At 39.9% G+C, this 228,410-nt stretch overlaps 3 protein-coding genes across 7 annotated transcripts; 1 reads left to right on the top strand and 2 right to left on the bottom strand.

The window, feature by feature from the left end:
- Positions 1-17,268: 17,268 nt before the first annotated feature.
- LOC115010935 (band 4.1-like protein 1) lies at positions 17,269-57,542 on the top strand. Of its 4 annotated transcripts, XM_029435858.1 has the most exons (23): positions 17,269-17,566; positions 30,795-30,883; positions 31,211-31,360; positions 37,623-37,727; positions 38,937-38,979; positions 39,107-39,182; positions 40,776-40,994; positions 41,118-41,205; positions 41,290-41,442; positions 42,553-42,650; positions 43,811-43,986; positions 44,364-44,620; positions 45,188-45,226; positions 46,359-46,388; positions 47,132-47,287; positions 51,012-51,062; positions 51,549-51,923; positions 53,009-53,227; positions 53,337-53,396; positions 53,545-53,634; positions 53,775-53,855; positions 54,614-54,730; positions 54,846-57,542. In XM_029435858.1, the coding sequence occupies exons 2-23, from the start codon at positions 30,797-30,799 to the stop codon at positions 54,849-54,851; spliced, it is 2,676 nt and encodes an 891-aa protein (XP_029291718.1). In that variant the 5' UTR covers positions 17,269-17,566; positions 30,795-30,796; the 3' UTR covers positions 54,852-57,542. The 4 variants fall into 4 exon arrangements, with proteins under 4 accessions (XP_029291718.1, XP_029291715.1, XP_029291716.1 ...); XM_029435855.1 differs by having other exon boundaries at positions 41,118-41,442; XM_029435856.1 differs by lacking the exon at positions 46,359-46,388 and having other exon boundaries at positions 41,118-41,442.
- Positions 57,543-58,899: 1,357 nt separating this feature from the next.
- cntn3a.1 (contactin 3a, tandem duplicate 1) lies at positions 58,900-174,555 on the bottom strand. 2 transcript variants are annotated; one of them, XM_029436214.1, is made up of 23 exons: positions 174,475-174,555; positions 119,271-119,405; positions 109,845-109,977; positions 106,196-106,371; positions 99,794-99,889; positions 91,238-91,441; positions 90,293-90,395; positions 89,749-89,933; positions 86,955-87,094; positions 82,192-82,324; positions 79,455-79,605; positions 73,106-73,233; positions 70,535-70,710; positions 68,173-68,290; positions 67,034-67,192; positions 66,668-66,817; positions 65,620-65,690; positions 64,941-65,175; positions 63,999-64,114; positions 63,631-63,817; positions 62,677-62,789; positions 61,060-61,228; positions 58,900-60,383 (listed from the first exon to the last, which is right to left on the bottom strand). In XM_029436214.1, exons 2-23 carry the CDS (start codon positions 119,323-119,325, stop codon positions 60,292-60,294), a joined length of 3,090 nt encoding a protein of 1,029 aa, XP_029292074.1. In that variant the 5' UTR covers positions 119,326-119,405; positions 174,475-174,555; the 3' UTR covers positions 58,900-60,291. The 2 variants fall into 2 exon arrangements, with proteins under 2 accessions (XP_029292074.1, XP_029292073.1); XM_029436213.1 differs by lacking the exon at positions 174,475-174,555 and adding an exon at positions 128,492-129,078.
- A 9,186-nt stretch (positions 174,556-183,741) lies between these two features.
- On the bottom strand, positions 183,742-217,346 carry chl1a (cell adhesion molecule L1-like a). The gene is given in 31 exon segments (XM_029436398.1): positions 183,742-184,215; positions 188,087-188,159; positions 189,171-189,356; positions 189,690-189,851; positions 190,167-190,280; positions 190,732-190,794; positions 191,239-191,277; positions 196,453-196,635; positions 198,360-198,482; positions 199,106-199,310; positions 201,320-201,435; positions 202,319-202,541; positions 202,625-202,686; positions 202,689-202,694; positions 203,081-203,278; positions 205,057-205,161; positions 205,367-205,491; positions 205,932-206,094; positions 206,794-206,957; positions 207,580-207,691; positions 208,987-209,127; positions 209,902-210,036; positions 210,162-210,343; positions 211,035-211,146; positions 211,325-211,363; positions 211,720-211,890; positions 213,371-213,493; positions 213,634-213,821; positions 213,927-214,035; positions 214,618-214,793; positions 217,190-217,346. Coding segments are annotated over 30 exon segments (3,912 nt in total). The 5' UTR covers positions 214,700-214,793; positions 217,190-217,346; the 3' UTR covers positions 183,742-184,007.
- Between the last annotated feature and the right edge of the window lie 11,064 nt (positions 217,347-228,410).

Genomic DNA, 228,410 nt, shown 5'->3' with positions numbered 1-228,410 from the left:
CATCACAAGGTACTCGAAGTGGCCCAGGGGTGTATTGAAGGTCTTCCATTTGTCTCCATTCAAACCAGGTAATAAGCGTGGTGAATATCTTGGAGAGAATCAAAAGCAGAGTTCATGAGAGGCAGAGGATATTTATTTTTTTACCTTAATGTTGTTTAGTCCTCTGAAATTGATACACTGGCAGAGGGTTACGTCCTTCCTGTCCATGCTCCAAGAGGCGAAATGGAATTAAGGATGATTTATGCGGCCAATGACTCTTGTAATGTAATGTAATTCTCCATAGCTTCTTGCTCTGACTTGGAGCACAGTCAGATGCAGAGCCCAAACGCAGACAAGCTAGACTCTGGACAAGCAGCTGGGTAAAAAAACAAGTATTTTATTAACAGTAGAAATATGATGAAGCAGGCTGGCATTGGGAAAGGGAATCCTGCACTGAGGGAATCTGGGAATGAGAGCTGGCTGGAGGCCTTAGTAAGCCTTGGTAAGGCTGGCAGGTTTTCCTGGAGAGAAGAGAGCAGGTGTAAGTGTTTGTAAGTTTCACTCAGACAAAGGCTGAAAATCACAAAGACTCACGCACAACAGGCAGGCAAGTGTCACGGAGGAAGGACAGAGTGTGATACTACTATAGAACCTCCTTTGTCATTACCAGTGACTATTTAAATTTTTATGTACTAAAAAGTTGTGACTTTTTCTGGGGATTATCAACCATATACAGATGATTTCACTTTTACATATGAGCTTAACTATACCCAGACCCAATGGGGTAAAATAGTTTCATGAGAAATATTTGAGTTTTTCTAGTGTTGCGGGGTGGAGTTGGGGGGTGCACAGCTGGGTAGCCTGGGGTTTTATTGTCTGTCTGTGTGTGCAAGGTCAACTGCAATGCTTTAAGCCTTGTTTGGCCAAAATTGCTTGCTCATGTCATGGAGTATACATGTGTGCCGAGGTGGATTTATAATTCACGCCAGACCTGCCCCACTACCCCCTACTGAACTATGAAATGCTACCATATGCAGTTGTTAAAATGCTCTCAGTTCTCAAAGCTACCTGTGGTGGTGTTCTATGTTTTATCTATCTAAGTGAGACTATACCCTGCACAGTATCCAATATACGTTTTACTTTGAAAAAAAAATGAGCACCTGCATATTCTGGCAGTGTTCAGATCTGTTTTTTTAACTACAGGTGAGGATTACAAAAAGTATACGACAAGTATTTATGGAAACAGAAAGCTGCCATGGTCCATGGTTGTCGCAAGATCCTTCACTTATTATCTTGGGATTAGATCACAGCATCATTTTCTGGTTATCTGGAGAAAACAAAATATAATGTTCTCTTGATAATGGTTTGAATTACAAAGAAAAGGTATTTTTATTTGCTCAAGAGAAGGAAAAATTGTCCCGTTATTACAAGGAAGTGACTTTATTATCTTGAGATCGTAAGATATATTTAACCTGACATAATATTTACAAGTATTGGAATGGTAACTAACTTTTTTGTCTTTGTCGTTGTTCTTTATAAATTATATATTAGTTATTTTATTGTAAATTAGAAAATATATTCCATATCACAGAGCTATATTTCTGCCGTATGAACACCTTTCCCCTCATGAGACAGCACGTGATACCGACCAGACCTTTTGAGGCCCTAATACCACCTATCATCCTGGAATGTCGCGCTGAGTCTGCCTTGAATAAGCCTCAATGAGCCTCAGTATGAACTTTCTGCAGTGAGCACCAATAATATCGCTCAGAGAGAAGGGCCTCATTCCCACAGTTTACCCTGGGAAATATTTCTGTGCAGAAATCCTGACCATACGACAGGTTCAGGGCCCCTAGCGTGGCTTACAGTTTGTTGTTTGTATTCTGATTCATTAAATGAGTAGACATGCAGTACATTTTTGCTGGTAACTGACAATTGGAGACATTAACCACTGTTTTGGCCACACAAGTATTTCCAAATACCATAATATCATGTTATACAAACATAACAAAAAATGCTTCTAAAATAAATTGCCACTATCAAATGTACAATGAGGTGAGAATCCAAAGGTTATGACAGTACCTTTGTGTGCCAGTGTACTTTTCAGTTAGGAAGAAAACATAACATACTGGTAACAAAGGAATTAGCAGCAATATGGTGAGTTATAAAGAGAGTAATACGTATGATATGTACCAAAAAATGTAAAAACCTGTATTCATCATTCACAGTCAAATAACTATAATAATGCAGCAGGCCTAATCAAGAGAACAAACTAATACTTTCCCTGTTCCTCTTAATATTTAGCAGCTAATAGTGTAGTATTCTTGAACCTGCCATTCCGTGCAACACACTGACACACGTGGAGCAGGGAAATAAAATCTCACATACAGCATAAAAGCTCAGTGCGAAGACACTAAACTGTATATATCAGAAAGAGATATATAAAGGCCAGAACATTCTTCTTCAAAGTGACACGTGCCCAGCGTCCTGCCTAATGAGATTGTGTCTCTTCAGATTGTTCCTTTTCGACTGGAATTCCCGCGTTCCTGTTCCTGCCCTCCTGTCCAATCAGGTTGTTCCCCGACCCCTCTGTAATTGCGGTGCCAAACAATGTTTCAACGCTGCAGTGCGGCTCGCCCTAATGATTAAATTCTTTTGTGACCGAGAGGCATGTTCATGTTTCAGGAGGAAAGAAGTTCTTGTAAAAAAATCTCTAAAAGATCCTTTTAAAACCCCTGATGTGACCTTAAAACGTCTGATTTGTGAAAGGTCAAAAGTCAACCAAGAGTCCTCTGTGTATCACCATGTGTTGAAACCTTAGATGCAACACACACACACGCACACGCACGCACACACACACACACACACACATACACACACACACTTTGTCAATAACAACAGGGCGCCACATTTATTGCAAAGGGACAAAGCTAGACATTGAAAGCACAGTGGGCCATGAATACCATTTCGTACACACTTCTTCTTGACCATTTCTATTTGCGTCACTAACAGGATCATATACGTTAAAAACTCTTTTTTTCACCACTCTTTCTAAATGTTGCAAGCAGTGCTGAAAAGCTGACACACTGTATATGATGCTCAAGCTATTACAAACATTTGTATGTGAATGCAAGTTGTCTGGTTCTGGTAAACAGTGTAAAGGTCACAATATTTAATTAAAGATAAATGGATCTTAGCAACTGTCACGGTGTTTTAGTAATTATTAGATGTATTAAGTTGTCAAAGAACACATCAAGGGCTAGGGTAAAAGGTTTAAGGCATCTTTGCTCAAGACAATTAAAACCTTACTTTTCAAACTACTGCCTGATTCTGATTATTATGACACTTGTTATTCATTGCACTGCCTCTGGACACACAGACTCAGGTTAATCTCAAATAAATGAAAAGTCTTTTCCAGGAATTTATTTAGTAGCAAAACAGGGTAACAGGAAAAACATGTTACCAAAGATAAAACTGTTTTCTCATTTCGATGTAGAAATATTGCAAAAATACTACTAAATCTCAAATGTCATCAAAATAGGAATTCTCATTTAATCCATTTGCAACCTTGTTTATAGAGGCTGGACAAGAACATGTTGATACCAACTTAATGTATGTCAGTTATCATATTTTTCTTGTTACAAATATTTAATATTTCAGGAGACAGGCAAAATATGGATTCATATTCATACGTGACAAATAAAATGTATGTTGTTAGTTGCTTGCTAATTTGAAATGCAAGTGAAATGGTGGAGCCAGGAGGTGGCACAGACTTGGAGAAAAGGGCCAGTGATTGACGTCTTTCTATAAATAAACAAACAAACATCTTTCTTGTATGGTTTCAGTCATCTAATGTGTGGTCCCCCAACTTTTACTATGGTCTACACATTTTAAACATTTGTGAAGATTTTTTGATGTAATATTTTCTATTGTAACTTTATTAAAGTCCTGTGTCATGTTTTCTGAGACTTGTTTAAACAAATGATGGTCTTATTTGTTAAAAGCCAGAAGGGGGGGGGTGAAGATTGTTGAAATATTAGCCTGTGCAAGGTGTAAGAAAAGGAATTGTTTGTAGAAGATTTCACATTCTCCAGCTTGTCTGTTCTTCAAAAAAGCAATATACACTTTTTCTCAGAGGCTATCAATGTCTTCAGTTTCTGAGGCTTTTCTAATAAAGTCAATTGTTCCTGACTCACCCTTCGTGATGTTGGTAATTACTGCATAATAATCCACGAGAAGATATAATGAGGGCCTATTCATATTTGGAAAGTTTATTTTTGAAGTCCCCCTCAAAAAGCAGTTAGAATGAGCTCTATCACTCTATCTTTTGATTTATTAGAAAATCTTCTATGTCTTGTTTTCTCAAACAGTTTGAGACATGGTGCCAACTTGTAGTGTATTCAGTTGAAATCAAGTTATTGAGTTCAAATACCAAGATTTCAAGCTGTATTATTATTATTATTGTTATTTGTCATTTAGCAGACGCTCTTATCCAGAGCGACTTACAGTGACCTAACTACAGAAACAGTCCCACAAACCACAACTCACAACCTTCTGTTGTTCTATTTGGAAGCCCAACCACGAGACCTCTATGATAGCTGTGACAGGTTCTTTCAATTATCTTTCAATGCTTCCACCAAGGAAGTTATGTTTTTGGTTCTGTTTTTTTATGTTTGTTTGCTTGTCTGTCAGCAGGATTGCGGAAAAACTATTGTCCAATTTTTCTAAAAACTTAGTTAAGAGTGTAGCATGGTCCAAGAAAGAACACAATACATTTCAGAGCGGATCCAATCATGAGGCGGATACACGCATTATTTTCCAGTAATGGAAACTGCCTTGGAGGAGGTATGCGCTCTTCAATTGTCTTTCTAGTTACCAAGATGTTTTCAATTACCAAGACTTGCCCGCAAGACTTTAGACAATTATCTATAGTTGCCTGATATTTTGTCGCTTCTTCTTAGGTCATGAAGTCTGGCTCAACATGCTCAACCAACAGAGCTCAGTCTATAAAGGCTGTACACAACAACAGTATAGACAAAAACCTATACTATCTATTACATCCTGTTCAGGCTTAAATAGATTTGCACCAGGAGAACCACCATTGGCTCACCAGTGCAAAGCATTGCTAATTAACCATTTCTATGCACACAGTAGCAACTAAATATAAACCCAAACAGCAGGAAAGGTGTTAACATATTGCACGGCATAGCATAAATCAGACAGAAATCACACATGTAACATGTCCCTCGTGCATTCATTACAGCCATTGTTGCTTCAGTACCATGGCCAGCTCACAAACAGCAAATGCGTAAGCAGCTGTTTACACAAAACACAAAGAGTCCCCAAGTTCCTTTTCATAGGACAAGAGGGCCTGGTTGTTGAAACGGGTAGGACTCATCGATGTTCGAAGCTCAGTTTTGATCCAACCTGCAGTCCACATTTTTCCTCCTGGAAAGCATTGTCGCTTCTCCACATATATGACCACATATCCACCGAGACTTACCGGGAGCTTTCTCCCTCTGGTCCCAGCTCTGATGTTCCAGCTCTGATGTCCCAGCTCTGATGTCCCAGCTCTGATGTCCCAGCTCTGAGGTCCCAGCTCTGAGGTCCCAGCTCTGATGTCCCAGCTCTGATGTCCCAGCTCGTGATTTAATTTTTCTGCATCAGCTCTTCTGTAAGTTTCATCACTTGTTCAAAATCACACTCTGAATTAGGGATGGGAATTGATACGATTTTATCGAGACGTTATATAATTGATTCCAGATAAATTGTACTTTTACTTTGTTATTGTCCTTTATAGTGGTTATTTGCATACAAACACAAACAAATTATTAGACACAGTTAGTTATTATTAGTTAGTTATTTTAATTTAAATATTTGCATTAATAAAAAAAGTTTTTGGGCATTAGTAGTTTTAATGATGTATTACAAGCTGCTTAGAGCTAGTGTAGGGAAGTTAAATCCACACGTCAATCCAAGATGGCAGCACGTCTCTTTCTGTGTCTGTATGTCTGTTGTATGTAGTAGTGTGGTTTACTTCTTCGTCTCCTCGGCTTGGACTATTGGAGCCTGTTCAACTCGGGAACCGGGTACACGTCGTTGAACTCGATGGGTCCAATTTCCTTCTCATCTTGAAGGGAAGAGCTAATTCCTGGCTCTATTAGCTGCGCACTTGACTGTATCTGACTGTCTAAGGATCCCTGCTGGTCCAAATTGTTTTACTTTGAACCAGCGATGCACCGGGTCTGGCTTCCTGTTTACCTGTGACGTCACGACACCATCGTTCCCAGTTGATCATGTGGCGTGGAGCTCGGGAGTCCGCTGTTCTGGTTGGGTTCTCCACGATTCGCGGGATTTCAAGTATGTTTTTGCTTTTGGCTGTTCTATCCCTTTTAATTTGGAGCGGCACCAGGGGAAGCCCCCACGGGACCGGAAAATCCCGTCAAATTCTCTCATCCCCGGTTTTACCAGGCCGGGGAACGTGCCGCTGGGCTTTATGGTGATCCCCCTCCCTCTGGTCCTCTCCCCCGCATCTGTCCAGTGCGCTTCTGTGGACTTGGCCCGTCTGATGAGCCTCATGGCTGTACCAGATTCTGTTGTTGATTTTAACACTCCTGCAGATTTTAAATCGAGGTCTGCTCTTGGTCTCGATTGGTGGGTACTCTTCCACAATACCTAAGGATCTACATTAGTAGGAAATGTAGTGGACCATATCGGCTTTGCTCCGAGGACTTGTTTCTTTTAACTGTCCCAAAAGTCCTTACTGAACTTGGGAAAAGGGCTTTTAGTTACGCTGCTGTGGCTGCCTGGAATCAGCTGCAGAATGAGCTGAAACTCAGAGAGCTGGTCTCTCTGAACAGACTTAAAGCAATTCTCAAACACATTGAAGCAGACCGCTGTGTCTGTAAATGTTTTAATTAATGTGATTGTGATTGTTTTTTTTTGTCTGTAACTTTGCTGCTGCCTATCTTGACCAGGACACTCTTGAAAAAGAGATTTTTAATCTCAATGAGGCCTATCCTGGTAAAATAAAGGTTATAAATAAATAAACAGGTCATAATTCCCCCTGTAGTCTATTTTTATATTGTTGTGAAAACTTCTCCTTCGAACAACTGTATTTATTTAGGTTTTTCACCAAAAACTTAATTTTACAAGATTACATTTGAACAGATCATAATATTGTTACAATTAACCTTTGCACAATATTAAGTTTTACTGAATAGAGTTTGAACGCATCATAATGCAACTCAGGAACCTTGTTCCATTCATGTTAGCTGTTAGCTCCGTGCAACCACCACTTGCTCTCTTGTCCTTTGTGTCCATGAACCTGATTGCCCATTCTTTTATATTCCCTGCAGGAACATATCTCGAGTAGCTATCTTGAGCTATGGGTTCACACTGTGAATCATCCTTATATTTATCGGCCTTAAGGGCATAATAGGTGCCTGGTGCTTCTGCTTTGATCCTGCACAACAGGTTGGAGGCTGCTGACTCCAACAGCTCATTTTGAACATCTGGGCTCATCAAAGTCCATTTCTAGCCATTCTAGATGATGTTGGACCTGTGGATCATACTTCCACATGAACTTGAACAGTGCTATGAAGTTTCCTTTTTTAAGAGCATCTGCATTTTCCCTGTGTCCACACAGGGGGGCATCCTGTTTGGCACAAAATAATACAAGTTATACAGGTTGATTTCCCATTCATGACAGTTCAGGAAATACCTTCAAATTTGGCTGTAAAGGGTTTTCAACAATTTCCAATAAATAATACCCGCGTCAGGCTGACCAGGAGAGAGCACTGCCGTTAGGTCTTCTTCCTCAACTCTTGCTTTTTTAAAATAAAAAGTAAATAACTTTGTTTATCCATTGTTGTGACGGTAACATTACATCATTTGAAACCACAGCAACCAATTATGTTCCGGAGGCTTCCCACAACTTGTTTAAACAGTTCCGTTTTAATCAGAAGAAACATTAAACACACACAACAAGTTTACATACATTTTAATATTTTAAGTGGGCCAGTGAGTAATGTGGGTAGGTCTATCACTAGCTACACACCTGTTGGCGTATTTTCATATCTTAAAGGCCCCATTGTGTTTTTTGAATATCAGCAAAGACGTACATTTCCAAGATAGCATTTCTAAATATTTTTACTTGAGGTAAAGCCTGTAATGTTGAGTATTTTTAGTTATTTTGTACCCTAAATTTGGAGGAAATGGTTAATCTACTGTGTATTTCAGCAGCCATTTGAACTGCAGGTACAGCTGGTACTCTGTTAGGATCAGACTAGCGTTAGGGGCGGGCCAGACTGGGCTGTGCCCACTTATTTGAACTCCTGTTTTAATGGTTAAACAAAAATAAACCTTCCTCCTCAACTGGCACACAAGCATTGTTGCTCTTCATGCCACCATCAGCCTTGACCCTATGCCGACGGGACCAGTGCTGCACGGTAAAATTGTTTATTCGTGTGAAGCTTATTATTTCAGAGAGCTGTGTTATAAAAATAATGATAATAAAAAATACAAATATCAATAAAAATGTTAATCATAAATGTAGCAATAGCACTAATAAATACATATTTTTTAAATGACTTTTCATTAATGAAAACCATAAAGATGGTGTGGCAGTGCGCACGTTCATGTTGTTTTATAAAATGGCCTATTTTATGGTTTGGATGCGCATCCACTGTGTTGATGTTTTTTCTCAGTAATCATGTTGTCATGTAGCTTGAATAGATGTACTTGCTGTTGGGATTTTGTGTGCCCTCTTACGAAAATCACATGTCCTGCCAAAGCATATACTCTGGCGCCGGGGCTGGTTAGGATGTCTGACTCAAGAAAGGTTTGTGTTTGGACTTGAAAAAACACATGGATAAACCACATCGTTTGACATCTGTCACTACTGCAGACAGCCAACAGACACACATCGATATTATCATCTTTATTTGTAAGTTGTTTATTTGTAGTCGTGTTTCCAGCTAAACACAACACGTTGACTGCACTGACAAAAACCTACCCATCAGAGTTGCTGTAATCACACACAAATGCTACACACAGCACCTTTAAAGTGGCTATAATAAATATATTTACATGAACCTAACAACTTGTATGTGAAAGGGGTCGCTCGTATTAATGAATCCATAAAGAATTATCCTTGGACTGCTCGTAAAGAACTTTACACCGACTTGTCAGCTCACTGTTTTCACAACTCACAGCTTTCCTGTTCTAGTTGCACCGGCCCCATTGTGTTGTAAAAGGAGCCGTTTTCAGGGACATGACCCTAAAAGTCCACTCTACACTACCTGCTCAGCAACAAACTACCAACAGATAAAGTAGCAGGTGAACATAGAGGAGCATTTAGTAGCTGCAGAGAAGAGAGCAGAGCTTAAAGAGAGTTTATTTTGTTCAGTGACCAACAACATGATTGAAAGAGAAAGATAATGTTGATCTGTATCTGCTGGATGAGTGAATGGAAACTGTTTGCTATCAAGTTTTCCATATCAACTCACAAAGTGATACTAATGCAGCGAAGGAAGAACATGAACCTCAATTAAGCTATTCTGAAGTGTGAAACGCAGGCATGACTTGGCAACTACACAACTTCAGTTATGGTCTCTTCCGCTCAAGAGCAGCAGCACAGATGTTCTTTTCTCCTCTCAGCTCCCCGGGTACTGTATCTACCTCAACTCATTTTCATATCAACATGAAGGGGTAGGGGTTTGATGCAGATGAGAGGCATGATTGAGGAAAATGTTATTAAAGTCCTGTGATTGGAAGTCAATTGAACATACATTGCAACAGGTATTTGCAATACAATATGTACAGTACATTCCACCTACAGGGTCCTTGCTCAAGCACAAATACCCTGGCTGCTTTAAGGAAGAGGTTTGTTTCAGAAAGTTCAAGATGAATGTATTGCCGCCCCAGGCCATCAATCTTTCTAACTCTTCACCACAGAGGTAAATCATACAGCGCAAAGTCTTTCAAAACATTTGACTTGTTAAGCAGCCGAGAATCTCACCCCAAGGAACGGAGTAACATGCAAACACTGGTTCAATCAGGTGCGGAATGTGAGAGGTGTTCCCGTTTGAGGTGTTGTTCACACTCCGTGACCTTAAAATTAAACTGTTGCTGTGTCAAAATTATGATTAAAAAACTGTCAAGTTTATTCAGTGTTACGTGTTGTTTCGAGATTAAAATGTTTCGCTGCACGTTCGCCATTCTAAAACATCTAAAAAGCTCATGGAGCATAAACAACTGTTTTCTATTGGACAATAGAGCTTCAAAGGCGTTAAAACTTTTTTTCTGAATCGTCTTCCAACCATGAGTGATGGTATCCAACAGGAACTCACAATTTCCTGCCAATGTGTGAACAGTTTTGGTAATTTCACAGGAAAGATTTATGTATTTCTTTTTTTCTTTTCACACAGCTTTGACATGGGTGGGGCACAGTTAGGGGAAAGTGTCACGTACTATCAGGCACGATCAGGATTTCGAAAGATTCGTATAAGAATCTGATGACAGTAGTTGGGTTGTTAGTGTCAATCAATTCTTGTCAAACCACACGCAATCAGTCCTGATGAAGCAGAGTAGAAGTGTTTGTGAGTGTTAAACTCAGCCGGCTGTTAAGTTAAGTTAATAAATATATGTTCGAGAAATTTAATTACGTTACATTTCATTTAGCTGATTTAGGATCAGGATACAACAAATTTTCTTGCAAGTACATTAGCTTCAAATATTATTTTAAGTGCAGTCCAATAGCTTTTAATGAGCTAAACCAATTTAAGTGCTACATAAAGAAATAACAACTTATTAATTCTTTATTGGCCGTGTTGCTGTCGAAACAGATGGGATTTTAATATGTGATGAAGGTGTGAAGAAATATTGATGTCTGTCATGTGGTAAGAATTGAGTGAAGACTTGCCAAAAAGTGTAAAAGTGTAGATGTATTGAACAGAAGGAGAAAGGAATACGTGAGCTAATAACATTTACAGAATGAATGCGAACACGTGTTGAATGTATGCACCATGTGTCTGGAGATCCACCAGTAATGACTTTGGCAAAAATCATTGGAGAATGTTCATTCTTTATGTGCCTGTTTTGTCTCGTTCATTTAATGTATGACCTCAACGCTACTAAGTATAACATAACAGCAGCTTACACAACAAAAGAAAACAAGTGGTCCATTTACCCATAACAGAAACAAGAGCATCATTAAAAGAGTTTAAAGAGAAAACATGTTTATTAGTTGCAGTAAAAAGGTTAAGTATTTGTACTTATATAAATCAGTCTGTTTTGGATGATGAGGACATTCTCATTTATCTGAATAGGCTTGTCTGTCACAGCCTTATTCGTTGACATGCCCACAGGGAGTTGAGAAGTATAGAGTATCAGTGCATGTTGTAGCACCGCATTTGCTGCTAGTACATGTTATTATGTGTGAAAATTCCTAAAATAATTTAATAACCACAAATAACTGATTTGTTTGCCATTGGGCTTGATTAATGTGTGCTTCAACAGCTCTATTAAGACACTTTGTGATGTAAAAGGCACACCTATAGTACTGAAAAAAAAGTGCGGAGAAGAGTGGAGCGGGCCTGAAACCAGGTGCAGCAGCACAGACATGAAGGCCTGGACAGAGGTCTCCCGTTATTGTTCCCGGGAAGAGGAGAGGCCGATGAACCCAGGAAGGCGTAAAGTCTGCTGTCAGAGCTGGGAAGAGTGATGTGGGCGCATTCCACCCATAGCAGTTGCCTGAAACAGGACGAGGTGTAGCGAGATGAGAGACAGGGCAAAGCTGTTTAGCTCTAGGTTCATTCTTTCGATTAGTCGAGAGGGTTCAGGAAAGGTAAGTATGTTGGCAGGTGTGAATAAACGTTTGAACTCAAATGCCTTTTCTGCTACTGGAAGCAAGACAAGGGGTGAGTTCAGACAGGTGAGGGTCATGAGAGGAGTCGCCACAGAACTGTAGTTACTGATGAACTACTGGAAGAAGTTGACGAAGTTCACTTCGCGCGTTCACTTTGCTCGTTCACTTTGCTCGTTCACTTTGCGCGTTCACTTTGCTTTGCATCGGCCAATTGGCTTGCTACTCCCTCACTGCGAGTGGGACCCAGATTCCCCTCAAACAAAACCTGCCTGTTTGCTATCCTCCCCATTGATGGCAGGTCAGCAGACAGTCTTCACACCTTCCGTCGCAGACTGAAACTCACCTGTTTCAACTGAAAAAAAAGAAGATGATTCTGTACTTTGTATGTTCCACTTACATTGGTTTGGCTTATTTGTAGCTAATGGTTGAATTCATATTATATTGTTTCTGTATGTTGCACCTATTGACGCTAATGTACTTACAAGAGTCTTGCTGTTCGGAGTTGTATCCTCATGATTGTTTGCACTTATTGTAAGTCGCTTTGGAACTGTAATGTAATGTAATGACGCGCCACAGTTTAACACTGCCTTGTCCTTGGAAGGGTCAATCTGGATGCTCCCCTTCTTCATGACAAAGTGTCTTTCAGTTTGTGTTCCACAAGCATAGCCTTGTGCCTCTCTTTCCCTCTCTCCCTCTCTCCGTCTCCCTCATTTCTCCTTTCACTCAGGCATCTCTGTGCTGGACCATCGCTCGTCTAATACCTTTTCATTTCTCCTGGCTCTTGGTGTCTTGTGTTGGACCTGGATCTTCGTCCCTAGGAGGTTCAGCCCCTGCTATTATAACTCGTTCTCTCCCTCTGTGTGCTTGTTTCATCTGTGTGAGTGGCGTGCTTGAGTTTCATCTCTGTTTGTGTAGTCTCCCCTTTGCATAGGTCACCATGCTGCAGAGGAGGTTGTGAGGTTCTAGCTGTTTGGAGACATCTGGAAGCAGCTTGACATCCTCCCGGATCCATTCATCATACGTTTATAACCTATCTATAATTGTGTCATCCTTAAACTTCTATAGTATAATTTCATATTGTTGGTTATTCTATACACACAACATCTATTGTCCATGTATGTCTTTCCAGGGAGAGGGATCCCTCCTCAGTTTCTCTTCCTGAGGTTTCTTCTGTTTTTGGGGGGATGTTTTCCTTATCCGAATTGAGGAATTTAGGGAGAGTGTCGTATGCTGAACAGATTGTAAAGTGATATAAATACAATTGACTTGACTTGACCCCCAGAAACGACACCTCTATGATGTGGAATTCACTCTTCTTGGCCTGACGAAGCGATAGTTCTCCAGATGCCTCGGGAAAACACATTGCACACATGCTCCTGCTTGGAGAAGATGAGGATATTGTTGAGGGAGCCATAGTCAAATTTTCCCATCCGCAGCTTCATACCGGAAATATTTGTACATCTCAACAGGTGGTCTGACCCTTGCAGGCGCATTTTCTCCTCTGCAGTGCGGCGCGGCTGGCGCTAGTTCGGCTTTAAAGGTCCGGCCGCCCGGGGTGAAGGCTTGCAGCTCCAGCCGTGAACTTAACTGCGCCCCTCACTTAGACCTCAGCTTCTTACGGGGGGGTGAGTGTTGTGTGAGGTGTGGGCAGAAAATGTTCACCGCTAACCTAACAGCTTAATTTAGCTGTCAAAGTGCACCAGAACTATGCATTTAACTTTAAAATCTACAATATGACCCCGGACCCACCCAAGGGGTCCAAAGTCAAACCACCATAGTCTCACAACATCCTGTGGGAAACAGTCAATGCCCTCCGCACTGAAGTGTGGGTGTTTTTCACAGTTTAATAACCACCAATTAAAATATAATAGCAAGGAATAGCAGAAGAAGACTCTTGGACAGTGTCTGGATTTAAAAAAATAATAATAATACGCACACAAGCCGTATTTGTTTTAGTTCGAGGTTGCTACCAATTGACTTCACATATGGAAAACATCTGGAGGACAAGCTTGAGTGTGAGGATGAGGACTGAAGGACTGAATGAATGGTGCACTGACTTAGATGTTCATAGCTCAACAGCTAATTATATCCAGACAACAAACCTGGCAGCCAGACATCACCGTCAGCCTTATCTTTTCTGTCTGCATACAGTATAGATTTTATTATGAAAATGTCAAAACAATAAAACAATAAGTAAGAAAACTAAATAATAATGCCCAGCAAATACAGATAACTCTTAATAAACAACATAATTATGTATTTATGTCTGAAAAGGACTAGGAAGAAGTGAACACTCATTACGCCAGTTCATCCATCTCATATCCATTCAATGTGTTGTTTTTAAACATTAGTTTTTTGCCCAATATACAGTATAATATAATAATATTTTGCAGAAGTCTTCACTAATTGATTGTTGAAAATATACATTCCTCTCAGATGATGTTGACATTTGAAACAATTTATGGATACTGTTAGGCAATGATTTATTTCTTGCTTTGTGCATGATTTAAATCGTTTTGAATAAATCACACTCTCTCCCAGAACAGTAACATTTCTTTCTCTGGTGCACAATTGATATAAAGATAAGATACCAAATTCTATGCATTTGTCTTTTAATTTAATATTAATTCTAATTTGAACAGAAATTGATATAATTTCTACAATTTATTAGGGACTATAAAGTATATGTATATATATATATATATATATATATATATATATATATATATATATATATATATATATATATATACATATATGATATAAGTATATTTTACATGCCTTAATGGTTATAGTATATCAGACTTTATTGTAACCATAGTTTTTTAAATATACTCTAAAATATATTTCTAATGTTTTATTAAAATTGGATATATATATATATATATATATATATATATATATATATATATATATATAGTACTCACAAACATTAAGAATGTCAGTGACCTTTGTCAGCCATATATGACCTTTTATACTCCCAATATATCAGTTGCAGCATTCATTTACTAAACATATTTTAGGAACAAATGAAGATTGCGGTTCAATTTCTCGCTCACATGAGTTCTAAGAGTACGAGCTGAAACTTGGGCACAATAACAGAATCATTGTTTGGGGAAGCACTTGCTCCTACCACACTTACTTTTATTGCTTCTGTGTACATTGCCAAAAGAAGTTCATCTCAATTATTGCGTCTAATTTTAAGACCCGTGGCAACATGAAGCAGTTGGTCACATTTTCCATGTTTCTGTGTAGTTATAATAGCTTGGGTTAGACTTGTTATAGAGCAACAGTTCCACTCTATATGTATGCAGATTAAGTTCAGTTAAATGTTGCAGGAACAGCAGTGGTTTTAACCCTCTATGGTACATATTATGTTTTTTTTAATATTTTGGTCATAAAATATACCATACAATTAACATAGTTTAAATATTTTTAATAGAGTTTTTATTTTTGGGGGGTACACTTTAGGGTGCGTTTCCTTAAAGCAATACAGTACCTCAATGGTAAGGAATGAAAACAAATATATAGTGTTTTGAATCAAATGTATTACAATACTAATTTTTTACTCAATTATTTAATTGCCTAAATTTCATTTCATTTAAAATGGAAAAACACAAAAAATATATATATTTAATTTAAATGTTTTATTTGTCTTAACATTACCCTCAGACAACATTGTTGTGAAACAACCTAAAGAAATGACTGTGTTGAAGAGTAATTCAGTAAACTTTACAATCAATAAAACCAAACTAACATAACTCTTCAACACACGATAGCGAGTCACATTTCAGTGTTTGATCATTTGTGTTATAAAGTGATGACATGATCTCACAAGTCACCTTCTCAGAGAAAAATGTTATCTATGCCTCTGCTGCCTCAAGGAAATACAACCATGACAGCGTAACTAATGTAAGGTACTTAACTTAACTTAACGTAAGGTAATAAAGAGATTTATGGCACTGCTCAGTCTCAGTGTGTAAAAGTAATAACCACAAAAGTATTAATACCTGTGAGACAGAGCTTGGAGCAACATAATACATGAATGGAAATCAGGTCATTTGTACGTGTTAAAACTGCCAGGAGGGATGTGTAATTACATAGTTAAAATGCAAGTGCAAAGCAAATCAAATTCTGAGTGAAAACTGAGCTGTGCTTGAAGTTAGAGTACATTGTAGACTGTCCTCAAGGATGTGAAGATGGTATATTACCACCACCATGTGGAGAAATCTCTTCACAACTATTTGGAGTGACTGACGACTTATGTTTGCAAGTAAATGTTATATTAATATTCTAAATGATTTTAATAAAGGGTGTCTGAACATATGTATAGTTTATTCCTTATTTAACCTTGCAAAAACATTACAGGGATAAAGACATATAGGATTAGTTTACGCTCCAAAAATCTTCCCCATATGGCGACAAAATCATCCGGCTGCTCAATTTTTGCATAAAGACAACTGAAGGAGACCCACTGAAGCATGACGGGAATTGATTTTTCCGTATGCATATTTGCATTTGAACAGAACACTTAAAAGCCAAAGAGGGCGTTCAGCACAGAAGGTTCCTATGAGTCACCAATGCAATACATCACCCACTTAGCCTACATCCATACAACACGCTGCTCACTATGCAGGGAAGAGTATAACCATTTCTACTTGATGCCGTGAGTTAAAGACATTGGAATGTAAAATATGTCAGGGGTTAAAGGTTGTAATGTATACGTTGACTTAAGGGGTTCTTGTCTAGAAACAGTGGAACAGAAAGTGGACATTTATCATAAAATACTATAACTGATCTCACATATTATAATGCATGTCCCTTTAACAAAATGTCTTTTTCTCAGTTATGATCAAAGCAAGACAAATGTTTAATTTGACATCTTCTTGCTCTTTGGGCCTAAATCCACTCTCCTGTCAACAACTATCAATAACTCTGTTCATCACTTTTATGCAAAGCCAAGAGCATTGATTTGCAATAAATAATGCCGCATGTACTTTGAATTTGGATTTTTACTTAGAGACAGGTGCATAAATGGCATTTGAGGGCGCTCTGGCACAGATAGGCTGCAGTATTGTGCTAAAAGCTCTGGAGTGGCAGCTCAGCAGGTGTCCTCTCCTCTTCATTTGAAAGAGGTGGAGTAGGCTGCTTGGATTTGAATGTGCAATTAGACATGAAATTGACAATCAAGAATCCTTCTCACTAATGCAGAAAACTCATTCAAGAGACGACATATGGGCTATTTAATGTATTCAAATTCTGTCTTAAAGAAATTACAATAGGCCTAATTACAAGTGTAAATGCTGCCAGCTGAGACTAGCTTAGAAGATGATTATGTGCGTTAGAGCATCTTTTTTCCACGCACGATTCCAAAACCCCTCACTGTGCTTTAGCCTGTGCTGGGGAAAGATGACCAGAAAATCAGTAAAGCAAGTGGTAAGAGGCGCTGCGTGTCATAAGCGGAGCGGTCCACACATATCACGCACGACGTTAGGAGTTCCCGGTGAAAACGCCCCTCTACTCTCCTCCTAGCCCTTTCCCTGATCGTAAGCATCTCTGCCGGCTTGTGCCTGTCTGCTGTGCCAGCCTGCAGGGCTACACCTCCCGCGGCAGAGGAAAGGCGCTCCGGGGCGGTGGCGGAGTCCGTCTTCCAGTTTCCTGCGATCTTAATGATCAGAACCTGGACTGAAGCCTGACACTCCGGACCTGACAGGACAGGTATGCGTTGTATTTGTCTGTCTGATACGGTGAACAGCGGAACAGGTGCATGCTGCATTGTGCCGGTTGTTAGGAAATTACAATGTAGGCAAAGAACGGGGAGCATCTTCGTACCGGTGACACGCTTTGACACAAAACCGTGCTCTGCATGCTCTGCAAAGACACCGCTTTGTGCTTCAAGTGTCATGGACGGATGTGGGGAGGGTGTTGCCACAGATCTTTAATCCGACAAATATGGTCGGCAGGCTGGTTTAACAAGCGGCATTATATCAGGGCATCCTTTATTCTATGCATATTAGGGCCCAGTGTGAGGCAGAAAGAGTGAGCAGGTGCACCTTTCTTATCGCTTTACTGAATCACATAGCGCCAGATCAGCCCTGCTTCTGTACACATCCAACCCACATGCAATTGTTCAGAGCTATTCTTGGACATGCCAGTTTGTGTAAGGATTGTGATTTCTCTATGTGGAGCTATAGGCTAACAGCTGATGCTGAAGATAATGAGCTAATTGAAGCCGGAGTGTGTTGTCGCGGGTGTGGCAGAGGGGGCAGGCGTGGGCGCCTCGGCGATCAGAAGGTCTCCTGAATGTGTGAAATGCAATGTGAGAAAGTGGGCTATTGAACTGGAAATGCTCTGAAACTAGAATCAAGCAGTTTATGAACAAAATAAACTTCACATGTATCTGAATAGATAAAGAAAAGCGACAAACTGGCCTTGTTTCAGCTTATTAGCTTTCCTTGGTATATATTTTTAAATGACACATGTGTTGATTAGGAAATAGCTGTAGGTAATTGCATGTTCATAAAACATGACTCTGAACATCTCTGCAATAGGTTTGAAATGTCCTCAATATTAAAAGTTGCAACTTAAAACTGTATTTCAGATGTAAACCTTGAATGATTTTAGGCTGTAGGCCCATTTCTCTCTGAAAACTGTTCTCAAAATGCCACGTGATCCTGTGTCCTACATATTGGACAATGCATTCCTAAAATGAATAGAAATAATCGATACTTCAATCTGAAACATAAAACTAAAAAGCATACTCCTACATTTTGGTGACATAAACAAATAACTCAGCCAGTGCAGTAAAAGTTTGGCGAAAAAAAAAAAAAAAAGTTTGGCAACAAGTAAAGCCAATGTAAGACAAAATGTACATATAGTACCATTCAGCAAGTTTTCATTCAACACCTCCAGAAAAGTCAGGCTGTACAAGTTACCATAATCAGTAATGCAGTCTTCAGTCTATCCTCATCCTACTCACAGACTGTTAGTCCTCGTGTATCTGGCTCCTTCGCAGCCACGCCACAGGCTTCAGTAACTCCCAGACTCTGAATTTGTGGAGGCAGTCAGGGAGGGGGCAAATTAGATCTAAAATCCATCCATCTGTCCATCTGTACCTCTGTCCCACCATGCATCCTCCATTCTTTCACCTGCTTCATTTCCATCCCCATTTGCATTACAATGCTGCAACTATAAGCAGTGTGGTGCTCCTCTGTCACGCCTCTTTGCTAGTTCACATCAAAAGGGCAAAGCCTCTTTGTGTGGAAGCATGTTGTATCAAACATCTACAGAAAAGAAAGATTGAATACCTACTTTTCTAGGCGGTTCAAGGGGTTTCACTGCAGGTAATACAATAATGAAATGACATGCTACACTTCCCTCGAAGCAATGTGCTCGTATCTATGACACTTAAGATGTAACAGACAGTCAAACAAACCCTTCAGTTAAAACAGGAAGGGACAAGGTTATATGGCGGATGTACACGCGGCGTTCACAGACGGTGACTCCATTACTTTCTGGTCAACGCGTAACCTCTGTGCAATCTGTCACCGATGCACATTCCATAATGGTTAGGTCCCATGTTGTACGGCCCCCAGGATGCACTTTTGTGTGTGCGTTTCTGTGCACGCAAATTCAGCGTGCTTGTGTGTTTAAAGTAGCACACTTCCATAGAACTCTCCCCCGAGTCCTATTTCAAGTCATCCTGTGATCAATTTGTAATAGCTCATTGAAGCGGGGCCAGTGGTCTGTTCACAGCCAAATTGAAATGCTGCACAAGACAAACTCACGTCGCTCATAAGTGAGAGGAGCTTTCAAAGGCATACTAAAGATAACAACATGTAATACAATATCACATTTTGCATTATCATCACACATGATGTGTTGTGGGATGCAATGCCTAACTCAGCAAGATATCCCATTTTCTGGTGATCCAACATCATATTAAAGCTGGGACTGGTAATAGTTTGACTGGGTATATCTTATTGGCATCATTAAATGCCAAACCACAAGGCAAATGCAATCATAAGAGAAGGCTGTTTCAATTTAAAACTGCATTTCCTGAAGACAATGAGAGTGATTGCTGAGAGCAACGTAATACATATGAATGACAGTTTGTCTACAACTGAAAACAAAACTGAAGGCAGTTTGAAAGTTGTGGTGACCTGTCTGGTTTGAATGTACTCAATGAAATGTATTAAAGTGATCAGATGAACTGGTAGGAAGTCGGAAAAAAAGGTTTAAAAAAAGAAAAATGAAATCTGAATATTTTATTACTTCCTAATTACCTGGCAGCTTCTGTGTTCAGCACTTTATGTTAACATTGTAAAACAATGTAGAATACCAGTAAAGACAGTCTCTTATTTTAAGTTATATGTGGTTGAATTTACAAACCCGTGCATTAGAAGACTTATGGCAACATATCCTGAACAGAGAAACTATTCAGAATTTACAGTGTAGTGACAGATATATGGTGCATCAGATATTACATATTTGAACAGTCAGACCAGATTAGGGAGCAACAAATTATCCTCCACAAAGGGTGCACGACTAACACGTTTAAATAATAGTCTAACATCTACTTCTCTTCGTCGCCCCTTTGATTTCATGACAAACCATTTTAAAAGCAGACTAGGAGCGGACATTTTTCTTGAAATTGTTGATCATCCCCCTCCACCCACCGCCACCGTGTCACTTCAGAGCGCCCACCTCTCATTCTTCAGTATGGTGCCACCATGTGTTCACCTCTTTTTCTATTTTACACGTGTGTATATGTCGACTAGCAAAATATTTTCTACTGACTGGTTTTTTTTTTGTCTTTTTTTTAATATCATTGTTAAATGATGTTAGGCAAGGGTTCCCATGGTAACTGCATTTTAAACAGGCACGCCTGATGCCTGGTGGTGACACTCTCTTGTTTGGCCAAATAGGAAAATAAATTGAAACCTGCTGCAGGCACAGTGTGGTGCCTGTCATTTTCCTGTCACTGCGATGAAAAGAGAAGATATCTTTTGTTTTCGTCTATTTGACTCTTCAAGTAAAGCCTTTTGCACAGAGGAAAGTGCAGGAATCTTCAGTGTGTGTGCATGTAGAAGATGCTTTTACCTCAGGGATTGGTGAAAGATGGTTGCTCTCAATTTAACTGAGCATAACTCTTGTGATAAAGCGGAATACAATCTAGGATTGTATATGTTTTTCTAAGTAATTCATATTACATGAATTCAAAAAAGAGCTAAATTTGTCCTAATTTATTCAATGCATTGTATTGTGTTAATTAAAACGAGAAACCTGGACAATGTAGATTTTCTGGAGCGATGCACTTCTCATACTGGCTGCTTAAATACACAGGCGACGGACAGAATAACACCAATACCTACAGTATATGATGTTATGCAATCATAAAATAGCACTGCTAGAAATATTAACCTAAAGCTCATAATCGTCAGATTAATTTGAGGCTGTGCCAAGGAGGTGCTGATTCCACTTTATGCTTCTGTTTAAGGCAGTAGTTTGAGATGTTGTATTAAATTGCACTATTTTAAACACTGTACACACACACTATAGACTGTTGTATAAAACAATAATACAGTATACATAGTCTACAGTCGGCAGTCTGCCTTGCTCGGTCTCACTGTATATGTGAACTGCTGCAGCATGTTTGTCAGACTGGACTGTGTTAGTCAGTGAGTGTATCAACAGCATGTCAACATGTCTCACAATCAGTGTCACCCACACAAGTGTCTGTACAGTGATGGTTCTTAAAATAAATCCTGTTCTAGGAATTCAAATTGCGTTTGACCTTTAATGTAATGTTCCCATACCTGGTTACATATCCTGACATGACCCCTGTAAATGGATTTAAGATGACTTTTTGGTGAAGAATGGAGGACGTTGGCACTTCCACTCGTGTAAACTGATTAATATTTAAGATATGCATCTCATAAATCAAACAATGCATTCTGACAGCTCATTTTGAGAGATTTCACTGCCTGATTTGTTTTAATCAGGGAGGATTAACTCTACAATGACCCCACCCCCCCCTCTAATAATTTTGATATGCACATTTGCCACCTTCTTTGACTCCAAGCGATAATGAAACAGACACAGATACGTTTGCAATCACACAAACTGTCTGTTCATATCAGCTTATAAAGGGGAACTTAGTACTAGATGTTGAAGCGTAGAAACAATTCTAACCCCTATAATATCCCCCGCTGTAGTGCAGACCCTTCCCATGAGAGAGTGGGTAGCTCTCACTACCCACTAGTAGTACATAGTACAAGCACACTAGTAGAGGTGTGCTTGTACTATGTCAACGCAGGTAGCACAACTTCCTCCGGGCCTGCCTTCTCTTGGGGAGGATGAACTTGCAGCCTCATTGGTTCGCAAGTCATATCATTTATCTCTGTTGTGGTGTGACATGATTTGCAGCAGACTTAACAGTCGTGCTACGCAAACTGCTTCCAAGACTGCTGAGTGCCAAAGGGTTGGGAGAATGTGTGTATGTGGTTTCCCCTGAACAAGGACATCTCGCCACTCCCACTTCCCCAACCCCCACAGTTCTGTACCTGGTCTCCCAGAGCCAGCCTCTGCACAGCAAGGATTGATGGACTGGCTGTGTATTCCATTAGGAGGGAAGCACTGATTATAAAGCTCAGATATGGAGGGAGCCGCATGATAAAATGGCAAGGCTCATTGAGAAATGTTCAGGGATTGGTCAATACAGTGGGTGGTTTCGGAGTATGTCAGTAGAGATACACATTTATCACATGATGTATATAGTAGACCTACATGTAATAAGCTTTACATTTTTTTTACATTCAATTTTTTTTATAACTGTTCAAGCTAGTATTGGTAGTAACCATTAGAGTCTTGGTACACTGTGCTCATTACATTTTGGATGTGGAGTGTTTAAAAATGCTACTCGTCTTAGCAGTAAGACAACAGCATACAATATTATAGTAACAAGAGTAAGAGTCTACAGCCATGGTAGCAGCTCTGTGTGGCTGTACCTAGACACAGTGATGTTTCGTGCTAACATTAAGCTAACACGCTCATGTTTAACAGGTAATGTTTACTCTTCATCATCTTAGTGTAGCGTGTTAGCATGCTAACATTAGCACTAAACATAAAGTCCAGCTGATGCTGATGAACATCATGAGTTTTGCAGGTAGTAGGTCATAAACAAAAGTACTGTATTGGACAAATTACAATTCTGACCTGCTGGTGGCGCTAGATGAAAAGTCAGGCGATCACCAAAGTTTTTAGGTTGCGTCCTCTGGGCTGTATCCATCCAGTATAGTTATCAAGACATTTCACTACAAAACAGTCAATCTCTTGACGCGAGAGGAAATGTCAAGGGATCAACACAATCGGCAGGATTCACCCTCTGCAGGAACATGAAAGTCCTTCAATGTTCCAATAGATATTTCAGTCTGGTCCAAAGTCGTAGACCAGCCATCCAACCAGTATTGCAATCCATAGAGCTAGTATGGCTACAATATGTACAACTGATTCAGATAAAACAAAAATGAACAATCCCCCTTGGCAGGGATTCTCCACCTTTAAAATCTGTTTATCTGTGTGTGCTAGTCAAAGGCGCCATGGAGAGAGATTAACCTCCAAAAAGTGCCAGAAATCCATTAGGGTAGCCAACCTGTCAAAAACAACACAGTACATTTACACTTGGCACAAAGTAAAGAGAGCACAATCAATATTTATCTTCGATGAGAATGATCTCTTCAAACGTCCTGAAAACAGACAGATGGTTAGTTAGAGGAAATGGTCTTTCTTTCTGGGCGAAAGTAATATCTCTTTGACTCTCTAAATGAATGAATAGTGTAATTACCAGGAGTACTGTTTGGGGCATGCTTTGTTCATTTTTGTGAATGATGTAGTCTCAAAAGGCGTTCTGGCAAAGGAAGAACGCTGCCTGTAGATCACAGTAAGCACATTATGTGTTCTCCTCTCTGCTGCAGATAACTGCTACTTCTCCTGCATCTATCACTACTTTGCTATTGTAACACTTTTGTTACACGATTAAGCTTGGATGAGCAAATATTGAAGCCTTTTTCCAAAAATAATAATTAAATATCTTGTTATAACCCAAATCCTATTCTTAAAAGTGAGTCTGTTGATAAGATGATGCACCCTTATGTATAGAGCCCTGGTCATTTTTTTAGTCCAATGGGCCTGTAATGGACTTAAAATCTAACAAGCTGAACTAAATCAGTGTCTTTATTAAATGGTCAGTTAAACCCAAATACAAAAAACAATGTTGCCTGTTTTTTCACTTACCGTCATGATATCTAGACTTACTAATAGTTTGAGTTTTATTTGGATATCTGCCAGTGAGGCCTTTAAAAGGTCTTTGATCATCACACATTAAATTCTGTTCACTTCCAGTTTCTGAATAACCAAATGCTTTAACACTAGTCTCTGAGTTTGTAATTTGGCCCTTTAAGCGTCCTTGGTTATTTATTTTATGATATAATTATTTTATATAATGAAAGCACTTTGAGAGAGGGAGGAAGCTGCTGGAATCACCGGTTTGTATGGAAAAAACATATTGCATTTGCAAATAAGGTTACCAAGTGGAAACAAGTAATAATGCAATGCAGTATGGGGGCTGAAACTCCTGGGGGATGTTGTGATAAATGCTTCAGAGGATGATGCTTTTCTTACAACAACAGCACAGTAGCTGTCAAGAAAAGCAGAGCTCAAATAGGCCTCGTTGAAGAATGCAGGTCTCATCTACGGAGTTAAATGCTGCACTTTCATCTGAAAGCTGTAAAATAAAGCAATTATTGGCTTCCACAGTGAGGGGGAGGTGGCTCCGTCGTGCTGATGAGAGTCTGACACAAAATGTTGACATGTTTTTAAAATCTCAGTGGCTTATTATTTAGAAATAACGACAGGTTTTCTTCCTGTATTGTTACTTCTTATTACAGAATAGTCTTGACTTTACTGTTCACTTTGGCAGCTGATGACACTGTGACTCGTCAACTTTTTATTCTCACACGGTAAACCACGCTCCTTTCCCCCCCCTTCCAATACACTCTGGAGGAAGGCTGTTAGCACATGCACCATTTCTTGACAGCACATTGAGGAGTGAGAGGAATCCACAAGCTGTGTATCCCTTGCTCTGCTCTGACATATTTTTGAGGTGCTGTATTTGACACATTTCTCCTGCCCACCTGCTGATGGAGGATGGGCTTGTGGGCAACCGACGCCTACCTGACGACACATCAATTTCTGGGGCCTCTAAATTGACAGACTTTTTGTTTGAGGGACACCATGAAGACAAATGGGCACAGGCAGGCCGCGGTGAATGGTGCATCATGAGCATCATTCTGCCCTAGATGATCAGCCATCATGTCCGTTACTATCTGGCAATTTATCTGAGCCGCTGCGCTGCAGACGATGAGTGTTTTGGAGCGTCACATTGTCTGAATTGTGCTTCTTTTTGTCAGAGAAGGAGTTGACTTTCTGCAGTTTGAGACTTTCTTCCTCTTCAGTGAGTGCGGTTTCAAAATCTTTCAGTTGATCCAGGCTTATATCAGGACAGGACATCATGCTCAGTAATGATTACTGTGTATCTGGACTGACTCTGAAATGTAGAGCGTAGAGGAGGTCATCTCCAGAGATAGACTGACAGGCCAAGGCTGATAGGCTCCTGAATGAGCGGACTCGGGAAGTCTGTGTGTGTTTAATACAATAAAGGAACTCGGCTGCATCTTGCATATCTGTGTCTTATCTGGAAATATTTTCACGAGCTGATCAGCGAAACACAGCTTACCTTATTGATGCCTGCAGAGCTTTGTGACACACTTGAATAGGCAATACCTTTTATGGAAACAAAGCATTTGATTTGAAGATACGATCTGTTGTTCTTGACAGTCTGAGATACCGTACATCATAGACATTAGAGTTATCATCTTTGCTTTTCACCCACAAAAAAAGGAAATATTTTCAGTGTGATGTAATGAAACATGTTTGCATTGCAGAGGCAAATACTTTGTTGCAGAAAAACACAATTTTACAGTCTCATATTTTAACACAGTGTGGGACCATCTGCACACTCTTCTATGCTGTGACACTCAGCCAATAGGCGTAAATGACTCATAACTCCCTCCCATACTGAAGGAACTGCAGGGTCTTTGCAGGTACATTTGCTAAATGTTGGTGGATCTTGTGTGCTACCAGCAGCTAAAAATGATTTTAGAGGGAATTTGAAGGTTTTAAGGACCAGTGAAGGCTCGGGTTTCATTCTGCAAGTTAAAGTCGAGACTTAAAGGTTAATTATAATATATTTTTGAAAGTAAAAATTGTTATTAAAGATTTTTTATTTATTTACCATGATTTTATTTCTGGCAGTGCAGGAAAAAAATATTTTTTACAAAAAATATAATTAAACAGCATTTAACTAAATGCATGAATGAATGTCGAGGGCAGTGGAGTTACACTGTGACACACTGACAAAGCTTTTTGGGTAAAATTCACACAAATTGATGGCATACTCAATCTGTGCTCATCACACACTAATATGTAGACTGTTATTAGACTTTATAAAAACAATTTATACCAATTATTTGAATCATGAACTGAAACAGGATATATTCCAGCAGACAGAACATGCTATGCTCAATTTTAAAAAGAGTTCATGTGCTGAACATTTCCACAGCTTATAAATTAATGAAACTGTCAAAGCGATGACTCACCTCAATGGTGACATACGAGGTGCAATACAGTGTAACAATACTAAAAACGGAAGAGTAGGGGATCGACAATTAACTACTGCATTTGTTGGTATTGTATATTGCAGGTGTTCATTTCACATGTCAATACTTTTATAATAACAATGGCTCAACTGACTATGTGTAATGTTAAGTGATCACTCAAAACACTCATTCATTGTTTTAGTTTTTGTTTCCGCAAAGTTACTTGGACTAGGACTGTGTGGGTTGATCTGATTTGACTGACAGTGGCATCCCCTTGGCAACCTATGCAAAGTATCCCACAACTGTCATCATGTTGTTGTTCTTATTCTCATGTTTCTCAATTCTGATTGGTGCAGGCAGATGTGTGACATCACCTTCCCCCTGCCCATTTCTAGCTAGTTAGAAGAGCACAGACGAAAACAAGAAGACCTTTTCAGGACCTTTAACATTGTGAGTAGTGTCCGTTCAACAGCGTGGATAAACAGTGACAATGGGCTGCAAAAGCTTCCCCTGTTTTTCTATCAATATCACATCGACTTTTGTCTCTTGATGTCTTATACAATTACCATCACTGGTAGTTTGGGACTGCTGTGACCTTTGAGTTAGTTGTAAGTGCAATTGGTTTTCATGATATCAATCAGTTAGACAAGGGTCCTGATATAAGCGCTTTTCCATTCTGACATTGTCCTAATTTGGGCCGTACACTTCTGAAGTATAAATAAAAACATATTTCTGTCTTATTTAAGTAAAGATAAACCAATTTATGTAAAGTAACTATTTTTGGATGCCTTTCAATGCAGCACATTGTTTTCAGGGTACACTGTCATACATCACAAAGACTTGACGTTTTCTCTTTGAAGTTCAAGAACCAAAGGGCCCAAGATGATTTTGTGGAGAAAGACCAGTAATGGGAGTCTGTTTGAAGACAGTGACTATTATAGGAATGTTGAGTATAAGCCGCCGCAGCAACTTCTCAGTCTCCATTATCTCCCTCACACAGATGATCAGGTGTGCGGAGACCAGAACTGATGTGGAGCGGGAGTGATTGAATCACAAAGTGACCCAAATAAAATAATTGATTGGCCTCGCGATCATGATGTGTGTGAAATGAGTGCCATAAAGCCTCTGATAGTGATCTATTACAATTCTTCTCAAGTTTGCTTGTGATACATTGTTCTGACAGCTTGGGGGTTGATATTCACAGGAGCGGGGGTATTACAGTAGGCAGATGTGATTGACTCAGGTGAGCGTGTGTTAGAGAGAACTGAGCAGAGGATTAGCGATGGATATCCAACAAAAGATAAATGAATGGACTAATTATGTTTTATTCCTCAGTATAAAACAGAGTGTATACAATTAGCTTTTGTGTGAAATGAGGAGTTGAAAGGCGTTATGGTATTGACACATCACAATTAAAAAAGATTAGTCTACTGCCATGCTAGCAGCTGTTTGAGGCAGTTAGGCATAGTTGTGCTTTGAGCTAAATGCTAACATCAGCATGCTAACGGAGATGTTAGCAGGTATGAAGTCTACTTTGTTCACCATTTTAGTTCGGTGTGCTAGCACTAGCACTATAATTGGCATTTACTGTAGCACTAAACACAAAGTACAGCTGATGGGATTGCCATTAGCTTCTCAGGTGTTTGGTCATAAACAAAAGTATTGGTCAAATAAAAATGTTGCCCTGATGATGATGCTAGAAGAAAAGTTAAGGGATCCCTTGAGTTATTTATATTCCTCCTCTGAGCACCACATATATCTGCATAACATCCATCCATTAGTTGCCAAGACAATTCACTAAAAACCATAAGTGTTCACCTCACGGTGGCACCAGAGAAAGTCAGAGGATCACCAAAGTCAATATTGTAATAATGTCTTGACAACATTTCATGAAAATCCATCTAATATTTGTTAAGACACTTAAGTCCAAAGCGGTGGACCAGCTGACCAACCAGCTAACATCACCATCATAGAGCCAGGCTGCTTTTAAACATGATTTCCCTGGAAAAAAATATTTTGGAAACAGGATGTAGCTCGCGAATCTACACCGTGACAGATATGCTTTTGTCTAGGGGGAGGACGTTTTTAATGAGATCACTCATCAGTAAGCTCCATGTGGTGTTAAAGTTTTGTTACACATCTATTCTACCTCTTCAGAACTGTCTATAGGCATTCATGTAAATGGGCTGCCTCCCTTGTCTGACTTTGACATTGTCTCATTGCATAAACATGAAACGAATGAGACCAATTTAAACATGGAAATATATGAAACCTGCTTTATTTTTACCACTGAAACACTAGACAATGTTATTGGTGCATATATGGCGTCATAATAAGGATATATTTTAAAAACATTAATGTTATTAATCATTAATTAGATTAATCAAACAAGCCGCAGGCCCTTCAAAGTTGTGGAGGAACACTGCATGGTGGGAGTGTGACATCTGCAGCCTTCCTAGTGCCAGACTGCTCTCCTCTTTGATCCGGCTTCATTATGCAGAGGGAGGCTGACCTATCATGAAAGCTGAGACTTGCTATGTTCCAGTCTCTCAAATTGTAAACACAGAGATGTACTCAGACAGCTGGTTGAGGGAAAAAATGGTTAATTAGGGCCTCTTCTTTGGGGAAAAATACTACCATATCCTTTTCTGGTTTACAAACACTTCACTGGCCGATATTATTCCAAATTAAGCTTCTGTGTTGCTCCTCCCTAATGACAGTTTTTCTCTGGAAGCTTTGTACTTTTTATCAGAGCGTCTCATGTCCCCTCCTCACTAATCCCTTCCTCCCATTAACCTTTTGCCTTATTTAATTCAGGCTTCAAGGTTTTAATTACAAACAGTGTGTGTGATAAGGTACATATTTAGAGCAGTTGATATTTCTCGTATTCAAATCAATACATTTAAAGTAGAGTATACTACGAGTTTACAGTTTGCTTTGAAGTCAAAAGCACATTCTCGTTATGGCTTTCACGCCATTTTACTCTTTATAGGTAGTCATTAATAAAGTAGGCTTTTAATATTACACATGCCTGAAGTAATTGTTACATTTTACAGCAGAGTTTGCATTTCGTGTACACAAGCTTTCTCTCAAAGCTAAACAATATACTCTAGGAAAGAAACAACCTTTGGCAATTATCACCTTTTCTTTTCGGCTGGGAAAAGAAAGCACCAAGGAAGCTCTGCACAATTACTATCTCATCATAATCCAGTCAAAAGTGTAGAATTTAAACACTCTGAAGAAAACTTCCGACGTTATCTTGAAAGATTTCAGCTGACATATGAGGAATGTTAAACCTGTGACCCTGTGCAGGCTTTTCAAACTAAAGCTACACGTTGACTCTGTGCTTTATCTCACATAACTCGTTTCTCTTAGCTGTACCACCTAATCTGAATATCAGCTCTTGTACTGTACTGCCACCGGGAGAAAGCAGCACCCAGCAGGAGGCCAGCTCGAGTGTAGCAGTGGTCACCTTCAAATGACAAGGCTCATCTGTCCCCAGCTCACCGAATATTGTATCAGCATTATTGTATGTCTCCCTGTCCTCTCCCTGGTGTCTCTGTCCTCATAACCTCTGCCTTTTATTCTGTGCTACTCTTTCCTTCCTCCCGTCTCATCATCAGATCATTGTTGTCGTGCTCGTGCCCTCTCCTTCCTCGCCTCCCCAACTCTCTCTCTCTCTCTCTCTCTCGCTCTCTCTCTCTCTCTCTCTCTCTCTCTCTCTCTCTCTCTCTCTCTCTCTCTCTCTCTCATTCTCGGTGTGTCTGCTGTCTTGTGCCGTGCCGCAGGGCTCTCTGGCTGATGTAATTTATGCTATCTCCTTTGCTAGTGTGAGAGGAGAGCGTCCTGAAGCCAACACTCTTCATGCAGAGTGCTCCTGTGGGAGGCTGTGAGCCAGCACTGACTGAGCTGCCCTCTTTCTCTCATTCACCATCTCTCCGTGCACAATGCAATGACCATGCAAGCATGTGAAGAACACGCTCAAAATGCAGGGCGGTAGAGGATACTTACAGATACCACAAAACAGCTGTATTGCTTGCGTCAAAATGTCAGTTTAAGCAAAGATTGTGTCTGCTGTGTACCGATGGGAAGTGTTTTCCTCATGGCTCAGGAGTCCATCAGGAAACCAGAGTTAGATTGGACTCACAGCCGAAGTTAACACTCAACACTGTTTGTTTTTCTAACAGGGAAAGTTAATGTAAACTGAATATGTTTCCGTGTGGTTTCAGGAATGCAATCCATTTCTATGACAACAGAGACGGCTTTGGCTGGGGAATTGAAGAGCGCAATGGAGGGTGACGCCATGAGAACCAATCAGGTGGGAGCGCTGTGGAACTCACAGCAGCTGTAGATCATTTTACTCAGGCCTCTCAATCACTCAGGGGCCTTCCGCCATGTTTGATATGCAAGGCAGCTAGCCCCCTGTGCCTGTGCCAGCAACTTAACATCTTAGAGCAGCAGATCACACTACATCATGCATGCATTTGATGATTGCCTCACATGATCAAATATTTTGGATTTAAAATCACTTTAAAAGACAAGTACATAATGGCCCTTGACACTCAGAATTCAAATGTTTAAAAGAAAGACACAGCACGGGGATTTGAAGCTCTCACACTTAGAGGAAGGCTTTTCTCTCTCCTAGGTTCCAGAGGACCAGGGGGACATGGATGATAGCTCAGAGAAAACCCCCAGCAAAGCCTCAAGATCTCCCCAGAAAAGCAACAAGCGGCCTAAAACCGTCCCTGTCAAAGTCAGTCTACTTGACGGATTGGACTATGAGGCTGGAGTTGAGGTATGCTTCTCACTTTTCATCATCAAGGATGGAGAAAATGGATGATTAACTGATCTGAAACCAATACTAACATTATGCATTTTAAAAGTAGGTCTCATATTCATAATTTTCATATGTCATTTTTATCAGTAATAATAAAATTTTACTTAATATTTGTTGCTTGTTTGCAAGCCATGAGCAGTCAGACAATTCTAGAGGTTTAAAACAAAACAATAGGTAAACAATATAAATGTTACCCAATGGTTTTACAGACTGACTCCAACTTTGACTTACAGTACTTGCCGTAATTGTGCATGTAGACAGTAGCCTATTCTTGTGCAATGAAGGATTATTATCGACACTGTCCTTCTGTAAGTGCATCAACAGTCACCTGTTTTTATCAGAAAAAAAACCGGCAAATATTCGAAAAGCAATTACAATTTTGCAAGTCAAGTTTTGCACTTGGCTAAGGTAGAAAAGTGAATTAAAGAAAAATACTTTATATTGGAAACAGACTTAATGAGTAAATAATGAAGTAAATGAAGCCTGCATCGGGAGATGAAAACATCAGACATGTGGCGATAGATGAGGAGACTGTAACGTTCCTCAAATTAAAACATGAAGCAAACTGAAATACTATATTTCCATCACGTTTTCTACAATGTTTGTGCTCGTTGGAGGTTTGACTGGCTCTCTTTAATTATGTGTTCTCATTGCGCCCCCTACTTCTACATTTGTTTAATGCTACACAAGTGGAAAAATAGGACACCAACTGTTTTTCTGGACGCACCCAGATCCTAATATTCTCATAAAGTAGTGGATGGAAATGCACTGGCATGAAATTCTGTTAAAATGAGTTCTATATATATTGATGGAAACTTGACCATGTTCACTCTCCCTGATCCAGGACAGTATACTACTTACAGATACTTGGCTATCTCCTAAAACTCTGAAAGTCCCAGATGTGCTCATAAAATATTTTCTGGGGATAATGTTGAAAATACAGGGTGGAAGGAAATGTTTCTTAGCGGCCTGTAAGATGAGGAAAAAACACCAGGATTCAATTCAGCAAACATGCAGAAATATAATTGGATATAATGATTTGAACATTGAAAAAAGTTGTTTTGCCGTGCTATTAAAACACAGATTGGCCGTTTCTCATCGCTAAAATGCACACAGGCTTACATTTCTGGCTTTGCAAGGTGACCAGGAATACAGCATTTTAGGAAGCCAGTGTACATCTCCCCCATTTGAACAGAGCCCTTGACTCAGCACACCGCACCACGGTACACCTCAGTGGGATTTATTCTCCCTCGGTAATACACGCTACTGACTCAGGAAAAGCAGCTCTGTTGCTGTTCTCACTGAGAGGACGGGTGGAGCGAGGTAAGACAAGCTCTGCATTGTGGGGGATGGAAGGCTCAGATGTGCAATCTCCGGCTTCTATGAATCGTGACTCTGTAGCCTTTTGTGTTTGCAAACAGACGGGTGTAGCTCCTGGTTGATTTGTATTTCACAATGGCCCTTACGCTCATCACGATTAAACACTGCAGACAATTCATCTGGAGGAAAATGACGGTTGAGGTAGAGCGAATGATGTCAAAGGAGCTGTTCCATATACAGCACAGGGAGATCCTGGCCAGGACTTACAGATCACATTAAAGCCAGTGCTGGAACCACATTTGCTGCTGCCAATGATGGAGTGTGATGTGTGAAGGGAATGATCTTGTTGGCTCAACTTCATTCATGTCACTATATTCCTATTATGGCTTACTGTCTCTCACGTGACCTCATATATTTTACTTACTAGCGGAGAAATATGTCAGGAGTCCTGACCGAGGCGTCACACACGCATTCTCCTTCAACTCAACCCCCCATCTCACCCTTTGTCTTGCATGCATACACACACACGCACACACAATACTTCATGTCACCTGGCTAGTGACACTGGAGGTATTGGGCTTAGACGGGAAATCCATACAGTTGACAGATTAGTGCTCGTATGTTTGACCGGGGAGAAAATAGGATGGGAGAAGGAAAGAGAAGGAAAAGATGAAGAGAGTGGGGGAGGAGGCGGAGAGAAAGATGGAGAGGAGGTAGATGCAAGGGGGTGCTTGCTTATGTACTGTAGTATGTATGCAAGTGCATATATCACTGTGTGTGCATTGGAAAAAAGGCAAGTTGGGACACAATGATGAATGCCCTGAAATCACTGCCTAATGACAGTCTTGAGCGAACGTGTGCTGGTGATAAAAACACAAAGAAGCAGCCCGAGCCTGATATTGATGTTTGGCTCACGCCATTATAGATACTGATTGAGCTCAGTGCATTTGTCTAATCCTTAACCTAAAGCCATACTGTTAAAGAAAGAACTCTCTACCTGCATATAGGACTTTCCCGCCTTCAAGCTTTCAAACTTACACTCACAAAAGCTTACACTTTTCCCCACAAACATCTTGAATGAAACATCTGGCTTTTTCAAAAACACCCTGGAGGCCATTGAAACCGTATGTTCACTAGTTAAACCTTGGCTGAACGGAATTTTCTCTACAAATCCATCCCGTGAAATGCTAATGTTCATTTCCATGGTTCATTCATTTCTTGCTGGTTAACCACATGGCCATGCGAGTTTCCACTTTATTAGAGAGGCATTGCTGCGAGGGGTCTGCAAAGCATTCTGTGCCACTGATACACTGAGGTCATCTGCTGATGCTGAGCAGCTACACTTTTTAATAAGTACCTTATTAACACAGTGATAGAAATAATAAAGATAACTGCTTTCTTGCAGTATCCTCGACTGGCACTGTTAAAACGTGCTTCTGTTTCACTTAGCCTGAATTGTAATACAATCCTGTAGTATCTCTGACCCAAAGCAATGGTGCGTTCCAATATGTATATTACCATACAATTTAGTAAGCCAGAAACAGACAAGTATGCCAAAAATAACAGAATGTTCTATTACATTTTTCATTTACAGAATTTTGGCATCGACTTGGTATCAGATATCTAAACAGCCATAATATGTACAGAATAAAAGCATTAAACCTACAGTCCAGAGTGCTTACATTCAAAGTGCCACCAGCTCCAGAAATGTGAGGTTCAAGTGATAATGTGGTTAAATCCAAATACATCATTTATGACACTGGGACCAAGCTCTGCCTCCTTAAAGAATCACTTCATCTACAGTATATTCTGCATAATGTCTTCCCATTTCCATAGCACCCATCTTACCCTACATCATCGCGCTCTCTGTGTGAGAACAAGCTGCAGACTTGAGCGTCTGAAGGTTCATGTGAGTTCAGTCTCTTGCTCAAGGGAACTTCAGATTGTGAACAAACACCGGAGCATAACCTGTCCTTCTCCTTTACACCGCTCCACGTCCTGAGAAGCAGCTTGTTTAAACCATGTAAAAGGGTTTAAAAACAAATCCCAGATAAACAGGTTAACTGTTTTTATCGTTAAGTAACTTCATGTTTGGTCATGAGCTCAACGTCGTAATTGAGTCATTAATCTTTTCATAAAATTACTCTGGAACCAGAAGATATTTGCTCCTTCCAACCTCAAGAATTACAATTAAAATGTTTATTGCATTCACGTGTTTTCCACCATAGTAGTCGTGGATGTGTAGCTGCTTAATGTAGCCAGTGTGAAGAACAACGCTCTAATGTGTGTTTCCTTCAACTGAAATGTGCTTAAAAGGGTCTCACGACTGAGAAATCAATACAAAATAAGGGGCATTCCACCTAATTGAACTCATGTAACTCAGTTTAGTCATCACGAAGTAAGAAGTATTCTGAAGTCTGAAAGAATAACTCTGGTGATGCCTTCAGAGTTATCTCGGCTTGAGTCTTGAGAATTCAAATTTATTTGAACAGAAAGCCTGTATTATAAACTGACGGTGTGGGATTTAAAGACATGGGCATTTATCAGTAGGTCAAATGAAAGAGGGGGTCCAACATTTTGTGAGCTTCACGTAGGGACTTCTACGTAGTGAATCTTGGCTTCTGCTGCTTTGATGTTGACCATTAAAAAAAGGAAATCTGTCTCTTACAAGTTGCCCAATTTTGTGTAAGTGCAATATTAAATCACTTAACTGCTGATATTGTTCTGTGGAGGGATTGTATGTCATTCATTTCACTTAACCTAACTGTAAAGTGTGAGCACTGTTTCTAACAACAAAGCCATGCTATCACGTTGCATAATAGAAGCTACACTGACACTCACTTTAGCATCCCTACAGTGGTTCTCTAGTTATTTGATTCCACAGTGCTATCCCTCCACATTGCATTAGTTAAAGAGACCAAGTTCGATATCTTTGCTTTCTCTTCGGTTAGTCATTAAATTATTAACACACACACTGTCTCTCCTCATCTTGTTTGCATGGACGAGGCGTTCAGCAAAATGGATTTCTAGGATAACACCAAATGGCTGCTAACACAATCAGCCCACAGAACTAGTTACAGAAATGTGATTGGAGCCAATTGGAGCGACAACAAAATCTCATCAGCAGCTCCTGAATTGGTTGCCATGCTTGTGGGACCACCTGATATGTGTGTTACAATTTCAATTTGTAAGACAATCGAATACACACATACATATATATATATATATATATATATATATATATATATATATATATATGCGCCCCTCCCCAAAAAAACTCATAGACTGCAGCCTCTGCCTGTTAATCATCAGCATTATTCTCTCACTGCTACGCCCATGGCAGCCTCATAGCAGCAGCATATCAATTATTATCAATTTGATTGAGAGACAGATCACTTTATGATGGTTAATTAATCAGTTTATCTTAAATATTTAAAATATATGCTGACTGTACTGCTGGCTTTTCCTACAAGAGCAGAACAAAGCTCTGTCGTGGCCTTGTAATAACCAGAGATAGCGAAAGTGAGCGGGCACACACATACACACATTATTACACACATACTGAAGGGACCTATTACTTCTGTTTCCATGGTAACAGCTGCTTGGTTGCCTTGTCGCCATAGGAGCCAGGTTTCCCTAGGAGATGAATCTGGCGTGTGTGTTCCAGTGTGTCTGTGTGCTCCTGTGTGTCTGTGTGTCTGGTGTGAATGTATGTGTGGAGATAGCATTTTGTCAAGGCAGTCTGTGCATCCCGCAGAGGGCTTGTTTCCTTCCCTGAAGGGCTAGATAGAAAATAGGTGTGGCCTGGTGAAACGCCACTGGTGCGAAATGCATTTCCTCCCCTTATATAGGCACAAAGGGTGTAGCTCCTCCTGCTCCACAGGGGAGCGGACAGACTGGAAGCTTCTCTCAGACCACATTTGGGGTGGATTTTTATGTCACTGATTTTGCTTTTCACTCCTTTGTGTTATTAAATATGAATAAAGAAAATATATTGTCTAGTAAAATAATATCCAGCTATTATTTTACTAGATAATGAACCACAGAATGATATAATGAATACAATAGAATAAACGGTTTTACAAATTATTGTTTAAAAAGATGATTTCTTTGCATTTTGGGATGGCTGTAGATGTAAACAGGAAATATGTGGAGAGAAAGAAGGCTATGACATGCAACAAAGGTTCATCAAGAACTGTTTCCCGCTGAGAACTGGTTCCCAGTTGACTGATTCCTTGGGATTGCATGCCTCCATGACTATCGATTCCTCTTGTCGATGCTTTCCGACAGTTGCGCATGATGAAACGCCATAGGCAAGCTGTATCATGATTCAAAAATGAGTATTTTATGAAGGCAAATTATAATGTTATAATGATGTGTTCAAATGTAATCTTGTAAAATGTAGTTTTTGGCGGGAAAGTTGTTTAAATGAAATTTTTTCACAGCAATATAAAATATACATTACAGAGGGAATTATGACGTTTAACTTTCTAACACTACCGCTAAGCAGCTTATAATATATAATTAAACTTTGGGACAGTGGAAATTATTTTTCAGGACGGTACAAGTATAGTGGTGAAAAAAGGTTATTCTGAAGCCTTGACTGTATGTATTCTGTTTCCACTCAACAATTTATAAGGAATCGATAAGAGGAATCGATGATGGAATTGGCATCAATAAAATCTCATCAACTCTCATCCCTACCTGGCTGGAAGTGAACCAGGGATATATGCTTTATGTGTATTAAGCATATCTTTATTACATTTCCTTATTACACTATGTCCTCTTTCATTTGTCTTTTACAGTACATGATGTTCATACAACCTGAACCTGCAATGTGTCACCTGCCCACTCGCTGTGTGTTCTTATACGTTTGTGTGCTTGTGTGTGTGTCAAACAGAAATTTGCCAAGGGCCAGACCCTGCTGGACATGGTGTGTGGCCATCTGAACCTGCTGGAGAGGGATTACTTTGGCCTGACTTTCCATGACACGGACAACGCCAAGGTCAGACACACAGAAACACACGCACATGCATAAAGATATACTTGAGGAAGTTCAATATATTTATTCTAAGATCTGTAACTGAACCTTTGCAATTAAACCTAACATAGGGCAACAAATAGAAATGAGAAACTACCGTGAATCAGCTTCTGTGAGGTCCAAAATGAAGTTTCCAAATGTGGCTTATAAGAGACCTCACACATGCACACTGATGAGGTGCATGCGGGCACTGGGTGTTTATTATGTGTCTAGATTTATATATCAATAAACATTCACTAAGTTCTTATCCATAAAATAAAACAAAATCTGTCACGCAGTCACATTTATTTTTATTCATACTTAAAAAAAAAGCATAGCCTTCATAAATTGAATCTGTTGTTTACTGGATAGTACTGGAATGTTGGAGCGGATGCATAATTGTGGTGAAAGTGGTGCTTTTTTATTTGTTAACAATGTGTTTCTGATTCTGATGCATTATGATTTACAAGCACTCTGTAGCGCACACTTTAATGTTTACCAGTGTTTAAAGTGCAACAGACCTCAGTTCTGATCTTTTGTTAAGAAGTTCCTCTGTTCTGTGATCCTTATTGATATTACTGTATGTGGGGGTAATTTAGGTTCTTCAGTGGTGAATAGCTTGGTAGAGTCCAAGGCCAAATGTAGGTGTTGACAACAAATTTACCGTGTTTCGCCATACCTGCTTTCGAAAGTTTGTTTTGTTTTTTTGTCTGGATTTTGTCACTGATTTTAGAGCAAATGTCAAACAGCCTTTCAACCAAGCAGCCCATTTAAACAGACTGTTTTTCCAGGTGTTATAAAGTAGAGAGTCTCCGGTTGCCCTTTTAACCGTACTTAACCACTTGCAGCCCGAGAGTGGCATACATGGCCTTTAACCTTATAAAATGTGATTAGACAGTATGGCCTTTTAAAAATGGCGCACAGGGTCTACAGTGCAGCATGAAAGCTCTAGTGACATTAAGCGTAGGCCAGACTCAACTGGCATTTATAGCCCCAATATTGATGCATCCACTTTTCATAGAAGCCTTCCTACATTTTCTTGTAGTCTGAATATATTTGGGATTCAACTATTATATTTAAAAAGGGAAGAGCAGCAAGTGAGGAACTGTTCTTAAAAAGGCTCTTAAAAATGTGAATATGGATCATTTAGCTGAGATTAAATTTCTCAAAGGGGATTGTCTCTTTCTTTCACAGCATTGGTTGGACCCCTCCAAAGAGATTAAGAAGCAAATTCGGGGTAAGCGCAACACACACACACACACACACACACACACACACACACACACACACACACACACACACACACACACACACACACACACACACACCTTCGCAAAACAACATTTCTGGTGGTTTGTTAACAGTTGGTTCCTGGACCTTTGGATTTTCTGTCAAGTTCTACCCTCCAGACCCGTCTGTGCTCATGGAAGACATCACCAGGTATGTGTAAACACAACAACAACAACAACAACACACTTGACAATTGTCTAAAGCTAATAAGTTGAGTTGTCTTGAGGATACTTTCATTTTAGCAGGATTTATAAAAGAAGCCCCAGACAGTTTTGTTAGTGTGATAATGGGTAGCTTGGTTAGCAGTAAAGTGTTTCTTTTTTTGTAGAAAAGATAAATTAACAAATCACAAAACAACGGCAAGTAGCGGTTGGTTGAGATATACTATAGATATAGATATAGATATAGTTATAGATATAGATATAGTTATAGTTATAGATATAGTATAGTATAGTATAGATATAGATATAGATATAGATATAGTTATAGTTATAGATATAGATATAGATATAGTTATAGATATAGATATAAATAATACATTAAATTCCTTGTATGTTTAAACCTACTTGGCAATAAACTGAATTCTGATTCAGATTCTGATATGTAACTGTGCATTATTGTTACTCTCTTTGTTTTTGTTGTTGAATGTCTTGTTAGTCCATATAGGTTGGACACAATAGAACTTCCTTGTGAGAAAATAGAGTTGGCAATATTGTGACATCATGATCTTTGCACAAGAATAGCCTGGTATATATATTGTCTATTTTCATTAGCCAACTACACTATTGTGCTGTACTTAACATACTCCATGCAGACGCATATAATATAGAAGGTAATGTTGTTAGGCTTTGGTCAAGACCAAGTATCATAACCATGACCAAACCTAAGCAAAGAACAACAACAAAAGTATGTGCATAAATGTCATAAACTGCTTAAATGGTCTGCTCACCCAAATGCCACAAAAAAACAAAAATTTTCCCCCTTACCTCTAATTGTATTAGGCTGTTTAGATCTTTTACGTTTTATGTGCAAAGGTTATGAGATATTTCTGAAATGATGCCACTCCAATTTGTGGTTTGTGGTGCTCAAAGTGTTTTATATAAAGCCAAAACAGTATTCCAGTTATGTTTGATAATCCACACAGATGACACAGTAGTTCTCACTGTGAAAAGTCAACATTTGGAATTATTATTATTTTAGCAGTTTTTCCATTAGGTTATGTTATGCTGACCATAGAATTGAGTGTAGACAGTGCAGTCTGTGGATTACCCCAAATACCTTTGAAATTGTTTCGAAAAAAGAGGTGTTGCTGTTTCCACCACAATTCTCAGAGAAAAATATCTAAAAACCTCAACAAGTAACACTATGGGAAAGTGGAAAAACACAATTCCTGAATTGGTAATTTGAGTGAACTAGCTTTTACTGTAGGATAGGCCAAGATGTATCAGTTGGTTTGAGCAATGTCTAAGATTATACATCATCTATCTAATTATTGCATAAGATACTGACTCAATCAATGTGTAGACGCTTGAGGATGACAGGAATGTCATTACATTTCTCGGTATATGGTGATTGACCAGTGTTGAAAATGTTCAATCTGATGGTGGCGCTAAATGAAATGTCATGGCCCTCCATCCATTAGTTCTCAGTCTAGAACGTAGAGGGGCTAACAGACTCACAGACATTGCTATCCCTAGAGCCACACCACTAGCAGGACTTCTACCTCCTCCTGCGTTTCTTCAGGTACTACCTGTGCCTGCAGCTGAGGGACGACATCCTGTCCGGTCGTCTGCCCTGCTCGTTTGTCACTCACGCCCTTCTGGGCTCCTACACTGTCCAGGCCGAGCTGGGAGACTACGAGCCCGATGAACACGGCCCCGACTACGTCAACGACTTCCGCTTTGCACCCAACCAGACACGTGAGCTGGAGGAGAGGGTAATGGAGCTGCATCGTAACTACAGGTCAGAGAAATATGTCTCTGTTAATTAAATTGAATGCCATGATATGGACATAAACTGGTATTATTGATTTGTGGGATTAGTTTGAAAGAAGTGATGAATCGTGTATGGCATTTCTTTTCGTAGGGGAATGAGTCCAGCAGAGGCAGAGGTGAACTTTCTAGAAAATGGCAAGAAGCTCTCAATGTATGGAGTGGACCTGCATCACGCTAAGGTACAGAGATTTATAAAAACGTTGCTAGTCCCAGACTATTCATCTGTCAACGCACTTTGTCTGAGGTTTTATGATGATCACCAGGATTCAGAAGGAATTGACATAATGCTCGGTGTGAGCGCCAACGGTCTGCTCATCTACCGAGACCGTCTAAGGATCAACCGATTCGCTTGGCCAAAAATCCTCAAGATTTCCTACAAGAGAAGCAACTTCTACATCAAGATCCGCCCAGGAGAGGTAAATACAACTTTTCATTATCTTGTCTTTTGCACCTTGGTTGACTTGGGAGTTCACTGCGCAATTATTGCCTGCACATTTCCACTAGAGCAGCTCATGATATTCTGGCAGAGAAGAGACAAGTGGAAGGAAAGATCATTTGGTAAAGAGCCAACTGCACATTTCTATTACATGGTTTCATAGTTGTTAAAATTTACATCATTGCCTCTCTTGACTCGTCCCAAGAAGCATAAATAGTCATTTCATGGTTTGATAAAGGTGTTACTTCAGAGATTTATCCACTGCAAACCATGTGGCGACTGATAGAGGACATTTCTTATTGCCCTCACAGATACCGTTCTTAAAGATTAGATGTTTTTATTCTTTTCCTCTCTTCCTCTTGGTAACTTTAGCGCGCGATTAGCCAGTCATGAGGATTTGCACTCTTGAGGATTTTATTTGCAAAGCCTAGAGCCACATTATGCACACTCTGGTTTTCAACTCCTTCAAATTATTATGATTCACTGTTTTTTTCCCCTTTATTCTTTGGCCTTCAAGGTATCTGCAGTGTGTTTTACATCCAGTGTTAAACTGACATTGACATCTTCATAGTGAATATCAAGGCTATTCTGTGCATATACTTTGTTCTGCACATCTATCCTCTTAAGTCAGCTGTCACTTCAAATTTGCCTGGAGGGTCGTCATTGTGTTTTAAAACCCTTTCGTTCTAAACTGTCCCCACATATTTATTTTTGTGTGGAACAAGAGTTGGCTGCCTCTCGTGAATGGACTAGTCTTAATGTTTAAATACCCGTTATATTGCTAATAACCAATTGATTTGAAAGCATCTTCTTTTGCTCACACCACGGATCATCTATTGGAGTGATGGATGCATGGCTCATTTGTGGGTTGGTTAGAGATTGAAAATCTACCTGACATGGCAGTGGGAGAATATATTTCTACGAGTAAACAGAAAAACAGCATTGATTTCTCCATTACTGCGGAGTAAACACAATTCACCCTGCCACCATTCCTCCATCTTTCCCCACACTCGCTCCCTTCACTTCCCTTTCTCCTCCTCCTCCACCACCACCACCACCACCACCTCTACTCCTTTCCCTCACTGCTCAGTATGAACAGTTTGAGAGCACCATAGGCTTCAAGCTGCCCAACCATCGGGCCTCGAAGCGATTGTGGAAGGTCTGCATTGAGCACCACACCTTCTTCAGGTAGGACTCACTGACTCACAAACAGACACACTCTTTCTACACTGTAGTCGTTGCGCCCTGCATGAACTGTTACCACTTGGCACAATAGAGCTATCTTTCAGTTGACACTCGTTATGTAAATGTATGATTCCTTTTAACGGTAAAGTAAAAGTTCAGCATCATTTCCTTGAAAAGGAACTGATATATAAAAAAAGTATAAATAAATATCCTGATTCCTGGTCATTTTCGTCTAACTATAGGTAAAATAGGAATAGAAATGAGTTGGTACACTTCTACATAATTAATTCCAATTAAAATGTGCAATTTGAGGCAAGCATCCAATTTAGCACTTAGTATACATTTTGCAATAATGAATGATTATGTCCCTGGGTTTAAATTAACTTTTGTCAGTTTAGACAGGAACATTGACACCACTTTCATGTTTGTATGGTAAATATAAAGATAAAGCCAGAAGATGGTTAGCTTAGCATACAACTAGAAATAGCTAGCCCGGCTCTGTCCGAAGGTATCAAAATCTCTTTTGCCGCCAATACCAATTGCTGATCATTGATGAGCCGTCTCTCCATATGTGGTCATAGCACTGTATGCTCTCCCGCTTGCCGCACACATTCACAAAGGGAGATGCGCTCCTGTTTTAACAGACATTCGAGGCTCCATTTGAAAATAATAGAGCTTAAAATTGTATTTAAAATAAAAATATTATTAGCCTTCTCACTACCCCAGTCATACAGGCAGGTGCTCTCTGCGATGGTTTGGTGTCAGTTTAACTAACTTGCAACTGTAACTTGCTTCCCCCACAAGGTATTTTATCCTGGCATACATTGCACATGACATATGTTACAGTTCCACCTGCCAACTGCTAGAAAGCATTAATGCCGATCTCCCGATATTTAAAATTGACTGATTTCTTTTAGCGGTTGATCAATCAGGGTAGTTTAAAGGTGTTGGTTGAGGGATTGGTTTCCTTTGGGGAGACGCACAACTTAAATAATTGTCTTAATCTCTATATTTTCCTTATAATTACTACCAAATCACAGACTGCAGTTTGTTTCAGGAAATTGTAATGAATTCTTAACTACGTAATTACGTAAAAAAGATGTCAACAAGGTGCAGAATCTGAGTATTTGTTAAAGATTTACACAAGATGAACCTTGCTGCAGGTTGGTTTCTCCAGAGCCGCCTCCCAAGGGCTTCCTGGTCATTGGTTCAAAGTTCCGCTACAGCGGGCGGACCCAAGCCCAGACCAGACAGGCCAGTGCTCTGATTGACAGGCCTGCCCCGCAGTTCGATCGTTCCATCAGCAAGAGGTACTTGCTGGCCCGAAGCATTGATGGAGGTAAGAACACAGAGGATTTCACCGTCCACTCTGAGGTTCACTTTTTTCCTGGATTATGTTGTGAGGCAATAAATTGGCTCCAACCCCTCAGGTTTAGAAAATGAATTGATAACAATGCATGCATTAAAGCATACTGTAGCATACTAAATCATTGTTTTTTGGTAATGGCCCATCACATTTAAGGGAGTGCCTACCAAATATCTTAGAGTCCCATGTTGTCAGAGCCTGAAATAAAGGCAGTTTTTAACTTGGGATTTCATGTTAGAGCACAGCCTATTGTTATATGTGGCCCTCTTAAACACTGTTATGTAGATTATATCATGTAAAAATACTGGAGTCCAGGTGGTTCATGTTTCCCTTCCACTGTACTTCCCCAGCCTCAGCTCTAGGCTACAGTATGGACCAGCTGTCCCAGCGAAGCTCCAGTGAACGCACACAGTTCATGTCCAGAGAAGACCTGGACCAGGAGGGCAGCCTGGACCTGGACCATGATCAGTACCCCTACCAGGACCAAGACCATGACCAGTACACAGATCAGGAGCTGGAGCAGCATGATGGTCAGGATCAAGATCAAGTTCAGAAGCATTCTTGGGGTGCCCACATATCAACGCCCACCAAGACTTTGGAGCTCAAGGTACAAGACGAGAGGATATACGTTCAAATACACATGAACCTGCCTTAATGTATAGCTGTTGAACGAGGCTTAACCTGAGGTTGTTACTGAGTCATAACAAGTCAATCAGCAATGTAAATGAAATCAATACTTTTGAGGAAAGTGAAACTAAACATACATAAGCAGTTTTGTTGGCTTGTACTTTGAAGAAGTACACGGCTTCGCCCAAAGTCTGAAAAATCCCTCATGAACTACTGACTAACACTCCTCATCATTCTCTCTCACATTTCATTTTTTTTAAGACTGTGATCACCATCCCGACTTTTTCTCTCTTTGGCCTTATGTCCCCTATGTCCTGCTCCTCTGCAAACGTATGAGACTTCTCAGTATGAAGCCGCTCTCCTCTCCATTTCTTCAATCGCTTCCCAAAGTCTAACTTGACCTCTTTGCTGCCGATGGTATTTTTCTAACCCAGCATCCTGCCTCTAACAGTTCTTCTCTTCCCCCTGCTGTGATGTTAACACACTCTGCTAACTTCTGCTCTCTTCTCTCTGACCTCTCTGTGGTCCACCTCGTCCTCTCCTGCAGGATGAGGAGGAAGGCTCGCCTTTAGACTCAAAACCAGAGGTATTTGGCCTTGGACCTTAGTGTCTGTCAGTGTGGATTTGGTTGTTGTCGATCATGCACCCGTACTCTGTGTTTTCTTAAACACGACCTATCCTCTTTTTGATTGTTTGTCTCTGGAGGGAATGTTATTTCTTTTCATGTCATGACTTCCAGGATTCCACCGAGTATAATCCATGGAAACTGCATGAATCGATCTTCAGATGAATAGACACAAACTGTTTAATATGGATTTATTCAGGCTTTTTCTTTCCTTTTTTTCTTGTCTGCCCTCTGGAAAATTCATATTAGATTTTCTTCATAGGCATTTAGCTCTTATCCAGAGCGACTTAAACGGCAGAAAAAGCTTCTTGTTTTCAATTGTCAACACGTCTTTAACAGTGTCCCTGTGTGAAATTATAGGGATTGACTGTTATTAGCAGGATAAACAGATGGCCCTTAAGCACTGTTGATGATTCAGTGAATCAGTGGTTCCCCAGTTGGCAAATCTCCTGATACTCAGCTGAGATGCATAAAAGTCTCATTGTCTAATTAATAATTAGTTATTGTTATGTTAAAACCGGCTTTCTAGATGTAAACTCTTTTTTTGTTCATTTGTTGTAAAGATGCACACATTTATTTGATGTTTTATTTATACGGTTAAGGTAATTCCAGTGTATCTAGTCTCGTATTTTTTCTGTGCAGGTATGTGTGGTAGTGTTATTAAGTACTGCAGGAAATATTGCCATTGCATTAGTCACTAAAGGGTCTGTTCATTTGTGGTCTTGTAATGCCTTCTCACCAAACCTTTGGATAGAGAAGTATGGGAATAATCGCCCTCTCCAAACACTTATGCTCAGTCAATAGATGACTGCATTAATTATCAATTGGCAGACACTGATATGGATTTTCCCTGTCTTCTTGGCAGAGCATTAAGTGGCTTAACAGTCTTTTAGTCAAAAGCCCTGATGGTGTCAACTGTTTGTCTGTCCGTCTGGCCGCCTGCCTCTTTGACTCACCTGCAGCACTTTGCCTCTTTGTCTCTGCACGCATCTGTTCTCCACCCAATCCCCCAATCCTCAACCTCCTGCTTTGCTCACAACCCTTCACTTCATCTCACTTGCCCCACCTCTGGCTCCCTCATCTGTGGGACAAGGATCTGGCCACCCCTCGGCCCAAACAGGAGGTACTGCTTGTCCTCTCTTTTAGGCATGAGCTGTGTGTGACTCTCACCAGGTGTGCTGTGTTTTCTTATCCATAACTGTGCCTGTAACTTACTGTGAGAACACAGTAAACTAGCAACAGCAAAGGAGTTCATGTCAGGTTACTTTTTCTTCAGCCTGTCAGTTTCATCATTTCTAAAGACTATTCACGATCAAAGTAATGTTTTTATTTTTTACATCTGGATAGCCTTTGATCAGTTAATAATTACAGACCTCACGTTTGGGTCTTTGTGCTGCATCTCCCAAAGATTACTAGGCATTATACTAGGTGCAGCAACAGTACAAAGATAAAGATAAATAGAGTTTGTCCCTGTAATTAGGAGATAAAATATTGAATCTCATTTTGCCTACAATGCTGCAAGGTCAGAAAAACGCTGAGTAGTCATTTTCCGAGTGTACTATAATGAGGTCTATATCTGTTTTGGGTAATCATTAAGACCTCAATTGTCAGCACCATGTGTGGCAGCAATCTCTTCATCCTACAGCAGTTACAAAACAAAAAACAGTCAAGCATGCACCGCACCCTAATCACAAAAGAGTTAGGAGTAAGAAGGTTGAAATGAAAAACCTCCGGGTTCATTTTCAACTTTAAGCCACATCCAGTTCAATCGTAGGAATGACTGTAACCGGAACCAAATAGATTCAGATCTAGGATTTTAACTTGTGTTTATTTGTGTCCCTTGTCTGCCCGTCACTGTGAAAGCAGCAGTTCATGGATAAGCCAGAGGACGTTCTACAAAAGCACCAGGCCAGCATTAATGAGCTGAAGAGGGCTTTGAGGCAGCCGAACAGCAAGATAGCCCAGAGGGAGAAACGCCTCTCCTCAGCTACTCCTCCTGGAGGAACCCCCGAGCGGAAACCAGTAAGAACGAGATCCCATTCCCAAGTTATAATACTTACTGTATTATACCACAGTTAGTTTCATATAAATTATGATTTCCCATCCTGTCTTCTCTTTCCATTCTCTTTCAAAAGTTGGATTCCATTGGGCCAAAACACAGAAAATCAACCAAAAAAACAACACATTGAAATGCATTAGTTTTATTTCCCCCCAGTTATAAACTGTTTTTCTTCACTAATCATTTAGAGTAATTATATGGGGTAACAATAATATCACAAGTGGAAGAGCTAGGCTAATGTAACTGTCTACTCTATGTCAACATAGGCGACCGCTGATGCCAAATTGATTGACAAGCAGGATGCTTATGAAGGAGAGCTGGATACTTGCTCTGAAATGGAAAAGAGTAAGAACTCTTCTCCGGGTAGAGACACATTCTCGGTGACACCTTGGACTGAAGCAAAAATGAACAACTGTCAAACAGCCAAAATTAGACCTGTAACATCTCCGAAACAGGAAACAGACTTTAGAGCAACAGGACTAACGGATGTGAACCCCGTGGATGACATAGTAGCAACTAACGGGCATCACAATTCTGTATTAGCGAGTAATGCCGTTCAAGAAAATGGATATGGATCTCCACATGACAAACAGGGGAGTGCAATGAACAACAGAGACATTAGTGATGGTCTGTATGAGCGCAACATTCATCGAGAGAGACCAAGGAACTTTGAAACTGTGGTGGCTGTGGATTCTCTCCCAACAGGCAACAGAGGCAGAATTGAGAGTGACGCAAGGCAACGTGAGACTTGGATAATAAAAGACCCGAGCCCTGTGGGAGCGCAAGATTGCAGCATAACAAGAAACTCAAACTCAGAAGTCACCAAAATAGTTCCTCTCAAGCCACAGAGATCAAAGAAGTCTTTGAACAAGGAAAGCACAGGTGCTGTAAACCCTCAAACTCAGAGTTGGTCGGATAGAGGCGTCTTTGGTGGGACCGGGGATGTACAGATGACAGGGAGGAGAGTGGATGATAATGCTGTATTGCAGTCTGTCGCAGATGCTGTCAAGGAGAACAAAGGGGCCACCAAGTACCACAGTGAGTCTACAATGTCATTTCCACAGCAAAGTCTACTACATCAGCAGATAAAGAATGAGTTGTTTGGGCAACAGGAGCTCAGAGACTGCAGAGGCACAATGGGACAAAGTCTGTGGACAAGAGGAGGACATGAAGATCATTTTCAGAACAACTCAGAGTTTAAAGAGAATCTCTCTAGCTCCAAATTTCCAACAGCTCCTCCTCGAAGTCTCCCTCTGAAAACGCAGTGGTCCCGAGACAGACAGAGCAACATGGACAGCAGTCACATCCACTACAGAACGCCCAGCCAAGAAACAGCCAAGAGGAAGCAAGCGGTAAAACCATCTGCCCCCTAACCTGTTTGTCAATCATCGGAAAGTAAAGCATTGCATGAGCTTCAGGCAATGTGGTGCAAATCTTGTTTTTACCATCTAAAAACAAACAATCACACATACTTCAGAACTCATGTGGCTGTGTATGAGAAAGCAAAAGATCACGTTCCTTGGCATCGCATCATTGACCGACTCAGATCACGTCCATGGCCCAGAGAGTTTTTTGCTTTCCCTTTCGCAAAGCTTGACATCTGCTTGGCCATTTCAGAACGCTGCGGGCCTTTAAGCAAAGTTCCCTATGCTTAAGCTTGAGGCGTCTCTTTAATCCCACCTTAACTTGTCACGTTCACACCTGGTCTCTCCTTCCAACAACCTCACAGAATAAAGGTGGCTGCTGTTGCAAGGAGCGCAAGACCTTTCCACCATTTCTTTTAACATAATTTAAATCCTTTTTGTAAATGACTGAGAAGGGCATTTGAATCAAATGTTCTGCCTTGGCACCTCTGTGGCAACAGCAGAAAATGAAAAAGGCGATTAGATGTAATCACAGGCTGCAGAGCTGCCAAACCTCTTCAGGGCTTAGGCATTCATATTCTGCATTTATGAATATGAATACCTCTTTCCTGAAAGAGATGTTTTAAAAATCTAACATTTCAGTGCATGGCATTAACATTGCACTTGCAGTCATTTCTGATTATGTCAACCTGTGAGTTATACCCTAGAAGCATGCTTCTGACAGTAGCTATAAGCTTTACAGTCTCATATGTGTGTTTATTGTGTAAGTTTAACAAACCTTAAAAACGTCAAACACCAAGCCTCAAATAAAAGTTGAGTCCCTCTAACTTGCCAGGTGTGGCTACACGTTTTGATAAATAAACTCAAGTCTTAATAAGAAGTCTTATTTCTATAGTTAATTAGTATGTCAATGAGTTGGTGTCTTCAAAGACCCGCTTGAGTTAGTTCCTAAATTGTGCATACAAATAAATGTTTTAACTTTTGTCAGTGTGGACATGCTACACTGTCTTCACTTCGCCACAATTTAATCGTTCAGTTCGTTTTACGAAAACCATGAGCACCAAAGTAAAGTTCATTCAGATTTACCAGCATGGTAAACAATACATATAAAGAAATGTGGGGACCTGTTACCTCTGAAGCTGTCCGAATATGGGTCCATTCCTCGATTATTCATAATCCTTAAACTGGTAAGGATCTACCGATCAGAAGAATCAAAACAGTTTTTCATCAAAGACATTTTATCCAAGTTGTTATGTGAAGTCAACATGTCTGCCGCACTTTAACTGACATAAACAACATTTTATTTTCTTCCTGCACGGTGTTGGTGGGTGTTCTTGTTTCCCCGTTTTTCTCTGTTGAGTTTTAACCTCTTTTTGGTAACCTAAGCCAAATAGCCTTGTCGCTGATGAACAGGTGGGATGCGGGTAAAGAGTTGCGAAGCGATATTATTTCTTCCTAGTATGGCGAAGGCATGACCCGCCCTACTCTGCCTCTGATTGGCTGAGCTCGACATTGCACGCTGATTTTTCTCCCCACATAGATATGACACTTTCTGAGGACCGGGGGATTTATGAAGTGAGATTCTGTCTCAAATGCTCTTTTTTGTGTGAAAGTGAACAACAACCTGGTCACCAACGTTTGCCTCTCAGCCAATCAGAGGCAGAGTAGAGCGGGTCATGCCTTTGCCATCCTAGGGAAAACATATTTCCATCGGTATGTTTTGGTGCATATAATAAACAATTCACACATTAAGAGGAACTAAAAATACAGGTTTAAGTAGGCCACTGAAAAAGTCAAAAACATAAATATAGAAAAGAAAATTACAATAAAAATATAAAAAAGGTACAATAAAAAATACTATAGCAAATATGTACCATGTGCCAGTTTAGTGCATGATGTGCAAAAATGTATAAAATAAAAGCCCAGGTTATTATTTAAAGTGTTACAGTATTCCATGATATTGGTATATGAATACCAGTACCAATAATGTGTACATTTTAGAAATGAAAATGCAGTGGACTCCACAAATGCAATTAGTTTAAAAGCTGTGAGTAGAGAACATTGCAAACAAACATGGTTTCTGTAGATATGAGTAATTATGTTTTTATCCGCCTGTGTTGTGCTGCAAACTGAACGTCATGTCAACGCAGAGACAAAGAAAAGCTCTTGATTCTCTGTTTAAGCTCTTTCCTTTTCTGACGCAGTCACACACATGTTGGCTATAGTTTGGATTGGTATCATGGTTTGTGGTTGATTTATTTTACATGACACATCCTTTATTTAGTTTGATATTAATGCTTCCTGATTTTTTCTTCTTCTTTAGGATACACCTCCCACACCTGCTATTCACGAGGAACCTTTCAACGAAGCTTCAGTGAGTCGTCTCTCAGCTCCACCAGTCTCCTGTTGTTTTTCCTCCTTTTAAGCCTCTCCTTTGGAAAACAAACAGCACTTAGTTATTTCACCCATTGCTCTTCACGATTTTCATTAATTTGTGTTTATATGAAAAATGTGGAAATTATTTCACTATTATGGTTTCCGTCCAGGCACAGTCTGTACATTCTTATCCAAACAACGGGAAACCCCACCACCACAATTCAAAACACATGATTTTAAACTGTTACACGAGAACTGAATCTAATTTATAATGTCTTCTGAAGATATTGTGTATATATATACATGTAGGTAATTAATGGAAAGCAGCAATGTGTAGAGAAACACAATATATATATATATGTTTTTAATTTACTCATATAATTGTAACTTATATAATCAAAGAATGTGAGCTACAGTGGCTCACAGTCTTTTATTATGTAAGTAAATGTATTTGTGGTCCGATGTTTTGTACTCTTCGCTGCAGAGGGAACCGTGGGAGAGACGTCTGGGCTCTGTCTCCGAGGATGACCAGGACCAAGAGATCCTGTACCTGAAGGAGACCCACCTGGGCATCGAGCGCAAATGTTCCAGCATCACGGTCAGCTCTACGTCCAGCTTGGAGGCCGAAGTAGATTTCACCGTCCTCACGGACCTGCACTCTGGCATGGAGGAGTTCTCCAGGGGCATGACAGAGCTGGGGGATAGGGTAGTGTCCCCCGATGTGGGTCTGTGCTTTAGCATGGACTTGCTCCAGCAGCACGCCCCCTCTGAACCCCATCCTCCATTGGTGTCCGCCCCTCCGGCCAAACATGTCCAGGCCGAAGAAGTCCGACCTGAGGTCAAACGGTCCGATGCGCAGGTAGAGCGAAGTCTTCATATTAAGTGTGTTTGTAGCTTCTCCTCCTTTTGTTTGATTTGTTCAGGCAGGTAAGAAGAATGATGCTATTTTTAGGCATCTATAAATATGTCTCCCAACTGTGGTGCAGGTGAGTAATGGTGGGAGTGGAAAAATGTCCAGAAATCCCCAAAGTGAATTATACCCTTATCGCAATGTGTTTTTAACTGGAAGCACATGAGAAATAAAAAGAAAATAGAAATAAGAGCAGGCAAAACAACAGGAAGTTGGATTGGATGTCCTCCCCCTCCTCCCTCCCTCTTAGTGCCACCAACGTTTCCAATAAAGTGTGATGACAGGCCACCAAAGCCAGAGGTTGATGAGTTAATTCACGTTTTGTTTACAAGCCTGTTCTGTAGTTGGTCAATGTGAACGTAAATTAAACAAAAATAGAAAATTTCCACTGTGGTTCAAATAAAAATAACGAATTGTGGTGTGATCACACCCAAAGTGTTTGTCACACATTTCAATGGGTTTTTCTGTGTGTGGTGTTATTTCTTATGTTTGTATTTGTGATTTGAATTGTCAAAAAGCTGTGCAATATACAGTAAGTGGCAAACGATACAAAATGTGCTTTATTATTACATTTTGATGCTTCTGATGCGCTGAAATAAGAGCGGAGCAGACAAAGGAGCCAGTAATTGGCTGTAATGAAACATGTTTCAAGTCGAATGCTCTTTTTCAACAGCACTGAAGGGTAATGGAGGAAGACCCTTCATCTTTTCTCCTCTCTGTTGTTATTTGTTCTTTTATCTGAAATCTAATATCAAATTTATCTCTTAAGCACTCAGCTCAAAGCACATCGTCCGTCCGCGTGTTACATTAACAGTCACTTTGTGTTTGTCTTTTGCTCTGTGTACTCTTTTGTTTAACTCTGTGCATCAGAAGCTTCAATAAATATCTTCATTTTTGCGAGCAAAAAGCTTTATATCAGCTGAATCTAGGCTTTTTTAAATCCCTCATTTCCCACTAAAGTTATGTAAAATACTTTAAAGCTCATTTGTCTTATGTGCTAAAATTAAAACCGTGTTTCTTTTTCCTCCCTTAAGCCTGTAGTCCCCAAAAAACCAAAGAGGTCAGTGCCGGTGTCATCGTCAGTGGACAGAGAGCCGCACAGAGAAGCCGGTCGAGTCTCCGCCGTCACACCGCTGAGCAGGGAGGCCAGTGATGTCATGCCCACAGCGACAGTGAGGAAGACAGACGTCAGGACGGAGACTCAGCCCAACGGCTCAGAGGTCACCACGACCATCGTGGAGTTCACAGATCAGGTCAGTTTTATATTTTAGTGAGAAATATTGTAGATACAAAAATAATATTTGATACAACTAGAACTAAAGTATTACTGAAATAATCACGCAATTAATTTGTCTGTTTCAGGATCACGGCCTCTCCGGCCTGAGTGATGTTTCTTACTCCACGCGACAGAGTGTATCCCCTGTGAGTACAAACAGAGCAACCTGCAGCACACTCCTTCCTGCTCTCGCGGGTCTATACCTACTTAATGTCCAAAGACAGAAGACATGAAATTATGAATATTTGCTAGATTAAAATATCCGAACATGATGACTGACCTCTGCTTTCTCAGGTGCATATGAGCGGTCTTGGGAGAGAGGCTACAGGGTCGCCCATCCTCGTCACTGAAAATGTTACCTCGGCAACCACTCACGTTACCAAGGTAGAGAAGCTCAAGCACAATCTTATGTATAATTTTGATAAAGTGAGTTCTGCAACATGAGCTGATCTCTTCTGTCTCAGTGCAGTTATATGTGGGCTCTACTCCTATGCTATTCAAAGAAAAGCCCTTGTGTGTTGCAGACGGTGAAAGGAGGATATTCAGAGACCAGGATCGAGAAGAGGATCATAATCACAGGAGACGATGACGTAGACCAGGAGCAGGTGAGCTGAAATGATCTGTGGATCAAACAGTCAAAGAACCATGTTGTCGTTGAAATCTATATTACTGTACTTCTAAAATCGTCTTTTCCGATTATTTATTATTTTGGTATTGGAACAATTCATAACCTGCATTTTATCACTTTAACACTTTATATTAATTTATAAGTGTAAACAAAAATGTATTAATCCTTGGATTGTTTCATACAATATATCATGCATATATTTTTTTGCAAACATAGTTTACCTCAGATTATCAATCATATATACATTTTAGCCTACTTCAGTATTTTCAGACATTGAATGAATACATTAAGTAAATAAATAACAAATGCATAGAAAATAAACTGTTCTGTGCAAGTATGCCTGCAACTAACCATTGTTTTCATTACTGATTATCAGTGTTTTGATTAATTGTTAGACTAAACCAAACATATTAATATTAAAACAAAGTATGACAAATAAAGCAGCAGATCCTCATGTGTGAGAGGCTAGAACTAGACAATGTTTGGCATTTCTGAATAATTAATTTACAAAATATTTGGAAATCATTTTTCTATTGATCAATTTATCAGTGAATCAACTAATTGTTTCAGCTCTATTTGCAACGTCTCAATGTGTCTTCTAGTGTGTTGATGTTTAATTGTATTGTAGCATCGTATGAGAACTTTATCTGGAATAAAACACAAATAATCATACATCTTTAGAAAAGTTACACATTTGTTCCTGTGATGCATTTTATAGTTCCCTCTGTTTTGCAGGCTCTGGCTATTGCAATACAGGAAGCCAAGCAGCAGCATCCAGACATGCAAGTGACCAAGGCAGTTGTTGTCAGGGAAACAGAATCATCCACTGAGGATCGACACGGCGCATCAGAGGTACGGTTGCCATCTTAATTTCAAACAATAATAGCTGGTTAGGATTTGGTCTCACAAGCCACTTTTGAGATTAAGGGATTTAAGATTGACAATCTCTTCCTTTCTTTACCTGCAGTCCTGATTTCGTGAGACAAGAGCGCCCCCCTTTGGACCGGAAGTGTCAGTGCCCGACCTGAAATTCTCACCCACCATCTCTACTGATAGACTACTGCCAGTGGCGCTCAAATGGAGCCTCTTGTACACATTCACACACACACACCCAAAGCTGAAACAAGACTCCTTTGAAATCTTTAGGTTTTTATTTTTATTCAAACATTTCACTATTGAAATCCTTACTCATAGTCCTTGATTGGTCGAAAGTATGCCACCAGAATTCCAATCTTCTGGGACAATTAAAGAGATCCGAATCCGACTTAATTCCCTGCAAAGCTCTCAGGGCCGCTATATTAAAACCACTTGCTTAAGTATTCCTCAACGGTCAAAGGGAATCTGCGCATTGATTCACACTGTTGAATAATCCAAGGCCATGTGCCATGTTGGTACCCACCCCATGTAGAAAATAAAACATGGTCTTGTACCTAGGAGTCTTTTACATGTCTGTGCTGCTGTACTGAATAACAGGAAATCATCAGATTCCTGCTCTGTGTGCTGAAAAAAACCTACTGTGTGTGCTTTACACTTACAATAATCCATTACATGTAGCTCCAGTGCTGTTAGAGCATTCAGTGGAGCAGGTTTAGTGAGAGCAGAGCAAATCCTACTTTTAGTTTCCACTCTTGCATATCCAGTGTAATGAACAAATGAGCTTTGTCCCGCCCTCCTGTCACACTGACTGATGAGGATGCACGGAGCAGAACGGATCACGTAGAGCCAACAAGGTCCTCTGCTGGTGCTTCTTCAAGCCGCAGCTAGTCTGATCACTATACTTCCCTCTATCGGTCACCTTAGAATATACTTCTGTAAAATGTATTTGACCATGATGTGCGAGCTGCTGCGTCATGATGGACTTTGATTGGACTTTTAGAGAACTTCTGCGTAGGAGCTGTTAATATGCACAGTATACCCGATGTATTTATTCCAATGGGGGAGATGTAGTTTCTGAGCATGCTGAGCCCAGTTCCTCTCCTTTCACAGCCTTTAGATATGCTTTCAGAATTCATTATATAATACCACTTTGGCCATTTTGTGTAGTCAGTACGTAGAGTAGGCTCACACCCTTGTTCAAGTCACAGAACGGGTAGCTGCATCAATAAAACTAGTATTTGAGATAATGTTTGCATGATCATTTCTTGCATTATTGGATTGTAATTGAGTAATATAGAGATGAACTCATAAGAAGGATGGGTCATGATGATCAAGATATAAAGGCCGAATGATTCACAAACAATCTGAAGTTGAATCTGAGCTCTCACAAGTACAAAAAAGAAAGAAAGAAGGAAATGAAGCTTCCTGACAGGAAATTAAGATTATTCATCATAAATAGTGGGAAACAGCTAATAAATTCAGTTTAGTTAATTCCAAGATTCAATGACAGCACAGTGGCTAGTTTCCTTGTTCAGTTACAAGCCTCTTATTTAAGCCAATAGTGCTGTTATATATATTTATTTTAGATATAATTTTGAATTGAATCTCCCGGTATAGTAACATGAAGTAGGCCTGTCATGCCTACATTCAGTTGTGACTGATACTTTCCCCTGGCCTATTTATTGTACAACACATTTACTTCATCTTTCAACATACTCTGCAGAAACGGTATTATGCATCAGAGCCCTTCCAATACTCTTTCGAGCAAAGTAGTGTTATAAATAAAATATACAGTAGGAGCAGAATCTTTGACCTTTTAGTTTTGTGTGATTTGGTACATGAATGTTAGAGGGATGTCATAGGCATGTAGTATGCCAATTAAGGTAGCAGTGAAATTGTACAAACTCTGATTTTATATGAAAATATTTGTATGAACAGGCTACTTTTAATTACACAGGTGCCAGAAAGTCAAATGCATAAACTTGACACGTCAAGGTTTCCCTTTAATTATGGTGTCTTTAACATGACCTACAAAATTTCTGTCTCCCTGCAAAAGTCACATTTTATATACGAATGCAGCAGCAAATTCACTCAATTGATGTTAATTGAATGTTAAAACCGTCATGTCAGGTTTATGAGGGGATTACTGAGGTATAACTTTGGCTTTCAGACACCAAACTTTACTGTTCACATGTGTCGTGTAATTCCCGTTGTATTTCATATTTTGGTTCAAAAATCTTTTAAAGTGATGATTAATCATGGATGTGGGTGTCAAACTGGAAGGTGAAAAAAACAAAAAATGCAGCCATGCATATCCTTGTACTGTATATTTGGTGCCGTTTGATGGGATTGTAAAGATGTAAAGTAGTTAATGGCCATGGGCTTGATGTACACTAGGGGGCACTAGTTACCAAAATAAAGAAGAGAGCTTTGCAACAACATTGAGCTGAACTCCTCCCCATTCTTAACTAAAGGGGCAAAATTATCCAAATCATCCTTGGATCGACCGGTAAGATCAAAATTACCTTCCTCTGTCCAGAACAGGCCAGCTCTTGGACGTCTGACAAGTAATAACCAGACTGTGATTAATCAGAGACATGTGGCTGAGACACCTGGTGCTGACGTCTGATAGGACGACCTCTGGCTGACCCTTAATCCTCGCCCTCTCCTCTCTGTACAGAGCCCCCCCTCCCCCTCCCCCTCTGCTATCCATGTGCCGTGTCTTTGCTGTACATTGTACTTGCATTCCTTCAAAATGAATAAAGAACAGAGAAAAAGAAAACACGATGAGAAGGGAACGCCTCTGTTTGATCTCTTCCACATGTCTATGTTTGCCTTATTATAGCTGGTGTATGTTTGTCCTCTAGGCCTAATAAGGAAGTACAGCTACTGTATTTTTCAATCATGAAAAAATAATGCAGTATAAAATAAGGTTTTAAGTTTCTCACATATTTATAGTTTTTTGTCTGCGTCTGGTTTTAGGGTTTGTTAAAGAAAACGATTGTTTAAAGACACTTAAGATGTGTATTCATGCAATTATTGCTCACCTACTGCTATTGTAAGCTGTAGTTCAGATGCTGCAAAGGCATCTCACAGCTCAGAGAAAATGTTTTAATCATACATATATGTAGGGCTGCCCCCTCTTAGTCGATTAGTAAATATTAAATAAATATTTGAATACCTTTTTGTTTTTGCTGAATTACTTATTTCCACATCTCTGATTGACTTACGTCTTTTGTGAAAATCAGATTTTTATTTCATCTGTAATAGAAACAAAAATGTCACACACTATTTCAATGAAAGTGGAGTTATATGATGTAGTTACCGTGGTGATACTATGACCTGCCCTTTGTCTTTTCAGAGGTGTGAAGAATCTCAGCATTGATGCTTTCCTCCGTGTGAGGCAGGGGGTGTGAAGATCACTGCAAGAGCACCAAACAAATCTCCAGGAGGCCAATGCATAGTTAAAGGGTATAGATGTGAAGATATTGATTGCACTTATGAGTATCTGCTTTCAAAACATCGATCAGGAGAATCCCTGGAGGAAGAACAGAGAAGAAACGCTGCTCCATCCCTCTCCCTCGCTGCTTTAATTGATGGAATGGAAGCTAACAAAGTCTTGAATCCATTCTTCTGAAAAGAAACGGGCTGAAAGGATTTTGCAGGTCTGAACTAAATCTACAGGATATTTTTGGTTAAAGTCCGTGCAGCAGAGCTTCTAACAGTTTTGGATATAACTCTTCCACCCCAAACTGTGAATGATTTACCAATATCTTCCACAAAAGGCATGTCAAAATATTACCTTTCTTGTTGAGACTGTACTTAAATCAGAACATGTTATTTAAGTTATTCCAGCGGTTTGACAAACTTTGTTTTTTACAACTGCGAGTCAGATTTGAAGAGGTAGTCGTTGAGGTTTCTGGGCAGTAATACAAAGAAAGTTACTAAACTTTATATGAGTTTCTGCAACTTATTTTAAGTCAACCTGGGACTGTTTATTCTTGACCTTAGAAAAGGCTTTCTTCCAGAGCAAACTCCACCTGCTAAGTAAGACCAAGAGAGCTTTACTTCACATACCACAGCCTGATGAGGCACAACCTTTATGCCTCTTTTGGCCTCTTCTGACTCCAAAGGAAGAAATGAGGAAAATGGCATTATGTTTATTAAAAGCAGGTTGATCCATTCAGACATCCTAAGCAACGTAGGTATGTACACTGACCAATCTCATGCCAAAAAGCAGCTGACAGTAAAATACCATCCCCTACTTTGTAATAAGCTATGTTAGAAAAGTCAGTAATCACTGCCACTTGTACTGTATTACAATGCTCATCATGAAAGACATAGGAGAAAGGCATGTTTTTTCTGAACCCAAAACACCCAAAAATATGATCTGAAAAGTAACAAAAGTGAAAAATCTCAACGTAGCGTACAGCAAGGTCAGTTATTCATAAATTATAGCACGAGTGAGCCAAGATACAATGCGGATAAACAGAGGAAGACAAATAAATAAAACTCTCTTGAATAATAACAACATGGATACTAATCATAAGACTTAAGGCTCATTTGGGACCTGAGGATTTCATACATACAGTGTACAACAATGCGGCTCACACTGCTCAGCGTACCTCTGTTACACGCTTATCATGGATGTGAGAGAAAGGTAAGACATCAATTAATCAACATAAGTCTGCTGTTTACAACGGAAGCCATATTGGGGTGTACACGCTGCGTTATCGCACAATGATACAACAGGTGGAACTGAACCTTGTTGGCTCAATACCTTTGGTTACTGTCAGTTTCATGGCAACTCTGAGGTTTCGATGTAACGTAAAAGCATGAATAAAATCCAGGCAGAGTTACAAAGGTCCCAAAATCTGGTTTGTCATAAAGCAATGAGGCTTAGCTCCCTGTTTTTGGCAGGGATTTGTAACAATTGGTTTTCCTTCTTAGACAGTGCAGGACGTTTCCCAAAAGACAGTTCAAAGAGTGGAGGGAAAAGACTTCACCCATTTCTCGTCTTAAACCGAGCTTAAATACAACTTCACTCACATAAATATGAGCTGTGTAAGGTCTCCTCCATCCCCAGTTAAGATAAAATCCCAGCATCCATGAAAAAGTCCAGAGGTACACACAATATCCGTTTAACAGAACCTGCAAAGCCCCACAGAGAAAAACATACACTATTGTGCATCACACACCACTGCCTCCAAGGTTAAAACCATATGAGAATGTCCACTGGTTAGAAAAGAGCAAAGAAAGAAACATCATTCAAGCAGACTGCCGTCGAGTCACGGTGTCCTTTCACTTCCATAAAAGCGATTTCTGAATGAGCCACTTCTTTTCAATAACTCCATTAGAAAGGTGGTGGAAAAGCTACTTCCTCACAAAGAGATTTTTGCAGAAAGAGGAAAAAACACAGTAGGATAGGGAAGGGAAGGGAGCAAGGTGGAAATGCAGCCGTCAGTCTCTTGCTGTCTCTGACCTGCTGTTTCTCCTCTTAACAAGCAGCTGTGGAGCCTGGTTGATGCAGATGTTTGTCATAGTACAGTCCTGGCTGTGATGATTAACGCTGCAAGGTTGACCAAGGGAAACGCAGACGACTCTGGAGCTGCTCCTGTGGCTATGGAGCCTGAAACACACAAAACAAATCAAGATCCAACATGTGAATGCTTCGTTGCTCTGTTAACATGGCTTGAGGATGAACTCTTGACATGAAGGTCTCATGTTAATTATCACAGTCAAACAAGACAATTATTAAATGCTTTCAGTGCAAAGTGGCGTGTAAGTACACAAGTATATCCATAGATGGCACTGGTACGTTGTGCTCTATTATGGCTTTTCAAAGAGCGAGACTGTAGATGTCGGGTGGAAAGGAAAAATACACTCGTACAATATTTTTCGCATGTCTGAGCCCATTTAGTTATTTTATGATATATATTTCTCAGTCTGTGGAGAAGAGACTGTATTTTTACAGCTAAGACAACTGTAAAAACAACGTTCATACTTTTGATTTGAATACCTCGTAGAAGAGTCAGATACCAATTTGTGTAAAAGGCAGCAGCCTGAAAAGACCACAATGCAATGCAGCTACAGAACATTTTGTTTAGTGAAGATGTTTACACTCACACATTGGTTCATTTAGGGAGAGGTGGTCAAAAAGTGGACACAACATAATTCCTCACATGCTCGAAACACCAGTGTACGGGAGACTCAAATCGAGAATGGCTGAATTTATCCGTCGCACTGACGTCTCCCTCGCGGAGACAGACATCATTTTCATGTTTCAAGTCTCAGCACTGTCCCACCTGCTATCTTGGGGATGGTAATCTGACGGCTGCTGCTGCCTTCCCCTCCCTCGCTGAAGGGTTTAATCTGGATAACGTAGTCCTGGTTGACTGGCAGCGACAACTCCAAGGAGGTGGTGTTGGTCTCCACCACACTTGGATGGCTGTGTTTGTCCTGGCTGTACATCACCTGCAGGAAGTGGAGAGGTAAAGATCATGACAATGTGAGGCATGGCATGGAGCCACACAATACAATGCATCATAATGAGCGGTTTCAGAGTGTCCTTGTTGATGATGCACTGACAAGGAAATCTTTCTGTTTCTTTCAGACAGCTGCATGAGATGTCATGTGCTGCCTCTGAAAACTAACAAGGACGAATCTTACTGTAGATATCTGCGCATGGCTGTGATGGACCAGCAGAGATAAAGGGCATGTAGAGATGCATCAATCCAGTGGGCTACAGCTCAACTCTGGGCTGTGGATACATCTGCCCATTTTAGTATACAGTAAGCCCCGGTGTCAGGAGACCCCTTCAAAGTAGTGATAATTATGTGCAGAGACTGAAGGTGACTAAGGCACTGAGTTCGCAATTTCAGATTCTAAATGTAGAAGGCTGCAAATTAATGTCTGAACTTTTTAGATTGATCAGCCAAATGGCACCTCAGAATGAGTCTTAACAGCCCGTCACAATGTGGGAACATGACAACATGCTGGTAACACGTATACATTTCCTGCGATGGCTCCCCTCTTAAAAAACAATCAGAAAAGTTGTTGATTTCTGTCCGTGGCTGAAATTGTGGCGAAATATAATGGGATGTGGGTGTTATGTGGCGGTTATCAAGGGATTGTGATTTTAAAACGAGAAGGCAATTTGTGGAGGACTTGGAAATGAAATGAATACCCAGCTACACAGCACAACTTCAGTATGAAATAATTAGAACATGGCCTGCTGCACTTTCAAGTAAAATGCAGTTAACTCCACGATGACAAGTTTAGATGTTTTCTTACTTATTAGTGAAATGAGTGTACTCATAAATGAGTGCAGTAAAAACTGGCAAAGAAAGCAGCGTACTCACGGGGAGTAAATGGAGCAAGTGACAGTTTGTGTCACAATCTCAGACAAAGGGAAGGAAAACTCAAATGCACAACGCCAGAAACAGATGTAAAGTGTCAAATAAAATACTTTACTTGCAAACAGGTAGCATAAACTCAAAACAGCTCACAAGGAAGATAATACAAAAATATTCCAAAAACACTGCTGACACACTGGTTCAATACACAAGGACATAACAAGACGAACTGGCACAGGACTATTTATACATGAGCTGAGTGGGCACAGGTGGAAACAATCAGGGGCGGGGCAGACGCTGACGATGGCGGGAAACCACACAAAGACAGGAAGTAAAGGGATCTGGAACGAGGAACAAGAGGTAGGTACAAAATACAACAGGAAGTGAAATGACAGACAGTGACTGACAAGACTGGACAACATGAGAACTTTAGCGAACTCGACTCGAGACATGACAGTTTGTCATTCTGTTAGGTTACAATCTATAAAACCATTTACTTGTCAGAGCTGCAGCCAGTCCAGTGAAGGCACTCTTTAGTGGAGAAGTGTAAAACTCTCCACTTCTTACCTTATATCCTGTGACTTCTGACTCATTCTCCAGAGCGTGTACTTGGTCCCACCTCAGGATGACCTTGGAGTTGGAAGTGTTCCACATGATTTTGACCGGGGCCTGACTGGGTGCTGGAGGAGGACGAGGGGAGTAGAGGGGAGAAAAACAACAAGACACCTGGCTAAATAAACAGTAAAGTCCTGAACCAACCCAGCATGAAGGAGATTTCTCATTATCAGTTTATCATCCCACTGTTAGGAGTGAGCAGAGGAATATGTGTGTGTGGGAGGGAGTGTACGGCTGTTTGTACAGGGTGTTGGTAGGTGAGAGTGAAGAAGAGGCATGTGAGTGTGTAACAGATACATTAAAACTGTGATATCAATTTACAATAAAAGCCTATATGAATAATATAAGGTGCTACTCATCTGTCAGATGCCTGTGAAGTTTTTAAACACCCTTGGCGCCATTGAACACTGTTTTGTTTTAGATCTCGTGCTCTGCAAGTACGTGCACGAGGGCACACTTGTATAAACTCTTCACTAACGCTTATAGATAATCTCTCAGCAGGAAACATCTCATCACTTTCCAGCGAGGCCTGCATGTCAAATCGCACAGCGTGACCGTAAATTACACTGGCATTTACATCAAAGATTTGAGTGCTACTCATGTTGGTAAGACAATATTGTGTGGGGAGAGAGAGAGAGGTGCATGACGTGTAACAACGGTCCCCCAGCAAGGCGTTGAATAAATATTACGGCAGATAAACAAGAAGCCTCCACATGGTAGCTTTACGGTGCTCTTGTGTAATTAATATTCCCTCTGTTAACTTTCATTGGTATAACATTATTGCTGGAAATAAATATCGACCAAATGGACCACACACCTTTAGACATAACAAGAAAAGAAAAAAACCCTCTTACAAAAAAACCATGCACAAAAAAACAGTGAGCCCACACTATGTTGAGTCCTTACGTGGTTTCTTGGTTGTGACATTGACTATGATGCTCTGTGGACCCACTCCAGCGCTGTTATAAGCCCGCAGGGATATGTAATAGGTACTCCTGCCCTCCAGATCTCTGATGAGTACTGACGTTTTATTCCCCACTGTTCTGATCACACTGGCTGTGTCCTGCTTCTTCCTCTCACTCCAGTACTGCAACTAAAAACACACAACAAACACACAGATGATCAGCGTGCTTCTCATTTCTACCTTAATACTTTCATCACGCTCAGTGTACTTCATGAATGACGTTTTTATCCAAGATATAATGCCACTAGCTGTAGGGCAGTGTCGACTACATTTGTGCTATTCCTATTGTGTGGGCATGTGTTGGTTTGACCTCGTAGCCCAGGATGCGTCTACGGTTGTTGCTCCAGGCCAGCGGCTTCCAGGTGACCTCTACCTCGGACGCTGATACACTCTTCGCCTTCAGCCTCCCCGGAGCTCTGCTGGGCTCTGAAAGGCACACAGGATAGTCAGGAAAAGGAGAAAGACATGGATTCATTACACCCACATCTACAGAATGTCTCATTAAATATACTGTAGCTCCATCCAATCCATCCATATCACTGTGTGAGGAGGAGTGAGTGTTCCAACATTAAGTCCTGAAAAATACACTAAATACATTACTGCCCTTAAAAACTTGTGTCCAAATCTTAAGTATTTCCCTTTAACATTGATTATTCATTAATAAATGTGCAACATTTCATTTATTAAGAGTTTACCAGTCATAAGCTCATCATATTTGCCTCATCAGACTGTGTCGATGGTGGTTTGATCAGATCAGACTGACAGTGCTGGGTCAATGGCAGCAAACTCTAACGGTCACCAAATGTCAGTTTAAATAATACTCAATCCCAATTTGTGTGTGGAAATGTGTGACATCATATCGTTCCATCTAAGCCCAGCCCACTTCAAAACCCAAATTGTTCAAAGTGTTTTGTGTTCATGTATATAATCGTTCACATTAAGAAACTGCTTGAGAACATATGATTTCTCAGCCTTTCAAGGTGTTTGGAGATCCATGGTTAATCCATGGTACACAGAACACTTTCTAGCATTCATTAGTGACAGTGAACTAGAGAGTTGTTGGCCCACTTGTTGTTTATGCATGTTTTTGTGACGCTGGGTGTATAAAATTACAATTTGATCAAAATCAAAACGGATAAAGATGAAACTAACTAAACTAATCTGATGTGTAATCACTGGCAGAGTGTAAGTGTTGTTCATTCCCAGAGTTAAGGTAAGCCATGCTTTGCTGTGTAGTTGTTATAGTACACACCTTCCTCCGCTGAGTAAATGGTGGTGACTGGACTAAAAGGGCCTTCTCCCTTATTGTTGTAAACCCCGACTTTGACTTGGTAAGGGGAGAAGGGAGGGATGCTCTCATTCTTGAAGACATATCTCGAGGCGTCAGGAGATGTGACAGCCGCCTGCATCCAGCCCTGAGCCCCGAGTGGGCGGAAAGCCACCACGTAGCCAAAGCCAGGACCGCTCTGAAGCTCCTCAGGAACAGGCTAAGGAGGTATGAGTCAGAGTGATGACTCAAGATGACTGATCTTAAAGATATTAATATCTAAAAGAAAACTGTACTTGCAAGCCTTGAATGAACTTATCACTCTGTCTGGTTAAGTGGTTTTATACTGAGGAGAAATAAAGAGCCATACAAACTACACTGTAGGTTTCAATGTCACATTAAAATCAAATAACAACCAAATATAGAAACATTAAGTGACCAAGTCAATCTTTCATTACTGTTGGGTTTGATATTTACGTCAATATAAACAGGTTGCATCATACATTTAATTTAGTATACGTCAAATGTGTGTTTTTTGTGTAGAATTTGTATAAAATCCAATTCAATTGTGCATTTAAATGTAGCACATGAATAAAAAATACTTTCACAATCAATTTACTCAAACACACAAACAAAAATGTTATGTATTTAAATATCAGTTTACCTCCCAAGTGATGACCAGCTCTGAACGTCCTCCACCACCGCCGTTCACGCTGCCAGGAGTCACCCTGGGAACTAACAGATCAACCGCAGTGTTAGATGTACGAGTTTGTATTTTCAAGTTTCTGTAATTAAAAATGACAATATGGAGTATTCTGTCTCTCACTATTAAATTATGAGAGTTAGAGGTATTGAACATGTCCTACATATTCAAAAGTTAAACCTTTCTTAAATTCATATTTTAAGCTCCGATTTAACATTACGCTGATCCAACAGCATCGGACTCAAGACAGACAAAGTTATTGTCTTTTTTATTCCATGCGTTCTTCTTTACTGTCCAAACCGCTTAATGAAGCCTTGAACAACTTATCATTGGTCATTATGATACTGCATATATATACACACACACACACACACACACACACACACACACACACACACACACACACACACACATATACACATACTGTATCAACACATATATACATATATACACGTATATATATATATATATATATATATATATATATATATATACACAAACATGTATATATATATATATATATATATATATATACATACACACATGTATATGTATATATATATATATATATATATATATATATATATATATATATATATATGTATATACACACATATATATATACATACATATATATATATATATATATATATATACATATATCTATATTATTTTTTTATACACTAGATTTGATGCATCCAAAGCAAACATAATGTTTCTAACTAAATTATATGTATTTTCTATTAACTGTAGAGAAATTGTTTTCCCTCACACACATGTAAAACTGTCTGACTGAAGCTGCTGGGCATAAACATATTTATTGGGAATTTAATTCATTCATGTGTTGAGTGGCCAGAGTAAGTGGAAATGTCTTATATAGTTACAGTTATTTGAAGGAATCTAATTGCAGTCCTGAAGTAGGAACACTATGTATATAATGGAAATAATTTGCAAGCAATTTGTGTCAACGTTGGCAGCAGAGGAAATGTAAGGAGCTTCTGATACATACGCATTTCTTTGGTGCGGGACTTTTTGGAGGGTTTGCTGGGCTCTCCTGTTCCTATGTTGTTGGCTGCCAGGACTCTGAACTCGTACTCCACCCAGGGACTCAATTCAATGACAGTGGATGACAGCTGCTTCCCCCCGAGCAGCTCAGGAACTGAAAGACATCACAGAATAACCTTTCATCAAAACCCTGCAAGATCTGCCACTGAAAGTTAGCCAAGCTGGTGATGTGTTATTTACTGTCATTTCATGTCTGGTGTTTGAAAAGGAGACCAGTCAAGCTCTCCCTCACACTTAAAAAAAAAAGTATACTCAATAAGCGTCACATTCCCACCAGCTACACTCAGACTGTCAGATGAAACCAGCCTACCGGTGGTTACGGCTTGCCACCCGAGAGAGAAGGGCGTCCTGGCCTGGATGGTGTAGCTGAAGATGGGGCTGTGGTTGTCCATCCCGGGTCCCCAGGACAGGGAGGCAGTGGTCTCCGTCATCTCTGTCACCTGACAGTTCACAGGGGGTCCTGGGGGACCTGGAAGGATAATTAGTCACAGTTCACTCACGCAGGATAATATATACTGTAGAGATTAATGATGACAAGAGGCAGAAGAGCAGAGACACAGAGTGGGTGGGCCATAATTAGAGCTGATGTGACAGTCTGAGGAGAAAGAAAGTTGTGAGTGAATACTGAACAACGACCAGTTCAAACACAATGTACACAAATCTACAAGAAGTGCAGTTTATTGTTGTCCAATTTAGGAAATAAAAAAAGATCATAACATGCCCTACAGTAATGGTTCCCAACATGGTACTTTGCAAGGCAAATCAAAGGGGTCAAGAGATTCTAAGGATAGGGAAGAAAACATCTAAATATAATCTTCTGCTGCAAAGACTTTTGTACATCTCTACTCTTTGCTTTTTTAAGTGTGAATGAGTAGACCATTTAACCTCTTCAAAAGATTGCAATGAAACAATCTGAGGATATTAAAAGGGAAAATCACAAATCCATGACTAATGAAAATACAGTATGTAGCCTGTAATGAGGGGTCATAAGTAGACATTGATTCGAAACCAAAGAGGTTGGGAACCACTTCCAGGGGTTTATGCAGGAGGGCAAAGGTGAAATCTTACTAAGCGTCTGCATCACGGTGCATGGCCGTGACACAAACTTTGCCTTCAACATGGGAGTTACATGGGTGTGCCATACATTGGCAGGTAATATTGTGCTATAATTAAATAATCCCACAGTAATTCATTCACATTCTTTTATTCACTTTGGGATACACAGTAGGGGAAGGTTTGTTTGCTTTGCTATAGTACATGTGTTTTTTATTTACTTAGAAGGTGACATTCTTGGCTATTAGAGGGTTTGTAGTAGGACTGGCTTTGCTAAATGTAGCTACAGTGGCAATGTGTGTAAACACTGACGTCACGTCATCACTGCTTGATGCAGAACAAGAAATCGGACTTCAAGGCTGGATTCTTTTCATGAAGTTTGAGGGACATCCTTACCTCTCACTACCACATCAGTGGCAATAGACACACTGTCCACCTTGGTCTGAACGGCACATGTGTATTTCCCAGCATGCCTCAGTTGAATGTTCCGGATCATGATATCACCAGCCGAGCGCTGTCGGTGCACACGTTAGGAAAAAAGACACAAAGAAAGAAAAATGGTAAAATGTTGCAAAGCGTACTAAAAGGACTGCAGAAACAAGAGCAATGTCACAGAGATTTCTTTTGTCATTCAGTTCATTAAATGATGGAAGAGAAAGGTACAACACACGAAGAGGGACGCACCAAATGACCGAGTGAAGGTTTTTGTGATCATTTATGAGGACAGTTTTTTTTGTGGGGAATTGAAAAGCTTCTTTCAACTCTACCCTTTTATTCTCTCTGATTCCATTTAATCTAAAGACGACCCTTCAATTCCAAATGCATTATTGGCTTTGAACTCTAAAGTTAGGGGTTATGTTAAGTTGATGTGTTATCTGTGAAAGTAAGGGACTGAGAACGGTGTGAGACTCTATAATTACTTTGATGTATAATCAGGGACATTTTCTTGGGATACAGATTCAGTTGCTGCAAGTCATTCACTCTTTGAAACTCCCTGCCATCATTAAAACAAGACTAAGGTTTATGCAAAATACAGTTTTCATATGTTGTGCGGTTTTTAGACATAAAATAAACTAGAATTACAGCGTCAACCAGCCGACCAGGTCGTCAGCTGGCGCGGAAGCATACAAATGTAAATGGCCTTCTCTGTCCATCGCAGGTCACGTCTGTATTTGCAAAGCAGTGCAATTACTTTATGTTAAGGCTGACATGTAATGATTTATGGGGTTTTGGGTTTCCATGAAAAAAAACTGTGCAAAATACAAAGATGTACAGCAACATTCAGTTTTTTTTTATGTTTTTCAACTCTACTGAAAGTGCTGACTTTGTTTCACTGGGGGTTGCCGATGCATCCTTCAGTCAGCCTTTCTGCTCCCCTTTCATCTTAATTACCGTAAGCATATATCAGACCAAACATATCCAACATCTTATTTCGGTAAGAGAAATATTTTGTTTATTTGCTCTATGCTGTTGTGCACATTCATTTCCCGGATAGACACCATGAGTCCCATAAGTCACTTTTACAGTAGTGGGACTGCAGCAGAATGCTTCTATGTGGAGCTGCAAAGTGTTATAAACTCAACAAGAGAGGACGGTGTAGCCAACAGTGCAGTTGGTGTAAATATTGCTTGAGGCATAAAGTTTCCATTTTGTTCAACACTTGCAGGATACAGAATATTCTCCACCAACAGATTCAAATGATGTTGCTGCAGGGTTTTTAACCGTTAATACTCTATGTCATAGTCTCAACAGTTCATTTGAAGATAACATTACTTCATAAATGTAATCGTGTAAATGTGTGTCCATTTCTTAGTCCAAATAGATCAGGAAAGTTTAAGTAATGTGACCGTCCTCCATCAATAGGTCAAGAGTTTCTCTACCGCAGCATGTCGGCGTGGGTTTGGCGCGGAGGAGACAAGTGTTTAAATGCACTGCAGGGCTACACACAATTATAAAGCTCTTGTTTTCATCGTGCTGGATGCAGAAAAAACAACAACAATAACAACAAGAGGTGATAAAGATGCGAATACCTCATAATTGCTTTTCCTAATTAAAAGAGAAAAATGATTTGGTATTAGATGATCAAATGTAAAGCATGGCTGAGCATTGCATAATGAATTCCTCGCTTGCTGCTTTTGTCAATGGAGTAGGTGTTATTAACAAGCAGAACAGGCAAACATGGAGCCCCTTGATCAGTCAAAAAAAAAAAGAAGTCTCATCTGTATGATTCATCATGAACCAGCGTTCAATACTTTGCCCATTAAAAGATAAAGTTGAAATTAGGCTGTAGAGGAATGAGATGTAAATGTTTTAATGATCATTTTAATGGAGTTCAAATAGCTCATTTCCTTATGAGTCACTTAAAACTACTGTATATGTGTAACACTTCATCTGTAATAGAAAGTAATCATGTAGAGAACTACATTCTGCATATGTAAACACTCACATATGGCTTTGCTTTAAGCCGGTCTTTAAGCTTTTTCTAAGTGGTTAAGTCAAAAACCCAGAGACACAACATTCAAGTGGAAACAGATTGTGAAGCGGGTATACAAGTATGTGTGTTTTAACTCAAGAAATGTTATTTGGCCAACACAAGATTCTGGTGCTTCAAATATATGTTGTAGTTCTGCCATATTGAAGAGTTCAAATGCAATTTAAACAACTCGACAACTTCTAGTCTGCAACATATCATATTAACTTCACGTCTCACCCTGAAGACACGGAGACAAAGAGGACCTAAAGACATTATTGCACTTACCCCACCAACTTTTTCAAAAAATGCCCAGTGGCTTCCAAAGTGGATCAGCTGCTCGTTGAAGAACCAGGTAAACTTGAGGTCCAGCGTGGGGTCATGAGACACCTGGCAGGGCAGCACAATGCTCTCCCCCACGGTCACGTCCAGATGTCCTGCTGGACTAGTGATCACAGTTGGCTCTGTGAACAGGGTTAGAAAGGTAGGGCGTGAGTAGATATAACTTTTCCAGACTTTGTGCTTTATGTATAGTTGGCTTGTTTTTACTTCTTTATGTTCCCTGAACATCGAGAAATAATTGCAAAAACATATCACACTCAAAAACAAACCCTGCCCTTTGTCAAAGCCTGTCCAGAATGTTAAACAAACAAGATAAATTACTTTTGAGTCTGCCAGAGAGCTTATATTGCATTTCTTTCTTTGAGTTTCATAAATCAAAGTACGGTCTGATATATCACTGAACAATGACAGAGTAAAATAAACAAACAAAAGGGAAAAACTCAACCATTACGGCAGGTCAGAGCCGAGTCTATAATTTGGCTCTGTTTGTGCCGAGACAAAAAGCCATCCTATTTCATCCTCAGCGTGATGCGCATCAACATAATCTTTGGTCCGTCTCGGCTGGGTGTCTCATTCAACAGCAGTGCGATGCACAGAATATAGCACCGGCTGAGAGGCCCAAACACCAGTCCACTGTGAATTATGCATGCATGTCATAAGCAACTAATGGACAGGCAAGCCAATGCGGCATGTCAGAGGGAGTAAAGGTCTATATTTAGCTCTGTCAAAACAAGCCAGCTTGTTTATCTCGCACCCCCTAAGGAGAACCAACTGGTCATGGCAATGCATTCCAGGTGAGTCTTAGGAAAGTTTGGCACCAGATGCAAAATGAGAGGGGTAAAACTTTCTGCCTCCGATTGCTAAGCTGTCACGCTCATTTCCTGTTATGACTGGAAGGAAAATCACAAATTGGCTCCCTCATTCCCTTCAGTGTGCTCCATGCATGGCAGTTCTCAGTCTGCAAACCTATGGAATGACTCCTCTGGTGGAATAAGTTGCACCTGAGACACCAGGTGAAATACAATTAACTGCAATTCATTTCACATGATGATAAAAAAAGAAAACTGTCTTCAGAATCCCTCCTCGTAGAGAGGACAACATTTATTTAAAATTAAAATTGTAGAAAAGTATGCATCTTCAATTGATATGAAATGTTTTCGCTCATGACTTTAATTATATTCAAACATCTGGTTGATTAATTAATGTAATAATGTAGCAAATATTTACAGCAACTTATTTTGTTTTATCATCATTATAAGTTAAATACATTTGGGTTTGGGACTGTTGTATAAACAAATTAAGTAGAACATTTTACCTTAGGCGCTGGGAAATTGTGATAACATTTTATAGACTAAACAATACATCATTTAATTGAAGAATAATGGAATATATCAGTAGTTGCCACCCTCAGCAACAGTAAAAGTATTGATTCATTGTCAATAATGTTTCCTTTCAGAGTCCTAACATAATATTGATGCGCTGAATTGTAGGTAACATAATGGTGGCTAGATTAAACTCTCTCAATCTTTTTAAAACCTCATTCTGCAAAGTACTTTGATTGTGCAGTTCTTTTAATTCATACTTGAATATATATATATATATATATATATATATATATATTTACTTTCCACCTATGACCAATATTATAAATACACAAAAATACAACTATACAGAATACTCTATAGCAGCTGCGTTCGTACATGTAAAGAGGCTGCGGAGGGAAAAGGGAAAGCAAAATTGGCCTTCTATGCAAGCCAATTTACAATTCAAAAAACTTGTGAAGAGGAATCACCAAAAGGCATTTTAATAGAGCACTGTTGTTGACTCTGCTCTTTAGAAAGACCTAGAAAATTCATTGCGCTGCAGAAGTGTGTGATTTAAATGGATTGAAATCTTAAACAAACCGAGCATGGCTATGAGCCACCGTGCAAAAAAAGTATGAATTAAACATTGAGGCGCATGAATGCAATGAGCCTCATGTCTCGCTTCTTCCAGCCACAGCCAATCAACTAATTGGACTTTATATCTGTCAGGTAAGAAGAGGGAAGTCTTTAAAGCAACAGTGCGACACTGTGTGTTCATCAAGTACGCAGTGCGGGTCAGTGGTGGGTAATTTTAAATGCAGCCTGCCAGATCATTTGTTCTGTGTTCCTCCAAAATGCTGACAAACGTAAATGATGTGTTAGTCATGATCATAAAACATGCAGGAGTCCTGATGAACATAAACTCATTTAACACATAACAACCAACCTCATTTCTAAAGTACATGACAACAAGCTGTTAATGTTTAATGTATAACATGTTTGGTGTTGATGTTATTGTACTGTTTGGAACAACAGTGATGTTTTCTTAGTACATGGAGATTATTGCTGTATTATATACTCTCTATATAGTGTAATAGCAGGTGTTGCCAAGGAAACAGTTGTTGGGTATAACAAGAACAATAAACAAGCATCCAGCTGCCATTCACCAACCAGGGCTGATGTTTGAAGCCAAGTCAAGAAAATAATATATTACCTTTAACCAAAAGACTGCCAGCGCTGCTCGCTACTCCAAACTGGTTTCTGGCGACACACGTATAGAGTCCAGCATCCATCTTAGTAACATTGGAAATCCGTAGGCTGCCATTATCCAACACAGTCACTCTGCGGGTAAAAAGAAGTATACATGTCACCACATTAGGCCAATTAACAGCAGTACCAGTGATGGGTTAATAAAGGGAAGCTTGCGTGGCTGTCATTTTATATATATATATTATTTTCAAAGTGCATAAAAATCTATTCTAAATGAGCAAGTCCAGTGTCCTAAAGCGTTTCTACTTTAGCCTGGAGTTTATCTCAGTGCATTTTAATTGGCTCCCTGTGCTTTAGCGTGACATAAGGAGAAGCTCAGTGTGAGGAGTTACAGTTTGATTTCTCAGCACTGAGTTGTAGGATTACTTCATGGAAGGAAAGTCTCATTTTGAGTTCAAGGATATCCAGGGGATTCTAAATAACTTATAGATATACTCATACTGTATAAGCGTTATGTTAGACATATTGCTCCAGCAGACATAAATACATTAAAATGAAATAGGAACATGATTTTCCATTTAGCTGTGCTGTTACCTGAGAAACGTTGGTTGTCACATACGCTGTATTACGTGCATCTAAGGCAGACATATCAAACTCAAGGCTCGCGGGCCACGGTACATTTATATCCGGCCCCCCAAAAATATGAATATTATCCAATATGTCAATCCTGTTCAATAAATGATGCCCATGTTTGGCACTCGACGTAGTCCCAGTTTTGACACCGCTAATGTCATTTTAATACAGTTCATCCAGCACTTCTGTATACGGTGCTACATGATGGTTAAGATACAATCCCCCCCCCCCCCTTTAATACATCGATAAGAAGAGTTGCAGCGATTAGTCGACTAATCGATTATTCGATTGCCATAATAATAAATGGCAACCATTTTCATAATTGATTAATCGTTTAAGTACATTTTCATGCAAAATGAGCAGAAAATACATGAGCACATACAATAACTGCACTGAGTAAACAACAACAACAACAACAACTATGATCCAACCCGACCAGTTATTGGATTTAATCCAATGGAGTCGTGTCTATGTCTGTGAAATTTCACCAGCAGAGCCACAAATTCGAGCCGCCTGGTTACGTGGTAATAAGTTGAACCTCTATGACAGATTGCACCGGCGGATCCAAATTACAAAGTCTCTCATTTCATCTGTGTCATCAGTCAAGCCTGACAGATTTCCTCTCGACACAGAGCGTACTGCTTCTACTTCACCAGATAACAAGGTGCTTGAGTGACGTATTCCCAAATATGAAAGAGAGGTCAGCAACAACGATTTCATCTGACAACTACTGTTTCATCTCACAGCAACAATTATAACTCATACATGAGCTTAGTTTTTCTGATTGCACTCACTTGCTCATATTTATAATTTGTGCTTAACAAGAAACTCAAAATCATGAACTACTTTTTTCAGTTCTTTTAAGTACTGGCAGAATAACAAGCGGGGACAAATTTCCAAGCTGAAAAACTGTAGAAGATGTGTAGAGGGATAAATCCTTAAAAGCATATCAGCAAGTCCTTGAATACAGTGTGTACGAAAACCTTTGCACAAAGAACTTGTAAGGAAAAGTACATAATGATGTTTATTTTCTCCCCTTTTTAGTGCAATTTGAACAGAGTCAAGGTTTGAGGATAAAAGGAGAAAAACATTTAAGTAAAAAGCTGATTGGTGAGATCCACACACACGCCTAGGACAACCAAACACTTGAGTGAATGGCAGGGTCACAGGTGATTGAAGCACAAAAAAAATAAAAAGGTTTAATTAATTCTAGTTACTGTGATGGCAAAAACACATTCCCTTGCTTTAGAGAAAAACTGGCCACACGCTGATCCAGATAAAAGCTAAAAGCTTTTATTCATGCAACAGAACCATTTCAAACCTGTACTTTATCAAAAAATGATCAGATATCAATTGTATTAGCTTGTTGTAATGTCTTACTCCATTACATTAAATTACATTACATACAAGCATTTCCGTTAGTTTAGAAAACACATTTTCTTTGTTCTCTCTCACTTTATCGCAGTCATTTCTGCAGGTAATCCATCACTTCCCTTAAAAAGACAGCGTGACTCAAGTTATTGCTAACTTCCCTTGTTTACCTTCTGGTTCACAGTTTCCCGGTGCTTCTATCATACTTTGTGCAGTAATTGCTCTTCAACCCTTATCTTGTTTTGCAAATGAAACACGTTTGTTTAAGAAAGACGTTTCGACAGTGAGATGTGGCTGTATCTTCTGTTAATTTGACTAATCGTAGCTGAGGCAGGTGTCTTAATGTGGCTTGTCTGTCAACCTGAATGGCTAAAAGATATTAAAGGTCCAAATGTAATGCAACGTTGTCCTGTTATCTATGTGTGACTTCTTGTGGTGTTGATTGAACTTCTTGCAAACAATTAAAACATTTTTAATTATTCTGTGATGACAGAAATGGGCAAAGCCTGCTGACAGCTAGGAATATCAGAAAAGGCAAAACAGATCTTCTAAATGTTTTCAGTCGAGGTGCAACATTTAAAAACCTGTTGACTATATAATACCTTAAGTTCAGTAAATGATGTACTTGCAACGGTGCCCTAACTACACATTAGAGAACACATCAAAGTCAAAAAAGGTTCAATCACTCTTGCTGATCATCACTGAATAACTGTTCTCTATATCTCTAGAAAATACAAATAATAAGAGCGGCAGGACAAGCTAGCTGTTACAGAGCCCATGCTTTAGTCACATTGAAGTCAAGAATCTGCCTCGCTGAGATGTCCTGAAGCAACACTGAGCCGCGATCAGCTCTGATCTCTCTAGAGGAGGCATGAGGGAAAGAATCCCCTTCAGGGATCAATAAAATATTGAATTCCCTCGAGCTGACAAGACAGCCACTGCTTGCTGAACTAATAATTAATTTGGCCTGGTGTTATCAAAGTTATTACAAACAAGTGATAACCATTAATCCTCATGTGCACAGATTAATATTTGACGATGTGAAACAGTTGTTAAGACTTACTGATGCCACAGTTTAACAGACAAAGGGAGGATATTCATGATCACTGCCATGTGTCGGGATTTCTGTCTTGAATAGTAATTTGTCAATGAAAGAAACTACAACACTGGGTAAACATGCAATGCTTGTGGGAGAAATGTGTTGTTGACATTTTGATGGATGCAAACCACAAAGAGCTTCACTTCTTTCACAAAGTCGAGCCACAATAGACAATCGATCAACAGCTCAGTTCTTCAGGAAGAAGAGTATCTGTAATTTGATCAAATTATATTCCACCAATCTTTGATACTGCCTTTCGATGATGGCTGCATAACAATTTCCTGACCACATTGGACTCCTGAGAAATGATTTACCTACTTGATAAATGCCTTGCCCTGTAAATCCTCACTAGAAGCTACCATTTTATCTTCTAACAGTGTAATGAAGTTGAGCCGATGTCTCAAACATAACTGGTTTGAAAGTAGAACTTGAACACTCCTCTCTAAAAGACCCCTTGAAGGCAGCCTAGACCTCCCAAAATAATCAAAAATGACCTGCAACACCCTAAAAGCTGGAAGAATTAAACTACATTAGCTTTATTCTACAGTGCCCATTCCCTGTGGAGCCGGGGGTATTTTCTCCTGACTGAACTGAGCGCCTTCCTTTGTAATGGACTATAACAAAGAGTTATGGATATGAGATGTCACAGGGATAAGACTTGCCATTAAACTGTGCAGTAGCCTATGTCCGGCTTCCTCCTCACCAAAGCTACAAGGGGACAGAGCAGGATAAAGATGTAAGGAGCATTATCTGTCTGAAATGCTTTCACTTTGTTCCCTTTTCTCTCAAAGGTTGCCCTGAAGCAATTAAGGTATTGGGGGAATTTGTGGGGTACATAAAAGCTGAGCAGTGTGATATAGTAAACAGGCACTTTACCTCAACCTTATTAGCTGGTGTTAAACTGAGCTACTGGCTGTAATCTAAAAAGCCTGCTCTGCCTCTCCACGGTGTAACAAAAAACTAAGAGGCTTTAAATGAAATACATTATTTTAACCACTTAAGACGGATTGTATAAGTAATTCAGTATATTACTAGGAACTTGCTGTATTCTCAAGTACCTGCTTATTTCATTCACTAGCAGTGGACATTCTGTGTCGGCAACACATCCACAAAGCTCTTGCTGTTTCAGTAGCAGGATTATAATTGCATTCCCATTACATGATGAAGCAATGCATATCGTGTAGCGTAACAATCTTAAACAGTGGTTCAATCTAAAGGTAATATTCCTGAGAGCTATTTCCTATATCTGTTTTACAATTGCTGGCAGTGGTCAACAGTGAAATTAAATTAGGGTAAGCACTTTATCGTTAACCTCATAGCTCCATGCGTAAGTGTACAGCAGCCCTGTTATGAGGCTATCTTGTTACACATGCCTGGGATATGAGCTGATAAAGGTATCACCACAACGTGATTTCATTTACTAATCAGATCCTTCCTTGTTCTTAGTTGTTGTTGTAGTTAGTTTGTTCTCCCCTGCTCCAGATCCTTGAAAACATTATCCCTAGAAGATTAGAAGGAATTATGGGTATTTTAGATGAGCCAGTGGGATGGATTAGTGTTGTGCCACCGCTTTAATAGCATTGATAGCAGCTCCATTTCGATATGGAGGAAAGTAAATGCTAACGAGCCAGGAACAGGGGAATAGGTTCGTGAGAGATGCTGCAATAATGTCAAAGCCTAACATCTTGCATGCAGCTCACTCACTTCAGGGCAAGGCTGTAACGTTAAAACTCAAATGGGAAATCTCGCCTTTATGGGCGCGATTGATATTGCACATATGGATACATTTTCCTTTCAATACTTAAGAGGATAATAAATCTGCAAGCTGGGTCCAACATTTAGCGTTCGCAACACATAATCTTGATGTTGATTGTGCTGCTCCCCCTCAAATAAAACATCTCTCTCCTGTAACGGAAATATCTCGGCCTGGCATCTGTACTAACAATTAGATCGCACCTTTAGTTTTCCTAACATACCGTCTGAGAGGGGGAGGCAAGAGATGACTAAATCTGCTGCACTCCAGCTGTGGTGTGGATAGATATCCCAGAGGTTGGCTGTGGAAAAGATGCTGAGCCAGTTGAACAATTAATCCCATATCAAATGAGAAATCTGGACCCCCACTACGTCACCACATGTGCCGGCAGGTGTGCTTTGCCTCCTGCTGGTACATTCCTGCACAAAATAAAATTGGAGTGATTTGTGTGTAGACCACACTATGTTTACACAATGAGAGATTATGAAAGTTAAAAAAGTTTCATAAATTTCCCTGACAAAGCAACAACCAAAAGGGCAACAGCACATCAGGGCGTTTGGACTCCTTCCGATTTGATTTTTGTTAAATGTTTCGAGCTTGTGGAGACGTACAAGCATACAATGCTTTCCTGTAATTGGCTGTTTGTGCAGGTGAAACAGAGAACACATATTTCCAATTCCCTTGTATCAATGACAAATGATATAAAGGCCATGTTGTTTCAAGCTGAATTTTACCATAACTGCATATCTCCCTGATTGCCGCCTTGTGAGAAGAAACAGTATGAATAATGATCAATCACTGACTTTACAGCCTGCTGCTACCTTGACCAGCATTGTATCTTCAGGGTGGAGAATTGTTTTTTCCCTGTCTGATTAACATTTGTTTTTCCTTTTTCTTCTCTTGCACAAAGAGGTATTGCATTGATCTGCACTTAACCTGATTTCTAATAAAACAAGGTGTCCAGCTAGTTCCCCTGATGTCACCACCACTATCACACAAGAATGCATGTTCTTCAGCGACTAACTATCGATCAGCCCTTTTGGGGATTTCACCTGCTTCTTCCTTGTCTCAATGGTAGCCGGGATCATCGTCTGCCTTGTGCTCTAATGACCCTCCAGGCCGTACATGCTGCTAATGAGCTGATGGATCAGTGCATCGATCCAAGTGGCGCAGTCTAGGAACGGCCAATTACCTCAAGTAAACAGTGCAGAAACCAGCTCTGAGCACAGCCAGGAGAGAAAAGGACAATGGAGTTGAGGAAAGAAATGTAGATAGCAGGGGGAAAGTGGTGGAGTGCAGAACGTGTTATGCAATTCAAATTGTATTGTGTCACACTGTGGTTCTGTTCTTTGCAGTTTGTCACCATGAATACAAAGTAGGACAAAATAAAATAACAAGTCAATGAAATACGATTCTGCAAGTAAAGCAGACAAACTAAACAATTGTGATCCCGCACACAATGCACTCACTTCTCCACACAAAAATAAACCCTGGTACCTGTGGCTCTCTCTCAGGGCTTCCTTCCCCTTCCTCCACGAAATGACACCCCGAGGAGACATCCTGGGCTTGCATTCGATCAGAATGTCGCCACCCTGTCGGGCCAAAGTTTGGGCCTTCAGCAAGTTCTGGGAGAAGTCTGGAGCGATGGCTGATAGGAAGAGTGGAAAGAGAGGAAGCATTGTAAGAGGAGACAGGAGAAGACGAAAAAACAGAGCTGAGGTTTAATTTACTGTCGGCGGAGAGAGAGGATCAAAGAGAGGGTAGAGCTGTTGAGGAAAAGAGAGTGGAGGAGCATCCTAAAAACATGCAGGTCACTCCGTCCATTAGGTGGGTCAGCTCTCGCATCCTTTTCTTTCTACACACATGTTTGCACACACGCAGACATGACTGCAGGAGAACTGACGTGGTGCATCATTTTTAAGAAGATGTTTTATTTGAAATAAGGTAGTTATTTTTTCAATTCCATGAATTATCCTTAGAAGGTCATTATGCATTTAGAATTAAGCTGTGGGGCTGCTAAGCAAAATGAGAGAATGTAAAACAAGAGGGAGGCTTTGTTGCTGCTCCTTTAGGCCTTAATTACTAAGGCGCCGTCGTCTGGAGCTGTTTTGTATGCGCACCGACTCAGCAGAAAGCTCTTCAAAGTGAACACACAGCCTGGCGCCAGTGACATGGCTGAGCACCTGCCAACGCATGCGGGTGCACGTGCATACACAGCAATACACACCATCATACATATGTATTCATGCACGCATTGCACATTTCTTGACACCGTTGCAACTAACAACACAACAGACATTTGTCATTTGTGTCTTCTCATAACACACGTTTGGAATTTATATGAACTCATATCTTAAAGCCAGAGTTGGAGGAGTTATAGTTGCAATAAAATCTGTTTGTCCTCATGTATATTAAATGAATGGAGCTAGGTACTGCAACACTTAAACAGATCCTCGAGTCTGTAGGGGGACCATGTAAACAAAGTAAGACTTTTCTCTACCATGTATCGTTTTACAGTTTCGTTTCCACTACTGCATGACAAAGAGATAAATGGCCAGATACAATAATGGTGGGACATAAAAGGATAACAAATAGAGTAGTTAAGCATTAACAGCATCAATAATAGTAAAAATGACAACATTTTTCCTGATCTATACATAATATTCATAAACACTGAATCTTATTCTCCTTCTGCAGTTCCAACCTTGCCTGTATACATGCAGTTACTTTGTGTCGAGCTGCCACTCAGAGTTATGTACGTTTCTAAAAACAACCTAAAGCTGCAGGAAGTGAAGTGGCTTTAACCGACTCCTAATACTTGCCATAACGTCAAACTGCCACAGCAAAGGGCTGCGAGCGCTCAAACAAGGATATAAAACAAAGGTGTTTTTCCCATTACCTGCTTATATAAAATACCTCAAAAACAGTTTGCTAGGAAATGAAGTTTGCACTTTATTTGTCAAAATAGTAAGGCAAATATGTAGAAGATAATGCCTGAATGAAGTGAGGGATGTATGGACTCGACCCACGACTCATCTTGCTCAGATAGTTATTATTATTAAGCCTGAAAGACCTCAAACTAAGATAAACTGCCTTTTACTGTAACTCCACATGCTGTGTGTTAACGTTTGCTTTTGAGTCCAACTTCCGGTGACATGAGGTTCATCTTTCAGAATTTGAGTTTTGTTCCTTCTTCAATAGCAGCCCTGAAAGATCTGTCTGTGAGCCGGGATATCACCACAGTATATTGTATATTTATATGTTGCTATCTGTATGTTGCAATGTGTATTTATGTTTGTATATGTATACTGGCTGGGAAAACAAATATCGCTCTGCAACAATAAATCTAAGTAATTACGTTGCTTCTACAGTTAGTAACTCTAAGATAAATGTAATTTGCTTCACAAAAGACTTTGATACGTGAGATATTGTAACTTCATTGGAGCTGGAGATTTCCTGGTGTCATTCTTGAAACATGTAAAAGTAAATAGGTGTAAAATATATTGATAGTTAATAGCAAATTATGATAATGCACAAGTACAATTTAACAGATTTTATTTAGAGACAATGAGTACATAGGCATGGTTCCTTCCATCACAGTTAATATTAGATATTAATATTTGAAATTAGAAAAAAAAAGGTAAGATTAAATGTTATATATAATACTGAGAACAGTTTTGTTTTATTTTTTTGATTTTATTTACTTGCATATTATAACATTAAACTGCTGTTTTCAGTGCACACAACTGCTCATCCCCCAGCAAACGGGATTATGAGAGCAGAACTAGGGAGCACTCTTGGGCAAGCTACTGGTGAAAGAACTGTTGACCCAAATGCTTTTTCGGCTCAACACAGAAGCATTAGTAGAAACAAATGTTTTTAACTTTCAGATTTACTATAGAGCATTTTCTTTTGCAAAAAAAAAAAAAAAGAGCATTAGGAAAAAATGTTTTGTGTAAAATGATCTTGGTGGTCCAACTAGCAAAAACTGCAGACAAAAAGGCAATATGACTGAGTGTAGGAGACATGACCTTTAAATGTAGACCTTTAATTACAGCGCATATAAATATATATATTAACTCATATTTATTTTGGCAGCCTTTGCACATTAATCCTCTTGCCAAATTTAAGTATCTATCACTCACCATCTAACAGCGATTTAAGAAATGGCATGAGGACAACTCCACTGAACGTATTTAGAGAAATCAACAAAGTCTTGTGTGTTTGGGCTTACCTATGACTCGGAGCTCAGCGTTGGTGAAGATTCGGCCATGCTTGTTCTCTGCCACACACTGGTACATGCCGATGTCAGCCAGATTCAAGCTACTGATCGTCAGCACTCCATTATTCGCCTGGACCCGATCGTGCTAAAGAAATGCGCACACACACACAAACACACACATAGACATGCGCATTTAGTACCGCATGATTCAAAATAGAATCTGCAGGGCAAACCTGACAACAAACACTAAACAAGTTTAGACAAGGTGAACAGTCAGCAAGAGGCTTGAGTTCATAGTGGATGATAATTCTCTCCTTTCACATAACATGAAGTCATTGGATCCATTCTTAATATAAAAATATTGACTGGTAGACAGAAGTTTAATCAACAAAATAAAATAAAATCCTCTAGAGCTTCTAAACAAACAGGTTACAGTAACTGGTCTCAGATTCACATGAGCCATTCTGGCCCTTAAAATGCCATCTGAGAGACCTCGGCAGATGAGCCTTTAGCAAATCTGACATTAATCCCTAAGAGGACTGACACCTGTTTATATAACAATACCGTTATATAAACAGAACACAGAGGACGAGCATGCTCGATTGAAGGTTTTCTGATATACAGGAACATTTCAATTCCACAAGACAGTTATCTGTTTCATTTCCTCAGATTATATGTCTATCTGAAGCCTGGCAGTTTTACACCCATGTCAATATAATGAACTAACCACCCAGCTGTTGTAATTACTCATTTTTACATGTTTAGGATAATGATAGTTTCCAGCAATTACCTAGCAATTATAGAGGTTACACATAAGTTGACTCGTTTTATGTTGGCTTTTCATAAAAAAAGAAAAAGCAAATAAAAGGTGCTCAGCAAAAAAGCAATATTACTACCATTACTGTTGGTTCTTTACTTGGCACGATGTAATGTCTTTGGACTTTGTCTTCATAGCATATCATGGGTTAAATAAGGTTATAAATTGATTCTAATACTAATGATTATATTGCAAATGCACCTTAATTTAGACCAACCTAACATCCATAGTTAAAAAAGTATTCTTAAGTTTCATGACTGACCTTTCCCTTTATATAAGAAATATGTAGGAAAGCTTAGATCCAGTCCATAGTGTCATAACAGCCTCACGTACATATTTTTAATATGAGAATGCTGGTACTAAAACTGCTTTGAGGTGGGTAATTAGGGCTATATATGGACATTTTAAGTACCACAATGCCAACTGTGTTCATTCTGATGAATGGCCTGATCTAATTCTAGCTTTAGCTTTAGCTCCTCAGGGGGGGTTGATAATTGAAACACTGCTAATTTTCTGTGGTCTTAATAGGCCCGCAGTGACTAGATGTAACCCCCCTCTGCTTAACATAGCACTGAGACATTATCAAACGATGGTTGAAATCAAACCTCGCAGGAATTTGTTAGGAATAAGCTGCAGCACGCAGGCTATTTTATACTCCACCAAGTCTCATAGAGTGTTAGGTGGCAGAGGGAAAAACAAATGTGTTGCCGTTTGTTTAAAAATAAATCAATGCATTTTTAAAAATGCCTACACAGAGTACAGATAGTAATTACAACACCCGAAAGTTATTCTCTTTCTATCTCTCCTTTTGACCTTTACAAGGACTGGCACTACTTTCTGCTCCCTTTTTTATAGTCGTGTCAATTTAAGTGTGGCAGCACTCATTGTTCTTGCCCTTGATCTTTCCTATTGAGTGTAGCTAGACCTTTTAATGTCACTGAAAAAGTAGTCCAGAGGGTCCTGCCGCCAGTCTGTCTGTCGTCCGGAATCATTACAGCAGTGCCACTTGAAAGGACTGTCCCTTAACATCAGTCAGGGACACTGCTGAGGACATACAAATAGGGCTCTCTCTGAGGCCCAGTCACACAATGGACACGCGGCTGACCTGGCACTAAAGCCACCACCAGAGGGGGTCTTGGGTGAGGAAGAATGCAGCAGCTTCCAAGTGGGACACAACAAGTCCCTGGGTTTTTTGCCGGGACTGGGTGCTTATATGTGTGTTCAAGGGGGGGATAGAGAGACAGAGAGAGAGACAGAGAAATGGAGAAAGAGACAGAGAGACAGAGAGACAGAGAAACAGAGAGAGAGAGAGAGAGAGAGAGAGAGACAGAGAGACAGAGAGAGAGACAGAGAGCGAGAGACAGAGAGAGAGAGAGAGAGAGAGACAGAGAGACAGAGAGACAGAGAGACAGAGAGACAGAGACAGAGAAATGGAGACAGAGACAGAGAGACAGAGATACAGAGAAACGGAGAGAAAGAGACAGAGAAACGGAGAGAGAGAGAGACAGAGAGAGAGACAGAGAGACATAGTGACTTTGAATGGATGATAGATGGTCCTTTTTAGCCTACACAGTGCAAGGGCCCAGGGGGGAGAAAGAGATGAAAGAGATCTGTGTAAGTGCATGGGTTGGTGCCACACTACACTATTCTGTACCCAGTGCCCTGTTGAAAAACCCTCAGAGACTCAGTGGTGGCTCTATCACAATCTCTTTATCACTGGAGACAAATGGTGGCATTCGTCTGCTTTATGGCTAACATTAATTACGCTTGCCTTTTCTCTGATACCAGCAGTGTTTCAAGTTTAGCTGCGAACAGGCAAATTATGGGTTGCTTTGTTGTATGCCGGAGATGTAATGATCCTATTCCTGATTGCAGTAGGTGCACTCAATGTATGCTACAACAACAGCAACTCCTCAGAAGGCAGCTGACTTTAGAGGTCGGAGGTACAAAAATCTCAAAAGCACACACTCACGTAGGTAACTGAAAGGGGAGTTGGTGGTGGAGTGGAAAAATACAAGCGTGAGTGGGTCCTTGTTTCACCCAGATGACATTTTGAAGTGACAGCCCTCCTCTGCGCCATTTAATTCCCTTGGAGGTGAAAAGTGGGGTGAAAAAGCTTGAAATAGAGCGTAAGAAAGAGAAAGAGAGCACCAGAGATGCTGAGATAAAGAGAGAGAGAGAGAGAGAGAGAGAGAGAGAGAGAGAGAGAGAGAGAGAGAGAGAGAGAGAGAGAGAGGGAGAGAGAGGGAGAGGAGGACTGATCCATTCTAATGAGGAATAACAAATGCCCCCCTTGGCCTTCCTCTCCTTCTTCCTCCCTTTCTCTACATCGCTGACCTTTGGGTTTGGAAATTGATTTACTGTTGCCGCTGTTGACGGTGGCATTTTGAAAATGGTAACACCCCACCTCATTAATATAGCCCCCGTACAGAGAATATGTTACCTTGGCCAATTGCCAAAGGAATTTTTACAATGTTATTTACAAATCAATAGTGGAGATGCACAGGTGGAGTGATAAGGGTTTCCTGTGGTTAAGGATGTGTGGCAAATATAGGAAGTGACCTTTGTCACCCAACTGCCACAAATGAGAGAGAGAGGAAATGTTGATGACAATGACTATTTATACGGATTAATACTTGGCTGGGTTCAAATACAGGATTTGTATGTTCTGTGTCATAATGGAAAACTATTTAGAGTGCAAAACTCTGTAATCTTCTTCAATGCGTGTGCATTGTGATTCGGCTCTTTAATTAAAGTGCTCCAGATTTAGAATATTATCTCTGCTCTCAATTGAAGTTACAGAAAACTAAACCCACCTGCCCCCTTTAAAGACATGTCCAGCAAAACAGTCAGGTGTTGGGCTCGTTACCCAATCCAAACACTGATACAATCAGTGACTGTGATTCACTGGAGCCGTTCTTTTTAGGCAGAAAGCACACTCTCTCCAGTAGCACAATAACACAAAACAAGGAAAATTGCCCAAATGTGAAATGTATTTTGGATGATAAGGCATGTTTCACCCAACCCAGAGAGAAGAGACTTAATGATAAAATTGAGAGAAGCCGATAGGAAGGATTGAGAGCTAAATTGCTGAGTCCCTTGTTGATGATAGGCAGTAAATGGCATCACTTTGGCTTCTTTGCAAAAACACATACAAACACCCTCCACACACACACACACACACACACACACACACACACACACACACACACACACACACACACACACACACACACACTTGTAATGCCAAATTTAGTTCCAAGCAAATACAGCCATTTCAAAGTGACATGTTCTCGCCAAGTACAAGCCTATGAGTTGGCACAATTGTGTGCTCCTCAGCTAAATAAATCCAAACAGTGCGGTGGCACGCAGCACATCCTTTAAATAAGATGCTGCTTAATCGACTGTAATCTTATCATCTTTCTACCTACATATTAAATTATGTTTATCTGCATACACTCAATTGCCTTGGAAAAAAATATATTGACAAACACAAGCCTGTCAGAGTGAGCCTTGCAGCTTTCAGCAGTTTTTACGTAAAAGAGTGTTACACACCTTCATAAGATTGGGTCTTGATTTGAGTCAAAGAGGAAAATTGTGTTTGAAATATCTACTTCAATTCAAGGTAGTAAGATGAAGTTGGGGGGAAAAAGCCAGTGTTAGAGCTTTGCCAGCAAGTGATTTGCAAAAACATACTTTAGGGTAGTTGTCTGGTTTGGAAATACACGCAATATTTGGTTATTGTACCAAACATTCTTCAGTATTTGGGGCTACAATATGAAAGGGTGGTGGAAGCTCTCGACTGATTATCTGATGGTTTTTTTCTTTCCTTTGTTGTGCTATTGGGAGTTTTTGTGCTGCATGGTGGGGGGAACTATGGATCGTTATCACATCCATGTTCATGTTTTATTTTTCATCATTAAAAGCAATAAAACTTGAAGCTAGAAAAATCCCTTACCTCCATGGGGTCCAGAGGCTCTCCGTTCTTCAGCCAGCGGTATGAGGGTTTGGGCTTGGCGCTGGCTTTGCACTCCCACACCAGAGTATCATCAATGGTCTTCTGAACGTCTTCAGGCTTCTCAGTCAAGTGAGGTGCAGCTGTGAGGTCACACACACCACATACTGTAAATGAACACTTTAACGCTACACAAATGCTTGAGCATTTCCATTACGCAGCAGTTTTAGAATAAATCAATGAACCAACCAAGCGGCCAATTAGTTCATTAAAGAGGCATCCAAGGGCACAAATCATAAATCCACTTCCAATTAACCCAAAGCTCACCTCTGCTTGAAAAATATATAAATAAAAACGACTGTATAAACTTAACACGTGGAAGGATCAAAAGGTCGGTTGAAACCCTTCATTGTAAGATTAAAAGCTAAAAGATACGCTATTGGATTTACTACAAACAGCTTGAATTAGTTACACTGATGAAGATCTTTTACAAGGATCGGGAATACTGACCGTATAATATTTCTTGCAATGCTGATGGTACAATGGAAGGGTTATAATTCTTACTTCGCAATGCAGTTAATAACACAGGTTATGTTCCGTTTTTGTCTTTTGAAACATCTGAAATCCATAGAGAAAATGCCTCTATATTTATGATGGTGGTCCTGTGGCACATAAATGACTAGCACCTTATCTCTGGCGACAGTGTAAGAAGATTTATGGCCCTCATGAATCACCCGCATAAATACAGGACGTCCTGCCAGGGTCAAGGGGAACGAGGCAGTCTCTCTGTGTGCCTGGCTGTGTTACTTTGATAATGTAATAATACAATTCATTTTTCTTGATTGAAATAGCCTTTCATCTTGTCTCTCTCCAGGAATATAAGGGTACAGTTATAGTTGGAACAATATCCAGGGTGCATTCAGTATCAAGGACCTTTTAGCCGGGCAAATACTCATACACACACAAGGACAAAATACAGTCTTTCTATCACTAAGTCATTATGTGGCTATGAGTGTCGTGTGTTAATCTGTCATGGAGCACAGAAGGGGATCGGAGTTTTGTTTTAGGGAAAAGTGTATTGTCATATCCTGTCCAGAACAGTTGGTGTTTAGAAACCGTGTTCCTGTCAACTTGAAAGGGAAAATCATGAAACCATTAGATGACAGAAGAAATGTCTGGAAGCGTAAAGACAACAACAGTGCGTTTCAAAACTGAATAAAGGTGTTTCTTGCTGATTATTTGCCTTTGTATTTCCTATCTTCGGTAACAGAGCTACATTGCCTGAAGTTCATTTTACTTGGTGAGACGAAGTATGACTCATTCACGTAATATTTATTGTTATCTAAAGAACAAGCTCTCTTTATGCTCTTTTTAAGAAAACAAATTGCGCAATAAATACATTCGGAAACGAGCAAGCCGTACTGAATTGAAAATGCATCACTATACGGAAACAAATACTACATGACAACCTTTTAACAATATTACAAATGAGTCCGTGAGAGATAACATAATGGAAGGGAAGACATGATGCAAGCGGCTTCTATACAAAGTCAATCTGTGTCTGAGCCCATTCAAATGCAGTCATCTGCAAAACCATGATCTAATTTCATAAATCCCTTGGAACTACAGAAGGACAATTAAGTGGGAAATCGAAAGAGAGGCCACCCCTCGTTGTTCGTGTGCCTGCAATGGTAGGGTGTCGCAAACACCACATCCCCATATTGATTCTCCTATTCTTCTATAGAGTTGATGGATGTCCCACATGTTCCTGTCTATGGGAGTTTAAAATGAGATTACAGATTTTTATCACCTGGCGGCCAGCCAGTCTGCGCGGCTTTGAGATGAGACAGGACTTAAATCTTGCAAGGAGAAACGCAACTTCCACACAACTACAGCCGAGAAAATGTGCAGTCCGTGCAACATGGTACCAAGCCTGATGGCTACAGGTCGCTGAAAACGTATGACCTTGTTTACAAAATGACCACAACATGATCACGCCATTTTCCATCGTTTTAGGCCCTTTAAGACATCCAAGGCCCAGAGCTGTGATGCTATACTGCTCTATGAAAAGGTCCTATTTTTAAACTAAACCATGTTTAATCCTCAGCCTACCTACAGATACTATGAGCATTTCATCTTACCCACAGGTGCCGCAGAAATCTCTGTATTATCATATCAAAGGCACCCTCTTTACAGGAAAGAAAAATCTGGATTTGATGATTTCAGTCAAGCACATCCCTACAGGGCCTTGTGGGCACACATCATCAATGCATAAACTGCAAAATAATGGAGAGAGAACCCATAAAAATCCTTCATCAAGGGCCATTAAAAACTTTCTCAGAATATGGGCTGAAAGTCCAGTGTTGGTGAGGGAAAAATCCCCTCTCCCTGAAAGGTGGTATAAATCTGTGTGCGCTACGGCCCGTGTTAGCCGCTGGCACAATAAAGAGCTTGTCAGAAATGAACTACTGGTAATAGGTTAATTTATTACCACATTGCACTATATGATGAGGTTGTATATGGGTTCTAATAAAAGCTACAGATTGTATAACAACAAATTAAACTTTTTTGTTGGACTCACACCAAAGCTACACTTTTACTCTGTTAGATTTTCAATCAGGCTCCGTTGTAGTGAACCTCGGAGGCTATAAATCTAAAACTAAAAGAAGTTTTAGTAAAGGTCTATAAGTGCACATGATATGTTGGAAAGAAGACTGAGAGGTTGAAGGCACAAAATACGGGGTGTGAGGTAAAATCAGTTTTAGATCAAAGTCAGCAAAACCATCCTCCTACTCACCATAGAAAGACAGCTTTCCTTTAGCCGAGTTTCTTCCTCTGGTGTTTTCAGCCACACATTCGTATACTCCTGCATCCTCCTGCTGGAAGTAAGGGATTTCTAAAACGCCGCTGGCTTTATTTATGTCCACCTTCCTGCCAAAAGAGGCTCCATCCACTCTTCTCCAGCTGATGGTTGGCACTGGGCTAAAGGCATGGAAAATATAACACACAGCAAGGCCACAAAATGAAAAATACTCCTGACGATCCTCTTACAGTACCTGGAGATTTAGCTCAGGCCAATTCATATGATACTAGTGAATACTGAAACACACTAATAAAGCATGCCAATGTTAATTCATCTGAAACATTAACTGGTGATCGTTTCTTCTGTGTATTTTGAGTGTACAGCACAAGATGGAGTCATTCAAATGTGAAATATTCTGCTCACAAAACACCTTCACAGGGTCCTCACACATTACTATGCAGCTTAAATTTGTACAGTAAACAACTAACGGTGACTGTGTGGTTATGACTGTGATATAATAACACACAGTGGGACGTACTTTCCAAGTGCAAAACATTCCAGTTTGACAGTTGAGCTCTTAGCAACAGGGACGACTTCAGGGAACTGCACTTCAATCTTTGGCTCATATTCGCCCATCACACCTGGAGTTACAAAGAGAAATATAGAAATGATGCAACGCATGTCTGAAGGGAATTCTTTCAGCTCAAGGTTTGAAAAGGTCAAAAAGAAAACAAAACCAGAACAAAGTGTAGGTCATGACTGAAGATAAAAAAGATATTATAACTATTTCTTTGAACTATAAAACACTATACTGTGTCCAATGGTTCAGAAATATATTGTGATGTTTCTGACCACTATTGAGATTGTGACTTAAAAGGCTATAATGTTCTTAATAAATGACACTACAGTCCTGAAGCCAGGGCCTGATGGTCTACATATCATCAAACATCTAATAATCATAATTACAAGCCTATGTTGTTTCAACATGAGATGAAATGATGCAGTTGCCTCGTGCGGGTGACACCAGTACTCTCAGGGTTCTTTTTTCCAAACCAGTGATACAGATACAAGCCAATTTCAAATAAATCTTTGATGGGCTGGGTTGTTTAAGCAAGAGACTCACTACTCATTCGGACATGTTGAGCAACAGAACCATACAGTCCACTTTCTATCCTTACATAACAACACTGGGTTGTACACAGTTTTCTTTTGTAAAACCCTCTTTGTCAGAGAATCAAAGTATAGTGAACACACTTACGAGACAACAGCAAAAGGTTTCATTTTGTAAGGCTAAATCACAGACATAAATGAGCTACAGATGATTAAAATAGCTTGCAGCAGTTAACTAGCAGCCTGCAAAATCTACTTTCATCATGCTATTGCTAATTTAAGTCATTGCATGTTGAAAAGAAAAGCAATTCATCACTCTTCCTGTACTTTGCACTTTATGTTTATTAATGTAAGGAAGGTAAAACTCTCGTACCATCGAGCCGCAGCACCAGAGGAGTTAGAGGTCCTTGAACACTGCTTTTGGTGACCGTGTTGGTAACTACACAAGTGTAGTTGCCCACATCAGAGGGGTCGACTTTGGCGATGTAGAGGTTGCCTGTCTTCTGGGACACAAACCGTCGCGTGTCCTGGATGACGAACGATGGGTACTCATTGAAGATCCACGTGAAGGTAAGTTCTGTGAACAAAGTCAGACACACGGTGCACAAGTCAAAAACACATACTGTATTCATATCATCTATACCCCTGTAAAGATAACATGGGCACTTCGGTGTGAGTGGATGCCTTCAGGGATAAAGCAATTATTGGATTGCACTGAGTGCCAGACTTTCATGATTAGAAACACAGTTTATAATTGAAGAGCAATAACTCTTACTCACTGTTGGTTAAATGCCCTTAATATGATAAAAGTTTCACAGGTTCACTATGCTGGAGTGATGCTGCTGAGAATATTAATGATTGACTTTTCAGCGAAGTAGATTTTTACATTAACTGCATAAATGTTGAGTTCTTTTCCGCGGCTTGACCTAAAGATAAAGGCTTGACTCAAAGATTAAAAGTGGGGCCCTGATATAATAACTTGTCCCTTTCTTAAAAACCAATGAAGCACCCTTGAGCAAGGCATTTAAGTCCCATCTGCTCCAGTCTAACATCTGGGATAATGCCATGCGTCACACTGCTTAAAAAAAAGCAGCCTGCTTATTCATTTCAATGAGAGCTTCATACAGAGTCCTGAAGGTAGAGGGCTCGGCTAAGTAAAAATGCAAGGTTTTCCAAAGAAGTTAAATCGGGCTCAACTTTTGATGTGACACAATGCAACATCATCCAATAAATACACGGTGATGACCAATCTCAAACATGATTGCATGAACATTTATCGCAAAGGATGTAAACTTAGGTTGTTTTGCCGTGATCACTTTCCAGTGTTTTGAAATCTGGTGAGCTTTCCAACACTTTGATGTCTTACTCAAATTCACCCTTCCGGGATCATATTTCATCGTTTCTCTGCTCGCTGAAGACGACCAAAGGCTGTGATTGTTTTGGCAGAATTTCAATTTTGTGATGGGAGCGTTACATTTGTACTAAGCAAACTCACCTAGTGTAAGCCTAATAACGTGTCTGTAAATGTATCACCATTGTATCGTTAAATACCCCGTTTTATTTCATTTCGATATTCTTGTTTCATACCTTCAAAAACACAGAGTCCTAAGTTGTACATAATAAAACAACAACAAGTATCTGCCTTTGTGGTTGTCTTGTAGCAGCGGAGGACCTTAAATCAACCCTTAAGCTTCAGATCCTGCATAAGAAACAGTTTAATGCCCAATAAAACCAATGTATTACACATCCTGTTATTCAGGATCACCTAGTCTACTATTCATCATCCATGATAACAAACTTCTGGGAAAGACTCCCAGAACTATCAGCTAAATGGAGTGCAGTCAGAGAGGCTTTGCACTAACAATCAGTTGCATTATAAAAAGGAATGATGGTGTTTTGACATATTGACACAAGGATAGATTGCTCTGGACCATATTGCATCCCTGTCCCAAAAGCAATCTTGGCCGTTGGAAAAAACTTGTCTAAGCGATGACTCGGCACTACAGTATAGGGAATAATTGAGACGCGAGTTGGACACTCATCTACTGACTCAGTGTTCTTCACTTCTTCTCTTTAAGGGCCAAGACTATGTGTGGGCTTTGACATATGACTGCAAACCTTGCAAATCAAAATGTGACTTAGAAACTTGAGAACTTGTGATGCACATGTGAAAAATGCTCCTTTTCAACAAGTACAGAGTGTTTGTTTTTATGTGTCCTGGACTGGTAGAGGACAGCCTGACCTTGTGATCATCCCAACAACACAACATGAGATTGAAACTTGGACCACACTGTGTAATCACATCTGCCTGTATGTTTTGTGCCAATAAATGTTTCCTGATTTCCAGTGAGCCACATTTGGAAAGTTATAGTGAATAAAACATTACAGTGTATGCACTCTGCAAACCCTGCTATTAGCTTCAGACATCATCATTGACAGATGTTCATTGGCATTAAGAGAAATAGTTTTACATTTTGAGAAATGTGCTTATTTGTGTTGTTGCCGAGGGTTTGATGAGGAAATCGATACCACTCTGAAGCTACAGGCAGTAGACGGTTAGCTTAGCATAAACACTGGAAAGAGGGGGAATCTGCTAGCCTGGCTCTGTCCAAAGGTAAAACATCTGCATGCTAGCACCTTTATGGCACACTAATTAACATGTTATGTCTGGTTAAGACAAGAACAAGACAAGAACCTTAAAAATTACATTCTTCCATTGTATGGTGGATTATACGCTAAACTAGTTTTTGGCCAGAAGCATTAACTTCCTGAAGAGTTGTTGTGATCCAGCGCAGACTGCTGTTAAAAAACTATTTTTAATTATTTATTTTTCACTTCAGTTGTTTTACGGATTTAACAAAAAAGACATACTCTGTTTATCAGTGAGCTTTCAAAGTTCTTTTTATATTGTCTTTACAGAGCTACGCTAGCATTTTCCCCTCAATTCCAGTCTTTATGCTAAGCGTAGCTAACCGCTTCCTGGCTTTAGCAAGCAGACATGAGAGTGGAATTCTCATCTAACTCTCCCCACAAAGGCGAATATGTGTATTACACAATTACCCCAAAAAACAACTATTCTATTGATGACTTTCATAAACTGATTGGAGAAACATGAGAAGAGGATCTGCATTTCAATTTCAATATTTTTCTCCTGTGGAATCTTCTGCTATGAACTCCTTCCTAGCCTCATTTGTACCAACCACAACTTCTTAGCTTGATCCATCCGACCCACGGAGAGAACATCTGTAATATCCTCTCTCCTCTAAATAATATATCCTAGCTCTCATCCTGAAAAGGTCATGTATATTTAATGTCTGTTTTTGAAACAATATCTTCCAAAAGGTGCAGGGCTCGACAAACTGGAACAACAGCAAATAAGAGGTTGCTAATTGGTTAGTTAAAGATTCATGGTGAGAAACAGGAAGCAGGAAATAGGAAGTGGAAAGTACCAATGGTTGTATTTGATGGCCTGACTTGAGAGCCTTCTGCAGATGGGTGGTAATGGAATAATGCAATCATGACTGACAGTGAGTGGCAGATCTTCATTGTGGGTCCATTTAGCCCTTGTATAATGAACAGGCAGCATCAATTCCCCCTTAATGATCGGAGAGGAAGGAAGAGAAATGCAACATGACAGGCCAAGGACATACTGAATCCAGAGTGGGTTTTGTATCAAAGAAAGGTATTTGCACAACTTGTGTTAAAGTGTGTACTAGCAACTCTGTTCCCTAGACAGTAACAGCCATTAACCAGGGCTACCTATCTGTATTCATAACACACAACAAGTTCACTCTTTGAAATGGCTTAGGTCACGCACATGGAAAAAATCCCTGCGAGCTATGTGTTTTGTTAGTGGCCCGCAAGCAGCCTCTGTTCTGAGGTATATGCTCTGCAAAGAGGGAACAAGTGATTTCAGCCTTGAGTAAATCTAAAAGGTCCGTTTCCATTAGTGAAAGGAGGTCAGATGCATTAGGTGCTGGACTAACTATAGTCATTCAGACCCTCTCAAAAGCAGAAGATGACACAGACTGACATCTAATACAACATACAGTGCAGCGCAGTGGAATAACACCGCTGCAGCTCCTCTTGGACACAAGTACAACTTTAAACTGCCTCACATATTTAGAGCGTTCTGTCTGCACCAAACTACTTCCTGCAGCTGTCTTGAGGGTTTTTGAAGCATTGTTAAAATGAAATAATGGCCTCCTGAATCATGCATGGGATATTGAAATCCTTTAAAGATGAGATGAGGCAGATCCTTGTGTAATGCTGTATTGCGCTGATCATGAATTATGTCCCGTCACCCTTTTACTGTATGAGAGCATGTTTCTCACTTTTCCAACACTGCAAGAGTGCCAGTCAGAATGTCAAATATGCAATGTGTTGTATTTACATTTACACAGGGCTGCAACTTTTGGTCAACTATTTGATTAGGTGATGAACAGAAAACCAATCAACCATTTTGCTTTCAGCTCCTCACATGAGAAAATGTCAGATTTTCCTTCTCTTCTGTAATAATTAACCAAATATTTTCTGGGTTTTGGACAAAACAAGACATTTGAAATGTCATCATTGGGTCTGCGAACAATTTGCATATAATTTACAGACCAAATTATTGATCAATTATACATGAAAAATAATCAGTAGATGAATCGATCATGAAATTAGGGGAAGCTGCAGCTCTATTTCTCTTACAAAGAATTCAGTGGAAGAAAGTGAGCAGCTGCAGCATAGCCTAAGAAAAGGCTGAATAAGGACAAGAGAATGTGACTGTAAGGTGTATAGGTATATGTGTGTGTATGATTGTTTGAGAACATGACTAAAACTAGACAGGGCACATCATTACCATAGTAGATATGGTCGGGGCTTGCCTTTCAGCAAAGATGTTATAAATGTGTCGAGTAGATGTGGTGAGTCATCCTAAAGCACATCTCAGCATCCTCAACATCTCCATCAATAGGCATAATCTACGATGACAGCTGCCGAAAATATTGTCAAAAAATGGATCATTCCAAGCACAGTACAAGGTCTCCAGGGAACAGCTATGATCCATCGCAACAAGAAGGAATGAAGAGGCTGTTGGTATAAACAAAAGCAGCCTGTACGTTACTGATCGGACAAAAGCATGCTCTGGCTGTGTTCATTTGATACGAGGAAGACAGCAGGGAAGCAAACTGACCCAGTTTCAATGAATTTGAACAAGATTAGCATTGATAATGTAAATTGGATTTTGGGGTCGGCTGTGAAGGTGGAGTGGTCGTCCACCAATCGGAGGGGTGGTGGTTCGATCCTCCACCCTGCAGTCAAGTGTCCTTGGGCAAGATACTCAGCCCCAAATTGCTCCCGATGGCCTGGTCAACGGTGTGGGTGTCAATGTTTATCACTACTGATGAGCAAGTGGCACCTTGTATAGAAGCCTCTACATTGATGTGGCGTAAATGGGCAAATGCTGACATGTGTTGTTACAGCGTTTTGAGTGGTCGTAAAGGCTAGAACAGCTCTATATAAAAGCAGTCCATTTACCATTTTGAACATCCTTGTTTTGTTTGTTCCCCGTATGAGAGGTCTTGCATGTTTCAATCATTATCAGTTCAGAACCTTTATTAGCACAAAATCTGTCTCTTTGAAAAGAACTGTACCTCTGTTGTACTTCTCGGTGTCACAAAGTCAATGGCATCAATTGTTTTTATCCTTTCAATCCCAAATGTGAGCGCAAAACGTTGGTACCGACGGATTTTGAATGAGGCTCATTGTCCTTACATTCGTGTACTTTATTAAAGCTGCTAAGTCAGAGCGGCACTGTACCAGGGTGTTTACAAATAAATCTGTTTATCAGTTTATGAAATCTTAATTCATAATATAATATGTTCATGTAATGAGAGGAAGCGTTTACTGCTTTTATAATGGGAGTTCATGTAGCTCAGTGACTTTAAAAGTACCTTTGTGTTGTGTGTGTGTGTGTAGATAATAAAACGATGATGGCGAAACAGTTAGCAGGCCTTCAGTAGAGATTCTCCGTTAGTGTGGATGTAGTTATCGTTCCTTTTTAAGAGCAGGTAAGGGCTTCTTATGAGACTGGATGTGACAGATATGGGCCAGGTGCAATGTAACAGTGTTGGTTACTGACAACAACCCCTCCTCTGGTCCCAAATGATCAGTGTCATGTTGTTGGAAGGAGATCCAGAGGGAGTTTGGAGTCTAAATAAAAAGGAGGAAGTTTTGGTGACAAATGACAGACAAGACGAACATGAATTATTGAGGAGAATTATTGAAAGAGTCTATTAACATTTCCCTAAAGACAAAAACATCAAGACCCAGATATTGTATCTCTGATTATTTAGTCAAATTTCTTTCCCAAACACACTGTGGCATTCATCTTGGTAAACATCTGTGAAGTGTGATGTTGTCAAATATGCAAGATCGCAGACACAACAAAGCAGCTGGAGTTTTTAAGCAAAGTGCAACATCAGAAGCCAGCGGAGTCTCCTCATGAAAATTAGTTCATAAAGAGAGAGGTTTTTTTATGCTGATATAAATAAAATGGTGTCCTAAAATCCCCTCATTGCACGAGAGTATAGCAAATAAAGATGACAAATAATACAGAAACCCTGTTTTGGTTTAACCATCTGTTATTTAAAAGGTCAATACATTTCATCACCTATAAATCCAGAAAAGAAAAAGCTGTTTTTTTCTCACACCAGGCGTGAGAAAAAAAATAACATGGATTCACGTGATTAGAGGAGGTGGGTTCAAAGGATTTTAAATGACACATGTGATGTTTCTCACAGGGGTGAAGCTCCCACCTGCTGCTAACATGAATAAAATTAGATTTATCAACAGATGTGTTTCTGTGCTTTAAAATGCAGAAGTGATTTTTACATTAAGAGCCTTATAACAAGGTCATTCAACCCCCCCGTCCGTCCGTCCGTCCTTTCCAAAGCCGAGCAGCACGCACTCCTGAATAATTATCGAGGTCTGAAAATGTGAATAAGTGCCTAAAGTCAAAACCTCCCATGGCCTTGTTTTTCTATGTAACACAAAATCTTTCAAATCTAAAGAAATACAATTTGGACTTTCTTTCGAACCCATCATGTTGTACTTGAGCTATATTTTAATTTGCTAAATTGTAGTTGTTATAGTTTCCTCACATATTGCCATCAGCAAAACGTCTAGTTATTTGGCAAATAATCTAATTCAAAATTGTCTGCGCTTGGCACACACTGGTAAAATGACATTTAAATTGAGATTAAATCATCGGTTATATTTTTGGCTTCAGTTTGTAAGGATTGTTCTCACATAATAGGAATAATAAATTAACAAATGAATCACTTGCTCTGAATAGAAACAATTGCAGTAGATATTGAAGATTCACATTTTGTACAGTTGTAAATCCACGAGGCGTGACTCAACCAACTAGAACAGCTCAAACATTGTTGCAACAACTGTATACAACACACAGGTTACTGAACATCTCCTCCTTTATTCTGACTGGCTTGCAAACAGCACTTGGAGCCTGTTTGGTTAATATGTCCAAATTACCCAAAAGGATTTGGCGCATCGTGTAATATTTCCAAGAGGAAGTTAGTCAATGTCGACTCATTTCTGCACTCATCACTAAAACTGGAAAGGTTGTCCAGGGAGCGCCACACTCACTGTCAATGTACTCTCTTCCAAAGTGTGAACATTAGCCTGGTGCCTGCACGATTGCTTTCACAACAGGCATCAAGCTTCTAGAAAGAAACCAGACAGATTGTTGCATATGTGACAAAAGTCCTGTTCAGTGCTGTTTCCCTACGAATAATGAATAACCTATTGAATTCAAATCGTTGTTGCCAAAATATTTCAAAAGTATTTTTTGGACAGTGTCATGACACTGTCCAAAAATGCTTCCACCAGCTCACCAGCCCCGACAATGCTGCTGTTTGGTTTGTGCAGGCATTTGGACATCTTCCACCAGGGGACATGTCAAAAAAGAAAAGTAATTACACTCCGAGGTAGCCAAATTTAAGCATATGGCTCATTGTCCCAGCTTCTCTTGTCAACACAAGGTGAGATGTCTCATTATAACATATACTGAACAAAGCACTACAAATGTAAGCTTACTCTTAGGGACTGTGTGATAAAAACAAAAACACCTCATCCTGTTCTCATTGCAGCAGCTGAACAGCAGGGTTTTGCACAGATGCACTGGACTAAAGGTTCAAATACTAATGTTGATACACGATAATATTGAACTATTTCCCAGCCTTAACCAGTATTATACAAATGTTATTAACCACTCTACATTCAGGGTCTCTGTAAGTACTAGTATGTTGAATTCAAACACCATTTCCATACCATAAGAGGTCGGCACAAAATATATGAGAGTCAATGCTTTTTAAAAGAGAATGAAAGTGGGAAGAATAATTCTATACCAGTGAATACAACGGTAAAAAGACTTTCACTACGCTCTTTAAAACCAATCTTTAGAAATAATGGCTGAAACTTCCTCTCCCCTCCCGCTGTGTTCAGTATGTTACATCCAGATTTTCCAACATCCTGGTAGAACTAAAATCCCATCTCCAGACCCCTGTGCAGGAGTTAATAGCACTGGCTGCTAACTCCCAATGATAATGTCATGGATGCAAAGGGCTGATGTGAAGCAAACAAAGCACCTTCAGAGAGAAGCTCTATTACTCAGCTTGGCAGGGCCCCAGCCACAGACAGCCTCTCTGGTCTGCATGCCAAAGTTTTTCCTCGCCCCCATTGAAAATCAGGCTGACAGGCCCGAGTGTCCCAAAGTAAAAATGACTCACTCCACTGACCTCAACAACACCAACAAACAGCCAGGAGATCTGAGGGGGAGCGCACAAACATGACTTCTACTTGTGAACATGAGTGATGGTGTGAGGTGACGATGATAGAAGAGCTTCAGAATAGGCCGTCTCACCTCCGGAGTGCAGTGGTGGGCCACACAGTAGGACCACTCCTTGACCTTCACGGACCCTCACTGGACTTCTTCTCTGGGTCTTGAAGTTCTCCAAGTCTGTAAACCACAATACAAAAGCATTCAATTCATTCCTCACAAAAGCCGTAGGAACACAGTACATGCCATGTTGTTTACAGAGCTAAAAGGTAAACACTTCATATCTGCGGATGCTCAATAATTTCATATCATGTTAGAACACAGCTGCGGCCCGGAGTTCAACAGTGCCATATGATGCAGAACTTTTGCATATTTTCATGAAACACGCTATGTTTGCATAAATGCAGACAAAGTGCTGTAAAGACCTAAACACTTCTGACCCGAGCAGAAAGCAATTCCTCAAGTATAAGTCACACATGAGTGAATTTAATTGGAACTGCGTATTGTTATCACTTTCTGTGTTTCATCCACTGCACACAGACCAGTAACAATTAAATGAATAAGACTGAAACATCATTTGTATGGAGACAGATTACTTGTTGACAACCTGCTGAGAGAAAGAAAATAGAGACGGCAATCCTTGAACACTTTGCCTTTTCTTGCCTGCTGTGGCTCTTGGAGATATCGCAGGCAGTGCAGCCAAATGTGCGGCTGCCGTATAATGACATAATCAAAACTGAATTCAAAAACAGGGAGAAAGAATGCAAAACCGACACCTCCTGTGTACAAGCACAGCAGGACGAGCCTCTGCATAATAAATACAGTACGTGATCTTTGCAGACCTCGTCAGTAATGGAAAACTGCAACCAACAGTACATTATCACACTGAAAGCAGCCTTTTCTTTGGTTCACAATTGATTTAGCAGAAAGCTTCTGTATGACTTCACAAATTAATAAGTAGATCATTAAGTCATTTCCCTATTTGGTGCGGACAGATTGTGTGGATGCTTCAACGGCCAATTTTAGTCTATAGCTGATCCATGGGTAACAATCGCATAAGCCTCTCTGTGCATGAACAGATTGAGCACAGTTAGGGTCCCTCTGGACCAGCAAGTCATCTATACTGTGGATCCCTCGATGTGAAAGCTCCTAAGTGAATGGGAGAAATGTATTAATTTATCATTTGTATGCTGTGTATGCTGGAAATGTTTGTAAAAGCAATCAATATCACGATGTTCATGTAATGTCATGCTTAACTTCTCGTCTTAATGTAACATTAGTGGGTTAACCACTGTAAAAAAAATTCAAATATAATAAAAATGTTTGTCATTTGATTGGATCTGATTGATCTTTCGGTTGGCTGATCAAAACATATACGTTTCATCTTATTTCATCTGCTTTATTTAAATATATTAAGGCTTACCAACAGATTAAACACAAGGCTTAGAGTCTACAGCCACCACGGTCATTGTCACGGCGCTAACCCGTGCCCTATATTTATTTAAAAGTCATGAATATAACAGACTTTTCATTTACTATCAGTTTACCAGCTGCACAGGTGAAGAAGGTTCTGAGCAACAGACTTCATTCACAAATAATCCTCTCTGATTAAACTGTTTGTCACAAATGACTTTGCAACAACTCCTCTCATCCACTCTTTAGTGAAACAGCTCATGTGAGGCATCTGCTCTAAACAAGCACCAACGCCTGTGCGTGTGTGTGGTTGATCAAGGAAGCACAGAGTTGGGTTAAAAATTATTATATAAAAAAAAAATTCTCATTATTACAAAGAAATACAGGATCAGATTTCGCCCGCCGAGCCCTTTCAGTCAGCAGGCACCCTGAACAACATACAGAACAGATTCAACTCTTCTCTAAGATTAGGCGTACACATTAGAAAATATAAGAGTTGCTTAACTCACACAGAGTGAAGCTCTCCCGATCAATATTCCTTTGGAGTATGGTGGGGCGTAAACGAGCTAGACACACTAAAAGCCAACAATGCCTGACAACCCAAGCTGTTCTGCGCCCCGTGGATCATCTTATCAAGCCCATCACAGCTCTGCACCTCCATGTGCTTCTCCATGGCAGAGTTCAGGCTATTTTGAGTGCTTTCAGATCCATGAAATTGGATGAGAATTTGCATTTTTGTGCTAGCTACATCAATGTGACCCATTGTAATGAATAAGAGGCGATTGTAGAGAAGCAAAATTGAAGCCATTCTGTTGAAGTGTGAGCTTGAGGGCAATTTGTGATATGGTTACATTTGTCACCCAACCATTGGACAAAAGGCATAAAGATTTTTAAAAACTTCACAAAATGGGCTTAATTTGAAGTTCTCCAGATATGGTATAATTGGCCTCCATTAAGGGGTTATTTTGTATTTCTGATAGCTTTTATCAAATCAGAGAACATTGTTAACATGCTGAATTTGGGATTTGATAGAAAATAGAACATTAGTATAAATGGTAATTATCATCTGATACATGAAACGGCGTCTATCACTACTTTCCATCCGACAAGTCGTGAACTTGGCATAAGCTCATGTAATTACAATCAAAGCTGACAGGGATTCAGTCAATGTTTTTTTATAGCATGTTGTAGTTGCAGGGTAATATCAAAATCCATCATACAAGTGACCAAGGTGGTAGAGATGTTTTACACTGGACCCAAGTGTCTGATTGGCAGGCCAACTGCCATCCCTAGAGTGAAAATAAAGGGGCACTACATATAATAGACAAAACATGCTAATGGAAGTTTAAAAAGAGCCATCTAACTTTTCTTACCAAACAAAAGTGGAAAGTCCAGGCTGTCTGTTAGTTAGTCACCCGCCACCCAGCTGTAGTCAAACAGCAAATGGGAAGAGAATGGGATGGCAGTCACTGATCTTCACCCACTAATGTCATCATTCTATAAAGCCTTTTTACCTAACCACTTGCTATGACTTAAAAAGGCATAGAAGTGTATTTCAATCCATCTAAAATTCATGAGTCTAAATTTAAAAAATGATAAAAGGCGTGGCCCTAAGGCTAGAGAAAGTTGTGGGTTTTGCCAAGAACGTCTTGGAGCTCTCGTCCGTTTGCTGTTACACTTTAGTGAATCAAATTATAGTTGCACTAAAGGCCAACTACCGTTCTTAGGCTTACGCGCATTTTTGTCTAACCACTAGAGTTATTTGGTCGCCTAACGTCACGCTACCACCAGATTTTATGTTTGATTTCACTCTTGTTGATAGAACTTTCTTTATGGATGGTGTGTTTTAATGCAGTTGGTTTTATATGTGTGATTGCCTTCCCTGCCCTGGAAATCTCTTTGTGCACCTTGGCTTGAAATGGGTTATACAAATAAAAAAATATTATCAATGTTATCATCATCATCATGTCTTGATCAAAGGCAATGGCCGGAGAATATGTAATATCTCAAATATGTGTGCTTAGCGTGGGAGGAAAGTGTAGCGCCCGGAGGAAACACACACAAACATATGGCGAACATGAAAACGTCACAGAAAGGACAAAGGCCTTTTAAACCTTTAGAACTTTATTTGCGAGGCTACAATAGTAAATATGGCAATATTGAAATCTTTCAAACTCTAATTAAAGGTACCATACAGTATTTTAATATCAACCATTCACCATCAGAGCAAATTCCACATAACTGTGAACATGAAGAGCTCTATGAAAACAGGAAGTGTTTAGCAGCTGCTCCAATGCATCACTGCAGTAAATCACGACGGTAACAACTTAATTCAGCTCTGACATTTCTACTTTCTCATAACACACTAAATGTGTCACCAAACATCTAACAAAGGAATGTGGTTTTGGGGGGAAATAACAAAAGCGTCTTCATGCAGTCCTAATTAGAAACTCTATTCTTACCATCTAGTATCAAGTCTTTTCTTGGATTCTGGAAAAACTTATTGTGTTTGTGAATTGAAGGAGGAAGGGTTGCTAATAATAAAGCCGTGTAAACTTAATCACTCGTAAAGAGGTAAAATGCAAGTCACCAAAGAGCTGCAATCAACAAGTTGTCATATGTTGTTACCATGAGGGTGAAAAAAGAAATGAATAATACTGGTAGGTGGGGGAAAACCATCATCTCCTCGCATCTGTTCCCGTCTTCTCAGAGAAGCACCATGCAGTGAACCCTTAACAGTGAGTGACACATGACATTTGAGGAGTGATAAACATCAAAGGGGTCTAATTCTTACAGAGCGCTACTGCTGATATCTCCTGACAATTACAACACTGTTGTGAAGGGCCGCATTCAGAAAATACCCGTTGCCATCTTCTCTAAAAGAGGATTTGAAACCCAGATTGAGCGTTTAGCATCACAGTGCTGACAACAAATGTTATTGTCCCTTCCTCAGATGCTCTCCAGCTCAAAACAAACTTAATTTTTACCCGAGGCAAAAGCAATGAATAAAGAGTACAGAGCTGATGGAAAGAAATAAACGAGAGATAGAAATTTTGCAAAGTAATTATACAGATAAGGTAGTTAGGTTAAACTATTGCCAGTAAGAATCATGTGCAATTACAGGACTGAATTAGATAGGAGAAATCATGAGCACCGAGATACAAGGGACTCACATCCTGCATTGCTTTCATAAATACATCTATTTCACCCTTCATTAAACACTGTGTTACCCTGGTGGATCTATAAGCGGCACAGCATTTAGGCTGTAGCATGTTCATTCTTCAGGACAGACATCCAGTACACTTTACCTAAATTGCAAGGCTTTCAATTGGTTGTATATAGTTGCATCTTGCGTCAGTGAAAATCCTTACACTTACACCGAAAATATCCCTTGGAGATTAGGAAACTCAATCTGCTTCGATAACCAACTAGATTATTCCTTCCAGCACTCCCAGCAGGCGAGCAGAACCTTTTAAATATTTAAGTCTGCAGTGTCAACAGGATCAAGAACCTTTATACTGTTAGAGATTTAAACCCCTACCAGATGGTAACTGAGTTATATCATCCATCCAGCGGATTATGAATGTGGGCTACCTTAACTCTTATGTATGCACTACACATTTGCGCAATGCACACTTGATCATTAGTTGGTGCAAATTTTCAACATTGATCTTGTTCACCATATCAGCAAGGACTTTCATGAAGTAATCCCCAAAATGTAGATCACATTGTGGAGAAGGTACACTGGTGTGTTTGATAATGAACAATCACCGTTCTACATTTGTTTTCTGCATCACTGCCCAATAGCAGGGGTTTTATGCTACCAGACTTCATAAGATCGCCTGCTAAACCTAATTGTAGATCCTTGTATTTTCTTTATTAATGGCCTCTACCTTGGTCTTTGTCTCACACAGTTATTACGAGACAGAGCAAGCCCCTTGATGTTTGAAAGAGCATATTGTGAGTCAGAGTCTGTTACAAATGACACGATACTGACTCTCATAACAGGCTGCTCCTCCATTAGTTATTTCCTTGACCTGAGACCCGCTCAATCATAGAGCACACTTAATTAAGTTAAAGCAAGAGCAATAAATAAGATGTATGACACATCAGCACTGATGCTTGTCCTCATCTGTTGACAAACGCAGCGGGTCCCAGGTCAGGCCCAGGCAATGGATGTGACCAATCACAATGAAATACAGTTCAGGTCAGGCCTCCAAAATTGATAGGAAATGTGAATATGATCAACAGCCTGCTGGCAGCCCAGGGCACCGATTTGCACTATATGCTGAAGATTTAATGCTGCTCTGTGACAAAGAAGCACCAAAACATGGCTAGATGGATACCACTGGTGGTCTCCCTGCCAAGGATCATCTCAGCGTCTATGGCAGAGAAACAGACATCGGAATTCAATCTAGCTGCACCATCTGTTCACCGATATCAGGGCTGTCATTTGATATGGGCTGCCCATCAAGAGTGGAGGCCTCAAGATCACCTTGCGAACAGAGATGGCTTAGACTCTGTTCTTATAAAATGTGATGGATGAAGGCTGTAAAGCATCAACTATACGGGGTCTGTCAAGGCCCAGCACACAATCATCACAGGGGTGTGAAAAGTTTAACAGAGTAAACAGCAGCAGTGGAACTTTAATCAATCATTAAAGTGATAAAAACATAGTGTGACAGGAACAAGGCCGGTTCATTTGTGTTTTCTCTTAATTAACTTTAACAGTATCAGCCTACTGTAAGGGTCTCTCGTGGCTGGTTGTTTCTTGTTGGAGAAGATCAGGTCTGACAACAAACAATTTCCAGAGAATCCTACTGGGTCATTATACTTTCAGTGAACCAGAACGTCTGATGTTTAACGAAACTTATACTTTCCAAGGCAAACAAAGACTGCACTGAACTCAAAATAACCAAAGTTGAATTGAGGTAAAATAAATAGAATGGAAAAGAACACAAATTGCTCAAGACAATAAAACAAAACTATTATATTTTCGTGCTTTTGCTTTTTTGGTTATTACAAAGGATTCACAAATGACACATTGTTAGGTGAAATATAATTTGGACTTACATGCAATGTGCAGACTGGCCTCTCTGCTGACGATGGTGCCAAAAGAGTTGGACGCCAGGCACTGATAGATGCCAACATCTTCCTCTTTATTCAGATGGCTGATGTGTAAGTTTCCTCCCATGAGAGAGTAACGTGACCCTGGTCTGGGCAGGATGAAAGAGTCATTGAGCGTCCACCTGTGAATGTAAGCATGTGATAGACAACAAGAAATCCTTAATTCACAAACCCAGACTCTTTGTTAAGACTTCCTGAAGCTGGTGTAAAAATTCCAATTAATGTCAAATTGAGACAACCCAGCAGTCTTAACTGTGACCAAACCCTTATTCTAGATAAAGCAGACAGAAATAACACAGTCTGATGTGTGTTTCAGCAAAAACCAAAATGAATATAACTGAAAGGAGAAGCAATCAGCAACAGTTATTTCAAAAGACGGTTTCTATTCAGACTTTTTCTCACTTCAAAGACATCTCTTACCCACAAATCAAATGCTCTACATTTCTCTGACATTTCCTTTTTTCTCTTCAGCCTGTTTGTCCATCAATGACAACCACATGAGGGAGGCCCTTTCACCATGAATCAAAATCCTCCCAACAAATCATAGTGATTATCTGACGGGAGGGTATCTGAAGCACCAGGGACCAGATGCATAACGACTAACACTATGTGTACGCACAAAGACCGATATATTTTTTTGTGGAACTGTGTGCACGTGCACGAGCCTCATTTACACACCCAACTGTTTGCCATAAATGGATGTAGAAATGCCCTTAAACACTCATTTATAAATCGATACTCCGCTCCACCACTCGTTGGACCCGTCAATGAGAAATACGGAATACAAAGAAAGTTAAATTTCACCGACGGTGTCGCATCGGCAACGTTCTCCAACGGTGCCGGAGCAGCTGTCATTACGCACGATTGTGGCTTTTTGTAGCGTCCATAGCACTAATTCATCACATGTTTATGCAAACCATCTTTACAGTAAAATTCTTAATCATCATTATTACTAAACCTCAATCATTAACACGTCTCATACAAGGAGCGAATTCCTTTAAGGAGTACGTAACTCAGTGCTAGATTGTGTGTTTGTAATGCTAGGGGGTGTGCGGTCGAGAAGTAACGTTATATTGTAGCGGTGAACTTATCTTTGCAGTGTGTACAGTTTATTTGTCTGTGAACAAAATGCTACAACTCCTCAAGACCCAAGCACAGTTTGCATGTCTTACTTGCAACCAGCTAATGACAATGAAGGTGCACACATTCTCACCGCACAGTCTTACTTTATAATTTCCAGTTTATGTGTGGGGAAGGCGTACACATCATTTATACTTCTGTCTCAAGGACTGCTCAAACAAAATGGCCACATGCTATGCACAGGAACTGGTGCTTTCTGATTAAACCGTGTTTTGAATAATATGGGAGTCCAGCGAGTATGTATGTAAGGGAGAGAGAGAGAGCAGCATGATGCAGTTCCCCGCAATCAGCTTTTAAATTTACACATGTATGTGTGGCTTTATTTAGGAGACCTCATTTTGTTCACTTTGCATAATTAAGGCTTATTGTCTAAGAAAACCTGCTGAGTTGATGATGGCTGTTCAACCAAATGTGACATACAAGGCTTTGCCTTTATTCACTGCGAACAGCAAACATTGAAAACAACATGAAAAGGAATAAACTTGTTTTGCAGAAAACCTTTCTAAATGCATTCAGATACATTTCATCTATAAAATAGATTGTTGAAATTGTCTGTATTATACGCAGGCAAAGTTAGTGTGCAAATCACACTTTTATTCTCAAACCAAATCACACTCAAAGGGAAGAAAAAAAGAGAAAAAAAGAATAGAGTAAACAAGGACTAACAAGAAAAGTGACACTTGCAAGAGGAGACTCAAGAAATAGCTTTTCTTCGAGCAAATAAGGCACAATTAGGTTGAATGTTGGCTCCTCATACTTGATTAGATTTTTAGAAAAAGGAAGCTTGAGGTTTCTATTTCTGACTTTCTTCCTCCTTTTCAGCGGTAAGGATTTAGACAAAGAAGCGAGAGGCAGGGTTGAAGAAGGGAGGGACATATGCAGTGGAGCGGTGCTCAACGGCAGATTGGCTGATTAGATTGATTTAGTGATTTGGTGTTGCAGCTGAGACTGGTTCAAGAGCTCCAGATGAGACAAATCAAGGGGCCATGGTGACAACTTGGAGTGGGGGCTTTATGTGGTAGCGGTCATTGTGTAGTCTTCGTCAAATTTATTTGTCCTTGGCGACCCTGAAATAGACCTGCCTTCATATGCAGCAGTGAAGAGCCACTCAGCAAATGGAGTCTTGCTGATGAACCTCGAAAATAACCAAAACTCATTCCAGAGCTGGCACAAGTGACAATTGGTGAAAAAATAAAAATAATTTCCAAGGCGATGACAGCACTATGATGTATGCTGACTGAATTAACAACACAGCAATGTCCATCTAAATATCAGGCCCATTATTAAAAGGAATACAAGTCATAACAGCATAACAGCTTGTGATCAATCTGAAAATCACTTCTTAATGTGGTATATCAACTGCCACAGTTGGTGGCACTTGCTGTAATTAAAGAGCTCATTTACACAAAATGTGATTTGATATGGAGCCGGGCACGCTCTCAAAACTTGATCTCAGAAAGGGCTAAGAAACTTGCACATTTGAACTCATAAATTGGTTTTCATTTTTAAAAAAGTAGTACTATCCAGACAGAGGAATAGCGACTGATTGCTTAAAAAGTGTTCCAGCCGATCCAAGGGATAAGATCGTGTACATTCATTTCAATTTGTGCCCATTAGGCATAACATCAAGGATCTTCAAGCTACATTAACGGCCGCATATGCTGGTGTTATGAGGGATCGTTTCAACCTATTACACATTAAATGCTTGGCTTTGCAATTTGAATCTAATTACACTGACAGGAGTACAACAGCTATGTGGCCTCATTTGATGGATTATGAATTAATAGCTTATGCGCTTGTTGCACTTTAAAGCAAATCATTGTTTGTCATTTGTTTTCATCTGTTATCATTTTCGCGGCAGAGGAACTCGGCATCAATTTGTTTCTATCACAATTGCGGCTCAACCTCACATGGCCAGCGTGCTGGACGAGGACAGTGACAGCAGCAGTTTTTCTGCAGTGACGCTGAATATAAACTGTAACTATAGCAGACCTGAAGCTGAGATATGGAAGGGCATCTTCTCCCACATCATTTCTGGTGTGCAAAATATACTCTAGTGGTGTTTTTCCCTGCTAGATCTCTGCCATGAGAGCAGCAGAGTTTTGGTGAATGATTCTCTTGTGTCACTTGATCTTTCCAATGGTCAGTGGTAATGATGACAGGAAGCTCTCAGAGTGAATTCTACAGCGGATCAATGTCCACTGGCCAATGCAGATATAGAATAGACCAACAACTGAGGGCAATTAATTCATCATTCTCAAATTAACCATGACTGTGACGCCAAGTGCTGCAGGCAGTGAGCAGCAGCGAGCCATAAGGTCCACAAATCCTCAGTTCTCCCAGGGCAATAAATCCACTCTCACTTGGTTACTAGTGCAAATGTTGCACTTGAAAGCTCTGAGAAAGTTCTGCAAAATAAAAACTGTGTGCATAACGCCATGCCTGGAGGTGTTACCTGTAGAAGGGCGGTGGGTGTTCCTGGGCCTCACAGCTAAACACCACCTCTCTGCGATTCTCGCCAGGTTGAAGGGGAAACACCACACTGCCGGGTTGTTTGGTGAACATAGGCCTCAGCAGGACTCCGCTTCCTGGGGTAGAGAAGCAACAAAAATACATCAGCTTTGATGTTGTGGTGAGCCGGATAACACATTTTCACATTTCTCTTCTGCAAATAGAAAACGAAGGCTTACAGAGGCAGCGAGCAAGTGGAAAAACAGTGCAGCACAAGAGAAGGTTAAGTCACTATAAAATATCTGCTTAGTATGGATCAGTCGGCCATGTGAGCAGAGCCCGTGAATATTTTTTGTATTAAGTCTTAAAGTTGAGATCTCCGAGGTAATGCAAAATCAGCTGGTAACCTTCATAAGACTCCAATGCAAACATCTGAATGTACATACTTCTCAAAGGCACACTGCAATGCCACCATGCTTCAGCACAATTTCATCTAAATACTTGACACCACCTTCCCAGGGGATGTCAGCCACGAAGAAATTTTAAATAAAAAGGCGCAACAAATACTGAAAGTAATATGGTCTCATTTTAAAATCGGCCCCTCGTTTGAGAAATCAACATGGTACTCTTTGTGACAGATGGAAAATAAAAGTTTTTGAGGGAAAATACAGAGTTGCTTTCCTTCATAAAATGCAAAATCAAAACAAATGCTGGTGCTCTTTCTAAATAGTTTGTATTTCACCTTCTCAGAACCAAAAACAAATCCAAACTACCTATTATTATTCATTAAGCAAGTTTGCCATTATACAAAGAATCACCAGTGCAGCTTGCACATATCTTTATCTTTTACAGTATTTCTGCATACAGTATCAGAATCAGAATTTGGTTTATTGCCAAGCAGGTTTTCACATACAAGGAATTTGCTTTGGTGTGTAATGGTGGAAACATAAACACAGAAGGAGGAATAAAAAACAAATATAGAAAAAAGAATGTACAGAATGTAATGAAAAATATGTACAGTATATCCTAATTAAATTCAAATTAAAAGTGTTGTCGTAGCAGAAATGTGCAAAATACTCAGAGGAATGTGCAAAGGTTCCCACACACAGATGTATGTGTATACTGTCTATTATTATGATGATTATTCATAATGTGGTGTTCTGCAAGGAAGAAATACTTACACAGAAATATACAATACACAGTATACACCACAGCCCATAAATTAGTATAATAACTGATGTCATAGCATCGTTGATTCATTGTCTTTGTGAGAACAAAAAAAAGAGAGCAAACACAAGCAACAAAGTCAGCATGCAGCATGCATGCTTTGCAGGCAAAGCCCACAGTAACAGTGACCCATGGGGTAAGTCAGCACTTCACTGGAATAAACATTTCTTTTTGTGATGGAAGAGAATTCATTTGGATTCGTCAGAATACATTTGCATTCTGTAATGATACAGAAGGGGGAAGATTCTGTAGGTAGGGTAACTCATTTGTATGAGAGGCAGGTATTCTTTTCAAGTGTCTGGCGCCATGGGAGAACAGGTTTATCCTCAAGACTCAAAATAACTCTCTGAGAGGGTGGGGATGTTTGACAAGGGACCTTGTACGCTGATTGTTCCTCTCCACAAGGATAAACCTCTCAGAAAGTTACACAGAATAAAGGGGCCGCCTAATTATAATCTTTGTTAGATGAAGCGTGTCCCTCGAAGCAGCGTTGAGAGATGATTGATTACCAGAAGACACCTCTAGTACAGTCCATACTCAAACACAAAACCTCACACTTGTTGTACACAAACTTGGAAAGATGACAAAGCCTGCGGTAAACAGGAGAAGACTCACTGTGCCTTGTTAAATTGATAAATGATTCCAGTTATCAAGTCAAAAACATTTGCATTCAGCATCATTTCTGAAGAATTGGGGCAATTCAGCTGGCAGCCCCAAAAACATAATCCAGCCCTTTAGTTATTAATTAGCACTTTAACTCAGAGACAACAGAGAGGCATCCCAGCATGAAAAGGTGGTTCAAAGGAAATGAGCGCAGCCCTTTATATCTCTGGTCCAGCCGACATAACACCGGACAAACCCAGACATTTGCATGCAGGTTAATTTAATTTATATGAGCACCGAAGCTGCTCCAAGTTGAAACCCGGCAACACTAATGTGCCAAATGATTTGAGTCCTCGGATGATGACAGCATGTCCACAGGTGGAAGGCATAACGTGCACTGTACTGGGATGTTCGTCCCCTTTTCTGCTTTACATACACAATAATGGTGAAATTACAGTATTTATTTTTCTCTTTTTTGGTATTTAGGTCATCCTAAATTAACTGGAATTAATCAAATTATGTTACTATAATATTATGGTATCAGGTAATTATTAATTGTATCGGAATTCATTTTTAAAGTAACCATCCCGTCCTCCGTGATGTCACGAAACCAAATGAGGTTTTTAAAAGTGATTCATTCACATATTGGAAAGAGTTACATTTTATTGTATATGTGGCACAATTGCTGAAATTTACCCATCAAGCGTGACAATTACAAGAGCAACAGCTTTGTGAGATACATTTGGTCTTTTATAAACGATTGCCTTATTTGTTTCTATGAAAAGTTGCTCCATTGTTAGAGCGGTTTTGTGTTCTAACAACTCAATGAGAGCTCGGAAAATGTGCACAGAAAATGCACTGCTTTGGCTCATCCTCAACTCATTTTCATGGCCACCTAATTAAGAATGTGGTAAAACGGCATTTAAGCACAGTGAGTGCTTCATGGTGCTTATTTTATGTGTTGGACCATGCACTTATCACTTGCACACTGCTGTTGCCACACTTAAAGCACAAACAACCGCTCAACCGAACAACTTGCATTATCTCTTCTGCACCCACAAGCAAAAACCCTAATCGTGCAAAACCATGTATGTCAGAACAGTGGGCTGCAAACCGAACTCAATATTCAATTAATACGAAACTAATCAACATAGATATTTAGTTGCAGCCCTCAGTTATCTAGGTTATGGCAGCTATGAACTGACCTGATCTTTGGCAGAACCATGGAAACAGTTATTATAATGGTGAACAAGTGCCAGAATAATAAAAAGAGATTGAGCTCTTGGGGCTGTGCCTGGGGGCTCAGTTCAAACTGATGCAAACTCTCTGTAACTCTTTCGTTGCCTTCACAGCAATGAATGTAAGATGCAGTAGGAAAAAGCGGAATAATTTTCAGGATTGCTTTCTGGTAAAAACAGAGGTGTGACACACTACACCAGACTGAGATCCACAGGCGGAAGACATTGAGGGATTTCTCTTTTTTCCAGGAAGATATCTTTTTTTTGGTGGCATACCCAGACCGTGGATGCATAGTGGAAAAATGGTAAAAGTTTACATTTTGAAATCATCATTGACCCCTTTCAGGATCTTAAGGCCCTGTCACACATATCCGTATGACAGAAACGTATGCCGGCGCATACGAATATTTGTCAGAGTCCAAATATGTCCAACCTTTCATCATATCGGAAAAGTGAACGTATACAGATACGCATGTCTAACCTGTTGATAGAGCATCACTTACTAATTCAAAATGTATCAGACGAATGCCCAACAAATGCATAATGTATACTAAAATATGGCATATACAAAATATCGGCAACGCTGGTGTACGTTGATATAAGGTAAGGTATAAGTAGTGTTCGTTAAGAGCTCGCTGTGTTACGCTGGGGTGCGTTGTTGAACGCTGATGTTTTGATCATGTTCAAAATTACCGGACGTACCCGACGTGTGCTTCATAAGATATGCAGACGTTATGTGACGTTACGGAATACGTAGGTGAATATTTACCTACGTAAATATAGTACGTGAATACCTACGTGACTACGTTAGAGGTACGTTAGATATAGGCTACGTCGGCTGATGGTGAACCCTACAGCCAATGTATTGATAACGAGTGGATAACCTATTCCTACCCTATGTTAAGATGATGCCTGACGACGGAGTAACTTATTAAACGTGTTTCTACAGTACAGCTAGCAGTTCAGCATGTTAGCCGTTCTCCAGCATCAGCATGACGTGAACCAGATGCACTTTTCCAGCTCCGTTGTCCAGACGCTCTGATACGTTTTGTATAAGTAAGTGATACGCTATGAATGTTTGACATACGTATAATAATTTGTTATGTATTCGTTATGTATGCGTCAGCTATAACACCTGCTGTGGAAAAGTTGGACGTATTTGGACTCATACGGAACTGTGTGACAGGGTCGTATGTCTGGCGTGTTCGGCGTATCGTCTGCGTCCTTCAAACGATCACAACTTACCCTTCATTTATATCAACCTATTGCCGATATTTCGTATGCGCCGGCATACGTTTCTGTCATACGGATATGTGTGACAGGGCCTTAAGGAGGAGTCAAGAAAATCAAGTTGAAGCCAGAGAGTCAGAATCTGATTGCAGGTCCAACATTGAGCACTTCAGAGCACAGTAAGCAAAGTCCTGAAAAAACTCTCCATCAGAGAAGTGCACTGAACCAGAATCCTAACAGGAAGATGACTGCACTAAGCTGCAGGACAGAGATGGAGGTCATTATAAAAGGGTCTTTAAAAATAAAATTGGTGCCGCCTCCACTCATATCTGTCACATGCTGCCAGAGGGTGATATGTGCAGCCTGTTTTCGAAGGCTCCTCAGACAACACAAGACTCAGCATCGAAGCACAAGTGAAAGGCAGAGGGAGCTGTTTAGGAGACTGAAATAAAAACTAATCTCAAATTCAATAGTAGCTGACAGCAAATGAATTCCTCCAGCTTACCTCAGCATGAATAAACAGGCACATGGGGAGTTGGCTGTGGGGGAGGTATCGGTCGTTTGTGAGGTCCCAAATCCATTCGTTTCAGCTCAGGGTTTTATGCATCAAATAAAAAAAGCCAATCTTGCTTTTTAAAGCATCTTTCCCCTCTGTCCAGGCCGATAAGGTACACCTTTAAGGTCTCTCATTCAGGGGCAGCGAATGTTGCCCCAGAGAAGAAGGAAGGTTTGGGTTGTTTTGAGCAAAGTACAGAGTCGCTCAGATCTCGTCTAAATATTATATCTGTGGATCTGGTTTTTCAAGGTCTCTTGCATCTGAAATTCAATAACACTCCTTGTGTACAGGGTATCCAATGCCATGTTCACTGGAGAAACACAGAATTGATTAGGTCCAACGCCTTATGAGGGAATGGCAAACTACGGCTATTTCTTGTTGCTGTTGAATGTGTAGATAAACCCAGGAACGTTTTGCTTCTGAGAAAGCCATTTGTCATCCAATTGCAGTAATATTGCAACAATTACCTCCTCAAGTGGTTAGAAGGTTATTTGTCACCTACTGCTATGGTCTGTACTAATGAAAGCATTCATCATGGTTTAGAACTGTGCTGTATTTCCAGCCATACTCACTTACAAAAAGCCTGATTTGACCATTAGTGGTCATTTTCTTTTGGCAATGCAGTGTGACTTCCTGTATCTCATAAACACTGTCCAACATATCATATTCCTTGTGTTAACCTGCACAACACACACTTTTACACACGATAATTAGGCTACTGTATGCTTGAGTGATTATTATAGTAATTGCTATTATTATTAATGCTGATATTAAATGCTTAATTATTTTGGATCTGATAAGATCCAATAAGAGCATAATTACTGCTAACATGTAAGATAATACAGGTAAGATGTTGACATTAATGTGGAGTAATCTACAGACCAGTAACTTCAGCCTCAGCCGACACTGAAACAAAAGCAGCTCACAGCGGTGCTGCAGGCTATTGGATGTATCCTGACGCACATACATATATTGCTGTTAAATTGATAGTGATGTATTTACAAAAAGTAATAAACAGTACAGATTAATTATTATGGATCTATAATTAATGCTACAGAAACACATTTAAATTGGGGGGACTTTTCATTCCTGGATGAAGCGAACTATGGGAGGAAGACGCACTGGGGAATATTCACATATACAGAACTTCAAAGATGCAATAAAATCCTTGCTTAAGGATTCCTAAAAGGCTTTGCCATGTTCTGATGAATCAATGAGGTAAGTCAATATTTGAAACTCCAGTCGCCTCTGGGATGCACACGGGGGGGGAATTCAGAGTAAAGTAAAAGTAGTTCTAGGAGATTATAAAGCTGCCCAGGAGCAGCCCTTCATTTTCACTAGCTAAGACATAAACCTGCTTTAAATGAACAGTGTGGTGATAAAGTATTTATTTAGGGTGACCAACTGCTGTGTCATATTAAAGGATAGGTTCACATTTATTTAAGTCTTTAATAAAACTATCCTTACATGATCCTATGTGCATTTAAACAGCTTTCAGGTTTCTGTAATGACTACGAATTCTCTACGAATGCTATTTTAATGTGTTTCAAAGTGATGGGGGACCAAATGCAAGAGTTCAGGAGCTGCACTATAACTAATTAAGAAGGTATCTTCCAAAGTTACAGTCTTATAGAACAAAATGTACTCTTTCTGTAACCAAATTTACCAAAACCTGAAGATATACCCACTTGATTAGACCAACACAGACTACTGAAAGCTTATATTAGCTTCAAAATCCATTTTTACTTAGAGCAAAGACTTGAGAATTGTGCCCCCCATGACTCACATCACTTTAGGAACGAATGTCTTCACAAGCAGTATCGACAGGAGGAGCAATGCGGCGACCAATAACGCTTAGAATGTACACGCAGACGTGTCAGTATTGTATTAAGACACACTTATACAATGTGAAGTTATCCTTTAAGACAGAGGTATGCCATTAGTATTCTAAGAGAACCAGTTACTAAATGTTCCTCCATGTCAAGGTACCATCCTCATAATGTCTAAGTTGCGTAGCCTACCTCTATGTTGGACAAATAAAATGGAGGATCATTTCTAACATACAGAAACATTTAACTTGTAAGCTAAATAATCTTTACAATAAATACATTTGTATAAGCACAATTAACCTACATTTTCAAGTAAACAACATATACACACAAATAAAAAGGGCTTATTTTAGAACAAGTGCAGCCGCCTTTCTCATTATTGATTGATCGATTTCTGAACATCTAATCATATCACTCCACTTTCAACAAGTCCAAAAGATCTTGTTGATTTTTCACCAAATTAAAACACAAAGACTGGGCGCCAAAAATGCATCACTTCTCCAAACCTGTTGACACCCACTCAACTGGAAGAGTTTTTCATATTCATTCTGAATTATGCAGAAAGCACAGAACAATTGATTGCTCCAGCTTTGACAGCCGTCTTACTGGATGTGTTGACATTTCTGTTTCCAGTGCTGCTAAATTGTAGACCTTCAATTCCAACTACAGAAGTTTGTATGATTTCACTGCTGCCAATTATTTTTAGGTTGATGCTTGTGAATTTATTGAGCTTGTAGTAAAATATTTAAAAATCATTATTTTGTATTAAATGATTTAGGTTTCTGGCGAGTGGAGTAAGAGGGAATGATGTACAGCGAGGGCTTTTTTTTCCTAATGACCAGACCGCTGTACGCTATCTCTTTGATATATTGGAATGATTTTTGAATATTGCATTGTGTGGTAATTGAACAGAAATTCTACTTCCTCTCTCCAGGCCTTACAGATAAGGAGTTACTTTGCAAGAATAAATGGAGCTTTCTTGGTTACACCTTTGTGAGGATTCTCTACCAACGACTGTGTGAATAAAACCCACTTCTGTCAGACGGAGACTGTTGATCCATTGCTGGAAGTGGCTTTCTGTGTGAAGGTTAGCCGTTTGTGTGGGGCAAACCGTATCCAGCCATACTTCAACACCTCTTCTTTGCTCCCTTGCGCTCACTCACGTATTCACTCAAACACACGTGCGGTACACGCCCCTGTATCGGGCCGTTCAGACCCTCTGGGAGGAACGGGGGGTAGAGCTGGTTAACTCACGATGAACTCGCTATGGGAATGACTTCCACTTGGCCCCATTGCTCTCCCAAACAGCCGGTATATACTGTTTAAAAAAGAAAGGAGAAAAAAAGCACTTCCAAGTCTGGATAAACTACCCAGAAGCACCTATCTAACTCCCTCACACTGTGCTTTCTCTCCCCAGTATTGCACGTCTGCATACTAAAATGCTTATCAAGTCTTTCTCAGAACACAGAGGCCTTGGAGGTCTATCGTTATATTGCGCCATACTTGTCTTGCAAGCAGAGCATATGTAATGTAACCCCTTACTGAATATTAATGCTAGGTTACTCTGTGTTATCAACTTTGACTGTGCGCCTCGAGAGTGAGGCAAGGGCTGTGCAACACAATGCTTTTCAAAAACTATTTGCACTGTGCTCCTTTGTTAAGCACTAATTTGTTTTGAATAAATAACCCTCAATGCGGTTTCTGCACCTCATCATTGCAAGAGTACATTTTATGGCTGGGATCTACGGTGGCACACAGACTTTAATGGTCTCCCGTTTGCCTCAGATCAAAACTCTGTCAGGTTCGTGGCAGGGTTTCCGCCAATGTTCAAAACATTCGCCCGTCTGTATATTTACCAGAATGCTTAAGTAGGACATAATATGTGATTCAGACATGTGGTGTAGATCCTTAATCCCATAGTGAATCACAGTTCCCCAAGGAAAGCCTCATTAGACATCCACTGATGTGTATTGGATTTAGTGATAAGTGGAGCTAATTGCCATGTAGGCAAATTTAGGTGCCAACGTGCTGTTGTGCTTTTGAAAAGAGACACGCATGCAGGAGAAAAAACCACACACACGGTGTCAGTTACAAGCACACACATGCACGCACACTAATTATTTTAGGTCCAGCTGTGAGGAGGGGCTGCCGATTTGGAGCAAGGCAACATGAAAGATTACTCATTCCTCAAGAAACTGTGCTCATGCGACAAAGCCCTTATTCATCTTCTCAGCTTCAGACTCTGACATTCAGAAGAGAACTAGCATTTGACCCTGAACATTTTGTAAGGGAGGAAAATTAGGTCTCTCATTAAAAGCAAGATCAATGACAAGATTTCGGCACTACTGTCAGCGCAATCTCAATTAGGGTAACAATTGAGGGGCTCTTTACAATGAATGACTACACATTCAACTGCTAGATAGGGGCCGTTTTTCACAGATACAAACCTCGCTTATTATTTTTCCAACAGGACTCATTTGGCAGGGAAAAAAAAGATATACCTGCTAAGCACAACTGAAGGGGTGTTGATTTGCTGTCTTGAGCTGACAACAAGGTGAATCTTTCCTACCATTTGTAAAATTGGAGGAAAGCTTTGTGCGCTCTTTGCCATAAAATCTTTTACTTTTCCATCTTACTTCAAAGTGCCATCTGTTCTGTATGCCAAGGGCCATCACAAATCTATAAATAACAATGCATAACCCCTATGCTACAAACGTAAGAAAAGGTGCATGTTTTGGGAAGCTTACCTGCCAGACACTCCACCAATGACAGCAGAAGTAGACGTTTCCATAGCAACTCCATTTTAAAAGTCTCAGGTTAATACAAGCTCACATCAAATCACAGGTGAGTAGAATCCTGGCCTCTTCCTCTTCACCGTTTCTCTGTCAAACGAAAAGAAATGGAGGGGGGGAAGCCATTAGACTCAACAGCAGGAGACAGTAATTGTTTATAATATAAACACCAAAGCATGGTAACAAACAAAAAAAAGATATTTTCTAATAATATTTTATCTTTGCAAACACTTATCAGGGTCACATTGTGATTTCTTGATTATTCTCACAGATATACATTATACCCAGACTTTATTCTGCAAACACAGAAAATTATTTGTCCAAGCAAATCACTTACAAAACACTTGTGTAGCGTTTGCTTAACAATGCATAATAGGGATCCTGTCTGCAAGAGAAACATAAAGGGATTGCTTGTACTCAAACCTGCTGAGACAAAACAAAAAGCAAGCTGGGTTGTCAGACACTTCTCTAGCATGTAATAAAGCACTGTCCTGGCTCCTCAAATTTGTCTGAGCTGGAGGGATTATGTATTTCTGACATAAAGAGATGAGTGTACGCAGGGCAAAACCATTTTTGGTCCCCCGGGAGACTCACACAATTGATTTTCTCAAGGACTTAACCGTAATTTATCCCTGCTTAGGCTCAAATGAAGTCCCAAAAAAAGTTGTGAAATCATAATGAGCCGCATTCCTCCCGTCACCGATAAATAATGACGTATTTATTTGTCTAAATACTCGGACTCCCTCGACATGTTGATAGCTCTGATCCTTCGCGTGCGATAGGCTGGTTGTGGAGTGAGAAAGGATGAAGCGAGGAAATTAGCCTTTGCTCAAGCTGACTCTCTCCCTGGTACATTTAACTGATGGCACAGTCAGCATGCTGGAATTAATGAGGGAAAAATTAATAGCAACATACAGTGTAGTCTATCAAAAGGCTTGTGCCAAAAAAGCAGAGACAACTGAAAGATTACACATTCATAGTTTCCCAGTTATCCGGAGGCCTCTTATCTTCGCACCACTGAAAGGCATGACAGAGCATACTGATGCTTATGTGAATATATCAACTGCGTCCCTGCGCCTACACTTCTCTTCCTTCTGCGTGTACGAAACCATTAAAAAGGTAACACTTTTCCCCTATAAATGTCATTATGGAGATTGGGTTTAGAGTGTCATCTTAGTTCCAATTTATCTTGCAGTTATTGGGATGCAAATGTCATGAGTAAATGTTGGCTTTTAATAATAAAACAGAGAGAATTCAAATCCCTTCTTGTGCTCCTGGATATTTTTGGAGTGCTCCTCCTTTGAGGAAATAATTGTGAGAGATGCGTTGAATAAATTACGCCGCACAATGCCTAGAAACTCAGTGAAACATTATAGCCCCATTCCACACGTAAACCATGTTGTTTAAATGATTGGTTAACATCTAAAAAGCTTGTTGCTGCAGTTTAACACTCACACAAAAAACAAAAAAAGAAGGAATTTATCCAGCCTCGATAGCACCACAAGCAAACATGACCAAGTCGTGTGAACCATTGAGATGTCCCATTCATAAAAGCAGGTATCTGTCGGCCTCTGACAGCAATCTCTTGATCTCTATAAACCCTTAGACACGAGACATCAGACGGCAGGTTAGTGGGGGATAGCAGACATCCTTTTGATCCAAAGACGCTCTGCACTGAGATGATGGCTAGGGGAGTCGGGGAGTGTCCATGGCAGTATTTGACTTCCTCTTCAGTACAAATTAATTACCCTTGTGACTTTAAGTGATAGTGACAAGCCCAATGACTTACTTTCATCCCAAATTGATTCTCTCATTTGTTTGCGGTATGAGATGAAAGTTAATGATAGAAAGGCTTTCAAACTTTGCCTTTCAAGTTCCACTCTCTTTCATGTCTCTGGAAAAAGCCAGTTGAAAATTGTATTATGATCAAGGCTGGAATGACAGTCCTGGCCTAAACATTTCCTGACCCAATTTGCAAAAACTCAACTGCATTTAAATATAACACAACGGCGAGGAATTCATCCTCTCTTTTCACAAGCGCAGATGATGTAACGGGAGAATAACATACACATTTTTAAAGTTCCCTTTCCTTCAGGGTAATGATTTTAACCGCTGCGTGTGATGGGCACGCTGCATACAGCATTATCCCTGCCGACCGCCTCATATTCCTACCTATGAAACTGACATTTCAGCTCAAGTACTTACACAAACTTCTTCATTTCTGGAGAAAATATAAATGATATCTGCCAAATTCGAAAGCTTTGACGTAGGTTTTACAGAAAGTGGGCCAAACCGCTGGTGATTGATGGAGATCAAAACATTTTAATTAGAAACAAGTCATGGTGATGAGAGCAGATCTGCAAAATGTCAGGTGCAGCTCAGAGATGTTGTCTCTGTTATTTCCAATAATAATTGTGCAAAATGCCCAAATGTCAAGTTAACATAATAACCATCATCCCAGGCGATATCTAGTCTTATATGAAGCATTCAATATCATTGCAAATTTTCCTTTAATTCATTATCAAAATGGTTATTGATTCATCTGTAATCATTAAAACTCATTCCGGCTCGTCAACTGTGAGGATTTGCTGCTTTTCTCTGTCTCATTTCATTGTAAATTGAATATCAACAAACTAAGACCTCCCTATAGGTTACCCTTGCTTCAGGAAATTGTGATGTGCATCTTTCACCATATTCTGATATTTCATACTCAACAATGTATCGATGCATCCTTGTAGCGGGCACTGTATGACAGTGTACTAGGACTTCATCTAATCATATGGAGTCAATGTAACGTAACAGCCGAAAGCTTGGATATAAAACTGAACACTTCTTTTTATTTGACTTTTGAGGAAATGCAGCTGCTTCGAGGGAAGCCTCAGATTTGTGGAGACAAAGCACTCGTCCAAATTTCAGTGTTGTCAAAGTGACACCTCTTTTCTTCTTCTTCTCTGACAGCACCAGCTGGAGTTGATAAACCACAGATTGCAGTTCAGTCAGGCGTAGAAGCTGACAGTGATGTCAGTTGATCCAACCCTTTCCACTACACCTGATTTTTCTCCGCAACCATCAATTTTACAGGGCTCAAAAAATGTATTAATAGAGGGATACTCCAAGTCCCTTTGGTTGAAGAGTCCAGATGAAGATAAAACTCACGCTAAAATGCATGAGCCCCCCCACACACACCACGCTCTGCATCATGAATGAGACCAGACTCTCACACTCTGCAGGAACGAGACAAGACCAGGAAAAATGGCATACAATGCTGCATCTTTAATCACCTGAGCTGTGACTTCATTTGATGTGCAGACACAAGCTCGATCAGCGTTTGCCTGCATGTGAGGCTCATCTCACGGGTCTGAGTGCCTCCAGTCATTTAAAATTCATTTTCCGGGGGTGCTCGAGTTGAGACTCGTAGTAGTAGGGAAGGAAGAAATTTCTTCCTAATACTGCACTTTGATTCACCACACACACAAATCAAAAATCAGCCAAGCAGCACTGTGGAAGGATAATGATATCAAGTCCAAATCAGATAATAGTATCTGAGTTTTGTTACACTAAATATTAAATTATTTAATACATAGCCATGAGACAACAATAAAGATAGTCTTTATTTAATAATAGTCTTATTATATTTAGTTTTTTGACAGTGTGAGCTGTATATATAGTGCTTTTCTTTTGAAGGTTTTTCATCATTGAACTGACAAGGTCCTTGCTATGTGTAGGTGTCAAATCTGCTGAACCCACAAAACATGTTTATTGTCTCCTGTACAATTTCAACAAAATGTTCTTCTTAAGGTATTTTAAAAAGGTGCTTACTTGTGCTTGAACTGACTGTAAACGCTGAACTGGACGGTACTTTCTAAGTTGCACAGACAAGAAAAAGTCAAGGCACAAAAAAACCTCAACTTCCCTCTGCCAATCTTGCTCTTCAAGAATCTATGCTCATATAACCAATGAGTTTAAAACTTTCTTGAAGCTTTTATGTGTGCCAAGTCAATGTTTTTATTCCTCCCAAATGGCACACCAAGGGAGTCAAGGAAGCGCCAACATATTCCCTAGCCAAGATTCTACCTCAAATAGAGGCACAAGACAAAGAGACTAATGGTGTTTTGATCTAAGCACACAAGCCGCAGGCATGACATAACACATGCCAGCTTCTTCATTTCTCCAGACCTCACCAGGGGCGCTCAGCCTAATCTCCCCTGTGACGTGATCAACTGACTATGTGAAAAGGTTCTTCCTGCATGCTCCAAGCCCAAGTTTCAACATAATGAGCACAGATTATTGTAATAATTTACACGCCCTTATAGAGCTGTGCATCAAAATTCAGTTTGGTTTCTGAACACCCTTTATTTAAAAGCATTATTGATTAAATGGTTAAACCTCAAGCAATGCACTCATTGTAAATACCCTAACATAGGTAATAGATTTAAGTGAATGGATAAATCACTGTGACTTTTTATTTTATTGGAAATAAAATATGACTGGAGTGGCCTAGATTATAATCACTCTAATTAGGTACCTGCAGCAAACATATTGTGTATTTGTCTGATGCTAGCTTTGGCTGAAAGTGGTTGACAATTCCACTGCACCTGCCTTTACTAAGCTACTAATTAAGAATCCCAATTGGATTTAACAGCCTGCCAATTAATATTTCCTTAAATACACAGATTTAGTGTATTTGAGGACACTTTGGTGGAACCCAGCAGTTATCATGGGAAGCCGTTTTAAGCCCATGACCAAAGAAAGGGTAAGTTGTTATTGCTGTGAGGGATGAAAGATCCTCTTACACACAAAACACTTTAAGCACCGAGGCTGAAGGATTCAATACAAACCAGGAGAATGCTGATCACAAAGATTCAGGCAGATGGTACCGCACAGAATGTTATCAATTTGTTATTGTAAGTTATTACAACATGTGCATATCAATCAAGCTGCAACTTGCGAATGCTACTTTCAATATCAAAAGTGAAAACTTCATAAATAGCAAAAAGAAATGTATTTCCTATATTTATTACCTCCTTTGGGGTTTTCTGAGCAGTCTCTGGAAAGTTCCAACTGATGATGTCCATCATCACCATATAAATTTATATAACATTATTTGCACAGCAGTGTATTGCAATAGAAGTTTTGTGAGGATATGGAATCATTTGTCCTTGATTTGCATGATATTTCTCTTCGAGCAGAAACTTGTGTTTAAGGATGGACATGTCTGGAGATATCGCTGACTCAAAAAGAGGAGGAGGTTGGATGGTGGACTTTAAAGTACCCACTGAGCTGGTTTGTATGAGAAATGGAAAAAAACAAGAACACATGTAGCAGATGCAAGAAAACGATCTGCATTCTTATTAGTACAAATTGTGGCTGTCGAGTTTAAACCTACATGAGCAGAATGGTTTCAGTTTACATATTGTATAGAGCAGGGGTCACCAACCTTTTTGACACTGAGAGCTACTTCAAGGGTACTGAATAATACGAAGGGCTACTTGTTTGATAGAAACTTCCTGAATAACATAGTTGTACGGTTCACCTTTAATGATCATATTATCATTAATAATAATAATAATCATAATAAATATTCATATATGTGAAGAGACTGTCTGATCCCATGTTAATGTTAATTATTCCTCACAATAATTATAACAATGATTTATGGTAGGAAACAGATATATTTAAACATGCAACATTATTTATTTATGTTCTCAATCTATTTCAACATTTGAAAGTCAGAGTTATCACATCTCTGATATTTCTGTAAATATCTTTATTGACAGTTTTGTATGAAAGAGCACATTTGTATAATTTTGTTCAAAATCACACCGGTTATATTTTAGTACAAAGTATCACTTCTGTAAAAAAATTAAGGAAATCATTAACTGTCACATCTTCAAATCATATCCTGTTTGTACAAACACTAACTTTGTAACATCGGAGAGAGAGGAGATGATCTGTGAAGTAAATCACTCCTGACACTTGAAAGACTATCATATGTGTTTGTCTACCTCAATCAATATGTATTTCTGCACTATTATGTATTTTCTGCACTGAATGTATTACGAGAACAATATTGACTGTAAACACAGTAGGAACACTTCCCCTTTAAGAGAACAGGTCAACAACCATCACTTCCTGACTGCTGACCAAGGAGCGTGATGGCGCCAACGGGGACCAATGAGGAGAAGGTCAGCCCGTTCTCCATGTATTTCATGAGATGTTTACGAGCCTTTGTACACACTTCTCATGGAGCCGTCAGACAGCAACCTGGGTTTTCTTAGCGACTCAGTCTGTGGAAACGGTGATGTGATTAGTGTTCTCAGCTGAGAAGTATTTTCCATGTTTGACTTATCACGTTAATAAATATATCGATTTAACTAGAAGATTGCTGTTTTGATTCGACATTCAAGCTCCGAGTTCTTCATCTTTTTCCTCAACAGAACCTTCAGCAGAATCTTCTCGTCTTTGAACAGTCTTTTCAATAACATAATTGCACTTTTCAAGACCTCTCCGTCCGAAAAGGCTTTCTTGTACTTTATTTAAAAATGTGCAGCTCTAAATGAAGCTTCTGTTGCTTTGTGTGACTTGTTCACCGGCCTCGTGAAAAGAGATGCTCCTGCCCAAAGCTGCTTTAACTCCCGGCTGGTTCTGCCCGCAGTGCTGCAGGTGGGTAGTTAGTTAGTTAGTTAGTTAGTTAGTTAGTTAGCATGGTAGCTTCTGTGACACGTACCGAAGTGTCTCCACAATGTGCCGCTTTGCCGTTGCCCGGCAAATGAGACATACACACTTTTCTTTTACTGTTGTAAAAAATAATTCTTCCTCCCAATCATTGTGAAAATAGTTTGTTTTCTTTCGCTTTTCTGCCATGTTTAGCGTAAAAAAACCGCACCTAGCGCCCCATCGTAGCTGCTCCCGCTAGCTTGTCTCAGCGAAAAGGGAATTGGAGATTTAGCTTGTGCGTGCAATTGAACTCTGACCCCTACAGGGTCTGAGTTCATATATACATAAAACATTTTTGTTTTTTTAATTCTATATTCAATATTGCCATTTTGAAATAAAGAATAATTCAAGTGTTATTGATTTTAAAAAACAGCAAAACAATTACATACAAATTTTAGACGAAGCTTCATGGTGAAGCCTGGGAAAAAGACACTGGCGTGACAATAACTAAGGAAAGCTGGAAAATTAACCCTAAAACCATTTGCAGTTGTTCCATAAACTCCAGACACAAACATATTCAATTAAAGGTAATCATAAGCTGCACTACTCCTGTACCAAACTACACGAAGTGCTTTTCTGTACAACCCAACATATGCAAACCCTATCCCATTTGCAACAAAAGACATTACTATATGGCATGGTTATTGCAAAAAGGAATATTATAACCCTTTTGAAAAATGAGGATGTGCCTTCTTTTAAGACCTGGAAAGCATAAAGCACCTTGTTACGGAGAGGATACAATGTTTCTCTCTGCAACATTTGATCAAATCCTTTGGCAACTATTTTCGTCGTATTTATGGAGAATGGCCTAAAGCATTTGCGTATATGTATGTATGTATGTATGTATGTGCTGTATATGCAAATATGTACTGTGTTTTTTTCTTCTTCTTCTTTTTTTTTATCCCTGAGGGTGAGGGTGGGTGTAGTTGTGTCACTCGTTTGTAAAACTGAGGGAAAAATAAATAAATAAATGTCACAAAAACCATTGTGCAGAATGTAATAAGTTCGTTCAAACAACAACCTTAGTTTTGAAGAAAGATTAACTTATCTCTGCAGGTGAAATGTTAGCGATCTACTTTCTGAAGAAATCATGGCGAACATCCAACCTATTGCCTGCTGGGTTAAAATGCTGGTAAAATTATGTACATATCAGAATGCACATCATTTTACCTGCATCAACCCTTGTGAGTCTATGTGCTGTGTTTCCACCTCTCATGCGGACCAGGCTCTGCTCAGTTGGGTATTATAAACTTCATGTTACACCCTCCTCCTCTTTCAAAGCCAGTGACATCATCAGAAACGTGTCCAGCTATAAGCACACTTCCCCAAGGAGATGTGTAGTAGCTCTACTATTCCAACCACTTGGAAGCTGAAGGTAAGAAGAGTAACTGCACTCCAAAGTAGTGTTTGTGTAGGGAATAAACCACAGCTTTTGGTAAAACAAAGTAATGCCCAGGGCACATCCAGCTGGCATTATGTCAATATGAAACAAAAGAAAGTGTTTACAACACTGAGACTTCCCTGCAAGCAAAGGGGAGAATGACACAATCTGGAAACATTTTGTGACAGGGAAGAGTTCATTATCAAAAGAAGCCCATCCCGAGCCACTAATAATTAACTTAATAGCAGAATCATGATATGCAAGGCAGCTCCCTCTCAAACATATGGACATTTCATGAGGATAGCTATTTCCACAAGAGACGCACGCTAGAGGACTTTAGACAATCTGATCGGCAATCAGGCTCGGAGCTGGGTGCAATCAAAGAAAGGGAGGGATGATGAGACTGGACTGAGTCCAATCCCCATGTTGATCGCTGACAACAAATGAGTTCCACCAGAGGTTTTAAATGAGGAAGAATTAATAGGTGGATTTGTGCCCTCTTACAGAAAAGATGCATGGTAAAGGATGTTCATGGCAATAAGAGGACACCAAGATTGCTATTATCTCTAATGGGTTGTGTGGAAATTGTACAAGTCAATTGGGAACTAATATTTTAAACCTGTTAGTGTTCCAATTGACACATGGCTATAAAGGCAGGGACAGAAATATATGCCTTGACATGTGCAATTTCACCCTGGACATGTTATAATAGGTTTATGGGTGTGTGTGTGTGTGTGTGTGTGTGTGTGTGTGTGTGTGTGTGTGTGTGTGTGTGTGTGTGTGTGTGTGTGTGTGTGTGTGTGTGTGTGTGTGCTGCCTACTATTGCCTTCGAGATAAAAAAAAAAAAACCCACAACAGGACAGCCTGTATGCTGATATTTCTCTGTGAATGTCTAAAGGGTTTTACACTATTTCACTGTAATTATATTCGATGCCAAAAGTGTAAGTTTCTGTCTGCTGACGGTGAAGAGCAGCCTGATGATCGCAGACCGAAAATAAGCATAAATGTGTGAGGAATATTGAAGATTAAGAGTACATACAGAAAATAGTAAAAAAACAAATAGTTGTAGTTAATCACCTGAGTATGTCCCCTGCGGTGTCTGCTGATGTTTATCCCTTCTCGGATATCCATGTTACACCAAGCATCTCCTCACTCCTTCAGCCCAGCAGCGCCCAGCATCGACGGCGACAGTGAAGTTCGTCACTTCAAAGTGCGGATGTTGCTCTCGTAGAAATGGCCCAAAACTCTGCTCTCGCCTTTTCGGGTAACAGGCTACCCTAAATACTGCCGTCCACTCTTTCCACCTTTATGTGCCTTCGGTGTTTTCAGAGCCCGGTCCTCCGCTATCCACACTCCAGTCCCCGGCACATTCATATAAAGCGACCCGGCAAGTCTCCTCGCACCGCCGTCAGGCTGGTACCAACTAAACCCGCAGCCGTGGCGTCTAACAAAATTAATATGTTTTTTTAAAATGTCGCTGTATGAATTCAATTTAGGAGCAGAAAGTGTTCACACGGCGGTGTTCAGTCTGAGCGTCCGGGAGAGTCCACAGGATGACAGGACTGTGGCTGCCTGCGCGCGCGGCGGCAGTGGCACATGGGGCATCACATCGGAGGTGGGTACAGTAGGTGTTTCTGTTTCTTTTCTTTTCTTTTTTTGTTAACGCTGCAGGTTCACAGCACGTTCTCTGCAATACCCCATCCTCAAGTCAACAAGACTCACGAGCTTTACAATAAATGATCCTGCGTATCGGAAATGTTTGTTGTTATTGTTTGTGTTTTCTTTCTAAGCAATTAACTAAAACAATTAAACACGTTTCATTTGTCTTTGGTGGAAGAAAGCAAGTTAGTAACACCACAGTGTGAACATATTCTGTTACAAGTAAAAGCACTGCTCCCCTCCTATAAAAAAAAAGAGTGTTGTTTATTATTGTTGTTGTTGTTTATATTATGATTGTATATTGAATTCATTAAGCCTACACTTGCATATCAATTGAATGTGTTTTAAGTGTCCCAGTTTGACAGTAGCACCTGGACAAATGTGTGTTTGAGGAAGAGTCATCCATTCTGTGTTTAATGCTTCTTTCTTCTATATAGTAGATAGTAGAGCTCTTAAGCTATTTAGAATAGTATCGTATGAGACATTTGGATCATGATTCAAAATAACACAGAAGGAACATTATCAGAAAGTGTCCCACTTTACCAGTATTCACACTGCATATCATAAAATGTACTTAAATATCAAAAGTAAGTTATTTTCCACTACACACACACACACACACACACACACACACACACACACACACACACACACACACAGACACACACACACACACACACACACACACACACACACACACACACACACACACACACAGCGACATAGAGTTACATAGAGTTTTTGTGACATATTGTAATTCACAGCATCAACTCCACCCAACACAAACCTGGCCGGAGGACTAATCAATCAGTTAAAACAACTGTGTAGGTGTGCAGAGCCTTCAATTTGCAAAGTAACTGCTAACTACAGCTGTCAACAAATGTAGTTAAGTAGAAGTATACGGCAGTATAACATAGAAATACTTAAGTAAAGCACAGGTACCTGAAAATTGTACTTAAGGACTTAATTACTGTTAATTCTCACGCCACTATCAAAAATGTTAACATACATGGGCAAAATTGCACATTAAACACTTGAAACAGACCCAAAGCTTTGAAGTAACTTAATCCCTGTCACAGAGGAAGCAGTAGGCTGTAGTCAACCCTTCATACTGTGCACTGTATCATCGTTTCAACAATGGAAAGCAACTAAGTACATTTACTCAAGTACAATATTGAGGTAATTGCAATTAATACTCCGCTGTATATATTGGACAGCTATAGTTACTCAAGTTACATTTTGTCTGGCATTTGTTGCAGTTTTTTGTGATGAGTAAGGCATTCCAACTTAAATAACCTGCCTTTGTAGAAGCGGTGTAATAGAATTATTCATGGTTGCAGCAATTTTTCATGAGGTGTTAACATTTTTTGTGGTGTGGCATATTAACACATTAGAAAGACCTTTGTTAGTTAATATGGGTGTATTATCAGGCATTTCTTTCTATCAAGTTCTACTTATACTCAACAAAACAAGACAGACTGCCAGCTCATGAAGTTTAAACAGTCAGAACTTGTTATATGCACTACGCCTCTGGCTCATAATCCACTCATAATGTTGAGTGGGATTTAAGAGAATCTACTTCTGTTTGAGCCAATGGCAGAGTGATAATTACAGCAGAAATTACTGAATGCCCCACTGAGCCTTGGAAAGGCAAAATGAAAAGAGAGTATTTGGATTAACCTACTGAATGAACATTTAGTATTCCTTAGCCACCCATACACACAGCTAATAATGGCACATCAAAGCTCCAAGGAACACTTAATAGTACAGCCACCCTAAACACAAATATCTGCAACTTGGCTTGAATATTTCATGAATTCTTCTCACGACTGGAGGGAAATTTTCTTATCGTTTTACTTTGATGATTTTTTCCCAAAAAAAAACTAACCGAATTTCACCACATGCAGCAATTCCCACTGCTTTCCAAAGAGGTAGATTCTGCATGCGGCCATCTTTATATGTGACAATGAGCTTTTTATTGTTGTTTGGAATTTGTCATTTAAATACATGTATTACATTTGTCCTGAGGTGGTAAATGAGATGCTGAAATGGGCAACTTGTCAACGCCACCAGGAGTCAGAAAGACAAGCGTTTCTGTCTGAGAGCAAGAGAAGGCAGATTATTCTCTGCAGAGGTGTCCCCCTGCCTCACTCTCTTTTAGACACATGCAAACCCATGATCTTAAATAAAATGTTGTATTTAAACATTTTCCTAACTTGTTCACGTCATACTGTTGTATGTCAAGCTCATTTTATATCTGCCTCTGAGTCTCCAGTTTACTTACCAAGATAACACAAAGGAGAAATATATAGTTCATTATCTTCCGTTCATCGATCCTTTCATTCAGTGTTCAACTAAGAAATGGACTGACTGACCGTTTCATTAAAGGTGTGCAGTCCTTCTGGCTAACTACCTGTGTCCTTGTTGCCATCGCTGTAATAGGTAACTTATTGTGAAGGCTAATTTGGAGGCAGGAACTTGTCATTAAAGCCAAAAAAGCTAACTAGCCTGTGAATGCCTTATTGTCCGTAGCACAATACATCAAAACCTTGTTTTCTCCTTCTGAATTTTAAATTTTTCGTCCTGCATTTTTAGGTGAAACTGGTGTAATTGGAGCTTGTGAGAAGCACAGCTTGTGAGGGGTGAAGGGGAACTTTACACTGGACGAGCACGGTCTGTTAGAGAAAAGTTTTTGGCACAGATGGTAGCCTGGGTGTGCATTGACAGAGTTAGGGCAAGCCTCCCTGCCCTTGTCTCTGCATGATGTCAGTCATTTTTAATCAAATGAAGGACAGTCAACAGCTCAGTCGCCTGTTCAGCAATGCAGACAGCACACTGGGGCTTATCCTTAGGACAGGAGGACATGGAGTCAGAACCAGAGGCTGGCGCCTGATGTGAGGAGACTTTACTGACCCGTTAACATAACCAGGACTCATTGTGACGTTAAGCTTTTTCAGCTGCAGTGGAAACGTGCACGGTTTGATTTCTTATTTTGGCTTTTGTTATTTTCATGCTGAAAGCCAAACCTTAGAGCCTGACAAGGACATGCTATATTGTCATACATGGAATAAAAAGATGACTTAAAGGTCTCACTCGGTTTAAGAGCTTTATATAAATATATAAATATTAGGGCTGTCGAATTAGCGCGTTCATTTCGATTAATTAATCACCGACAGCACCTCGCACGGAGCTCCGACAGCAGCTCACCCCCCCGTCGCACGCACGGAGCACGGACAGCAGCACCCCCCACCTGTCCCCGTCTCACGCACGGAGCTTCGACAGTAAATATTGATATATGCGATTAATCGCGATGAATTAATCCCAAAGCTTGTAATTAATTAGATTAATTTTTTAATCGCTTGACAGCCCTAATAAATATATCTATAGACACAATACAGTGAGATTGAGTTTCCCGAAAGCAGTAAACTGAATGAATAAACTAAAAGATGGATTCCTGTCTACCCAAGGCTTATGGAAGAGTCCAGTCACCTTGTTTGACATGAGAGGGTTACTTTAGATACAAGAAAAATAAATAACAATACCAAACTGAAAGGGCAGTGTCCTGCCATGTTTTATGTCTGACTTTGAAATGTATCCAAGCAATGGAGTAAGGAGGAGTAGGAGTAATATATGTTCATCCACAGTGCCAGTTTAATACCGCACCCAAGTGAGGCGGACACGTCGCCAAGGTTTGGGTGCTGAAAGGATTTGTCGATTAATTGAATAGTTGCTCGTTCCATCTTCACAAATGTGATTATTTGCCAGTTTTATAGCATTGTAAATTAAATACCTTACGCTGGTTTGACCGCATAAGCAATTTAAAAAGACATCATCATCATTATCTTGGACCCTGGGAGCTTGTGATGGATATTTTTTCCAGTTTGTCGATATTTTATAGACCAATTAGTAAATTATTCAACAATAACATTTCAGTAATCATTATTTGCAGCTCCGTAGTCCCTCTGACAGTGAATTCTCTTCTCCACAGTTTAAATGCAACAGTGTTCATCTCAAGGTTATGGATTTATAGATTTTTGGAGCTAAAAGTGTAGTTCATAAACAAAAGGAGCTTGATGGACAAATTAGGACATACAATCACAGATGTTCAGTGGGTGTGGGAGAGGAGAACATCACATATGTGTGGTACGCCTGTGCTTGCAGCCTGGAGTTTGACAGGTAGCTGCCTTCGGTCTGCCAGGAAGTCCGATATCCACCCACTCATTGAGGGGGGCAATGTCGAGCTGCAACACATTGCTGTGTAGCAGGTCCAGGATAATAGTGTTGCACGCAGAGGTGAGGTCCACAAACGGGATCCTGGCAGAGAAACAAGGAGAAAAAACGATTGCGCTTGTGTTGACTAGAACAGATTTTGAAAGAGAAGGTCTGTATCAGGGTTCTTTCTGACAGACATGAAAGAGTGTCCTTCATGTACAAATGAATGGTGACTTTCCGTTGAGAGCATACTTTGAATTCAACACCATTTTTGAATTAATAATCTAAGAACATAAAGCAACATTTAGAAATGAAAATGTAGATTATGCCATCCACTAAAAATATTGGGAGCACAATTGCTGGTTCACTGGAAGTGTGGAGTTGAGGTTACCAGTAGCTGTTACTACTGTAGCATTACACATGACTCAACAACTCAAGTTGCATGATGGGTAATTTAGGGTTTGACAAGGAAGAAGAAACAACGGTCATGCTGCATCGATTTGTGTGTGTGTGTGTGTGTGTGTGTGTGTGTGTGTGTGTGTGTGTGTGTGTGTGTCTTGTCTTGTCTTGTCTTGTTCAAGGTGACCTCAGCATTAGACGGAACAATAAGCTTGCATGACATCGTGGCTGCTGTGGGTATGGTCAAGATGGTAATTCATACCTGCACTGTACAATGACATGTCTGCCTGAAATGGGTTTGTGTGTGTGTGTGTGTGTGTGTGTGTGTGTGTGTGTGTGTGTGTGTGTGTGTGTGTGTGTGTGTGTGTGGTCACTGCGATAGCGCCACAACCGTGCAAGATGCATTCACGAAAAATTACAGGTGTGTAGTTGAAGTAAAATAAAAATGAAGATGGGTATTGTTTGGCAAATACATTCAGGATGAACATCTTGTGACAGCAGTGAACAGTTTGCATATGCAATCAACATACTGCAAATGTGTCCTCATTATGTTGATAATAAACAGTACATTTCCTATAAACCATATTTGCTGATAGAAGTTTGTTGTTGTTATGAACATAATTTTCAGGAGACAGGGTTTGAAATATGGGTCAGCTTCCACTCTCAAATTCTTGGTTTTAAAGAGCCCTAGCCTACCCAAGAGGAGGCAACATCATTAAACAGCTAATGAAAAGAGAGGCATATACTTGATATACACCTTCAATACTGTAGAGCCAAATGGTCTCAGTAAAGTATTGGATTTAAGTGATTTTATATGATAAAATAACATGTCTTTGTTTTGTTTCTGCAGGAAATTGTCCTTTATTAATGCCCTTGCCCCAGCCTCCCCATGTGTTGTCAGTATGAGATGTAATTTATAGGTTTAATACCGCCATGTCTTCTGCCTAAAATATTCGGATAAGATTTAAATTTTTGTAACTACATCAATTATATCAGCTGCTACAACAAGCTTAACACCATACAGCTGATCATGTGATGAGCAAACCTAAAGAAGCCACAGAGTATGCACGTTTTGTACGACTGAATAAATATATGAAGTCGATCCGAACGTCTTGTTGTGTGCAATAATTATTGTGTTTACATGCTAAAAGGGAATTAGTCAGAAAAAAAAGACTCCTGGGATCAGTGGCAGTCTTCACAAATGCGACTTAACTCGCATGAGCTTAATCAAGCAAAATAAGTATTTTGACCGTGATACTCGTTATCCAATGGCACACGTCTAACACCAAGCAAGCTCTTGGAAATTATTGTAATTGTGGTGGTAAAAATGAATCACCTCGCAAGAAATGAACACATTTAGAAGTTAGAGCTTTGGTGTTATTTAATGAAGAGTTAGAAGTGTTTAACAGAATTAAATCATTTAATCTGAAAGGACGGATAACCTGCAGACACGCGTGCTACAAGTATCTGACCCTGAGTATATAGAAACACAAGACATTTATATAATAGATTAAACATGGGCAGGATCAGGTAACGCACATTTCTGTCTACCAAATGGGAACAAAAGGCACAGAGACATCACACTGTTAACAGCCGTCTGCTAATTGCCTGACAATATGGTCAAAGTGACGCCTACTGTCTGCCAAATGCGAGCAGACAGGAACATCAGACAACTGTGAGAAAACCTTTTAGTGACTGTAAGGCCAAACAACTTTATAGAGATACAATATAAGACTATATGATACATTTCCACGACAGTAATTACTCACGTTAGTTTGAAATAGTCTAAGGGCTTTGATATTGACTTGTGACTCCTGGCTCCACGTGGGCCAAATTGTCTGTGTGGGAGATATCTCACAGAAAATCAAGGAGGTTTTCTCTCTGACCACCAGCCTTCACTTGCTGCACACTAATGACTGTCTCGCCAAAGCATTTAACCTTGAGCCAATCTGTCTTTTCACTTAAAAAAACTGAGTTCTTGAACCATGAAATGGAGGTAGTTGTCGCTCTGAAAGGAGGTTACAACCCAGACTACTTCAAGATTAATCAATTATTGTCATTTCAAATGTCACAAAGTCGAACCATTGTTGGAACTTCGTTATTTCAATCTGCTTTTTAGTGTCACAATGATTTCCTAAAGAATAACTTAAAAGAAACTTGATACCCTACACATGGCCGTCATCGAAATACGTTTGCGTGAAGGATTGTATACCGTACCTGTTGAAACAAAGCAGATGCAATGCCACATAAGCAGAATTTATTTGTCAAATTCATCCTGATCTGAAGTGCTTCTGCTACCGGTCTTGGTAAATGTATTTATAAGAGTGTGGATACGATATATTGCCTATGTACCCAGCTGTCTCAATGTAACCAGGGAGCGATGTGGAAGGGGATGAAGGAATGTGGCAAATCACCCACTGAAAGTAACACAATCAAAGCAAAACCTGCAGGAAGAAATTCTCTCTGAATATGGATTTGTGTGCGTGTGTGAGAGTGTTAACCTATGCAAATTAAATATTTTCTGAAAACACATCACACTTCTGAATGAGACTCTGAAATGCACCGAAAAATATTTATATGATACATATCCTCCAGAGTGTTTAGTCACTATGGTAGTTAAGAAATATTCCAGATTAGAAATGACAGCTATATCTTCAAAGAACAAACTAACAGTGGCGAAATGACATCGTCAACCTTTCTTCTGCATTAAAATAAGAAGTTGTATATTTTTATTTGTGTGAATTCTTTCCCTTGAGGTGTTTTCACTGATTTGTATATGCGAGGTGCACAGGAGATGTATTTCTGTGCTATTCTATTTTTTACCTATGTTTTTGTAGATGTATGCCAATCTCTTAGAGCCTTATGAAGGCCACCCACTTGCGGGAACATTTTGTATACGAGCGAAATGATTAATATATTCATATATTTAGCATGAACTTAATGAGCTCGGGTAATTTAAAAATGAATGTCAATACATTCTTCTCCTTCTGTGATAATCAGCGCTGAATATGCAACTTACAGTGAGTATACTCTTTCTTTTGATTAGATTCCTCGCTCTCCTCTCTGAGCTTGAAAAGAAGTTATCCTCTTTCTCGCTGAGTGAAATGCAAATTACTTTATTATAATTGCTGTGATGACACCTACATTCAATCAGAAATTACACACCAACTAACATGGGGAAATTAAAAGGCAAATTCTGTTATTTTTGCATCTGCTGTATTTTCCATTAATGTGTTCATTGCAAAGGGATCTAAACCCGGGGCATCTTAGCTTTCATTCAGCTACCATTGTAATGTCGGATCATTGCGGGTCAGAGAGAATGTATAACCAGTTACTAGTTTGTGTTGCTTATTGGTTACACATACTGCAGTTCCTCTCATAAAGATGATTAGATGAGGTAATCCACCGTTTAATCCGCCATTGCATTATATGTTCACGTTCAGATTCAAAATACTTTATTTTTCCTGGAGGGAAATTATATTCACACAATTGCTCCATTTTAGATTAAAATACAATAAAATAAAATAAAATATTTATTTAAACAGAGAAGTCAAAGTAAAAATTTGCAAATTATACTACAATATAAATCACCATAAATATGTAAACAAATATGTATATTACAATATATACAGCAATGTAATAATATTAATATATAATATATGTTTTCCTTAGAATACAGTGTAACAGTGACAGATGGATGTGCAGGTAGGTTAGGTCATAGACAAGTGTTTGAAATGATTATTGTAAAAATAAATCATGTTTATTTGGAAAGCTGTAGGAGGCTCCCGCAGCTTGCCCTGAAAACTATCCAAAACTCAACAGCGGAGGTGACGAGTGCAATATTAGCACGACCCAGTCACAATAGCATAACTTATGGGAAATACACCAGGTTGCAATATACCGGCATAATCCCTTTTCATAAAATGTACCCTAAAGACTCTTTCATATGCAAGTGATCGCCTCTCCACATCTGGTCATGCGATAATTAAAGTCCTTTGTATGTCTAGGAAACATCTCGGTTAAAAAGATTTGCTGCTCAAGGTCTTCTTCCAATGAGTATGTTGATACAATAATTATAAGAATACATTATCTTTGTCCTTACCTCATCAAACCAGAAAACACTGCAGGCCTGTTACAACATAGGCCTTGTTTCCAGTTCAAAACAGGTTTACAACACCGTCAGAAGCTGTATCGTACCTGCTCCGACACAGTGGGGGCGAGAGAAAGCTACACACCAGGAATTGCAGCACTTGTGCTCCGAGATTTAGGGAGTGATATGGTTAAGCTTTCATATTCTTTGTCTTCAGTACACCTCTGCAGTGGCAGCAACTGTGACTGTGTCTCTCCTGTCTAATGAATAATGCACACTAAGGCATCCTGAGTTATCCAAAACCAAGTCCCTCTTATCCCTGTTTGAGTGCATTGATTTCCTAGCTCTCACCAGCATCTGCAGAGGCTCAAAGGCTTCTCCTGTGTGTGGGGTAGAGGGGATAAAAGAATAACAACAAGGCGAGCGTCGTGCTTGTAGTGCACTCGTGGATACTCCGGAGTTGACTACCTGGTGCTCAGATGAAAGCAGAGGCCACGTCATCACGGTGCTTATGATATCTGTAATTAGAAGTTTGGTTGAACCTGATCTATGGCGACTGTCAACTCTTGCTATGATCTCCCATAAAACAGACATCTGACACTTGGTCCTGATGGGGATTACCCTATTTCAAGGTGAGGGCTTGCAGTGAATCTTTTGTAATTATCTTCTGGCACAAGAAAAATAGCTTTTAATGAGCTGCGGACCAGGCAGCTGAAACAGACTCTGTTCTACAGTTGAACCAACCAATTCGTGTTTTTCACAATTAGTAACTTCACTCACCCAAGAGAAATGATTATATGCAACATCTATTGTAATCATAGCAGCATATTAGTGAGGATGAGAGCCACAATGGTTTATTCATTTGTAAAATATTAGAGTGAGGAAAACAACTTGTATTCGCACAGAAATTAATTTAAGATCAAGTATTGCACCTTTTACTGTAGTCCCCAAGTGCTAGCAATGTATGTTATTATAGTACGTTGTGCAGGAGCACCATAAAGATGCTACATATTTTGCAGTTTCAATGTTGCATGAAAAAATATTGGTGTCACGAAAGGCAGGCGAGGTGCACAACTAAGGCTATTTCTCACTAAAATGTTGTTTAGCCTTTGTACTTTAATCGTCTCCACATTGCTCGTCTCTTTCCAGACATCATAAGACACACAGAGTATTATAGACAACGGTTTCAGAATTCAAGGTCTTTTCCACTGTCACCAGCTGTCCCATATTTAACAATTTCAGATTAAATCAATATTAATCTTCTGCTGACCAAAAGGGACTTCACTCACATTCAAATAAACCAGTCCAATTTGATAAGGAGCCAGACTATTTGGATAAGCGTGGCGAGCAAATCAGCACGAGATACTCTCTTGGAGATTGTCTATTTTCTCCTCATCCTTGAATGCTTTAAGGACTTAGTGCACTGAAAAGTAAGTTTAGTGGAGTTTCTTCCGTTGGTAAGGACAAGTGGTTGGAGAAAGGCTTGCGGAATACTCAAATAACTCAACTATTGAAAAGAGCCACCAGAGCAAAGTATAGTATAATCTCACCTCCCGAGTTAAATTGTAGGAATCAGAAAAAATGAACGCTCCATATAATGCAACTCAAGGGAACATTTCTTACTGTGTTCCAAAATGTATAGAGATCAATATTTAATCTGCACCAAATATTGGACAATGCACAAAAGAGCCTGATACACTAAAAGCTAGACTGTCAATGGAATGACTAATCTTTCAGAATTGATTAGAAATAAACTTTGTGCTTGGAAACGCATCACTGTTGCATTAAGTGGACTTTGGAAAGCCTCACCTTGTGTTTACAGTTCGATCTCTTGAACCCGACAACCTCTGCAGGAGGCAGAACAATAAATTTACCCTTGACAGTCGGCAGATTCTCCGCTGTCAATTGATGAATAAGCATTTGCACTGGATAAGAAATACATTTCTAGGCCAGAACAAAGCATCGCAGCTGCAGACACCGAGACTTGTTGTCTTGTTCAAGGTGACCTCAGCATTAGACGGAACAATAAGCTTGCATGACATCGTGGCTGCTGTGGGTATGGTCAAGATGGTAATTCATACCTGCAATGACATGTCTGCCTGAAATGGGTTTGTGTGTGTGTGTGTGTGTGTGTGTGTGTGTGTGTGTGTGTGTGTGTGTGTGTGTGTGTGTGTGTGTGTGTGTGTTTTGAGGGATATGTCTTATGCTTGTTCTAATATGCTTTGCTCCAGTGAGTGCAGGGCTTACAAGTGTACTGCCTTCCACACACACACACAAATACACACACACACACACACACACACACACACACACACACACACACACACACACACACACACACACACACACACACACACACACTCTTCAGGAGTCATCTCACCTTTCTACTCTGCATGCCACTTGCTTGCTTGTCCCTGCCTCGATGCGGGAGCTGTTTCACATTACTAATCAGAGTATAGTATAGCATTGGTTGCAACTTCCCTATTTGGCTCATGCAGTTCTGAATACACACTTTAAAGCACTATTGAAAATACTGTATGTGACAACACGGGCCTGAGCACATGAAAGCCTGGCCACCAACTGGGACACCTGGCAATCCACCTGCCACAAATGTGTCACACACCTCTTGGACTCGGTAACAGAGTGGACACATGAACCCAGAGCAGAGCTAGCACCGCCCTGCAGGGGCTTCCATCTCTGACAACAGCTTCATCTGCTCCTCAGGAAGGATTTGTCCCAGAAAGGAACAGCAGAACCACAATCAATGGCACCAACAAGGTAGATACAGCGTCACCGTAAACAAACTTAGGTTTCCATGCTGTCACAGAGTGATTTTTATTTGCTTGTGGTTATTAAAACATTTGGTTTAATATGGCAACAGTTATGTTGTCATAATAACTTAATGACTGCATTTTCCTTTTCTTTTGGATAAACTTCATCATGAAAATAAAATAAATGTATTGGCAACATTTCCAGGCCTGTCTCTTAAAGAAAAGGGCCCAGTGAGAGACAGACAGCCGGCCTCACAGTTGGTCACAGCATCATCTTGCCAAGGTTAGGAAAGGTCAAAGTCACCACATGCTTCCTAACCAGAGCCATATCACTGATGTACCTCCATTAGATGCATAAACAAAAACAACCCGGACATTTTGGTAGTGAGACCCAATATGAATTTAATGTTAATTTTAGCAACACTAATGTAGCAGGCCAGAATTATAGAACAATAAATCATCAAGGAAATCATTGTTTTAGGATATAAAAATAGGCTGCTCATGGACATGCCTGACTTTTCTAGTGAGCTCAGTATTAAGACAAATTCACAAGGACCCAACACATTAATACTTGAAACAGTCTGCAGGAGACTTACTCCAACAGCACAGCTTTGTGGTGATGAACACTTAAGCCCCCAACAGACTGACAGTGTGTCGCTTATAGACCACAGATTAATATTTCATGCATATTAAGGGCTCTTAAAATATAAAGTCACTTTCATTTTAATTTAAGCAAAACACCAATAAATGAGAATATGTTTTTGTGATTGACTCAAAATAATTATTGACTTATGTTTTTACTTTTTTTTTTTATTTGAATAATGGAAAAGCAGTTATCCATCCACTAGTTTCTCATATCCCTAGAGGCTGAGAGTTATAAGATGAATTTGCAGCAGCTCCACAAAGTGTTGTAAATCATCAAAGCTTTGATTCCATGTAATGCATCACTTATTTACTAAATCCTCATTTGGACAGCTTTTTCATCAATATGTGGATTCTTTCTACCTACAGAAGTTGAACTGGATCCTGACTGATTATTTTAAACTCCAACTTCATTGTGTTGGTTTGTGTTTCTGTGTTTTCTGTGTTCTGAGTTGTGTTTTAATGTATAACTTGTTGATATTGTGTTTTATACTGTCTCTGTATTTATGTCATTTAAATATGTGTTTACATTCATGTCTTTAGCCTGATTTGTATGACTAGAAAATTGTTCTCGAAGCTGTACCAATCCTCCCCTTCATCGTGATTTATTGAGTCCTTCTTTCAGTACACAAATAGTTCTATTGGTTAGTCAAAAGTCAACCAACTTCTTTTTAAATTGCTTAAATCACTGTGCAGTGCCTTTCCAAAAATGTAAAAAGGAAAGAAACAATAATGTGGTGCTTTAATAACTTTTTTCATTTGTATTCTCAGCAAACACTCATGTAAGGGTCACCAGAACTTCACCAATTTATAATGAAAATGCTACATGATGTTTGTTTCTTTCCCCCCCAAAAAATCTTCCCGCTGATGCATAATGTTCTGGAAGCAGAGAGGACGGGGAAGTGAATTGGGTGTGTGATTCACTGGAGTGGACGTCCAAACTGTGAGCATGCAAACACGGGTCAGCACATATAGAGCCCACTCAGGAGAAGAGCCCCCCGCAGGCTACAACATGCAGTTAAAGGTGGAGCGCTCATTGAGGAACATTATAATGATGTTTGTCACTGCCAATGATTCTGCTTGAGTAGAGAACAAGAGGGGAGCGAGTGGCTTTGAACTCAATGGAGCAGAAGAATGTCTGAGAGAGGTGGTGGTGGTGGTGGGGGAGGGGGGCGGGGGTGATTAGATGGGTTGGTACACCGAGGCGGCCAACTCTGGCTGTGTAGTCAGTATGTGGTGAGAGAAGGTGTGTTTTAGGCTGTACAACATCCCTGCTGATGGCCTCATTTACAGCTAAGGATTTAACAGTATGTCATTTACCAGATGTTGTGTGTGATTGCACAGTGCATTGGCTAGCACATAGATGAGACTGTGGTGATGTTGTGGCATACTGGTTGTTACTGGCATGGATTCGTGCAGTCTAGCTGTGGGAAATGTCAGATGCATCCCATTATGCGTCCCGTTCAGTTGCAGCCACAAAGTAGCCATAGGTCACGCTACATTGTTTATCCCAATAGCCTCACTTTTTGACCCCATTCAATCCCGTCAACTGTCAGCTGACCCAGACTTGGGAATGAAATAGCCCCAAGGCATTGGTGAGGGTCAGTGGCTTGACCTTACAACATCATGAAGTGTGATACTTTTCCTGAACCACTGTAAATCCTCTGACTACATGTTAGACCTCAAATTTAAACAACAGAGCTGTGAGCTGAAACTCTCCAAACCTCCTTAAAGCAAAGGGGAGCTGCAGGTTCGGGCCAAAAAAAGGCTACAGCGACCCCTTTCACTTTGTCATTTCATTACAAAATATAGATTTATAGCTTCCTTAAGTCTATTGTACAGTCTGTTGCAATGCTAATTATCTGACATTTTGCTAAGTGAAATATGTTCTCAGAGAGAAGAAGAAAAGGTCTCTTGCACGTTAGTGTGACTGCTGCGGTAGCCTTTACAACATTTCAAAGAAGAAAAATTGGATAGCTGATTTGATGTTTTCAGTCCTGGAGTGTGAAAAAGCGGAATCATTTGTCGCAGATGATTGTGGTGTTGGTGAGAACACAGTGATTGGAGGGCTGTTGTGTTAGACACTCTGAAGAGGCTGCACCTGGCCACTTGAATTGGTCAGACTCGAGGTTAGACAGACATGGAAGGAAAGTCGGCTCAAACCCTGAATGATGAAAACAACACAGAAGGTTGTGGAGGTGCTCCCTGGAGAGGTTAGTGAGTTGGAGGTTAGTGTGTGTGTGTGTGCGTGTGTGTGTGTGTGTGTGTGTGTGTGTGTGTGTGTACGAGTCCATGCGTGTGCGCTTGGATGTGTGTCATGTTCGTGTTTTATAAAACCACGCGGTGCAGAAGTTAATCATCATCACACCTCACCAGCTGTTTTGGTGTCATTCAGGTTTACTTATTTCCCACATCTCGACGCAACAGCTCCATTAGTTTCCAAATGGAAAGCTGTTGGACACATGTTGTTTTGCTGTTCAGCGGAGATTGACCGGCATTTCTCTTGAAAATGACTTTGCAGCAGTTGCAGGAGTGTAATTCAACATGGCCGCCAGTTTCCGTCTGTTCCTCTGTGCAGTTAAAATCAGGGAAGCATGGCTAATGCGGAATTTGATTGTAATTTACATTTGTTCTTCTGCCAGCAATAATTATATAGTTAACAATGACTATATGAGGTGAAGCTCACGTTAGGAGAAATGAGTTTTACGGAGCTTTACCTTTGTCTGTCTCCACCATCAGCTTAATCAAGAATAATTTAGCAGAACATTCCTCACGGGTAAAGCTCGTAGATACAGTCAATGGATTGTATTGTGTTCAATTGTAGATCAAAGGCAATTGCTTCTTTGACTCATCTAGACCATAATGCTCCTCACACTGAAGTGCACTGTGGGACTGGAGGCGGCAACAACGTTTTCTACTTTCATGTTGTTTTTGAGTGTTTCCTTGTTATATTTCAGAGGAACACGTCCTTTTATTTTGTCCTATTCCACAATACTACAATATTCAAGCCATATTATCCAAACACTCGAAGCTGAATCACCAACACTTTGTGTGAAATGAGGGGACATAATGGAAAATGTGTTTTAATCGTGGACATTCACTCAATTTGCTATTCCTGTATCCTAATACACCAAGAAATTTAACTGGAGATGGATGAAGACGATTATAGAATTAGAAAGTATCGTGACATTATGTGGGGATAACTGCTAGTTTGTTAAATGAGTGAATATTTAATATAATTGTTTTAATGGGGTTGCCTTGTCTTGCCTTGTCTAACTATGCTTTGCACGTATTACCTTTCCTGCACATGCTGTTTTGTTAATGAACATTAGAATATATATATTAAAGTGAAAAATGTGGGTTGAACTATATTATAAACAAAAGCAACATAGCATAATTATCTCATTTACATACTCATTGTACTTTTGAATTTATAACAGTCTGTATTTTTACTTTTGTATTTATAATTTACAGACTTTATCTCTTATTTTTATTTGTACTTACCTTTTAATGGTGGGAGGGAGGGGGGGGGGGCAGATGTGTAATGTCATATGTATTTTTAAGCTACTGGATGCCTAAATTTCCCTCGAGATCAATAAAGTATCTATCTATCTAGAACTCTGAATACTCATGAATGAAACGGTTAAAAATGGTCAATTGTCCTATTTTTCTCCTTCATGAATCTAAGGTATGGATGCTTATGGGCTGGGCTATACACACAGCGACAAACAATGACATAAAGTTTGACAAACTTCGAATGCATTATGTTTGTCTGTAGGCCAACAGCCACCACTTGTGACATCTACTGTAGGTTTATCTTTGTATTTATCAATTTGAAGTACAAATGTTTAAAGTGTGAATCTGAAAGAGGGTAATATAGGCTCATCTACATCACCTCCATGTCGCACATATAATGCTCAATTGAAACTTAATTATTAGCAAAATAAAGTTTAGAAAAAAACAAGGAGCTTAACTGGATTTTTCTTTCCTCGTGCATATTTAATCATAATGCTGACACCAACTACAAAATGTTCACTGGCAACATTTTCATTAATTTCATACGATATCTGTTGAAATGTGGAAACCCATGCAGAGTTAAGAGATGGATAACGTTAGGCAACTTAAATCCATTTGTTAAAGTTAGAGATAGTGGTCATGGTTAAGTAATACAGCACTGACTTCTATCAAGCACGTCATCGCCGTGGGGTAAATTTGTCCTCCGCGACATTTGTAATGACCAGTCATCATCATCATCATCAAATGCCCCCAGAAGCTAAAAGAAAGCACAGTTTTCTCCCCGCAATATTCTGTGTTAAACCAAGCAGCTTTATTTCCCACATCAGCAACATTGACCAAGGTACATTGTTATTGACCCTTCCATAACCCTGACCTTCACAACATTGCACTACGAGCATCACACTAGCTCCTACAATGGGTTTGACAGTTGCCGCTTTATATAAATAACTAATGTAGAATACCTACATATTTAAAGTGAAGTGGTGCCTTCATACTGTACATGTTGCTTGCTTTTCTGTTATATAACTTTACTTTTAGTGTTCTTTGGGGAGGACTCGTACGCAAATAAATTGGGAAGCAAACAATAAACAAAAAGGCAAGATCCATCGTTGAAATGTAATTATTGCCTGTAATACAAGCACCTATCATCCTAAATTAACTCCCCATATTCCCTTGAAAGAGCTGCTGCGGAGGCTGAAGCAGTTTATCTTTCCTCCTAGATTACTGGGCCAGATGGTAAAACAGGGAAAACATCCGTTTGCAGGTCACAAAAAGGGAAGTAGTGACACAAAGAAAAAAAGGAAGGAAGCATGAGTCAGACGTGCACCCATAGTTGATATTACAGAGATCATCAGCAGTGATGTTTCCAACAGAGCTGGGAATAGCTAAATTGTTCCAAACAGTAGAGGTGATACCACTTCGCCACGAGTTGCAAAAGTCATCGTGGCCTGTCGGAGTTTGGATTTGTCAAAGTCACAAGCACTGAAGAGCCACACAGTGCTGTAATGCACCTTACAACGGAGTGTGATACTTCAGACAGATCCAGTTACAGGGCTAGAACAGGTCTAACATTACAGGTCATTGAGCAGACGCTCTTATCCAGAGCGATTTACAGTGAACTGACGACAGGGACAGTCCCCCTCGAGCAACTGGGGGTTAAGTGCCTTGCTCAGGGGCACAATGGTGGCAGCGCCTGGTATTGAACTCACAACCATAACCCTAATAGTGGCTCTAAAACACACCATTCTTATAGAATATAAGATACTTAATTTATCCTCTAGGGGAAATTATGATGTGTTCAGTTGCAACCCCGGTGGTGTAAAACAGACTTGGGAGCAAATAAAGAATAATATAAAAACATAATTTAAAGCGGTAGGCACACTTGCTTTCATATTTTGATCATCATTGATAAGCATAGGCCTACACTACAGTCTGTGTGACTGTCAGCACACGACACACCACTAGTGTCACACACACACACACACACACACACACACACACACACACACACACACACACACACACACACACACACACACACACACACACACACACACACACACTAACCTCCAAGTCACTAACCTCTCAAGGGAGCTCTCTGGGGTAGTCTTTTTCTTAAAGCTGACAGCTGTCGTAGCAGTAATCTCAAATATGTAGAAAACTAGAGAGCACGGCTCTTTCTATTCAAGGATATCTCCCAATCAATTGTATTAGATTCGAGGTAAAATGGCATTATTGCCAAAACTAAATTAAGGTTTAGTTTGTATTAACAAAAAGTTGGTAAAATGTGTTTGTAAAAGAAGTTCTATCCACAATATATATATATCTATCTAAAACTTTGGGTATGTCATCTCAATACTGTATTTTTATTTCTCTTCTTTTAAACTGACAGCATACAGTTGTTGGTAACCTCACATCTATATGCTCACTCCCACCGTATAACTGTATATGATCATATCAGAGGGCACTTAGATCCCTCTGATATGATCCACAAGAGCCTGCTTCACATAGACTTCAGTGCACTCCCAGCTCAGCCCTTGCAGTGCTGGGGAAAGCCTTGTGATGTGTGTCAGATTTCTGATGCGTTGCTTTGATACTGATAGACCCTCATGGGTGGCACTGGAGGAGTCCTCCTACAACACAGCAAAAGCATTGCAAATGTCAGAAGTGACATAATGAGGACAATGAGAGTACGTGTCTAACAACTGAACTACTGAATGCTGTCTATGTCCATGAGACAAGGTCGGAGTGTAGACATTTCATCCCCTGACCTTTGTTACTTTGTAGTAAAGGAAACAACACAAAAGGGCTTCGACAGAATCCTGGTTCAGATCTTTATATTACATCGAATCATGTACAACTTAAGCATGACGGAAAATCACGGTGCAGCCTGGACCTCCTCCAGTGCTGTGTGAAGAACCATTTGGGTCGACGCTGACTATATGAAACGGTGCTGGCTCAGAGTTCCTGTCTGCTGTTGTGAAACAGGATTACGTTTGGTATTAAAGCTCAAAGCCTTACACAAGTCTACAAAGTTGTTCATTGTCTGGTGAACAGCCAGTTTGTGTCTTACCAAACATCTGCCCTATTAGATAGAGAAATGTCTTCATGTTCACAAGTTTAAACTGTCCAAGATCATTCATCAAAAACATTCCTGCATGCAAAATGTCATTACAATCTCTACTCTTGTGGGAAATCTGCATATTGTCATAGTGTCTCCTGTGATGCAATAACTGAAAACAAATGAATCTTCCTCATGCTCCAAAGTTTAGTTTGTTTTCATATTTGCACACAAGGGGAAGTAATAGTCATGCAGCATTTTATTATGGAGCAAATACAAGTTATACTCAAATCAATGGTAGCGATTGCATTTCTTATTACAATATTTGAGGTATTGCAGTCTCTGCACAGCTTTCACATAGCTACTCACAAGATGGAAATGTTAAATTGCAGAAGAGCAACAGCGCATGAATCAAACAACTAGGCCTTTATTAAGATTTATGGAGTAATAATGACCCTCAGCAAAAATGAGTAGGGACCTAGTCCTACACTAACAGAAGCAATTGTTCAGCGGGAAGAGAGACTTCTCCCACACAGGCGCCACACTATCATCACGTTACACTCACCAGCCCAGGCTGCAGCGGTCACATTTGATTGGGCCAGGAAGCTGTGAAGATCTACATTTGAACTTCTTTTTTTATATATTAAAGCATAATTGGGAAAATGTGTTTCCATTAAAGTATCATTCCTGACAAACCAAACAATGGGCAAACCATTGTCATAAACAGAAATGATCCATTAATAAATCACTTGAACAACAGCTGAAAATCTTGTTTTTGCTGACGTCAACTGGTTCAACTTTTATGTTGGTGTAACGTTACAGCTGTGATGTAGAAGTGTACTCCAGGGGGGTCAGTACACTTAAGACATCACAAATTATTTGAGGGTAAGTTGCCTGACTAAATAAAGGAAGAACCACCAACAAAGTCCAGTGATTACGATCTAAAAGATGAAGATTTATGTGAAAATGTCTGTAAAACACATCAGCCAAACTCATCTGACTTCTATCATCTTCTCATGTTGAAAATGCCATTAATAGATTGTGTTTTACAGATATTCTTTTTAATCTTTAATTAATCTTTTATCTTGCGAGTACAGTTTAATGCAATAATGTACGTAAAATTATGTTTTTTTAAATTAAATTATAGAAAGAAACAATGTTTCCAACGGGAAATCTGTTCTCTTATCTGACAGACTTACAAGAAACAGCAATAATACAATGAAAGAAAGGAGAACATAATTTCATATTTTACGTTTATTTGTTCTTTTTAATGGACTAAGTCAGGCCACCTGCAAAAACAAACCTGAGGCTGGATCTGACAGTGTTATGCATAAATAGAGATAAATAAAACATTCATTCAACTATGACTAGTTCCTTTCAAACTTCTAGTCTTGCACCGAGCAGCTTTTGAATTGAGTGGATTGTACAAGGCAGAGCGACGGATGAAAATGCGCTGAGCTTTGGGTTAAAGCTTGATAAGGCAGCATTTCATGTTGAGGTTACAGGAGGGAGGTAGAGGAGCAGGAGTGTAAAAGTTATGCTGTCAGCGGGGAGAACAATGGGAAAGGACAGGGAGGCACAGAAGATAAGACACACAACAAACAGCATCATCTGTTTGTCAGGATGCCTTGCTGTAACGCTCCACTAAAATGTATTGGTTTCTCTCATGTTTCATTTCTGCGAGCAAAGCTAAGGCAGGAGAGAGGGAGGGCATAATACAGCAGTACCCTTTCGTGGCGCTGACACCTACAAAATAACTTTTTCTCTCCATCTCTCCATCTCCATTTAGTTTTATCATCAAACACTTCCAAGTGCAAAACAAATCCCCATGAGCTGCAACATACACATTTATGTTTCTAATTATTAAAGCTTTACCTTATTGAAAAGCTATCAGCACGTGTGCATATTTCTGATTTAGTACCATCAGAAAAAACCTCAAACTGAGCCACATGAGACCGCTTGATTGGATCTAAGTGGTGATGTCAGTTTTGGTTTCAGGGGAGGATGTCTTGACTTTGTGTAGGGCAAATTGATGTCAGGAATGCTTGAAAGGGGGTGGAGGTGGAGGGGTCTCCTGATGCATGCTAAAGTGCCAGTGAGTGGACCGGCATCTATTATTTATCTCCCCTACCCACCATTAAGCCTGTAATGAGCTGGTTTAATTCACTGGGCAAACAGGCTTACAGCAGTCATGTATCAATAAATGTTAATTATCCTGGCTCCTGGTCGCGTCTCCGAGTGTCCCAACGCTGCAGTCCTAGCCTGATTGCTCCAGCATGGAATCCAATATGTTTGATGTCAATGCCGCATCACATGAGGACTGCGGTGTGTTGTTGGGGTTACAGATACCGGAGGGCTACCCTCCCTAGTCTTGGGTTGAGAATAATGGAGCAAGCCCTCTAACGCTACAGCAATGCTGGATCATCTGGATCATCTGTCAATAAGGCTGTGGATCAGTGTCAAATCATTGTCTTATTGTGCCGAGCTATGCATCAGTTATTTTGCATCCCATGCCATGAATCCAGGAATCACTGGTAGAATGGTGAAACATTCACTAAATATAAATATAAGTATCTAAAAATCAGGAACATATTTATTGGCAGGGAAATGAACTTAAGCTGCTTATCAAGACGCCTAAAGATCCTTCTCTTCCACAGTGTGCTGGTCTGTGACATAATACAGAGGGGATTACAATACCACACTGCTTTTGGCAGTGCTTCACATTCTCATAAGAGGTGTTCAGTACATGTACAAATTAATCTTTTGACTGTACTGAATCACCATTGCCACTTGCTGAATCAGTAGCTTTTAGCATTGCAGCTCCCCTCTGCTAAGAGAAGCTAACTAGCTGCTGGCTGAAGCCTCATATTAGAGCAGACAGATGTAAGACGGATACCGATCTTCTCATCTAACTCTTGACAAGAAAGCAGATAAATGATCCTTTAATGTGTGTTTTGTATCTCATTTAGGAACATAGACTCTTGATGATGTGATATCTTAAACTGATGAAGTAAACAAGGAGAGAATTACTCATTTGTTTCTCTCCATAAACAACAGCACAGAGAGACAAAAAAATAACCTTGTGTGTGGAAAATAATAAATCTAACTCCCAGCATCCAGCGAGAGGACTCTCGAGTCAGTCAAGATTTACAGCTCAGGCACCCACAGATCACAAGCCGCCGGTTTATTCAGCTACATGTAATTTAGTTTAAAAAGAACAATGTCTCCTGCAGTTATGCTCACTTTTTGGGTAAAGACTATATGTAGCAAGGTGTCACTTCTGAAACCGAATGTGATAAATCTGCGCCCACCTCGCCTCCGTCAGGCTGAATCAGCGAGGGTGGTTGTGAAAGGGGGAAAAAAACAATGTTTGGGATTAAGAATACACTTCAGAAGGAATAACATTACTAAAAAAGGCAGGCATGTCCTTTCGGACTGTATTGTGAGTGAGCCTGCACCACAGCACTTTACTCTAATCTCTCTATCTCTTCCTACCTCTCTCTCTCTCTCTCTGTCACACACACACACACACACACACACACACACACACACACACACACACACACGTTTCTTCTTAAGACATGCTTTGGTTCAGCTGGTATGGCTGCACTGGTGCATTTCTTCCAGTTCAAGTGCAGTTCAATCCTCTTATCCCCTCAGCACTCCCTGGGGTTCATCCAGTGAGAGACTCGTGACGTGATTAATGGGCAATAGAGGTGGTTGATGGGAGAAAAAGCCACAAACACAGCATTAAGAGAAATTATAGATGAGGGTAAATGAACAGGTAGAAAGTCATTACAGGTGAAAAATGTCCCTCAGTAGATTTGGCACTATCCCCTGTAGGAAACAATGTAATTCTAGTTTGTTTTATATATTTAATAATGTTGGATAAATGCATTTATTCTTGTACTCAAAGATGGCTGGTGGAAAAACATGTTTTTAGTTCACTGTAATATCGGCACATGCCGTTCAGGTCAGGTTGGATCGTTGTGGTACTATTTTAAAGGTATGGTTAGGGCTAGGCAATAAAAACACTTCTGATAAAAATGCGAACATGAATTGCTGGTCTATGACCATCGGGGAACTGAGGAATAATCCAATATGAACTCCTATTGGGATACAGGGCTGCTTTGGAGATGCTCTCCGCTGTTGATAAAAGTTGCGAGCTTTTGCCGTATTGCACCTGTCTCTCTGACAATGCCACTACGGTCTACCTCTATTACTTCAGTTAATAACAAATCTGAGTTCATGATCAGTAGATGACTTTTTCAAACCAACAATGAGGTGAAACAGCCTCACAAACATGACATCAACCATTATCCTTGATGCAATTTAAACCAGCAGTCACTGTATAAAGAGAGCCAATGTGTCATCTCCAGCACATATATATGCTTTAAATGGAGGATGTTTCCTCTGAAGGATAATGATATAAAATAGGTTTTCCTGTGTCTCCTGAAAACAAGCCAAAGTAAACAACATGCTGGTATAATGGCGTGACAGGAGTTACAGGTAATTTGAGTGGCCACCTGTGGGTGTTGCACAATGCCTTGTCACTGTTGTTGCATTGTGTGTGTGTGTGTGTGTGTGTGTGTGTGTGTGTGTGTGTGTGTGTGTGTGTGTGTGTGTGTGTGTGTGTGTGTGTGTGTGTGTGTGTGTGTGTGTGTGTGTGTGTGTGTGTGTGTGTGTGTGTGTTATATGACAGAGAGAAAGGGACAGGGGGAGACTAAATGTGCCCCTCTAGCCTTTGTAATTATCTGCCAATTTTCTCTCCGTCAGTTGCCTTTATCATCCCTTTCAGATCTCACCTAGGGGTCGGAGACTGTCACTCTGTGGCACCTCCATCTCTCAATGTTTGCCGGATGAAATGTAGAAGTCCTCCCATTGACCTCTGCCTGCCAGCTTCCCTCTCCCCTTATTTGTTTCCTCGTAACAGGAGACATTTGGAGATAAGGATAATTATCAATCAGCGATCTCAGCAGCTATTTATGCAGCCACTGAAGAGGAGGCAATGGATGGGTGTTACTTTCTGACACCGACTCAAGATGGCATGACAGATTGCCTCTTTCTTTTTTCCGCAGGTCTCCCCCACATTTTCTCGTCGGAGATTTTGGCCATTAGAAATAGGCAGAATAATAGTTTATGTTTACATTAAGAAAAGCATGACGGATATTTGAATCAAAATCTGTGATAATCTTGGTTGATGTCATTTAATCTCAATTTTGCAGGTTTATTCTTCAAAATTGCCAAGAAACATGACCTTTTGCTGACAGACCCTTGAGTTAAACTGATGTCTGTACGGCAATCCACTTTTACCCGAGCACTCCCTGACAAAAAGAAACCCCCCCCCCCCATCTGATTTGACATTTGGACACGCAAAACAAAGCATATGAGGCAATAATTAAGAGCATTATTATTGGCTTCAACACAACTTTTTCTTCCCATCACACAATTTAGGGTCATACATGAGAAGGCAAATCCACTTGAAGCCTTAATTGTCTGGTGTCTCCCATTTGAAAATGCCACAACTTTATTGTGCACAAAACACTTTTGTTAGCCAAAGGGGACAAGGCATAATTAGAAAATATGTTCCGAGCTCAGAAAAACACGATTGAGTTAAGATGCCTCGTGAGGTTTTCAAAGACACATTCAGGGATCAGTGTCTTTTATAAAGCCGTTCATTTTATGTGTAATTCATCTGTTTTATTTAGTTTTTAAAACATGCAATCGTGTTATACCCTTGAGGATTCGTCTTAGCTTAAAGTTAGAAAATAGTGGTTTTCCAGGTAACAGACATTGACATGCCAATTAGGTCGGCCTCGCCGCATGGTCAACCAAATGGGCCCCTACTGTCCCTATAACAACAGATCGATTCCTGTTTTGGATGAGTAGAAAGACCAATTTAATTTGTTTAGTTTGTTGTTGTTTTCAGACGCCGAAGGCAATGATCAATGTCATACATTAACCATCATATCTCCTTTATGTGGTATAGGGTGAAATATAATTTGTAGTGTATTGGCCTTATGCAGATGTCAAGTGATGCTAGTATGCATCGTGTTATGCTTGGTTGTTAAGTTAATGATGCAGTATCAACACCAAAATAATAAAGTGTCACAATGTTGACTGTCTTGTTTGCTCCTTGTCCGACTTGTCTACTAACCTCAATGATCTTCTAACTTTCTAATGCAAGTCGAATGCTTGAGGTTTCAGTGGAAGGGATTATTAAAAGGTCCGCTGCCTTTCAGGTAGAAAATGCCTCGGCACTGAGACGAGCCAGCGGGAACTTTGACAGTTTGGAATACAACAGGTAGGTGTAGTCGATGCAGAGAGGCGTTATTACAACCACATCCACCCACTGAATGTCAGCTCATTGTTGCAATGAACTCCAGACGGCTGAATTCTGTTTTTTTATGCAGTATATATACAAGTGTATTTGTTGAAGGAAAGAAGCTACACATTCAGTATTGGACATTTTCTGGAGGTAAACGAGAGCTTTCTAATCAAGAGAATTGAATTGTTCTCTTTTATTGCTGCACAGCGTTTTCTAATTTATGTCTGTGCCTATAAATGCAGAAATGAGCCGCTTCTTATTAAGTAAGAAGAGTATTGTTTTTACCCACCTGACCTGCATGTTGTGGGTCTATTCGAACACGCTGCTGTATCCTATCGTACAGCTACAGCATGAAGATCTCTGCTGCCTCCACATTGTGTCACCACCATCTGTTTTTACATCTGGAACCCTAGTTCCCCATAGAAAAGCTGTCGAACACTATCTTGCCTATAGTTAGCGGGGCTAATATCAACTGGTGTTGACATTCCCTTCTCTCATTACACTGTTATCGCAACCTTGCAACCTTTGAATTAATTAGTTGCTGCAAGTCAATTAGCTTCCTCGGCAAACGCACCCTGCCTGTCAAAACACCCTTCAAACCTCAGAGCTCCAAAGAGCTTAAAATAATTACTTGGGGGTTGATCTTGGAAACTTAAATGTGTTGTGAATTGTTTTGCTCACTGTGTGTGGGTTTCACAAACGACGAGTAAAACATTTACTCTTTTCAAGGCTCCTTAAAAAAAATGAACGTAAAAATCAAATACAGTTTAATTTTAAAACAGAATTTAAATAGGTGAGAACATGTTTTGTTCAGTCAATTTTCCTAGCTGTGTTTTGGCGTACAAAACATGCATCGCCATGCAGGATGCTTAGAAAATGCTTAGAAAGCCTTTTCTGTAAAGTTTCAGCTTCTCCTGCAATGAAGTCTCACTCGGAGGATTCCTCAGGTGTCCAGCTGTGTCCTCAGGCACTCATATTAAAGAAGGTGCACAACAATTACCCAATTTCTCTGCTGCTAATAAAAAATTCAGCAGTATCCAAGAGTCTTTTTCAGCAGACCATGCTGTATACTGCATGTATACAGCATACTGCATGTATACATACAGCATACTACATGTATACATACAGTATGCTGTATACATGCTGTATATATGCAGTATGCTGTATACATGCAGTATGCTGTATATATGCAGTATGCTGTATGTATACATACAGCATACTGCATGTATACATGCAGTATGCTGTATGTATACATACAGCATACTGCATGTATACATACAGCATACTGCATGTATACAGTATACTGCGTGTATACAGTATACTGCGTGTATACAGCATACTGCATGTATACAGCATACTGCGTGTATACAGTATACTGCGTGTATACAGTATACTGCGTGTATACAGCATACTGCATGTATACAGCATACTGCGTGTATACAGTATACTGCGTGTATACAGCATACTGCATGTATACAGCATACTGCATGTATACAGCATACTGCATATATACAGCATGTATACAGCATACTGCGTGTATACAGCATACTGTATATATACTGCATGTATACAGCATACTGTATATATACAGCATGTATACAGCATACAGCGTGTATACAGTATACTGCGTGTATACAGCATACTGCATATATACAGCATGTATACAGCATACTGTATATATACTGCATGTATACAGCATACTGTATATATACAGCATGTATACAGCATACTGTATATATACAGCATGTATACAGCATACAGCGTGTATACAGTATACTGCGTGTATACAGCATACTGCATATATACAGCATGTATACAGCATACAGCATGTATACAGCATACTGTATATATACTGCATGTATACAGCATACAGCGTGTATACAGTATACTGCGTGTATACAGCATGTATACAGCATACAGCATGTATACAGCATACTGTATATATACTGCATGTATACAGCATACTGTATATATACAGCATGTATACAGCATACAGCGTGTATACAGTATACTGCGTGTATACAGCATACTGCATATATACAGCATGTATACAGCATACAGCATGTATACAGCATACAGCATGTATACAGCATACTGTATATATACTGCATGTATACAGCATACTGTATATATACAGCATGTATACAGCATACTGTATATATACTGCATGTATACAGCATACTGTATATATACAGCATGTATACAGCATACAGCGTGTATACAGTATACTGCGTGTATACAGCATACTGCATATATACAGCATGTATACAGCATACTGCATGTATACAGCATACTGTATATATACTGCATGTATACAGCATACTGCATATATACAGCATGTATACAGCACACTGCGTGTATACAGCACACTGCGTGTGCACACTGCGTGTATACAGCACACAGCGTGTATACAGCACACTGCGTGTATACAGCACACTACGTGTATACAGCACACAGCGTGTATACAGCTGCGTGTATACAGCACACTGCGTGTATACAGCACACTACGTGTATACAGCACACTGCGTGTATACAGCACACTACGTGTATACAGCACACAGCGTGTATACAGCTGCGTGTATACAGCACACTGCGTGTATACAGCACACTGCGTGTATACAGCACACTACGTGTATACAGCACACTGCGTGTATACAGCTGCGTGTATACAGCACACTGCGTGTATACAGCTGCGTGTATACAGCTGCGTGTATACAGCATACTGCGTGTATACAGCACACTGCGTTACAGCACACTGCGTGTATACAGCACACTGAATGTATACAGCACACTGCGTGTATACAGCACACTGCGTGTATACAGCATACTGCATGTATACATACAGCATACTGCATGTATACAGTATACTGCGTGTATACAGTATACTGCGTGTATACAGCATACTGCATGTATACAGCATACTGCGTGTATACAGTATACTGCGTGTATACAGCATACTGCATGTATACAGCATACTGCATGTATACAGCATACTGCATATATACAGCATGTATACAGCATACTGCGTGTATACAGCATACTGTATATATACTGCATGTATACAGCATACTGTATATATACAGCATGTATACAGCATACAGCGTGTATACAGTATACTGCGTGTATACAGCATACTGCATATATACAGCATGTATACAGCATACAGCATGTATACAGCATACTGTATATATACTGCATGTATACAGCATACTGTATATATACAGCATGTATACAGCATACTGTATATATACAGCATGTATACAGCATACAGCGTGTATACAGTATACTGCGTGTATACAGCATACTGCATATATACAGCATGTATACAGCATACAGCATGTATACAGCATACTGTATATATACTGCATGTATACAGCATACTGTATATATACAGCATGTATACAGCATACAGCGTGTATACAGTATACTGCGTGTATACAGCATACTGCATATATACAGCATGTATACAGCATACAGCATGTATACAGCATACAGCATGTATACAGCATACTGTATATATACTGCATGTATACAGCATACTGTATATATACAGCATGTATACAGCATACTGTATATATACTGCATGTATACAGCATACTGTATATATACAGCATGTATACAGCATACAGCGTGTATACAGTATACTGCGTGTATACAGCATACTGCATATATACAGCATGTATACAGCATACTGCATGTATACAGCATACTGTATATATACTGCATGTATACAGCATACTGCATATATACAGCATGTATACAGCACACTGCGTGTATACAGCACACTGCGTGTGCACACTGCGTGTATACAGCACACAGCGTGTATACAGCACACTGCGTGTATACAGCACACTACGTGTATACAGCACACAGCGTGTATACAGCTGCGTGTATACAGCACACTGCGTGTATACAGCACACTGCGTGTATACAGCACACTACGTGTATACAGCACACTGCGTGTATACAGCTGCGTGTATACAGCACACTGCGTGTATACAGCTGCGTGTATACAGCTGCGTGTATACAGCATACTGCGTGTATACAGCACACTGCGTTACAGCACACTGCGTGTATACAGCACACTGAATGTATACAGCACACTGCGTGTATACAGCACACTGCGTGTATACAGCATACTGCATGTATACAGCACACTGCGTGTATACAGCACACTGAATGTATACAGCACACTGCGTGTATACAGCACACTGCGTGTATACAGCGGCTTTGAAAACACTCTTTGAAAAAGGTTTCCAGTGAGAAGTGACATAATTTATACATATAACTGTGTCAAGGACATGTTTCCTTTGTGGGTGACTTTTGTTTTTTCGCACTGTTTCTCATCCCACATGTGGATGTAATAACACGCTCCAACTGGGTCACTTGTGAAAGTTGACATCATAAGGGGGCTTCTGTGCAGTGCAGGTGTGCCCATCGGATTTAGGGAGTCGAGGATTGACCTTGTAAGTAATTAGTGGTAAGTGAAAACATCTCTTTTTAGTTTAAAAAAACAAACAACTGAGAAGCCTGTGGTGACGGGAAAAAGACAGGGGGGGAAACTGAACAATAAAAGAGGTGAAACTCCAATAATGAAGTCCAAAACCGAATAAAGTTCCTCCCGGATCTTTTAGGGGCACTGAATGGCTGCTTTGGGTTTCAGGTCATGCTTGCAATGGATTTTCTGGCTGTTACAGTCACTGAGAACATGCTTCAACTGCCAGGAGCTGGATGAGAAATGGAGCCGTTAGACCTACAGCAGCATAAAACAACTATTTATATCACCGCTGGTTTCACGACTGGATTTATGATTCTTTTAACCTGTCTCTAAAAAGGCACCGCTGTCTGAAGCCCAGACATTGTAAAAACACATTACACTTTGTAGAATTATTTGAAGACGCTGATGGGCACAGATAAAATAAAAGTACAGTAAAGTGCAACAATCTTTATGAGTCTGCCATTGCACTGTATTATACTGAATATATGCATATCAGTAGATTTTAATGGCAATAATAATTCTGTAACTGCATGGCTACATTATGACTCTCACTACTATGACCTCTAATGCTTTTCTTTCAGTGTAACTACGTACGTGTACTTTAGTACAAATTTGAGGTACGCTACATTCAGAGGGAAATATTGGATTTGTTTTTCAAATGTTTGACAGCTTTAGCAAAGATCATTCTTGGCCGTTGTAAATATGAAGCAATATTTTTGATTAAAATATAACGGAATATTTTTAATTTGAAAGTTTATCAAACATAACATGAATATACTTCGTATAAATTGAATGTAAACGAACAATGTTTTATTTTTACTATTCCAAAAAGAGGCTACGCACACGTCCGTATCATTATGACCTCAACTCTGACTAACTTGTTTTATTTATTCACACTCAACATGATAGAAAAACGTTGCATTAAACGATTGAACTTATGTAATAAAATGAGATGGACAATTTACATATAATTAAAAACTACTTCAACATTTTAGGGATAATTGCTGCTGTTACATTACAAATTAAGATACAAAACATATGAAGAGCTTATAAAACATAATGCCTTGTAAACTAATATACACAATTGCAGCTAAAAGGATTAGTCAATTGATGTATTCGCTACTTTTCCTTGTAATTATTTGTAATAGTTTCATTTAATTTCTTTTTTTAGTTTACAAACAATGTGAAAGTGTGACTTTGGGCACTGTGATGACCCATTTCTCATTTACAAGATTAATCAAGAAAATAATGTGCAGATTAATCTGTATTGAAAATAATTATTAGTTGCATATAGTTAAATATAATAGTAATTCACACACACACACACACACACACACACACACACACACACACACACACACACACACACACACACACACACACACACACACACACACTTTTTCTGCATCAAGTACTTATATTTTTAATATAGTATATTTTCCTGATTATATTTACATACTTTTAATTTTCAGTGCAAGATTTGTTATTTGTAAAGGTACTATTTTGAAAATATGGTATTAATACTTCTACTTAAGTTAAATATCTGAATACTTCCACCACTGGTCTCTTTTTATTAGCGTTTGTAAAATCATGATGTCATAAACATGATAAGATATAGATATTATATTTAGCAAATGCTTTATGATTATAATCCAGATTCTTCTGTGTAGAACAACAACACAACATGCTACACTTTTGATACTAGAGTGCCTTTGATTAATTAATTAATGTCTCTACTGCACTTTTATCCCCTTAATTGAATCTGGGGCAACTTTTTACTGCACTGTAACGGCAACTTCACGTCTTGTCTTTGTGCTTTCATTTTCCTTTTTTATTGTGGTTTTAAATGTTGTTCTAACGCATTTCTTCCTCCCATGTAAAACGCTTAGAATTGCCACTGTGTTTGAACGGTGTTACAAATAAACTTGCCTTCCCATGCCGGACACATAGTTTATCACTATATTATAGTGTGGAAAACAGTGGTGGGAGTGACAGACAGTTAGAGTTTTACGCCTCCCGGTGAAAGCTACAATAAATCTTAACCTGCCGCCTACCTGTCAAAGCATAACTGCTCGTCTTTCTACTGACATGGGTTTTTTTTAGAGAACAGCCATACAGACTTGATATTCAATGTAAACAAAGCTAATTCTATAATTGTGTGATGTGGGGCTTGGCAGCAGTAACCTGCTCGCTGACTAGAGTAGACTCGCCTTTGTGCATGCGTTGGTGCCGTCTTGTGTACAGCCATTTCTCGAGCTCACGCCTCATTGCTGCTTTTAATCTAATACATTATCATATGAGATTCATATCCATTCCATTCCCACACTACCCGGTGCCATCTAAAAGGTTCCCTTGTATAAACAGCAAATCCTTATCCTGGAATATAGATCAAAACAGGGAGAATGCAAAAGCACTGATGAAAAAATGGCACGGGAAAAGAGATGGATTTAGTCATGAACTTGAATAAGTGTGTGGAGGGAAATGGCACAGGTTAATAACAGGGATAAATCATATCTTTCTCACAGCTTGGGGCTGCGGCTTGTCGATCCCTCCGTGTCGTTAGTCATCCGCTCTCAAAGACCTGACAAAAATACAAACACATAAATGGAGGAGACAGAAATCTCTGGCAGCAATTCTGACCTTGCTTCTCACGAAATCTACCGAACAAAGTGACTTAGATTCAAAAGCAGATGAAAATACGAGCAACGGTGTTTTGCTCGTATTTTCATAGCATTTTGTCTGTTTTCAGAATAGTTTTCTGTTATTTCTGCAGAGCAAAATGGGGTGTTCATAATGAATACAATGTATTCAACAAAAAACACGTGTTATTCATGAGAACTGCTGTTTTTGTGAGGTAAAGAAACAGCAAAAGACGCCTTGTTTCTCACAAATTCAGCGCAACATTGAAATTGAGACTTCCACAAAAAGTGTGGAGAAAAACATTTTCTTACAGGCGTAGCTATGAAATTACACTTATATGAATACATCTTCACATACTGTATGATTTCATCATGTTCCAAAGCCAGATGCCACCGAGGTCAATACTCCACTCTCCTATTAATTTTGCATGATCAAGGATTCACAGGTAGCGAATTTCACAGCTCATCGTTGCAAAGATTGTGTTTCAAGCAGCGAGTTAGCAGGAAACACAATCGCTCTGAAGAGATGTGATCTCCTCTGGGGTAAACTGAGGTTAATAATGATAAAATGCAGTGGCTTTCTTGTGTCTTGGGGTCAGACTTTGTGTTCTCAAAGTGGTAAGAATCCGCTAAACAGATTCATAAGCCCGATGAAAACTGAGGGATTTATGCGGGCATATAGCCAATACTGAGGAATGTGTGCTGATACAGTAGATGTGTTACATGTACATTTTCTCAGTCGGAACCTTTGTCAGACATATGTATGTGTATATATATATATATATATATATATATATATATATATATATATATATATATACAGAATGACATAGCTGGTAAATACCAGAGCTAATTAACTTAAGGTCATCCTACGACGTATCAAGATGAGATGTCATCATCTGTGAAACATCACCACTGTAATGTTAGATGCTATTAATAGTTCAAATGTAATCGAAGCACGTGCAGCAGCTTCACTTGAGCAGATATAGATACTAGATACTATAGATACAGATACTAGTATAGCTAGTCGGCATTACGTGAGAACAGGATACAGTACATCAATTCAGAACTCAGGCCTTTAGCAGAGATAATGACTTTCAGTCAGTGAAACTGCATCATCCATTATCAAAAGAAAAGTAAGAGAGCTCCATCTAAGATAAAGCAACAGCATGACTATGACCTGGAGAAGGTGTTAATTGACACATTTTTCCCAAGACCTTTAAAAAGGGTATGTATCTATGCCTTCTAAACTGGTTGAAAAGAAATGTCATGCACATTGATTGGTAGCGAGAAGAAGAATGGAGATCAGGCACTAAAGTGTCACAAACTTTTAACAAGCGAGGATAAGATGTAGCTCCAGAAGGATCTTTGAGCCATCACGCCTGCAAGACTTTCCGTCACACAGACTGACATTCACAGTTTCCAAAGAAACACATCTTTGATTTTTGTGGTGAAAATATTAGAGGGGGGTATAAAACAAAACATCATTAAATCTTCAATCAATAGGAAGGATTGTTCATGTTGAAGGTGTGAATGTTTAAAACAGACAGATTACACTTTTAGTTTTGTCTCTTGTCACAGAGAGATTTGACAAAGTGACACACTTGAAGTGGCTTTCCTGAATGTGTTACTTTGAGGTTCCACTTTGCTTCGTGGCGACACACTGTACAGTAGGACTCAACTTGCATCACGTCACACAATACATTTGAGATATGAGAACGAGAAATACAGTGATGTAACCTATATATATATATGTTCCAATAAGTTACTTTCTGCGTGTAATGTTATTGTACTTTTCTCCAGCGCTCTTGGCTTAGTAACATATTTTGTACTTGATGGTTGTTAGGTTTTCAAATTGCCAACCTAAAATTAGCATGCATGTGATGATTGGGATGTATTAGTCTTTGTGACTACACCAAAGAAATGTGATGTGATGCCACATTTGTTTTAACAAAGAGAGAATCACTGAGCATTTAATGAACCACATATCAGTGAGACTTCTGCCACGCCACCTGGTGTATGCTGGTGTGTGATCTCTAAGATGTGTGCGTTACATAAAGATCACGCACAAACATACCAACTAACAAAACACAATGATCTGGGCGCGCCAGATGTTCCTCCTGAGCAGCCACTCTTTTGTTTGCACTACACAAATGTATAATCCGTGAAGATTGCCAGCAACTGTCAACATCAGGATTTGTGACACTATAAATGGGTGGTGTTGGAAAACAACACATGGATCCACAGCCTCACACTCAAACTGGATCACATGCTCCAACACTTTCGGCAATTCGGCACATTTTTCTTTCAAGCAACAGCTTCCATTTATTGCAGATCCCTTTCCTTCACAACAACTGTTCTACAAATCCATATATTCTTCGTCTACATGCGTACTATTTCAAAATATGTGCCATTTTAATTTTTCGAATAGTCATTGGATTTGTTTGTGTTTCTGGAAAACGTCAAATAAGCCCCAAAATATAAAACTATTTCTTGTTGGCAGTCTTCATGTTGTGGTTCATATGGAAAAAACATAAGAATTAAAGTCAAATGGAGCAGCTTGAATTGCCCAGTGTGAAGAAGCTCAAATGAGACAGCAATGAAAAGAGTGACAAAGTGAGTTAAATCCTATGCAGTGGTGTTTGATTAAACAAATGAGACGAATAAGATGGCAAACAGACTGCCTGTTCTTTTCCAAGCCGCCGTTTCAGCTCACGCATATCAATGAGGAGGTGGTAGGGGGTTATTTTATAGTTGATAGTTGATAATGCCCCCCTGTTTGTCTTCATGTGGAGATGGAGAGATGTTTACGCTTACAGCTACAGAGCTCGAGCATCACACCCAGCAACCCGACACAGACAGAGGCATAAAGGATAAAGACAGCGAGAGGAAGAGCTTGAGTTATATTTGTAAGCAATGCCTGTAGCAGGGGCACAGAGACACAAATAAACACAGGCGCTCGCACACACGCGGACAACAGAGTGCGTGTTAATGCAAGCCACGGTGCGTGGGCCATGCCCTTCTTGTGACGCCAGCTCAGTGGACACACAGCATGCAAGAGTCATCGCTGGCTGCCATTTATAATTACCATAATGAATGTAAAGGCCTGGACACACAGTCACTATCGCAAAAGAAAGAAATAGCCCACAAGCATTCACAAGATAACAATACTGACTGCTGTATTCTTGAAATAAACATTACACAAGTCAGGTTTGTGGAAATGTGGCATACAAAGATTCCTTCTCAATAACGTTGCCATCTTATTGACATTCTGTTTATTATTCATAGTCAGCTCTTCTGAACTAATGATGATGGAAAAGCATCTAGAATATAAAATATATTGTGCATGCTTAAATTTACAAAACTTGTATCTCTTCTCAAATGCTGAGATATTACCTCTGGGCTCCACAGGACATGCCTGCAATTGCCCTGCCAATGCTTTTCAAAGTGTAAATAATCTTGAAGCTTCACAGATTTTACAGCATTGTTGAATAATGCATGCTTGAAATTACAGTTGGCCAGATAGCCACCTCTGTTGTATCAGGGCATTATCTCTCTCGCTCGCTCCCTCTCTCGCTCTCTCTCGCTCCCTCTCTCTCTCTCCCTCTCCGATTGATCGCAGCCCATAATTCCCTCTGTCTAAAAAGTGGGATGTCACAGAGAGGACTCCGATAAGAGATTTCTGCTTTGTCACCCTTCGAAAAAAGCCCCTCTATCTGTGATCGCAATGCAAGCGGAAATTGCACAACTACACCAATCCAAGAGTGTAAGGTTTAGAAATAACCCCTCAGAATAAATACATAATGTTGCTGCAGGGCATTTCCTCTCGTTTTAACCAACCTGTTGTCCTTGTTTACTATAGATTGATTAACAAGAGACTTTTCTCCAGGTGATTTCCACAACTTCCTGCTGCAAGAGGTCCATAAACAAACCTAAAACTTACCACTGAGGGCAGATCATGAGCAACTCAAATAAGTGGGAGCTTGAAACTATCCAATGCTGTAAAGTATTGATTCTTCTGTGACTTTTATTTTCATTTTTCATCTACACTTTGAAAGTGAAAAAGAGTTTAATTAGTTTGGCTGAATGATTATATTTCAGCAACATCTTCAATGATATTTCTCCTAAAATTATATTCATAATTAATTGCTTTCCAAGCAGCCATGCTTGAGAAGTCCTCCTCTTTGTTATTAGCAAACAATGTATTTGCAGTATTGTCTTCCACCTAAAATGTAGAAAGCAGCTTTATACGTTTAGTCCATCGTGACATTCAGAAAAGCTTGTTTACAGATGGAGAACAGACTTGAAACTATAATTTAAAGTTTTAATCCTTAGGATTTTCCTGAAATAGTTTGTGGTCTGCCTTTTGCAAACACTGTATTTGTGCCAGAAGTTTGCACTAACAGCGATATGCAGCTACAAAGCAAGACATAAGTCATATTTGAATACGTTTTTAACCGGTGGCCAGTTTTAAATATTGCATATAACAAGAAGGAAAGAAAGAAAGAAGCAAGGTAACCAACTCATTTCACTGTGCTCTGCTGTTGTGTGGGAAACTACACTGAATAATGTGCCAATTATTCAGGGTATCATTTTGAAAACATTCTCTCCCATTTGTTACTGTAACTGAACTATTGAAAATAATTTGTTGACACTACGTGAAGGAATACATGATGTCCCTGTGACCAAAGTAGTGAGGAAGATTTCTAATTGTACTGAAAGTTCTGGAAAGTGTTCCCTCTGCTCTGCACAACAGAAAAGAGAGCAGCACAGTACAGACAACACATTTCTCTGATAGCGCTGTGGTTTTATGACCTGCTGTGTTGTTTTCTGATTATTCTCCACTCAGTGGCATGGATGCTTTCCAAAAACGGTATATACCGCTGAGCTACCTACTGTCCGGGGAGAAAGAAACACATGGTCTTTCAATAAAAGATAATAGAAATGACAATAAGATTTACCATCTTCATTCATCTTCTTCATTACCATGTTCAAGATACTGGGAATAAGCCGACCCACAAGCCTCACCAGGTCTAGTGGAATATAGGTTATGAAAGGCAGCTGGTAATTCATTACATTTAATAGGATGCTACACTGCATTGTGCTTCAAGGGTGCTATTTATTCAGTCTTTGATAAGAGTTATAAAATCTAGGCTACTCCCTGTGAGTTCCACTGTGACTCTTACGCAGCAAAATCTCTGAAGAACTCCCTCGCAAAAAAAAAGACAAATATTCTTATTGTACAATAAATCAAATATACTGCATGCTTACACAATAAAACAAAAATAGATACTTTCCATATTGCAAACTGAGCTTATTTCTCTGTCTCAGTGTGTGGTGCCAGAGAGCAATGCGAACGCAAGTAGCCCCTTCTTGTTTCCTCCAGCACTCAGCAGCAGACAGGAGAAAATTGGTCTCTTAGGACAAAAGCAGCATTAATGTACTGTAACTAAAAAAAGGTGTAAAGTTTCTTCCCAATGACATGACCCAGTCGAGGTGCTAGCAACTAACGCATAAAGGGAGCGCCTTCTCCTGGAGCTTTGAATGGTGCCTGAACACACTCCCTCCGTTCAGGCATCATCACAAATTAATGATTACACCATCTAGGTGCGAGAGTAGAGCTCTTTACTGGAGCAAGAAGCGCTCAGGGGGCGAGAAGTCAATGATATTGTACCTCATGATCTTTCCTTCATGTCCTGGCATGGTCTGTTGGCTTAGCATCGGGGTTTATGTGTGCCAACCAGTGCAGAGTCACAAAAACACCATGTTCATTAAGTGTTTATACACACTCCTCATTCGTCTTCAGGGCACTTTTTCTATGCGCCAATCAATAAAGAGGGAGGAATGACTCACTGACAGAAAATTGCTGTCTCGGGCGTGCAAATATGTCCATCCGCATGCAGCAAATGGCATATAGAAAAGACTGAATTTCACACTCTGTCTTCTATAGAGCCGAATTAGGCCCCATCACAGCTGAATAAGTATGATGGGAAAGGACAGTGAGAGGCTTTCTAGTAATCGTGCATGTCAGGGAAGATTTCTCTCAGGCAGAAAATGTGGAGTTAAGAAGAAGGGTGTAGTGTGAATAAACGAGGTAGGCAGGACTTGATGGATTCCAGAGGAGGATGACTGACCACTAATTGAGGAAGAGGCGCCCCTGCTGTGTCTCATTGCATGTCGCCAAGACAATGGAGGGCAAATTAGGTTTCTTGAAGTCATACGGGGGGATACAAGGTGTGATGAAGTATAATGGAGGCAAATGAAATGAGGTGATTGAGGCTGAAAGATGCAGAGGACACAGCTCCTTAGGGAAGCTTGCAACCACTGGAGTGTGAAAAGTTATAAGAATTTAGATATTATGAGCCCAGACAAGTCAAACTCTGTGTCCCTAACTTCTTATCATGGACAGTAGCAAATCCAACATTACAGGTAGAGTTTGACATGAAAGCCAGTTCACACAATGTCAACAGGGTGGGTGAACCATAAATATCTCATTGTGTGTGTGTGTGTGTGTGTGGGTGTGTGTGTGTGTGTGTGTGTGTGTGTGTGTGTGTGTGTGGGTGTGTGTGTGTGTGTTTCTATAGCCCCAAACATGTCTCAGTGGGCTTTACTGGCTTCAAACATTAACAGGTCCTGACCCAATACGCAATAAGTGGAACATGGCAATTGTAAAAAATGAACAAAGTACAATGCTATTATAATTAAACAATAGAATGACAATAGTTCAACAATACCAAAATGTAGTGAAAAAACTACAAAAAGTTCATAGAAGAAATGAGTCCAAAATCTTTATTATTTATCTGAGGCTTTTTTACAACATTATATGAAACTGTTGTCTGATCTTACGCAGCTGTGCTAAAGGTTTGATTAGATTTAGGCACAAAAATGGCATGAAAACCACCACACCATCAAGCCATGGATAGATGCACTTTGCAGCCTGAGCATACAACTGATGATCAATTATAAATATACGATCTCCTTCCTGTGTATACTGTAGCTTCACTATAATTAACCAGAAAAAGGACAACACCAGGACAATTAAACACAATTTACAGACAATAAATAAAAAGAGCTATACATCCGTGTGCAACAAGCACGGACACTTTTTATAGAATCAACTGCAGAATAAAACGTCACCAAAGCAGACAACACAAAGCAGACATGTAGGCTATGATATAATAGTATTAACTCTACAAACACACACACCAGCTATAAGCAAAGGAGCAACTGTACTACAGTGCACTCTGCACGCACACAATGTGGTTGCTGACGCCCTGCTCTGTACAGCGAATTACAGTTATCATGTTGTTGTTGTACTCACCTGTCTGAACGTCATTTTTGCGAGTACCACAAAGTCCTCCTCAATCTGCTTCAACCTCTCTGCTTGTTTATTCCTTGGGCATAATATATCCAGACACTCAGCCTGTCCACGTCTTTAAACATGTCGAGGCTCTGCAGTCACAATAGAAAGGCCTCACACACCTCCCTGGAGATACAAGTTCATGTAAACGTAGACCTGGAGGATTCACCGTTAGCATTTAGCATGTTAGCCAGATGCAGAATACACCTGCAGCAACATTTGGTATGTTTGATTTGGGTTACTCGCATGCTGGCCAGCTTGTGCCCATCAGTGATTCATTAAGGTAGATGCAGCCTTTTTGTTTTTTTTAAACTATACCGATGTACAACAATGCCAATGCTAACCATAACTCATAACTCATCCTTAGTTTTATTGCATTGTTGTGCATTTTTTGTACTGTTTACTAACTACAAGCCCCCGCAACCGATCCCCCCCCCACCCCCTCCTGAGGGTCTGCCAGTGGACGTTAAGACTGAACATGTATAATTCCCGGAGTCTATAATTTTGCTCTTTCTTCTGTTCTGTTCTCACACAGTTTATCATGACTAATGAAATGTAAATGCAAACGTAAACCAGTAAAACACAACTACATTTTAGCTCATTTTCCAACAAAACTTCTTCTTCTTCTTCTACTTCTTCTTCGTTTTTGAGGTTTATTGGCGGTTGGCAAACAATGATTTGGTAAATCCCGCCATCAACTGGTATGAAGTATGGATCAGAATGGCTTATACAATATATCAATAAAAACACTTCATATCTTCTCAATCGTATTGGTTTGTCTAAGATACTAAAATAGTAATTGAAAACACTCAATGAGCTCTTTTGTAGAATATCTGTCAGATCAAACTGTACTTTTATCTTTCTGTGGTTTTAAATCAAATGCCTTCTTTCTTCCTTTCCAAAACCTCTGACAGATAGCTGACTTCAACAACTAAGCCATAAATTATGGCTGTCACAGCCACGTGCATCACTTTATAGTGTCTCCTGGAAACAGTTTCAGTTTGCAGAGCACTTCAAATTCAAATTCAAATTTCAAATTTATTTGTATAGCCCAATATCACAAATTATACATTTGTCTCAGTGTGCTTTACAGACTGTACAGGATACGACACCCTCTGTCCTTAGACCCTCACATCGCACAAGGAAAAACTTCCTAAAAGAAACCCCAAAATTAAAGGGGGAAAAATGGAAGAAACCTCAGGGAGAGCAACTGAGGAGGGATCCCTCTCCCAGGACGGACAGACGTGCAATAGATGTCGTGTGTACAGGATAAACAACATAGTACAAATACAACATTTGACAGAAATTATGTTGTGTTGGAAAAAAAAGAAATAGAAAGTTTGATGAATCCAGGAAAATGTCAATAAGGCTTCCCGGTGTCCAGCAGGACCAGGTCAGCAGGCGCTGTCACGATTCATGATCCTGACATAAACTTTATCAGTGGCAACCTGCCACATGAGAGACAGACACTCCGGGGATGATACCCCGGATGGTGAGTTAGTAACATACATTTACATAAATGCATACAGATAGAGAGGGAGAAGAAGAGAGAGGGAGAGAAGGAAGAGAGCAGGGAGGTGTCCCCCGGCAGTCTAAGCCTATAGCAGCATAACTAGGGGCTGATCCAGGGCAAACCTGAGCCAGCCCTAACTATAAGCTTTATCAAAAAGGAAAGTCTTTAGCCTACTCTTAAATGTGGAGAGTGTGTCTGCCTCCCGAACACAAACTGGAAGCTGGTTCCACTGGAGAGGAGCTTGATAGCTGAAGGCTCTGGCTCCCATTGTACTCTTAGAGACTCTAGGAACCACAAGTAACCCTGCAGTCTGGGAGCGTAATGCTCTAGTTGGTTTATAAGGTACTATGAGATCTTTAAGATATGCTGGAGCCTGACCTTTAATTGATTTGTAAGTCAGGAGAAGGATTTTGAATTCTATTCTGTATTTTACCGGGAGCCAGTGCAGTGCAGCTAATACAGGAGTAATATGATCCCGTTTCCTAGTTCTAGTCAATACACGTGCCGCTGCATTTTGGATCAACTGAAGAGTCTTAAGCGACTTTTTAGGACAACCTGATAACAATGAGTTGCAGTAATCCAGCCTTGAAGTAACAAATGCATGGACTAGTTTTTCTGCATCATTTTGAGACAGGATGTGTCTTATTTTTGCAATGTTACGTAGATGAAAGAAGGCAGTCCTTGAGATTTGTTTTATGTGGGAGTTAAACGACAGATCTTGATCAAAGATGACGCCAAGATTCCTTACAGTGGTGCTGGAGGCCAAGTTAATGCCATCCAGAGCTTCTATGTCATTAGAAAATGCGTTTCGGAGGCGTTTAGGGCCAAGTATAATAACTTCAGTTTTGTCTGTGTTTAACATCAAAAAGTTGCTAGACATCCAAGTTTTTATGTCCTTAAGGCATGCTTGAAGTTTAGCCAATTGATTGGTTTCATCTGGTTTAATTGATAGATATAATTGGGTATCATCCGCATAACAATGAAAGTTTATAGAGTGGTTCCTTATAATATTGCCCAAAGGAAGCATATATAAGGTGAATAGAATCGGTCCAAGTACAGAACCCTGCGGAACTCCAAGACTGACTTTGGCTGTCATGGAGGATTTATCGTTAACAAGTACAAATTGAGATCGCTCAGATAAGTAGGACTTGAACCAGCTTAGTGCGGTTCCTTTTATGCCAACACAATGTTCCAGTCTCTGTAGTAGAATGTCATGATCAACAGTGTCGAAAGCAGCACTGAGGTCTAACAAGACAAGAACAGAGACAAGTCCTTTGTCTGATGCCAACAGAAGGTCATTGGTAACTTTCACCAGTGCCGTCTCTGTGCTATGATGAACTCTAAATCCAGATTGAAAAACCTCAAATAAACTATTATTATGTAAAAAGTCACACAACTGTTTTGCGACTGCTTTCTCAAGGATTTTAGCGAGAAAGGGTAGGTTAGATATCGGCCTATAGTTGGCTAAAACCTCTGGATCAAGACTAGGCTTTTTAAGAAGTGGTTTTATTACAGCTACTTTAAAGGATTTTAGTACGTAGCCAGATAATAGAGACAGGTTGATCATATTTAATAACGAAGTGTTAATTAAGGGTAAAACTTCTTTAAACAGTTTAGTTGGAATCGGGTCCAAAAGACAGGTTGATGGTTTAGACGATGAGATTGTTGAAGTTAGTTGGTTAAGGATTGATTGGAGTAAAAGAGTCGAGATATATTTCAGGAGTTACAGATGTTTTTAAAATTCCAACAGTTGAAGTTAAGTCATTACCAATTGAGGTCAGGAGGAGATTAATTTTGTCTCTAATAATTATAATTTTATCGTTAAAGAAACTCATAAAGTCGTCACTACTGAGAGATATAGGAACAGAAGGCTCTGTAGAGCTGTGGCTCTCTGTCAGCCTGGCTACAGTGCTGAAAAGAAACCTGGGGTTGTTCTTATTTTCTTCTATTAAGGAAGAGTAATAAGCTGCTCTGGCATTACGGAGAGCCTTCTTATACGTTTTAAGATGATCTAACCAGACTAAACGAGATTCTTCCAATTTAGTGGAACGCCATTTACTTTCAAGATTTCTCGACTTTTGTTTTAGTTTGCGGATTTGTAAATTAAGCCATGGAGCTTTCTTTTTCTGTTTTATGATCTTTTTCTTTAGAGGAGCGACAGAGTCGAGTGTTATTCGCAGTGAGGCTGCAGCGCTATCAACAAGATGATTAATTTGGGAGGGACTAAAGTTAGCATTGGAGTCCTCCATTATATTGATATTGAGTTCTGGTATTGAATTAAGTGCTGATGGAATCACTTCCTTAAATTTAGTCACAGCACTTTCAGATAAACATCGAGCGTAGGATATTTTGCCTACTGGCTTGTAGTCCAGTAACAGGACTTCAAAAGTTATTAAAAAATGGTCTGATAAAAGAGGATTATGTGGACACACTGATAAACTTTCAATTTCAACACCATATCCCAGAACAAGGTCCAGAGTGTGGTTTAAACAGTGAGTTGGTTCATGTACATTTTGACTGAACCCAATTGAATCTAATATTGAGATAAATGCATTATTAAGGCTGTCACTATCAACATCCACATGAATATTAAAGTCACCTACAATAATTACTTTATCTGTTTTAAGGACTAAATTTGATAAAAATTCTGAGAATTCAGATAGAAATTCAGAATACGGACCAGGAGGGCGGTACACAGTAACAAATAAAACTGGCTTTATTGTTTTCCATGTTGGGTTTGAGAGCGTAAGAACAAGGCTTTCAAAAGAGTTATATTTTAGTTTAGGCTTAGGATTGATCAAGAGGTTTGAGTCAAATATGGCCGCAACTCCACCTCCTCGGCCAGTACCTCGAGGAATGTGAGTATTAATATGACCAGGTGGAGTAGATTCATTTAGACTGACATATTCTTCATGTCTCAGCCAGGTTTCAGTGAGACAAAATAAATCAATCTTATTATCTGATATTAAATCATTTACCAATCCAGCTTTCGTTGATAAAGATCTGATGTTTAAGAGCCCACATTTAATTTTTTGATTTAGTTGCACTTTTGCAGCGGTGGTGTTTATTTTAATTAGGTTTTCATGTATAACTCCTCTTCTGCTAACCATAGACTTGATTAGTTTCAGTGGTCGTGGGGCAGACACAGTCACTATGGGGATTTGAGTGGGTGACTGCCCGGAAAGAAGCACAGAGAAGTGTGTAAGACTACAACTCTTTGTCCTGGTCTCAACTCTGGGTTGTCATGGATTAGGTCCACTAATAGACTGTGTAATATTATTGGATATGAGATCTGCTCCAGCCAAAGTAGGATGGATGCCGTCACTCCTAATCAGACCAGGTCTTCCCCAGAAAGTCCGCCAATTGTCTACGAAGCCCACATCATTATCTGGACACCACCGTGAGAGCCAGCGACGGAATGATGACATGCGGCTAAACATGTCATCATTCAAAAGATTTGGCAGAGGACCAGAGAAAACTACGGAGTCCGACATTGTTTTGGCAAATGTACACACCGACTCCACATTAACTTTAGTACACTCCGATTGACGCAATCGCGTGTCATTACCGCCGACGTGAATAACAATCTTACTGTATTTACGTTTAGCCTTAGCCAGCAGTTTCAAATGTGCTTCTATGTCGCCCGCTCTGGCCCCCGGAATGCACGTGACTGTCGTCGCTGGTGTCTCAAAATGAACGTATCTCAAAATTGAGCTACCGATAACCAGAGTTGGCTTCTCAGCTGGTGTGTCACTGAGTGGGGAGAATCTGTTAGAAACAGCAAGCGGTTGGTGGTGAACCGTGGGCTTCTGATAACACTTCTTTCGGACAGTCACCCAGTCTCCCGGCTGCTCGGGTCCCGCCGGGGGACGGCTAACAGGAGATACCACTGGTCGACCCGCACCGACTATAGGGGGCTTGCTAACAGCTACACTTGCTAACCGCTGACTAGCCATGGTGCGGAGCCGCTCATCTATCCCTCTAAAACTCGCCTCCAACCCTGCATATAAACTACATTTAATACACGTACCATTATCACTAAAGGAGGCCGAGCAATAGCTAAACATGAAACACACCGAGCAGGAGAGAGCAGAAGAGGGAGATGCCATCGCTAGCTGCCGAGCTGCAGCAGCTAACGTTAGCAGAGCCGAACGGAGCGTAAAGAATTGAGGATTTAGCGAGAGTCGCTAAGAGAAGGAGGATAAGGAGAGAGTTGTAAGTGCTTAGGAAGTACAAGTATAGGTTTAGATAGATGACAGGTAATTAGCCGATGTGATCAAGAATATAACAACATTAACTGGGTTAAGCTGGAGCTGCCGAAGTATGCTACCAACAACACAGAAACATTAACAATCGGAAATGACGCGCTTACCGTAACCGGAGTTTAGTTAGTTTACTTCTCTATGTGCAGCTGTGTGTTGGTGAAGATAACATTTTCTGATATTCTTAATATCCACATTGAACCTGATTCTGTCTTAAAGCTGGGATAGCGAACTTTGGAGCAAGATTAAGCTAGATTTTGAAAGTATCCAACTTTCAAAATCCCAGCCCCTCCCTTCAGGCCTTTCTCCAAAGCCATTGCCCCAAAACACATGAAGAACTTCCCGACTATTGTCATCGACATTGTTGTCATCACTAACCGTACCTCAATGAGTGACCAGAGTGTGTGTAGGAAGGTCTTTCCTATGGTCTGATTACAGCTAAAAAAATTAATACAATTATAATGTTGACTTTCTGGAAGAAGAAGAAGAAGAAGAAGAAGAAGAAGAAGAAGAAGAAGAAGAAGAAGAAGAAGAAGAAGAAGAAGAAGAAGAAGAAGAAGAAGAAGAACTGAACTCAATGAACTGACTGATACCCTTTACTCTCTCTGAAGGATTAGGGTCACACATGAATAAGATGGCTGCCCTTCGTCTGTTATCTAAGAAACCACCCATGGTGGACATTCCTTATCACTTTTCACCTTTTGCTGTGTGACGGCCCCTGCTTAACCTGTCTTGTGTCAGTAACTGTGTTGATTCTGTTTAAAGGGTCAGTGGAGCTGATGGCAGTATTCGGTCTGATCTGGAGCACCTGGGCGCAGCGCACCTCAGGACCATAAAAGGCCAGCATCCGCGATGCTGCTCTCTCCCCCTGCCTGAGCCAGGAAACCCTGTTGTTTTGGCTTTGTCTTTTGGTTGCATAAACTTGTTTCGCAACTTATGTCCTGTTTTGCAAACAAATCGCTTAAATATTTTGGCATTTGGTGTCCTTATCGTTTGTTTGTCCTGCCCTAGAGCCGGGGTTGTGACAAATTGGGGGCTCGTTCCGTGTTGTTACGTGGTTAACTGTGAGTATGGGACCCGGCTGATGTTTTTTGTTTTGCTGTTGCCGGTAGCGGTAAACATTCGTTGTTCGGTAGCGTTTAGGAAGAGGACACTCTTGGTTTGGTTGAACAGGATAATTTGGATGATCTGTTGGGCTTGTCAGTATGATTTTGTTTGATGTGTAACTGTTGTAGGTTATTCTTATTTGGACTGTGGAGAGTTGTGGCCGAGGGTTGTGACAGCTGTTATGATTTCTCATCCTAACCTTTATTGTCATGAACTGAGCAGTAGGGAGGGATGGAGGGTGGGCATGTTAAGAGTATATGCATGGGCCGCCCTGATAGCTCACCTGGTAGAGCGTGCTGGCCACGTTCTAAAGCCGAGTCCCTATCGCACAACATGCTGCCCTTTGCTGAATGTGTCCCCTCTCTCGCCCCATTTGAAATCTAACTTCTGAACTATAAATAAAGCCAACAAGTAAATTAAAGAGCATATGTATTATATAGCATGTGTGTGTATTTCTGTTGGATATTATCTGTTGTAATCGCTTTGTTTTTCTTACATTAAAAATGTAGGTCTTTCTTGTATCCTACATCTTGAAACCCTCCTTAAATAAAGCATACTTACGAAAAAATGGTGAAGATGTTTTCTTAATTTGCAGTGCGTTGAGCTCTCAGGGTCGACGTTAACATGCTCATAAAAACAGGTGGATGGAAACACTTAACGTATATAAAGCACCAAACAGAGAGAAGAGCAGCAGAGACTCCTGGGAGTAGAGAAGACACAACTGGTCTGCAAAATAATATTACAAGTTCCATAATTAGTTAATTATGGGTTGTTTACATAAACACAACATACTTTAATTATATAATTGTAGACGAACATTTTGGCATCCGTCTTGTATCCCCCAGATCTCAAAGTGCTTTGCTGTCCGTGCTCTAACCCCCAATACTCTGTGGTCAGTTGCTGCCATTTATTTGAGAGTTCAGTTGTTCCAAAACATTACAAATTAATGTCCACATGTAGCAGCAGTGCAGCAGCATTTTACAGAGAGATCAACTAAAGGCACGTTTGTCTATGCAATAATATCCAAGCTGTAGTACCAACACAACATGGTTCACTGCTACCATTATCAGCTTGAGCTTTTAACAGATAGAAGTATTTGAAATGTGCATTCAGGAGACGTCATGATTATTATAAAGATAATAAAGAAAGACAGTGAGAGATAGAAAACCCCACTAAACACATAATACCCATCTGTGCTTATTGCTCAAGTGTGTGTGTGTGTGTGTGTGTGTGTGTGTGTGTGTGTGTGTGTGTGTGTGTGTGTGTGTGTGTGTGTGTGTGTGTGTGTGTGTGTGTGTGCTCAGCAGTAATGGTACAAAGCATGCAAAAGGATCAAGTATTTTCATGGTGTATAGCAGGACAAAGCCATTATAGTAATCAGTCTGTGTTGAGTGGAATTGAAAGAACCAAATATGCAGGCTTTCATGTTAGTGTTCCACCAGGATTTAAGAGTCGATTGTGTGATTATTTCTGGCCAAATGATGCCTTTTGCACCAGTTTTACGTCCCATTTTCATCCATTATGCTCTCGCCTTTTCACAACAAATTGTGATGTAAAAAGGACAGCAAAATTGCGGGGAAACATGAAAACCTCACAAAAGCACGTTGGGTTTTACCCAACACTTTAAATATTCTTCTTTGCAAAAAGGCAAAGATAAACAGCTAGGGGAGGAATCGTAAATAAATAAAGTGACAGATATCGGATAGGACATGTTAGGATATGGTCACACTTTGCTTTTGAGTGTGACGGCTGTCAGCAGATTTCACGTCTGGTCAAAAACGCGGAATTTGTGGCAATGCAATCACTCCAATATAACGTTAGGGAGTTCAGCACAACAACAGTGAGCTGTTGGAGCACATAACTATTTATAATGTTAACCAAAGCAGAACTCAAAAACACTTCATCAGTAAGTGTTTGCAAGAAGAAGAGATAATTGGGACCACAGGAGAATTTGGCTGTGATATCAAAGCTCTTCGTGATCACTTTTTCATAGTAAAATATGAACTTCTTTTTAACCCTTGTTGTCGTTGACTTCTTCAGGGTGTATCAAAGTATTTAGTTTAACTTATGACATAAATTGACTATGCTAATGGTGGATTGTTTGCTAGCATCCCCAAAAGTAATGGCTCTCGAGGTGGTAATGTTGGTTTGTCACTTTGGTCCAGACTGCAATACTCAAAAACCGCTGAATGGATTTCCATGATATTTGGAACAGATATCAAAGACACTCGGAGGATGAAACCTACTGACTTTGGCGTTCCCAGGAGCTTTTGCTCTTTAGCTTGCCAAGGTCAGCTCACATAACACACACTGTAAGATCGACAAGTTATTCTAGCACGACGACTTGTTTTCCAAGTTCACTATTTCACATACATGACGGCTTCGCTGTGTAAAATGCATTACATCAGCGTGTTATGTAGCATTTCAATGAGTCAAAATGCAAAACATGTTCACACATATGTTGATGCGAACGTGTTAGAGCAAAGCATATGTCTCGTAAACAGGCATGGCATTTCTCAGCTAGCAGCGCCCATTTAACACTAAACATATACAAATGGATACATGGCATGAGGAATCAGTGTCACACACAGACACACGCAGATCAACATGGCTCCTGCTCACAATCACGCTCTTTGAGTGAGCATTTGTACAAGTGTGTGTGTGCGTGTAGCAGGTGGCAACTGAATTCAGACTTGACATGTCCCCAGTTGGAGCCACCAGTATTAATGAAGTTCAGCTGTAACTGTGTTTTGGATACAGAGGCGGGTGGTTACACCTGTCTTTCCAATGCGGCTTTTATCATTCAATCTGTGCTCATTAGCCAGATCGCTGCAACCAGGGAGGGACAACCTGGAAAGCATTTAAAATATGATGGATGTTCAGATGAGTGTGTCTGGGGTTTGATCGGTATAGGATTGCAAATTGCGCAAGATGCGATTGAAATAAAAATAAAACAGAATGTGCTATATCATTAGAGAAACATCTGGATAAACCCATTTGACAAACAACTGTCACTGTCGCCATCAAAATAATCGTTGTAATAAATCACAACGGTGTAGCTTCTCCAGAGGAAAAACTCCTGAATCATACTTTATTTACTTCTTCAAGTGGGTTATTGCACCAAAGGGGTCCACTCTGACCCACTTACATCTCTGCATGATAATTTTTTATTTCAATCTTTAAGCCCGAGTAAGGTTTGTTAGTTTATTTTCGGGACATTTAAAGTCGTCTATGTTACTGGGCTTTTCGGCGGTCCAGTTCTGTATTAAATTATTTGACATGTACACCAGGATCAAAAGCCCTAATGCATCTTATTCGGCCCTGTGTGTTATGCAAATAGAGGTGTTTTAATGAAGAAGCAATGAATAATTCAGGAGTGATGTTCCACGAGAAACGCACCGCAGGAAGAAATTCGTAGAAAAAGAATTGCTTTGGAAAAATAAAAATTGACGTTGAAGTATTTCTCCCATCTGTTTGATATCCAGGGCTGCTCATCACTTGCTCATTAACAAACGTCCGCAAACTGAAATAACCCATTTGATTAGTTTGTAAAGCACTTACTGTGGGTCCACTTCTCTCTTGCCGCAGCCAGCCTTTTGTACTTTAATAAAACAGAAAACTAATATCAGGGTGAGGTTTCAAACTCAATTTGTTTTGTTTTTTGGATTGGGGGGGGGGGGGGGGGTTGTTTATACAATACCAGAGTCTGATTATTGCCTACAAATAAAAATAAAAAATTGAACACATTCTGCTGCACTTTGTGTTCTGACATTTTTTTAAATAGACCAATTGAATTGTTATTAACAAGGACTAAAAATAACATTAAAAGCATCACTGCGAGTGAGCAGGTGGAGTGTTCAAACATGAACAAATAAGAAAGTCATTTCTGATTATGTTCCTTTAGCTGTGTGCATTTTAAGGATGCCAATGCTCACAAGGCTCTGTCGCCTTCGAGCTAACTTCCGTATTGTAGCATGGATTGCCGTTTGTGCCAAGTTGTTGCTTTGACAGCCGAGGGCTAAGAAAGAAGGGTGAGAATTATTCACCACCCACACATCACTTACAAGTATTTTATCTAATCCTGCAGCAGTAGTCTTGATGAAATGCTGGATCAAACTCAGGAAGTGTTGACCTCAAAGGGCCCAGACTGAAATCCTTAATAATACGCACACCTGAGTTGTTTCAAATCATCATTCATCAAGCTGTTGTCATTATCTGAATGACAACATAACAGTGTGAGCAGCATTTTCACCATCTGTACTCGCTGCCACTCACTTACAGGTAGAGTAATGTAATGCAGACACAGTACAACTGAACATCGCAGTGTCCACTTTGTCCTCGGCAGATGTCTCCAAAGCGCCCCCCTGGTCTCTGACTCAGCCAGGCTGACTTTGTAATCATATTACCGAAGCATGTCTCATTAGTTTCTGCCATGGCTGAGTGTCCCTGCCTCATCCTGCTCTACTCATACCCTCTCTCACACACACACACACACACACACACACAAACATCCACTCAATTGCTGGCTGGCATTTGACAGTGTCTGGGCTTGCATCTAAAGCAGTTTACCAGGGAAATAATAGCCCTCTAAAAGGATTCTCTGTATGCACAATCATCCCATTCCATTTGCATTCTAGTGAGACAAATTAAATTTTAGCAGAAGGTGAGTCTAGCACTATGTTGAGATGACAAAAAAATTAGCAGGAGCGTGAGGAGGACGCCTGAGACCTGATATTAGATGGGAGTTACTGAGACTGGGAGAACTTTCATTTCACATATTAATGCATTTAGATTTATTATAGTTGGGTTTTTTTTAAGAGTGAAATCAATAGAAATTACAGTTTACAGGAACACTTTAAGAGTTTATTAATAGCAGCCTCTTGAATGTGCGTCTAGACCTTGCGTCTTGCTCAACGGCTATGTCATTTTCCTGTAAGTCTTCTTTCAGTAAAAAGGTTAGACCGGGCATTCATCCCTACATTCTCTTGCAGACAAAGAGTGAAGGCCATTGGAGGAATATGCAAGATAAAACACTGTCATTCTGATTGTGAGTCAAGGTCATGAGCCATTTTTTCTGAGTTGCTTTTCTTCATCTGCAATGCTGCTGAAGCAGGTTTTGAATAAAGAGCCTGCAGTGAAATAACCTTAAATAGGAAACCTCTCTTTTTCTCCACCCACCCTTAACCCATTTCTCTGGTAAAGTGCTCAAAGCTCATCCTTGGAAGCCTTTGCATGTGTTGCTTTCAATAGGCCCAAATGACTATATGTCCCTTTCAGAAAGCGGGAGCTGTAACATTGGTTTACCTCCTGATGTGGATTCCTCTGCAAATGCTTTAAAAACTTGCTAGCTTTTAACAAGAGGAAGGTATTTCATAGGAGCATCTCTGGAAACACCCATCACAGTTCTCCTCTCGGTGAACCCGACGGTGTTCATCATTAATGAGATATTCATGGCCATAGTGCTACCTTCTTCTTTACTGGGCAGTTACAGCGTCAACTCAACATCTTGCACCCTGAGAAAATGTAAATCTTGCTTGCGTGCTACTGTTTTTTGCGTGTCCTGTCCTTGCAGCGTCTTCATTAGGTTTAAGATTGCTGCAACGCTGAGTGCTTACTGCCCGTGGATACTGGGCTGAACTTGCAGCATGTGTCAGTATGCTATCGATTTCCTCCCACCAGGCAATTTCCAGGGTACTTAGCCTTAAATATTAGCTTAGATCAAATTGACTGAAATGGAGTGATCCGCTTTAAACTCGGATCTTCGAGTTTGTGTGCGAGTATGCAGCGATAACATGAGCAGAACAATGCGCAACAAACAGGGCTTTTCCATTTAACATGGAACCATGTTAACGCCCTGACCTTAGCGCGTTCCAAAACAGGGCTATTATGACTTTTATGAAAGGGTCACCTGCACGTCCTCCAAATAGATTTAGCGGAGCAAGGAGGCTGCTTGTGTGACACTCTTAATCTTTTGTTGTTGTTTAGAGGTTTTAACGTTCTACGGAGAAAGCAATTTTAAAACGGATGAGGACGTAATCCCCGACAATACAGGGATTATCTCTTTAAATGACCTTTATCTTGCCATGAGGCATGGAGTGCTTTTCAACTCCACTATCCAAAGTCTGGTTTGATTACGGCTACAATGCCTATTTATAATCACCAGGCTATAGACAGGCTACACAGCTGCAGGGAGGCTGTGCCGTGTATTCAAATGGGAAATAAGGGCCTCCGAGGTATTTTAGAGATATGCAAGAAGTTCAGTGACAGGAGTGAGAGGATTTGAACAAAGGAAAACTGAAATAGTCCATTGTTGTCTTATAATGGCTGGTTCTTTGTGACTGGGACTTTCTATAGCTTTGTGTATCTTCCTCCCTTTGAATGTATGATAAATGGAAATGTTTTGTTTCAGTCACAGGGGTTTACTTATGGTTTGTTTTGGGACAAACAAATATGGTAAATAAGGGAAAAAAACTTCCATCTGAACCTGACGGCTTAAAAATAATGGAGCGAATCAGAGGGGTAGTTGGGCTGTTTTAGAGGCTCCCACCAAATGATGGATGAGTCAATCATCTCCCATCTTTGTTAGTTGGGATTTCTGCCTCATCAAAGGTGCTATACTTTTCCCTCAGAAATTGAAGGGGAGAACGAGCACTGTTTTGTTTCAGATAATTGGAGCCATGGGAGCTGGCTCCAATTATCTGAACCCAAGTAATAGGAAAGAGATTGACTCCAATGTTGGCTATATTTCATAGCTGGACCTTCTTCTATATGACTTATTTTTTTGGTTTGAAGCCAAAACTCTCTTTATTGTCGACTATCTCATGTTGTTTACTGTGTGGGAGGATTTTCTTCTTTAATATCTTCAAAGGAACTCATACACCATGCAGTTTAGTTGTTAAAAGTTTCTCGGGTTTGCATTTCTTTACACCAAATGGCCTCTTACTTGAATATGAAACACAGTCCGCTGTGATTTGACAAAGTTAAACATATTACTGGATTTCTTTGGTTCTCAAAAATCTTCTTTGTTTTTAAAGAGGTCTTTGTAACTAAAAAGAGCTCAGTGGTGAATCTTAAACATGGAAAATAAGCCTCAAGCAAGTGAAACACTTAGCACTTTGTAGCCGGCTGAATCCCGTTTTATTACATCTGTTTAAGTAAGATTGTTGAATTGGAAAAATCGCAACTTTACTTATATCTTTGATGAATATTTCAGCAACATTCATTATGCATGTGAGAATTCACTGTGCAATCCCAATATTTTTGGGATTTGCAATGTGTTTGACCTTTGAAAACATCAAGCTTAATTCAGCCATGTTTAGATCATGCCGATATTGCTTTGTGAACAGAATTTGCCGTATAATTTTGTAAATAGCTAAGCACCCATGAAGGAGTTTTTTTTCTCTGTATTCCCATTCTATGTTCGGTGGAAGGATATCTCAACATGAAAGTAAGTTTACCATATAAGTGGGAGTTATTTAAACGACAGAAAAAGGAGCAGCAAATAGAGTCTGATGAATCATTGCACAGACTTTAAATAAAAACGGGAAGGGAAGTACCCCACGTTAATTATTTCCAGATAATAAATAGCCTAGCTGCCTGATCATTTTAAAGCAAGTGATTCATACTGCGATATCCAGCAGAATAAAGGCACATGATTAAAAGAAAGTCCAAAACAAAAAAGGAGTTTGACAAATTGCTTTAGTTTAAAAACTCCCTCTTCATTACTGGGGACTGAAGGTGAAAGCTCACCAATTTAGAGTTCTGACAAGTTCTTCAAATAAATGTATTTATGATTCCACTCCAGAGATAAATGCACAAATACACCTATCACTTTAACCTTCTTACTAAACAACTTATATATCCTTGCTGTAATTCCCCCAACCAACCCGAGGCATGGTCTGGGGAATTCAAATGTCTTCTTTTGTTAATGTTCTTCTAATGTTTACGTTGTTGTCTCCTGTTTGATGTAAAAAAGCAATAATACATATACAATATATAAAATGATAATAAAAGGTCATCATCATCAGCATTTTGACTATAAACAAATTCTGAACTTTCACACATTTGCAAATGAACACACATCAGAAACATACACATCAAATATACAGTAATGGTCGGTAAAGTGTTTGTGACTGGATATTGTTTCCACTGTGTGACAAATGAAACGCAGGCCGTAGATGTGTATGTATTTCTACTGTATGTGTTATTCCCATATGGTGACATACATTGTTTTTAAAGAAGGCAATCAATATATGCAGCTGAAGAATGTGGCCGATAGGTACAAAAAACACTTTAATAAAATCTTGAAAAACTCAAACGATACAGGTCATTCTCTTACAGTATGTACAAAGACTCACATGATGCTGTATAGTGGCTGTATATTTCCTTTCCAGTCCCTGGGCAAAACTTCTGCACATTTGAGTAATTTTGATCCCCCCATATTTGGCTATTCAAGCTATATTTGATGCCAGTGAAGCTGAATTTAAAAAGTATCTTGAAAGGATTTGAAGGAGACCGTTTCATCTGGATCCTGGCTTTATGCGGTGACTGGTCTGGGTCCACTGGGCTCGCTAACAGAGCCTCCTCGCCTGCGATCGGAATATTCTCCGATAAATGAGCCGTCCTCATTGAATTCTCCTCCACCGTCGGCGTAGTCAACCATGCTGTCTCTGCTGACGCTGTCCCCCACCGCGTCGTGCAAGGAACACAAGCTACTGCCCTTCAGTGGCTTCTCTTCGCTGTCGCTGCCATCAACGACAACAGAGAGGGATGGTCAGGGTCAGTGGTGCAGTGCATATGTTCAGAAGCAACACCAAGAGGCTGACACGTAATATCACATACTACCACGCACACACAGAAACACCAGTATACAGGGCGTGTACAGTACATATAGACTGTTAAATGCTTGGCTGCACAAACACCCAGTCACAAAGCAAGTTCTCATGGTTTCAACATCGATATGGGTGGTAGGCAGGGGTGGAAGTAGCGACTACATAGCAGGAAAGGGAGCACAAGGGAGGCGGGGAGGGCTTGCTACAATCACTTCACTAATTGCTAATTGCCAAGGCTTCAAGACCAAAGGCAATTTCAAATCTCTTTAGAACCAGTGATGGAAATTGCCAGAGTGCAGTGAGAAATAAGACGAGTGGGAGTTGTGTGTATGTGTGTGTGGGGAGGCGGGGGGCTGAGATTGAGAAAGGGAGAAGGGGGGGAAAGAGGTGGGGCATATGCAATTCCAGACAAACAGCCTGTCATTCCCGGTATTCCCGAGGGCCCCACACGCGGGTTGAGGAGATTAGATGCCAATTTAAGGCTGGGCAACTGGCCAACTCGCAGGTGTCTCACTACAAGACGCAGGGTCACCTCAAAACACTGAGGATATTTTCTCTCCCTGTCCTCTTTTTCTAATTCCCTAAACTGTCCATGTTTGGTAATCTCTCTCTCTCTCTCTCTCTCTCTCTCTCTCTCTCTCTCTCTCTCTCTCTCTCTCTCTCTCTCTCTCTCTCTCTCTCTCTCTCTCTCTCTCTCTCTCTCTCTCTCTCCCCTTTGGCTTAGTATTCATAATGCACAGCATCTGCATTTAGAGACGTTGCTCAGGTGGCGGGTATATGATAGCGCCATTTGAAGCGTACTGTAGTTGACACCTGTGGCAAATACAAGCTTGACATTTTGAGGAGCATTTTAGAGCAGAAACATGGTTCAAGCTAAGATTACAAATCGGGTCTCCTTCACAGGGACTTTTTAATAACCAATCTTATCTATCCTATTTCATGAAGCCGTTTACCATGCAAGCCACATAAGGTCCGCATTTCAACTCTTATCAAACTGGCTTTCTCTGACAACTCTCAAGCGCTGAAGATAAGTGGCTGTTATCTAAGAGCAGTGGAATGCTATAGCCGCCGCAGCCCGCCCACAGTGACTTTGAATACAGTGATAAAATGGGGCTGAGGGCCTTTGAGCCCTAGCTCTCATTCAGGACCTTGGTCGGCATCCAGCTCAGTCTCAGCTGAGGTTTTCCCCTAAGCCTCACAAACAAGGTGAGAGATGGAGGCACATCACCAGGCAGAAGGTAATTAAATTTGTCTCGCCATTGACCCATGCTGACTTGGTTTAGGAGCAGCACAGAAACCTCATGTGGAAGGAGGAGTTTTCCTCTCTCTTTGCACCTGAAGTTGTATTTGTTTTAGTTTAAAAGGTGTCTGAAGGAAAACTTCTCCACATCTGCTTCCATCTCCCTAATTGCACATGAAAATGAAGATGAAAGCTAAGATGAGAAGGAAGAAAAATACATATAAACTAGCTGTGGAAAAGATTGCATCACACTGTTGACTAACAGCCTGCTCAAGCTATGATACCTGCTGTTCTCGCAGTGGACAGAGGGGCAAGGCAGCACAGGGCTGACTCCAAAGAGAAATCGTCTGAAGCATAAATACCACTTGTCAGCTCCCCAGACACGTGGCATACCAGTGGGTGGCGTATTGCCGTCAGAGATTCAAAGGGCACCAGAGAGCCCTGAAACCAGCTCTAAAGCCAGGAAAACAACATCATAGTAAGGCTAAGGGCACTCTGGGGGAACAGTAGTCGGAACAGCCTCATGAAAGCAACCATGAGAGGCATTACAAACAGGTAGTTGAAGCCAGACATCTGCATCCTCTCACAAACTCATATTAGCAGAGCTTCTTCCACCTCACGAGCTCCTACGTGAACTTCATATCAGAGCGAAAAATCAACAGCAAACTATTTATTAACTTGGATCATTTGTAGCACAATAATGCAAAACTAATTACATGATAACTTAAAAGTTGATATGTGATCATTTTGAGTTACCAACCAGCACTACTTGGTACTTTCCTGGGTCTTCAATCAGTGTTTAAAATCCACGTCGGTATCTGCACAGCAATCATTGAGCCATTGGTATTGACCAACAACACTCTCCATTTAGTCATTTAAAGCTCTGGGAGAGTAAAAATGTACTTATCTTTCAGCTATATAGTTGTAAACAGGGCTGCGGACAATGCATTCTTTTCTTGTTCAACAGAATTATAGTCTTGGCAAGAATCACAGGAATGCAATTGGCAGCAACCACGCAGTTGTGAGTAATCATGTTCTGAATAATATGATGACGAGCAGAATCAAAGTGGACAGAAGAGGCTATTTTAGGTGATGTCTGTTGCGTGTGCACAAACAAACACGCCATTGTCACACAGTCGCTGCAGTGCTGTCAAGCAAAATAGGATCAGCCGATTTCCCTAAAGTGTCACTGTAGCAGCTAAACAATGCAAACAATGGGAAATTCAACGGCTATTATAAAGTAAAACAGTTGTCTGCTTCGGGCTAAAAGGCTCAGTTTTCCCACCCATTTGCCATGCTTAGTTTATGCCCATTTTATTAAAAGGTAAGATATTTTTTTTATCAGAAATGACTGTACATCTAGAATCAATCTGCGCGTCTACAGTGGACGCTTCTAAAGTAATTAAAGGTGTGTAATGATTTTGTACAGCATACATCCCAATTCACAAGGTGGATCAGGGGTTAAAAGTGCAGTAAATTGACATCTGTCAAAACAGCAGGTAAGCAGAAGCACCGCAGCAACAGACAGCACTTTCACTAACAGTCAGGCTCCTCAAATACATCTTTATAAATTAGAGATGCTTCAAACATAACCTTAATAGGTTCAGTTGGCAGCTGATATAAAAGCTTAAATAATTAATAGTATTACAGCTGTTTTCTTAGAAATGTTCTGCAATGTGAGGTCACACTACCACCAATCGATCTGCTCTGTCCTGCCATTCACTCTAAGTAAAGCCCATGCTACTGCTGAATATAAGAATACGATTCCTGTTTTAGTTTGAGCTTCTGCCTTCCAAGAAACACAATGTGGACAATAACTAACGAAACTTGTCAATATTCAGATTCAGTCCGTTTTGACCTACAAACCTGTTTTGTACAATATTACCATGTTGGCCTGAAAGTAAGACGAGAGATATATATTTATTTATTTTTTGTTATTAATATTGTTATTATTATATATTTTATTATTTTATTATTATTATATATTTTATTATTTTATTATTATTATTATTATTATTATTATTATTATTATTATTATTATTATTATTATTATTATTATTATTATTATTATTATTATTATTATTATTATTATTATATTACAGGATCAGGATCAAATTCTAAACAACAGACATTCTACATCCAATATTCATTCATTGGCACACACAGTAACACACACAATAAACTACATGACATCACACACTCAGATCAGAATCTGACGACAAAATAAAAGCACATCATTCCAACTAAAGGGGTGCCTAGCACAAGTTAACAAACTAAAACTACACACACTTGTTAACTCCACCGTGAGATTACCTAGCCCATTAAATGATGAGAACAATGGCTTCTAGGCTCATCCTCGTAAAGCTCATGAACGTGTGCTTTGCTTTTGGGATGGGAGAGAAAAACATTACAGTGACACATGACAAATTAGTTTCACAGCCAGAAAATATTGAACATATGGTTGTTAAATGAATATTGCTACAGCACAATGCATTTCAAGGAGATAACTGCAGCTCTCCTCTGCACAGCAGGAGTACAGCTCACCTGTCGTCACAGAAGATGTCATCATTCATTCCTTGTGACTCCGTGTCAGGGTGGAGGTCCTCCTTCTCTTTCACTGCAGGGGGGGACAGGACCGACATTTCAGCACCATGTTAAAGTGCAGCACTTTCATCCATACATTAAATGACATAATACGTGTACTATTTGGACACAGCATCATTTGTAATGCTTCAAATTCAAACAACTATAAAAGGATTGTATCTTTAATATTTTCAAAAGGGAGATAAGTCAAACACTAGCCTTTTGTTAGTTTTAATCAACATCAGTGATTTTCTGTCAGATGATGAAACTAGAGCAACAGCGAACTCAACATTAATGCTTACTTTAAGTGTATGGGAGTAAAATATATCTGCTTTTACACCACTTGAGTGTATATAGAAGTTGAAATTCAAAAGTCAGAAGTGAAAAGCTTTTGAGAACAACTAAATATGGCTGTGTAAACATTCTATCAAGTTTGCACACTGAAAGCCTCTCTTCTGTTTGTCTGCCCAAAGTGCTACACAGCAGCTCTTTGTGTAAATATGCTTTAAAAAATACCAGTTGCTTTCAACAGAGACAAAAGAGGGGTTTCATGAAAAGAGCTAGATGGGCAAAGGGGGAATCCAAAGGAGTTGATGAAATATTCATCAAACTACTGCATCAAGCTACTTCTGGGAGAAGATGGTAAAGCAGGTTGGGAGGAGTGGGGAGACATTTTGCAGGTATGTACCATGTTGAGATTGAATTTGGCTCTGATACTAGATAGCACAAAGGTGCAGGGAAAAAGACAGGAAGGTCTGCACAGGTGAGGCGAGGAACAAAGCCAGCTGGTTCCCACTTGTCTGACTTGACAAGGTATGTAATCAGAGGTACAGAGCAGAACTAACATGGCCACACAAATGATTTCACATTGCAGTAAACCTATGGTAGCTGCAAGCATCTTGTGGGCAGTTCATATGGGGTTAATGATATTGGGCTTTGCAGGTTTAGCATGCATGGATATTCACCATTCGTGCATAATGTATTTCCAAACGGGGTCTAACGCGGGACGACAAGGGGATCTAAACTTGGTCAAAGAATGACTGACCTTTTTCCATGGAGAACATGTCTTGTCGCTGGGTTGGCGGTGGCGTACCTGCATACTTGCCACCTTTGTTTCTCCGCACAAAGCAGGCCATGAGTACGACAAGGGTGAGGAGAGCCACAGCACACATGGTCCCAATGAACCATCCCTGGGTTGAAAAGTTTTTCCGCTGACCTTCCGCACCTGCAACTAAAAACAACAAAAAGACACAGAGCTCAAGAATGTACTTTACACGTCTGTCTATTTGAGTAGGACTCCTCAAGCGCTCCTCGTACAACTTTCTCCTAGACTAAAAACAAACATGATGGATTCTAGTTTGAGAGGATGTTCTCACATTCCCTTCAGCTATAACAGTCCATCTCTTCTGAAAGAATATTAGATAGGAAAAAACAAATGCACAGACAAATAAATGAACTCACGCATTCACCACAGTCGATATCGATTTGTCAATGATATAGTTAGGGCAGGTTGGAGCTCAAATCTCTAAACTCTATTGACTGCGACGCCTTTCTATCCTCTCACCTTTCAATCGAGTCTGGATAACATCTTCGAAAAGACTAGCGGCATCGAGCAGCCTCTTGGCCATGAGGCGCACGGTGTACACCGTCCCAGGTTTGAGCCCGTCAATAACGTGGAAACTTTGAGACGCGTTTACAGCCTCTGAAATCCGCCAGTTACCATCACCTACACAGCCAAGCACAAGAAGTGCACAAGCAGCAAGTCCGTATTAGCATCCACGCTATCGAAAAAGAAGATGGGATGAGCTATGGCCAAGTAATAAATAGTTCTTGAGTCATGAAATGTATTTGTTGTGCTAAATATAACTTTAAAAACATCTCTACATTTTGAGGTAATCACATGGACGTAGCAATGCAGAAGCTGGGCTTATAATATATTTATACATGTTTATATAAAACCTTCCCAGTTGCATCTATACATGACTGTCACCTAAAACTCCTATCAATGTTTAGCAAGGCGGGGACAGGAAAAGTAGCTTACGGTTATTCATATAAGCCACATAAAGCTCCGAGTCCTGCTGCTCTTCTCTGACAGTCCAGCTGATTTTGGCAAAGGTGTCACTCACATAAGAGCTTACGTTCAACAGTGCTGGAACTGATAAAGAGAGAAGAAAATAGGAGGAGGAAAATTAGGAGGAAAATAAAACACAGGCAGGCACAGAGAAAAGGAGAAAAGAAGGCAGGAAAAGAGGATTAGCAGAGGCAAATAAGTTCCCCTGCAGCTTGAGCACAGTGCAGCTAACAGAAACCCTTCAAGACGACAGTTCAAAAGGCGACGCTGGGCCCCAGACGTAATTGAGTGGAGCTGGATTTTGCCTCATAAAAAGGGAAGATATAGAGATCGTGGGCGGGATTGACATCTAGTCTTCACTCTCTTTAAAGCAAAGCTGACATTTCCTGACGCCTCCCCTACCATGAGAGAATATCAAAAAAGATTCAAACGAGTCCATGTCTCGAATCCCATTGTTAGCTGAAAGTTGAAGGTACATTAAGAAGAGATCACAGGGATATCATTGGCTGTAGATGTATGAGTGTTCGCTATATACCTAAAGGAGGATGAGTAGAATTGCCTGGGATAGAGCTGGGAAAAGAGAGAGAGCAGTTGTGGCCTGAAAAGAAAGAGAAGCCTCAGATGTTAGATTCCTGCTGGAAGGCTGTCAGGTCTAATACGCTATACTGTGCAACAAGCGGGCTCTATAGACTACATGAAGGATTGTTAGAGCAACCCGGGGAAACTGGATTAATGGAAGTAACTGTGCGAGCAAAACTGATGGTAAGCACACCGTCACTGCAGAAGGGTTTGGGTCCACACAACACATGTGAATTGCAAATTCAAACTGCAATTGTCACATTATAAAAAGAACATTTTCTGTTTTTCCTGAACTGTTAGTCAGGAATTACCCAAACTATATGTGTATAACTATCAAGGACAAACTTTTGCTGATGGCCAGCCACTACACCAACACACCTACAACCTTGTCCATCTACCACTACTTCTACCACTACTTCTTCTTTGTTAGCGAGCTGCAGCGGCTGCAGGCGGTAATACATACTGCTCTGAACAGGGGCCACAGCTGGAGTCGGGGACAAATCTTCGCAGGGATAAAAAGAAAATGAAATACAGCAGAAGATTACAGATTTATGGAAAGACAGCTTTAAGGTTTATAGACCAGGCATAAATACACACGCACTTACCCACACACACACACACACACACGCATGTACATCCACCCACACAAGGATGTGGGCGGTGCACCATCACAAATACAACCACACGCAGGTGGATGCCTGCTCGAGCGATCTGTTTGTCAAAGGTGTTTTGGATTTGGTGAGCTGTGCCACCAGAGGGCTCCGTGGAGAAAAAATATCCAATACTTTGTCCTCCAAACTACTGTGCTTATTGATTCTAAGCAGGAATTTATCTTTTTGTCCAAAACGTTTCCAGATTTGTAATTGCCAGTTTTAAAAATCACAGTTGAAATTATATCCACTGGCACACACTTATCATTTCTTAGACCTGCAATAACTAATTTTTTGTTGCCACTCGGGGGCAGCTACGGTGTCTGTGTTTGTTTGCCGTTTGTTGCAGAGCAGGTAGAATACAGTGGGTTTTTGGAGCTTTTTCACTGAAAACAGCTGCCTGCTTTGGATGGAAATGATGCTATGTGAATGGTGAGCGTGAACAACAACAGGAAAGTTTCAGGGAGGACAGCTAAGAAAGAAAGAGCTGAAACTCGCTTTACTGTAAAGCCCCACAAAGCCGAAGGGAGCTACAGATTCAGGTGATAATTCTCTGTAGGTGAATCACTACGAGCGACACATTGTCATTTCAACACAGCAGCTTTAAAATCAATTTCTTGCATGCCAAAGAGTACAATATGATTCATACACACATGCTTTATAGTGGTCAGATATGTACTTCAAGACTTTTTGGATCTGATTAACGTGATTTTAATAGAGGAATATTGATTTACAATTAACATTAGTATTAGTCTTGTATTAGCTTATGGGAGATTTGTCCCATAGTTGGATTCTTTTAGTTTTCACCATGTTCACCACCATCTCCATTTTCCAGATGTACATTGATTTTGCATCAACTGAATTTACAATCACTGCTATAGTTGTTATTGTTGTTTATTTTAACTAGGACACACACATCATTTGATTTGCACAAGCGGTTGCCTGCATTAGTTCTCACATTGTCTAGTGTGAGTAATGTGAACCTGAACTTATATTAAACACACTGCTGTGCACTGACACAGACTATTCTGCTGTGATTGCAGAATCCTGAGTCGACTGTAGTGAAGATGGATCAGCTCTTTATTATTATGTTTTTAACTAAACTTTTAAAATTTCAAGCTATTAGCAAATATGTTGATGATAACAGCTTGGATGTGCAAATGCCAAAGGGAGCAAATCACTTAATCTCTGGAGGAGCTGGTTATTTTTGTGTGTCTCAGGAAGTATATGTTCCTCTGTGCTTTTTGTCATGTTTGCAGTCGGCTTTACCTCTGCTGCTTTGTCATCTCATGAGACCTGATGGAGAAAAATAGATATTTCTCCTCTGTCTGCCACACTCTTCTGCTATGACTATTAGATGTTCTCTTTCAGTTTCCCCTGCTCATCTTTCTTACAGATGCTTCACCCCATCCTTCTGTGGGGAATCTTTTCCGTCTCTCACTCCAGCCACTCTCTTTTCATTCCAAGCCTTTCACACAAAGACACGTGGACACGCATCTGCTAAAACCTCTAAGGCTGTTGTTTTCCCTGGTATGTCAGTCTGGTTGTCCAGACATTTTTTAAGCTACTAGTTTATCCCAACTAAATGGTGCTAAGCATTAAAAGCTCACAAAAGTGAAATCTAAAAGCACCACTTCATAGCCTGGGCTAAACTAACTCATATGCATTCTTTTTCTTTCACCGTCACTCCATCACTCCTCATCAACGACTGTAATTCATGGTGCCCCTGCGCCGTGCTATTGGCATCCATAAATCTGCTCTACTGCATTGTGACTAACGTGGCACGAGGACAGCACTCCGAAACAGAAACATTTTATCTCCCCACCGAGCCTCGACTCAGCCATATTTACAAACAATGCATCTAATGGCTCTCAGGCTGGACATCCACCGACAAGATGCAGAGCTTCTCAAAGGAAACATAAAAGCCAGAGAGGAATGAATAACTTTTATTAGAACAACTCTGAACTGTTGGGTAATCATGTTTTTCAGATTGGCTGATTTATTTGTTCAATTATTGTCAATGCTGAACTAAAACAAATGAAAGCCACTATGTGTGATTATATCATCATCATACTGTATTTGCTTTAATTAATTCATTTAAGAAGGATTTGCATGTAGTGGCTCAGTGTAAAACAACATTGCCATTCAGAATAGGATCAGAGATGCTACAGCAGAGGTTTTGTTCTCTGAACTTATCAGCTCATTAATTCAATCAGCGAGCCCGAGCCTGTGGGTGAAATAGATGACACCCTGAACAACAAGCTGATGGACACTCAGGGTCATTATATATATTTTATTTATTTATAAACTCTACTCGAGTGCTAAAGAGATCATGTAGAGACACTGACAGGAAATGCAGAAAAATTGAAATGGAGGTCCATGTTTAATTTATAAAGAGCCAATAACTACTTATAACAAGAGTCTATTTTTAGAGATAATCAGAGAAAACAGTGAAAGTTCCTCAGTACTGTTTCTCTATGATGGATCAGCTGTACCAACCTCTGACATTCACTTACCAGACTTCATTGCAAAAAGTAAGGAATTTGCTGAATAGCTAAGAAAATATAGTTACCATCAAAGTTGGTATTGAAGTGAAAGGTGACAATCCCTGAAATCACTCCTTCAAAAGGCTATTTTTGTTGCCTCAAAGCTCCTCAAAGTCCTTGAAAATCCTAAACACGCTGCATGAGACTGAGAGATTTTGTGCCGTTAAGCTGTTGTTGTTATTAGTTACAGGCCCAAACCTCCATCTTAAGAGCACCTTGAAAACGTTTTCTTAAAAATCAACAGCTTTCTGAAATGAAACAATACTCTGGAGAAGTTACAGTCAGACTTTAGGACAATGCAAAACACAGCAATCTTAATGGATCTAAATGCCGAAGTTAACTTGTCACAACAATGGCATTACCGTCAGAAATGTATTCCTGATGATGTTTTAAATTTGATTTGCGCATACATTGCTGGGAGGAAATGGTTCATCTGGACATCTATTTATGTTATCCAGGAAGTAACACTTCTTTTGTTGTAGCACTGGGAAGCTGCTTTGATGTCATACACGATTTCAACTTTTCATGCCTGTGTAATGTCAAATGGCACATGATTATACATTTCATTAGGGGCCAAATTAACAAAATGCCTCGATCTTATTTGCATTCTTTCTGCAATCCAAAACTAAATAATTAATATTCTCAACACTAAAGAGATGCTCCATCCAAGAATCTTGCATCTCAGGTTCCCCAGATCGATTCAGACGTCATACTTAATCATCGCAAATCAGCAGCGTGGCCAAAATAGCATTTTCTTCATCTAATCAAGTTTCTGTAAAAGCCAACACCTCAGACAATGTGAGGAATACTGCTGGGATACAGGCAGGCCCAAGCTAGCAAGATGCCACAAAGCTAATGCGTGCTTTCATCTCAAGCAGATTACAGCGACTTTTCACTGGTCTCCTTTAAAAGGGTATTTAGAGGATAAAATTATTCATAATTCTGCTGCTTTACTTCAAAACAAAACTATAAAGAGGAGGCACAGCATTCTCGTTTTCGATGGGCTATACTAGCTCCCAGTTTATTAAAAAATGTCTTTAAAAAAAGGGTCTTTTAGCTTTTGTATAAAGCTCTAAATGGCTCAGGACCAGCCTAAACTGCAGACTCCCTGTTGTTTTATGTGACTTCAGATTCACTTGAGTCCTCCACTGCAGGTTTGTTAGATGTTCACAACCACTGTCATATAAAAACTGTTGAAAAACAAATGTACCTATTTCAGTTAGTTCCTTTCTCTTTTAGTAGCTTATCTAATAATAAATATTCCTGATGTTATGCTTTGCTTCCATTGTTACATTATTGATCTTACTCTGAGCTTGTTTGCTCCAGCATTTTTATCATTTCTCCTCTCATTGTCTCTCCTCATTGTTAAGCACTTTAATATGTATTTGTGTGAAGAGCGCAATTTATATAGTTTATTATCATTTCATAATTGTATCATCATAATAAATCCAAAGAGGCAGGAATATGTAACAGAGTACTGATGCAAAGACCTAAATCCTTCTGTCAGATGATAAACTATCCTTACATTTATTCAGCGTGGGCCAAGCTTCAAAAACACTGGTCCTACAATTCCCACGATGCAGTTCAATGGAGTCTTTTCAATTGACCAAGTTTGTAACATCTCCATTATGTTAAAAAAAGATGTTTTTAAACTCAGATATTATAATTTTTTATCTTCCCATGGGCCTTCAGAATCAACAGTGCGGGCGCCTGTCGCTTAAAGTGAACGGAGACAAAACTGTGGCGTTAGCCAATCAGATTTCGAGTTGGCGACATCGGGGCCAGCTAGCAGGCGTACGATAACGTCAGCATGTCCACGTCTTTTGACTGGATACGCACTATTGAGAGGCAGAGCTAGCAAACTTTGAACGAGCTGTTTTTTTTCAACCCACAATGGCTGAAGGAGGAGAAGAGATCGATTTGGTCGCAGATATAATTACAACGCCATTTTCAAGACGAACCTTTCAAGAAAAGATAGACATCGTGAGAAGAGAACAGCCAACCCTAGCGAGTCTATCACAACCGGGAAAAGGGTTTGTCCGCCACTTTCAAATCACTAACTACGAGCGGTACCCCGGCTCACAGCCTCCGAGAGGCACTGCACATTGTACTGCTGGGAATGCCTGCTATTTACAACTAAATGTTTCGTAAATATTAATATAACTCTGTTGTTAGGGTGATGCAACGCCCGGTTATACTGCGTTTCTGTCTAAATGTATAGTTTCTAGAGCCTTAGCGTCATAATGATGATATTAAGAGGAGGAATAATTCAGGTAGGACTGTGTAGGACATCACCGAAGGCCTAGGTGTGACAATTACACATAGTATAAATCTGTCCACTTTCAATGAATATTTACATTGTAACTACCATGTCCATAGTATGCTTCAAAAACAGTGGTGGGGCTGTCATACCCAAACCAATGCAAATTATATATTATTAACCCCACTAACACAACAGGTACTCTAATTTCATCCACTCACGTGCTTGAGGAACAGTGCTGCTCTCCTGGGCCAACGCAGGTCCACAACCTGCTCCAGTGCAGGCACTGAGATGGAAGCGGTAGAGTCTGCCCTCCTCCAGGCCCTGAAGCTGCCACTGGGTGGTGTCAGCACCAGTGATGTTCTTCTCCTGGGAATCCATCACCTCCAGTGTGGTCTCATTAACTATAGTAGAGGAATAAAGATGTCAGGTCAGTTCACGAAGCATGAATGAGCCCACGACGGATACACGAAGAAAGAGTCATCACTGTTGGCCCGGGTTGTATGTTAATGGCACACAACTATAATGAGAGTCAATGGTTGAGGGAGGGGGAAGATGAAGAGATGTCATGCTAGCTCATGCAGAAAGTGATATAGCAGATATGTGTCGTGACAGGTGAGCTGAGGAGGAATACATTATGAAGAAAGGGGAGAGGAGATGAAAGGAGGAGATAGAGCGCTCAAGAGGAGCTGGGTGGGAGCGTATAAACAAGTGTCAATAGATGAAAAGAGGAGGAGGGGAGAAGGAGACAAAAATACAGGATGGAGGAAAGGGAGGAGATGTGAAAAAAAAACACTAAATAATACTAAAGAACAAAAATTACAGGAACAGATGGGGAAAAAAAAGAAGGAATACAAGAGACGAAAGGAAAAACATAAACATAAGGCAGAAGCAGTAAGAAGAAAATCAGAGGAGCAGCTATCACAAGCAGCACAAAGTATCACCAAACTTGCATTATAGATCAAAGTACAGTATGTGTGCAGACTGTAGAAAGCCACACAATTCTCCAGAAACCCCCCATGTCGAAGTCATTTCTGTGCCAATGTTGAAATGCAGGTGAGAACCGAGTATGTGTCAAGCCTGTGAGTGCAGCTTGGGAAAGCTGGTGTTTGCTTGCAGAACAGAAAGCTAAATATTCCATATGCTAATAAACGTCAGAAATATTCATTGACAAACTACAGAGCGATTTCATGACTCAACTGGATGCGCAGACTGTGCATATACTGTAGATTGACGTCTAAGATTTAATCATGTAATTAACAGAAAACAAAATTTAGGATATGCCCGAGGCACATGGTGAATAAATTCTACTAAAAAAAACTCCAACACCCACGGACTGTATTGTGTGGGAATATCTGTGTAAAGTCTGACATCTGATATGGGAAAAAGCAGAAAGGAGAGTGGGGACAGAGTGTATTGAAGAGCCGGCCAGACTCTGTGGGTGCTGGTGGAGGCGGCAAAGGGCTGTCTCTGCCTTCACATTTTACACAAAGGATTTCAGAAATGTCAGCCAACGAGGCTGCGTAGGCTTTGAAAACAGAGAGAGAGTAATGAAAGCCCTTCATTCACTTGTTCACCCTAACTCGTCTCAGGCATAAAGGTGGGGGGTTTTATTCTGCGAGATGAAATACTACTGAGTAATAAATGCCAAAGATATTTGAATAAGAGGCTCAGAAAGCACTGACTTAAAAGATCGTTTTGAAAGAGAACCTGCAGTGGAGGAGGATACAAGATAAGAAACACTGAGGGGAACTGTCAAACCACAGTCTGAAGTGAAGTGGTCTGCACAATTGGGCTGTTGCAGATCCTTGTGCAGCTTTCAGTGTTAAACAGTGCAGCCTAGTGTCTGGTATGATAACACAAGAGAGTGGAGGGGAGGGGAGAAGGGTCGATGATTGCGTGTAGGATGTTTCCAGGTTTATCAAATGGATATTAAACTTGTAGACTCAAAGACCTGATCTTTTCTCCCACCGCAGCTACTCTTCTGCTTACACGTCGCCCACAGCGCCTCACACTACAGACAAAGCACAGAGCTACAGCAAAGAAATTATTATAACACATAGGGCCAAAGGTCTACACTGTGTAAGTCAATGAGTAATTAGTCAAACTGCATTGTGTGTGTACTTACTGAGGTGGTACTGCAGGAGATAACCAGCGAGGATGCCGTTTGCCTCCAGCGGTGGACCCCATACCAGCAAAATCGAGTTCTTTTGGGCGTTGGAGGCAGTCAGGATGGGCACTCGTGCAGGGACTATGAAAATGACTGTGAATCAATCGACTGTATAGGCATGTTTCTCTAGCACCTTGTTATTTATTGGGAGGTGGTTAAACGTTACATCAAAGTGCTGTTTAAGCTTTAAGTAAGGTTTTTTTCAGTCATGTCAAATAAGATTTCTCTCCCTCATGTCAAATGACTTTTCATGCTTATATATATATTTCTTCTGTGCTTTAAGATTTATTTTCCCTTTTCTTGTTTGTTAAACAGATGAACATGTGTAGCGTATATGACAGTCTGCCTGTTTTAAGTAGCTTTGTCATTTCACAAGGCTGCAACATTGAGCAGCCTTTAACAAGTATTATTTATGCAAAACTACCTTTGATGACTTCTTCTTTCTCTCATGGTCTTAAAGCTAAACATTGTACTATAGCCACCTTATTTCAGACATGCTTTGAAACGTATAAAAAAACACTTAAATTATAACTTGTGTTTCTTTGTGTGTAATTAGCTGGTTCCAGTTTGTTTTAATTACATCCAGTCCTTCATTCACTTCCTTCACATTCTTGATTAGAGCGGGACTGCTTTTGTTCAAATTCCTTGTTCCTGAGTCACTTTAAATATATAAGTGTGTGTGTCGTATGTTTGCATCACCTCACCTCCCTCTGGTGTGGTGAAGGTGACCGGGTCACTGTGTGGACCGTTGCCCTTCTTGTTGAAAACATTGACAGTGAGTCTGTACTCGGAGAAAGGTTCGAGGCCCGGCACAATGGCATGAGTCTTATTCCCAGGAAAAGAAAGGGACTGGCGCTCATCTAAAACCTTGTTGGGATTCAGCAAACTTTGTTTCCTCAACCAGTGAACCTGTGAGAGGGAGAAGTAATGGAACATTGTGATGAGGAACAAGTCTGAAGAGAGACCACAGAGAGGAGAGAGGGAAGAGGAAGACAGAAAGAAAGACAGGCAGAACAGTGAAACAGAAAATGTTGAGGAGCAGCAACTAATGCCTGGTTTCCCTTTTAATGAGGAGATTTCTGAAATCAGACATCACATGTGAACTGTGAATCAGAGATGTAGCTTTTGTCACTAATCACCTCAAGTGACAGTTTGACAGAGTATCTACTTCACACAGCCATGTGTCCTACACGTAACGCCTACACGTAACGCCTACACGTAACACCTACACGTAACACCTACACGTAACGCCTACACGTAACGCTTACACGTAACGCCTACACGTAACGCCTACACGTAACGCCTACACGTACCGCCTACACGTACCGCCTACACGTGACACAGTGAAGTTGAGGGAAAATGTTCCAGCTATTGTAACATATTACATGCAAGTGTAATTATAGATATACAAACTATTAGATGCAATAAACCTCTGGAACACATGCAGATATCTCATTGCTGAGTTCATCAGGGGGTGTGCTACTGTTTCTTAGCTAACTAATCACAAATTCACCGTTCAGAAAAGGGCCATTATGGGAGTATGAAATGCATTAAGTCAAAATGACTCGGGTTGACTTCAGGGAATAATTCTCATTACTATAATGACTGTGTCACTACGAGATATACATTTGTCAAATTTAACTGACATACACCTTTATTTTAGAAAAGTTTTATGCTTTACAAGCAATGTCAATGTGTCACTCGTAATGCCCGTTCAACTATATAATCATTATTACTTAGCCTCACTACTAAGGAAGCTTTGCTTTCAAAATATTTGGATCAGGGCTGAGTCTGACACTATTGGGATATAGCAGCTAAAAATCATATAACATTTTGAACATTTTATTATATCTTGCCTATTAAAACATGCGTTTGCACTCACAGTTTTGGTTGAAAAGGGCGCTTATAAAAGACAAAACGGGGAAAGTGAGTGGTGTCTCTTTCCTGTGTCTTTGGTTATGACACACTTGCACACAGGCGAGTGAAAAGGAGTTAAGACCAGAAACATCTATTATAATGAGACTTAGAATAAAGATCTAATTGCATCAGGTAATACAGGTAAAGGACTTTCACTCCAATAACCCAAGACCCTGATCAGACATGGCATTAACAAGAGTCTTTGTGATCCGATCACAAGTGGACAGCTTTAAGCATATCAGTTCACATATTAGAATGCATCTCCACATGCATCTCGAGTGACCCCTTGTGATCGGATCTCAGTTCCCCGCTCTATATGCAAAAAACACGTAGGTCAGGAGTCGAGTTTTCATTAAAACAAAATGATGACTGATGTGGTAACTGCATGCCAAAAATGATTATCGGCAATGTTATACTCACTTCACCTCTTTCCTATACCCCGCTCCATGTGTGTGTGCGTGTGTGCGTGTGTGTGTGTGTGTGTGTGTGTGTGTGTGTGTGTGTGTGTGTGTGTGTGTACGCCCCACACTCCTTTTTCAAAACACATGAGCAGAGAATATTAATGTATTTTTTTAAAGTTTTCGAAGCCCCGCTGCCGAATTAATATGGGAACACTGTTTCATCATTTTACAAGCTGTTGTGGATCATTTCGCTCGGTGAGTAACACACACACACACATGCACACGCACACGCACATGCAACACGCACACACACAGTTGAGTAGGCGGTCCTTCAATGTGGCCTAGGCGATGGGATCTCAGTGCGTCATCAATGCATCTTGGGTGCATTCACACTTGTACTTAAATCTGTCTACTAGTGATCGGACCACAAAATACTCATGTTAATGCCATGTCTGAACCGGGCCCATCTTACGTAAACACAAAGCAATTACTGTAATGTACAAAAGTGCAAGATTATTGTAATTTAGAGTTCATCTGTAGCCATTGAAAGTATACAACGTAGTCTGAAAGAAATCAGGCTTCAGGAGCATGAAAACTTACTCCGTAGCCCCCGAGATGACCTCTCACTGTGGCAGGTGGAGCCGGGGTCCAGCTAACTCGCAGAACAGTGGTGTTGATCACCTCCACTGCTATGTCCCGTGGTGCTGCAGTCGGCACTGAAGAACACAAAGAGGAAGGTCAGGAATACAGACAACAAACAACAGGCTACTGTACCCTTTCATGAACCCTTTAACACTACCATAAAACATCTACAAAGAAAGTAAAAAAACTAAACAACTAAAGGGTGATACAATAATACAATACGATTAAATAAGGCTGTGCAGAAAGGATCTGTCGCTGGTTGCAGGGGAAAATAAAAACAGCAATGAACAGCATACATGTGCACAAATACATACTCAGCTGGACACCAAGGGAGGCAGCTTCGTTGTTTTTTTTTCTTTCTTTTCAGTAGAGACAAATACAACACCAAACATGAAATGAAAACGCTCTCTATATTTTCTACTCTACATGTTACTAAAGCGGGAGAAGGAATGGAGAGAAGCACAGCAGACACTAGAGAGAGAAGCAGCTATTGTGCTTCAATAGGCCTACAGCACAAAGTGTGTCGTGATCTGTCAAATCTCCCACAGCTTCTGAGACAGAAGTGGAAATTTGACATCCCTCTGCTCTACAAAGGTTATCTGCCACCTGCTGGATTTAACAAAGAAGGTTTTTTTTGTCTTTAACAGAGAGGAGGAAAAGTCACTACTGCACACCTGCACAGGGTAAAAAACCACAAGGAAAAAGAAAGAACTTAACCTGACACATTTTCTCGCAGACAATGCCAAAAGACGACTGAAGACAGGGTGGGATTTGATAACACAAAAAGTTCACAGTGAGTCACAAGCAAAACAACAGCTACTGTAGGTGTGCCAGTTCAGCCTGAGGGTATGTTTTAATGAAACATCAGAACTGAAATTAGTTGCATATAAACATATATTGATCTATATTAATGACATGAGTACATACAGTCGAGGACGTATTAAGTCTGTAACTCACCATCTTCTCCAGAGTAACCAGTTTGAATTTTAGGATCTGGTCCCCAGCCGTGGCTGTTCCTGCTCTGAATTTTGATCTCGTAGAGGACAAACGTTGAAGTGTTCCTCACGACAAAGGAGTGTCTTTTGACCAGATGCTCCTTCCATACATCTTCCACTCCCTCTATTCTGTAGCTCACCCTGTACTCGAGGCCTGGGCCATTGTGTTCAATGGGCAACAGTGGCTACAACAGGAAAGTGTACTGATGAAAAACGCTTCCTTAGTATCATGGTTTCTAGTCTTATAGATCAATAGTATCTCTCTTACCTCCCAGCTAATGTCCAATTGATGAGGAAGATGGCTTTGGATTGTGATGTCTTCTGGGTTCTTTCAGGAGCTTTTTAATAGAAGTGTATAATCACATCTTTATAAATAGCATCTCCAGTCTTTTACTACCAAAATGCAAATATCTATCCATATTGTTCAGCTAAAACATACTCTTTGGTAATTATTGCAGTATCCTCATTTCACACGTAAGCATATTAATATGAGAGCCATGATTGAGCAGCAACATGTGCTGGAGCAAATACTTGGAGATTTAAATGCTTCTGAGACACAAACATATCCACACCCCCTACTGCTACTAAAAAGTCATACGGCCAAAGGCTGACCTCTGCACTCAGCCACTCTGCACATTACAAAAGAAATGTTGACACTTTGAATGCTTTCACAATCAACAGAGAACCGCAGCAGAACATGTTAATTAGAGGGAGCGAGTCTCACCAGCAGGGGGTGTTTTGTATCTTTCAGTGGGCTCACTGGGGGGTCCAGGTCCAACAGCATTAACAGCATACACTCTGAACTGGTAGTTAAGGTGTCCATGTAGTGCCAGCTCCGCTGTTGCCTGGTTACCGGGGACTTTCAGTAGCTCCTTCCACCTTCCAGGCTCCCATTGGCTCTCCTCGTACTCCACTACAAACTCTGTGCTCACGGAGGAGACAAGAAACACACATGTACAACTGATTATCACAACTCCTTTCATTAGTTTCACCTACTTTACAGTCCACTTTACATTATTAATAAATTACAGTGCAATAAAGGAATACTTTAACATTCTGATAAAAATGTTTTATTTGCTTCCTTTCTGAGAGTTAGAAGAGGACTCTCATGTCATTAAATACAAAGTTAGTCAGGAGTGATAAGGCTTAGCATAAAGCTTAATGGGTGTAGGTAGGCAACTTTCCGCTGACTCCAAATGGGCAAAAAATAAATCGTTATTTCAGGTTTTAAAAAACTATGGCGGCGGTTGAATAGTTTGTTTCTCTTAGGAAGGTTCCTAACTGAATGAAATGATTCGGAGGTATCTACGTAAGTGGCAGCCACGATAAGAGCTGGTTGAATTCTCTAAATGCTAAGGAAAGGTGATGCAATGCTTCCACTGGACCATACTTTACCAAAATGCCTTGCCGCAAATTTAAAGCAAAGTCAATAACATCCGTCATCGCATAATTACGTAGCCTAGTGTAAGTGTAGTCGGATTCTCTTAGTACTGCGGTTGTCTTTTCCGAAGTCCTCATGGATTCATGAAATGACACATGTGTACATGTGTTATGCCACGGTACACTGTAAGATAATGAATCATAAGTCTTGCTACTGAATGTTCATCATGTAGGTAAAAATAAATGAGTAAACAAGGGAGTGATTTCGGTCACAGCCGTAGCTTTTGGCAATTTCCGCGGCAAATTCATTATAATAAATGAATATTTCTACACACACATCCACTCGGTGCTGAGCCAAACTGATCCACAGATATCGTTTAGAAAAGAGTTGGCCTCGCAACTGATGTCTGCTGCTCCAAGATGTTTAATTAAACAAATAAAATGACTGCACATTTCAGCCTAACAAAGGATCTTCTTCAGGCATGTCTATTGTAATTTCTGATCATAGATAACACATATCAAAGCTAATAAACACTACAAGGACATATTTATCAATTGATATAAATTCTTAACATTGCTAAGTTCCAAAAATAAATGCCTTTTTGAAGCATAACTGAGACACAAGCTTCCCTGCCAGGTTCCTTAGCACTTCACAGCAATTTGCAGTTGTCGCTTGTTAAAGAGCTTTAGTTAGCACTCAACAGTGATCATAGACACAGAATCTGTTCAATCTCAGAGGAGACATGACAGTGTATCCTGATGTGCAGTAACTGAACTGGAACTTGCATCAAAGAACAATTCTAATCCAGTTTTAAGGTGATACAGTTCAACCTATTTCTGTGTAAGAGAAGGTTTATCCACATGGCAGTCACTGAACAAAGGCAGCTGAAAGTGCCAGTAGGTGTGTGCAGGGGTGGAAAGTAACAGAGTACATTTACAGTATTCAAGTGCTGCACTTAAATACAATTGTTAGGTACTTTTAAGATCATATTTCCACCACTGGCTGTGTGCATGTAAATCCTTTCTGTGCAAACATACTATTATGGTGAGTGGAGTCTATTCTACTATATTCTTTTACATTCATTCAGCCCGTATGGCCTACTCGCCTTATTTCCACACTAATTATTTTGAAATTGCATCTTAATTACTCAGTAATAACATCATTATGTAGGCTTTAAACTTAGGTGTAACAACTAACGGTCACAACAGTACACAGTATGCAAGCAACTGTTTGTGATGCCTGAGAAAATGTTGTTTCTTTGTTGCATTATTTAGCACCACTCACACCTCTTTTCAGACTTCTTTTACATGAACGTTTACCTATTACAGAGCTGTTGTGATCACCCCCGGGTATCCAAGACAGGCACACATTTCTCTGACTCTTAAGTTCTGATATCTCTAAAATGTTTGGAGCATCTGGAACGTCTGCAACACAAAGCCCATACAACAAGATTAGATGTCAATGGAATATACAGAACATCTGGAGGGCTTAAACATTACAATGCAATCCAAACCACAATGCAACACCCTGTTTTTAATTATTTATACCACTGTCTATATTCTAAGTCCTTCCAAAGAATGTGTAATCAATAATGAATGATATTCTATATTATTTACAAAACCATCTTACCCAGCACGGTGAGCAGTGCAGTGGCATTGTCCTCATCTAGGCTGGTTCTAGCAATGCACGTGTATATTCCCTGATCGCTCAGGTTCACACTCATGATCTGCAGCATGTCATCATCCACAATGTATCTGAATATATAAGCACATTCATTAGTACATAGCTGATATAGAAATGCAATCAATCAAGTACTCCTATAAGACCTCCGCCAAAGCTGCACAATCCTCAACATTGTTATGTTTTTTTCAGAAGTGCAATAGTTTGTACTTTCTAATAACCGTTACTAAAACTGCAGCAATCTTTTTTAGATAACAAACTACCTAATAAGCAGGCAAACAAAGACTATAACATCCTTGGCAGAGGTAATCAGTCAATTCATTAAGCAGACAGAAGACCAACAAAACCCCCCCGTCTTTGATCGTCTACTGAGCAGGATAACGCACAAAGCTTTTAGGACCTTTCATGCATTTTCTTCCCTAGCATTGGCACAGAGATAAAGACAACAAAGCCATCTTAAACAAAAACACACCTGAAAACTAATGCAAACACTATCCAACTCACAGCAACCTACCTGGAGTTTTCCTGAAAGAGCGGGATCTCCTCACCATCCTTCCTCCATTCCACCTCAAAGGTACTCCGCAGGCTTTTATCATACTCAGCCTGGCACATCAACTGGGCTGTGGTGCCACTGATGATCTGCACGTCCTCAGGTGGATATACTATTTTTGTAGGGTCTAAAGATAAAAAATTTAAAAAGAACATAAAACAGATAAGATAAGGATATTTGTTTTGTTAGGCTGCAGCCAGAGAAAATAACTATTCATAATTCCTGCATGCTTCAAATAAGATGTGAATATTTGAAGTTCAGCTAAATTATTTACTTTATAAATGTGTCCCTCTCACAGTGATTGCCTCTTTCATTTTTAAAATGAGTAATCAAAATGGAAATATTGCCCAATACACTTCCAAAAATAGATTTCTAAATATGTTCCAACACATTATTATTATTATTATTATTATTATTATTATTATTATTATTATTATTATTATTATTATTATTATTATTAATTATTATTATTATTATTATTTATGCAGCATCTCCTCATAACATCAATCAATAAAAGATGAATTTCAGGTCTAGATGCTGATTGGCTGTTCAGCACAAGCGTGTTACAAAGGAGCTTACAGAAACGGACCACCTGGTTTTAACTACTTGATTAATCACAGCGCCGTGAAAAACATTTAGAAGGATTTTACTTTCCTGATCTTAGACTGTTTTTGTTATGTGGTTTGCATACAAGCCAAAGATGTTTCCCCCTTCTTGTCACTTGTGTGAACTGGCCCCTTGAATCTTGAATAATCATATGCAGTGTGATTTTGCAGTGTAGTTTTACTCCTGCTTAAAGAAAGCTCTAATCATGTTGCTGAGATACCTTTCACATCCAGCACAGCGGTGACAGTTGACTTGCCCTCCTTGTTAGAGGCAACGCACACATATCTCCCACTGTCGTTTCTTTCTGCACTGATGATTTGCAAAGAGTCGCTCAGAGGAAAAAATCGTTCCCCCTCCATGGTTTCTGGCGTCTCATCTTTGGCCCTAGGAGAGAAAGTTTTTCGCCAATTAAGGTGCAATAATTTCATGTATTTGGTTTTGGTTAGATCTGAGCATTGTTAGTCATGCCTATTTCATTTTTACAATTGTCATTTCAGAGTAAGACTTCTTTCTAAATCATCTTCCGTATATTCTATGTTATTTCACTGTACTTCTTTCCTTTGAATTTCAATTGATTTAAATTAAATTTAGTCTAATTTCTAAAAGGGTCTCTGTAAAGTTAAGAGTGTTTTGTCACAGACTTTCTGAGATCCTATTTCTCTTTTGTAGAAATATAGCAGAGCTGCAGTGATAGCTCATAGACTTAATTAACCCAATTTCAAGGAACGGAAGAGGATTATCTCATGAAACAAAAATAAATGTCAACATCTATGTCATGCAGACACCTGGAGCAGTTTGTGATTACTAGCATGACTCGCTGCGATGATACCACATTTATTCTCGAGACTACAGCACAAACTGCAGAGAACCGACTGATTCAGTGGCATGAACTGTCCCTTGAAGAAAACATATCACACTGAATGAATGTGCAAAGTACCGTCTTAACACTATACGTGTCACAATGTTCTCACTGACTGACCAAAATACCTTCCTGGTGATCACTTACCAGGAGATGGTTGGTGGTGGAGAGCTGAAAACACTGCAGTTAATGGTGATGTCCATACCTAATACTACAGCGTACTCTTGGAAGTTCGTTGTCAGTATCAGAGGAGCCATATCTAAGAGCAAGGAGAGGGAGGAGAGATTACAGCTGCTCAAGTGTCAAAGTTATTGCCCATGAGAATCTTTCTTTCACAAGAAAGAAATAAGAGAGAAGAGCAGATGACTGAAACACATATATACATCAGATGCAGGTACAAGCATCACACTTCTTGTTATACTTCAACAGATATATGATTTATTATAGAGAGAAGTACTGAAAATCCCATTGACATTTCAAGTTATGTCAAGTGTTTTCTTTTTTTCAAAAGAGATATTTGCACATCCAACTCTCTCAGATGCAGGTGTGTTGGAAAGACGGACTGAATGTTATGATTGTGATGCTGAGCAAGAGCAGCGTGCGGGATCTTCCTTTCTCAAGACTTGAGGTATGTCGAGTGGCTGTGGCTCGGTCAATTGGGGCTGAAACGATTAGTCAGTTAATTATTTTAGCAAAAATGCCAATCTTCCAAAATGTAAAATTAGCTGGTTTTCTGAGTCTTCTATGACAGCAAATGCAATATGGTTGAGTTTTCCACTGTTGAGGACTAAACAAGCAATCTAAATATGTTTTGTTTTTTTACAATTTTCTGACTATATAGGCCAAAAAAATTAATTAATTAATTAAGAAAACAATTACATTAAATGAATTGGCTGCAATAACAGCAGGACAGAGAGGGTTTTACACAGGAATTACAACAACAACAACATATAATTGTGGTATATTATAAAGAACTGTAGTTATAGATTCTTGTTTATGTTCAAATGCGGAACGTAAATCCTTCATTTTTCAGATATACAGATGAAAAGAAAAGCTGAATGAGAGATTACATTGAGTTAGAGAAGATAGAGGAACAGAGGCCAGCAGGGAGGTGACACTCTACGGTATGTCGGCCTTATTACTATCTGAACCTCTTAACTTAACATCTACTCCTCCAGAGTGAATGAGAGAAAAACTGTTGAGTGCTTTGGATAACATTTTACAATATAACTTCTGAAGAATACTACAATAAATAGGAGACAGTAGCAGCAGACCAGCCTCTCAGTGTCAGCCAATAACAAGATTAAGCTACAGTAAGCATGTGAGCACAGAATTGTGTGATTAAAGAGTGATTTATTTTTGAAAGTTTGCTGTAGCCAATATAATTCCTAGGATCCATTACTCTACTAAAGCACAAGCATCGTCCGTCTCGGTTATAATCTAACTTTAGGAAAACGTTTCCAGGATGATAATTGGCCATGAAACTGTTTGGGATTATATAAAACAATGTTTGTAGAGAAGAGAACCACCTCAAAGTTTTACTGGAGTACTCACTCATGACCATGATGATAATGTTGGTGAGAACATTGCCGTATCTGTTGGAGGCTTCACACTGGTAGACGGCGCTGTCCTCTGATCTGGCATTATGGAGCACCACGGTGTCATCAAGCACTCGCCTGTTGTTCTCTGGGTCATCTGACGCAAACATACAGACACAAAAACATCAAAATCGTTTCACAAGGACAACACTGAAGCAAAACTAACATGGCTTTTCTTTAAGGATAACACTGACGGAAAGAAAACCTGATAAAAATAAGAGCTGAAATCAACAGAAAATTGGCAATAACTTTGATAATCAATCAATTTAAGACAGTAAGTACATTTTCAAGCAAAAATAAACATTCTCAGGTCTCAAGTTTTTTAAATGTTTTAAATGTGATGGACATTTTCTGACAATAATTTAATGACAAAATATTTAGATTGGCCAACATTCCTTCTTACACAAACAATTTTACATAAAAAAAACCACGCAGACATACTGAGGTAGGTATAAATAAATATTGCATATGCATCATTAAAATACATAAAATAATTTAAAACAAGATTGTGTTGCATTCCCTGCTGAGAAATGTAATACTAAATTGGATCAAATAATTCTTACCTGCAACAAGAATTGTTTTCATATTTCTTACATGCAATTATAATCAGTAAAGAAAATATTACAATTACTTTTAATGGTATCAGTGTGCACTTCACTTCATTGTAGTCTGTATTCTAAAATGTGAAAATGTACATATCATTTCCTTGTGAAGGAATCAAGCCCGTCTGGTGGGCTTTGAAGGACACTTATCAGATCAGCTGCTTGTCAACTTGAACCTTGGTTGAAGTTTGATGTAGCTGCTCGCTGCACTGTCCTCCTGCCCAGTGGCAAAAGATGCATAAAAGACAGCTAGAAGAATTCTCACTCACCTTTGAACAATTCTCCATTCCTCCTCCATGTGATGTCTGGCGGTGGTTTTCCACTGACCGAGCACTTGATGTGAACATCAGACCCAATCACGGTCAGCTGGCTCTGAGGAGGCTCAATCAGCCACTTTGGCGGCTCTGGAAGATGTTAAGAAGACACGTGTTGGTCGGAGTTATAAAAAAAAAAACTGCCATCTCTGTGTCAGCTTTCTCTTGAAGCAAAAACAAATTCACCCACAAATACATGCATAGAGAGCTCCTACCTTCTACTATTACATCAAAGTAGTGGACAGCCTCTCCAGCAGAGTTCTGGGCTTTACACATGTACTTCCCACCATCCCTCTCATCTACAGCAGATATGGACAACAGCTTCCCATGGGTGTTCATTTTTGTCCGTGGAGGCAGCTTGTCTCCCATTTTCATCCATGTTACCTTCGGTGTGGGACTACGACATGAAGCAGCATGTGATGAGCCTCAGGTAACAGGTAACGCTTCATAATAGCCATCATTAATAAATGGTTTAGTTGATAGATAATAAAACTTTAGGCGACAGTTTTTTTTACTGTTAACAAACAATAACATGCTAATAATGTCTACTATTATTATTATTGCTATAATTTATGTTATTTTAACAGTGTATTGTTGTACAAATGATAAAATGTTCTATACTCTAGTAAGTATGTGTTAATGATTAGTAAAACATCTATACACATTACTTAGATAGAATGGTTAATAAATGCTTTCTGGTCCATCTATCTATTTAATGTTTATATATGTTTTACAAACAATTTAAGGTTTTCAAATAATTTGGTTATGAAAAAAATACTTAATATAGTATATACATTGTTTTAATGTGTGCGACAATAAACTGTTAATAAATAGTTAACTAATGTAATCAGGATGTAATTGTTATCGTCTCTTCAGCTATGATAAAATATATAATTTATAAAACAAATGATATATTGCATACATGCATTACTGATAATAATAATACAACATTAATTATTATTACAGTAAAATAACTATTAACTGAAGTTTTATTAACCTATCAATGTGTCATTTATTATTGATGGTTATTATAAAGTGTCAACACATTATGCATAGTGATAAAGTGATGATACAGCATGTGTACATACTATCCCTGTGGGATACACTCCAGCTCCAGGTGCTCTCCCTTCAACAGCACCTTCTCAGTCTGAACACCAGAGGGCAGCAGCAGGCGGGGAATTCTCACCGTGGGGGTTTCAGCTGTGTTGAGCATAGAGATAGTCTTCCTCAGTCATTTGTATCATTTTAATAAACGGTCAAATAATGTACACACACGTTTATAGGTCAATTTGTTATCTGCAGCGCCAACTATGCTGCCTGTTCACATGACATGTAATGTGTTTCACTGTGAGGGCTTTGATGTGTGGATATTACTCACTGGCGTTCCCGCTGTCAGCAGATTCATTGACAGGTTTCACTGGAACAAAAAAAAAAAAGAAACACTGTGAGAATGATAGTGGCTGTTTTGGTTTGTTTTAACCAACATGTTTTGCTTAATTCAGTCGTCATAACAGAGTTTCGTTGAGCATAGACGTGACAAGACGAACCCTGCGGTAGAGGAACGTACTAAATTCAACAGGGATCTTTTTCTTGATGTGACGATTAACATCTGTCCTTGATGTGTTGATTAAAAAGTGTTTAAAGTCTTTGGAAAGCACTTTGTGTTCCCAGCTAGAAAAGTGCTACACAAATAAGATTAATAATATTACTATGAAGTGAGATGCAGTAGCACCGCTGGGTGTATTTTTGGTTAAAGCCAATTTGTAAACCTACAGCTCTTGACAACGACAGCCATGGGGGTTTTCTGCACGATGGTGCGTATTCTGGTGAAGGCAGCAAAGCAACAGTAGTCCGGACGACTGTCTTTCTGTAAGGCATTAGAGAAGTACAGGTTGCCGTCAATGCCCATGGAAACCCTCTCATCCTGATCAATGTGCTGGAGACCTGGAAAAGAGCAAATTTGTATTAATGATGTGCAATCAATGTAGACAATTTCTGTTTTTGAGATTAATTTCGGCTGGTCAGAAAGCTCAAATTGGACAGAACTTCTCAAATATATCCATCAGGTCGCACCAGAGGGACAAGAGTAAGAGGTAAAAATGATTTTAACAATAACCTCATAATAAATGTTTAGTAATTGCAGTGGTGTAGCCTCATATACACTAGATGTTAATGGCAATGCCCTGAAGAGTTTCCTTGTTTGGAGTCGGTGAACTCATAGAGTAAGTGCACAGTGACAGCATATTTGGTTTACATAGAGACATTACTTAAGTCACGGGTCAGTGATGCTCCTTGGTCTTCCCAGTCGCAGTACTTAACACAGCTACACTTACGTAAGAAATAGCCTTAAGTCATTGGTTGTTTAGTCAATGTTCAAGGCAAACTCATAAAAACAAGATTTGGTTCTGATTTATATTACATGCCATTAATACGAAGTAAACAATATTTTTCAAACTAATGCATATGGACTGTGGGATGGCGTGGATAGTATGAAGTATCTTTTATCATGTAAGGATTGTTGTGACAATCCCTGGAAATATAAATATGCAAAACTAAGACTAAAAAGAAATTTAAAACAAGAACTGTACACAAGTGTTTTCATTCACTCTGCTTCATGCCTCTAGGCCAAATCCACCAAAGCACCTGAAAAACTATATTTTTCTTTCTGACATCAGTCAGGTTTGTTGGAAGAGCTCTCAAGGGGTTGGACAGAAACTATTGACAAAACACTTCAGACAAAACTAAGGTGACTTTTTTTACACAGTAAATCACTTTCTTTGACAGTGGTGGGAAGAAACTTTGTGGACCTGAAGTGTTTACCTTTCCTTTCTTTCTTAATGTCACTCTTAACTTCACTGACAGCCAGTGGAGAGAGAGGACAACCACCAGAGGTGGACCGAGTACTCTGACCTTTTACTTAAGTAAAAGTGGCATTACCGCAGTATGGAAATACATTGTTACAAGTCCTGCATTCAAAATGTCACTTTACATGAAAGTACAAAAGCATTAGCATCAAAATATACTTAAAGCACAAAAGTAAAAATACTATACTATATGTACTTCTGGGTAGCTTGTGAATTTCCCTAAGGGATCAAAAAAGTTTACGTTAACCTATAATAATACAAATAAATGAGACTTAGTTACTGTCCAACACACAACCACATTCCCATAGTGGACACACGCCCTTAGGCTATACCATACCGCCAGCCACTGGATTTGTAATGACCTTTATTAAACTTGAGCTTCTGTGCTTTGATTACCCGCTATAACAAGTCGTACTTCTGCAGCCATTTTGGTGAGAGTAACGCAAAACTAATAGCTAATCAGGAAGAAATATTGCAAAGTAACTTAGTAACTTAACTTAAAGTAACTTAATGTAATGTATTACATATTACTAGTGACTTTCAAATGAAAGGTGGCTCACCAATAGACATCCAGTAGATCTGACGTGGCGCGACGCCTTCAGGAGGGTTACACACCAGAACGATTGGATCTCCCTCTTTAACAACAAGGGGGAAATTTATCTCCTTCGGGAACTTGGGGGCACCTAATCGAAAAAAACAGACATTAAAGGAAAACCTTATCATAAAGGCTTGAAAATTGGAAATTCACTTATATGGTCACTGTGAAAAGCATTAGTCAGACATTTCACGTAACAGAGGAGCTTGTTATGTAACGAATACTCACTGGAAACTCTGAGTTCAATCTCCTCCGTCATGGCAGTTCCCAACTTGTTAGAAGCGTAGCATCGGTATTTACCCCGAAACTCGACCAGTTGCATTTTTTGAAGCACAAAAGTGCCATCTGTGTGAGGTGTTTTGTTTGTCGTGACATGTGGAGGGTTAAAGTGTTTGCCATCTTTTGTCCATCTGTATCTGTTGGAGCACAATATACAGAAGGTTTCCATCAATCACTTAATGATACAGAAAAAAAACAGTGATCTTTATTCTTATGACCGAGAACATGTTGATGTCACTTACTCTGGTGGTGGGTTTCCCCTGGCTCCACACTTGAGAGTAATGGTTTTGTCAAAATGAAGGGCAATAATGGGACCAGATGTGTAAGTGATTATGGTTGGAGGCTGCTCCACTGGAAAAAGAAGACACATACACACAAAATGATCACAAAAGTGTTAAATGTTAATGTTGGTGATTAAGATCACGCTGCAAAAAAAGCATTCTTATATTTCTTCTCTGCTGTTTCATATTCTTTCCTACTGCCCAAAATAAAGCTAAGAAGTCAATAACAAGGCAAAGTTGTGCACCAACATCACTATAATCTGGACAAATAAGGTGCTTTAGAGAGACAGTGAACTACAACAGCACACCAGGACTTGATTGCAAAGCATGCATTGAACTAAACAAGGGAACCTCTACTGCAACACACGTGACTTAAACAGTTTACTCTAAGTTGTTATTTGTTAGTCAGAATTTTAAAAAGCTGCTAACATTTACACTCAGACAGCTAAAAATAAGGACACACACTTTTGACAAATGTCAAAACAGTGAAAGAGATGAAATTAAAGATTACACATTGAGCAACCTGGTTCAATTTACAAATAAGATAATAAAGATTTAGCTTCTCATGTCAATCAAACCTTGTAAATCGACTTCATTTCACAAGTACTGCTTAAGTAAGCATGGCCTTAAATCGATATCATGACACTCATACCTTCCAGAGGGATGTTGAGGCCTGTGGCTGTGGAGGTGAAGGCCAACAGCAGAACAAGCTGCAGGCTCCCCACCAGCCTCATCACCCTCCACTGGTTAATGGAGACCGCAGAGATCAGGAGAATGTGTTGATGCAGATCAAATGGTGTCACCTGGGATTTGTAAGGCACAGAGGACCTGGAAGAGTCAGAATAACAGAATCTGTATTATTATAAATGTATTCATAAATTAAACTGATTCAAGTTGGAAAAACAACAATGCCCGTCAAGCATCTGTTCCAATCACAGAGATGCAGCGCTGAACAAGGATCACAGAGGGAGAGGCTGCAAACTATCACACTTAAAGAGAAACTTTGCAGTTTTTCAACTGGCTTTGCATCGTTGCAATGTGGGTGGTATGTGCAAATGAACGATGTTTAGCTTCCCTCCGTGTTACTGTTGCCCAGAGCTTCCCTCCCTGAGCGGCGAGGATCGGTCGGATGACGCAAAACTCCGGTAACACGCATAGAAGCCGAACATTGTTCATTTGCACATACCACCCACATTGCAACAATACAAAGCCGGTTGAAAAATCAGCAAAGTTTGCATTTGATATTGAACTTTATAATGTGGCAGGGTGCCAAGTGACAGTAAGGAAAACCAACATACAAGATCTGACATCTTAAAAACCTGTCAAATCCATATATAGTACTTTGCAGTGTTTTACTATGATAATCCCAATTAAAAGACATTAAAGATTCCTTCAGTTCTGTTTGCAGCGCCTCAGGGAAATAAGGATGTTCTTCATGATGCGCTGCAAGAAAATGTAAATTTCCTAAAGGGCATTTATTGAATACACTTAAAGGATTAATAGCCACAGTGGAGTAGTAGAGAGCAATTGACTAAATCATTTGTAATTAAATACTTAAAATTCTTCATTTTTTACTTTAATTAGAGTAATCAAATTTCAGCAGTTTGCACATTAAATATAGCAACATTTTCATGTATACAAAAAAAGAAACTGAAGGTTCGGTAATATGGCCCATTTAAAGAACATGGGCCTAATATATGCAAAATGTCCCATTTAGGACCCTAGCTATTTAGTGTTAGTTGTCCCTTATTGTTGTGATGTCGTAGCACAACACAGCACAACACTTGCCTGGAGATTACCCTTTGCACTGTGAAGCCTGGCTGGTGGCATGGCATGGCATGCTTACAGTAAACCCGACTGGCGCAAAGCTGCTGTCTGCTACGATTGCTAGATCCAAGATGGCAGACTATAAATTGGTCTAAGCCCGTCAGTATTTCACGGCTTAGTTCTCACAGTGCTGAGACTGTGACGGCAGCACTGGCAATGCCAAATAGGTTCACTCTCTAGCTAATCCTGCTATCAGCAGAATGAAGGCGGGGAGCCCCAGCAGTCATACAGTACGCTGCTTAACAGTGACTGAGTGCTCAGGGTTTTTCTAAGGACGCAAAGCTGCATGTGCTGCCCCTTCTTAGTGAGAAAGGTTAATGTGGTAATTGTTGTAGACTAGATGCAGGATTAAGCTGCTTGAATTTAGAATCAATTAAACTAATTGAGAGATTGTGGCAGAGTATTATTTGCAATAAGGACTTTTTGTGATTATCTTCCACTGGATTGAATGGTTAACAAAGCTGGTTAGATGTTTGTTCCAGTGGAATAAACATACATTTTCATGTTGTAATAAAGCTGTAAGCCTCTCTCATTCCCGCTATTGTGTACTATAATTCACACACAGAGGTACACACACACATGCCCACATACAGACACAGCTTTGCATTAGAGACCACCTACAGTACTAATGTACAGGCATAAACACAAACTTAAATGACAGTGATTTAAACCACAGACGGATAAACCGCATCAGCCCAGCAGAGCGTGCAGAGTCCTTGTTAGGTAGGAGGCCCACAGTCCAGCAGTGACATGAGAAGTGGGGTCTTTCCCCAAATGTGTGTTGATCCTGGCAACAACCAAACAGGCAACTTTCATTCATGCACAGCAAATCCACTGCCTGATGCACACCCAAGCAAAGCTTGTGGGTTAGGCAGATTGCTACATGTTATATGCACGAGGAGATCTGAAAACCTGCCACTTTAATGATAATTCACACAAAGCTGACTGAGTTTGTTTGAAAGGTGAAATCCTTAGAGCGTAAAATGGGGTGGAGTCCCTATGTAAACAGATAACAAAGCATTTGTTTTGGAAGTCGAGGGATCTATTACCTGAACACATGGCAGATCGTAGCCACAAATCCGCAGGGATTGTGTTTGCTAAACCAATAGTTGGCCAGGGCACTAGGAGTGTGACTACTACATGACTAATCCTTGCCAACACACACTGTATACAATGCCCCCTTCCTTTTTCCTTTTTTTTTTTTACTCAAACTTAGTTCAACCTCCCTCAGACAAACAAGCCCCCCTACAGACTATGAATGTGTAGCTGCAAAGTAAAAACTGCAAAGTAATGCAGAAATGATCTGTACACACGTTGTTCTACTAAAGTATATATACAGTAAATACAGAAAGAGACTAATGACAGCATGCGTGTCATGAAGTCATATTAATACTTACTGGTTTGTGAGTCATTCTACATCTTAAGTCCACCGCTAGCAGGGGGGCAAGGCAGCTGCGCTACAAGTCCATAAATAAAAGTATGGGACAGGACCATCAAGGGATCATTCCAACAACTCTTTTCTCAACCAACATCTCTGACAGGTCCTTCCCTCTGTACGTAAGGAGAGGAACAACCTCACGTTGTTCCTCTCCTGGTGCACAGGCACGCCTCCATGCCTGCCCCTCCACTCAAGCGGCTAAAGGAGCGACAGGAGACTCAGTGAAGTGACATATGTCGCCAAAGCCTCTCACTTGGCAAAGAGGCTCTCTAAGCCTGTGACAATGACTGGGACAAAGCCTGCACTGCGGGGCTACTCAGTGAGCATTAAAGAATGGGCGTAGAGGAAGTACAGGCATGTATTTCCCTCTCTCACTCTCTTTCTGCCTTTTTCCCTGGATCCCGCCATCCTGCCTTCCACAAACAATGCACGCCCATTTACACCCAGCTCTGTCTCAAAGCATTGCATCTCAGCTCCATTGAAAAGAGAAGGGAGTCATCTTCTCTCAGTGGACCAGAGCTTTTGTGTACGTTCATTTCCATGCAGTGCTCCGGGGGACTGATAGATGAAGACATGGGAGTACATGCCTGAAATAGACATGATTGAGAAATGATAGCATTTGGCATTTCTTTTCTATTTTCTTTCTTATAATGATTTCTATCTGTTTCTTATCTGAAAATACGTAAAGAACTGATGCAGTTTAATCCGTACATCTCCTGAAGCTATTCAAACCACTTAAATATCGTTTTAATACAGAGAGGTCTCCAAATGTTATCTATATGTAATTCTCTCAATAGGCCCCATTTATATTCAAAAGAGTAAAGCAGGGATCTGCGATACAGGTGGCTCAACAGACATCGATCTGAGTTTAAAGTGTTTCTAGATGTGCATTGTATTTAGGAATAATGGAGATTGTATCTACAACATCATTTTCCACACCTAATGGTGAAATAGTGACCGCACCAATAGGGTAAGCAATGCTCACACTGCCCTGCAGGGTAATCCAACCAGCAGGAAACGTGTTGACATTCACAGCCCAGCATATTAAAGCCTGTTATTAAGTAGTGCAAGCTCCCTGCTCACCCTGAGATGCCATACTAAACATTTTAAAGAAAGCGTTGGTGAGCAGTTCTGGAGGGGAAACAATCGAAACTACATTTACACAGCCTACTAAAGAAAATGTGTCTGCCAAAATTAAATCTTGCTTTTGTGAATGTCCTGTTTAAAAAAAAATGAAAACCAGGGACTGATTCAGACTTGCCTGCAATTCACTAAAGTCCTTGAATGGAAGGACATAATTATGCAGTTGATTTAAAAGACAGTTGTCATCACTTCAAAAGGACCTTTTCCATGTTTAAGAGAGCGTGGCTTCTGTAAACATAGAGAAACAGACCTTAGAGGCGACTTGCATGTTCACTCAAAGCTCGACATGCTGTGCAGACATGGGAGCATGGGCACAAAACATAAATGTAAATCGAAAGACAATAGCTGTAGCATGGTCAAACATACACGTCTGTTCTAAGTAAATACATACAGAGTCCCCTGGCTGTATGTTGTGTGTGAACAAGTCAGTGCCAGAGACAGAAAGTACAACATAACAGATCGATGCTTAAGTGATGTTACGTAATGAATATTTGATACGATAACATCCAGTATGTTCACTCGTATGTTACAAGAGCTGTAACAAGCTGTAGTCAAATAATCAATTACTCGATAAACAGGAAATTAATCTGCAGCTATGTTTGGCATTTGGTGGTTCCAGTTTGAGCATTTTACGTTTTTCTCCAGTATATTTAATTGAAAACAGAATATTTTGGAGTTTTGGACTGTTGCTCGGACAAAGCGAGACAATTGTCCACGTCACATTGTACTGCGATGGACATCTTTTGCTAAGTCACTTTGTAAACCAAAGAATAAAATTGAGAAAATAATCATTGCTATATATTTCTGACATGTCAGACTGATTGTGTGTCCATTAAGAAAACTTAATTTTGAAGTGTGTGTAATGTTATCCTGCAATATGGTTTATGTTTAGTCTTTCATCTTTTTGTAATGAAAACCATAACAAACAATTATTGTACAAATATAGAATAACGTTTAAAGAATGTACACTACATGATACATAACTAGATACTCACACAAAGGGAACAAGAGAATAAATACCATTTTACCAGTTTCATTGTCTGTTAAATTGACGTGAATGTTAAAACAAACGAGAAACAACATCATTTGTGGATTGCAGCTTCACGTCTCCACCGACATCTCAACCCCCTGTGGTGACGAGCTGAAAAAGTATCCCTGCCCCGCACCTTTGTCATGATGCATTTCCTCCATTCCTTACCTCTGGTGCTTCCTGCTAATGACAAGTCTTTTGCTTCACAAAATACCAATTACAAAATAATTTCCAATCAATCTTACAAAAAGCTTGGCGTACTGAATAACTGAATGACTGGTCTAAAATATCTATAAACATATGTGCGTGTGTGTAATGAGTATAATCAAAGAAAGGACGGAAGGGCACCAGCACACACCTAAGTATGTACAAGAAATCAGCAGCTACAGGTTGTGACTCATCCATGATTCTATTCATTCTCAATCATTGAAGTCACAATACAAAAGATTTTAGAGAGTGCTACACTATGTATAGACACTAAGCAGACATACGACTGCAGACAAAGATACACATGATGACTTGCTGTCAACACAGACAACGGCAGCAAGGACAGAGGATGTTTTCAGACGCCCATAAAGAATCAGCTGGGACTGATGTAGAGAAAGCCAGCCTTCAGACAAACTCTATTCACGCACTAATACTAGTGCATTTTTGTTTTAGCAAAGTACACAATTCAAACCGAATGAGTTGGGCTACTTAAGGTTGCATTCTTAAAATCCAAGATGTTAAGTGTGATGGTAAAGAATGTGTAATCGAGCTCATTTTCTCGCTGCCTCAGGAAACATCTCATGCTTGTGTTCATGCTGCTGAGTTATGCAATGAAAACTATTACATTGATCTACAGAAGAGCAAACCCTGAAAAAACCACATGCAAAAGAATAGTGGCTCTCAGGAGCGTGTTTGTGAATGTGTGCCTCTTTTCTGTGTGTATTACTGGTTATGATAACTGATATGGTTACCATCTTTGCTATATGGGTGACACAAATCGTTATATCTCTGTAGATGTTGACTGATTACTTTTTGTGAGGCAAATACCATCTCTTATTCTACGTGTATTATCTGGGCTTCTTTAACAATACTCTATGATTGCCCTGTTTATCTGTAGATGACAGAAGTCTCACTTACTGCACTTTATCATATTTATGGACCCAGATAACTAATGCCAACAACAGGCACATCCCTCTACTGCTTTATCTATATCTCTATAATTTATCAATGAAATAGTTATTTGTGAGATACAATAACCTCCTCATTCAGAAAACGCCCTTTCCAATGTACGCAATAAGCATCAGTGGCACACCGTGCAGGCTTAACAGCCTATAGCCGTGTTTCCCTCTACACACGTGCAGGTTTTAAGCTTGTCATAACATTACAACTTCCCTTACCTCTAAGGTCAGCATGTCTTCATCACTACTTAATGGTGCGGTAACATACAGTATCCGTTTCTGTCCCTCGAGCACTTCAACTAGCTAGTAATCATGTGAGACAGGAATTCACACTAACAGCTTTCTGAAACACATCAAACACATCCACATCAAACCTGTGCTTCCAGTAATGTGTTAAAAGCAGGAGCTCTGCAAATTTACATTGAACACAAGCAAAACAGGTTTAGGTTTGTTGTGACTCATAATTCAAAACCATGAAACACTCAACAACAAAAACAATGCTAAGTATGTTACTCTGCTTTATCTGTTTCATACTTCACTGGCATGTGATGTTATTTAAACCTAAAACACACCCTTTTTTTATATTCTTCGTCCTTGATTAATCCCTACGACAGATTTGGTTTGAAAATGTAAACACCACATAGGTTTTGAGGTCATTAATCCATGATCCTTTAGCTCTCCCCACCAGTGTCAGAATGGTGGTTTCATTCCTTCATCCTTTCGTGTACAGTGAATGTCACTCTTGCAGATCACATGTGAAAGTTTGTCGAGGTGCCACATTTAAGTGTCACTAAGCTTTAAGTGGCTGCTGCACTTGGCACACAGCACTTTGTGGAATGACATTGCCACCATAAACAGTAGACCAACCTGGCACGCAAACGGTTGACACGCTATTACAACCTTAAATACCTGTTACCAAAACATAGAGCAGAAGGTTTCCTGAACAAACAAAGACTCTCTCCTCCTCTAGATTTCCCTGCACACAGAAAACATGGGGGTATAATAATGAATTGCAAAAAAAATATTTTCATTAAATATAATGAGTGTTGGGTGAGACAAGAAACAACATGAATCACTCTAGAAACACATCCATCACAGAAGTGAAGAGTGACAAAGAGTGGCATTCAGGAGGTAATCAGTTTGCCACAGCTAGCAGCCCAGGATGAGACAGCGTGGAGACAAACAGTCACACTCAACTTCCTCCCTTCAAACTCTGCAGGCCACAAGAAGACCTCTTCACACCTTCCTTCACCCTGACACATTGTTCATCACTGTTGCAGAGAGGCTGATAAGGGAGCAATGCTGTGCTCTGTGGCCTGAACTAAGCTGGTAATTAGTTGATGGGATAATCTTGAAGAACTAAAGTGGTATTTAGTTTGGTTGGTGAAGTCTTTAAAAAAAGGTCAAAAACAATAGAAGAGATTTTGCTTCAAAACTGTTTTGTCCAATTCTTCAGTATTTTGACTAAAACTAAGTTTGACTAAAACATTTTATGGGATTGCAGTATTGTGTTTATGAATAATTCTGGTATTAGTGAAAGTTATAATGAAATAACTTTATAATGACCTCAATTGATCATTTTATAGTATTAGGCCATTAAAGTACCACCTACATGAGTTTTGGATGTCATGATGGGGTCCACTCCTGTCTTTTGAATTTTGGTGGTAGGGAGACTAGTTTTTGTTTATATATGCATGAAGGACTATGTCTTTAATTTACTTTAACAATGATTTCATCGGGTTTAGTCGTTCAGTGCAGAGGACCTATAAATACAGTGCTGGCACCATGTGTGCGTCTATTTGTGTGCAGGATTAGCTCCAATGACACGAGACACTAGGAACGATGATTCAGTTTTAAAACACAATGTATTCCTCCTAGAGAACTAATATGAAACATGCTAACTGCTCTCCAGCTATTGTTTTAGCTATAACAATTAATAGAAAATCAACAATACATATACATAATTATTATGTCCATGCGTAATGTCATTACATTTTCTATTTCAAATTGAGAAAAAAGGATGGTGAATACACCTGTTGACACACACAACTCCTCTCTTCTTACTATTCTTCTCGTTGGTGGGGGAAAAAAGTAAGAACTGACAATGACACCCACCCATGATGCTTCCAAGACTTCCATGTAGTGACAAGTTGTGGTACATTTTATGATGTTTAGAAATGACAGCTGTTGTTCGGTCCTGGGGATTAACTTTCATCTTCAAAGGGCTCAGACACAGAAAGTAATTAAGACTCACCTCAGAGCGAGACCTGCCTGGTCTTGTATCAACACACCATTGAGAACACTCTCACTCTCCCATGTGTCCTCTCCCACCCTTCCTTTTAAAAAACACCAAAAACATGGTTTGTGAATGTCATTACTCAAGCTTTAGGTAGACTAAAAGAAAGGGAAAAGAGAAAAGAGTAATTTTCCTGTCACTTTGAAAAAAACACATGTGGGTTGTTCTTCAAATGTTTTGTACCTGCAGCTTAGTTTCTTCTCAAAACGAGACATAAAAGGATAAGGAGTAATACTTCTACCTTAATATCTGTTTGTCTGGATGAAGAGAGAATGAGCCAAGCCTCCAATCCCATAAGTGTGTGTGACATTAAGAGGTATCAGTATTAATCTGTGCAATTAAAAAATATATGATACCCAGCATATAGGGTTATACATGATACATTATAGCGTTCTACAAAAAAGTGCTGGCAGTTAATTTGTGAAATGCTCTACATTAACGGTGTGCTTTTAGGAGATAAATCAGCAAAGGCAATTTATCTGGCATGGCATCTACTGCATTTACAAACTCATCACACTTGTGAGAAACTCTTTAGAAGTAAATTATTCATCCACCTACTCATGATGCGCTGGCAATCAAGGATGTATCTTCTACAACATGTCAAAAAACTAGGCTCATGAGTCACCTCACACAAATGCACCATATTCCTTAAACATCATTACATTTGAAGCAAGCTCAGAGAAGGACTCACAACACATACTCAAGCCGATCAACCAATGTAATGAAGAAAATAGGTTATCTCAATCAGTGAGAAAAGTCGATTAAAAACACAATTAGGGTCATTCTAATATAAAAGATATACCACTGATGGTGGATCAAATGTGCTACGACCACAGCACTAAAGGCAGCTGGGGCATTTCATGTGCTGTTTCTGAAGACTGATACTAATTTGCTATTTCAGTCTATTTTAACCTGATTTGCCCTTAATCTGCTACATCAATGCTATGGCACAGAGCCAATGATGCTTGAGAAGACTCATCAGCTTGGTAGGTCTAAATTACTCTTAGGACAGGAAACATAGGAGTTGTACCTTGCATCACCCTGTGTGAGTGATAGCATCAATGCTGCCAAACACAGGCCCATGACAGGGTGTACCCCTGTGAAAATGTCAGGGCCTTGCTTCATTAGCATTTTTGGAACACCATGAATAAAAGTGTTTGTTCTGGTCTGCGCTCCCAATTGAAAGGGTCCATTAAAGAGTGTTTTAGGGCTTCCACTGTGTTGGGTCGGAAGTTTGGGAGCTGGTGTCCAGAGGAAAGTGCCAGAGCATAGAAAACAATGTTCTGAAGGACATGGTGGTCTGGATCAATCTGTATGCAGATGATACACTGCTTGACATCTTTCAGCATGCAAACAGGTGGGCTACGTAACAAGTGACAGCATCAATCAGTTTAATAAATGTTTCGACACAGACACTAAACTTGTTGACAGGTTGTGATTAAACTCATGGAGGCTGTTCTCACATTCAGAGCCAAGTATCAACCGAAGCCTGTTTACTGTAAGTCAGAGATTGCAACACCCACCCTGGCAACTCTTCTGACTAACAATTTTCAAATACTTCCTTTTCTCACACATAAGTACTGCTAGGAGTACATTCGAAAGACACCTGCTGCACACGATCTTTTCATACCAATACTACTATAAATATAGAGAAATACTTTAAATGTCGATTTTCTATTAGAAAAAAGAAAAAACAGAGCAAAATACAGAGAGTGTGTCAGGGTTGTGCACCCATTTCAGAAACATTGACCATTGGCGCTTTATTTTATGATGGATGTTCTGTTATATGAACCTTAAACAGATTGTAAATAATATATATACAGTATTTTTTTATTTTCTGTTGTGGTTCCACCTACTAATAAAGTAGCCACTGGGTATATGTAGGCAATAATATGTCCTAAAATACAAAAACAGTCCAAGAACACCATGACCTACAGGGGTATTTTCTTCCAAGTTAGCTTGTAGTTTTTTAGTCATATATCATCGTTAAGTTAATTTCACCCGTGAGCATTAACATGCAATTTAGAAGGAAACAGAAGTGTGGTTGCTATGGTTGCTAATTGAATTATGTTTCACCAGAATTATTTTCACAATGTTCTCATATACAATCTAAACAGAACCCTACAAGCCAATCAGAAAGTATATCTGTAAGTGTTTTCTGGGGCCAGTGTCTAAATAGAGTTACCAGTCCTTCATTTTGAAGGTAACAATAATACTTAGATGTGCAGATAACTTCCGTAAGAAAGTCAGAAATTCAAGTCCCCTAAAAACAAAAGGGACATTTCAAGCTGCTTCACCTTCATCTATTCATTGGAAAGAGCATTTCAGACAAGCTGGGAGATGCATGCTGATTTGCCTGAACTACATGGCCTGATGAAAATGTAGATTAGGGAAGTGCTGATAGCACAGTATTGATATGTGTATGTGTATTTGTTGAGGAAGCAAAATTACTTGTAATTGTATTTGAATAAAAGAGGAAATAGGCATAACAATCCTGTTTTTATTACACTTTTAAATATAGGATATTAAAGTGAAAAATCATATCAGCAACTGCTGTAAAGGTAGAACTGCATACAAGAGTATTGTGTACGATTACAGTGAGCAAGGTTATGACCCTGTGAATGCATGAAAGACAATAACATAAAGACAGAAAGGGAGAGGGGGAGGCAGAGGGTTTTGGGGGTGATATCTACAGCACAGGAGAGAGAAATCCATGGGAATTTGGCTCATTAGCATATGAATCAAATTCCAGCAGCAGGAATAGACAGACATTCAGTTCAGGGCCCGTTGTTAGGAAAACCAGCAGTAGATGAGCAAAACCATTGGGCTGAGTGCAAGGGTCAAAGTTAATCCTCCCATGGTGTGCTACAAAGGTAGAGCTAAGGATTTCAGAGGCCTAGGGAAACTATGATAAAGATAAAACAACACACCGTATATTAACATGACACACTGTTTGAATTCAAACAAGCTTGTACAACACTTGTGCAACATGCTCACCATAGGGTTAAACTGAGCATTAAAAAGGTTGCTGCTACTAGTGGTTATAAAAGAAGCTTCTAAGATGATATTTTCACCAAGTGTTAATTAAATACATGACTCTTTAGTTTGTTAATGGTTAGTGTTTTCACCAAAAGTGCCAGAAAAAATTGCTTCTTTAATGAGAACATTTTATCATTTTCATATACGATAGTAAATATATATAATATATATATCTTAAAAACAAGACATTTGAAGATGTCACCCTTACAGCAGCATTCTTCACTCTTTTCTTACATTTTATTGACAAAACATAATAAATAATCAGCAGATTAATCGGCAATGAAAATAATCTTTAGTTGCCGCAGTGAACTATGTTATCCTACTCAGAAACTGTAATAATATAACACACTTAAGTACTTTTTACCAAGTAGATTGTGCTAAGTTTTACTCAGAAACCATTTGGAATACATGTAGGGCATATACTTGTAATTCAGTATTTTTGTCATTATGATACTTTCACTTAGGTATAGGATAAAAACTTTGTTCCACAACTGCTCACTTTATATACAGTATGTTAATGAAAAATCAAAGAATACAGTGGAAATCCTACATGTAAGAAAACTAAACGGTTCAACGGTTGCTCATGTAGATCATCCCAGCCTTAGAGCAGGGTAACGGGTATGAACATGAAAACCATGAGTCACAGCTAAATTCTTTATTCCTGTCAAACAGAAGACCTCTTATCATTATGTTTTCCACACACACACACCCATGTGCCTGCTCTACAGAGAGATTTAGTGTTGATTGTGAAACATTTCTTGATTTTGAACAAGCCAATCTAAAGGCGCACCCTCTCTACAGGTTCCTGGACCAAAACAAACCAACGTTTGCAATGATCCACTCAGAAATCTGAGGAAGGTGACCACACGTGGAGAGGATGTTTACTTCATAGTCTAGCAACTGGGACGCCCTTTCACTGTCAACAAGACGATGTGCTGTATTTGTCACTTCTTTTTTCTGTATTTCTATCTCAAAGTGAGCGTTTGTCCCGAATGAAGGGTCTTAACAGTGAGGGCACTGTTCAAAAGCAAGAGTCCATATGAATGCCGTGAAGAGCATTTCAAGTGCCAGCAAACCATGTTCCTCACTTGCTAGGAGGAATGTAGCCTATTGTCAATTGAACTTGTACAAAAGCTCCTGAAAGTGCAGCACAGGGGGGTAGAGGGAGGCTGAGGACAGCATACGAAGCCCTCGAAGCCAGATCATCCACTCTTCCTGTGCTCGCTGGAGAAACTTCAATTGCTCCAATTCAGACTGGGGTGCAAAGTTATTTGTGCCCCCTGTGTGAAGCGTTGATTACCCCAAACAGTTGTCGGCTGGAGGGGTCATGACCTTTGCTCTCGGGTTGTTAGGAACTGCCGGAGCTGTGAGGCAGAAAGCCAGACACCATGGTAACAAGACTGCTGGTATCTATGCTGGAAAGATTTACAGGGAATCTTAAAGACGTTTCCACAGGATACAAGCGTAATCCCTGGACGGGTGATAGTTCCATGCTACCAAATCTGTCAAGAAATGTGAAAAGGCAGACAGGATAGACAGGCTGAAGACACAATCAGTTTCTGACAGTGACCTCTCCATTTTAAACCACAGTGTTGACGGCAGCGAGTTCCTGTGTCAGTGACTCCTGTAAATATTTCACGAGCATTCCAAATGTGGACTGGTCGTCCTCGGAGGAGAGCAATAAATTCCCCTCACCAAATACACACATCAATGCTCAGTCGTTTATTTTCTCTTTCATGGTCATCTTATGATCAAAGCCAACCAAGCATCATCAAACTTTCGAGCGGGGAAGGGATTCCTGCGAGTCCTTTTATGGCGCAGAATCAGGGAGTTAGGCTACTACACAAACTAATACTCACAGCAGAAAAGAGCATGGGAACAACACGGCAGAACCACCTGCCATTCTTTATCAAATGTATGAATTCTCCTTTGGATTTTTTTTACTCATTAGTTTTGTATTAGGGGGCTGGTTGATGATGTATATCACTGTGGTACTGAAGAATGGAGCTAATACAAAAAGACTAAGTGAAGCCAGTTTCAGTTTCAACCTAATTTTAACATGCAAAGATCAATTATGACACTTAGTTTCTGACAGCTGTTATCGTACATTCTAAAGCACTCAGGCTGCTAAATGTATTCATGTATGCAGTATTCTCAGATTATCTTCTTAAACAGTCCTTAAACAGTTAATCCACATGAATGCTTTCTCCGAGGCCATTGATATGTAAAATATGTGATTATTATGCTTCTCTAGAAAAGCAAACACAATCACATTTCTTTCAAATTCATTCTGTGCTTTGGGAATAAGAGATATTTTGAAGCTTCTGCCGTCTACTTTAAAGCACTCTTTGCATTTTGTTTCCCACAGACAATTTTGTTGAATTGACTGAAGTAATATAAGAATGATTTGACGGTGAAATTGTAGTCACATTCAGAATATGGTCATTTACACTAAGTTGTTGTTCTTACTGCAATTAGAGAGCTTTGCACACGGCATAATTGAGCA

This window comes from Cottoperca gobio, chromosome 7, assembly GCF_900634415.1.
Source record: "Cottoperca gobio chromosome 7, fCotGob3.1, whole genome shotgun sequence".
NCBI lineage: Eukaryota > Metazoa > Chordata > Actinopteri > Perciformes > Bovichtidae > Cottoperca > Cottoperca gobio.
Note: the sequence above shows the minus strand (reverse complement) of the source record. Positions and strands in the feature narration are given on the sequence as shown.

Bases quoted from the DNA above. Each gene is read 5' to 3' on its own strand.
- LOC115010935 (XM_029435855.1), top strand. From the start codon at position 30,797: ATGCAATCCATTTCTATGACAACAGAGACGGCTTTGGCTGGGGAATTG. The intron at 43,987-44,363 runs GTAAGAACACAG...GTACTTCCCCAG, and splicing joins GGCCCGAAGCATTGATGGAG to CCTCAGCTCTAGGCTACAGT. The intron at 45,227-46,358 runs GTATTTGGCCTT...CTGTGGGACAAG, and splicing joins CTTTAGACTCAAAACCAGAG to GATCTGGCCACCCCTCGGCC.
- cntn3a.1 (XM_029436214.1), bottom strand. From the start codon at position 119,325: ATGGAGTTGCTATGGAAACGTCTACTTCTGCTGTCATTGGTGGAGTGT. The intron at 109,978-119,270 runs GTAAGCTTCCCA...TCTCTACCCCAG, and splicing joins ATTGGTGGAGTGTCTGGCAG to GAAGCGGAGTCCTGCTGAGG. The intron at 82,325-86,954 runs GTAAGGGATTTT...GCATTTCTTTAG, and splicing joins AGCCTCTGGACCCCATGGAG to CACGATCGGGTCCAGGCGAA.